Source organism: Eschrichtius robustus, chromosome 15 (assembly GCF_028021215.1).
Source record: "Eschrichtius robustus isolate mEscRob2 chromosome 15, mEscRob2.pri, whole genome shotgun sequence".
Classification (NCBI taxonomy): Eukaryota; Metazoa; Chordata; class Mammalia; order Artiodactyla; family Eschrichtiidae; genus Eschrichtius; species Eschrichtius robustus.
This window is the reverse complement of record NC_090838.1, coordinates 91,271,710-91,560,067: the sequence shown is the minus strand read 5'-3', so window position 1 is coordinate 91,560,067 and position 288,358 is coordinate 91,271,710. Positions and strand designations below refer to the sequence as shown.

Genomic DNA, 288,358 nt, shown 5'->3' with positions numbered 1-288,358 from the left:
TTTGCAATATAGTTATCCAAAACTATGCATCATTCCTTCAACAATCATTGTGTCCTTTCTCACACTTCTGAGCTTATGTCCAGGCTGCACCCTCTGCCTAGAATGCCATTTCTCTCCTTATGCTCCTAGCAGCTCATTTTTTTTTTTAACATCTTTATTGGAGTATAACTGCTTTACAATGGTTAGTTTCTGCTGTATAACAAAGCCAATCAGCTATACGTATACATACATCCCCATATCCCCTCCCTCTTGCGTCTCCCTCCCACCCTCCCTACCCCAGCCCTCTAGGGGGTCACAAAGCCCTGAGCTGATCTCCCTGTGCTATGCGGCTGCTTCCCGCTAGCTAGCTATTTTACATTTGGTAGTGTATATATGTCCATGCCACTCTCTCACTTCATCCCAGCTTACCCTTCCCCCTCCCCGTGTCCTCAAGTCCATTGTCTACATCTGCATCTTTATTCCTGTCCTGCCCCTAGGTTCTTCAGAACTATTTTTTTTTAGATTCCATATATATGCGTTATCATACGGTATTTGCTTTTCTCTTTCTGACTTACTTCACTCTGTATGACAGACTCTAGGTCCATCCACCTCACTACAAATAACTCAATTTCGTTTCCTTTTATGGCTGAGTAATATTCCATTGTATATATGTGCCACATCTTCTTTATCCATTCGTCTGTCAAAGGACACTTAGGTTGCTTCCATGTCCTGGTTATTGTAAATAGTTCTGCAATGAACATTGAGGTACATGACTCTTTTTGAATTAAGGTTTTCTCAGGGTATATGCCCAGTAGTGGGATTGCTGGGTCGTATGGGAGTTCTATTTTTAGGTTTTTAAGGAACCTCCATACTATTCTCCATAGTGGCTGTATCAATTTACATTCCCACCAACAGTGCAAGAGGGTTGCCTTTTCTCCACACCCTCTCCAGCATTTATCGTTTGTAGATTTTTTGATGATGGCCATTCTGACTGGTGTGAGGTGATACCTCATTGTAGTTTTGATTTGCATTTCTCTAATAATTAGTGATGTTGAGCAGCTTTTCATGTGCTTCTTGGCCATCTGTATGTCTTCTTTGGAGAAACGTCTATTTAGCTCTTCTGCCCATTTTTGGATTGGGTTGTTTGTTTTTGATATTGAGCTGCATGAGCTGCTTGTATATTTTGGAGATTAATCCTTTGTCAGTTGCTTCGTTTGCAAATATTTTCTCCCATTTTGAGGGTTGTCTTTTCGTCTTGCTTATGGTTTCCTTTGCTGCGCAAAAAGCTTTTAAGTTTCATTAGGTCGCATTTGTTTATTTTTGTTTTTATTTCCATTTCTCTAGGAGGTGGGTCAAAAAGGACCTTGCTGTGATTTATGTCATAGAGTGTTCTTCCTATGTTTTCCTCTAAGAGTTTTCTAGTGTCTTGCCTTACATTTACGTCTTTAATCCATTTTGAGTTTATTTTTTTGTATGGTGTTAGGAAGTGTTCTAATTTCATTCTTTTAATGTAGCTGTCCAGTTTTCCCAACACCACTTATTGAAGAGGCTGTCTTTTCTCCACTGTATATTCTTGCCTCCTTTATCAAAAATAAGGTGACCATATGTGCGGGCGTTTATCTTAGGGCTTTCTATCCTGTTCCATTGATCTATATTTCTCTTTTTGTGCCAGTACCATACTGTCTTGATTACTGTAGCTTTGTAGTAGAGTCTGAAGTCTGGGAGCCTGATTCCTCCAGCTCCATTTTTCGTTCTCAAGATTGCTTTGGTATTCGGGGTCTTTTGTGTTTCCATGTAAATTGTGACATTTTTTGTTCTAGTTCTGTAAAAAATGCCATTGGTAGTTTTATATGGATTGCATTGAATCTGTAGATTGCTTTGGGTAGTAGAGTCATTTTCACAATGTTGATTCTTCCAATCCAAGAACATGGTATATCTCTCCATCTCTTAGTATCATCTTTAATTTTTTTCATCAGTGTCTTATAGTTTTCTGCATACAGGTCTTTTGTCTCCTTAGGTAGGTTTATTCCTAGGTATTTTATTCTTTTTGTTGCAATGGTAAATGGGAGTGTTTCCCTAGTTTCTCTTTCAGATTTTTCATCATTAGAGTATAGGAATGCAAGAGATTTCTGTGCATTAATTTTGTATCCTGCTACGTTACCAAATTCATTGATTAGCTCTAGTAGTTTTCTGGTAGCATCTTTAGGAGTTTCTATGTATAGTAGCATGTCATCTGCAAACAGTGACAGTTTTACTTCTTTTCCGATTTGGATTCCTATTATTTTTCTTCTCTGATTGCTGTGGCTAAAACTTCCAAAACTATGTTGAATAATGGTGGTGAGAGTGGGCAACTTTGTCTTGTTCCTGATCTTAGAGGAAATGGGTTTATTTTTTCACCATTGAGAACGATGTTGCCTGTGGGTTTGTCATGTATGGCCTTTATTATGCTGAGGTAGGTTACCTCTATACTTACTTTCTGGAGAGTTTTTATCATAAGTGGGTGTTGAATTTTGTTGAAAGCTTTTTCTGCATCTGTTGAGATGATCATATGGTTTTTATCCTTCAATTTGTTAATATGGTATATCATGATTGATGTGCATATATTGAAGAATCCTTGCATTGCTAGGATAAACCCCACTTGATCATGATGTATGATCCTCTTAATGTGCTGTTGGATTCTGTTTGTTAGTATTTTGTTGAGGATTTTTGCATCTATGTTCATCAGTGATATTGCCCTGTAGTTTTCTCTATGACATCTTTGTCTCGTTTTGGTATCAGGGTGATGGTGGCCTCGTAGAATGAGTTTGGGAGTGTTCCTTCCTCTGAAATATTTTGGAAGAGTTTGAGAAGGATAGGTGTTAGTTCTTCTCTAAATGTTTGGTAGAATTTGCCTGTGAAGCCATCTGGTCCTGAGCTTTTGTTTGTTGGAAGATTTTTAATCACAGTTTCAATGTCAGTGCTTGTGATTGGTCTCTTTATATTCTCTATTTCTTCCTGGTTCAGTCTTGGAAGGTTGTGCTTTTCTAAGAATTTGTCCATTTCTTGCAGGTTGTCCATTTTATCGGCATATATAGTTGTTTGTAGTAATCTCCCATGATCCTTCGTATTTCTGCAGTGTCTGTTGTTTCTTGTCCTTTTTCATTTCTAATTCTGCTGATTTGAGTCTTTTCCCTTTTTTTCTTGATGAGTTAGGGTAATGGTTAATCAATTTTGTTTATCTTCTCAAAGAACCAGCTTTTAGTTTTATTGATCATTGTTATTGTGTCCTTCATTTCTTTTTCATTTATTTCTGATTTGATTTTTATGATTTGTTTCTTTTTGCTAACTTTGGGTTTTTTTTTTTTTTTCTTCTTTCTCTAATTGCTTTAGTTGTAAGGTTAGGTTTTTTATTTGAGATGTTTCTTGTTTCTTGAAGTAGGATTGTATTGCTATAAACTTCCCTCTTAGAACTGTTCTTCCTGCATCCCATAGGTTTTGGGTCGTCATGTTTTCATTGTCATTTGTCTCTAGTTATTTTTTGATTTCCTCTTTGATTTCTTCTGTGATCTCTTGGATATTAAGTAGTGTATTGTTTAGCCTCCATGTGTTTGTATTTTTTACAGTTTTTTTTCCTGTAATTGACATCTAGTCTCATAGCACTGTGATCAGAAAAGATACTTGATATGATTTCAATTTTCTTAAATTTACCAAGGCTTGATTCCTGACCCAAGATATGATCTATCCTGGAGAATGTTCAATGAGCACTTGAGAAGAAAGTGTTTTCTGTTGTTTTTGGATGGAATGTCCTATAAATATCAATTAAGTCCATCTTGTTTAATGTGTCATTTAAAGCTTGTGTTTCCTTATTTATTTTCATTTGGATGATCTGTCCATTGGTGCAAGTAGGGTGCGAAATCCCCTACTATGATCGTGTTACTGTCGATTTCCCCTTTTATGGCTGTTAGCATTTGCCTTATGTATTGAGGTGCTCCTATGATGGGTGCATAAATATTTACATTGTTATATCTTCTTGGATTGAGCCCTTGATCATTGTGTAGTGTCCTTCTTTGTCTCTTGTAATAGTCTTTATTTTAAAGTCTATTTTGTCTGACATGAGAATTGCTACTCCAGCTTTCTTTTGATTTCCATTTGCATGGAATATCTTTTTCCATCCCCTCACTTTCAGTCTGTATGTGTCACTAGGTCTGAAGTAGGTTTCTTGTAGACAGCATATATACGGATCTTGTTTTTGTATCCATTCAGCCAGTCTATGTCTTTTGGTGGGAGCATTTAATCCATTTACCTTTAAGGTAATTATTGATATGTATGTTCCTATTACCATTTTCTTAATTGTTATGGGTTTGTTTTTGTAGGTCTTTTCCTTTTCTTGTGTTTCCCCCCTAGAGAAGTTCCTTTAGCATTTGTTATAAAGCTGGTTTGGTGGTGCTGAATTCTGTTAGCTTCTGCTTGTCTGTAAAGGTTTTAATTTCTCCATCGAATCTGAATGAGATCCTTGCTGATTAGAGTAATCTTGGTTTTAAGATTTTCCCTTTCATCACTTTATATATGTCCTGCCACTCCCTTCTGGCTTGCAGAGTTTCTGCTGAAAGATCAGCTGTTAACCTTATGGGGATTCCCTTGTATGTTATCTGTTGTTTTTCCCTTGCTGCTTTTAATACTTTTTCTTTGTATTTAATTTTTGATAGTTTGATTAATATGTGTCTTGGAGCATTTCTCCTTGGATTTATCCTGTATGGGACTCTCTGCGCTTCCTGGACTTGATTAACTATTTCCTTTCCCATATTAGGGAAGTTTTCAACTATAAACTCTGCAGATATTTTCTCAGTCCTTTTCTTTTTCTCTTCCTCTTCTGGGACCCCTATAATTCGAATGGTGGTGCGTTTAATATTGTCCCAGAGGTCTCTGAGACTGTCCTCAATTCTTTTCATTCTTTTTTCTTTATTCTGCTCTGCAGTAATTATTTCCACTACTTTATCTTCCAGGTCTCTTATCTGTTCTTCTGCCTCAGTTATTCTGCTATTGATTCCTTCTAGAGAATTTTTCATTTCATTTATTCTGTTGTTCATCATTGTTTGCTCTTTAGTTCTTCTAGGGCCTTGTTAAATGTTTCTTGTATTTTCTCCACTTTATTTCCAAGATTTTGGATCATCTTTACTATCATTACTCTGAATTCTTTTTTAGGTAGACTGCCTATTTCCTCTTCATTTGTTTGGTCCAGTGGGTTTTTACTTTGCTCCTTCATCTGCTGAGTATTTCTCTGTTTTCTCATTTTGTTTAACTTACTGTGTTTGGGGTCTCCCTTTCACAGGCTGCAGGTTCGTAGTTCCCGTTGTTTTTGGTGTCTGCCCCCAGTGGGTAAGGTTGGTTCAGTGGGTTGTGTAGGTTTCCTGGTGGAGGGACTTGTGCCTGTGTTCTGGTGGATGAGGCTGGATCTTGTCTTTCTGGTGGGCAGGACCACATGCGGTGGTGTGTTTTGGGGTGTCTATGAACTTACTATGATTTTAGGCAGCCTCTCTGCTAATGGATGGGGTTGTGTTCCTGTCTTGCTAGTTGTTTAGCATAGGGTGTCCAGCACTGGAGCTTGCTGGTCGTTGTGTGGAGCTGGGTCTTAGCGTTGGGATGGAGATCTCTGGGAGAGCTCTTGCCAATTGATATTACGTGGAGCCAGGAGGTCTCTGGTGGTCCAATGTCCTGAACTTGGCTCTCCCACCTCAGAGACTCAGGCCTGACACCTGGCCAGAGCACCAAGACCCTGTCAGCCACACAGCTTGCTCAGAAGAAAATGGCGGGAGGAAGGGGCAGAGCTGGGGCTGTGCATTCCTCTGTCAAATCACCAAGCTGAATTCAGAGCACCACCCTAGCAGCTCATTTTTCAAGATGTAGAATAAATGTCTTCTCCTCTAGGAAGATTTCCAGCAAATAACCTCACTGTGCATATCCATGCCTCTGTTATGGTGTCACATTACAGTGTTGACTGAATCTCTGGGTGTGGTTCTTGTGTGCACACCTGTCTTCCCCGCCAGACTAGAACCCACAGAGAGCAGCTCCCTCTTTCCTCTGGGACCACATTTCTTTGTCTCATAATCAGGAGTCTTTCCCATCACCTACCCCACTGCCTGACACTGAACAGACATTTCATTCCATGTTTATTAAATAATTACCTATGCTCAAGGGGAGAGACTTTATTCTTTACCTTCTCAGGTTTTAACTTTTGAGGTCCTTGTGCATCTGCTTACCTGGGATTAGGACACGTAATACTCGACCCCTCTGGAGGACACAGTGAATTAGAGTCTACCAAGGGCTTTACCCTCAAGCTAAGGTTTGGATCCTTGTGCTGAATCTGGGAAGTCTTGCTAACTTGGTACCTGCAGGATAAGTGTTCTTGCTTTTTGCTTATGATCTGGGGGGAAAGATGCGCACAATATAACATTTAGATTGCTGCCCATTTAAATGTCTTAACGTTATCTGAAAATGTAATTTGAATCCTTTGTCTTGCCGCCATCATGCCATTAAAAAAAAAATTAAACAGAAACCATGACAAAATTTTGTTGCTATGTTCAGGGTCCTGTCATTACAACCCAGTCATCGGTGTACTTTTAAAGATACTTTACAAGCCATGGTAAATTGAAAGTTTAAATTTCTTTGTGCAATTTGTTTTTTAAAATAGGAAGGAATTTAATGGGCTCAGTAAAAGCAATTCTAACCCATCACATTTACCTCAGTGTGAAATGTCTTTCCATGAGAATATTGCCATATAATGGTAATTATGGAGAATATATTTTTCAAATATCAAGAATAAGCAAAAATTTTAATGTCAGAAAATTTAAAGTAACTTCTAATTAAGAATCTTAAATTAGACTCTTAAGTTAAAATTTTAAAGTTAAATTTTAAAATTAATTTTTAATTTATATTAAAATAATTTAATTTGTATTAAAATTAAATTGTTTTATTTTATTAAATGTTAAATGTTTATTATTTTGTTATATTAAAATTTTATTTTCTATTAAAATAATTAAAATTTTAAAATTAAACTTTTAAATTAAATGAATATTTTTAAATATTCATTTCTAAACCAATTGGTAAAAAGAAATACATTGAATAGATATAGCCTTTCTAACCCACTTTTTAAAAATCTAAGATATGATAGAGAACTTTATATTCAGCACATTTACTCATCTTTGGATATAATCAAGAAGAAATCTATCAATTTAATAATCTATCAATTAATTATCAATTAATCTGTCAATTAAATATTTATTTTATAATTTCATCCAGTCATGGTAGTAGATTCTTATGCATGCATGTGGAAAGGAAATACATAGTCAAAAAAAGAACAGTTCTGTAGTTACTTCTATTCTCTGGGTTTGAATAATATTTTATGTTTACATAAAGGGCAATGCTTACATCTATTTGTAACTTATTCACTGTTATTCTTAAATTCCAAATTTTACAATTGCCAAGTAGTCAGGCAGGGAATATTAAGTTGGAATGTATTTAAAACTGCAAAATATTGTAATATAAAATTCTTAACCTTGAGGCATTATATGAATATTTGTAATATATTTAGACATCTCTTAAAACAATAATCACAGTGACTCTGGCATCATTGAATTTAAAATATTTCTAGATTACAATATGTTGTATAATATTTGTCCAGAGATTCAGTAAATAACCTTTAATCCAGATATTAAATATTTGTCTTTATTTTACATTTACAAAACTTTGTGTTTGCATATATGTGCTGAATTTCTGTTTTATCTAAGTCTATGAGCAAATTCTGACTTTTCCTTTTTTTTTCCCTCACTTTGTGAGGAGAAAAAAATGACATCAATGTCAAAATCCTCTGAAACAGAAATATCCAGAGAGCTGGCAAACTCGACAGTCATGGGACCAAGTTCAATCAATTATCTGAGGAGAATTGCTAACTATGTGTAATTATTTTAATACGTATCATTAGGCCATATTTTTGTAGTGTGCAGTTCCTCTTTTACATTGTTTCCTTGTTTCCAGCCCAAGGACATATTTCAGTGTTATAATTTGTTCCTCTTAATGTGACGATTATTTGTGTTTTAGGAGTGATTTGTAGATTTTTTTGACAAGGGACAGGGGGCTCGTCATATTATAAATAAATTACAGAAAATTGGAACCAAACTACTGTTGCTCATTGTTATGCTGACAGTTTAGAGGATTCACAGCTCATGAGCTTTGCTAACAAATTTTCAGTACCTTCTCTCTCTTTTAAAATTTTCTGTTTCTTCATCATTGTTGATGGCATTTTCTCTTCTAAATGGCTTGCCCTGTGTATCCATTACCACTGACCAGCCCTGCCTGCATCTAAAGAATAGTAAAACTATGAGGGGCTCCATCTTCTGCCCTAAAACCATCCTCCAAGGTCTGAGCAAACCAGAACAAAGAGGTTCTACAGCTGTTGGGCAGGCTAACTTATTTGATCCATATAAAGATCTCTTGCCATCAGCATTTTTCAGGTGGGGAAGTGCAGACTGGAACCAATAATAACCTGCCCAAGGAGTCCCAGCTCGGGACCTGCCAGGGGGCCAGCCAGGATCTGAATCCTGGCTTCTCATCCCCACATCCTTGTACCTTGCCTCTACCATTTTGGGAGAGATGCTGCATTAGTAGTGAGTAGAGAGATGTTAGCCTGAAGTTACCATTTTGGTTTGATCAGATGGGAAGAATGGGAAGTTCAGAATCCATGACACCCCACAGTGGCCCCAAGACGTTACACACCAAAGTGGGCCATGTTCGTGGGTTAGATGTTGGAGGTACCTCTTGGCATCTGGGGAAGACGATACTTCTTCCATGTGTGTCTAAAGTAATGCAGAGACCGTCCCCCCCCCCCTTTTGTGTTTTATTTCCTGTCTCGTATGAATCATGGAGCACAGTTCTGGCCCTTGGGAACAGTGTCAGCTTAAGGCTGTCGCCCCAACAGAAGGCTCATCGTAAAGGATGAGTATTACGTCTCTTTCATAAGAATTAAAGATCTAATCTGACCAGGGCTCCATCAATGCTGATCAGGGGGAGGGGCTTCTTCAAAAATGGAAGACACATGATCAGCTTTTATGGTCGAGATATCCTAATTATACAGTGGGGATTCATTTTGGGTTACAGGATTTTTATAGGAAACCATTTAATTTTCAGTACCCATCATTTGAAGTGGACAAGGAAGAGGCACATATAAGAATTACTGAAGCACAAAGCCAGGGCCTCTGTCATTTGCATACATCCATATAATATAATTTTTATCTTCTTTTCACATAGGAAGGCAGTGAAATTGCAGATATCACCCACAGACCGCTGCCTAGCATATTCGTCGTAGCAAAACTGTTAATAAGAAGAAGAATGCGGGAAATTCAATTTTAGGAACTAGCTATATTTATCCACACAAGGAGAACTTTCTCAGATGCTAACAAGGAGAACTTTCTCAGATGCTAAGTAGAGCAAAGGAAGGAGAGACTGTGGATTTCCCTCCTGCTCTTCTGCTGTTTTACTGTTCCCCACGTTCAAAATTAAACCGAGTGCATAATTTCCCGAAGCAACTTGGTCATTTTCATTTTGAAGATTAAACAAAAAGAAGACCAATGAGAAAGAAGAAAAGAAACCATAAGCAAATAAGCAGGAGTTGAGATCTCTAAGTTGTGTTACTAATGCATGCTGCTGGTTGATCTTCGGTCTATTAAAGCAATTTGTGAAGCTATTACGTGTGGTCTGTGCAGCGGAGGGGTATCACCAAGCCAAACAGCAATGCTGCCACGCTAAGCACTTACTCTCGCGCCCGCTCACATCCTGAGAGATGCTGTTTGTCACCATTCAAATGAGGCTTCCAGAAGACACCTTGTCTGCAGAAAATATCAGCTTGTCAATAAATCTGCATTCCATCTGAGGCAGAATTATTCTAGGAAGTGCCTTTCAGAATGGCGTACTTATGGCACTGCCTTTCCAACTGTTCGATTCACAGAGCTTTGCCTTCAAGGCGTCTTCTCCATCCCTCCACACGTCCCATGGGCTCTCAGTAGCCTCCCAATGCCACCGCCAGCAGGGCCAGGAGAAGACAGGTGAGATCCCCATGATCTTACAAAAGCGGGTGATGAGGCGATTTTTCCCTCCTGGAGAGGACCCAGTGTCCTGCCCCTGGAGGAGGCCCTCGATAATCGTTAAATGAAGGAGCGCAGGACTGAACGGGAGGGAGGATGGCAGGACAGTGAAACACTGGGCTGGTGATGAGAGGGCTCCGGGCTTCACAGAGTAGGAGGGAGACAGGTAAAGACAGGATAGCGAGTATGTGATGGGGCTTCTGCCTGAGCTCCTGCCGGCAGTTTTTACTGTCCTAGACCTCAATTCAAGAAATACCGATTAGGGGCTTCCCTGGCGGTCCAGTGGGTAAGACTCCCAGCTTCCACTGAAGGGGGCATGGGTTCGATTCCTGGTCCGGGAACTAAGATCCCACATGCCGTGTGGCCAAAAAATTTTAAAAATAAATAAATAAGGAAAGGAAGGAAGGAAGGAAGAAAGAAAGGAAGGAAGGAAGGAAGGAAGGGAGGAAGGGAGGGAGGGAGGGAGGGAGGGAGGAAGACTGATTAAATAGGCGGTCATTAGAACTAATTATTTCTTCAACAGACTCTGATACAAGCTTCAACAAATCCTATAAATGAGGGTTTTCAGGAACATATAAGGATTAGGCGCATGACCACGAGAAGGAGGCAATACATTACTGCTATAGGTCAAGGGGATCTGGTGCCTTTCTAATGAATTCATTTTTACCCACTGAAGGCCTCAAAGCTCTCCTGAAGTTACTACGTTGCCTGCGATAAGGTCACCTCTGATATAAACACGTTGAACCGGTGGCGTCTAGGTATCCATAAAGCTCTATCACACAGGACCGCTCCCTCTCATCACATCCTCTGTACCAGCAGGTGCAGTAGTCCCCACCCAGCCTCCCCGCACCGAAGGCTTCAACGGACGTCCCCTGTGAGCAGGAATTTGGGGAAAGTGATCTGGGGAGAGCCCGGTGTCAAAAAATTCACATCGACACTTTGATCACAAGCAGCGTGGGACCGAAAGTTTTTGAACAACCAACCATTTGAGAGTGTGTAACATGCTTGTGAAAATATTCAAGGCATAATTAGATAAATAACAGATCCAGTGTCTATTTTTACTTTGCCTTGATGAGAAGCTTTGCAGGAGAGACTGCTGGTAGTTAATTCTCCTTAACCACAATCTGTGTAATCACAAACCCCAATTAGCCGTGCCTGTTCTATGCTATACAAACTATTTCCTTAGCGCTTCACATCACTACTTTGTAATTAGCTTTCATCTACCCGAGCTTTGACTAAAAAAATATAAAAGAGTGTAAGTGATTGTACTGCCACTCAGTATTCTGAGAAATAATCACCCGCGATTTCAATCAGATTAATTTTATCACCCGTATTAAGGAAAATTACCTCGCTCTTCACTCCCTACAGCTGAGGGCTATTTCATTTCCTGAGATGTTCATAAAAGCATAATATAAAGCAATCTGTAATTGTAAATATCCTTCCCTAATAACTTTGAGATATTTCCTTAATACATCTTTACATTTGGAGTTTCCGTTCCATAAAATACAGTAACAAGTGCTCTATTATGTTTTAAGTGTGTGCTGTTAAGCCGGACAACTCGGTGCTGTCCTTCCTGTTTTTACATAGGGTTATATTTAACTTGCAGATAATGGGAACAAGGTTTAGAAGTGATGGAGCGGAATAATGGCGTTACAGCAATAATATATCTTGCCTTTGTGAGGAATAGAACTTTACAGCCCTATTTCAGGTCAGCCAACACCGATGCCATTTTTCACAGCCTGACAACTTTCACCTTCACCCAAACTCCTAATGCGTTTGCAACACCCTTTCCAGCCAGGACACAGGCCTCTCGCTACTGGTGCCCTTCCTTGTAGACCCCTTCAGAAAGTAACAAAAAAAGGATGAGAAAAGAAAAGGAAGGAAAAAAAAAAAGACTGTACTAGCTGGTGGCGGATTCTTGGGGCATCCAGAGATCCCACACGCGGCAATGCAAAGGGTTGAGACCTTCCACTGAGAGTGAGTGATCACAGGGAAGGTTTCAATCCCGGATGTGTGGAGAGCGGGAACTTTCCCACTGGACCGAGTGCATTACAGCGCTTGCCTTCATCAGGTGCAGGGCAGGACTGTTGTTCTGATTAGGCGGCGGGTGGCTGTCTAAGCCGCACTGAACACTACACTGCAGCTCTCTGACTCCCTGACAAGACGATTTATTAGGTGGGTCATTCCATCAGAGTTGTACCTGGAAGGTGGATTTTAGAAGTATTCAGGATTCTGAGCTCAAAAACAAGTCAAAGCCCCAAAGCTGGGAACCCTAGGGGGTCTACTTGAAACCTTGCTGATCGTATTAAAATATAATTTGTATCCTGAGCCACCAATCCATAGTTTCATGCATAAGAAGTCTACCAGCATCTAAGATGCGGCATACCTAGCCAACACGCACAACTGTATACATCTGTCCTGGTGGGCACAGGTCATTTAAATTTGATAAAGACCACGGGGGGCAGGCTGGTGTGGAAGGGACGTTCCATTGCTCTGTGCAGTGGACCTTGAACTGCTCTCATATAGGCAGGCCCCACAGGGAAATGAAGTGTTCAGATCGCTTTAATCTGCTCCCCTCCAGCAAACACAGTGGCTTTTGCCAGCTCAACTCAAAAGTGTTCTCCCTTGCTTAATATTCTTCCTGCCTCTCTGTCTCCTGGCAGGTTTGCAAAGGTTTTTTTGTTGTTGTTGTTGTTTTGTTTTCCTGCAAAATAATGTAATGTGGACCAAAACTTTGGGATTCGAAATGGGAAGGGGAAGAAAAGAAAGTGAAACCATTTGTTGTTTTCTTGGTTTTCTGATGCAAGACAGGGCATGGCAGAGACACGCACTTGGGTGTGGAAGCATGTCCAATGAGAAAGGTCCATAGCACCCATTTCCCATATTGAGATTTTTCTGTAAACACTGTTCTGACCCCGACTGCTGATGTAGGCAATGCTTTGACCCTGACTGCTGATGTAGGTAATACTGTGACCTGGGGCAACCTGTGACATCTCCATACCTCTGAGGACAGGCTTTCCAGGATGTGAGCAGTGAAACAAAACTGAGACCCTATAAACTAATTAGCCTCCCTCGTTTTATTCCCCTCACTGTCAAAAGAAAGGGTTTAACACATGTTCTTGCCTTGTATATTCTAATCCTTCCATCAAGACAGAAGACCTTTTAAAACATGAAGACGTCATCTGCTATTACGAAGAAGACTCAGGCTTGTGCATTTCACATCAAATCCAACCAGCGCCCTCCCAGACGCTGCTGTAGGGCTGCCCCTGTGCAGCATTCATTTGAAAATATCAATGGGTTACATCACGTTAGGGTACAGAATAAACATTTAACCCTGACCCGGGAAGCTTTGCTTTATGATAGCCAAAGATGTAGCTTCTATTCTAACTTATTACCTATACCTCCCAACATTGAAAAATTAATGGATTATTGCAGGTGGAGTAAGGGCCAACAAGTTAGGGACAAAGAAAGTGTGCGTGTACGTGGGGGAATAATACACATTGTACAAGTGGATGGTTCAAAAGAAAATGTCTGTTTTGAATACCTCTCGTCAGGCATTAGCAACGAAAGTCGTCTCCTGGAGGACATTGGATCTCTTGCTATTTTCCCTAAAGTTCTATGGTATAAGGAAAAGCCAGCAGGCATACAAACAGTGGTGACCGGGACCCATGTTCACACGAGTGAGCCTGACGAGCGAGGGTCAGCGATGAACCAAGGAAACGTGCGCTGGGTCCCGGGCATCCACCCACACTGTCCTGTTAGGTGGACTCGCTTAGGAAAAGCTCAACTGCTTTTTGTTTTTATGGAGGTCAAATTACTCAATTAGTTAAAGATTTTTCTTTCACCGTGTAGGAAAATTACCTTGGGAAAAAGCTTTAATTTAAATATCGAAATATTTCTTAACCTGTGAATTTCAAAAGCTTATAAAGGCCGGTTTGATTTGGAATCATCCCTTTTTTTGGGGGGTGGGGGCTCGTGCCACGCAGCTTGCGGGAACTTAGCTCCCCGACTGGAGATCAAACCCGAGCCCCCGGCTGTGGAAGCGTGGAGCCTTAACCACTGGACCGCCAGGGAAGTCCCTAGAATCATCGCTTTCAAATTGAGCTTCAGAGAGTTATGACAGTTCATTTCAGAATGTATTCATTCCCTACACACTGATGTTTCTTGAACATTTACTATATGAACACTTACTATATGTTGAATGTTATGCTAAGAACTGGCTGTCAGAGGGAGGGTCTTTTTTTAACACAGTCAATGGAAAGAATATTCAAAAACCTTTTCTTTGGTTTTTTTGTGTGTTTGTTTGTTTCTTTTTTACTTGGTCACTGTTTGCAAAAGTACCTAGCTTGAGGAAAAGATGCCAAGACTGAAAGCTATGAAATCCTTTTATAAGTTTCTCTTCATATTACCAGGAAATACTCCCTAGAGATAAGGGTGCAGAAACTCAAATAACCTAGCACATGTAAAATTTGCACTTTTTAATAATAAAAGTCATGGGAAATAAAAAGATCTATGCTGATTCAAGTTATTGATTTAAGTAAGAAAAGTCAGAAATGTGTAATTTTGTTTTTGAGTGATAGTATTCTATGACAAAGACCCAGCATCATTAGCAGAGGTACATCTCCTATCGTCTGACTTGACACCTGACTCACTACCCAGCCTGCTGGCTGGGAACCGAACGCCTTGTCCCCAGCTGGTGGCACGTGTGGGGACTAAGCAAAAGGAGAGGCGGCCAGAATGGCAGTGACAACCCATTCAGTTTACAGGCAAGAAACACCAACACAACGCGCTTCTGCTTGGAGCACGTTGACAGGCAGGGAAAGCACAACGACAGTACGGAAACAATACGCGCTTACGATGAAAAGGCAGAAAGTAATTAAAAGGAAGAGAAGGCAAGGAGGCCCCTGGGACCGCATTTTCTCCAGGTTCAGTGGGCTGGTGCCCAGTCTTCCCGTGGCCCAGCCTGACTGCAGAGAGAAGGGGACTGAAGGCCCAGCCCAGATGGAGGGGAACACGATTCTGACCCCAGGAGCGATGGGAAAAGCACCAGTCCTTCCCCGAACTTCAGTTGGCGAGGTCACAAACGACATGAGGCTCATGGTTTTAAAATGCCCTGCTTAGATTGTTCAGGGATATATTAGTATCCTCAGGCGGCTGTAACTACTATCACAGACTGGGGAGCTTAAAGGACGGAAATGGATTTCCTCACAGTTCTGGAGGCTAGAAGTTCATGATCAAGTTGCCCGCAGGGCTGACGTCTGGTGAGAGCTCTCGCCTTGGGTGGCAGGCAGCTACCTTTTTGTTGTGCCTTCACATGGCCTTTCCTCAGTGTATACACACACACACACACACACACACACACACACACACACACACATCTCATGTGTCTCTCATAGCGACACTCATCGCACTGGACCAGGGGCCACCCTTGCCCTCTCATTTAACCCAAATTACTTCCTTAGAGGTCTCGTTTCCAAAAACAGTCCCACTGGGGGTTAGCGCTGCAACATATGAATTTTCTGGGGACACAGACATTCAGTCCACAATAAGGGAATTTTACTAAAATAAATGGCTCAAGTAAGATCACCACACAACGACTGTCCTAATTACCTTAGACGTCATCACACAATAGAGATGGAGGGGTGGAAAAGGGCCTTGGTGAAGAAGCTTAACTGCATCACGCGATTGAAGGGTCGTAGCTGCTTCCTCGGACCTTTGTGCCAAACGTCAGACAAGGAGGAGCACGCAGGGTCCACGGGCTCCCAGAGTTCCCACCCTGCTCCATCCCCTGCGGGAGTGAATGCTCAGAGGAGACCCCTTCTGTCCCTCCCGCAACCAGAAGTAAATACAACGGTGCTATTTGTTCGCTTTGCTTTGTTTTTTCAGAAGACTCCCTCTTTCCACAGGCTTCATTTAATAAGCAAAACCACATGAAGTTTTGACTCTTTTTTGGGAAAGCCCTTGTGAGCTGCCCAAGCTCCGTGGGGTATTCTGCCCTTTCTAGTCCTTTGCCTGCTACAGCCATGAGCAGACATGTAGTAGCACTCCTACATTTTTGTGGAATGAGTTTAAAAATAAAGAGAGAACTTTACTCTGTGAACAAACACTTCAAATAAATCCATGTACAGATATACCCAGCAAAACGTCTCTCTGCTGAATATTTTCCTGGTAGGATAACTCCTGGTAGTGTTTTGTTTTGTTTTGTTTTTTGCTTGTCTGTTTGTTTTGTTTTTAGCTATCTCTCTTTGTTTTGCCCCTTAGTGATTGCTCTAGCATCTAAACTATGCATCTTTAACTTAGAGTTTATTTACCTTAAAATAATACTATATCATGACATATAGCACAAGAACCTTACAAGGGTACACCTCTCTTTCCCACTTCCCAACTTCTGTGCTATTGTTGTCATATATTTTTGCATATGTTAGAAACCCCACAATATATTATTAGTTTACTAGCTTTAGACAGTCAATTATCTTTTAAATAACTGTAAAAATGAAAAAATACTATTTAACATTTACCCATATATTTAACATCTTTGATATTCTTCACTCTTTTGTGTAGATCCAAGTTTCCATCTGGTATTACTTATATTTAGCCCAGAGAACTTCCCTTAATATTTCTTGTAGGGCAGGTCTGCTGATGACAAATTCTCTCAACATTTGTTTTTCTTAAAGTGTCTTTATTTTACCTTTATTTTCAAGGGTTTTTTTTTTTTCCCCACAGGATGTAGAATTCTACATTGACATTTTTTGTTCTTTCGGCATTTAAAAAATGTTTCATTGACTCTGGGCTTGCATAGTTTCTTAACAGAATTGGCACTAACTCTTTTCTTCATTCCCCTTAATATAATATGCATTTTTTTTCTATCAGATTTCAAAATTTTTGACTTTTCACTGGTTTTCAGGAATTTCATTACCATGTACCTTACTGTTTATCCTACTTGAGATTTTTGAGTTTCTTGGATCAATGGGTTTATAAGTTTTATTATACTTGAAAATTTTAGGCCATTATTCTTGAATTATTTTGTAGCACCCTTCTCTCTTTTTCCTGCTAGGACTCAAAATACACATATGATAGGCCAGTTAGTATTGTCCTTCAGGTCTGTCCATTTTTTAGCCTTTTTAAGCCTGTACTTTGTTTCAAAGTTTCCTATTGTCTTGCCTTCAAATTTACTGATCTTTTCTTCTGCAATGTCTAATCTGCTGTTAATCCTATACAGTGAATTTCTCATTTCAGATATTTTGTTTTTCAGTTCTATGGTTTCAATTTCTTCCTTTTTATTGTTTCCATTTCTATCTCCATTATGCTCATGATTTTCCTTTAAATTCTTGGATATATTTATAATAACATTTTAAATTTCTTATCTGCTAATTATATCATCTCTGTCATTTCTGTGTCTGTTTCTAGTGACTGATTTTTCTCCAGGTATGGGACACATTTTCCTTCTTCAAATGTCTAGTAGTTTTTATTAGATGCTACACATTGTGGTTGTTACACATTGTTGAGTGCTTGATTTTGTGGACTTTATGTAGAGTGTTGAGCTTTGTTCTGGCAGACAGTTATTAGCAGGTTATTTTTATCCTTTGGAAGCTTGTTTTTAAGCTATATCAGGGTGGGCCTAGAGTAGTTTTTATTGAGGGCAGTTTAGCCATACTAACAAGGCCTCACTCTGCTGAGGTCTCTACTGAAGGCCCTGCAAAGGCAACAGAATTTCTTCACTCAGACCAGCTAGAATGTTATTGCCTCCCAGCTCTGTGTGAGCTCTGGAAGTGTCCAGCTTACAACTCACTGGTCATTATTTTTTTGCCCTGATCATGGAGTTTTACTCTATGCATGTACAGTTTAGTACATAGAAAGTCTTTGAGGAAACTCCTGTAAGAGTTCTGTCTTCTCTCTTCTTTCCTCTCTCTCTCCTTCCCTCTCCCTCTCTCTCCCTCTTCCCTCTCTCTCTCCTCAGTGGTACTCTGCTTTGAAAATTCCAGCCACGTGAAACTACCTGTACTACAATCTCTGTCTTGTCAGCTCAGTAAGACCACTCTTCTCTGCCTAAGTTCTTCCTCCTTATGCTCCAGTTTTAAAGAACTCCAAGCAGCAAAGTGGGGCGACCACAGCACTCACTTTGTTTGTTTCCCTCTTCTTCAGTGTCCTAGTCCTGCAGTGCCTGGTGTTCAATGTCTTTAAAAAAATCATTTCATAGATTTTGTCTAGTTTTCTAGGTATCTATGGCATGAGTGCAGGTTGGTTACTTCAGCATGGCCAGAAGCAATCATCCTTTTGCTTTTTAATCTTAAAACTACATAACTTATCTTCGTCTTCCAAAATAATGTCTTTTGACAAATGTTCATATAGAAGTATTATTTTTATATCCCCCAAACTCAATACAACATACCAAGCAATTGCCTAACCAAGCAATACGCAGAAAAGCCTTGAATTACAGTCCATATGCAACTCACAGAATCATGGGTAGTTATGCTAAAATTCACACCAAGTGTCATCAGAAGGAATATGTGCTTCAAATGTTGGAGCTAAGAGTGGCCATGGAACAGCAGTAAAAACAATTGTTGGCTAACAGCCTAGGTAATATATTAGTGATCTGGAAGTAGAGCTTACATTGTGCATCTTAATACAGTGGCTTGTTACAGCTATGTGGGACACTTGGAGTACTTGCATTGTATTCAGGACATTAGCTAGGGATTTTGTGTTCACATGGAAGGCCACAAATTTTCCCATTTATGGTAACGGAAAATGACCATCCACTGAGTGTTCTCAGGCAGATATCTGTTTTTCTGCATAGGATCCCTGACGTTGAGCATGAAATGATTGCATTTCCTAATGGAAAGGCTTCTCCCAAAAACATTCCAAAGCTTCCAGGGTAGCGCATTCTCATCCTTAGCAAGGCTCAATTCCTGTCTAAACACCTAGAGAATAGTTTGTGAGGGTTCATTTGAATAAAATCATAAGGAGATTATTTGAGAAATGTCTGAATCTCGACATTTGAGTCCTGCTGAAAGATGAGTAAACCATTCAAGCAGGCTCATGCCGAGCTGACTCTAGTAAATAAAAGAAAAAAAATTCAAGAGAGAACCTAAAACATTTTGACCTAAAGAACTGTTAATAGCATGAGAAGCTCTTATGATGAGTGCACATGAAAAGTCCTTATCACAAAGGAGATGCCTAGTTATTAGACAGTTTAACGAAATTTCTGATGTACAGTATTAAAACAATAGAAAAATCCAGTACTGAGGACTGATGTCTCAAAATTCACAGAATGATTATTTTTGACCAAAACCCATTGATTTGAAAGGATTAAATAAGACTGAAACCTTTTCAAACAGAAGCACCCAATTTACTAATGATTTGTACCTATAGGCAAATCAAATTAATTGCACTATTTCTGGAAATGTTACAAGTAGAGAGGGAAATTTCGCATTCATCAAACCCACTTAAATCCATTTGGAACCCTTTTTGAGAGGCATTAAAAAGATTTAGCTGTTTAAGGAGTGAGCAAGGCTATTTAGACACAATTATTTAAAAGTATTAAAACATGCTTCTGGTTTCCCCTTAATTTAGTAGCACGATGTCCAGGACCTCTCTGATGCACTGAATCCATCGTAGGTTTGACATTGGCCTCGGTTGTTTTCTTTTAGCAAAGATTCTGGCATCATAAGAGCCCAGGCCACTTTCTCCTTCAAGAAATATATATTATTAAGTCTCTAATTAGAAAGGAATCAAGAAATAAGCTGTCAGCTGAAATTTATGATTCCTTATAAAATGCTAAGGGCCACAATGGTTCATTTTAAAACGCCGGCTGCCACACATTTCCTTTCCTTTGGCTGCAATCACTTAACAAAGAAAAAGCATTTCTGAGCCACAGATATTACATCTAAGAACTCACAGGAGTGATGTTCAAATGAAGTACTTTGTAGGACAGCATCTAATCATTCTGATGGGATTGGGTTTTAGTCTCGCTTACCTAGACTCTGTTTTATAGCCCTCCCTATACTCTTTTGGGGGAAAATGCAGCCATTTTCCCCCATTTTAGTGGCATTAATAGACATAAGTGGGTAAGACTAGGAGGGGGCAAACAGGCTGGGGAGAGAGGCCAGAGATACCTTGTGTACAGAGCGGGGGAGTTCAGCAGCATCTCTGCCATTCCTGGTAATAGAAATCACGCGGTTATAGCCCCAGTCTCTCAGTGGACAAGTACAGTACCCCAGCTTCTTATTACAGAAAAACTGCATCCCTCCCTTTTCCACATTACACATGGGCTACACTTTGTGAAGGAAACACCCAAGGTCTTGGACCAGTGATTTGGCTCCAGCTTCAACTCTGTTTACCGCTTGGTAGAGCGGCCCCTGCTCCGTGGTGAGGGGACGTGTGCAAGCAGTGGGCAGCGAGTCTGGACACGCTGGTCACCACTCTTTCAAAAGGGCAGGCTCAAGATTCCGGGTGGAATTAGCTCTGCCAACTGCCTTATTGCCTCTCCTCCCACAGACCCACACGCTACAGTCTTTAACAGAAAGATTTCCTGTGAAGTTAAAATCAAGGAGCCCAGCAACTTTTTTTAGATGTGTTTTGAAATGGACATAAATCTGAACAAACCGTACAAACGTGCCTAACGCCAGTTACAGAGCTGACCGTTTACTGCTTTCTACTTTTTTAAACCTATCGTCCCATTTTCAAGAATATTTTAAATTTACTTTTTAAAACGCCTTTATGCTTAGCACGACATGGCCCCATGTGGACTGGGGAATTTTTCAGGATGCTGGAATGTTAGGCAGAGTTCTCAAGCCTGACAGATCCTTTTCTCTCTCCATCATCCTAATTTTTAAAGTGTTAAAAGGTCCCCACTGATCCCCTAGACTGCATTCTGACCCAGCTTCCTCTGTGCTTGTTGTTCTGGCAACCAAGCTGTCTTCTAGTAATAACTCCAACACCTCTGCAGGGCTTCAGGCTGTTACTAAGGTTTCCTTGTACCCAAGGTGCCTTATCTCCTTAAATTTGTTGATCTTCAAAAGCAGGGGATGCTTTCCCACTCTGGATAGGGTCAACATCATCTTGCTGGCAGAGTCAGCCAAGGGTTAGCAAGCTGCCCTTGTTTCCAGCACCTTCTCAGCCATGAACAGCCCACATCATGCCCCATGAAGCATTTTCTCTCAATCCTACTTTAGGATCTTATACTTTTATTCTACTTCCAAGTTTCTTGTGCCCGGGGTCCCACTGCCTTCCCAACCCTATTCTTCCTCCACCAAAGCTTAATGGTCCACTATTACTTAGAAAGAATCCTGGACTTCCAGCGCAGGTAAATAAATGAGATGTAATCTCACCTTGTTTCCCATTTAAGACAAAGACAAAGAGTGTCAGCTTTCCATGTGCTCTAACTGAAGGAGGGATGAGTGGAGGGGTTACAGGCACCATGTCAGGCAGGGTCTCTCACCTGAGCCCCCTTCTGGCTGCCAGCCACTCCCACTGGGACTTTTGCCGACTGCACAGAAAAGAAGAAACCCACCACCAACTCTGCTGTCACAGGGCCACCTCCTTTCGAAACAATGCTGTCCTGGATTATCTGTCTTCTACCCTCCAAAATTTTTCTTCCCCTCCCTTGACAAAGGGGACAACAATTGCAACAAGTATCTTATGAGGAGTTTGGAAGAGCTGGAAGACCAAGCCATCCAAGGATGCCTGGAAGAAAGGACTCACCAGGGGGACATGCTTGATCCCGATGCGGCCACAGCCGCTGGAGCAGAGACTGTGGAGGTGGAGGCTGCAGCCCTGGAAGGCATCTGAGTGATGGCCCAAGGGGCCAGGCAAAGCATTGCCGATCATCCCCAGGTGGTTACCCTGCTGCAGCCCTGACGCACACAGGACTACCCTACATGCCAAAGGCAAGGACCTCTCCATCACTGCGAGTGTTCAAGCGGGGATGTGAGAGAGGAAATCCTGTCTCCATACCTGCTAGGGCTCTGGGGCTTCATTGTGCATTTTTCACAGTCGTGATTTTGACTGTTGCTGTTGACCGTGAAGCGCCCACATTAGCAGCCAGCCCTCGACCACACAACTGTGCCCACTTCAGATGTGTGTATTTTCTCACACCAGCCAAAGGACTGTTGTTTTCCGGCCCTTCTAGTTTGGCTTCCATTTTTAGCTTTTATTCTTTTTGCTTCGGACGTCAATGGCTGTCCTCTTTCGTAATGATCAAATGAGCACTTTGTAGGCAAAAACCTATCAGAATAGACGATATTATAATTTTTTTTTTAATTTTGAGGGGAAGGGGGGAATAAAACAATGCACACATTGCCAGGAAAAATGATTCCTCTGAAAAGTAAGTTTGCTTTTAAAATACAGATAATAAAACCACCAAGTTCCCATGCCAAACACCACCATCAACAAATTAAAAACCTTCCACCTTCACACCACAAATGGTAAAAGCCTTGATATCTAGGTGCAGGAAAAGCCATTGAAGACACAGGCACCTTGATATCTAGGTGCGGGAAAAGCCATTGAAGACACAGACACCTGATTTGTAAATACAAATACACATTTTCGTATCCACAGAAACTTATATGTGAGAAAGAAAATCACACGTGCAAACACATTGGCTGCTTCCGACAACTTGGCCCCGAAAGTCGACTATATTTTGCCATTGGCAGATGTTGTTGTTGTTTTTATCATTGGATACGTCGGTATTTTTACACACTTCAGAAAGGATCTCTGAAATCACGAATGCTTTCTAAAACAAACTTAAAGTAAGCATTTACATTCAGGGTCCAAAACAAGGTACCGGCAGGAGCCGTCCCTCTAATGAGATTTTTTTTTTTTTTTTTTCCTTCCCTAAACAAATGCAGAATGATGTGTGATGCACTTTCCAAGCCAGGTCACCTTTAAGAACCCAGGGATGGCCATCGCCACTGAATTACCCGCCAGCCCTCACCAGAGATGTCTGCCGTGCAAAACCTGTGACAAAGGACTGAAATGACAGCACTCTGACTCACTCTTACATTGTGTTTGTTTAGGAAGGTCCTAGAAATTGTATTTCACCAACCACATTCGCTATCAACACACAATTATCTGGCTTAATCATGTGGAACAGTGGCAAATTCACCTGGGGCTTAAGAACTAATGACATTCTCGTCTGAGCTGCTTTAGTGAAATGGCCTAGCACCTGAAGCAGGAACAGCAAGATTGCTCAAGAAAATTTGGTTTTCTGTTTTCATTTCACAGCATAGGGCCTCTGCTCAAATCAACAAACACTCCTGATTAAATAGCCGTGGTAGCTGGCTTCTCCGCACTCCCGCGTGTGGCTCGGAATGTACATCGAGCACCCCAGCCTTTACAGGGAAAGGACTGTCTGCGACTTGTTGGTGATGCATTGTCTTTCTGACGGGGAAAAGAAGTAAATCAATCGGCAGTGCATAATTTGGGTCTGATTACAGTTATTAGCGTGGGCAACCCTTGTGTGGCTGGAAGCACCGCCAGCCCTGCAGCCCCAAAGTCACGCGAATACACTCAGGTGTATGTTTTCATTTCCTCTTGCTATCTGGGGCGAGGGCATTAAGATTCTGCTTACTCCTGAAAAATCCAGCCCCTACCCTCGGCCTTAACCCCCAGTGTGCAAGGGGCTTTGTAGAGTCACTGCTGACTCTGCTGCTAAATCCCAAGGAGGGGAGAGGCCAATTTTCAAAAGCTGGCAGGGGCGAGAAATGGAGTGTTCAGACTTCCAAATGCTTCAGAAAACGGGGGGCAGGCTCAGCGTTTCTTCTGGAGGGCTGCAGGAGGAACGGCCTTCACGCAACAGAGAGATGGTTGATTTGCCTTAGCAGGCAAAGGCAGACCAGGAGAGCCTACCGAATTCCTGTTTTCCCTCTTGGTGTGTGTTCCACGCCAAATGTCCTTTTATTTCTATTTTTGTTTTATCCCTCTCATTAGCATGGGCTGCAGGGCTATCAGTGATAAGCAGAACGCTTTAACTTCAGCTAGATTTTTTGGTGTTACTGCTAGCTCTGGTGCTGGGCTGCCTGCAGCTGAGCCCAAAAGCCCACTGTTTAGAGAAATTCCGGAAGTCCTTAGGTTTGCCAGCTGTAAGCGTAGCTTCACATGCTCTCCCTCTGATTCCGTGTCCTCACCCTGTCTGCATCTGTCTCACGACTTCTACCACTGACACCACGACTGTCCCTACCCATCGAATATGCAGGAATGCATAAACTGGGAAAAACAGTACTCAGAGCAGAAGCAAAAATAATAATGATAAACCCAAAGCAGTAAAGGATAAAAAAAAGAGAGAGAGAGAGAGAGAGAAAGCAGTAAAGGCTAAAAATTCGCACAACTCTGAAGATTCGTTGTCATACTGACTTTCAATACTACATTTTTTAAAAAAACAGGTGGCATTTTATAGGAAAGCCTTTTGATACTTGACAAACTAAAGGTCTTTTTGATTGCGCTGCAAAAGTAATCTGCCTCATAATAAAACGGCTAATGGCACAAACACCAGCTCCCCCAGGCTCCTGAGTGGGTGAATTCATCACCCTCTTTTTCACCAGCCAAGTTCAGTACGTGTGGTTTCTCGGTGGACACGCCTGCCAATGTGACTGCTTTGATCGCTGTGAGACAAAGTGTAATCAACCTTCATTGTACAGTTCAAATAAAGTTCCTACATACTCATCACCAACAGTACACGGCTGCCGATCATTGGCCAGAAGCAGCAGTTCCTGACTTATCAGAAAGAGACACAATACAGCCCAAGATGACATGAGCTATGGGATATTTCTCATAAAAAGGAGGCACTTATTGATACATATGAGGCAGTTTCCGTATGAGGAATCGGGGCTCAGACAGGAAATAGCACTAGTTCAAAATCAACTAGCTCTGAGAAGTATGGCTACAACCTGCATCAATTGCTTCTATGAAGCCTCGGAAATGGAAATGACTTAGAAAAATCTAAAACCACCTTCTTACAAAATAGTACATACCCGGAAGTCCCTCACCTTGGTAAAGGGCTCGATGTTTTGCTGCTTTTGCATCTACTGCAGCTTCAGTCTCCCCCAGAACCTCTCCCTCCCTCATCCTTCTACCTACCATCCACAATGCTGATGCGTCCACCATCCACTATGTGAAAGGGACCTGAAGCTGAACAAGACACAATTCTGCCACGAAGGGGACTACAGTGTGGGTGTTATAGGGCTAGAGAAAAAAAAAAAACTAACGCGTTTTCAGCATCCACTATAATTATAGAAACATATGCAAGAGCTTAAGGAACATAAATGGAAATGACCATTCTATTAGCAGAAGAAAGTACAGCAACTTTTCACAACGAAAAATGATATTTACACAACAGCACTGAGTTTTGTTTTAGTATCTCAGAGAGGAAGGTTGGGGACGTGGCCTTCCAGGTGGAGGAGACAGCATCATGCCCTTGTCCACTCTTCTATTCCCTCGATAATAATTAGTATTGCTCTAGGCACCGAAAACAGAGGACTGGGGAGATGATACCATCTCTGCTCTTGTGAACTGGAGGCTACCAGGGGAGACATAAAATCACCAAATGATCACATAGCCACAAACAGTGCCAAGTAGTATGAAGAAAAATAGGGACAGGAGTTCAGAGCAGTGCCGGGCCTCTCTGAGGAGGTGATGTGTAAGCCTAGACCTCAGGAATGAAACTGAGAGACAGTCATGTGCACGAGGCAGGGGGGAAAGCCCTGCTAAGGAAGGAAGACCCCTGCTAAGAGCTGTCACATTTTTGCCTAGACCAGTTAAATCCTGACTATTGGCAAAGGGTCTAGACCTCCTACCCCAAATGGACGAACCGTGTAAATAACCCGCTTGGTGGAATTCTGGTTCTACTTTTCTCTCATCACCACGTGCTGCCTGTGACTCTGTGTGAATCACTTCTCTTCCACACATCCACTTCTAGACACATGAGCAAAACAAGAAAAAGCTCAAACCTGACAATAAGTTAATAACAGAAAATCAGTGATGAAAAAAGTTTATCTCCTGAAAGCAGTGGTTTTCTCTTGACATGACCAAACTATTCCATTCCCTCCCCTGTAGTCCTGGGACAGAAACGATCTTCCTACTGTCTCAAAGTGAAATGCTTTCACCATCTCCCTCAGCAAGTTGGATTAGAAATCCTATCTGACCATTCAAAGCTACATGAAGTACTTGTCTAAAAAAAAAGTTTTCGTTGTTCCATAATCCACTTGTTTCCAAAATTATCTCACAATTTCTAATTAAGGGGGGATGAAGTAAAAATACCCAGACTAATTCATTACTAAAAAGAACTCTATTGTTCTCTAACCTTAGAAGCATATTTTAAGTTGCAAAAGGAAAATAGCACTCAAGCTACAGGCTAAGGACAGTCAGGTAAATGGTCAGGATAATTTAGAGATGAAAACAAGGGGAAGAGTCCATGTTTGCCAAGGTGGAAAAACTCAAGAGTAAGAATACATAGCAACATAGAGAACTGGACACTGCTCAGCTGCTGACCAACAGTACTATCAGGTAAAGTCCTCCTAAAATCCCTATTTTTTTGGACTCAGATTCTCCATCAGCTGTAATGACCCCTACTCTTCCAAACTACTTAGGCAATGAGAAAATCAAATGAACCACCATGGCTTAAAAAAATATGCTTTTTCTTTTTCAACATTTTTATTGGAGTATAATTGCTTTACAATGGTGTGTTAGTTTCTGCTTTATAACAAAGTGAATCAGCTGTACATATACATATATCCCCATATCTCCTCCCTCTTGCATCTCCCTCCCACCCTCCTTGGTGGTCCAGCGGTTAAGACTCTGCACTCCCAATGCAGGGGGCCCAGGTTTGACCCATGGTCAGGGAACTAGATCCCTCATCCTGCAACAAAGACCCAGCACAGCTAAATAAATAAATAAATAAATATTTTTAAAAATTAAAAAAAATTGAGATCTTCTTTCAATAAATAGATAAATAAATAAATATTTTTAAAAAATAAAAATTGAGATCTTTAAATGAATATTTTTAAAAAATAAAAAACAAAAATTGAGATCTTCTTTAAATAAATAAATAAATAAATAAATAAATATCACCTAACTAAATACATGTAAGCTTATTATACTTTCATTACAAATGTGCCTCCTAGGTCATTAAAGATGGTAACAAATTCTCCATCACTCTGTGTGAGAACAAAGATAAAGGAAACCTTCATAAAGCAAGAGAGAACACAGAAAATGCACAGTACCAGGAACAATCCCACCATCAACTTAAAAACCCTTCCCCTCATGAATTACCTCTAAACAACCCAACATGTATTCCAAAACCACCCCTGACCCTTTACCAAAAAATCCCTTTGTCGCTTGTTGTAAAATGTTAACACTGGACTATCATAATGTTTCTTCCCAGGAAATTATAAGAGCACTTTGCTCATTAGAAAGAGCCAGGGTGCTTCACTAGTCCTGTTCCTGGAGATTCTGATTCACTAGATCAGGAGCGGATACCAAGGATCTGGATACTTAACACACACCGCGAGCGATTCTTGCTATCAGGAAGTTTTGAGCAATGCCACTGTGGCCTGAGTGAGCAACTGAAGAGCCTTAAGCAGGAGCCCGGCACCCTCCAATCTGTGCTAAAACCAATTTACAAATGCCTCACCTGGGAGCTTTCTTCTTTGAGTCAGAGACTGGCTTCTGGAGATCGGCTAGGGCACTGTTAAAAATCCCAATACTCAGGCCAGAGCTCCTCAGACTAATTACAACAGAAGCTCTTGGGGCAGGATCCAGACACAGCATCTTTAAAGCTCTCCAGGTGATTCCAGTGTGCAGTGTTGAGTGGACAGAATTCTGAGCAATACTCCCCTGGCTCCTTACACAAACAAGATGACCACCTCTCTCTCTGACAGGCTTTGGGATCTAGTAATGAAAAGTCAAGGCTCATTAGATTAGCTTTCAGTGTCACTTGCTTTATTTTTCTTTGTAGAACTTATCACTATCTAACATTTTAATATACTTTAGTAGTATTTAAAACACACACACACATACACACACAGAGTCTATCTCCCTTTTTAAAGTATATGTTTCATTAGATTGAAGAATTTTTCTGGAATAGTGTACCTAGTATATGGTTGAAAACATTTTTGTGCTGTTATTGAATTGATACTACATATATACTATCAGTTGGCAGAGGATGGGGGGGGATAAATATTATTATTAGCCGATGCAACCTTAACTAAGTAGATAGATATTCTGGATGAAAAGAAAGAAAAAATAACTGTGAATTAAGATGTTATTGGCAATGATAATGAAGAGCGATCTTAGATGTAGCAAGAGAAGTGGTCCAAAACGTCAGTGCACTCCTAATAACATGGGCAGATTAGTAATGAATCCGCCACCATGCTTAAAGAGAAAAATTCTCGTAAATAGCCAACCATCATTAAATGTTTGCCTCACAAAGTCATTTAAATAATAATATTTAAGTGGCTCTAAACTCTTTATGTTCATAACCTCTTATACCTCTGTAAAGCTCAAATCAAACACAAACAAGACCACAAACCAATAAAAGTTCATTTAACAAAATTAATTTAATGTCATACATGATGCTATCTTGCCAAAACAAAAACACTAATTCTACATTTAATAGGAAAGAATTCTTTTTTTTTTTTTTTTACCTTTAACTTGTCCAGTTGTCTCTTTTTATTTTGAGCATAATGAAACATCATCTGATCAACTTTGTTGAAATGTTGTTATTTTCTTTTTGAACAATAAATTTGTATTTTAAAGGTAATCCTTAACCTTAATGAGCATGTATATTTGATAGTGCACTTCAAAATACAATACTGGCAAAATATAAAATGCCAGTTTAATCAAGTTCATCAATGTGTGACAACCATGATACTGACAATAAATATAAGTTATCTAAAGGGATTGGCTCCCCCCCCAGGCACACACACACTGTAAATATGGTGCTAAGAGCAGGTTTGAGTGCAATAACAGGATTTGGGTTACCAGATGATAATAGGTAACATGTTTATATGTGTGTACTTTCAGATAAATAAATATGAAAAAAAAAGACTGAAGTATTGTAAAAGGCCAGTAGCAGTTACATCAGAGTAGTGAGATTACAGATCATTTTTTAATTTTTTGTGTTAGTTTTTGTTTTCAAATATATATGCATTTGTTGAATAATGAGAAGCTCTCCCTTTTACTAAATACCCGTTAAGTGAAGGGTTTCAAAAAGTTACATGTAGTATGAGCTGACTTTATAAGGAAAATGATATAAATATATCCCAAAGTATTGAAAAATGTCTGTATGTCTATGTACCTAAAACTGAAAGATAACTATCTCTGGGTGATGAGATTACAGATGATTTTTAAGGATTTGTCTCCTCTGTGCTTTTGTGTATGTGTCAGGCACCTCCCAACACAGCTGCCAATAATTCCCAGCACCCACCAGCGAGGCCTTTGTGCCACCTGCTTCCTTTAGGGTGAGCGAGACTGACTGACTTGCTCCTAACAAAGAGAATTGAACAGATGTCACTTCCAAGACTAGGTTTAGAAAGACTGTTGCTTCCATCCTGAGCTCTCTCTTGCTCTTTCTCTGGCTGCTGGTCCTGGGGAAGCTGGCACCATATTGTGAGGCAGCCGTGTCAGAGGTCACTAAGTGCCCTTGGGTGAGCTTAGAGACAAATCCACACCTGCACCCTTCCCACTCCTAGTGGAGCCTTCAGATAAGACCACAGCCCCGGCTTGACTGCAACCTCACAGGAGACCTTGAGGCAGACACTCTCCGCTCAGCCACCAATTCCTGACCCACAGAAACAGTCAGATAATAAGTGTTATTGTTTAAGCCACTAAATGTTGGGGTAATTTATTATGCAGCCAATAGATAACCAATGAAATGTAGGGTTTTTTTCCCATTAAAAAAATAAACATGTTTACTTTATAATCAGAAGAATTTTGGTCAATTGATTTTCTCCCTCCTTGTGTTTTTCCTTTTCTTCTCCCTTTCTCTTTCCCAGAATTCTATACCTAAGTAGGATTACTCAAAACACTGGGAACCTAATCTCAGTGGCCTTTGCTAACACTATACTCAAACTCCCTGTCCTCTTGTTCTGATTTTGATCGCACCCACGTTTTTCATTTCCCAATGTACACTTATTAAAACTGCACAAAGTACACTTTTTAACTAGACAGACTATGTAATGAAGTGACCCTAACCTACCTCCTGGAAACCCTGTTCTTGGACTGGCATTGCTCTAACAATAAGCCTAATCCACCTCTTGAAGCCATCTTTGGATGAATAAGTAGAAGAATCTGGCTCTGTGCTTTTTGCCTTGGGATTCCTCATCATAAAGATAAAGCAGACATTTCTCAACAAGCAACACAATTAACGGACTAAACACCAAATAAATACATCTGTTCCCTGCTCTAGTCAGAGACACAAAAATTGGGGTCTTAAAATGAAGAGGAGATGATGGAAAGCAAGAGGGGACCCATGTGATTTGACATCTAAATGGAGGTATGCAAGCACGTCCCATCATGAACAGCACCTGGCACCACTTCCGCACAGAAGCTACTGACCCCAGGTTCTAGATGACATGTCTGAATCAGGAATAATTTGGTAACTTTCACAGCTACAGAGCGGAACATATTTATGTTGTAGCAGCTGAATGTGTCTTCATGTCACGTTCCAAGAATCACGCCATAGGATGGAAGAGAAAACATTTGAATGAGATGTGGACAAGCCCCAGACATCCTGCTTCAGAAGCCAGATTGTTTGTTGATAGAAAACACTCTCCCTGTTCATCAGGGTTGAGAGCCGATGGTGAGCTTAATTAAAATCAATGGAGAAAAAAATTGAATACTGAGGAGCCCTTGGGGCTCATGAAATGTAAATGGGTCAAAATATGAAATATCCAAACAACCTTGGGTCCTGGGCTTTGTTGAGCGACCACCTTGCTGACCCCTGAGAGCCATGTCTCTTCTTTTCCTACCTCTGCCATGGCTGATGGGGAGCAGCTAGAGCCTCTGGTTTTGGAGCAGAAGTCTCTGCACTGCTTCCTTTTGCCTACATTGTCCCCACCTTCCTTTCACCTTTTGTTCTGTTTCTCTGTGAGCAGTCTTGTCACTGTCTCTGTTGCTCTTTTATTGACACCTACAGAGCAGAAAGAATGCCAGCAGGCTGCAGAAAAAGCTTGTGCTTTCGAGTGGCCCAGAACTAAACATTGATTTCAAATAAGAGGAAGATGCACATTTCTTCCTTTTACCTCATTTGGGCACGAGAGTCCCATTTTCTGCACCTGTGATTGGCAGTTACAAAGAGGTCAGCTGAACGACAATGCACTCGATTCACTGTAACTGATATCCTTTGTTTTTAAGGGATTCATTTAATAGCAAATGTGCAGTTTGCAAAAATGGCCAAACTCCTCAGCCCTCCCACTAAAAATGCCCATTGTCACGTGGCTTGGAGTTCTCATGAAGGCAGAGTGTATTCCTCCAACCCTCCTGTTTGAGTTGGGCCAATAAAAGTGAGCGGGCGTGTCAGTTCCTAGTCAAGGCCTCAGGAGCCTTCGGGCTTGCGCTTTCTTACTCTGACAATGCTGCCATCAACAGGAGACACACCCAGGCTGGCCAGCTGGGGGATGAGGGGCACTTGGAGCAGAGCCAAATTGTCCCATCTGTCCACGTGGAGGCCATCTCAGCTCACACAGTAGCCAGTTCCCCGACACGTGATCAGGCTCAGCCCAAATCAGCAGAGCCTCCAGCTGAGCCCACACATATAAGCAATAAATGCTCTTTGCTGTGTGCACTGAAGGTTTTGTGGTTTTGTTACACAGCATTATAATGACAATAGATAACTGATACAGGAGAGTCTCAGTACCTACTCTCACTAGAAGGTCCACTGTAGAGACTGATTTGGAAAGTAAACTGGCATGTAAGCCTTGCTAGGGTGTGTGTGTGTGTATGAAACGGAGAGAAAGGACACAGTTGATGTTTCTCTACATGAATAACTATAAGCTGTGTTTAGTTCTTTAATCTCAAGATAACACACAGTAATGTGCCCACAGAACACTTATTCATTCATTCATTCATTCACTAACTTAATAATTATCTATCAAATAGCTACCGCATACAAGACATCAGGGATGTAAAGGCAATAGGCTGTGGTCACTGCTCCTGAAGAGCTTTCTGTCTACCTGATGACATATTGTCAAATATAATATAATGAAATGAGTGCTTTGCCTTCTCTTTTTTGTAAATTATAAACATGAGCGAATGTTGCACTTTAGCTCATAGTTATTCACTTTTATAAATACTATCTTCTAATTTGCTATCAAAAACAAAATAGTCCAAATGAAAGAAAAGTCAATTTGTTTATTCCTCAGTTTGTAATGTCACACCACAAGGTAAGACTCCCTTTGAAATATGAAACTCTTGACATTGGCAGTATGGAAAAATAAAGTACATGTCGCTCAGTGGGGGCCAGGGACCTATATTATGTCCTACTGTTGGTTACAGAATTTTCAATATTTCCTTATCCTTTTTCACTCATACGAACTGCAGCTTATAGCAGTGGTAATCATTTCCTGTGTTTGAAAAAGAGATGAAAGCATTCATGGATGAAAGCAAGTTGGATTTAATCTCCTTCTCTCTCATCCAGTGCACTGTACTGATCATTTTCCAAAAAAACAAGACTTAAGCTCATTTTTGTCATGACAAAACTAGTTTCATAATAATCAGATGGCAATTCCTAGTGTACACAATTCTAATATAATTACCAGGAGGAAATGTAGAGGGAGTTGCAGGTTTGAGATAAAGAAAAGCCTGTGAATTTTGTATTAATGTCTCAGACTCTCTTATTTGTGCAAGTAATCAATCTTTCGGGGAGTAGAATAGTAATTCTTTGTGAAAAAAATGACAAGAGTCAGAGGAAGAAAGAAGATAATCTGAGTTCCATTCGGTACACAGCGGGTCAGCTGTGATTGACAAAGCTCATCACAAAACTACAGCTCATGGAGTAATCCCAGTAGCAGAGTCTCATTTGCAGCCCAAGCCGTGTTAATGACATGTTTAACAGCTGCTTGTCGAAGTCTGGAATCTGCATTAACCCGCAGAGCAGTGAACAGAGAAATGAGGGAAAGTACTGAAGTCAAGCCTTCATTATTCTGACAGCCCAGGTGAAAGGGTGTCCAGAGGTTATGGAGAGGCAGGGAGGCAGGTCTGGGAGGTGGAGGGCTCAATTGCATGTGAGGACCACCTCAGACGTGACAGGGGCTGATCAATAAATGGAGAGACTACAAAAGCACACCGACCTGCTCCAATCCGAGGGATTGAAGCAGGAGAGCCTGGCCATCGGAATGAAGCCCTGGCTTGGGACACCAGCTATTACGCTGGCATGACAGTCGCTGTGAATCAACTCGGCGCTAGATTCCGCTGGAGGTTGTCACACTGGGGAGACCAAGTAGTGCCAAGTCTTCACACTCCTTTATCCCCAGGAATGTTATTTATTCAGCCCAGCTCCAAAAGCAAAGGTGTATATGTGCCACGGCGTGTTTCCTAGACTTCCTAAAAGAGTATCTGTTGGATTAGCTTAAATGAATGACTAAGCGTGTTTTCCTTAAATACAACTCTTTATAATGGCCCATTGTTCTGTGGAAGCGTTTCTCTGGCCTCGCCCTCATAAGAGGGCATCTGTTATTGAGGACAAAGAATGAGGACACAGAGGAAGAGTCAGGGGATTTGGGGCAAATCCCAACTTCTCTACACTTTTTTAAAGTAGCCTTTGGCAGCTTGTGCAAAAGCCCTGAGCTTCAGTGTTCTTACGTATAAAATGGAATAATAACACCTACCTTACAGGGTTATTGTAAGGATTAAAGTAAAACTTGGAAAGCCCCCAACACAAGTAGACACTTCATCCGATAGACAACGTGAGTTTTACTGGAGATGACCACCGTCAGCAGCACAGGTGTGGCCAGTCTGCACAATGGCCCTCATTGGCATAAATGGTACACACACACACACACACACACACACACACACACACACACACACACACACACACACACACACACACACAAAGCTGCCCTCTGATAAACTGTCAACTCCATGAGACCAGTGCAATTTTTCTACGTTGTTGACTGATTTATCCCAAAACGCTGAAACACTGGCAAGCACATACTAGTCCCTCAAAAAATATGTGTGGGTGACTAAGCCTGCTGTCCCAATATGAGGTGTCTTTCGCTATGCTGCATATTGCTTCTCTATTAGGCTTTCTTCATTTAAAAAAAAACACTGGAATTATTGAATTACAACATCTTAGAGCTCATTTCATCAACCCTTTCATTTTGCAAATGAGGAACCAACCGAGGCCCAGAGAGAGGTTGACATGTCAAGGCAAAGCAGGCTAAAGAATGAAGATTTTACAACCTCATGGAGTTTCATGTGGGATGGTGTATTCCTTTATACCATGTCTGGATGCTTTCCCTTTAACCAAAGCACCGGGCAGTGAATTTTCATGGTCATTCAGTCATCAAAGCAGGCTTGCCCATAGGCATTCTTTCTCTGGCCTAAGTCATTTTACCTCTCAGGTCTTCTGTGTCCTCTTATATAAAATGAGGAGATTGGAGAAGGCTTTGTTTTCACACTGTGTACTGGGGAACATGGTTGTTTGGGGGAAGTGCAGTGCAGGGGGATCTAAACCCACTTCCATCCTTATATTCCTACGCAAAACATAGCACCTTTTTTTTTTTTTTAACATGTTTATTGAGCACCTCTTTCTTAAAATCTATTGTATATACAAGCTTCTACTTAAGATTTGTTTAGGGTTAAAACAGTTCCTCCAGCTAAGTAACACTTGACCAGATGATCTCTAAGCTACCTTCCCTCCTGTCCTTCTTGAGAATAGAAAGAACAAAGTCAATCCAGTGAGAAGGCACTGGCTCCTGACTACAACCCTCCCCAACTTCTCCTTCCAGAGGGATGAGGGTCCCAACAGAGAAGAAGTGGAAGAGGGAGAGGGGAGAAAAGGGACCAGAAAGAACAAGAAGGTCCAGAAGAAGAAGAAGTAAGAGGAAGAAAGCAAACAATTCTATAGTATAGTCAACAATTTTTGGTCCATGTGTATCTGTATCTACCATCTTACTTAATCGTCACAAAAATCCAGTGGTCTAAGTACCAATGGTATTAAACTGGAACAGTAGAGGAGATAAGATAACGTCACCTAACTCAGGCTGCTTCCTTACGGCAGTTTGTCTTAACATTTAGAAAACAAGAATGGTCCAATGGCTCACATTTTTGAAGTCTCCAAACACAGTCAGCACTGCTTTCCCACAGATCACGGCTTACGTCTGGAATAGCCAAACATCTTCAGAGAACTCTCATTACTCGCAACGCTACGTGCATTTTTCCGCTTTGCATCTAGGTAGGGAATGCTCTGTTGCAGATACCCTAGCTAGTCATGAGGCCAATAAACAGTTAATTAGCAGGAGGCATCAACCTCAACTCCTTTTGTGGCATGCAAATGAAGATAATTAGATATTCTGAAATCATGCCAAGTGTTTAGAGCATTGAGGTTCCTATTTCTGGTTTTGTGATATTCTGGGATTCCCCCCTCTCCCAAGCCACTACTCCCCACCCTCTCCTAGGACCTGAGGGCTTTCTTAAATTTTCTTAAAATGTCTTCAAAGGCAAATGCTTTAAATTCACTTTTCACATATATCTACATATATGTTGGTGTAACTGTAAGTATTCATTTTTCACATGTAGCTACAAATGTGTATTTTAAAATGTTCCTTTGGAGGTCCTATATCTCAGTCCTTTATAAAAACCAAATTCAAGAGCCAGCTGGGAAAGTTTGGCGGTCTCCCTTGCTTCCTCCTGCCCTAGTACAGAAGTTTCCCCATTCATCGCGGCTTATCCCAGCATCCCCGACTCTCAGTCCTAAAGAGGGATGCCCTCCCCTTTCTCCCCCAACCGGGTAGTAATAGTAATAGCACCTACAGGCTACAAAGCACCTGCTATGTGTCAGTACCATGCTGGATGTTTTATAGATACTATAATTCCCCCCAAAACAAGAGAGTTACTAGTATTATCTGCCTTTTATATGGAAAAACTGAAGCTTAGAGGTTAAACAAATGTCTAAGGGCACATAAATACTAAGGGAAAGGACTGGTATTCCAACCTAGGTCTGTTTTCCCTAAAGCCCATAATATTAGCAATTAAACTGCGTTGCACTTCCTGGGGATCTTCCTGTGGATGAATGGGATCTTAATGCAATGAACACATGTGTATGAAATGCCTCCTCTCTGGCAGACACCCTTCTAGGCGCGTCAGGTCTGGCAGTAGATGAAACTGACAAAAATCCCTGCATCTGTGGCGCTCACACTCTAGTGGGGAAGACCAACTACGAAGAAGACTAGTAAATCTGCCGCATTAATTCTTGTTTCCTAGGTGAATAGAGTTGAATCTATTACAAAACGGGAGATGATTTGCCTTTCCACATAGCCTTCTGGGAAGCTCCAGGCCTGATTAAAGAGAATGGCTTTTAAAGGGAGGGCGCATGCAGGCACATTGGCAGGCACGCTGGGGGCCTCCAGCAGAGACTGGCAAATCTCACCTCCAGCAAACAGCTTCTTGCACGATCCCTGCCAAAAATGATGCTCCTACTTCAGAAGTTTGGAAATCACTCTGTTTAAGTACTTTAAGTCCATGGAGTCCTAAGGATTCCATGTCAGATGAGAACGTGGAAGCATTTTGGACTGTACAGACTAGTTTAGGTTAAAGATTCTATGAATGGGGCATTTGCTGGACACTGTCAAGACTTTCCTGAAGAAAGTGAGTTTATACTGACAGTACCAAACAGGAGTTTACCACTGAGACCTGGGCACCTCCCAGGCTGCTCCCAAGGGTACACAGGACATCTGGTGATGCGTCTGGTTAAGGAAATACATGGTACTTTTGCCTTTGAGACACATTAAGACAACAGACACAACCCAAGCTTTTTTACAAAGAAAAATAAAATTCAAGATGCAATTTACCTTACCCCATCTCTTTCATTACTAATAGACTCTTCTAAAAAAATTAATTTGTTGACGGTTTGATGCTCTGATACTTATTTTAACAAAATGAAGTTGACTGAAAAAGAGTGCCATTCAAGTTCACCTGGGGAGTTATATTCCAAATTCAGTTATTAGAGTTCCTGCCAAATTATTATATTAGAGTGAGTCCATCAGAATATACTGGACCAAATATTCAGGGATATGCACAGGGCATGTATATTTTGCATCACTGATGGAGAATTGCTGGCATTCTCATATATGTAACATTTAATATTTCTTTATAAGGTTCAACATAGAAAAATATTTAATTTCTTATCACAATAATATTTTCCCATAAAATGGGACAAAAAGCAAACTTCACATCTTGACCATATTCTCATTAAATTCATATTCTTGATACTCTCTTCACAGTGACAAATTAAAATTCACCATGAGATATTAGTAAGAAAAAGAAAGAGGAAGAAAAAGAAAGGAAAGAAAGGAAGGAAGGATGAATGAAAGGAGGGAAGAAAGAAAGGAAGGAAGGAAGGAAGGAAGGAAGGAAGGAAGGAAGGAAGGAAGGAAGAAAGAAAGAAAGAAAGAAAGAAAGAAAGAAAGAAAGGAAGGAAGGAAGGAAGAAAGAAAGAAAGAAAGTTGAAGAACATCTTATATGCCTGAAAATAAATCAATTCTTTTAGTCCAAACCCACCCCTCATCCCATGTGGAGTTTTAGGATCTTCCTAGGCTACCCTGGTAGCAATTAGTGCTATTAACCAAATAATGTCCAGCCCTCTGCCTTCCAGGAACACAGCAGGACTGCACTTCACTGCCATGTTGGAAGTAAGCCATGGCCATGTGACTGGCTTGGGCCAATGAAAAGTAAGCAGACAGGTACTTCAAGGTGGAAGCTTTAAGAACCTGTGCATAATTCACCATCTTCCCAGCCCCCTGATGTGGTGATCCTGGAAGTAAGTGTAGAAAAGGCACCTGAGTCCCTGACAGACCACAAGGGCCACAGTCTCCTTTCTGGCCCATAGTGGGCATGCAGCGTAAGTGAGGTAGAGTTTTCTGTTGGGTTAAGTCATGAAAACGTGGGGGCTATTTGTTCCATAGCACACCCTAGCCCATCCTTACTGATGCAGCTCAGAAGTGTCACGTGCCCTCAAAGTCTAAAAGCCAACACATAAGAACCTTCTGACTTCTGATGATTTCAGTGCTGGCCTTATTCCTCATCTGTAGCGGCTGTTTAGGGTGGGAGATGAACAGCTGGTGCACAGACCAAGTAGCCCTCAGAGTACTAATTCAGAAAGCTCACCTTAGGCCTTGCTTTATTTATTTATTTATTTCTTTATTTATTTCTTTATTTCTTTATTTATTTATTTATTTATTTTCATTTATTTATTTTTGGCTGCTTTGGGTCTTCGTTGCTGCGCGTGGGCTTTCTCTAGCTGCGGCGAGCGGGGGTTACTCTTCGTTGCAGTGTGCGGGCTTCTCATTGGGGTGGCTTCTCTTGTCACAGAGCTCAGGCTCTAGGCGTGCAGGCTTCAGTAGTTGTGGCACATGGGCTCAGCAGTTGTGGCTCACAGGCTCTAGAGCGCAGGCTCAGTAGTTGTGGCGCACGGGCTTAGTTGCTCCACGGCATGTGGGATGTTCCCGGACCAGGGATTGAAACCCGTGTTCCCTGCATTGGCAGGAGGATTCTTAACCACTGCACCACCAGTGAAGTCCCCTGCCTTGCTTTAATACACCAGCTACATGCTCCTGAATTCCACCTCATTCCCTCACCCATAAGACACTGCAGCACTTCACATGTGATCATGTCTTTCTACATAAGATAGCAACCAAATGATTACAGTGAAGTTAATCTTGCATGCTACCTTCTCCCTTTCTAATATTTTGCAGAGAAATGGGAAAAGGCAAGCAGAAGAAAAATGTAGGCAGCTGAGACTTTGTGTGAAGTTGAGCAGTTTGGATTTAAAATCTATGGGTTTTAGGAACGTAATTCCTGAACATAAGTGTAAGCCTTCATTTCCAGTCTTTATATATAGCTCAGTAAAAGAGAGAGAAATTGTGTGTTAGGGTTAAGATTTAGCTCTCTTATAACAGAAATATACAAAATATTACTCACTGCCTGCCCCTTTCCTGCTTCTGGCCCAGAAGTTCCCCAGATGTTGCTTGAGCTGAGCCTGCTGGCCCCTATCAGACTCTGGAGAAGCAGCAGGTGGTTGAGCATTGACTTGAGAAAAGGAGATATGCAATGTGATATTAAATGGGACTTTTCTTGTGGTCCTGGTTGAGACCCCAAAGGAGAGGACAGTATGGAGACAATTGCCTCCTTTATTCTCAAAAGCAGCCAAAACATCTATATTAGTTTTCCATTCCTGCCATATAGATCACCACAAATTTAGCAGTTTAAAACATCACAAATTTATTATCTCATAGTCATTCATTCATAAGTCCAGGCAAACTTGATGGGTTCTCTGCTTAGGGTCTCACAAGGCTAAAATGAAGATGTCAATAGGCTGGGCTCTTATTGGGATGCTCTAGGGGAGATCTCCTTCCAGGTCACTCAGCAGGTTGGCAGAATTCGGTCCTTGCCCTTGTAGGATGGAAGACCCCATTTCCTTGCTGGCTGCCCACTAGGGGTCATTCTCAGCTTCTAAAGACCACCTTCACTCCCTGGCTGGTGGTTCCTTTTGTCTTCAAGACCAGCAGAAATGAGGTGCATTCTTCTTACAGACTGAATCTCTGTCAACCTCATCTTTTCTACCTCATCTCTCCTACCTCTAGCTAGAGGTTTTCTCCTTTTAAGGGCTCATGTGATTAGGTTGGACACACTGGAAAAATCCAGGATTATGTCCCTATCTTAAGGTCCATAACCTTAATTACATCTGCAAAGTCCTTCTAGCTGTATGCTGTAACATATTCACAGATCCCCAGAATTAGACCATGCACGTCTTTGCTGGGTCATTCTACCAGTAGCATACCATCTGTCTCAGTCAGCTTGGGCTACTATAACAAAGTACCATAAACTGAGTGGCTTGTAAACAAGATAAATTTATATCTCACCATTCTGGAGGCTGAAACCAGGTGTCAACATGGTCAGGCTCTGGTGAAGAGCATCTTCCAGGTTGAAGATGACTGATTTCTTGTGTCCTCATATGGTGGCAAGAGATCTAGCTAGCTCTCTGGCCTCTTCTTATAAGAGCACTAACTCCATTCATGAGGAATCCACCCTCATAACTTAATTACCTCCTAATGCCATCACAATGGGGGTTAGATTTCATCATATGAATCTTGGGGGAACACAAGCATTCAGTCCATAACACCATGTATGACTTGAGAAGCTAAGGGATAGCCTAACTCCAATTCTGTGGCCTCTTTACCAATTGCCACCCACCAGCCTAAATATGGGAGGACTAGAATCTGATTGGAGAAGGGGGTGGGATGTGGAGTGAGACAGAGGTTTACTTGAAGAGACACAGGCTGAAGTATGTTTATAGGGAAGAGGAGTGTTTTGCTGCCTTAAGGGAGGGTCTGGAGGGACGCTTACACTCCCTCCTGGTCAAGTGAATGGGCTTAGTAGCCTGGAGAATCTTTGGAGAAAACTGACCTGTGTCCCTAGGCTTCAAGGGGCACAGAGACCATGCCCCTGCAAACGTCTGAAGGCAAGAGGCTGCCTATGGCCACAGAGCTGTGGAAAGAGGTTGCGATGAGAGATGTTTGCCTCCTAATGTTGGGCTGTCATGGAGGCCTGGTGGTTCTCCAGGGCCTTCCAGGTGAGGGTCCTCACCAGAAAGAAGCTCTAAGCCAGGGGGAAAGATGGGGTGTCACTGGAAGGTGAGAAAGAAAACACAGCAGCCAAGCTGGTCAACAACAGTGTCAACTTGACTGGATCACAGGGTGCCCAGGTTAAACATTATTTCTGGGCACGTCATGAGGGTGTTTCTGGAAGAGATCAGCATTTGAATCAGCAGACTGAATGGAGCACATTGCTCTCCCCAGTGTGAGTGGGCACCATCCCACCTGCTGAGGGCCTGAATAGAACAAAACATGGAGGAAGGAAGGATCCATTCCCTTCTTCGCTGCCTGCTGAGCTGTGACTTTGGTCTTCCCTGGCCCTTAGACTGGAACTTACATCCTCTGCTCCCCTGCTTCTCAGGTCTTTGCATTTGGACTGGAATGACACCCCTGGCTTTCCTGTGTCTCCAGACTGCAGACAACAAATTGTGAGACTTCTCAGCCTCCTAAAAGGTGTGAGCCAATTCCTCATAATAAATCTTTGGTCTGTTGCTCTGGAGATCTCTCACTAATACAGATTTGTAGGAACTGCCTATTTTAGGTCTTCAAAGAGCTCATAAATGTTGTCCATGAGAGAAAATACCAGCAATACTGGCATTTGCAACCTACCACTAAGATGACAGAACAGTACAATTGCAACATCCCAAGCCAAGTATGAACTTGCTTCTTAACCTTGCACCTCTCCTCTCCATGCCAACTCTGGAAGAGTTAGAAGAAGCAGTGTAAGTATAGAAACTTAGAAAAAAAGAAGGAGAAACAAAGCAAAACAAGGCACCTTCCTTCTTCACTGAGGTTTCAAGCTTGATTCAAGCTTGAGTTGCGGGCAGGGGAAGTGCTCTCCCCTGCACGACAAGTTCAAGTTTTGATTTGGATGAGATTTAGGTCTGAGGACTGGTTGATAATATGAGAAAGTGAGCAGAGGAGGTCTGAGCTCTGGCTGATTTGTTACCTTCAGTCAGGGAAGGGAAGGGATATCCTTCAGAACTTGTTTGAAATAGTGGTAAGAAATTGTGAAGTAGTTTCCCTCCAATCTATTTGGTAACCAGTTACATTTGATTTCCTTTGTGATATACTGAGATATGAAAATGCGTATAAATATATTCAGTCCTGTATTTGAGCTTTAATTGACATATAGTATGTTTATTTTATGGACAGACCTCTGGAAAATGAGGTACCAGAACACTTGCATAATTCTGAGAAAGAAAATTTGGCATATTTCCCCCAGTAAGGACCTTATATGCTTATATATCAGAGCCTTTGCTCAACTCCAGGAAAGAACTCTTGAAATTATTGGTTGGAATACATCTAGCATTCAGAAATGTTTGGATGTGTTCAAGGCAGGAGCTCTAACTTATGCCTACATGAGTTACTCCAATCTAATTTATTTTTATTTTTGAAGATACTGAGAAAGACATCAATATTTGTGGAACTGTGAATTCTTTAAGTAGTACCTAATCTCTCGCATGCTCAACTTTTTACTTTTTAATCAATCAAATAGAGACATTAATGCTGAGCTTACAGGAAATGTTGTTAGGATTAAATGAAAGAAAGTAACATCTATGAAGGATTGAGCACAGTTTATGGTGGGTACTCAAGAAATGACAGTTATTAACATATACAATTCTCTGCTTGGAAGTAGATGGAGATATTTTTAATACTATAGTTGCAATGTAGGCAAATTGAAAGCTAATTCATTCCACAAACTTTTATTGCACATCTAGATGCTGGGAGTATAAGGTTGAGGAGATATGGAGTCTACCTCAGGACCTGGAGATATATAATTTATTCTGAAGAAATAGGCATAGAATATCTGTTTAGTTCATTAGGGAAGACACATGTAAACTGGCAATCCATTGCAGTGTGACAGTTACCACGTACCAATGCACAAATTGCTCAGACTCACTCGTGAATGACTAAGCTATGTGGGTCACTGGAAAGGTAGTAAAATGGTAAAAAGAAAAAAAAAAAGTATCCCAGAGGGAAAGCTTCCATGGAGTCTTAAAGAATACTGACAAGATGGACACATGGGGAGCCAACCACCATCATCTGTGTTGCGACAGAGACGGTCACTGTCGGAAGGGCTGTATTAGCATTGTGGGAGGGGGAGAGGATCACATTTTTAAAGTCTGGACTCTTGACTAAGCTAGAGAAAAATCTGCCAATTAGGTTGTATTTGGATATCAAATCCCCACTTTAAATAGACTGGCCGCATCAAACCCAAAGAAATGTTATGAAGACACGCCAATGCAATTCTCTCTACAGATCAGGCAGTGAGCACATTGATCCTCCAAACTTCCCCAGTGAGTAGCCGCCTACACCCTCTACAGTCTCCAGGAGCAAGGGCACTGTCCCCTCCATGGAGATGGCCTGGAGATGCTCCTTCTGGCACACATCCCAGCAGGTTCTATAGCACTGCCCCATGACTTAATTTGTTCTGCTGAGGTCTGTGCACTTTACCTTGAGTCCAAATAGTGTGTGGGTCCACAAGAGTTACTTCCAGGTTATCCCATAGACACTAATGATTAATAGGTATCCCATTAGTAATTAGTGTCTTGTGCAAAGTCCTTTACTTTCAGCTGCCAAAGAGGAGTTTTACTTTTTGTTCTTTTTTTAAGTCTTTATTGAATTTGTTACAACATTGTTTCTGTTTTATGTTTTGGTGTTTTGGCCCTGAAGCATGTGGGATCTTAGCTCCCCAACCAGGGATCGAACCTGCACCCCCTGCATTGGAAGGCAAAGTCTTAACCACTGGACTACCAGGGAAGTCCCGAGAGTTTTTCATTGGAGACATTCTACCAGCAAAGGAGTCAAGACCTTCCACCTTCCCCATAATTAGATGGTGTGTCCCTTGCCCAAAGGGCTGTTTGCTAATTGTACAGAAACTGAAATTGAATTTTTGTCCCCTTAGCTTACTTACCAGTTACTGGCTAAGATACTGGCTACGTTCTGGGAAAAGCTATGTTAATAATTGCTTCTTAGGTAACTGGGGTGGATTGTACAACATTCCAAAATATGAATAGAGAAGATTAAGTAGATTTAACCCATTGACATCAGGTTTAGCCATGTGAATTAGAAAGACCTTCTTTACAAAGGGATTATACCTCCCTGCCCTATTGACACCAGTCCTGGCCATATGACTTCCTTTGGTCAGTGAAATGTGAGGGGAAGTAGCTTCTGACACTTCTGAGCAAAAGCTTTAAAAACTCACATGTGGCTCTGTTATATTCTCCTTTCCCTCTGCCATGAAACTCACAGTTTCAAAAAGAATTGCTTCTTTATCCTGGATCCAAGAAATGTAATTGACCTGTAGTGAATGTGTAGCATGGCCCAAAAATTAATTTTGATTTTTATAAGCCCCTGACAGTTGGGGGATATTTGTTACTATCACATAACTTAGCCTAAGCTGACTGATACAGACCCTGAGATCTGAGGTCAGCTTTCAGTCTAGTGAAGATTGAAAAACTCAATTCTCAGAATATATATCTCATCAAAGATGTGTGATACTTATTTGATCAATCTTTGCAACATGGCCTACAGAGAAGGAATTTCTAGGTATATTCCTTCAGAATTAGATATTGCTAGTTGATACTACCAATGAGCCTCAGCCTGTTCCAGAGGATCTGGGGGGAACAGAATAGAAAAATTCAGTATCCACAAGTCAAAGCAAGCCAGGATGGACACTTGTCAGTCAAAGTGTGTCATGTTTACATTCAGCCAAAAACTATTCAAAATTCAGATACTGTAAGAGTCTTCCCACAATGCACTGGAGCCTTCCTGGAATGGGAATCATGCAAAGGAAGGTGCACACCCTGCTTTAAATAGCATGTGTTTTGTCTACAATATTTCAAAGAACATCTTTGCATTATTTTAAAATTACTACCAAAAGAATAAAGATGCTTTGTTATGTTCACTTAAATCTATGCAGTCCACTTTTAAATATATGCAATCCACTTTTAGGGATAACTATCCCTATGGTAAAAATCCACTGTTCAGACAGTGGGACTGTTATTGTTCTAATCCTGTCTAACTCAACAGGTCCTAAGCACACAATTTCGATAACTCTGAGCTATTCAAACATTCAACCATGAGCCAAAAAAGATTAAAAGCATCTCTGAATGGAATCAGGTTTTTAAGGAAATTTAGTCTGCTCAGGTATCCAGAATGTGTCTCTGTAATCATACCTGTATAAAATGAATTTATTTTATATCTGTATAAAATAAATGTTATCAAGTTTATGAAATTTAAATCATAATTGCTTGTACTATATTCTGTTAAAATTTGAAGAATTACAAATACCTAAGATATTCCTTTTGGTCTTTTTTCCCCTTTAGAAATACTTCATTACTTATCCTTCAGGCTAGGGGCAGAAAATCTACGATTTTAGAAATATTGTTATGTGTCCACTAAGAAGAATGGAACTCACAGAGTTTGGCCACAAGAAGATGTATAGACAATCTTTAGTCTATGTCCAAGTTGAACTGATGATTCACTTGAAAATTACCAATCAGTTGGCCAGAAGTTACAGGACATTCTTTTGATTTATTTAATTCTATAATTAGAGTTTACTTTCTTTACATTTTCTTTCAGTTCTTTTTCAAGTTGAAATGGAAATTAACCATAATTTATTCCTTTATGCATCCAAAAGTCTTCATTAGTATCTATATGAGACATCATATGTAACAAATCCTGACTGCCATTGGTAGCACATAGATGTGATCTTGATCAAGTTTCTTAACTCATTTGGGTCTCTTTGTGGGGCTAAGAGCAGCTCCCTGGTGAAACAGTGGTGACCAGGAAAGAAGGAATCCCACGTAAAGCACTTAGCCTGCTGCCAGGCATGTAGTAAATAAATGTTAGCTTTTATTATTGCGATGGTTTTATTATTGTTGCTATTTTTATTTGTATTTAATAATTATCCCTAAGGTGTTTCAAAGAGAAAGCAGGGGATGGAAGGTGTGGAGAAGATATACACTTTGCCCTTAGCCAGGGGAGAGTCATTCTCAGGACCCTGGAGAAGTGCTGGTGGTATCTGGTGTGCACTTTCCAGACGTTCTGTTCATTTTTCCTTTTATAGATGAGGACACTAAGTCTGAGGGAGGTGAAGGCTGTTGGCTAAGTCAACAAAAGTCTTGAATGGGGAGCAAGAATCTGAATCCCTGCCTCCAAAATCCCCGCCTCTTTTCCATTACAAACAGTTTCCAAACTTTTACTAAAGAAACACAAGAAAGCATTGTACAATCTGTTTTGAGATTTTTTGAAAGTTTGACTTGTTGTATAGGCAGCATGTTCACGGTTGTAAATTGAAAGACAAAGAAAAGGAATAACATGAAATAGCAGGTTTTTATTGCCTACGTCCTATGATGGCATATAAAATTAGGGAACAATATGAAAAAAAGGTATATTGCCATAAAAATAATAAGTACACCACTGATGTTTATCATTGTGCTAAAAGATAAAAATTAAGGACCATTCCTTCAGAATTCTGAAACTAAACATTTTTAATAATCATTTTTAAATTCTCACTAACATTCAGTCTGTTTATAGCTTTTCAGTAGAAAATGGAACTCTGCGTTCCTTGGAATCCTCTTTTAGTATTGCCTGTTGCATGAAAATGGCTAATTTAAACTATTCTTTTCTAGCCTGTTCATCAATGTGCAATATCCCAAAAGGGTAAAATAAAAATGACAAATTTATTTACACACAAAAGCAGTGGCATCCAAAGTGAAAAGAACAATGCCCAAAGAATGAGAATAAAAATAAACCATGAACTTCAAACCAGCAACAGCAAATCCCAAACAAGAACTTCTGTGAGGAGTCATCAGTATCAGAGTGAAGCATTCTCCCTTCACTTCCCACTCTGACCAGGGGCGTTTTGCTACAGAGTTCTTCCCTTTCCCCTGCTCTTAGCTAAATATCCTACAGGCACAAGGAACACCTGCAAAATATGAGCATTGTGATTCCCATCGCTTTGCACTAAATACCAAAGTGATGAAATACTTTCAAGCCATCTCTTCTTTATCTGAAAAACAGAGAATGGCAATTGAATTTGGTCTTGGGTGGATTGATAGTAGAGGGAAAAATAACCCTTTATGACATATTCACTTCTTTGTAAGAATTCCCTGATAATATGCACCTCTTTGTTACTACAATATAAAGACCTGTGGCAAGGGAAGGTTTTGGTTTTGGTTGCTGTTTGTTAAAGAGTTTCAAGGGATCAAAGTCCTCCAGTTGAGGGAAAGGAATTTCAGCAGTCCTTCACCTACACAACGTGCTTCTAGAAGCAGGGAGCCCGAGGGCAGAGCTGGAGACAGCTCTCTATGCCTGGTTGTAAGCTTTTATTGCTGAGACCACTGAGACTGGACTAAGTTTACTCTAATAATGCTTTCACTTGCCCTTTCTGGTGACCTGAATTTTGTCACCTGAAAAATCATATACTGAGGTCCTTATCTCATAACCTCATAATAAATACACAACGTGACAGTATTTGGAAACAGTGCCTTTAAACATGTAATTAAGTCTTTGGGGTTGAGCCCTAATTCAATATGACAGGTGTCCTTATAAGAAGAGATTAGGACACAGATGCTCACAGAGTAAGACCACGTGAAGATGCAGCAAGAAGAGGTCTATCCACAAGCCAACGAGAGAGGGCTCAGAAGAAACCAACCCTGCTGACACCTTGATCTTGGACTTCTGACTTCCAGAATGATGAGAAAATACATTTCTGTTGTTTAAGCCCCGCCAGTCTGTGGTACTTTGTTATGGCAGCCCTAGCAATTAATATATCCATCTTTAACAATTCTAATGAAAGAATATTTTCTTAACCAAAATTCCTAAGGCTAACATTTATCGAGTGCTTACTATGTGATAAGAGCACCACACTGGTATCTCTATACCTGGAGTGTTTATATCTGTAAAACAGGATATTAATCATACCTGCCAAGTTGTAGTGAGGATTGAACTAAATAAGCTATTTTAACTGCTGGGTTATCATTATCATCCTTACCCCCTCACAGTAGTCCTGCAAGGTATTTTTATCCCCATTTTACAGATGACCACCAAGGGCCAGATCCTACTAACCCAACCAATGGGCAAACTGAAACTCATACTCTCCCAAGTATTTAAATAATTAAGCAACAACTTGGTTAAAGACGAGGACACTGAGGCCCAGAGGCAGCCAGGGGATCAGGACATGAAGAGGTGAATGACCTGCTCAGGGTCACACACAGCCCAGTAGGTGGCTGGTGGGTGTTAGATGGAGGGTCTGACTCCAGACCTCACGTGTTAACCATGGAAACTCACTGCTCCTTCCTTGCCTGTGCGTGGAATTGTCAACCGTGGTGAACCTCAGCCATCAGGAATCAGTGGTTGAATGAAGGACACAATAGTTTACAACATGATGTTTAAAACTTGAGCCTGGATTTCTCCTCACCTTAATTTAAGCCATTCATATTTTTTAGTAGTGTGTTCATTCTCCACTTTGTACCTATTCACATATTTATCTGCTGAATGAATGAGTTTGGACTTCTCACTTTAGCTTTATGTATTTCAGAAGCTGTTATCACTGTCGCTAGCTACTCCCATTCAACAGGTGAGTTTTGACACAATGGAATTAGATCATGAGATACACCTTTGCCCCAGGAAAGCCCATCATATTTCCATCTGTGTGAAACTGGAGGAGACTCCTCCTTGATATGCAGAGAAAATTTACTGTCTTGTCTCTAACATTCAGTCCCTGCCCCATTCAGAAGTGGAGCCCATCCAGAGAGCTGACCCAAAGAACATCCAGCAGGGTGCAGGACCCCAGGCTCTGGGTGCTCTGCAAGGCTGTGTACATAGGACCACTCACTGCCACCTGTTCTCACCTCAGGTATCAGCTGAGTCTACAAGCTGCACCCCAGTTCCTGTACTTCCAGCCTATCTCCTGCTGGTTTCTGCCCTTCTGGGGTGGGGGAGTATATCTGGAAATACCAATCTCCTCACTGGTATATATATATATATATATATATATATATATATATATATATATATATATATATATATATATATATATGTATATATTTCATTTTCTAGAACATGTTACTTTAAAATATTGTTCAATTTGGAAGCAGAACTAAAGAACATGCCTCTGATCTTTTTATTACCCAGTCTGAACACTTCCAGGCTTCCTGGGGCAAAGCCACTGGCAGGGAGTAAAGGAAGAGGGATTTGTCAATGTGTCAGGAACTGGCCTGAAGCTTGGTTGGCTCACTAGTGCCCGGAACGATGACACCAAGGCAAAGACTTCATGGCAGCAGCCTGGGTTCTCTGGAAGGTCAGGCTGACACTAGCGCCAACCCCTCACCTCACACTTGGTTCATGTAAGATGCAAGCAACAGAAACAACAAAGGCAGGTTTTAATCTGTTGCGATAAGTGTTCTAAAGATGAAGTGAACTGAGAATCACCATGGTAAGTGGAAAAATTTAAGTATTTATCTGAGTACATCAGGTTACAAATAATTTTTCCATATTCCCCCCTTGAAATTAAAACCAAGTGAACTTGGGTCATGAATCTTTTAGCAAATGAACTATTTTGCTAGCAGGAGGTTTAGCCAGAAAGGGACAGAAACCTTTTTAAGTTTTTGAAGTAATTCTCTCACCACAAAAGGAAAAAACCTTCCCTCTTAAGAAAAATGTTCTAATTGTACCTGTGTTCAAATTATAACTGGTTTGCTCTAAATGCAATACAATCTTGGCTGTGTATCAAGTAGTTTAACAGCTTTTCTCCAGGTTTTTTTAACCTCCATAAAATATTAATTTTTTTTCCCTTTTAAACATCGTTCCAATCAGCTTGGTTAATGTGATGAGGTGCGTGTGGTGGGGTAACAAGAGCTGTGTTATTACCACCAAATGCTCCGCAAGATACAGCACAGTCTTTCAGAAGCAAAAGGCACATTGAAATAAAATCAGACTAAAAGTGTTCTTCTATGTTTACGTCTCACAATAGCAATCACCACCACCGTGCAGGGGCGTTTCTTAGCAAGGACTTACTGGCTGAGGTTAACTGCCCAGAGTACAGTTGAAGGCCACCAATTCTTCCCAGCCACTCATTAACCCCCAGGAAATCTCCTGAACCCTGAGGGTCATTGTTCAGTCCTTTAGAGGTGATTTTCCAAGTATTTTGAGTACTTGTTCTTTCCTGAACACCTACAGCCAGCCAGATAGTGTTTGTATAAAGAAAGATTCTTTTTCCTTAAAAGTGGATTGAATTCAGCCTCCCCACAAGGGCACGTTAAAGGCCAGTGGCTCAGAGAAAGCCGCTTTAATTGCATTTTGTCTTCTCCCTTTCTCTAAGGGACCAAGAGAATGGAGAAGCTGAGGGAAAGTAGGGGAGGGAAGGAGACTAGGAGAAGGCAGCGGATCCCAGACACCAAATTCCTCCTTCTCCCAGGAATCACCCTGTAAAGGACATAAGAGCCGCGGGGCTTCTGGGGAGTAAGGAGAGGGCTGCTCAGGACACGAGGAGGTCAGCACGAAGGAAGCGGAGTGCCTCGGCCAGAGCCACAGGGTCCCTCCCGCCAGCCACACAGCCAGGGCCGGGGCAGCAAGGGGCGCGGGCCAACTAGAGGCCAAGGCTCAACTCAACAGGCGGAAGGCAACCTCACCAATTTCCTTCAGCAAATCCGAGGGATTTCTGTCAACAGAGTCCCAAGCATGCATGATTTAATACTGCATGCATATGAATAGTAAAAACTAATTTGTCTATTTATGGCAATAAATAAAATTAGAGACCAAGGTTCAACTCAGCAGACAACCCTACTGATTTCCTTCTGCAAAACCAAGGGATTTCTATCAACAGAGTCCCATGCACACATGTTTTAATATTGCAGAAATTTGAATAGTAAAGGCTAATTTGTCAATTTATGGCAATAAAGAAAACTAAAATTTTTGTCCGCTTTGCCAAGAAAGATTTTATATTTCACCTCAACATTTAATATCTTCTAGATCAGGTGTCTGATATTAAGAAGTTGTATAAGTAACAGAGATTATTTTTAAACCGCAAATTAGTTACAGTTGTCTAATGTTAACTTATTGGGGTGTTCTAAGTACCATGCATGTTTTAAGTATCGTGTGTGTATGTGTGACAAAGAGAGAAGAGGGTAGGAAAAAAGAAAGAAAGAGGAAGAGGAGAGAGAGGAAAGAATCTTCTTCTGAGTCAAAGTGGCGTCGTGTATTCTATGTGTTAGTATCCCTTCTTTCAAATCATTTCTCTATCGCTTATTAGTGTCCCATAAGAAAAAAAAGTGTCAAATGAAAATAAGGATCTTCTGAATAGATATTGTTAAAAATAAGTATATCCCTATTATGACTTAAAACTATTAGGTTCTCTTCTTAGTCATTTAAAATCAGACAAAAGACTGGATACACAGAAAAGACAGATATTTTGTTTATAAATTTAAAAAAAAAGTGAAGGCTGTCTCAAAGGACCAATGGCTTTCTAAAGTCATATCGCAGAAAAATCTCTACAGATTCTTCCTTTGGATGAGAGAAGAGAGGAAAACTATTTTCATAATCAGACACATACCAAATTGCCCTACATCGACATTCAGGAGATCCCTAGCTCCCTTATAATCTAGTGATGGGTTTCCCATATAAATTTATGAAACATTATTTTAAATCAGTCCAATGCAAGCCAGCAAGCAGTGAATGGGCATCTGGTCGGAGAAGAGTCCAGCCCCTGTATTTTTACTAGGAGTGTAAAATGAATTGTGACACCCTAAATGCAAAGGGAAGGATGGGAGTTGCCTATTCAACCAGAGTAGAGCCAAGGGAAATTTCTATTAAATGTTTCCTAATTTGACAATGTCTACACAAGCAATATTATAGTCTTGGGTAAAGCACATTCCATTATTTCTATATCTTGGGCGTTGACATAAATACATAGCAAGTCAGTAATTCAGTCAAACAAAAGTAGTGTTGGGTTCAGTCTTTATAATGATTTGGTAACTGGCATGAATTCAATCATAAAATACCTCAAACCAAGCCTGGACCCCAGAACGCGTGTTGAAGGAGGTGTTCTTGCACCGTCTGACTCTAGGACTTCTAATTCAGAAAGAAGCAAACAGTTTAGCTCAGTTGCACTTCCTTTGCCCCAAAAGACTCCGGATCCCCAAGCGTGAGAAGGAGAGATGCCTTCCACGGCTGACTTCAGTCCTGCTCACAGACACTCTGTCCTCAAAGGCTACCCGGTGACTACACGTAGCAGAGTCTGCTGAAGCCTGCCAAGTTGTGATAAAAAAAGTTGGACCAGGACTTCCACAATAACTGTTTGGGTGGGTAGGTACAGTTAATTATTATGTTTTTCTTCACCCTTTCAGAATTCATAAACTCTGCCTCAAGGTCAAGGCATGATTTTTCTGTACTTTTAACAGGTCATTTATTCTTAAAATGTTTTGGGATTTTTTTTTTTTTTTAGAGAGAGAGTGAAAGAGCTATGTAACTCTAGGGAAAAACCGACAACTCAATTTGAAGCGATGGTAAATGGGGGAAAAAATGTTTGTTTTTCTTAAATATTTCATTCATTTTTCACCCTGGGATTTTTTTTTAAAGCTGCATGTTTGGGATCATTATTATATGCCAGGTATCTTGCTAAGAACTTTCATACATTATCTTTAGTTTTCACAATAACCATATGAAGAAGATATTTCATTACCATTCTCATTTTACATACTGGAAGTTAGAAAATTTCAAAACCTTTGCAGGAGTCATGTAACTAGCTAGACACAGAGCTGAGATGTGAATTCAGGTCTGTCTTGACTCCAAATCTCTTTACCCTAATTATTGTGTAATTTTGCAACTGAATCATGTTTCTGAGGTAGATTGACTCAGATAACAAAATGAGATTTGCGTTGCCTTCCCTGCTATCATGTTCAAAGGATGATATTTAAAATCAACACTAAATTAGATATTTATTGCCTTGTCATTTTCTTCGCTTTTGCTAAGAGCCTCATGAAATAAAAAGTTTCTTTTCAAAAGACAATGACGATTTCTTTCCCAATTCTATTTCACCTTAAGGGAATCTTGTATAATTAAGGAAGACATTGGCTACCCCCCATTTTCACCCAAGAAAAGCTTTTCTAAACCACTAGAGCTTAGTAGTGACATGTTGATATTATGATGGCTGTCTATCTACCCTGGTGTAGTACTAACACTTTTAACCAGAAAATTCACATTATCAATGTAGAAACGCCATATTATAAATTCAACCCTTTTGGTCCCCTTGGAAATGTTCAACTGTTTACATCTTTGTAAAGGGATCGTTCATATTGTACCAATAGCATCACCTTCCTGCTTCCGGCTCACACACACACACACACACACGCGCACACACACACACACACACACACACACACACACACACACCCTGATCTCATTCTTAGAGGGAGAAATAATGAATAGGGTATTTGAATAAGCAGCTAATTAAATGCACTTAGCCTACATTGCTATCAGCTTTCTATTCAGCTTAATGTATATTCCTTTACCTATGTAATCAAGGAGTATACCCCACGCTGTCAACACCTCAGCCCAAATAATCAAAGCAGCTCCTGGATAACAAAGAAACAACACGCAAACAAAGTGTATCTATATCCTTATGAATTTATGTATGGCTCGAATTTCTTAAGACATTCTTTCTATGAATTTCTGATTCAGGTATCATTCTACCTCCACCCAAAAAAGAGTGAAACATCCTTGAATAGTTTCTTATGCCAGTTTATGCTATTTACTCACAATCTAAACATTTATTTAATAAGCGTTTCATGTAATTTTTAAAAGAATCTTCATGAGAAAATGTAACAAAGCAGCATACATAGAAGAATGAAAGAAAACGTGTTCTCTTTTAAAAGAGTATGATTTAAGAGTTCAGATTTATCCATTAAAATGCCTGTTTCAGCCATCTGAATGTTTCTTTCACAGGGAAACAGAAGAATATCCCAACTTGTTTTACAAATATATTTCACATTAATTACCAGATCACTATCAGTCTGGAAAGAATTGTTGTTTTACCAAGTTTCAATAAGTATGAAATGATCCTTGAGGAATGAATGCATAATAAAAATCAAATTGGAGTTGCCTTGTTTCCCAAATGCAAACTTGTTAATTTGTGGCCCGTTTATGTACCACAATTCTGAAGGGGAGAATTAGGTCCTGAATGGATATGGCTGAGAAACGGAGGTTGAAGAAAAAGGATATGACATTTCTCAACCAAGCCCAAAGTGTTATGAAAATACATAATGCAATGTGACGCCCTTCCTCATGAAACAGTGACCAGTACAATTATAATAAATATACCAGTGTCAGCGGTGAAAGGCCAGGCAAGATAGTCACAGGGAAGTTACTTTCTTAGATAAATAACACATTGCAGATTTATATTTATGCATTTTCACTAGAGTTGATAATGGGCAAAGGTCTATGTACATTGCAAACATTCAGGGTATAAAATCTTTTTAACCAGACGCGCTGTGTGCCAAGGAAATAGAACAGTGAAAATAAAAATCAGGAAAAGGTACTGATTTTGAAAAAGTTTAAAAATGTGTTAGCTTTCTTTTATTTTATACCAGTGTACTAACATGCTAACTAAAAATTGAAACTATCAATGTAAAAATGCTATAGTATAACAAAACCACCCCTTGCCATTTTAATGTGATCCAATATCTCTCTTGGCAACACAGCCTTTAAAAAGTGCCAAGATTTATTGCTTTGGGAAAATATAATAGACTATAAATCAAGCTACGATAACAACTATGAAAACTTCTCTTACTATTTTCCACCTCTGGGCTCACCTCTGCCCAAGGAAGTCCTGGAAACCTTACTATTCAATAGACTGTGTTTCCAAACAGTTATTTATCACACCTTGTGATAAGGTGGCTTAACCATTGCAGCGAAGTGTCTTGATTTGTCTTCACTTATAGTTATGAGAACAAAGGAAACTTTGATTCACTCGGTTGGGATGAAATGTATCCATATCATAGCAATATTAGGACCTTTTAATCGTCTCTCTGTAAGAAAAGATTAAAATGCCTTAGTTATGTGAGATGAAATGCTCATTCAGTAATTGCAACAGACAGTATGCTTTCAGAGTGGGAGAATTAAATTAAAAGAAAGACAACTCTGGAAAATGTACTAGTGGTAGAAGTAGAGAATGTTTCATCAGATCCTGATGTCTCTACAGTAATGAATCTGCCAAAAGATAATAATATTTTAGCGAAAGGTGTGATTGGATGTCACATTATTTATTAACTGTTACCCTAAAATATCGCCTTTGTCTTATTATTAAGAATGGTTAGAGGGCAGCCAGGAGGCCTGACACAAGGCATTAAAATTGGATGGTGTCCATCACAGACCCTGGAGGCGTGAGCTCCACGCTCGGTGGTGGAACTCACTAGCACGGCCCACGGACTGGAAAGGTCTCAGTCAAGTCCCCAAGATCAGTCAGTCAGTCATTCACCTGGTCCTTTCCAATGGCCTAAACAAGAGCTGGTCTTTAATTTCTAAACTTGCTTTTCAAAAATTTTCAAATAGACGCACATGCTGGAGAAGACTGTTGGAGACCAGGAAGATTAAGGTTATAAAAGTTGGTGGGAAAATGTCTCCAAAGCCATCTCTGGAGGTTACTGGCATTCTCCTGGGAAGCAAACTTTCACAGGACAGCTTAATTTAACTCCTTAAATTCTCAAAGAGTGTGTGTGATAAAGACTGTGATGGTGAAACAGACGCCACTAAAGAGCAAAAGAATATAGACTACTTCAAGCAAAGCAGGCCTGGGGGCCAAGGAAGCAACAGGCAATCGGTAGCTACCTGGAATTTCCAAGGGCCTGCAATTAACCCCCTGAACGGGAATATTAATCTAAAGCCTAAACAGTGCTGACAAATTGACAGGCATTTATCTGGTCATCCAAAAAAGAAGAATAAGGAGGAGGAGGAGGATGGGATGGGGAGGAGCAAAAGGAGGAAAGAAGGAAAAACATAGAATAGAAAAGACAACTAACCACCCCAGGATTCCCTTTCATGAAACACAGGGTAGGTGAAAAACCCGAGGGGACTGCCTTAAAGTGTGATGCCTCTTCCTGCAAGTCTCAGGCGAGGACCATGTTAGTATCTCAGTACAATGGAGAGAGGTCCTTATGTCCTGGGAAAATGACCCAGAGTCTCAGCACGTTTCTGTTTGTAGTCTTTATGGATCATAGAATCGTAGAATAAAAGGGATATTAAGGAATCCCAGGCTTGTTGGGGCTTACAGTTAAGGAAGGGACCTTAATTGTAATTCTCAAGGTTGGTCCAGCCGGAGGCAGAACCGGAGCTACGGTCATCAGTCATCTGCGCCCAGCGGACACGGACCTGCACCAGCACAGCCCTAGTCCCGCCATGCACAGCACGACCCTGGGCACTGGTCTGCTTGTATCTTTATGCAAGTGTTCACTCAGGGTTTTGTTGCTTTTCATCCAAGGACCCTGCATGCAGCTCCAGCCCTCTTGGGTCAATATTCAATACTGTATTTGTTAACAGTATCTCATCATTTGGGTTTTATTTTCATTCCTACTGATCACAATTTAAAAGATTGTCCCATAGCTCTAGTCTCTAAATCCCTGCATATACAAAATGCCTAATTTCATTAAATAGAACTTTATTTAGTCAGACTGTGTTGATAGGATATCACTGCAATATCCAACATAGTGAAAAATTTAGTAAATTTACTGGTTACCTCATGTAAAACTAACCAAAACGGAGTCAACCTCGTTCCCCTTTACATCCACACAGTGACTTGTATTTTTATTGAGCTGCTGGATTTAGTTGTTTTAGACACATTCTGAGTCCATATTAGGGATTCCCAATATTTTCTACATCAAGACCCAATTTGCTACATTATCCATGTAATGAAATATATCCAACTTTATAATTTACCCACGTATCACATCTTTTCAAAGACTTTGTCTACCAAACTGCCTTTATTAAGAAAGAGTTTAAGGGCTTCCCTGGTGGTGCAGTGGTTGAGAATCCGCCTGCCAATGCAGGGGACACGGGTTCGAGCCCTGGTCTGGGAAGATCCCACATGCCGCAGAGAAACTGGGCCCGTGTGCCACAATGACTGAGCCTGCGCGTCTGGGGCCTGTGCTCCGCAACAACAGAGGCCGCGATAGTGAGAGGCCCGCGCACCGCGATGAAGAGTGGCCCCCGCTCGCCGAAGCTAGAGAAAGCTCTCGCACAGAAACAAAGACCCAACACAGCCAAAAATAAATAAATTAATTAATTAATTAAAAAAAAAAAAAGAAAGAGTTTAAGAGTTTCTCCCTCAATCTTTTTTTCTAAAAGGGCGGCAATTATAGTGCTACAAAAGTTAATAGCAATAGGAATAAAAACAGCTACACTCAGTAACATAATTTGCAGGGCCCAGTACAAAATGAAAATGTGGAGACCTGATTTAAAATCAGGAAACAAGCTTCTCTTTTCTTCCGCAGTCTCTCTGTTGAGCTGTCGTGGTATTTTTTGATTGGTATTTAATGTAGTGATCCTTCTGGCACGATGATACTTGCCAGGTGAGCGCAGACAACTCCCTGCAGCCTGGAGCCTCCCAGGAAGGCAGGTGACAAGTTGTGGAACCACACTTCATAGTCCCCACCCCCCGAGTTAACTTACAAAACACAAATTCAAAGATAAAATTTTTAAAAATTCAAGGCGACTATCACAGAGCATCAAACCCCTTCTCATCACCAGGCCCTGGGTGACTACACTAAAGCAGCGTTGAATGAGTAACAACCTTCCTCATTTAAAGACATGAGTGTCATTGCAGTTAGTCTATTTTTGGATAAATGTATAATATTAAATACTTTTGAAATATTGAAAGTAGTGGGAACCTGTATTTCACATTTCCTCATTGTTCTAAAGCAGCACTGTTCAACACTACAACTAATAACAAGAGGCTATTTTGAGCCCTTGAAATGTGGCTTGATCTGAATTAAGATGTGCCGTAAATATAGAATACACACAGACTGTTAAAAAAAAAAAAGAAAAGAATAAAAATAGTTACCATGTGATCCAGCAATCCCATTCCTTGGCATACGTCCAGAGAGATACACGTACCCCAGTCTTCATTGCATCACTATTTATAACAGCCAAGACATGGAAACAACCTAAGTGTCCATCGACAGATGAATAGATGAAGATGTGGCACATACATACAATGGAATACTACTCAGCCATAAAAAAGAATGAAATAATGCCATTTGCAGCAACATGGATGGACCTAGAGATTATCACACTAAGTGAAGTAAGTCAGACAGAGAAAGACAAATATCATATAATACCACTTATATGTGGAATCTAAAAAATAATAAAAATGAACTTATCTACAAAACAGAATCAGACTCACAGACATAGAACACAAACTTATGAGATTGGTTCAAGATGGTGGAGTAGAAGGACGTGTGCTCACTCTCTCTTGAGAGAGCACCAGAATCACAGGTAACTGCTGAACAGTCATCAACAGGAGGACACTGGAACTCACCAAAAAAGATACCCCACATCCAAAGACAAAGGAGAAGCCACAATGAGACGGTAGGAGGGGTGCAAGAATCATAACAAAATCAAATCCCATAACCACTGCGTGGGTGATTCACAGACTGGAGAACACTTATACCACAGAAGTCCACCCACTGGAGTGAAGGTTCTGAGCCCCACGTCAGGTTCCCAACCTGGGGGTCCGGCAACGGGAGGAGGAATTCCTAGAGAATCAGACTTTGAAGGCTAGTGGGATTTGATTGCAGGACTTCGACAGGACTGGGGGAAACAGAGACTCCACTCTTGGAGGGCACACACAAAGTAGTGTGTGCATCAGGACCCAGGGGAAGGAGCAGTGACCCCATAGGAGACGGAACCAGACCTATCTGCTAGCGTTGGAGGGTCTCCTGTAGAGGCAGGGGGTGGCTGTGGCTCACCATGGGGACAAGGACACTGGCAGCAGAAGTTCTGGGAAGTACTCCATGGCATGAGCCCTCCCAGAGTCCGCCATTAGCCCCACCAAAGAACCACGTAGGCTCCAGTGCTGGGTCATCTCAGGCCAAACAACCACCAGGGAGGGAACCCAGCCCCACCCATCAGCAGACAAGTGGATTAAAGTTTTACTGAGCTCTGCCCACAGGAACAACACCCAGCTCTACGCACTACCAGTCCCTCCCATCAGGAAACTTGCACAAGCCTCTTAGATAGCCTCATCCACCAGAGGACAGACAGCAGAAGCAAGAAGAACTACAATCCTGCAGCCTGTGGAACAAAAACCACATTCACAGAAAGATACACAAGATGAAAAGGCAGAGGACTATGTACCAGATGAAGGAACAAGATGAAACGCCAGAAAAACAACCAAATGAAGTGGAGATAGGCAGCCTTCCAGAAAAAGAATTCAGAATAACGATAGTGAAGATGATCCAGAACCTCGGAAAAAGAATGGAGGCAAAGATTGAGAAGATGCAAGAAATGCTTAACAAACACCTAGAAGAATTAAAGGACAAACAAACAGAGATGAACAATACAATAACTGAAATGAAAAATACACTAGAAGGAATCAATAGCAGAATAACTGAGGCAGAAGAAGGAATAAGTGACCTGGAAGACAGAATGGCGGAATTCACTGCCACGGAATAGAATAAAGAAAAAAGAATGAAAAGAAATGAAGACAGCCTAAGAGACCTCTGGGACAACATTGAACGCAACAACATTCACATTATAGGGGTCCCAGAAGGAGAAGACAGAGAGATAGGACCAGAGAAAATATTTGAAGAGATTATAGTCAAAAACTTCTCTAACATGGGAAAGGAAATAGCCACCCAAGTCCAAGAAGCGCAGAGAGTCCTAGGCAGGATAAACCCAAGGAGAAACACGCCGAGACACATAGTAATCAAATTGACAAAAATTAAAGACAAAGAAAAATTATTGAAGGCAACAAGGGAAAAACAACAAATAACATACAAGGTAGCTCACATAAGGTTAACAGCTGATTTCTCAGCAGAAACTCTACAAGCCAGAAGGGAGTGGCATGATATATTTAAAGTGATGAAACTGAAGAACCTACAACCAAGATTACTCTACCTGGCAAGGATCTCATTCAGATTCGATGGAGAAAGCAAAAGCTTTACAGACAAGCCAAAGCTAAGAGAATTCAGCACCACCAAACCACCTTTACAACAAATGCTATAGGAACTTTAGGAACTTCTCAAAGTGGGAAACACAAGTGAAGAAAAGGACCTACAGAAACAAACCCCAAACAATTCAGAAAATGGTAATAGGAACATACATATCAATAATTACCTTAAACGTGAATGGATTAAATGCTCCAACCAAAAGACACAGGCTCGCTGAACGGATACAAAAACAAGACCCATATATATGCTGTCTACAAGAGACCCACTTCAGACCTAGGGACACATACAGACTGAAAGTGAGGGGATGGAAAAAGATATTCCATGCAAATGGAAATCAAAAGAAAGCTGGAGTAGCAATACTCATAGCAGATAAAATAGACTTTAAAATGATGTTACAAAAGACAAGGAAGGACACTACATAATGATCAAGGGATCAGTCCAAGAAGAAGATATAACAGTTATAAATATATATGCACCCAACATAGGAACACCTCAATATATAAGGCAACTGCTAAAGGCTATAAAAGGTGAAATTGACAGTAATACAATAATAGTGGGGGACTTTAACACCTCACTTACACCAATGGACAGATCATCCAGACATAAAATTAATAAGGAAACACAAGCTTTAAATAACACAATAGACCAGACAGATTTAATTGATATTTATAGGACATTCCATACAAAAACAGCAGTTTACACTTTCTTCTCAAGTGAACACGCAACATTCTCCAGGATAGATCACATCTTGGGTCACAAATCAAGCCTCGGTAAATTTAAGAAAATTGAAGTCATATCAAGCATCTTTTCCAACCAAAACGCTATGAGATTAGAAATCAATTACAGGGGAAAAAATGTAAAAAACACAAACACGTGGAGGCTAAACAATACGTTACTAAATAACCAAGAGATCACTGAAGAAATCAAAGAGGAAACAAAAAAATACCTAGAGACAAATGACAATGAAAACACGACGACCCAAAACCTATGGGATGCAGCAAAAGCAGTTCTAAGAGGGAAGTTTATAGCAATACAATCCTACCGCAAGAAACAAGAAAAATCTCAAATAAACAATCTAACCTTACACCTAAAGCAACTAGAGAAAGAAGAATAAAACAAACCCAAAGTTAGTAGAAGGAAAGAAATCATAAAGATCAGAGAAGAAATAAATGAAATAGAAACAAAGAAAACATTAGCAAAGATCAATAAAACTAAAAGCTGGTTCTTTGAGAAGATAAACAAAATTGATAAACTTTTAGCCAGACTCATCAAGAAAAAGAGGGAGAGGACTCAAATCAATAAAATTAGAAATGAAAAAGGAGAAGTTACAATGGACACGTCAGAAATACAAAGCATCGTAAGAGACTACTACAAGCAACTGTATGCCAATAAAATGGACAACCTGGAAGAAATGGACAAATTCTTAGAAAGGTATAACCTTCCAAGACCAAACCAGGAAAAATAGAAAATATGAACAGACCAATCACAAGTAATGAAAGTGAAACTGTGATTAAAAATCTTCCAACAAACAAAAGTCCAGGACCAGATGGCTTCACAGGTGAATTCTATCAAACATTTAGAGAAGAGCTAACACCCATCCTTCTCAAACTCTTCCAAAAAATTGCAGAGGAAGGAACACCCCCAAACTCATTCTAGGAGGCCACCATCAGCCTGATACCAAAACCAAACAAAGATATTACAAAAAAAGAAAATTATAGACCATTATCACTGATGAATATAGATGCAAAAATCCTCAACAAAATACTAGCAAACAGAATCCAACAACACATTAAAAGGATCATACACCATGATCAAGTGGGATTTATCCCAGGGATGCAAGGATTCTTCATTATACGCAAATCAATCAATGTGATACACCATATTAACAAACTGAAGAATAAAAACTATACGATCATCTCAATAGATGCAGAAAAAGCTTTTGACAAAATTCAACACTGATTTATGATAAAAACTCTCCAGAAAGTGGACATAGAGGGAAACTACCTCAACATAATAAAGGCCATACATGACAAAGCCACAGCAAACATCATTCTCAATGGTGAAAAAGTGAAAGAATTTCCTCTGAGATCAGGAACAAGACAAGGATGTCCACTCTCACCACTATTTTTCAACATAGTTTTGAAAGTCCTAGCCACAGCAATCAGAGAAGAAAGAGAAATAATAGGAATCCAAATCAGAAAAAAAGTAAAACTGTCACTGTTTGCAGATGACATGATACTATACATAGAGAATCCTAAAGATGCCACCAGAAAACTACTAGAGCTAATCAATGAATTTGGCAAGGTTGCAGGATACAAAATTAATGCACAGAAATCTCTTGCATTCCTATACACTAACAACGAAAGATCAGAAAGAGAAATTAAGGAAACAATCCCATTCACCATTGCAACAAAAAGAATAAAATCCCTAGGAATAAACCTACCTGAGGAGGTCAAAGATATGTACTCAGAAAACTATAAGACACTGATGATAGAAATCAAAGATGACACAAACAGGTGGAGAGATATACCATGTTCCTGGATTGGAAGAATCAATATTGTGAAAATGACTATACTACCCAAAGCAATCTACAGATTCAGTGCAATCCCTATCAAATTACCAGTGGAATATTTTACAGAACTAGAACAAAAAATCTTAAAATTTGTATGGAGATACAAAAGCAGTTTTGAGGGAAAAAAATGGAGCTGGAGGAATCAGACTCCCCGACTTCAGATTATACTACAAAGCTACAGTAACCAAGACAATATGGTACTGGCACAAAAACAGAAATATAGATCAATGGGACAGGATAGACAGCCCAGAGATAAACCCACACACCTAATCTATGACAAAGGAGGCGAGGATATACAATGGAGAAAAGACAGTCTCTTCAATAAGTGGTGCTAGGAAAACTGGACAGCTACATGTAAAAGAATGAAATTAGAACATTCCCAAACACCATACACAAAAATAAACTCAAAATGGATTAAAGACTTAAATGTAAGAATGGACACTATAAAACTCTAAGAGGAAAACATAGGCAGAACACTCTGACATAAATCACAGTAAGATCTTTTTTGACCCACCTCCTAGAGTGATGGAAATAAAAACAAAAATAAACAAATGGGACCTAATGAAACTTAAAAACTTTTGCACAGCACAGGAAACTATAAACAAAATGGAAAGACAACCCTAGAATGGGAGAAAATATTTGCAAATGAAGAAACTGACAAAGGATTCATCTCTAAAATTTACAAGCAGCTCATGCAGCTCAATATTAAAAAAAACAAACAACCCAATGAAAAAAGGGGCAGACGACCTAAATAGACATCTCTCCAAAGAAGACATACAGATGGCCAAGAAGCACATGAAAAGATGCTCAGCATCACTAATTATTAGAGAAATGCAAATCAAAACTACAATGAGGTATCACCTCACACCAGTCAGAATGGCCATCACCAGAAAATCTACAAACAACAAATGCTGGAGAGGGTGTGGAGAAAAGGGAACCCTCTTGCAGTGTTGGCAGAATGTAAATTGATACAGCCACTATGGAGAACAGTATGGAGGTTCCTTAAAAAACTAAAAATAGAATTACCATATGACCCAGCAGTCCCACTACTGGGCATATACCCAAAGAAGACCATAATTCAAAAAGACACATGCACCCCAATGTTCACTGCAGCTCTATTTACAATAGCCAGGACATGGAAGCAACCTAAGTGTCCATCGACAGATGAATGGATAAGGAAGATGTGGTACATATATACAATAGAATATTACTCAGCCATAAAAAGGAATGAAATTGGGTCATTTGTAGAGACTTGGATGGACCTAGAGACTGTCATACAGAGTGAAGTAAGTCAGAAAGAGAAAAACAAATATCGTATATTACCGTATATATGTGGAATCTAGAAAAGTGGTGAAGATGAACCAGTTTGCAAGGCAGAAATAGAGACACAGATGTAGAGAACAAACATGGACAACAAAGGGGGAAATTGGGGGGGTGGTGGTGGGATGAATTGGGGGATTGGGATTGACATATATACACCAATATGTATAAAATAGATAACTAATAAGAACCTGCTGTATAAAAACTTAAAAAAAAAAAAATTATGGTTACCAAAGGGAAAAGGGAGGGAGGAATAAATTAGGAGCTCGAGATTAACATATACACAGTACTATATGTAAACAACAAGGTCCTACTGTATAGCACAGGGAACTATATTCTATACCTTATAATAACCTATAATGGAAAACAATCTGAAAAAGAAAAAGTGATTCAGTTATATATATATATAATCTATATATATCTATATATATATATACACACACATAAATGAATCGCCTTTCTGTATACCAGAAACTGACAACAAAAAAAGAAAAGAAGGAAAGAAATGCAAATATTATTTATCTCATAAATAGTTTTTAAAATATTGAGTACATATTGAAATGATCATATTCAGGATATGGGTTAAATAAAATACATTATTAAAATTAATTCCTTCTGGTTCTTTTTACTTTTTTTAAGGTCGTTACTAGAAAATGTAAAACTGCTTATGTGACTCACACCTGTGGCTCGCACTATATTTTCTTTATTTATTACAGAGCAGACACATCCTGGTGTTATCATTCCCAATACACATCCCCGAGAACAGCATACCTTCTGCGTCCCTCTCATGTCTTCTTTTGATTGTCTGAGATTTTGCTTTTTGTTCTTGAAGGATTAAGTAAACATGTTTTGAAAATAATAGGAAATTGAACAAAAATCAGGGGATCTGGAGCATGGTTCTTACTATTTTACTGAGATGACCTGGGCTCCTCTTCTGTTAAATAAAAAAAATGGAATTGAGCCAGATCATCATTGGGTCCCTTCCAGCATTAACTCCCCAGTGTCCTTACTGCATGTGGCAAAGTGCACTTCAGTAACTGGGAAAGTTATGTAAAAATGTTACTAGAAGAATCTCCCCTACACCCCATTCCTCAGGAATGACTTGTTAAAAATTATGAATTAGTAAATGAATTAGTATCAGCCCTCCAAATAGCTATTGATTAGAATAAGGGAAATGTGTTCCACAGTGGAGAGATCTGATGACATAGACCAGAGGTCGAGCTTGGTGGGCATGGTCAATCCTGACTCAGCCTGACGTCCGGAGCATCCTGCATCCTGATGTGGTGCCACGAGCACTTCCCAAAAGCACCCCAGAGGCAAGAGGCATTTTGGCCATGCTGGGTCAGTGGTGGGAGCAGCCCATGGGAAGCAGGACTGCCCTGCGGGTGTGAAGTGATGGCTACAAATCACAGCCGCTGGGCCCTGGCGACCAACGTCCATTTCCTGCCGCAGCTCTGAGCATCCGAGCAGCACATTCTCGTGGCTGCCACACTGTGGGCCCCAGGGGTCTGCTCCTGATGCTCAGCTTGAGCTATGCCACCTGGGGGAACCACCCTTCCTGGAGGTCCACGTTGGAAAGGGTGCTTCTCTCCTTGGCCTCCAGGAACACAGCATCTACTTGTGAGGTCCCAGACACAGACAAAGTCACCAAGCCCAGCCAGATTCAGCTTCTTTATTCTGAAACATTGAAAGCTCCCTTGGGCCTCTGTTGAACCCTCCCAAATCTTACTAGCGCTTTGTGACATTTTTAAAAATAAAACTTTATTTTTATGCAGAACAAGAGCTATCCTTTAAAAAGCTCAGAACAATGGAAATCCCAAATTAAAAAGGCGTAATTCTGGGGCTTCCCTGGTGGCACGGTGGTTGAGAGTCTGCCTGCTGATGCAGGGGACGCGGGTTTGAGCCCTGGTCCGGGAAAATTCCCACATGCCGCAGAGCAACTAGGCCCGTGAGCCACAACTACTGAGCCTGCGCGTCTGGAGCCTGTGCTCCGCAACAAGAGAGGCCGCGATAGTGAGAGGCCCGCGCACCGCGATGAAGAGTGGCCCCCGCTTGCTGCAACTAGAGAAAGCCCTCGCACAGAAACGAAGACCCAACACAGCCAAAAATAAATAAATAAATAAGTAAGTAAAATAAATTAAAAAAAAAAAAAAAAAGGCGTAATTCTGCTCTGTCGGTGGCTCCAGCTCTCTCTGTATTAGTGACGGTTCTCCAGAGAAACAGAATCAACAGAATGTGTATGTGTGTGTGCATATATACATATACATAAGTAGATATATGTGTACCTATAGAGAGAAAGGGAGAGAGAGAGAGAGAAATTTGGAGATCTGTTTTGAGGAATTAGCTCACAGGATTGTGGAGGTTCAGCTCCAAAATCTGCAGGCTAGGCTGTCAGGCTGAAGACCAGGGAAGAGCTGCAGTTCCAGTCCAAGGGCTGTCAGCCGTCAGAATTCTTTCTTGCTGGGTGGAGGTCAGACTTTGTCCTACTCAGGCCTTCAACTCATTGGAAGAATCCCACCTTCATTACGGAGAGTCATCTGCTTTATTCAAAGTCCACCCATTTAGATGTTAATCTCATCCAAAAACCACCTTCACAGAAACATCCGGTATGTTGGGCTAACTATCTGTCCACGGTAGCCTAGCCAAGTTGACGCATAGAATTAACCCGCACAGTTTCTAACTGGACTCATCACTTAAGACCCAGATGACTGAATACCTGGGATAAAAGCTACAACATCATTTTCAGAGAAAAGATAAAAGAAATAAATCTGCAGATAAAAATGGACTCCTCCACGGCCCAGACATGAAGAAGAGAAAGAAGCCAGGGTAGGACCAATCAGGAAGAATGATTTCTTTACATAATAAAATCATTTCATCATTTCAACTTTTCTCAAATTGGGGCAAGTGAGTAACTATACAAGAAAACAAAAGATTGTTCAATAAAATATTAAATCAAGCCCATGCATAATTGTATTACAGGGTGTCATGGTTAATTTTATATGTCAACTTACTTATTGCTATAGTGCTCAACTGTTGGGTCAAACACCAGTCCAGATAATGCTGCAAAGGTATTTTTAGGTGTGATAAACATTTAAATCAGCAGACTTTGAGTAAAGCAGGTGACCCTCCATAATGTGGGTGGGCCTCATCCAATCAGTTGGAGGACTTAAGAGAAAAGTCTTAGGTCCTTTGAGAAAGAGAAAAGTCTGCCTCCAGACTGCCTTCAGACTTGAGATTGCAAACATTGACTTCTGCTAAAATTTCCAGCCCAGGGATGCAAAAGCACTCTGTGAGGAGACCGAAGGCAGACAAAATAAAAATATGATCATTAATTTTAAAAAATAAAATAAACTTTCCAGCCTGCTGACCTGCCCTGCCAGATTTACCAGCCTCCACAAGCACACAAGTCAATTTTTATAAATCTTTCTCTCTGTCTCTCTCCCACTTTGTCACTCTCTCTCTGTCTCTCTCTCTATATATATATATGTATACACACATCCTATTGGTTCTGTTTCTCTGGCGAACCCTGACTAATACAGTGGTGAAGGGGTTTATGGCACCAATGGGCTCAGTATCTAAAATACCTCTCTTCCAAAATAGGTGTGCTGGTCTATAAACAATCCTTATATCTTATTTTTTAAATGTATATATTAATGCTTATTTATTTTTGTTACAAACTTTAAGACATACTTGTGTTAAATTCACAAGTGACCAGCACAAAACTCCAGGAAGAGGAAACTAAGATTGCCTGAGATCTGTTCACTGACTCTCAGACAGCAAGCACTTTTTGCGTGACTGAAGTTTACCAATTAATCAGAGAGGTTTGTATACTCTCCTAAGCATCGGACAAGACGTAAGCTCTGTAAGTACAACATGGTAGGTGGACAGCATTCCTTAGCTAATAACCAGAAGAGGAGAGACATTTGGTTGGCTTTCACCAACCTCTACTGCCCATGTCTCTTATCCAGCAAGTTTTAAAGAACTCCAAGAAACAGAATTTACTGACTTTCCCGGTAGCTAATTCCAGAACACACAGCACCCGCCTGCGTGCTAGAAATGATGTTCAGTGGATGACACAAACTACTGAAGTGAGTTCCTCATTCAGTTAATATTATGGTAAAACCAAATATGCACATGCAAAATTATTAAAGATTTGTTTACGTGGGACTCTGATATTTGCCATGAAAATTCCTACAATTAAAATCTGACTGGGCTTCCCTGGTGGCACAGTGGTTAAGAATCTGCCTGCCAATGCAGGGGACATGGGTTCGAGCCCTGGCCCGGGAAGATCCCACATGCTTCGGAGCAACTAAGCCCGTGAGCCACAACTACTGAAGCCCGCGCACCTAGAGCCTGTGCTCAGCAACAAGAGAAGCCACTGCAATGAGAAGCCCGCGCACCCCAACGAAGAGTAGCCCCCGCTCGCCGCAACTAGAGAAAGCCCGTGCACAGCAACGAAGACCCAACGCAGCCAAAAATAAAATAAATAAATAAAATGAATAAATTTATCAAAAAAAAAAATCTGACTGAAAAAAAGAAGACTTTTTCCCCCCTTTCAAAATCAGTTTCAAGAAACCCTTGATAGAATCAGCTAGTTAATTCTTGGCCTCTTTAACTAACACCACATTTGAAGTCACGTGCCATAAATCAGTTTCAGTTGAGATATTAAAATCAGATTATAGCAGAAAAGCCTTGCAAATATTTGCCTCCAAATGAGTTTAAGAATAAATATATATTCAGTAATTCATCCATATTTAGCAGATATTAATAAGACAAAGCATAGCTTTAAATTCACTTATCATTTAATACAAAGGAGGAAATAGGAAAGTGGGCCTGATTAGCTTGTTTATTCTTGGGCTTGGTAATACCTTATTAAAATCTGAAGTTCAAAATTGATATAATCAGTCAAATGTCAGCAGAAATATTTATTCTATAAATGAAGCTTTAGTTAATAGAACTTTAATTTGAAGTATTTTACATTTTCTTTTCCTCCATAAGGAAACTGGAAAGGGGGTGGGGAAGTCTTGATAGGAATGTGAAATTAACAAAGAGGTCTGAATTTCCCTTCCAGATCTGTGCTGACACTAGAGGTCAGCAACCTTCCAGAAATGATATCTCAAATCTTCATTTACTCACTGTAATTTATGAATTTTTTTGTGACAAGAACCACAGAATTTTAGGTCAGGAAGTGGTCTTACTAATGACCTAATCTGCTGTTTTTTTTAGAGGAAAAGGGAGTGAGGTCTAGTGAGATCCAGAGACTTGGCTGGTCTCACCCTTACACAGACGCAGGACTGAACTGAGGATGCTGAGAGCTGATCAATAACACTTAGCGATGGGGATCTTCATGGTCACCAAGTTACAGAGAAATTAGGCACTGTGTCCTATAAACGTGGACTAATAACGTTGGAAGGGACAGGGGAAGGAGAGGAGGAGTTACAGGCTTAGAAAAAACATGGTTCCTGGAGAAAAGACAGGGATGAAAGAGCTAAGAAATCTGCCAACAGCTTAGGGATGCCAATTTCACAGCTTCCACTACCTCTTCTCTCTTGACCTCCTCTCCGCGGGGGTCTGGGGCTTGGACACTTGCTTCATTTGTTTCTAAATTCCAGTGAAAATTCCCATAGAGAAACCTTCTCCAGTGTCTGATTAATCCAGCTCTTTACTAGGTTCATAGCACTCAAATCCACCTCATGATCTACACTTGGCCTTGGGCTGTCACGTGCCAGCCAGTATCCTCATTCTCATCGTGGCCTTGGGCCAAGTAATCATCACCCCCCCCCACCCTCCAACCCCCCCCACCCCACCCCCTTCCTTGTGGTGCAGCGCATAAGAAAGGAACATCAGCTGGGGGAATTGTGGAGAAGTGGCCAAGCCCTGGGCGTCGGGAGACCAGACGGTTTTTTGGAATTCCTGCCCTGCCAGTAACTATGTAGCTTTAGGCAAGTTACTTAGCTTTTTTAAACCTTAGTTTTCTCATGCTTAAAATGGGGATTGTATTAGTACTGGCCTCACAAGTTTTCAAATGTATTAAGTAAGATGTACACATGGGTTTGTCTGTAAGCGCAAGATAATTCGACTCAGACTGTCTTATTAAAAAACAATGGGACTAGGGTGGGGAGGAAAAGTGTAGGGTGCCGCTGCCAATCCAGGGTCCGCCCTCTCCCTGCAGCCCTTCCAGAATTCACCACCGCCCTGACTGAGTCCAGGAGAGGACAGGGTCCGTGCCTCAGCACCCCAGCTAATACCCCGGGACTCCTGCTATCTCTGCCCTTACTATAGGCTGCTTCTCCAGTCAATAAAGAGGGGAAGAGATGAGAGTCCCAACAGGTATAGATAGCTGTGTGCTGGGCCCATGGCTAAGACTTCAATAAACGTCACCTGCCCTTCTTGTCGTCATTATGATTGTAAGTCACAGTCGCCTACATCTTGCTCACTCACAGCAACCTGTTTGGTTTTGACTGACGAAGGAATGGAGGTTCACAGAAGTTAAGAAATCTGTCCCCATGATTTGGAGTGTGGACTCATACTGTGTCGTTCTCAAGTCTTCCATCACCACTAGGCCCTGCACTCTGGTTAATCAATACATGAGGCATGTCAGGAATGGCTCAAAAGGCTTCTCTGTACTGAGAATGCAACCCTGCAGGAATGGAAATTAGCTATGATACTCAGATTGATCCTGGGTCAGAATAAAGGCAAAATAATTGGTGGATAATTTGTTTAAGATGGAAAGACACTTTTTTTTTTTTTTTTTTCAAATGGCTAGATAGGTTGCCTACAAGACACCAAATACTCAATTCGGATTTTATTGATAAAATCTACCCAATTCCAGTATTTTCGGTACCACAGAGGACCTTAATGCAATGATTTTGAAGAAAAATTAACCTCTGAATCTATTCTAATTCATGTTTGTAAAATGTCTACTTACTTTAGAATGGGAGATGGTCAACTTTAGCCTGAGGATACTTCCAAAGCTTTCCAGTCCGTCAGGTTCAGAAGACATATCACATGAGGGGGACAAAGACCCCACTGCTTTGCTTTACTGAGAGAGGCTCAGATAGCTTTGGTTTTGTTTTGTTTTGTTTTGTTCTCTCCCTCTTCCTGACACGGTATCTTTTGAAATTACAGAAGAAAAACTTAAGTTTGTGACTCCTGAAATGGTCAATTAGAAAATCACTTTGAGTGAATATGCAAAACAATCTAAATACTCTAATACCATAATTAAATATTTGGTGATGGTGATTTCTTTAAAAAAATTAATTGCTGTCTTAAGTAAATAAGTCCAAGTGAGGATAAAATGACGTTTGAATTTGGGAAGTGGATGAACTACACGTAAGAAAACTCAAGTTATGGCCTGCTATCCAAGATGACCCGTTCATAATTGACACTTTTTTTGTATAGAAACTGACCACTGTCTCCCAAGTATGTTTCCATTGTTTTCTGAGACATGCACCAGGCCATAAGAAGATAAATATGTTCAAATGAGATTGTTAGCCCTACTATGCATTCCTTCCTTTCCACCAAAAATGTACAAACTGACTTCCGGTTTTGGTGAATTGACATAAATTATTCAAAGGTAAAAGCCTTTACAGATCAAAAAAATTTTAAGTGCTTTTGTATATCATAAACTTATCAACATCTATTCTCTCCTTTTTTTCAATAATACTGTCATTTGAATTTTCTTGAAAAATTATGTTTCTATAGGAACAATTTGTTTGCTTTTGTAGTATTATAAATAAGAAATATAAGAAATTACCATGAAGCAAATCCATGATATCTAACAATAAGTGCCATTTTTTATGTAACTCTTCAATCCCATGATTTTTAAGTATTATATTAACATTAGTACCAGGTATTATTTTGCTCTCTAAACCCATGTCTGCACAAGTATGACAGTTATTAATACCCACAAGTTTTCTTCTTCTTCAATTCTATTCAACAAAGTCTTTTAAGAATGCCTACATGACAAACAATATGCTAGGTAATTCCATTAGGTTAATGACAAAAAGAAGTTGTTGAGATTTTTGTTTGTTTGGTTTTGCTTTCAATATTTGTACTACTTTTTTGACAGTGTACACATGCAAGTTCTCCATAAGACATTAACATCACAGTGAGAATATTGCGATAAAACCCATTTCGTATTGCTTTGAAGATTGGCGTTTGACCCATTAATGAGATCACGACCTCAGTTTTCAATACACCCACCTCCAATCTTTATAAAATGTATCGAGCTATTATGCTGAATGCTCAGTTCTATATGAAGCCAGTGAGACCACACAATGTCATGGTTGGTAAAGTCGACCAAAATAGAGCACTGTGGTCAGTGAGAAAGTTCTCAGGGGTTGGAACAGAAACTGACTTCATGACACATCTTGCTTGGCGTCTAATTCCAACCAGCCAATTAAAAACTCACCTTTGATGTTTCCTGTGTTACTCCTGCTCCACTGAACTTTCCTTCTCTGAATTCAAATAACACTTTTTGCCCCATCACTTGTCTTTAAATGTAATGCTACATGGAATTCTTGCTTTTTAATTGTTTCCAGGGTAGAAGGGTGAGACACTGGTCTTCTCCTGCCCTTGGACTGGGATTTACACCATCAGCTCCCCTAGTTCTCTGGCCTTTAAACTTGGCCTACAACTACACCACAAGCTTTCGTGCATTTCCAACTTGCAGAAGGCAGATCACAGAACATCTCAGCGTCCAAAATTGCATGAGTCAATTTGTCATAATATACGTACATATTTAAATATCTACATATATGGATAGAATATAGATAGATACAGATATAGATATATGTATAGAGGTAGATGTAGATAAAGATACGGATATAGATACAGATATTTCTCCTATTGGTCCCATTTCTCTGGCAACCCCTGACTAATGCACACCTCTTCTTTTTTTCCAACTTAATAACAGTGCAAGGTACCAATGCATATACTAGACTGCTCGGGCTGCCATAACAAAATACCACAGACTAGGTGGCTTAAGCAATAGACATTTATTTTCTCACAGTTCCGGAGGCCAAAAGTCGATTATTAAAGTGGCAGCAAATTCTGTTTCTGGTGAGGACTCCCTTCCTGGCCTGCAGATGGCCACCTTCTCACCGCGTCCTCACACGGCCTTTCCTCTGTGCATGTGGACGGAGAGAGCTCTGGCCTCTCTTCCTTTTCTGATAAGGACACCAATCCTATTGGATTAGGGTCTCATCCTTATGACCTCACTGAACTTTAATTACCTTCCTAAAGGCTTCAAATACCATCACGTTGAGGCTTAGGGTTTCAACACATGAGTTTTGGAGGCAGAGCACAATTCAGCTCATAACAGCACACGATTGATTAGTGTGAAGACTACATCTCCCAGCTGCCCTTGAAACTAGGTCACTAAGTTCTCATTAATGAGATGGAAAAGGAAGTGCCATGGGACAGTTTTGGGGACTCTACTTCAAGAAACTGTCCTCTGTTCCTGCTTCTTCATCCCTTCCTCCATCTTGCAGCCTGGAAAAAAAAGACTACGGAGACAAGGGTCACACCTCAGGAATGGTTGGAAAGGATCTGGGTCCCTGGGGGCATTGAGGAGCAGAGATGCCAGACTGCCCTGAGCTGTCTATGGACTGACTTGGATGAATGTGAGAAATAAATTTTATTTAAGCCATTATTCTTTGAGATTTCCTTTCTGCTTGCAGCCGAATGTTATCCTAATTAATATACAAGATTTACTTAGCTAGAGTGAAGTAGATATGTCGTGTAATTACCAAATGTCTTGGGGAAGATTTGAGTTTGCACTTTAAAGTGGGAAAAAACTTTACAGTTTATCGAACATAGGGGTTTACAAACTAGATGTCCATTTGCTAAAGCCAACATAGTGTTAAAAATGAATTCTGACTCTTTTAATTGGGGCTTGTATGCCTCTGGTTGCCTCAGGCTCAAGCACCCCGTGTCATTTACACCAGGCTTGCTGTCCACATTTCATTTCCTGCCTGGTTTCTTACATATTTGAAATTGCAATGACTGATTTATTCTAATCCAAATTCCTTATTTTACAAATGAGGAAGCAGAGACTAAGAAGAGTAAAGTAACCAGAGATTAAAGAAAAATGAATACTAGTATTTTGGGCTGCTGACTCCCAGCCTGGGCCTCTTTCCATTGTTTGGGCACCAGTAATCCCTTTGAGTCACCTTGGGAAGAAATACGCGCTGGGGAGAACATTCTGTCTGCATCCTGCAGCTTCCCTGTGGGCCCAGCTCTTTCCTACCATCTCAGCTCCAGCAGGTGCACCAGCGACAGGACACCTCACCCTGCAGTTGGACTGCAGTAGGATGGGGAGGGAGCCTGAGATGCTACGTGTCTCCGTTTGGCACTTCCTGTCAGCATTCAGCTTTTATCACACAGATTGAGGGACCAGTGTATTACATTCTCAACCCTCTGTCATCTCCTATCACATTAATGTGATATCATCTTAGTCTATTAGAGTGCTGTAACAAAAAAGGAGGTGTTAGAGCATGACAGCACCTGTCAGAGTGCTGCAAGTACTTATTTGAAATCTTGGATTAAAACGGTGTCATGTGGCGTTAGTGGTGGCAACTTGTCCCCAGAGAGTAAGTTCCTTTATTTGCACTATGTAAATGAAGGCGTCACACGCGCAGGCTATCGTTAAAGAAAATGTCCCCTCACGGAGTTAAGGAATCAAAAACTGTCGCATGGAGAGGAGCGTAGCGGCCGTGAAGGACCATGCTAGGCACTCCTCTGCTTGAGGGCTGGTTGTCTCAGTGCTGAGCAAGCCAGTCACCTTGTTCATGAACGCTGGCTAAGCTTCTCCAGCCACACGGGTGGACATCCATACTGCTTTGATTATTTCCAAATAGGGCTTTCAAAACATCCCAGCATCCTCTCTAATCTAGCTGCACTTGTGTTTCTCATGTTCCCTTGACTGCAGACTCCCTGAAAGAGTAGGAATCATCTTACCCTGTTCCTCTCCACCTCAGCATCCAGCACCATGGTTTCCTCATACCAAAAGCACAGTTTTTATTACCTGAAGATCTAGTGCAAGCTTTCGTTTTTAACAGATGAGGGAACCAGTCAACATACAAGAGCTATTCAGTGGAGGCAAATGATTTAGTCACATTCCTTAAAGCTCACGTGTTTTTATTATACAGAGTAACAGTTTCACTCCTGACTTATAAGGATACAGGCAGACCCTAAATTAAGAATTTAAGATTAGGCCTTCAGATCTAAAACTGGGATGTGAAGTTATCCATCTGGAATTTGAAGACTTCAGTTTATAGCCACAGATTATTACTAGGTGGCTGGACACAAAATATTTACTTTCTTATTATTCCGACTATGCTCTACGTTGGTGAGGAAAGACTAGGAAGTATCAGCTCTCCCAGGTAACAGGGTATTTGGAGAATAATTCTACTGGTGATGATGACCATGGTGGGGGTGACGATATGGCAACATGAGCCATAGGAAAGCTACAGGGCCCAAGTTGCAGTCAAAAAGGAACGAGACCTCCAGGGAAATGACAAGCAGATTTTAATGTTGACATTGTGCCAGCTCCTTTCCTTCTGGTTTCCATTTTCTCTAATGTTGGATGTGAAAGATTTAGAAGAAGGAACAGTGAAGTCATGTCCATGCTCTGGGGTTCAATGAACTAAACATGGGAGTTTAATAATTTTAAATACATGTATTACAGGCTGATGAAGAAACGGAACACTGCATCTCCTCAGAAGCCCCCTCCCAGCCCTCATCAAAAGTGACCACTGTCTTGACTTGCAGGGAAATCACATCTTTGTTTTTCTTTGTACTTGTACAATATGAGCATGCGTATTCCTAAATACCACAGCTTAGTTTCACCTGTTTTGGAACTTTTGCTCAACATTATGTTTCTGAGGTTCGTCTATGTTTTTGTGTTCAGCTGTAAATTGGTTAATTTTCAGTACTGTGTATTATGCTACTATAGAGATAAACCCAATTTATTGATCCATTTTATTGATGATGGCAATGTTGGGATTTTTCTGTTTGAGATCATTCATAATGCTGTTAAAACACTCTTGTATGTGTAGATAGAGAGAGAGACAGATACAGATATAGCTATATAGCTATAGATATAGATACAGATATAGATATATAGATATTTCTTTGTGCACATATACATGCATTTCAGGGGTACATTTCTAGGTATGTAATTTCTGGGTCAGAAATTTTGATTTTCTGGGTCAGAAATTTTGATTTTCTTCAATTTTATTAGATAATTATAAACTATTTTCCAAAGTGATTCTACCAAGATTTACCATCATTAGCAGTGTGTAAGAATTAATATTGCTTCTTTTTCTGGAACACATCATCTGTCTTTTACAGTATCAGCCATTCTGGAGGTTAACATGGTGTATTTCATTCTGTGTGTGTTAGATGTTCCTGATTACAAATGAAGTCAAGTGTGTTTTAATATATTTATCAGTCACTTTTGAGGGGTGCTCTTCCAAGTTACTCATTTTTTGATTGAATTGTTTGTCTTTCTCTTAGACACATAAGAGTTCCTCATATATATATATATATATATATATATATATAAAACATCTTTATTGAAGTATAAGTGCTTTACAATGGTGTGTTAGTTTCTGCTTTATAACAAACTCAATCAGTTATACATATAACATATGTTCCCATATCTCTTCCCTCTTGCATCTCCCTCCCTCCCGCCCTCCCTATCCCACCCCTCTAGGTGGTCACAAAGCACCGAGCTGATCTACCTGTGCTATGCGGCTGCTTCCCACTAGCTATCTATACCACTCTCTCACTTTGTCCCGGCTTACACTTCCGCCTCCCCATATCCTCAAGTCCATTCTCTAGTAGGTCTGCGTCTTTATTCCCGTCTTGCCCCTAGGTTCTTCAGGACCTTTTTTTTTTTTTTTTTACATTCCATATATATGTGTTAGCATACGGTATTTGTTTTTTCTCTTTCTGACTTAACTTCACTCTGTATGACAGACTCTTGGTCCATCCACCTCACTACAAATAACTCAATTTTGTTTCTTTTTATGGCTAAGTAATATTCCATCGTATATATGTGCCACATCTTCTTTATCCATTCATCTGTTGATAGACACTTAGGTTGCCTCCATGTCCTGGCTATTGTAAATAGAGCTGCAATGAACATTATGGTACATGGCTCTTTTTGAATTATGGTTTTCTCAGGGTATATGCCCAGTAGTGGGATTGCTGGGTCGTATGGTAGTTCTATCTTTAGTTTTTTAAGGAACCTCCATACTGTTCTCCATGGTGGCTGTATCAATTTACATTCCCACCAACAGTGCAAGAGGGTTCCCTTTTCTCCACACCCTCTCCAGCATTCATTGTTTGTAGATTTTTTTTAACATCTTTATTGCAGTAAAATTGCTTTACAATGGTGTGTTAGTTTCTGCTTTATAACAAAGTGAATCAGTTATACATATACATATGTTCCCATATCTCTTCCTTCTTGAATCTCCCTCCCTCCCACCCTCCCTATCCCACCCCTCTAGCTGGTCACAAAGCACAGAGCTGATCTCCCTGTGCTATGCGGTTGCTTCCCACTAGCTATCTATTTTACGTTTGGTAGTGTATATATGTTCATGTCACTCTGTCACTTTGTCACAGCTTACCCTTCCCCCTCCCCGTATCCTCAAGTCCATTCTCTAGTAGGTCTGTGTCTTTACTCCCGTCTTGCCACTAGGTTCTTCATGACCTTTTTTTTTTTTTTCCTTAGATTCCGTATATATGTGTTAGCATACTGTATTTGTCTTTCTCTTTCTGACTTACTTCACTCTGCATGACAGACTCTAGGTCCATCCACCTCACTACAAATAACTCAATTTCGTTTCTTTTCATGGCTGAGTAATATTCCATTGTATATATGTGCCACATCTTCTTTATCCATTCATCTGTTGATGGACACTTAGGTTGCTTCCATGTCCTGGCTATTGTAAATAGAGCTGCAGTGAACATTTTGGTACATGACTCTTTTTAAATTATGGTTTTCTCAGGGTATATGCCCAGTAGTGGGATTGCTGGGTCGTATGGTAGTTCTACTTTTAGTTTTTTAAGGAACCTCCATACTGTTCTCCATAGTGGCTGTATCAATTTACATTCCCAGCAACAGTGCAAGAGTGTTCCCTTTTCTCCACACCCTCTCCAGCATTTATTGTTTCTAGATTTTTTGATGATGGCCATTCTGACCGGTGTGAGATGATATCTCATTGTAGTTTTGATTTGCATTTCTCTAATGATTAATGATGTTGAGCATTCTTTCATGTGTTTGTTGGCAATCTGTATAGCTTCTTTGGAGAAATGTCTATTTTTGATGTGAACTTTTGGGGTTATATGTATGTAGTACAAATACATGCTCCAACTTGGTGACATTTATTTTCATCCCTAATGAATGTCTTTTGAGGAACAGAATTTCTGAAATTTAAAATCATGTCTCTAGTCTACTTCATCTGTGTGGTCATCTACCTTTGTGATAATAACACAGTGTCTTAGGGTATAATATTTTAAAAGTCTCAGTTCTGCCATGTTGTTATTCTTTTTTCCAATAATGTCTTAGCCATTCTTAGACCTTTGTACTTCACAGCAATTGTAAAATAAAACAATAAAGTTCCACAAAAATAAAAGTTGAATTTTGATTGCAATTGCTTTGAAACTCTAAATAGGTTTGGAAATAATTAGCATATTTACGAAATCAGGCTTTCCAACCTACAAGCTTAATATATCCCTCCATTCATTTAAGTCTTCTTTAATTTCTCTCAGTAAGTTGTCGTAGTTTTTGTGTAGAGTTCTTAAACATTTTTCATTTGATGCATTTTTAGGTACAATTATATTATTGTAAAAGGTATGGTTTTCATTTTAACTTTCTAATCTTCTATTTTTGGTAAGCAAAAATCTAATTTATTTATGAATTTTTGAATATTATATACGTACTTTGTATATTTACACATTTGTATGCTGTTATACACTGAATGTTTGTGTCCCCCTCCAATTCATAAGTTGAAGCCCTAACCCTTGATGTAACGGTACCTGGAAGTGGGGACTTGGGGAGATAATTAGGTGTAGATGAAGTCATGAAGGTGGGACCCTCACGATGGCATTAGTGCCCTTATAAGAAGAATATCTTTCTCTCTCCCTCTCTCTCTCTCTCTCTCGCTCTCTCTCTCTCCATGCACAACCAGCAAGAAAAGTCTAGGTGAGCACACAGCCACAGGTGCTGAGTATAAGTCAGGAAGAGAACCAAGGTCCCAGTCCCTGGAATTTTGATCTTGAACTCCCCAGCCTCCACAATTTGTTGAAAACAAATGTCTGCTGCGATAGCAGCCCGGACCAAAACATACACTGCTCACCTCTCTTGCCAAACTTGTTAATTATAGTAATTTATCTATAGAGTCTTCTAAATTTCTATATATGCAGTCATAGTTATATCATATCATTGTGCCATATTTATTGATTTCCAATTATTATACTTATTTATTTTTCTCACCCTATCTACTATTTGAGCACATCAAGTAAAAAATTGAATAGAAAGGGTGACAGCAAAGCTCTCATCATTTTCTGATCGCAAAGAGAAAGCTTTCATATTTCACCCTAAAGATGGTGTTTGCTGTAGGCTTTTTATAGATCTTTTTCAAGTTAAGAGAGTTTTATTCTACTGCCAGTTTGCTGAGTTTTTCTAAAATTATGAATGCAAGTCAAATTTATTTAAAAACGTCTGCATGTACGTTTTCTCCTTTATCCCGTTAGTAGGATGAAATACATGGATTGATCTTCAAATGTTAAATCCACTTTACTTTCCTGGAATACACCCAACCTGTCATAATGTACTGTCCTGTCTATAACTGTCAGAATTAGGTTTAATATTATTCTGTTTGGAAGTTTACATCTATTTTCATGAGTAGGAAAGACCTGTAACTTTCCTTTCGTATAGTGTTCTTGCCAAATTTTGATATCACCGTTACACTGGCATCTTAAAACTAGTTGTGAAATAGTCTCTCTTTTTTCCTTCATTCTCTATAAGAATTTGTGAAATACTGATAATATTTATTCTTTCAATACTTGGTAAAATCCACTTGTAAGTCACTTGGACCTGGAGTTTATTTGTGGGAAGGTTTATAATTACTCTTGAATTTCTTTAAAAGTGAAAGGATCAGTAAGGTTTTACATTCCAGCCTTAGTCATTTTGGTAACTTATGCTTTCGTACAAATTCAACCATTTCACAAAAATTTTCAAGCGTATTAAAATAAATTTGCTTATGATATTCTGCCATGATATCTTAATGACTATAGGATCTTTACTGAAGCATCCTTTGGCATTCCTGTTGTTGTTAAGCAAATAAATATTGCTTATCTCTGCCATCTATTTTATAGGTGTTATTAAAGTTACAAACCCTTTTCCAATTAATTATTATTTATTACTATTTCAATTAAGTATTAATTAACCTATTTTTGTTTGTTTTCTTTTTTATATTTTCTGCTTTTTCCTCTCCCCCACTTTATTTGAGTTTACTTTGTTATTATTTTTCAAATGTTTGACTTAAATGCTTAGTTTATGTATTTTCTTTCTTTTTTTAAATTTAATTTTATTTATTTATTAGTTAGTTAGTTTATTTATTTATTTTTGGCTGTGTTGGGTCTTCGTTGCTGTGCACGGGCTTTCTCTAGTTGCAGCGAGCAGGGGCTACTCTTTGTTGCAGTGCGCAGACTTTTCATTGCAGTGGCTTCTCTTGTTGCGGAGCATGAGCTCTAGGCGCATGGGCTTCAGTAGTTGTGGCACGCGGGCTCTAGAGTGCAGGCTCAGTAGTTGTGGAGCACGGGCTTAGTTGCTCTGCTGCATGTGGGATCTTCCCAGACCAGGGCTTGAACCCGTGCCCCCTGCACTGGCAGGAGGATTCTTAACCACTGCACCACCAGGGAAGTCCAGTTCATGTATTTTCAAATCTTCTTTTCTATCATAGGCACTTACTGCTATAAATTTCTAAGTGTGGCTTTAGTTGTATTCCACAAATTTGATATATATAGTAATTCTGTTATTCGTTATTTAATTTTAATTGTGACTCTTTCGCTTTGATACATACATAGGTTATTCAGACTGTGTTATTATTTTCTAGCTTAAATGCACTGTAGTCAAAAATATATGTTGCTTGATATCAATCTCCTGAAATCCCTGAGGCTAGCTGTGGAAGACCGCGTTGTTGCCCAAAACATGTGCTACCCCTTCTTCTGATGCTCCCCTCTGCAGCAGAGCTGTACTCTTACACCCTAACATCAATCTTAAGCCATGAAACTTGCTTTGCCCAACAAAATCTAAGTGGAAGTGACATGAGATACCTCTGAAATCTCTTTTTCCTCTGCCAAAAAATAGACAGGGTCTCAGATAGAGTCAACTGTGCTATCTTGAGTCATATAATGAAGACATGGAGAAGAACCAGAAGCATTCTCAATGCTATTTGGGGTCATTTGTGACTACAGTATACTCTAGTATGGTGGGCAGATGTGAGGATAGCCCTGCAGGACCTCTACGTCCTGGAATCCATACCCTTATGTAATCCCTCACCTTGAGAATTTAAGGACTTGTTTCCTGGAATAGAATGCAGCAAATGTGATGAGATATCATTTCTGAGATTGGGTTACCAAAGGACCATGGCTTCCACGGTGGCCACCTTCTCCTATCCTCTGGTTCTCTCTCTCTCTCTCCTTCTCACACACACATCAGCAGCCGCCACATCATGACAACACCCGGGCAGCCTATGCAGAGACCCATATGGCAAGGACCTGAGGCCTGCCAGCAGCTACATAAGTGAGCTTGGAAGCTGATCTAAGCCAGGCACATAAGTGAGCTAAGAAGTGGATTCTGTAGCCCCAGTTGAGACTTGGGATGGTTGCAGGCCCAGAAAATATCTTGATTGCAGCCTCATGAGATTCCCTGAGCCAGAACTATCCTGCATAGCCACTCCTAAACCCTTGAGCCACAGAAACTATGAAATAATACATGTTTTTTGATTTAAGACACTAAGTTTTGGGGTAACATTATATAGCAATAGCTAAATAATACATATTTTGGTACCTGGAAATGAGGTGTTACCATCAAAAGATACCTTAAAATGTGAGGGTAGCTTTGAACAAGACAGTTGGTGGAAGCTGGAAGGATTTTTAGGAAATGTTAGAGAAGCATAAATTTCCTTGAACAGACTGTTAGTAGCACTCTAGGTTTTGAGGACTCTGAGTGAGGACTTACAAGGAAATGACAAATATATTTTTGGAAACTGGAGGAAGGGGGATCTTGGTTATATAGTGGGGGAAAGGTTTGCAGCATTATCACCTGCAGTAACATGGAAAGTAGAACATATGTCAAATGAACTAAGGAGATTTCCAAGCAAGTTGCTGAAGGTACCAAATGGTTTCTTTTTGCTGCTTGTAGTACATGCAAAAGGAGAGACGTAAATTGTGGGAAGGACTGTTAATCACAAAGGAGCCAGGACTTGCTGGATTTGAAAGTTCTCAGACCCTCAAGATGACAAATGGTTATTTCCAAAGTGGAGAAATGGCTTCCAAGTAAAGGTCAAATCCAGGGCACTCTCAGCAAAATATGGTCTAGAGAGGAAGCTGAGGGTGGGCGTGTAAAGTCTTCTGTTAAATCTTCAGAACGATCAAAGCTGATGTTCCAGAGTGCTATTCAGTCACACAAAGGGTCCTTTAAAAAGTAAGCGTTGGGGGGACCTTCAGGATGGTGGAGGAGTAAGATGTGGAGATCACCTTCCTTCTCACAGATACATCAGAAATACATCTACATGTGGAACAACTCCTACAGAGCACCTACTGAACGCTGGCAAAAGACCTCAGACCTCCCAAAAGGCAAGAAACTCCCCACGTACCTGGGTAGGACAAAAGAAAAAAGAAACACCAGAGACAAAAGAATAGGGACGGGACCTGCGCCAGTGGGAGGGAGCTGTGAAGGAGGAAAGGTTTCCACGCACTAGGAGCCCCTTCGTGGGCGGAGACTGCGGGAGGCGGAGGTGGGGAAGCTTCGGAGCCACGGAGAAGAGCACAGCCACAGGGGTGCGGAGGGCAAAGCGGAGAGGTAGCTGCCGACCAGCACTCAGCAGCCCGAGAGGCTTGTCTGCTCCCCCGCCGGGGCGGGCGGGGCTGGGAGCTGAGGCTCAGGCTTCGGAGGTCAGACCCCAGGGAGAGGACTGGGGTTGGCTGCATGAACACGGCCTGAAGGGGGCTAGTATGCCACAGCTAGCCGGGAGGGAGTCCGGGAAAAAGTCTACAGCTGCCGAAGAGGCGAGAGACCATTGTTTCGGGGTGTGCGAGGAGAGGGGATTCAGAGCACTGCCTAAACGAGCTCCAGAGACGGGCGTGAGCTGCGGCTATCAGCGCAGACACCAGAGACGGGCATGAAACACTAATGCTGTTGCTGCAGACACCAAGAAGCCTGTGTGCAAGCACAGGTCATTATCCACACACCCACCCCCCAGGGAGCCTGTGCAGCCCGCCACGGCCAGGGTCCCGTGATCCAGGGACAACTTCCCTAGGAGAACACACGGCGCGCCTCAGGCTGGTGCAATGTCATGCTGGCCTCTGCCGCCGCAGGCTCGCCCCGCATTCCAAGAACTACCATACCCCTCCCTTCCCCCGGCCCAAATGAGCAAGAGCCCCCTAATCAGCAGCTGCTTTAACCCCGTCCTGTCTGGGCGGGAACAGATGTCTGGGCGGGAACAGATGCCTGGGGGTGACTTACACACAGAGGTGGGGCCAAGACCAAAGCTGAACCCCAGGAGCTGTGCGAACAAAGAAGAGAAAGGGAAATTAAAATTAAAACTTCAATTATCATACGATCCAGCAATTCCACTTATGAGTATACACCACCTAATATTGAAAGCAAGGTCTCGAAGAGATATCTGTATACCCATGTTCATAGCAATGAATTGGGAGATTAGCATTGACATATATACACTACCAAACGTAAAATAGGTAGCTAGTGGGAAGCAGCCGCACAGCACAGGGAGATCAGCGCAGTGCTTTGTGACCACCTAGAGGGGTGGGATAGGGAGGGTGGGAGAGAGATGCAAGAGGGAGGGGATATGGGAATATATGTATTAAAAAAAAAAAAAAAGTAAGGGTGTACTTCACAGATCCTCTCAACTGAACAAGAGGACCTCTGAAAAGCTTAAGTTCTCACTAGAAAGGGATCCGGAGGTATGGCTTTGTTTAATGGAGTCAACCACAAAGAGATTTTAAGGAGGCCCACAAAGTTTTTGAGAGAATTTTGTTAGGGGAGGCCAGAGGGAAGATTGTGTTGGGAAACCTGTAGGATTCCAATTAAACATTTATTAAAACTTCACTGTATGCCTCTTACCCTCTTTTCTAATTTTTCTAATATTTTGTCTTTCTGTGCTTCGATTTGAATGCTTTCTTGTGAGTTATCACCCAATTCATTCCGTCTCTCTTTATCTGTGTCTAATCTGGTCATAAAACTCTCCACTAAATTTTCAACTTCAGTTATTATATTTTTAAATTCCAGAATGTCCATCTGTCACTGATATCTCCAATATCCTGACCCCCTGATCTGGCTTTCTTTCTTTGGTTTTATGTCAGGCTGTCTTATATCTCAATCAGATAAGTTTCAATCAGCTAAATTAGTCAAATTTGTACCATTTTCTAGGTATTATATTTGCAAAATTACATGTAGAAATAAGTCTAGGCCTTCATAGATATCTGATGTTTGCTTGGCCAGGTATGTGGGGACACTTATACTCCAAGATTCACTCCAATTTTAGTGATTGAGGTGCCATCCTCACAGAGATAGTTCTCCTCAGTTGTAGCACTTAGGAGCTCCAACTCTAAGCTGAGGTGTTTCACCCTCTTTTAACAGGTCCTAGATAACAATCCTTGCTGCCTTAGGCCCTAGATATTGTCAAAAGCAATGTCCAGTCTCTCCCTCTCTCAGCTTCTCCCTTATCAACCATTAGTTATCTTTTGGAGAAAAGATGGCCAAAAACCAGCATCAGTTTTTTGGACCTCTGCCCCCCCTTTAATCTCAAACCACAATATAGTTGATTAGGTCATTACTAAAACATTAATAGGAGGCTCGCTGGATCATACAGAGGCAACGGGGCCAGAACTAACATTTGTGAACAACTTCTAAGTGCCATATGTTTACTATATGACAACCCATTTAAGCATCACTTTAAGAAGGTAATTCTTTTGTCCCTATTTTTACATACATAACCCCGAGATTCATAGTGATGAATGACTTGCCTAGGATTACAGTCAGAAAATGGCAGAAACAGAATTTATATACCAAGTTTACCTAACTTCAAAGACCCTTTCCTAGACCCTTCAACCAGTTCACAGGGAGAAAAGGACAGAAAGAAAGTTGAGAGCAAGCATCCAGAGACCTGTACAGCAATTTGGCATGGCCATGACCTCCAGCTGTGTGACCAAGGTCTCCTCTACTTGGACGGGGTTTGGCGGTATCTGGGAGCTGCTGAGCTCAGACACTGAATCACATGTCACAGGGCACATGCCAGCCTGGCACAGCAGGACTCAGTAGGACAGGAGCCCTTGAACCAATGGAAAATTTTAAAACGTGTCTTTCACAGCGAATAATTTGAGAAGCACTGATCATTGACTAGTGTCCATTTATGTGCTACTCTGGGTTGGTGCTCTTGCTTTCCCCTGACGGGAGTCACCCTAGCAACAGCTGAATCTTGGACTTGTCACTCGTGCTGGAGCCTCTGGACCTAGGAGCCTGTGCACGGTGCCAGCTGCCACGCCTGCCCTCTGGCAGGCTTATGTCCATGGGGGCTGGATGCTCCAGTGGCCGCCTGGTCAGGAAAATGACACGACCCAGAAGTGGGGGGAACGTCCCTGGGGCAGCATTAATCAGTTGTTGATGAAAGACTAGGGAGAGTTGGTAGATAAATTCCCCTCCTTGCTCTCTCCAGGCGATGAGCTGGCTTGTTACAAATGTGAGGGCCGCCTGCAACGCAGCAGCACACACCTCATGTGGGTCTTCCCTCCTTCCCTGCTTCCTGTTTTTCGTCTCCCTCATGCCAGCTTCCCAGGGACCCTACACCCGGTAAACTATTAGCATATAAGCTTTAGCCTCAGGCTCTGTTTCTAGAGAACGTAGGCCAGGACATATATTATGTAAAATGAACTTGTGAAATGCTTTTCTAATGCTTTAGACCAGTGGTTCTCAAAGCATGGGCCCCACAGCAGCATCATTTGTGAAATTGCTAGAAATGTAAATTCTCAGGTCCCACTTCAGAGCAAATAAGTCAAGAAACCCTGGGAATGGGACCCAGCAATCTGTTTTAACAAGGCTTACAGATGATTCTCTTGCATGCAAGTCTGAGAACCACTGCTTTAAGCTGAATTAGAACTGGAAAAGCGTCTTCCTTTTCAAAGTGTAACTGTACGCTAGAACCTCAGCTCAAGGATGGACCATTTCTTCAGTGATATTCATGATGTTCACTTGACACTATTATAATGGTATATAATCTCATAGCTAAAATGTAACATTTCTGCCAAGTACCAGATCAACTGAAAAAAGAAATGCTGCATATCAAATTTGTCATGATTTCTATATTTTAACCCCCATTTTCCTTTATTTTTTTCATAACTTAGACCAACACAGAGAAAACTAAACCTGGGACCATACTGCTGTGTAATTTATTTATTTTACCTCTCATTGCATCCTTCCTGCTTGCTCTTCCTTCTAAGATAGCTATCTAAAATTATAACTTTGTTTTAAATAAAGCATATTAAAGCTAATTTTTAGACTTTCACAACTCTTCAGGCAATCCACAGGACACTCCCTGGGCTGCTGAGGACATCCAGATTCGGAAACCCCACTCTGATCAGAACCCTCGGTGCAAGTTAGAATCACCTGGGAAGCTTTTAAAATATACTCATGCATTGCCCCCGCCCCACAAAGTAACTGATTTAGTTGGTGTACGGGCGGGACTAGGTTCTGTCTATTCCAATAGCCCTGAGATACTATTCTAACGTGTAGCTAGGGTTGAGAAACACTTTGAGGCCAACTTTAGCTCACAGAGTGCTTACTTTTTGCTCTTTGACCCCGTAAGCCCTGGGGCAAACACACTATTTCATGTGCTTCTGCCTTTCCAAGGCAATTTAAAGAGCAACCACCACTACCACTACCTCACAACCATCAGGAAAAGTTCTAGTAAAATTACGTTCTGGAAGTTGAAGTCAAAGGACAAATCAGAGTCCATTTAAAATTACTCTCAAACTGCAACTCCAACAGATACAGGGTTTTGGGTTTCATTAAAAATGGTTTGCAATTTTCTTATGGAATTGTTACTGCCTCTTGTATTCCCTGCTTCACGCTGTAGTCAGAGCAAACTTGGTCTCCCACAGTCCCAGCTCAAAGACTGCAGCCTGGAGCTCTCCAAGGTAGATGGAGACTCCCCTCGAGGTAACCCAGAACGTGAACTATCCAGCTCCGAACAGTCCCTGGGTGCAACTCCAGGGGGCTGGGGGCCAGCTTCCAGCAAGGCTTCGGAACCACAGGCGCTCCTGAGCCAGCACCCCAGAGTCTATACCGCAGCCTTCTGCCTCACTCTGTGAGTTGGTTTGCACTGAAATTTTGTGTTTGATTCTCACCTTCTATTCCCTTCGTGAAAATCCCATTATCTCTAACAGCTGTGTGTCAAGAAAAGACATGAATTTTGTGTAACAACAGAAGGATACCAAACTTGTTTTTCTAGGTAGCCTTAGGCAAAACCGTTTTAGCTCGCTTTCTTCACTTATTATATAAAGACTTAAACTTTGTGTAGAAAGAGGGGAGTTGCATTAGGGTGGGAAACTTTTGAAAAAAGGAATTCAATCTCTACAGCACAGAAGAAAGTTTATAATGATATTTTTTAAATAAAATACAGCCTGGATGAAAAAAGGTACAAATTTGCCACTAAAATATTATTTGCGATTTATCATTTCTAGATAAACTCATAAAGTGAAAGAAAACCAGGAAGGTGACATACACTGCTTGTGTAAGCCTTGAAATTGATTTCAGAAGCATCAGTGCTCACTACAAAAGAATTTCACAGTTTAATTAGGATGGCTCAAATCCAGCGTCTATATTTAGGATAAGCTGGAAATTACAGTGTAGAAATGAGAATCATCCAGCAACAGTCTAAATGGGGGGGGGGGGGGGGCGGAATTCTATAGAAAAAATACCACAGCTTTTCTCAGCTAACCATAAAATTTCTTAACTTTTGTTTTTCAGTGGATACAAACAGAATAATCTCTAAGGATTTTACCAATTCAAGCTGAGGAATGCATTTTTACTAAAATTCCTAAATATGAACTTTTAAATCTGCACCTATACATATTACCTAAATTATTTTTAATACCTGTATGATCTGCTTAAACACAGATCAATTTGGCAATTAATTTATAACATATCAAAGGAATCTCATTAAAATTCTGAATGTATATAAACATATTTTATACCGCTAATATTTTGGCTTCTTTTTTTAAGTGGTTGGCAGAGTTCTCATGGCACTCTATCATTAATTCCTTAAATATTCCTGTTTTCTTCTCATCATTGGTATATCATCAAATAAATCAGTTCAAACCCAAGATGTTACAGAAAGAACCATATGATTAATTTTTTTTTAATTCAGGAAATGTTTTAAATAATCTTGTACAAGTTATATTGGCTTAATTTCCCATAATTTATTAGAGTAGCACATGATTATTTATGACCATAATTATGGTTTTTGGATGTCGAACAAGGGTGTTTTTCTTCTTCCTCTTTCTCTTCTTTACAGTGACCTGGGCCTGGGTTTATATACACTTGTCAGTAATTTCCCTAAAAGCAGTTTAAATGCTCTAAATAATATACTCCAAATTGTTAAGAAAATAAATCGCTTTAGCGAGCTGACCTCGGCAGCTCTGATGCACAATGAGTATGCAGCCAGAAAGTCACAGAGAGAAATTAGAGTCTCAGGAGTAGAGTCTGAAATTCTTTCAAATTAAAGTTACTTGCCTTGGCTGAAGGTTTAATTTTAAATTACAAGGAAGGAAACACTCTAGGTAAAACAGCTCTTAGCCAGTTGTAACTAACAAATCAATTGCACATATCCGGTGCAGAGGCTGAGTGTGCCTTAGTCACATATTAGTGAATTACTTTCTCCTCATTTCTTAATTTTGCAATAGTTCAAGCACTGCCCTGCTCTGTCACCCCAACGTCAGGCCTCTCATTCAGCATGATCATTCAATTTTTTTTTGAATTTTATTTATTTTTTATACAGCAGGTTTTTATTAGTTGTCTATTTTACACACATCAGTGTATGTACATGTCAATCCCAATCTCCCAGTTCATCCCACTACCACCACCCCTCCCGCCACTTTTCCCCCCTTGGTGTCCATATGTTTGTTCTCTACATCTGTGTCTCTATTTCTGCCCTGCAAATTTTTAAATGGTCCAGAATTCACCAAACGCCCACTCTGAAGACCCAGTGTAATTAAGTTGAGTTTGCTTGCTTGTGTGTTAATGTAAATTGACAGCAACTACTTAACAGGTATACAAATTAACTCATTTAATGTCACTTACGGATAGGGGTTCACACTCTACAGACGAATAAACCGAGGTTAAGTATAAGTCAGTAAGCTGGTGCCAGAGCCTTAATGTAGAACCCCTTCCAGGTCAACACTGTCATTTCCTGTGCTGTGTCTGTTTCTGTTCCAGGTCTCTGATGAAGCAGTTTTGGAAAGATGGACTGGAATCATCCAGGAGGTATCTGACATGAGGATGAAAAAAGGAGCACTTCTTGTTTCCCTGAAGCTGTCTAGTAACTGAAGGTGAAACCAACAAAGTTGATTGTTCTCTTTTTGGGAAAACGCGGGAGCTGGGTAAGGGGATCACGAGTGGAACAAACAGCGTGGGCTGCCTTTATTTTCTATCACATTAGCTAAACACCCTTGTGCCTTATTGCTTATTTTAACTCAAATTAAAAACCTTCAGTCTCCAACCAAAAAAACTTTCTTACACTTTCAAACGAACTAATCTGGAGGAGAGCCAGTGATTTCTATGACGAGGCAGGCAAACCAAGCCGGGCAGATCTTGTCAGCCACCCTCATTATAGGCACAGGCACTGAGCGGACCCCAAGGAGAGGGGCTTTGGGCACGATGGCCAGCCGGCCTGAAGCTATTCATTTTGCTGGTGCGTGCGCTACTGTGGCTGGCAGGCACCAGGAAAACGCAGAGCATCAAGGCAGAGGCGGGGCAAGGTCGCTTCCAACGTGCAGGCGCACCCAAGAAGGAGATGTTGTGCCTAACACTGCCACCAGGTGGTCGTTCCTGGGAGAGACTTATTTAAATAAAACAAAACCCGCTGAGGTTTTCCTGCTAAGGATCAGAATCTAACCAAGTCTCAGATCTATCATCAGTTCACAGCCAAATGGAGGATTCAATCAGCCAAATGCAGAAGAACCCTGAGTCTTCAAGACAAATAACCCACTTTTCTTCAACACATTAATGGCAGGAAGAAAAAAAAGAAGGAAAGGGAGCTAGAGGCAGGGAGGGGAGGGAAGCTACCTTAAAGGGCACTTAGATACACCGATGAGATGCACTGGGTATGTACATCTCATTCGGATCCTGAGTCAAGCGAATCAACTGTAACAAGCCATTTTTGAGCCAACTGGGGACAACTGGATACAGGCTGGGTGTCAGGTGATATTACAGAATCATGACTACTTTTGCTGATAATACTATTGAGGTTTATTTGTAAAAGAAGGGCGCTTTAACTAATAGATAGATAGTATCCACTGGTGAAATAATATAGTATCGAGGATTTGTTTTAAAATAGATCAAAAAGGGCTTCCCTGGCGGCGCAGTGGTTGAGAATCCGCCTGCCAATGCAGGCGACATGGGTTCGAGCCCTGGTCTGGGAAGATCCCACATGCCGTGGAGCAACTGGGCCCGTGAGCCACGATTACTGAGCCTGCACGTCTGGAGCCTGTGCTCCGCAGCAAGAGAGGCCGCGACGGTGAGAGGCCCGCGCACCGCGATGAAGAGTGGCCCCCGCTTGCCGCAACTAGAGAAAGCCCTCGCACGGAAACGAAGACCCAACACAGCCAAAAATAGATAAATAAATAAATTTATCAAAAAAAGAGCAGGGCTGGGGGTAGATGAGAGGAGGCTGGGAGACTGTTGATACCTGTGGAATCCAGGGAATGAACACATGGGGTTATTACACTGTTCTTTATACTTGCATGTTTGAAAATACCTTCAATAACAATCTGTTTCAAAAACCTGCTAATTTTCAGGGGAAATTATTGATAATTCTGAGTTAGATATGTGTGTATATCTATGTACATATATCTTTTTAATCTGTCCTGTGGCTAATTCTCTTCACACACACACAGGTACAGAGAGTTGTCACCTCAGTTGCTCACATGACACATGTGCTGTTGTAAACACTGCACATCAGATCCTACAAAGGAAAGTTGGCTTTTGAAACAACTTTGATTAAGCAAAGCAGCCGCAATTCCTCTTTAAAGGTCTACAAATCTTAGGAGTCCATTTTGTCTTCTCCGGTTAAAGGCGTTTCTCAGTCAGACACGTTAAACTCTGTAAGGCATACATTTCCCTGTTCATTCAGTTCTATGACGTGGAAGGTTAGAAAACAAGCGTAGGAGATGTCCATTTCTCTTTTTAAAAAACTCACTCCTTGAACACATCTTAATATAGTCCTCCAGGACTTGGGGAAAAAAACCTAACCTACTTTAATAATAATATAACAGTACCTGAACTCAAATTAACATTTTGTATTCAAATTCCATTTCGTATTCAACTTTTTTGTTGTTGAACACTCACAATAAGGCCCCACTTAATCCTCCAGGAAATACAACGAATCAGAGCACACTCATGAAACTGGGCGCCAGTCAGCTTTGATTTTTCTGGTTTGAATTTCATAAGAACAAGAACTACAACATAGAGCAACCATTGGTTTACAAAAGGTTAGAGTTATGAAGGAGGAGGAAAGTTTTCCAAACAGGTAAAGATAACAAAGATATTGTTTACACTGAATTTTTTTAAATTTCACTTAAAAATAGCTATAAAAATATTTCTCACCAAAAATATTTAGTTTTGGTGGTTTTCTTTTTTGTTTTTTTGTTTTTTTGCTTGGGGATGGCAGGGGTGGGAGATAAGAAAACATACCAATACGACCAGGGCAATAGTAACCCTCCTTGTTAATAATGCATTTTATGTTTCTGAATCAAGAAGTCACTTCCGGTGATTAAAAGATGCCAAAAAGTCATTGGATATATTTCAATTTTCCCCAAATTGCCATTTCCATCAATTCAAGAGAGAGGATTTGTTTTGCTTCACGGCTTCCACAGAAGTCTCCGTCTCTGATCATAAACTTACCGGAGAGGCTTGAGCGCTCCCTGGCTAACTGGTCTCCTGCCTATGCATGAAGCTGACCTAGCATCACCCAGAGGGCAGGGCTCTGCTCCGCAGCCTGGGCTCAGGTCCCAGCTCTGCCCTTTACCATGGTACTGAGTAGAGCAAGTTATTTCATCTCTCGGTTTTCCCAGTTTTAAACTGGGCGTAAATCACACCACTGATGTGAGGATCCAGGCAAGTCTACACCATCAGAGTGCTCAGGGGAAAATAACGGGGCAGAGCACCCGCCCAGCTCCCCGAGGGGCCCGGCCCACGTGCACGCGCTCCTGGGGCCCTGAGCTTCTGCCTGCTGCCCGGCGGGTGCTGACGATTCTAGGCTCCGCACCTCCTGTTCTCTCTGCCTAGACATCCTCTCCCTGCCCTGCCCCCCCCCGACCCGTGCCAACTCCTGCATCTCCTTCGGGGCTCGCCTTCAACGTCAACCCTTCCGGAAGCGTTTCTTCACCTCCAGTTAACCTCTGCTTCTGAGAAGGTGAAGTCCCCTGACCATCTCCTTATGATTCCTGGGCTTTCGATATTTATTGGTGGTTTCACAACTAAACACCACTCCCGCCAGGCTACGTTCCAGCAGAGAAGGATTGCCTGTCTGCTCACTGCTCCTCCTGTGTGCTTGGCACATGGTAGGTCCAGACTAAACATGTATGCAGAACACACAGGATTTTACAGAAATCTGCCCAAGGGACAGCCAACCCATCCTGCGGGAAGGTGCTGGGGAGGTGGGGGGGGCGGGGGGGCAGGGGTTAGAGGGGCTTCCAGGAGGAAGTGGTTCTTCTAAATTAGATACGCACAGAGATGCAGAAAGACAGGAAAACGGTAGCTGCGGTTGATGCTCACAATGTGTCCAGCACTATTCTAAGCCCTCATCATGTACGAATTCTAATTCTTACCGCCCTCCCGCAGAATTAGGAGTTATGATTATTCCCACTTTACAGATGAGACAACTGAGATACGGGGAAGTTAAATGAATATTCAAGGTCATGCGGCTAGTGAGCAACAGAGCCTCTCACGGACAAGCTGGGCGAGCCGGGCGCTGCCCTCCTGACCACTGCCCTGCTGCCCAGCCTGGCTCCGCCAACAGTGCCTGCATCCACATGGACACCTGTAGCTGCAGCTACGCCTACAGCCAGAGCCACACATAACACGGCAGGCACGGGGAGAAAAAGTTCTTTTCTCCTACACTATATTGTTGCCAGTGTTTATCTTTTTTTTTTTTTTTTTGGTATTTCTTTCAACTTGTAGAACAAGGCTACATGTTAATAGGTGCTCAATAAATAATTGTTAAATGATCAAGTAGAAGGCTTTTACCTAATATTGCTAAATTGAATCCTGAAATATAACTGCAAGGTTTCTATGATTACTAGGAAAGAGTTAATCAGGAAGAGTACCTACAGGAGTACTCATTATTCTTATAAGAATTCTTGTTATTCTTATAAGAATACTTATTATAAGAATAGGAGCTGTGCAACTTTGGACAAGTTACTTAACTTCTCTGTGCCTTAGTTTCTGCCACTGCAAAATGGGATTAATAAGAGTCCCTGCCTCGCGTGGTTGTTGTGAGGGTTAAGTGGGAACATCCACTGAATATGTATAGCCCCGCACAGCATCACTGAGTTACGCTCCTGGTACACTAATACTGCTTCGCTAGGACCAGTACACCAGCAGCTCCCCGGGACCTGGAACCCTGACTGGCAGGTGGAACAGGAACAGCATCGGCTGACGGCCCTCAGGCTTCCCCAGGGAGCACAGTCTCTGAGTGTCACCCTCCAAAGCCACACCTTCTCTGCTCCCGGAACTCAGGTAGCCTTCCACCCTTAGCTCCAGCCACTGCTATTTTCCTCCTTGAGGAAGAGTTGTTACTTTCCATCAAGTCACCAGGGGGCAGTTGTAGCCTAGAGCAACTTTAGGGTCTCAGAAGAAGAGGAACAAGGTCACTCACAGCAGCAATATGAAGGGTGTACATGTCAGGGTGGAGAGCCCTTTAACCTTGGGTGACTGGACCTTAAGTCAATGCCGGTGGAGTGGGGGACCCCTATTCCCATCAGCCTCTGCAGCCTCCCATCCCCTGCCCTGTCCAGCCTTGCCCTGCAGGACCAGAGCAGAGCCTCAGCCTGAGATGTCAGCAGGCCAGGCAGGCCCATGCAGAGGGCAGCCCATGGAAGAAAAGACCTTTGGCCCGAGGCAGTGGCCTGCCTTCAGCCTGGAGGGACTGGCCCAAGTCCCAGTCAGGAGGGCCTGGGAAGCAAATCAAGCCTCCTGCCTGGATGCAATTAGCTACGGACAGGCTCTGGGAATCTGTATGCAAATGTACCATAATGCAACCTTAGTTATTTTCCAAAGCCATAATTTCGTTTTTTAAAAAAACCTCATGCAGGGATAGAAATATCAGAGACAAGTGGCCTCTGCTGACCACTGGGTCACCATAGAGGTTCCTGGTCACAAAGCCCTATCCATTAATCACCCTGACAGGAGCAATTACGGAACCGACGTGCTACAAAGGGACTGTTGCATTTCCCTGCTGCATGTGAACTGATGAGGGAATGGATAATTGGAAGCATTTTTGGAAAAACAAATACTATTATCCCCAGCTCTCTTTAATTATAAGTTTAAACAGGTATACATTTCCTCCATTCATTCAATAAATATTTATAAGACATGATATGGTACAGGAGAAACATTTAAACAATAAGCATTAGGAATAAAAGTAGTAGAGAAGCATTTAAGCATTAAAGAGAAAAACATTTTAAAACAAATTCAAGATTTGTTCTCTGTTTCCAAGTGGCTTGCAACTAACTGGGAAGATGCATTATTTACAAGTGAAAAGATAAATGGCAATCTACACCCAGATGTGATACATGTTCAGTGAATGGTTTGTACCAGCGGTGGTGTAAGAGCTCGGAGGAATGAGAGACCATTGACCACTAAAGAAGTTTCAGGAAGGGGCTGGGACAGAAAGGCTTTGAGAGACGAGTAACAGGGAGGAGAGGAAATTCCACGAAGAAGAGTGAAATTTATAGGAGAACCGTTGGGTTTTAGAGAAGAAATTTCTCAGGGAATTGTGAGAAATTACATGATTGGAACTATATCATGAACAGATTAAGTCTCCAATAATGTATCAGATTATAGCTGTCATTTGCTAACAAGGGAGATTGACTCTGGGTGACTCAGGGAAAAAAAAAAAAAGACTAGTTATTGGGGGATGTCAGGGTAATTGAGGGAATGTTAGGATATCCTGAGGGGCCGACCTGGGCAGCCGAGGCTCAGGTGGGCAGAACCCGGCCGAGTCCGGGAGCCTTGGCAGCCAGGGTTCTTAAGGGGAGGGACTGCCATTCATGGCACTCAGTGTCCATGACTTCAGATCCCAGTGTCTCTGCGTTACAGATCTCCTTTGCTTGGCAATAGCATCTCTCCACACCCACTGGATCAGAAGCCTTCCCTCTGCATCAACAGCTGTGGCCAAGGGGCAGTGCCAGTAGCCCCCCTACGCATCAAGACCGTCCCCGGAGAAGGGGAACCGGTTGTGATCCAGGTGACCACGGAGAGGTGTCTATTGTAAGTAAACTCGCACCAGGTGCCAGGCACTTTGCTACATAGTGGTGTCCCCTGACTATGACGTTAAGCCCATTCTCTATGAAATGGGAAACCCGAAGGTGCAGAGCAGGGAAAGAACAAAATAAAAATATGTCTTTAAGAAGAGCTTTCTATGAGTGAAGTGCCTTTTGGATTTAAAGGTAGAACTGACTTGAAGTCAGAGGTGTATGTGACCATGGTCCCCAACAAAATCCGGAGTGTATGTCAAAGCCGCGTCCTCCTGGGCCCCCACACGCTACAACTCTGAAGACATGGATCCGGGGGGGTTGGAAATGGTGTCTGGGGAGACCTCCCCAGCTACTCAGGAGCCACTGAGATAGGAAACCAGACTAGTAATCCTGCCAACAAGCAATGCGTAAAAGCAGCAGACAAAGGAGATGGTGCAGCCTTTGAAAATGGTATTGCCGGTTCAGGGACCTGCTTGGAAATGGAGGATCGTGATTAAGGACAAGTTGAGGTGATCCCAACAGTTCAAGGCCAGAGAAAGGGGACAGCACCAGCAAATGGAATAAAGAGAGCAGAAAGGACACTGGACCATACAGATAATGATTTTGCATTCGTGTCCAAGCAGGACGTCTAAGCAGAGACGGTCAGTAGGCATTGGAACCCAGATGAGGAAAGCAGGTTATCTTCCTAGAGGTTATAATTTGTACATGGGTAATAATGTATGAACAGAATCTATTCAAAATGAAATTAAAATATTAAGATAATAACGAAATCTAAACAGTATTTCAGTGATGCATCTGGATTCAGATTTAACTAACCATAAGAGGTGCTTTCATGAATATTATTTTATTTAACCTTCGCAATTACCCTGTCATGGAACTGAGCGTCAAAGCTCTAAATTATGTAAATTGTCCAAAGTAACACACACATGGGGTGGAGAAGCAAGAATCTGAACCGAGAGCCTTAGATTCCTGAGTTATTTCTATAACATCTTACCCCTCCTCATTAAGAAACAAACAAAACACCTATCCAGACAGCCAGCAAATAGGAGAAACACTTATATCTTTACTGACACCGTGAAATGTAGATATCTACCTTGTTAATGTCCATATGGATGATTGTGTTTCTTAAAACTTGAAAAGCCAGGTGAACTAAAGAGATCAAAGACCACAGTCACTGCAGATTCTCAGCCTCGGAGTCAGTGGAGGGAGTGTTTCTGATTCCTCCGTGTCATTGCTACGTAGCCTGGGTACAATTTTGGTTCAAGGTCTTTGATTTGCGGCTCAGCTAGCTAACACGCAGCTCCTTTTCTTCTCCCTATTTTAATAATTCCACAGTGACACCTGCTGGGAAGAAAGCACTGCTCAGCCCCATACTCACTGGGGGGTCCTGGGCAGGGACGGTGGGGGGCGGCAGGTTCTCCCCTGCCCTCCTCCAACAGCTGCTTCTCATTGGGTGAGTGCAGAGCTCTTCAGGATGATTCCTACCCGGATTCTGGTGCCCTCTGAGCTGGGTGAGTTCCAGCCAGGTCCCAAAGCAGCAAGATCCCCAGGGACTGGCCAGTGAAGGGGACAAACCTACGTCTCCTTGTCGCTGTGTGACTGGTCCAGCTTCCTCTCCCGCCTCTGCATGTAGCCATCAGTCCCCTCCATCACACCCCAGCCATGATACCATCCGTGGGTCTCTGTGATGCTGTACTTAATAACAAAGTAAAATTGAAAAAAAGTCCCCTGGCGTAACTGAGAAGAAGACGACTTCCGCGGAGAGTGCCAAAATGTTTTAGAAATAAACGGCAGACAACAGAGTCATTGCATATTTCACTAGGCAGGATAGTAATTTATGTGATGTATTTTTAACTGTGAGAAGTGATGGGGGAAACCACTTAAATATAATGTGAGTTGAAGATTTGTCAGTTACGTAGTTCATGCAATGGCAGATCTGGAAAATGTTATAAGAATGGAAGGATTACCAACAAAGAATGCCTACAATTGGAGCTCTTATTTGAGTTCCGACTCCCCCTATCGCTGGGAATTTGCTCCTTTCTGGGAATATTTTGCTTTCTGTGGAAGAAGCTGGAATTTTACTCTGTCTGTCAAACGTTCTTTTTTTAATCATCTCTCTCCATTTTTGCTTTTATCCCTCAGGTCTCTATTTTAGCCTCTCTATGATGTTGAGCTGGCCAGACACGAACTCCGTGGCCCCCTAATCTCTGTGCCCGAAGAGCAGTTTCCCGACCCAGGAAGACGCCTGTATCCACTGTGGTTCCCGCCCCGTCTTAGGTGGACAGGCCCTGTGGAGCACAGTGGAGCATTCGCCAGGTCTGTGTCCCCCCCATAGAAGACTTAGGTTGGAGTAAATAGTCTTGAATTTGTCCCTGGAATATGTGCTGTGTATATTGAGGCCACAACAATCAGGAAAAAACAGCCTCGTAAGCCGCAGTGACTTCACGCTGAGACACACACCTCCCCCAGCTGTTACCCAAGGAAAGAAGTCTCTTATCTCAGGCTGCCCTTTTCTTCCCCCCCACCCGCCCCCCGCCACCCTAATCCCCCCCACCCTTTGAGATGTGCTCAAGAGCCTTTTGGAAAATTCCCGGGTTTCCAAGGGAAAATTTTCTTTATAGATGAAGCAAGCCCTCTAGTGGCGATTTTGCAAGTTACAACCTCTATTTTAAGATTTGTGAGGAGGCGGGTTCAGTTTCTTCTTTCTTCTAACGATGCACCCAGAGCTGGTTCTCACTAGGAATTGATGTGACTTCCATTCCTCGTTACTTTTTTTCCCCAAAAGAATTCTACACTCCCTTCCCCAGTTTGCAGCATCCCTGAGAAACTTTCTTTTTGTCCACTGTAATCTGTGCAACTCATTCTTACCCATCAGTCTGGGATTCTCCGTCCCCGTGCCCTTCTCTGCTGTAGAATTGCTGGCCTCCTGACTTCACAAGCCACGTGCTGAGAATGACACCACACTGGCCGTGCGTCAGCTGGACTACCAAACACTTCTCTCTGAACAGTTTGGCCACGAGCTACAGCTGCGGTGCATTTGAGTTTCAAGGTGTTTCAGTATTTACCCCCAAAGTCACACCATCTGCCATGTCGGTCATATCTAACACCTACACTTGTGCTGTTCTAGTGCTCAAAAAAAACTGAAAAGGCACATTTCGACTATCTAGGATAGGGTGCTGGGTATGACGTGAAGCCGCTGAAAGCAAAGAAATCCGAAATCAGTGCTAACTCAGATGGGTCCTGCGGCTGTTGGAAATTGCTCTGCCTCCTTCTAAAGCATTTAAATCAACAGACTAAATCCACAGAGGCTCTTAAGAGGACAGTTTTGATGTCCTTTTCGGGACCCTAACCAGTCAGAAAATGGCATGTCGCTTGTATTTAGCCCCCATTGTTTACGCCATGTGAAACAAACGTAAGTACAAAGGCAAAAAGAAAGCTCCTGGTGACCAAAGTGCTCGTGGTCACATGAAGAAGAGAGCAAAATAAACAGGTGAAAATCAACTGGGAAGCTGAGCCCATCAGAAATATTAAACACAAGCACGATCGCTGCTGGTTATTCAAGGCTCTACAGAGTAGTCCCAACAAGAAGGCCTGCTCTTCCCTCAGATGGAATCCAGGACTTGGTTCATGCACCTTGTAAGAGACAAGCCATCCTTGACTTCTCTCCTTCACTTCTCACATCCAAGATGTATCTAAATCCATTCCCTCGCTGCCCTTCCTGTGTCAGAGGCTTGGCTGAGTTCTCGGGGTCTCTCTGCCTGAACAGCTGTGACACCCTCATGGGTTCAAGTCCTCATGGTCATTTCACCCCAGGCCCCAGCATCCGTTCTCCATGGAGCCCCATTTCTAAAATGCGCCCCGGATCTCATTCCCACTGCAAACGCCATCGGTGACCTCCTTGTCCTTTGCACCAGTGTCCAAAGTGTGCTGAGGATTTTGATGCCTCAGGATGTTAGTTACTACTGACAAGTGAGAAGGGGCCTCCATGTGGGAAACGACAAAGGTGACTTGTGAATCACCAGGGGGCGCTGGGGAGAGACAGGGACAGTACTTGGTAGTTTCCTCCGGAAAACCTTCCCCAACCACCTGCAGGTAAATGAAGCCCTCCATCCCCTGCACATCCTAACACGTGATACACACTTATCACATAGCTATGTGCTTTACACCCTGTGAACACATGAGCCCTTGAGAAGGGGACCATGTCCTGGGTGTTCGTGGTCCACTGTACCAGGCGGTGGAACTAAGAGAAAAAACAGTACGTTTCTGAACCAACAAAGTTAGGTCCTCGGTTCAAACTAGAGCTTTCTGTCAAAAGTGAGGACTGAGCTTCATGGTTTTCTGTTTTGAAATTTAAGACTCACGAAACCTAACCCAAAGTAGGGAAATAGAAATACAACACCATGTATGGGGGTGGAAGTGGATAATTTAGTTTATCAAGGTAAAGGGAGTAAGACTTTGTGAATCTGTAAATGGTCATCTAAAAATATGAATCAGTATTTCTTTTTTAAAATTAATTTTTACTGGAATATAGTTGCTTTACAATGTTGTGTTAGAGTATTTCTTACTAAGTTCACTGTGAAGGGGTTTGTAGCCCGTGAATAGAAAACAGGAGAACGCAGCTAAAGCAAGTCCACAGGAGGTGCTAAGGGCCCGTCAGCCCCACCTCTACCGCCTGGTGGAGTGAGGCTCACACCCCTCCCCAACCCCCCTCAGCCCCTGCACCAGCCCAACCCCCTCCCGCTCCCGCTCCACCACTGTTCTGTGAACCGTGTTGCACGGGGGGTTCAGTGGTCCCATCAAGGTGGCATCACAGGGCTCCAGAGTCCCACAGAGCCCGCTCGCAGCACCGCCGCACGTAAAGATGATACCGGCCTGCACTGGCCTCTTTCACCCTGACTCTGCCGTCAGTTTTACACGTTCTCCTCTTTCCAAGAACAGAATCTCCATCCTATTAACAACAGCAAAGCATTCTACAGGAAATCTGTAGCAGTTAGTCAGTGCTTTACAGTTGGTGCTCTTCTGTTATTCTCTAATTCAAGTTAGAAACCAATGATTTTCCTTATTTGAATGAGCAACTCTACAATTTTTGACATTTTTGGAATTACAGCCACCTAAACTGAAAAAAATCCACAAAGGTCACCTTCTTATGTCTAACATTTGTTTACAAAATTGAATTGGGTGGGAACTAATGTTCTAAGAATTCTCTATCACGTATGAAAAAATTAGAAACACCACGGGTAGCATAGAGCTGGGAATGGAAACTACCTAAGAAAACAATTAGCATTGGTGGAAGGTCCCGTAATAACACAGAGGCTCATCAGCGCCTGGTGGTCGTGTGCGGGGCAGGGAGCATATTTCAAGCAGATAGCAAGGCGATACTAAGTTTATTTTGCAGTCAAGAGAGGTCCTCCGTCTCTAATCTGAGCATTAAATTATATTAAATACATTCAAAATAAGCACTGGGTTTGAGAACCTTGGAATAGCTGTCATATATCAAGATTCATCAGTATCCGGAACTGCACACATTATATCGGAGGCCAGTCTCCACATGACTGATGGCTGAGAAGTTGGGCAGGGCCGACGAAGACCAGTTCTCTTCCTGTCCCTAAGCAGCTGTGACTTCCAGGGAGCCCTTCAGAGATCTGGAGTCAATGTCCTTGTAAAAGGGGGGTGTGGAGGAGCACACCAGCGCTGTCCAAGATCGGCTGCTTCACCTTCCACAGGAGCTCCTCGGCCCACGTGGCTTTGTGCTCGCTGTTTATGGGACCATGGGCAAGTTACGTAGCCTCTCTGAGCTTCCCCTTACTTCTCTGTAAGGGGGAAAGACGAAATCATAGCACTCACTTCCAAGGATTTTTGTAAGGATTAAATGAGATCCTCATTTATAGTGCTTGGTCCAGTGTCCGGTACATAGTAAGCCCTCAAGAGCTTCTAGCAAAATGAGATACCACTGCACACATATTAGAATGGCCACAGTCCAGAGTACTGACAGCACCAAATGCTAGAGCGGATTAGAGCAACAGGAATGCTCATTTACTGCTGGGGGGTACGCAAAGTGGAAGACACTTCGGCTATTTCTACAAAGCTGGATGTTCTCTTAACATACGATTCAGCAATTACACTCCTTGGTATTTACCCAAAGGAGTTGAAAACTTATGTCCACACAAAGCCTGCACACGAATGTTTATAGCAGCTTTATTCATAATTGCCAAAATTTGCAAGTAACTAAGATGTCCTTCAGTAGGTGAATAGATTTTTTTAAAAAACTGTGGTACACTCACACAATGGAATATTATTTAGTGCTAAAAAGAAATAAGCTATCAAGCCATGAAAAGACATAGAAGAAATGTAACTGGGTATTACTAAGTGAAAGAAGCCAATGTGAAAAGGCTGCATACTGTATGATTCCAACGATATGACATTCTGGAAAAGGTAAAACTGTGGTGACAGTAAGAAGATCCGTGATCGCCAGGAGTTAAGGGGAGAGAGGGATGAACAGACAGAGCAGAGGATATTCAGGGCAGTGAAAGTACTCTGTATGATACTATAATGGTGGCCGCATGTCATTATACATTTGTTCAAACCCACAGGGTGCACACCGAGAGTGAACTCTAATGTAACCCACGGGTGATAATGACACGTCAGTGTAGGTTCATCAGTTCTGGCAGATGGACTACCTCAGTGAAGGATGCTGATAATGGGGGAGGCTGCTGGGATCAGGGTGTGGGCAGAGGACATACGGGAAATTTCTGTACCTCCTGCTCAATATTGCTATAAACCTAAAGCTGTTCTTAAAAACTTGTCTATTCAAAACTTTTAGTTGTAGTTATTGTTATAGAAAATCCCTTCCAGCTTTAGACTCTGACGTTATATGTAGCCAATATATATTTGTTGAATGAAGTTCACGTTCACCATGCATTTGTGTTACCCTGGCCTCTGGTGGTGAACTTGCAGGGATGTCATAATTCTTACGTCTGCGTTGAGCATTTCCATAGCACTTTTCCCTGATGATGGTTTTTCCTGAGCTGTTACAAATTTTGAGCCTTTCCCACCCCCTACAATTGCTTTGTATGCAGCTGATTACTATTATTATATTTAATTTCCAAAGGAGGAAACATGCACAACGGGTCCTCATCTAGGAGGTGTAATTTGGGCATAAATAACACCTCAGGTGAAACAGGTGAGGCACAATTTGCACCTTGGCATTAAATTAGAAGTAAACCCCAGGAATATTTTATTCCTGAACTAACAATCACCAAGTGGAAAAACAAGAGTGATTAACTAACGTTCCTTGGCTTTCATAATAACTTGGTAATGAATTCAGAGTTGGAGCCGCCTGCCTACGTGCTGGACGGCTCTGGACCTGCAGCCGCCCAGTCTCTCCCGCTGGAGTGCACTGAGTGTCCGGGCAGGTCAGCGGACTAAGCATCAGAGAACCTGGGTCCCGTCGCTGACGCTGCACTGCCACGGCCATACGACCTTGGCAAGTCCTTGAACTTTTCTCAGCATCGGTTCATCAGTTTTTGGTGGTTTTGTTTTTGTTTTCAAGTTATGGAATGAAGATAACACTCTGATTTTCCTATCTCGCAGGGTTAAGGGGAAAAAAAGATACATGTGGCATATGCAGATAAAAAAGACAACTCCTAAGGTGGTAACTGGATCAGTGCTCCTTCCTTTAGGGGGGCTGTTGTGCGTAGCGCTCATCAGTGGGTCAGCCGTCGGCCTCAGAGTTAAGACCAAGGCAAAGTGGGGTCAGGGCTTGACTCACTGATGGCTACAAACAGCCGGAGCATTACCAGAGATGTGTTTAGACCTATATCCATCATGCTGGCCACAAATCACAGAGCACTGAAATGAAACACGCAAGCCCAACCAATGATGCAAAGCACTGAATACTTACTCAAGGCCCATACGTGCAGTTTAAACTGCATGTCTTCTAAACTCATAGTTAACACAAGGTTAGCTAAGCTCTTTTGCTAACCGAGGCCCCATTCACAGAAATGGAATATGCTCTATGCTGCTGACTTAGCAGACCCCACCTTGATTAAGGTCATATCGCCAGTAGTGGGACATTAATGTCCTGCATCTCAGGATACGACGCACCAAGAAGGCTACATCATCTCTATGATATTCTTTCCCAAAAGCCATAGCTCCAGCTTGTCAAAACATCACACAATCCCAAAAGGAGAGACACCTGACAAGGTAACTGACCGGTACCCTTCAAAAGTGTCATGGTCGTGAACAACAAGGAAAGACCGAGGAAAGGTCACAGACGGGAGGAGGCTATGGAGACCCTGCAACTAAATGCAGTGTGGGATCCTGCATCGGATCCTGCAACGGTGAAGGACATTGGAGGAAAGACTGGTGAGACCCAAAAGAGTGTGCAGTTTTAGTTAGAGGTATTGTACCAGAGCGAATTTCTTGAGAGTCGTCCTGTGGTTTCTCTGTCTATAGCTGCAACTGCTCTGTAAGTTTAAATTTATTTAAAACTAAAAAGTTTTGAAAAGAGCTTGGTGCTTGATGTTCCAGTCTCCACGCACAACAATTCCGAGGAGATACTGGGACCGAGGTTGCATGTGGTGCAGGATGGGAATGACATCTACCCTGCTTAGATCGATGCAAAGGGTCAAAATGAACACGGTTGCTATTTCTACAAAAAGTATATCCATAATCAGTTTATGCCAGACTGTGAACAAACGATTGAGAATTAGTTTGATAAGCTCCTGCCAGCAGCCCTCTTATTCCCTATCCCACCACCCCTCCTCCGACCTCCCACCTGCCCGCAAAATGCAAGTTCCTCCCTGAAATCGCCTGTTCCAGTTCTGTGTCGACCACTGCTAAGGCACCAGTTCTTCTCTCCTTACATTGTTCCCATGAAGTATGCCGTTAGGGGCTCAGAAAAATAAAGACCGCTGTCATAATTAAGCTCTGGGATGTATTTCAAAGACTCACAGACGTCAGAGATGAGGAGGACCCAGCAGGTCATCCAAGCCCATCTCCCTGCCAGCGCACAATGGCTGTGTGGAATTTGGCAGGTCTGTCATCAGGCTATAAAAATTCTAAACTATTCAAAAAATTACCACATTGTATAAATTATGATAAAAAGTTTACCTTATTCCTGGATGATTCTTGAAAGTAGAGGGGAAAAAAAGGAAGTCGTGAATAGCTTCCTAAAAACAATTACTGTCCTATTTAGAATATATTTTCCAAGGTGAAAATGTGGTTATTTTCCATTCAGTGAGATAGCCTGTGCTTATTGTTATGCAAGAGTTGCCTCTCTGCATCTGATAAATTAAAATTTAGCCCTGACCCCAGCTGTCCCTCAAACGATATTATAAATGCGGTTTGCCATAGTTCCAACTTCTTCTGGATTACACTTAAGTGCTGGACTTGAGCACAGTTGTATGTGAGGCTGCCATTGGCTCAGAACCCCTACCGCCAGTGTCAACATTCCCCAGGAATGAATGCTACGACAAAACCCTCTAAGGACCTTCAAAGAATGATACTTAAGTGCCTGTACCTTATCAAGTTGGGTGAGGCCTTTTCCAATCAGAATCGTGAAATGTACACATGGACATATAAATCCAGCAGAAAACGGCAACAGCAACTATGATAACAAAAGCAGGAAGTATTTTCAGTGGATAGAACTTGGAGGAAGATTGAAGAGAATCATTGAAACGTCAGGGTTAATTCCGAAATACATCCTTGGGCTATGTTTCGATGATGTACAAAGTGGAAACCGGGCAGAATAAAGGATGAAGGCGGATGAAGGCGGATGAAGTCCAGTGAAAAATGTGACCACTGTGTCCATCACAACCACTCTTGCATGCTGGGCATGCAGAAACGGGCACGGAAACATGAATTATGTCAATATTTTCCATTTTTCTTGAGTCTTCTCTACTTGGCACATATATTTCACCTTTAAACAAATAATACGGAAGAAAATGTAGGTCTGTGCACTATGGGAAAAAAGGAACATTATAGCAAAAACCATGCCTGGCCTTTCTTTACAAGTACCATGTTAGCTGGGTGCATCATGTCTCTCATAAGTCATGGTGGAAACTCACATATGAAGCATATCCCAAGAACCAGAGTTCTGTGTTTGAAATTCTTCATCACTCTTCTTTTAACATGACTGCATGGAAAACGTATGCAGATGGGCCCCTGTTTATAAACGGTCGGCCAGTTGGTTGAAACTTAGAATGCATTTTCCCAAAGCTCCAGTGTTGTAAGCAATAGCCTATTTCCCAGGGTAGCTCACAAAAAGCCTCCTTATCAGAGCTGGTATCATGAACTTGCCCACCTCTATACACAGAATGCTTTAAACCTAAGTGCTTCAAGACCTATTCATTCATATACCACCAGGGCTTAATGCCAGCAATCCAGCATTTCTGAATTCTGAATCCTGAGTCTACAGGATAAGAATGGTCATTTGTATGAAGTGGTTGTCAAAACTCGATTGTTCATGAAGTTTGAGGATCATGGTATTAAAAATAATAGGTAAAGTTTCAGACACTGAAATTAGCAAGAGTAATAAGACATGTATATGACTGTAACAATGAATGGGGGCAGATTAGAAACCAAATACTCTGCAGAAGACATAAAGCCCTAGACAGAACCGGGTGAGTAATCAGTCCTCCATGATACAGATTTCCTGATTCCCTCCACGGTACTGAAGCAACACGAGCACACTTCCTGCCCCTCTCCCCCTGTTACTCTTACAGGTAATACGAACTGACCTATCGTCGGGGGACTGCCCCTGTATTTTCCTTTTCAGTTTTGGTTTGGCTCTTTGGGTTGCCAAGAATGTGGACTCCCTCAGCTAGTGTAAATGGGGGAGGGGAATATTCGAACAAAACAGATGGTACAAGAAGAGAAAGTCTCACAAAAAGCCAGGAACAGGACACAAAAAGGTCTAGGCTGACTGGATCCTTGAGTTGGAGGCCAGGAGGCACCGACGGCCACAGCAGCAAACGCTTCCGGATCTCACGACAGCCATCTGGTATTCATGGGGCCCCTCTACACTCTCATGTGGGTGACTTCCTGACCTGCTGGCAAAAAGCTTCATGTGCTTTCTAATGTCTCCATCCCCCTAAGCCTTCTGACTCTTCCCATGACGACTGCTGGCTTCTGTCTTTACAACTTCCTTAAGATACCAAGCAGGACCCTGTGGGGCTCCTGGGCACGAAAGCCTTTCTGTGCCCCCCATCCATTTCTTGATTACAGGAAATAGGCTTCATTCAGCCTCCAGGACCTTCCCTGAGTTCCAACAGGCAGGATCAAACAGTTACTAATCAGGGAAGGGAGAGGATGCAGAGACAAGGGAGGAACAGTCAAGAAACAATAGCACAGCCTTGGGGCAGAGTCCTGGTTCCTCCTCAAGGGGCACACAGAACAATATCTTTGAGCTGTTTTGCAGATACTGAAACCCCCTCCAGGTGGGAGAAGTTAACTGTCTGCTGCCCACAAGCACGGAGACCCCAGACCAGTTGGAACCAGAAGGTTGATGAAGCCGACTCCCGATTACCTCACCACCAACCAACCAGAAGAATGTCCACGAGCCAATCACGCTATCATGGAACCATTACTATGAAACTCCTCACAACCCCTCCAGGTTGGAACACACAGTCTTGAGGGCATTAGCCTGCTGTGGCCCCCTTTGCCTGGCAAAGCAGTAAAGCTATTCTTTTCTACTTCACCCAAAACTCTGTCTCCGAGAATTAATTTGGTGTTGGGGTACAGAGGCTAGATCTGGCTTCACTTACACCTCTGCATATGTCCCCAGTATAAGTTTCTGGGAGAGCAGCAGCTGGGGGAGAAGAGAGAAAGAGGAAGGGGAGAAGGAGAAGAACCCAACTGCCCAACTTTTGTCCCGGGCTACGGTCCTAAGTCACGAGCAGTTGGATAGACTACGGACTGGCTGCCCTGGGGCCAGGAGCCGCATCTTGACACAACGAGCTGTTCTGGTTTTGTGGCATAAACTAGGGGCCTGCTCCCTAGAAAGTATAACAGGAGCCAGTTCTGTGACATTATTACTACCTTTCCTTATGAAGTATGTTTCAACAAAGTGCTCCAAGGAAATAGGATATTCTTAATCCAGTCATGCTCGGTGTACGTTAGCTGCACTTAAACTCCTCCTGCTAATTAGGACACATTAAAAGAGAAAGACAGAATCCAGAATATCTGCTAACTTCTGCTCTGTTCCAGCTCTTTAAAGAATGACCTTCATTTTCCTAAATGAACATAAATAAGCCACTGAATATTTGTTTAATATAAACATTTATATGTTGCTTCTGCTTCTTCTAAGTCATCAATAAAAGTGACCTTGCTCTGGGCTCACCTCACCCTGATCACTTCCCTTCGCTCACTCAGTCCTTCATTCATCCAGGCGGTGTTTACTCAGTACCTACTGTGGAGACGCCATCACAGAGGGGTTATCAGCCACACCCCTTAGCTGGGCCATCACTGGGGACAGTTAACGACCATGACGGACAGGTAATCTTGCACCAGAACCAGAAGGGATGTCAAAATCATAACCAGTTTTCCTGATGGGTCTTTTGCAAAGATAACACGTGACAACCTGGGACATGAGCTGGCGACCTTGCTTTCCAAGCTCTTTCAATGAATGACTCTTTCAATTTCACAGATAGAAAAAATAAGTAATGTCTTTCCTGAGATCACAACCTACATCAGCCGTGAGTAGAAGCAGTGTCCTCACCCCCACTTTCCCATAAATACTAGCACTTCTATTAATTTGTTCCACCAGGGATAACTTTCTATTACATGTGACCTGAGACATGTGTAATACCCTTTGATCATTCACAGGGCAGGGACTGGATTTCTCCTCTCTGGTTAACAGCTGCACAGAGCTGTATCTTCTAACCAAGTCATATTCCAAAACATTTTTATTTCTCTAATCCTAAAACCAGAGGTCACTGCTATCCAGTGTACGTATTGGCCAAATCTGTTTGGAAGTTGCTTGTTTGTCTGTCTTGAACATTCTGTGAAATATAAATATTGTATAATAATGAAGGGGAGGCTTAAATCTCCTCTTCTAAGGCTCAACACTCAACCACACTTCCAAATCTTGTCTGAGGCTTCTTAGGCTGGGGAAAAATGGTTTCGTTTCAATAAACAATCTTCCAAGATCAATGATGCACAAAGTACTTCAGTTCGAAAAGAGGAGAAGAGAGGAAAGCCAAGTAAAAAGCAACTCAGACTGGAGGGCCTTGAAGCTGGGGGATTTTTTGAAGTCGTTCACAGATGCTGAATCTACCCTTGACAGGTCATTTCATCCCATTTAGCACTTTTTATTCTTTGTGTTTCGAAGCTCTTAAGCAAGCGGAAGAGGGAGGAAAGCTAACGTATCTGATAACGCAGTCTATCAGACTGACAACCTAACTGAAGTTCCCCTGTGGTGCAAGCGAGCCATGGTTCCAAGAAGAAATAACGCAAAAGAAAGGAAAAAGAGGATCACAGAAATCATGTCTTCGCATTTAATTTCAGAGAAGAAGACGTGAAGTTGATTCCTGTGTAGATCAGTTGTGTACCAGCTGGGACACGGGTGCCCAGCCCTGCAGAGCAGTAATATGAGCTGGGCTTTAAATAACTGCCAAGTAGCCACGTGGCGGCTGGCGGCAGGCTGGGGAGCGATGTGGTTCAAGGTGAAGCCGCGTAATGAGGGCGCAAGAAGGGCTGGTGTGAGGAGGGCGCAAGAAGGGCTGGTGTGCGGAGGGCCGTTCTTCATTGCCTTTCTGTGCTTTCCTTTTTATATATATTTAAATGTATTCCCCATTTAAAAGGCACTAATTCAATTTGGATTTTTTTTTTTTTTTTTGGTTAGCCAACCACATGTGGAAACCCACCCCAGGAACCTCTGAGATAACTTTCCTTTGGCAGTCTATTTTCTATAAAAGGGACCTAATATTACTGTTGTCCCCCTCCCCCCAAGTTCTTCTGGCTCTCCTCACACTCCTGGGCAATCTTATACACACAGAGTCAATGGGATGTAAGATGTTCCTAAAATGAGTGTAGGAATGAGGAAAAAAGAAATTATATCCACAATCTTTGAAAAGTAAGGTAAGAAGTCTTGGATCAGAAATCATAGAAACATGGTAATTCAAAACTAGAATAAAGTAAAAATGAATATAAATAGCAAAGATAGAGAGCATGTATTAAGCGATTACTCTGTGGCAGGCACTGTTGTAAACACTTTGCATGACCATTTTTGCTGTCCTTACTTTGTGGACAAGGAGATTGAGGCAGAGGGAAGTTCTATAGTTGCTCAAAACCACACTGCTAATAGCTGAACTCGGATTCCAAGCCTGGCGCTCACTCTCTCTCTCTCTCTCTCTCTCTCTCTCTCCTCTCTCTCCAGGGCCTTCTCTCTTAACTGGAAGGCCTTCACCCCTGCTAATTGGCGATCAGTGGGAAATCTGTTCCGAGCCAACCACAGACTGGACACTGCCCTGGGGGCTTTGCCCAATGCTACCGTTTGGAGAGAAGTGAAGAGGCTCAGTGACCCGCCTAAGGGACCCAGATGGGTTTTCGGCTCAGAAGTCCACTGCCTTTCCCTACACATAGCTGGAGGTCCTCTCCAACACGGCGAGCAATGGCCTCCAATAATAAGGCAAGGAAGACACTCCTGGCAAGGCGGTATCTGCTTTCTAAACAGTGGGCTTTCTATTTTGCACTCAAGGGGCATAAGCCATTCAAGTGGCTTCAGACTCCTATTGCCTCACAGCAGATTTCAGGTGACTGATGTCACTGAGTGTGCCACACGGACCTTGACATCTGCACCATCCCATTTAATGCCTGAAGCCCCAAGACTGCAGTAGAGGGAGTAGTCAGTGGAGGATCTAAGAGTAGCTCACTTTGTGGTTTTCCATTCATGCAACTAACCCAAGCTGTAGCCCTAATCATTCACAGAAATCTTTCTGTTTTTACTGAAATACGTTCAAAATATTTTCCCTCCACTATTAGGGAGAAGCCAAGTGGTATCACAGAAAGAGCATGGAGATTCAAACACCTAGAAAACCGTCTCCAATCCTTCCTAGCTGTGTGGCCTTGGGCAATTTCCATACCCTCCCAGTTTCAGTGCCCTCAACTCCCCATGGGAATGACACCACCAAACAACGTATGAAAGGCTACCGGTACACAGGAGGTGCTCAAGAATCAGAGTCAGCCCATTGTTAATCTTGTCTGGACTTTCACTCAGTGGAAATCTAGAGTGGAAATCTATTATTTTGGGGATACGATTTGCAATTGTCCACAATTATTTAACTCACAATAACCTAGGGTGGACGTTCCCTATCATTCCTCCATTTTAAAATATGTCCACATGGAGAACAACAAAGAGACTCAAAAACAGTCGGCTCTCCAGAGTCAAAAACTCCAACACAGACCAGGCTGGCATGTGTCTGAGATGTGCTGGCTTGGCTGATATTGAAAGAGTGTAGATAATCTTTGAAATATTTAATGACACAAAAATGTTAAAGCTGTCATATTAAGTAAAAATCTAAGTTTACAAAACATTTTTCTGTATGACCCTTTTAGTTACCTATTAGAACCATTTATATTCCGCTTGACTCTAGTGGTGGAATTACGGGTGAAATTTGTTTCTTTCTTTCTGCTCATTTGTACTTTCTGAATTGTTTAATGAATATGTATTGCTTTTGTAAAGAAACACAGTTTGGAGAATTAAACAGTTTTTTTAATGTCTTTTTTCTGTCCTATTGTGTCTGTGAACAGGAAGTAACAGAACTTGGAAACTGTATTTTTCTGAAAGCTGGGTAGTTAGTGAAATTGTAGGCCTTGGGGTTCACACTTTATGATTGAAACAACGACGTCATGAAGCAACCACATTAATGAGAAACATCATGCTGTCATGTGGACAGGCAAAAGTATTAGAAATCATAAACTGTATTGATAATGCTATTGATCAATCAAAACCTACAGTATCTACAAGTATAAGATGTACCTTATATTCCCAGCAGCCTTGAGTTGGTCCACTGGTTGTGCTAGTAAGTCAGTCAGGCCAAGTAGAGAGAGAGTAGTAAAAAAAAGACAAAGACAACTCTTCTATATATCCTGTTTTAAAAATAAACTCCTCTAATTTTACTACTGATGAATTAAGAAATATAAGAATTTCTTAGAATCCAAACTGAGCCAAATTTTAAACCCTCTTTCTGATAGTTTTATTTTATCACCCCTCTTCCATATACTGTACTTTTCCTTTTATCTTAGGGTATTTTTCCAGATCAAAAATACAGAATCCAGATCCAGGGCTCTAGTGCGGTATCTGGTATGTCTTCTGATTGTCCTTAAAGAGGAAGCTGAGTATTCCCACCACACCAGTGAATGGCTTTCTGACAGTCACCGGATTCTTCTAGAAGGGAATAAAACTAATGCCATCAGATGTAAGCAAGAAATCGCCTTCTCAAACACTTGTCTGGAGAAGTCAGGGAGTATTGAGCTTTACAGCTTCACTAGCAAGATGGAATCGTCTACATAGGCAGTAAGATCCTGACGGATCCACACTGAGACACTGAATCTGCTGTCCTTTCTGTTGACTCCCTGGGGTCCTCTGTACATGCTTGGCTGACAAGCAACGAAGAGTATTACATTTGACCTAGACAAGGGACTTGCCAAACTCTCTGTAACCCCAACACCTAATGTTGGAACAAGTACGTGGTAAATGCACAGCCGGATCTTTGTTTGTTTTTGTCAAATTTAATGTAACGAGTGCTCTCCACATCCTGGGTGTTTTTAGACATGGACCCCCTTTGAGGGGCGGCAGGTAGCACTGCCCCTCCACACACACTGGCAGCTCCTTGGCTGCACTCCAGCCATGCCTTCCCACATCATCAACTTTCCCTTTGGACAGGATAATTTTCAGAACACACAGACTTGCTCTCATTCTCCCAGGTCTTAGGAATGTTTTCTCTGGTCCTCATATCCTCTTCCACCCAGATCCGTGACTGCTCTCCTTCAAAGACCACCTTCTCTTAGAAGTTGCACAACAAGCTTTCTCCACCTCCTCACCTCTCATTAACTCCTCTTACCAATCAAATCTGGCTTCTGTTCCGACCACCATGCCAAGACTTCTGCTGTCGCTGTCACAAACAACCTCCACGTTTCCACAGCCTAAGGTCACCTTTCCTTCCTTGTCTTAGTCATCTTCTCAGCAGTCCCTTCTCAAAACAGTCACCCCTCTGGGCTTCCTCAGTCTCACGTTTCCCACCAATCCTTCCATGTCTACTTCTGGCCTCTCTTCAGGCTCAGTCTTCGGCTCAGTCTCTAGATGTTGGGTTCCCAGGGCAGAGAGAGTCACTCTCTCTAGCCATCCTCCCTGGTGGCCTCATCTTTCCCATGGCTTTCAATCTGGTGACTGTCAAATGTAAGTCTCCAGCTCAGATGGTTCCTCTGAGCTCCTGATGGCCACATCCGATTATCCACCACCGTCTCAACTTGCACCTTTCACAGGCTTATCAACTATCACAGCATCACAACGAGCAAGGGATTCCTTGCTCCCCCAAGCCTTTGCCTTCCTCTCGTCCCTGCTCCAGTCTCTTCCATCTACTCACTCACTGAAGCGAAAAATCTGAAGGCGATTCTTTATTTGCCCCTCTCTCACCCCACAGCCTATCCACCAGCAAGTTCTTTTAAGTTTTACCCTTCAGACTATACTCTAATGGCTCAAGGGTTCTGAAGGATGGGGCCTTTCCTACTTCTCCAGCTGTACCACAAACCCTCCCTTCCATGCCAGCCACACAAGCCACCTTGCTGTTCCTAGAACATGCCAAGCTCCTTTTCACTTTCAGGCCTTTTCTCCCCCAAGTTCCCCTCCCTGAAATCCTTTTACTGCTGCTTTTCACCCAGATGGATGCTTCGTATCTTTTATGTATCAGAATACTCAGAATTCTCTTCTTAGAAAGAAATTCCCGGACTATCCAACAGTCATGGCTTTATCTATCATTACGTCTTGTGTATTTTTCTTTAGAGGATTTATCACAATTTATAAATTCATAGTTATTTTTTGTTCACTTGTTTGTTGTCTATATTTCTTCCTTGAATCCCAGTTTGAAGAGTGACAATTAAAGGTCTGCTTTGTTTAGTTATACCCAACATCTACCCAACGTCTAGCACCATTTGTGACATACAGTGTGTACACAATTATGAGTGTATACACAATTAGTGTGTATTTGTTGAATAAATTAGTAAATATTTTAGATGAAGAACTCACCAAAATGAGGTGGAATAACTCTCCAAACCAAAAGTTTAAAATCCAGAATCGGAGTGCAGGTCTTCAGATGCAGATTTATCACCTTCCCCACCACACCATAAGCTTCTCCCTAAGGTGAACCAAATAAAGAATCTATGGGGGGATCCACTCGGCTTAATGTTCTGCAGGGGGATTGAATGAATGTATCAGCAAGGCGTGCTGCTTTATAAAGGAATCCTTTTATCCAGCAAAGTTTATAACTGTTAAATATTCACCAACAGCTATCAACTGCTAGGTATCAATTGCTAGAAGATGTTCAAGACAGGGTCACTGCCCTTGGGCCTTCACAGGGTAAGAGTGAATAGTCCACTGCACATGCATCACCACATATGCCCTGGATCCAAGAGAGAGAGGCCATGACACCACTCACTGAGTCTCCCCGATACCCCTCACCCTCCATGGGGACAGGCATGCAATAGCATGAAGATGACATGTGTCCTCCTGTTCAGCAAACCTTAAGAGCTTGGGAATGCCTGAGACAGACAGCTATGTGGAAATCCACAAACAATAATGTAAATGTAGGCATTTCTTATATATATATACATATATATATAAGATATAAGATATAATGTATCTTATATAATGTATATAAGATATAATGTATACATGTATACATTATAGATGTAAAAATATTTTTATAAATACACATATATTATGTATATAGGTACATGTGTATTCAGACGTATACCTACTGACAAATATACAGTTTTATCCAAATCTGTATCCAAATACTTATGCATACATACCACATATGTATATACATATAAACACACACACACAGAGATTAATCCAACTTTCTCTTTGACAACTCTCCAGATATTTACATACACCCATAAAAATCTTGAGAAAAAAATGTCTCTTGTATTTTCTGGGGGTGAAGACAATATGCCAGTATTTCTTATAGTGTCTTGCATATCCCACAGCAAAATATGAGGGAACAAGCATTATTCTTTAAGCTGTACTGTACTCTTCTCTAAGCTGTATTGTTTAAATATCTATTTGTTTAGATAGTCTGCAATACCAATGCTATCTGCAAGCACTGGTGAATTTTTTAACAGTGGCAGTCTCTTGTTAGAATTAGTGGATAAAGAAGTGTTAAGAAAAGAAAAAAAAAAGAGTTGCCATATAAAGGAAGAACCATTAACTCCTGGATTCCCAGAAGAATGGAATATTAAAAGTTTTTATTCTATTGCAGTGAGTCTTTTCCCCCCAAAATTACCTGTACAATACTCAGGTGCAGTGCAGGATGCCAGTGGCTCCAACCATACTATCTCATAAAGCCAGTTTAGACTATCGCTGTCATTTGTGCGAACCAGAAAAACCATCACTTCAAGAATTAAAAATCATTCTAATTTACTTACTTATAGATACCTTATAGCTACTTATAGACACCTTATGTATAATCAGCCCTCCCCTCCATATGCACCAGTTCCACACCCACAAATTCATCTGTGGATTTAAAATACTAGAAAAAAATTTCAGGAAGTTCCAAAAAACAAAACTTGAATTTGCCATGCTGGGATCTATTTACATAGCATCTACGTTGTATTAGCTATTAAAAGGAATCTAGAGATGATTTAAAGTATAGAGGAGGATATACATAGGTTATATGCAAATACAATGCCATTTTACATAAGGGATTGAGCATCCGTGTATTTTGGTATCTGCAGGGGTCCTGGAACCGGTCCCCCATGGATACGGAGGTACTGAGGGAAAACGCACTCTCTCTCTCTACACACACTCCCTCTCTCCATACACACACACACGCACACACCCCACACATATATATACATATACATGTGCAATAGAATTACTAGCTATACCATATGATTCTTTACAACCAGAGGTGGATCATTTTACAAAGTTCAACCATCCAACTGCCCCTTCAATTTTGCACGTGAGGGGAAAAAATGACCCTTTGAAAGCCAGAGGGGGCCTCTTGTACTCCTCTGTCATTTCAGGCTTGTTCTCTCTAATGCTCCCATGTCCACAGCCAGCCCAGGCTGATCATAATGGTCCTGAGGGTACAGCTCCTACCACTTGCCTAAGTTGGCTAGTTCAGAAGCTCTAAGCTCTAACCGGATGTTTTTATTCTTTCCTCTTTCCCTGCTAATCAGATTAAATGTTCCTTTGTTTAGTTTATGCTTATTATAATATGTATGATGTTAACTATTTCCCCACCCTCCTTGGTTTTTAACATATCTAACATACCCTATTCCTAAGATTTTGTTGGAATTTCTCTGCCTACACTTGATCATCACTGGATGATGTCTCCATATATTTAACTCCTTCAGACAATCAATACAAATTTAGTTTCTATTTCATCTCTTTCGTATGAGATGCCATTCCTGGTAGAGCCCACCAGGGAAACCACTATGTCACTGTCCCTGAGAAACCGAATTTTTTTAAAATGTGCTATTCAAATGTATTGATTTCCACTATTCACTTTAACTCTATCCAAATTTATAAACGTAACACACACATACACACACACACAAAGTTGATGATAGATAATTACCAAACATTGACACCTTTTCCATCATAATATACTCTTGTAAGTGGATTTAATCTTCAAATTCAGTAAATACATTTCATAGATTAGTCATAAAAGCAGCCAATGACCAGTAAGAGCACACCTAATAGTATTATTTAAAGTCCTACACACTCAACCCCAAATTGAACACCTTCATTCATTGTCTCTGGAGGGTTTCCTAGCCAGTTTCCTGTGCTCCCTGCCACACGACTGAACTAAACTCCTTGGGCAAACACGATATGGGGAGATCACAGCCTTCACCAAAGTCCAAGGACATAACTCACTGCCCTCTTTCCTCACTCTTTCTAGAAGTGTCACCAAAAAGATATCTTATTTGTTGAACTGAAACTTTATGACGCAAAATCAATCCTCTTAAAAAGATTTTTAAGACTTCATTTGAAAGCTTTTGGTAATAAATCAATACACCAAATAGAGAAATAAAAGGAAACATACTACCCCAAATGAGATAGAAGGCTGTGACGAGAATATATCTGCTATTTTTAAGTATATTTTACTCACTGACACAGCAAATACAACTCACCTTCCTTTCTTCCATGGATTGCTGGTGAAATAGGTCAGGAAATGTGTTTGAACTCATGTGACCGATGCATTACACCTATGAAACACTTCCAAAGTGTGGATCTGTGTAAAAGTGTCATGTACATCAGATATTCAGCCAATTGCCTTAAGATAAATATATGGTAGTCGCATAAGTATTAGAAAGTAAGATTAACCATCTGAAAACTACAAATATTCAAACCTTTACTAAAAGCAGCTTGCATGTGAAATTTAAATGATGTATATAATACATAGAAAAAGGCTCCATTCCAAAGTTCCACAAAAAGGAATTGTATTTACAGATGACATGAACTAAGCAAATACATCTAGCATCGTCTGGAAAACTTAATAGCATGCCACAACTTAATATCACAGTCAATATGCATAACAGAACCCATAATTATTTTTGTAATAATCAAGCCAAAAGCAAAGAAATAAATGAAGCAATATAAAAAGGAAACAGAAAAAGACAAAGCAAAGGACCAGGAAAACGTTTATGATAAAACTGAAATGGCTTCAGAGACCAGTTAAGGCCCTCAAGTCTTTTTTTTTTTTTTTTTTTTTTTAAACAGGCAAGTCCTGTCACTAACCCTTAAAATGCCCTGGTGATCTGCAGATACCTCAGATCTTCACTCTTCCCCCAGAGCGCCCTCCCACCGAAACAAGGTTTAATGGAAAGTACAAGATGTGCAGAGAAGATTCAGGCAATCTCCCCATCATGGGACCCCGGGGTGAAAGCAACAACGCCTCTATCCTACAGCGGCTTCTAGGCGGTCACCCTTTAATGTGCCTCCGAGTCAGGCCCTCGGTATTCAAACAGCTGCGGAGTAAAATGCTGTGCCTGAAACACAGTCCGCACACCACGCAGGGCCTCTGTTCCTTCACCAACAGGGAACTCCTCGGTCAGGAGGCTTCCAAAACGCAAATACGACCTAGGCTTCTCAGATGGATTTGATTTCGATCAAAATTAGTGCCAAACAAAAATCTTTGATATGCAGAATGTCTACTCTAGTGAATAATAAAGAATCATTCCCACAACCATCCCCCAAAAAGTTATCTTCCAAGAGGTTAAAGGAAAGAGCAGATCTGTAAATGTTAACATACCTGCTGTAAAGCTGAAGACAGGGAGGGACGATAGTTAAGGGAATCAAATGATCAGAAGGACTATAATCCATAAGGTCCTGGGAAAAGTTCACATTTCATGGTCTTTAATAAAGCAAGGTCGTTATCCTCATCTGGAAGTACTTCGAAAGTTTATAGTTGAGTGCGTATTAAAAGCACATTTCGTCAATAAATTTTCACATGCTGAACATATTAGCAATATAATTTTTAAGTGAAATCTAAAAATATCGAATAGAATTATGTACAAAGTGAAGGTGCTTGGTTTTTACATGTTTTCAACCATATTACAAATACAATTAACCCACTTGAAGTTCATAAAAATCCAATCTTCATTGTATGTGATTTGGTGTACAGATTTGCTTCTTTTAAATACAGTTTAGGATTTATGTAAGCATGCACAATTAAGTGAATACGTTACATAACCAAACTTGTTTCTGGTAAGAAAGCGGGATAAGTGCATGTTGTTTTTGTTGTGACCCACTGTAACTGATGAGTTCACGCAGCCCCTGCTACAAGAACAACTGCTGTCTATTTTTAAATAATGAATAATCTGCTCACAGGTGTCAGTACGTGTGTATGTGGATATTTATGTGTGTGGAGAAGAAATGGAGTAAATTCTCTGACAACATTTGTTTGTTGTTCTTAATTAATCTCCAAAGGACTTTTTTTTTTTCCTTTGGCCATTTGTACATCATCTTTGGAGAAACGTCCGCTCAGGTCCTTTGCCCCTTTTTAAATCTGGTATTTGCTTTGTTGTTGTTGCTGTTATTGTTGTTAAGCTGCAGGAGTTCTTAATGTATTCTGGATAGTAACCTCTTTATCAGCTATGGGATTCCAAAGGATTTTTTTTAATAGCAGCGGAAGTGAATGCCAAGGAGGACGCTTAACTCAAATCATGATTTGCCCCTGGTGACTGTTTTCTGCTACTGCCAGGCCTTTGTTACCCGCAAGCTCTAACAAGTGCAGTGAAGGGAAGGCCCATGTTACCTGCTCCCTAAAAAACTAGATTCTTGAGAGCACTTAGATAAGATGGAAGCAAGATGGAGTCTGGAGAGATTCTCGGACCCTCTTATTAGAGAAGATCACAAGTAAAATGCATAATTCACATAGCAGCTAAAAAGTTACATCAACTCATTCTATGCTAGGATCGTGGAGACAAAATTTTTTAAAAAATGCTCCGTTTTAAAATCTCTCAAGAAAATACTGGTGGCAACAGTTTGATTAGTGATGTAACTGAATATGCCGTGCAACAACTAGAAATAGTAATCCAGCTAGCAAAGAAAAAAATATCCCCGCTGGGGCCAGAAAAAATGACCAGCCGTACAGCACAGAAGGGGTGAAATCCAAGCAGTCTTTCATTTTCATGTTTTTGTAGCTTTCCATGTCAGCCACTGCCTGGACCCAGATGACATACAGCATCACCACCAGGGAAAACAGGATGCCTGAGAAGGACAAAACAAAAGACCTTTAGCCTTTCTGGAGATGTCTGCCCAAGAATGCTATATCAGACCAATCATACGCCTGATGATATAACTATAAAAATATAATTCTAGCTAAATCACCTACTTTGTGTCAGACCTTTTATTGTATGCTTTATAGGCACATCATTGATCTTTAGTTTTCAGAGCACTGAGGTGAGGGCTATAGCTGCAGAAGAAAAATGGCAACAGATGACGTGTATTTACCGAGTGCTTACTGTGTGCCAGGCACTGTATTAGGTGCTTGTGAACTATAAGAGTCAAAGACCCCTGCCTAGCGGAATTTATTTTCTAACATTTATCCATTTTTACTGTATGCCTCGTTTGTGACAAGCACTGTTATACATTATTTCTTTCAATATGTACAACAAACTTGTGAAACAGGTACTATTAACCCACAGTTTTAAGTATATGCAAACTCAGCTGGTAGTTTTTTTTTTGTTTTTTTGTTTTTTTTGCTGTGTTGGGTCTTCGTTTCTGTGCGAGGGCTTTCTCTAGTTGCGGCGAGTGGGGGCCACTCTTCATCGCAGTGCGCGGGCCTTTCACTGTCGCGGCCTCTCTTGTTGCAGGGCACAGGCTCCAGACGCACAGGCTCAGTAGTTGTGGCTCACGGGCCTACTTGCTCCGTGGCATGTGGGATCTTCCCAGACCAGGGCTCGAACCCGTGTCCGCTGCATTGGCAGGCAGATTCTCAACCACTGCGCCACCAGGGAAGCCCCAGCTGGTAGTTTTCATAGCTGATTTTCAGTTCAGGTCTTTCTGACTTTTGTTATATTATTGTAACACAGCTAACTGGTGTTTCAGTTACATATGGCAATGAAAATAGAAGGCAAGGTAAGTACCAGACAAGAACAGAGATGGAAGCACTGAACTAATGTAAAAGAATATACATGACTGTTTAAGAAACATTCTGTGGAATATAAAACCTCAGGTTTGAAATCAAGAGCCTTATTAAACAAAAGAAAGGAAGGAAGAAAGAAAGGAGGGAAGGAGGGAGGGAGGGAGGCAGGAAAGGAGGGAGGGAGGGATGGAAAATGCTTAACCACTAACTAGAAGGCAAGATAATTTATCAACCATTTCAATGTAACTGCAATCCACCTATTCAAAAATATTGTTGGAATTATAAGGGTAGAGAAGTACCATGGTGCTGGACCCTTGACCTTAACAAGCAATATGACAGAAGATCTTTATGAATGCTAAAATTTGAGAATACTACTAAGCATATGCTTTTCCATGTGACTGTTACTGCAGCAACAGAAGGAGGCGATACCACTGCACTGAGCTGCAGATTCAGAAGAGCCTGCTAAGCTGACCCACTAGTGAGTGAGGTCCCCGCACACGAATTTGCCCCAAAGCAAAATATACTTAAGGACACTTGCAATTTGTCCAAAAGTTCAATCCAAACTCGCCAAGGATCCACTGTACTCTCTGAATTAACTAACTGGACCATCAGGTATAAAATCTCCATATCCTAATTGATACTCTGTCTAGAAGGTAAACACCGCCCGGTGGTCAGGAGCAGAGGCTGGGGAACGTGGGCAGGAGAGAGCTGCTCTTACAAGCCTAGCCGTCCATCACTCTTCTGGGGTTAACTGTGCTCCTCCAGCATTTAGGATGTCCCCTCCCTCTTGGGTCATCAATTTCATAAAGAGTCTTGACAAGTAAACACGGAAGAAGGGCCCATACGTATGTTGAAGTATGTCAGCATCAGAGCTGAAACTTTCTCCTAATCATGATACAAACTACAAAGCTGTGAAGAATCAATGTAGATGCTTCACTAATAAGAACCATCCTTCACTCTGCTGTCTGTAATGTAAATGCAAATACCGGAGCACACAATAGAGCAATTTAACCACTGAACGACAACTGCATCACAGAAAAATAGTAAAGCCATAGCCGGCGAGCGAGCAAACTCCTCACAGAGCCGAGCCGTGCCTCAGATTTTGACAACAATATGGTGAGGCCATGTGTTGTCTAGCAACTCTGAGCATTTCAAAACATTTTTTCAGAAAATATACAGACAGTATGCTCTGCTAATGTAAAGGTTTGGCTTGGTTATTTGCATACCATTTGCCTTATGCCAACACATTGCAAACCTTTTTTATTATTTGTTGATATGTTTTGTTTGTTTTTTTTAATTTATTTATTTATTTTTATTTTTGGCTGTGTTGGGTCTTCATTTCTGTGCGAGGGCTTTCTCTAGTTGCGGCAAGCGGGGGCCGCTCTTCATCATGGTGCGCGGGCCTCTCCCTGTCGTGGCCTCTCCTGTTGCGGAGCACAGGCTCCAGACGTGCAGGCTCAGTAGTTGTGGCTCACGGGCCTAGTTGCTCCACGGCATGTGGGATCTTCCCAGACCAGGGCTCGAACCCGTGTCCCCTGCATTGGCAGGCAGATTCTCAACCACTGCGCCACCAGGGAAGGCCCCTGTTTTTTTTAATCTTCCTTACATCATGTGAATCTCTTGTGCTTTCAGGTATTTTCATTTTTAAAAATTTACTTTGTGAAAAACCAGTAGATTTATACACCTTTTCTTCAAAAATTGCAAAACCCATTACTGAATTTACAGTATTTTTTAAAAGTATTGCAGGACATCATGTAGATGATTCTTAATAAGGAAGAATTAACTTATATTTAATTATTGCTGTTACTTGAAGAGCCATTACAGCCTGAAAGCAATGAATAATAGTTGTTTCTATCACTACAACCTTTTAACTTGTTCACTAGTTGGAGATATAGTCCATTTAATTCATATCAGATCAGCTTATGATTATACCCATGGAGTAAAAACAGCGCTTCCCTACTTTCCCTACCCATTAAATTGCCAGTGTTTTATATGTATACATGTGTGTTTGTTTGTGTTTGTGTGTGTGTGTGTGTAGGTAAAGACAGACAGATAAACAGAAGGAAAATGAACTAACAAACATGGAGAAACTATACCAAAGGCCAATGGTTTAGCTACTATGGCAGCAAAAATGGATGATGGGGGCCTGCATGAAGTAAGGGGCTAAGAGTCAGGAGACTGGTACTTATAGCTAGACTAATCAAATAAATACATATATTGAGGTTAATTGGAGTCAAGTTCTTCACTGCCTGAAAAGGGAGTTACAAATTTGAAAAGGGGGAAAGCTAGAATGAACTTTATGGTGTTTTTTAGAATTGAATGTATCAGTGTGAATTTATGGTTTTAGATAGATAAATGAATGAATATGGAAGTAGAAGTATATGTTTGTTTTAAAATATACCTTTGTGCGTGTATGTACCTAGATATATTTTCTGGCTCTGCTTCCTGAGAGGGTCTGGGAGCAACAACACCCCAGGAGCATGGAGGACACCAAGTGTCCAGATCTTGGCTTCTAAATACCAGGAATTAGGCCATCTCTAAGAAATAGCTGAGTCCAGGCTGGGACAGAAAGTACCACGTGAATCTGGAACATCATCATGTTATACCAAAAAAGTACAGATGTGCTCAGAGAATAATGTGGGCATTTCAGAAGCCAGATCATGGGGCTTCTGCTAGCCAATTCTGAGAACATTTGATTATCAAACAAATAGTGATAGAGGCCCATTACATCTCATCAAATGAAACAGGAATACATGAGCCCACAGAGATATAAATAAGCGAGTGAATAAATAGTGGGGAGAAGGGAATGCCTTTCATTCAGAATGCTAACTTACAAACGTAGAAGGAATAGCTGAATTAGAAATCACCATTTGGCAATCATTTAAGTCATAATTAATTCAGGCAAGAAGCAAAAACAGATACTAAAACTAGTGGATGAAATTTAGATGAGAAATAAATATTTACACAGGCTCAAAGTCTTTTCCCACAAAACACGTATTAGTCATAAAGAAAAAATAGTAACTTCACACTAAAGAAACCTGGCAAATCCCACCTTACTCAAGTGATCAAAGTTAATATCACCAAGGACATGACAAACTGATGTCACTCACCACCTCATGAGATTCAATGAGAACACAGCATCACTGCTATGATACTGCAGCGAAAAAATGAAGAGCCTAAATCCAATCATGAGGAAGCACCCGACAAATCAATTCCAGAACATTCTAGAAAATCACAGGCCTGTACTCTTCAAAAGAGCCAAGCTCATGAAGGTCAAAGAAGGATTTATTCTGGTTTGATGGATACTCACATGACACATCTAAATGCAAAGCATGTTCCAGGACTGGATTCTCTTGCTATTAAAGACATTATTGGGAAAATTTGCAAAATTTGAATGGAGTCTCTGGGTGAAGCGACTTACAATTTCTGTGTAAGTCTGAAAATATTTCAAAACAAGAAACGAAATTAATTACTCAAAAAAAAAAAAAAAAACGTGTGGGGCAAGTCTGTGACTGCGTGTGTTGGAGAGTGCATATGTTGGATATGTTGGGGTGGGAGGAGAGTATGTGTGTTTCCTTCACACACTCAGAAAGACACATCTTCTTTCTGTGGGATATCGTGACTATTAATGAACAGTAGTACTATTGATTTGGTCCACCTACCAGGTGAAGAGTCTCCTCTGGGGCAATACCAATACTCTGGAAAAATCTTAATCTTTTTCCCTTGATATCTTAAGACCCTCATTCATAAAAACACAAGCAGTAACTGTCTTGAGTGACAAGTGAGTTACATTTCAAACCCACTCGCCACGGTGATTTTAGCAGGAATAGAAAATATTGCTAATATTCCGGTAATAATTTGTTTTAAATGAAGTTATATTTAAATTAGGTCATACATTTTGAAAGCATAATTTATTTCCTATTGAATTTTATAATTTCTATCTTTTGAAGTCCAACAAAAATTCATAAAATTGCTCAATGGAGGCATAATCAAAATATGGTCCCAAAGCCCACGGAGATTTGTGATCACAATGAAACAATGGACAAATAACTGTCACATCAAGAACATGTTGGGTCTCTTTTATTGGCAGTGTGGGGAAGAGCCATTCAAGCTTACGATTTTTGCACAGTTTCTCTCACAAATGTCATACATTGAATTTGGAAAACATTTTTCGAAACAAAGGTCACATAAAAATCAGTCACAAATTAGGGACGCAATTGCTAATGATAAAAAACATGGAAATAAAACCAAAAGGATTTCCCCAACGCCAAGTCACAGACTGAGAAATAAAACTGCACGTCTTCAATATTCCACAGATACAAGAACAGAAAAGAAGGCATCCTAGAAAGATCATTTATTTATTTATTGATTGATTGATTGATTGATTGATTGATTGATTGATTTATTGGCCGCTGCCACAGGGCCTGCGGGATCCTTAGTGCCCAGACCAGGGATGGAGCCCATGCCCCCTGCACTGGAAGCGTGGAGTCTTAACCGCTGGACAGCCAGGGAAGTCCCTAGAAAGATCTTTTATACTGTATTATAAAAACTGGATTTTAAAATGCATTCCTAGGGAAAAGCTAGCTACAGAAATGAAAACTTTCTTCTTCAAAAGATAGGCAAATGCCAAACTCCTATATTCTTGCCTAGAAGTACATATACCTATATTAAAAAAAAAAAAAAAAAGCCTTTTGGAGTTACTGAAAAACAATAAACTTGATCTTTAGCTGCTTAGATGTAACTGAATTGCCTTTGAAATGTACTTAAATAGATTGAATCATGGACAGTTATTGGTTACTTGGGGAAGAATCATAAATTCAAGATGATTCATTGGCCTCTTTGCTTTCACACAAATTCAGTGGAAACTCATTTCGGCTTTCAGTGGCCATAGGAAAGGCCGTGGAATTCCACAGTCAAAAAAAATGCTTCATGAAGGAAGTTATAGTGAATACTACATTAGAATCAGGAGAACTCATCTTTTCTCTGTTCAGAGGACACACACACTGGGGGAGACAGGGCAATTTTCAGCAAGGGCATCTACATAGAACTAGAAAGTAAGCTTCATAACATTCTAGGGATGATAATACCAGCTTACTCATCGTGCCTATTTTCAGAGGGTGGAAATGAGGTCTGCAGTAGTTAATTGTCTACCGAGATCAAAAGTTTAGCCTGTGGCATAACTCAAACTGAAACCCTGATAGCAGGTGTGACACATTAGGTTGAAGACATTCCAAAATATCCTACAATATGGAAACTATTCCAAGGAGGCAGCTGGAGACTAGGTTACTTCTCCAGGTGGAGCTGCCTGGAAGGCAGGGCAAGAGTTCATCTTAAGTACAGAAATAAAGAAAAAAAATCTGGAGTGTGGGTAAGAATGCTAAGGACAGCAGCATTCATGGAATGAATGGTAAGCCTAGATCTGACATGCTCAGAAGAAAGAACAAAAAGGAAACTTGATAAGCTATGTATTTACTATCATTTTCTAAAAGGAATCATAGCAATTCATGAAGAAATATATAAAAAATGCCTTCTGCAGATCTGCATAGGAACAATGACGTACATAACCGACAACATCCCCACAAGGGGTTTTTGAGGAAGAGACACCAACAGTCTTCATACAAACATTTCTTACATTAGCCCATACTAATATCTGAAGGTATTATGTTAAGCTCCAATGGTTTGAAGGTTTTTCTAATGGGTAAAAAGCATTCCATTTACTTACTGTTTACTGTTTCTCATTATTTCTCAGTCTTTTAATTGAGGTATAAGTTAAACAGAGCAAGATGTATGGACTTCAAGTGTATGGTTTGATGAGCTTTGGCAAATCTGAACATCAGTGTAGCCACAACCCATTAGAAGTAGAACGTATGCATCACTGTACCTCCAGAGAGGTTCTTCATGCACCGCCCACCCCCCGAAAGCACCTATCACCATAGCGTAGTGTTGCCCTTAGAACTTGATAGAAATGACATCGTAGCAGCGTGCCATCTTTTGTCTCTGGCTGTTTTTTCCCAACATAATGACGGAGAATCCATCCGTGTTGTTGCCTGTGTTAGCAGTTTACTCCTTATGGCTGAGCGGGATTCCACCGTATGAACCTACCAATTCATCCAGTGGTATCCACTCATCTATTGGTGAACATTTGGGCTCTTTCTAGGTTTTGGCTATTATGAATTAAGCTGCTATGAAAATAATATTGCGTTTTGCAAGGATGAGTAGCATTTCCTTAGGCAAACGGTTTTGAAAGAAAATTGGCAAAAAAAACCCTTTTTACAAAACATGATCTTATTCCCAAGAGAGAAAATGGCCCCGGGCTTACCGATGTTACAGCGGTGACCTAGAGCGCAGCTGCCCGGGCTCACCCCACACCCCGAGCAGGCCCACTAAGCCCTACTGAGGGCACAGTTGTTTTTCTGACATTCTCCTCCTCAAACATCAATTTTGCCAACAAAACCTTGGGCAGTCATGCACTAGTGCTCACGAAGAGGCTAAGCTCTCCAAGTGCCTAAAGCACAGGGATTTTCTGTAACCGGTTGTTTTCAATTCCCTTTTTTAAACTTTCATTATGTGTTATTTGAAACATATAAAATATGACACAAAAGTGAATGTTATGAAGTTTCATTATAAAATGAACCCCTGGGAAGTGGTCCCCAACCTAGCAACCAGACTACCACCCATGAACTGTTTTTCTGGGACTCCTTTGGAAAGAGAGTTGCTCCTCAGATACTTAAAGAGAATCTCTGGGCTTTAAGTCAGCGGATAAAATTTAGATATCTCCCTTGAGAACTGGCAAGGGATTTGACCTTTTGGGATGGAATCATGTGCCCCCTCATGATATGGATGACATTGGGGTCTATTAGGATTATCTGATTTGAGCCCAATACTCATACAAGACTTTGGATAATATCTGCAAATTGTTATGTGTAGGGCCACTACCTTTATGTATGTATTTTAAAAGCATGGAGCACTGACTTATCAAATGTAAACACTTAAAAAATTCCACAATATATGAAAACGAATTTTGACATGTGTTAACTTTTAATATGTTAGGAATCTTAAAAACTGCAGTGTTCGAGGCGTTTCTCAACTTCTAAGAAGCCCTATGTGCCATTCCAGAGGAGGAAACACGAGCATTAGTGCAGGCTGAATCTACTCTCACAGGTCCATCCAGAGTCTAAATGTACACCTATTTTTTTTTTCTAATCATTATATAATGGGGAAAGGAAAGTTTACCAGTTCTACATTTTCTAAAGAGTAATACTTGTTATTATATTGTAATATACTTCCAAAGCAGTCTTGCATATAGTACATATTTCATTCATTAAAAAATTAGCTTTTCTGGTAAAATAAACTAGAAGTTCTTAAAAATAATTTAAATTGTATTTATGTAACAGCTTGTTCTTCTTTAAATGAATACACATTGCCTTCTCTTATAATTCAATCATGCTCGCTTTTACATATCATATTTCAGAAATTGTAAAACTACCAATGCACAATGGTCAACCGTCAACATTCTTTGCTTACCTCCACTCTTCATTTTCTCTGGCTCACTTTCCACTGATTTTTCTCCAATTTTCTGAGATGGCCTGAATAACTTAAACAGTTATAACTTCACGACTGTACATTTTCATTACATCTATCTGATTTCCAAATATCCATTGCTGCCCTCACCTCCTCATACTACTTCCCAAATACATGAGTTGCCTCTTCCCTTTCATTTTCTGGCCTCATGTTTTATTTAGTCAACCAAACCTACATAATGTCTATCATCTGTCAGATTTTTCAAATATTTATTACTTTCTTAGATTGGCATAATAATTTTAGGCATTAAACATCCTATATATTCAAAACTCTGTACTCTCTTGAGAAACAATTATTGATAGAGAACGATCATGAGGTTATATCCATCCCTACAAATAGTTAGGGGCTCAATCTGAAAAGCAGGTTCACTTAATGCCAAGGAAGTGTCTACTGATGGTAACTGAGTTTCAGGAAGTATTTAAGTGGTTGAAGAGCACAGGTGTGGAATCTGCCTGCCCTGCTTCTAGGTTTACTGTCCAGAAAGCTTTAAACTTTACTAGCTGAGTATCACTGAGCAAGTCTTTTACTTCTCTGTGTCTCCGTTTCTTCATTGGTAAAATAGAGATAATTCAAGTGCCCACCGCAGAGAGCAGTCACGAGGAATTAACGGAGGTGAAGTACTCAGCAAGGAATTAACGGAGGTGAAGTACTCAGCAAGTCTGCCTGGAACAGGGCTAGCACATAACGAGCACTGGCTACTTTTACTGTTACGCTTTGGCATGAGCTCTTGCTACGGCTAGAAATGCTGTTCTCTGAAATCTTCTAAAGCGTCAGAGCTTTCTCATGTGACTAGGCTATTTCAGGGCTGGCCAAGAGGCAAGAGAATAAACTTGCCATGGGGCCTTCCCGTTCTGAAGGAAAGGTCGCTCCAAACGTGTCTGCCAGTGTCTCGCTGGAATTCTCCACCAGGTGGCACGTGCCACCTCACAGCCCCACTAGGGCACATTCTGGAAAGAATATCAGGTGAACCCAAACTGGGGTTTATTCATATTAAGGACGTTTTCTTTTTCCACTGTCCAGTCAAGCAAACCTCCCACCCCTCCTCGACAGCCCCTGAGTTACAGGAAGCAAAAATTCTTCCTAGGACAAACCCAGCCTATGTTGATCTGATCATTCAGATGAATCTGTACTCCGTGTGCTTCTCTTCTACACGAGAAAGTATAGATAAAAAAAAGGCCTCAGAAAATGCATAACATAATCTAGTAAAGAAACCAAAGAGCAAAGTGACAGTCTGGGGGAAGGGTGGGGAATGAAACAGAATATTTGCAAACAAACTAAATGCCTTACAGTACTGGGCAAATAGTAGATGTTAATGACACATGTACTTTGGAAAAGGAGAATGAAGCAGATGGAAACTCATTCTGCCCTTCCACCATGGCAAAATTAATTCCAAACCAGAGATCCTATTTATAGGCCAGAAAGTCTGGTCACTTAACACATCTGAAGACTCCCTTTCAGGGTGGAGATTAATTACACCCCGTAGTAATGTGTCATGTGAGTGAAAGCATTCATTTGCCAGGCCTGTTGCTCTAGCTCTCAGAAAAACAGCTCAGGGCTTCCCTGGTGGCGCAGTGGTTAAGAATCCGCCTGCCAATGCAGGGGACACAGGTTCAGGCCCTGGTCCGGGAAGATCCCACATGCCGCGGAGCAACTAAGCCCGTGCGCCACAACTACTGAGCCTGCGCTCTAGAGCCCGCGAGCCACAACTACTGAGCCCACGTGCCACAACTACTGAGCCCGCATGTCACAACTACTGAAGCCCACGCGCCTAGAGCCTGTGCTCCGCACCAAGAGAAGCCACCGCAACGAGAAGCCTGCGTACCGCAAAGAAGAGTACCCCCTGCTCACTGCAACTACAGAAAGCCCATGCGCAGCAACGAAGACCGAATGCAGCCAAAAATAAATAAATAAATGTTTAAAGAAAAGAAAAGAAAAACAGCTCAGATACATTTTTAAAGGGGGTGGGGAGCATTTAGTCAAGTTTTCAGAAAAGTTCCACCAAAGCTATTACTGAGCGAGCCTCTCACACCTCGACTCACCTGAGTAGGAGTCGACCAGGAACCAGACTGTCTCCAGCAAGGACGGTGTAACAAGCTCAGGCCAGGGTGGGGACTCACAGGAACGTGCCAGCTCTGGGTCTCCTCTCCCCCCTCGCACCCCTCCTCCTTCCCACAGCCTTCATCTGGTCGAGACACTGAAACTCACTGAACTGGGTGTGACGTGTCCCTTTTGAATTCTTCCTCTGGGAACCTGTTTCCTCACTTCAGTGTCACATACAGGCGGACCGTGTTTTATCGCATTTTGCTTTATTGCGCTTCTCAGATGCTGTACTTTTTAATAAATTGAAGGTTTGTGGCAACCCTGCTTTCAAGCAAGTCTGTTGGTGCCATTTTTCCAACAGCATTTGTTCATGTCATGTCTCTGTGTCACACTTTGGTAATCCTCACACTATTTCAACCTTTTTCATTATTATTGTATTTGTTAGGGTGATCTGGAATCAGTAATCTTTGATGTTACTATTACAAAAAGATTACAACTTGCTGAAGACTCAGATGATGGTTAGCACTTTTTAACAATAAAGTATTTTTTAATTAAGGTCCGTACATTTTTTAGACATAATGCTATTGCACACTAATCAATTACAGCATAGTGGGTCTGGAAGCAAACGCACAATATCTCCAGGGTGTACCTGTGTTCTCCATATTGGTTCCTATTCAAAACCAAGTCTGGACAAGTCTGATTCTAACAGCCTGTTACACATACTTCAACTGATAAGCAACATGGAGAAAAATAAATGCTCAAAGAACTATCTGAGAAAGAAAATAAGGCTTTAAAGCATTTTTGTAAATAAAAGCTCTTCTAAGCGGTTTCCTATTTAATATTAACCAAGGTTGACTTGTTCTAGCACTTGACATCTATAAAAAATGTCAGATCAAGGACATTAAAATTCCACATGATAATAGTATCAGTATCCAAACACAATAATTTGTGTTGGATACTGATACTATCCAAATAAATTCCCAAAGATGACAACTGAAGGCAGAAAGCAAGTGTACAAAGCAGGTAGTTTTAGAAACATAAGAGTGACTGGGTCTTCTGTTCCTACTTGGAGAGCAGATCTGTACACCCAAACCTTTGGATTCAGCAAGAGGGAAATCCGAGCAGCCCTTCCGCAGTTCATGAAAATCGGAGACACTAATTCTACGACAAAAGTACATCTGGCTGATATATCAGTAATACATAGTTTTTATTAACCACTATTTCTTTCCCCCACCCACCTCCAACCAACCAGAGCTCTGAATAAAACGCTGAAGTCCTGGACTTTGGTGAAATACTCAGTTCCGTACTGGGAAGTTATGCTTTTGATTTTCCCCTGAGAGCCTACTTCTTGCATGCTAAGAAAGACGGAGGCTTTGGAAAGGCTGGCAAGCACTCGCTGGCCCTCCTGGCCCGTTCCCCTCACACAGGAGGCCCCCTGTGCCTCTCGGGGTCAGCGGCTGTTTACAGCATACAGACGTGGGGACAGCAGGTGCAAGCGGGGAGATGAATGTGCTTCCCGTAAGTTTAGAATGCCTGCCTCTAGGCTGTCGGCAACTCTCCCCTAATCCCCTCCTGCTCTGGGGCTGTTTCCTCCACATACGCTCCTCCTGCTCTGACTGCCGCCGTGTTCTGCTTTGTCTGGAGGAAGGCGTGAGGAGCAAGGCACGAGCCCCAGCGCCTCCTGTGAGCCACGTGTTCAGTCTCAGCCGAAGGAAAATGAGCGTCTGAAACATGTCCCTTGGCTTTTGTGAGCTATTTTTCCTAGGATTAAGGCAAAAAAGTCTCTTGTATTATGCATCCATCGCATCTATCTTATCTCAGGTAGAAATGAGTGATGTTTATCATGAGCTATACAAACTCCACTGATCTTCTTCAAAGAAATAAAAAAACAAACCGCAAATCCAGTTTACTTCTGAGTCAGTTTTGCCCTCTACATGTAAGAACGTTACATTCCCTTCATATCCACTTACCCTCCCTATACTGTGTTTTTAAGGGGGTTCATATCCCTACACACTCTTAGAAAGCACTGTCCTCCAGAGCAGAAGGGGGCAGGTTTGAGCCCCATAAGGACGTGCTCAGGCTGTCTGTCCCACCTGGCAGAGGGTTTATACAACTCACCCCGATTCATACCGCTCACATTCCTGGTGACCAACAGCAGCTTGGCTGGGCAGACAGCTGGTGAAACAGCTGTCTGGGCAAGAAACATACCCTGTGGTCACAGAATGGGGCAGGAGTCAGGCCACAACTTTACCTCCATCACCTTGCAAAGGACTAATTACACAGCAAAGGTGTCCCTTCCTTCGGCTAACACACCCTGGGCCTGGAGTGTGGGCTTCTATGTTCCTCCGACTTACGAGACGTCGGTGTAGTCTCACCAACGTGAGACTCTAACAAGGAATTTAGCCAAGATTCAGAAGCTTTCCAGGCCCCTCTACTCAGGTGAGACTCTGTCTAGCTCTACATCCAGCAGAAAAATGTTATCCCAGGTTGTCATTCAGGAAAAGGGGATTTCAATTATGGAAGAAGAATCTTTCTACCCTGATATGCTGGTAAAATACTAATTTCTAGCTTTTATGTCTTTTCACCCAATATCAGTCCCAGAACATCCAGACCCCATCCCCATTCTTACTTGTACACCTAGGGATCTTACTCCTGTGTAGCAATTCCTGTATTGATGTCACTTCGCCCAGGCATTAGGAATATTCAGCTGTACAATAATTTTCTCCACATAATTCAAATGTTTTGTAGTGTCACGCCTTCTTGCATCTTTCCTAACACATCCAATATCATAGGGTTAGGAGAAAACACGAGTCGGCCCTTTGTATCTGAGTACCCCTGGAGTCCACATTGAAAGAAAATTCAGCAATTGCTTAGGCATTGGGAGGTGTGGATGAGACTCACTGAAACACACTCGAGTGTCATAACGTCCTGACCATTACTGTGTGCTTGGTCCAGAACTGAACTCCCGTGGGGAACACATGGCCCAAGCTGAGGAGGCATCTGCCCAAGTGCAGGGAGTGGCAACATATGGCCTCCAGACCTTTGAGCCATTGACAGAGCAAGACGAAAAACACGGACCCCACCCCTTGCTCACACGTACAGCTGTGACATCAGCATGCCACGGCCATGTGTGGAATGCCCCGAAACGGTCTTCTTGCTGATGCCAAAGAGTCTTTGCATGTGCACACACCCAGCAATGGCCACTTGGAATTTGGTTCTGCCCTGTCTTAAGGCCATCTGTCCAAATAAAGAGAGAGTGTCCAATCTTGTTTGTGGCATTGATAAAGTAGTCACAGCAACTGTGGGCCCAGGCTGCACCTGTTCCCAACTGCCCGGCTGAGCACAGAGTGTTGGCAAAGGAAGACCGTGAGGCAGGGAATGACAAAGCAAGCCCTAAAAGGGACAGATTTTGGAATACTAGTTCCATGGAAAGAGAGCTCTTCGTTTTGAAAACATAACATCTAACCAAAGAAAGCATGACAAATTCAATCCAGTTTAACTCAGTAAAAGACTACATGCACAGTTCCATATTAAACGTAGTACAGAAAAATCTTGGCTGCCCCAAAAACCTAGTGTTTAGCACATATTTTCCTAGTGTCCATATAGAATAGTATGTAAGTTTCCATCTCCACATCTGAAAGGATTAGTTGCCTATTAACAAATCTGGGGATGTTAATAATAGACAATTGAAAGATTTTGAAAATTCTTCTGTCAATAACACTCAGATTTGAGGATGATTTATTTGCCCCATAACTGCTTTAAAAGATGTGTCTCATGGTAGAAATTGCTACCTGACAGTAAATTTTAGTTATTCCTGAGAACACCACTTTTACTGCCCAAACTGATACAAAATAAACTGTAATTTTTTTATCTCATCCAACAGAATATCTCTCTGTGTTCTTGGGAAATAAACAGTCCTACACAAACAATAAAGAATTGTGCCATGAAGGAAATTAAAAGTCAGATTTAAAAAGAAGTATCCTCATGACCGTCTGCTTGAGTGGCTTTCAGGATGGGCTCCCAGAACATGGTGGACCCCTCCCAACCCAGGGCGTTTCTGCATAAAGACCTGAGCCAAGAGGACTTCAGACCCACACCCACTGCAGCTAAAGATTCACTGGAAAAAGAGAATCCAGTGGTCACAGGCACATGGGTGTGAATCAGGTGCTTTATCTTCCTTCAGAGCCCTCAGCCAAAATAATTCTTTAGCTATACTATTTTCTCAAAAAAAGTATAAAATGGAAAAAATGACCAACAATTTTTTTCAAAAGCACCACACACACACACACACACACACACACACACACACACACACACAGAAACACGCAATTCTCTAATAAGCCCAAACTCAGGATCAGAGCATTTCTGAGTTTAAAACAATTATGTTGCCCATAATGTTAGTACTAAATTACTGCTACTACATATTCCCTTTATTGACAAAGATTTTAAAAGATTAAAAAGCAAAGAAGAAGAAGAAACAAATATTTACACATTTTAGTAGAGAGCTATTATTTCTGGGAAGACCATGCAAAAATATACACCTTAACTAGACCTTTGAATAAAGCGAGAGTAGAATGTGATTTGGGGGAGGAGAAATATTTGGCGAAGAAGATGCTCAGTTTTAAGGCATATAAGGGGTTTGGTCTTATGGAATTATGAAGTAAAGAAGAGAGATTATCAATTACGAGATCTAAGTGAAAGAAGTCAAGACACAAAAGGCCACGTATTGTGTGATTCCATATACATGAAATGTCCAGAACAGGAAACCCATAGAGACAGAAAGCAGATCTGCGGTTCTCAGGGCTGGAAGGAGCAGAGGATGGGGTTTCTCTGCGGCGCGTGATAAAAATATTCTGGAATCAGATAGTGGTGATCTTTGCCCAACTCTGGGAATATATCAAAAAACACTGCATTATACACTTTAAAAGGGTAAATTTTGTAGTATGTGAATTATATCTCAATTATTAAAGTTATTTCTTTAATTATGAGCTCAAATGGCTAAATCTGGGTCCTTGAAAACTCAGTGAAGAGAAGAGTTTTAAATAAAAGACAAAAAGAAAGACAGAATAAGTTAAATAGAGGGCCCTGGTCCCCACAGTGGGTTTTGGTTTTTGTTTTTTGTTATTGTTTTGTGGTTTTTTAAGCTCTTTGAGCAGAGGATCTATCTGATTATTCTTTTTATTCCCTCTGCAAAAAAATTAAGCACAATATTATGCAAAAATAGTGTTTAAAGGAACTATTTGTTAATTGATCATCGATTAAATGATTTTGGGCAACAGCATGAGCCATCTTTGCAGTGATTAGAAAGGCAGTAGAGCCACCCACTCTGTCCCTTTCCTTCATGGTCGCTACAATCCCAGGTGAGACAACTGGTCCCTTTTATGGGATGCTGCGATAGAGCAAACTCAGGTACAGTTTGGTCTTAGTCGTACTGTAGTTTGTCTAAATTCCCAGAATGTTTATGTTTACAAAAAACCTTGTGCTTATGCTTTCAGGTTAGTGCTCTGGCTTTTATTTCCTAATTAAATTTAAAAGTCTTAAAATTCACAAGACTCACCTATTCAATTATTTTCCTATTTGTACTATGATCATTTTAGCAGGAATTAGACTAGTTGGAAAGCTAAAAAAAAATACAGGTTTTACAAAGAAGAGAAGGTATTTAGATAATGCACATGAACCACAATTAAGAAAATGGAATGATGATGATGTAGAAAAAGATGCTTTTTACCTATTAATGAGGGTTTGTAATATCATAATGGGGCTATCTTCTTAAGAGCACACAAAAAGCTTCACCTACGCCCAGAGGTTACAGAGAGACGTGTTATAACCCTCTTTTACAGGCAGAAAATTAACAGGATAAGAGAGATTAAAAGGCTCTTACAGCAGAGCTTTCCTGCCTAGTGTCTTCATTCATATAATGTGGATACAATGAGCAAATGGAAAACGGGAAGTCCCTGGAAAAGTGTGTGACATAGAGGTAGCACTCAGGAAATATTGTACATGAATATTAACATATTATTACTACTAGAAGCCTCACCCCTGAAACCAGAAGTGGAAAATATAAAGATACGGGGAAAAACCACGGCTGGAAATCATACCCTTCACAATGGACGTACCTGCGGCGATGTAGGAGCCTCCCCCGGCTTTATAGAGAAGATGGCTGGCGAAGGGGGCTGCGCAGATGATCAAAAAGCTCGCAGTCACCACAGAAACTACCCCAAGAAGCATCAGGACCGCCCAGAAGCCACGGTAAACTGCAGACCCCAGGAGAAAAGGACAAGAGAAAGGCACACTTAGATTGTGAATGCAGCAGACTGTCACACAGTAAGTTTCTCTCTTCAGTTTTCTAATTTCAGCCCCAGCACTGCTGGACGGAATCCCAGGCTGTGGTCCTGAGTTCTCTTTAAAAGGAAGCCTCACCAGACGACTTTGGACTCAATGATGCCGAACTTCTATCAACAAGCGCTTGGTATTTACACCACATATGTGCTTAATATACTCTGGGAGCTCATTTTTCTAACCAGATTATCCATGTTAGAAGTGGGAACACCTAATGTCCTATAAAGACTCCTCTTGAGCAAGTTCCCAGATAGGTCACACATAGGTGTTCACACCAAAAGGACAAGGACATAAAAAGGCATTCACATTCACAAATGCTGCCTGTTAATTCCTGCCAAGATAGTGCTTATACCACAGTGATCCCTTAGAAGCTGGTAATGGTCCCACCAATCTCCTAACAAAAACGTACACTTCTATTTAGATTGTGACTCTACTGGAAAATAGTCTTGAGGTAATAAAAATGACAAGCAAAGCCAAAAAAAAAAAAAAGGGTTTGTACAGACTGAGACTTAAGATCAGATATATTTTAGGCTTACTACTTTCTATTAATATTTGCTCCTAGAAAGATTTAAAATGAGAAGTTATAGCAGTCTCTTAGTCAAGGGCCAGTAAGTCTGAATTAATGGATGCAGCTGGTGATAAATAAATTGTGGATTTGGTGACATACAGTAATCAAATAAAGAAGAATTCTAATGTTTTTTTTTGTTTGTTTGTTTTTTAAACATAGGTGTAGAGGATCCTGCCCTAGACTGCACCTTTGCTCGGGGAAGGTTTTTGTTGTTGTTGTTGTTGTTGTTTTTTAAAATTTATTTATTCATTTTTTTTTTTGGCTGTGTTGTGTCTTCGCCTCTGTGCGAGGGCCCTCTCCAGTTGCGGCAAGCGGGGGCCACTCTTCACCGCAGTGCGCGGGCCTCTCACCATGGCGGCCTCTCCCGCTGCGGAGCACAGGCTCCAGACGCGCAGGCTCGGCAGCTGCGGCTCACGGGCCCAGCCGCTCCGTGGCACGTGGGATCCTCCCAGACCAGGGCTCGAACCCGTGTCCCCTGCATTGGCAGGCAGATTCTCAACCACTGCACCACCAGGGAGGCCCCTAATGTTCATTTTTGAGTGGGATAATTACCGATCTCTTTAACAAATTCATCATTTCCCAAAGGCTAAAATACAAAAATAAATTCCTACGTGTGTAAATGAGGGAAAGCTCACTGAAACACATTCATGAAATTACAATTTTTTATGAAAATACAGAAACTTTGTAAGAAAGCAAAGCATGATTTTTCTCAACAAGCCCACCTGGCAAAGGACAAAATATGTCAATCAACTGGAATCTTTAAGAGAAAAGAGAATGGGAGGATGGAAAACTGAGGAGAGGAACCACTGCAGTTAAATGAGAAAAGAAGGCTTACATTTTCGTGTGAATAACTCGGTTTTGAAGACAGAAACAAAAGGCAGGCTTCCACCTCACATGCCAATGCCATCCATTTGGCAGTGGCTGCCAGGCTTACTGGTGAGGAAGTATTCTGCGGCTGTATTCAGGCTCCTCAGGGCACAGGGCAGTGAAGTACTGATCAGCTCTCAGTGTGGGAAGTAAGGGTGAAAGGCTTTGAGCCAAATGTTTGCCAACCCTGTCCTACCAGAGTTTACTAGATAATTGGTGAGCCTCACATTTTACACTTTCATTCACTTCATTTAGCGCACTATCACGCGGTCGTTCTGTGGCAAGTGCTAGGGGTATAAACATTAGTAAGAGGTGGTCCGGGGAAAAGGAGCCCTTCTATCACCTCTCCGATCACCCTCTGAGCACCCTCCAATCACAACTAAGACTAGACAAAATAGCAAACAACACGAGTGTGGAAAGTAAACAACAGCAAGTGGATTAAGGAGGGAAGTAAAACCTTAATGAAAGATCAACTCAGCTACAAGGGGTTTTCTGGGTTTTTTTCTCTTTTTTTCATCCAGGATTTGGCCTCAAGGCAAGCCAAACTGGGAACTGTGTAAAAAGGTTCAAAGAGCACAATATCCCTAGTGAAGGCCGGCATGCTGGCTAGAGAAGCAGGAGAGGGGCTCTGCAAGCCAGAGTATGGGGAGACCTCATGTTTTTATTCTCCTCACCCTGCTTCACAGCCAGCTTCAAACACAGATCTGCACTGCCACCCCCATGGGGGAGTGGGCATTTGACATCCCAAAGATGATCCAACCCTCAGGACAGAAGAATCAGAAAAAGAAACCCAACTGCGCAAAGAGTGGGGGAATCAACTTTTCTCTTGCTGGTCTGCACTGGTGCCGTTGCAGGGAACTCTGCCACAGCACAGGAGACCAAAACTCTGAAGGAACCCAATCTTTCTACCCAGAGAAACTGGGAAAAAGGGGCCCTGGAAGCCAGAGGGTGTGGCAGAAAATCCCACAGATGAGAGAGGGCTGGACAAGAGAATCTCCAGTTCTGTGTTTGAATCTGTACAAGTACTGAGCTCACTCCCCACGTTGCACACGTGCAGAAAACACCCAGAGATGTAGAGCAAAGGCTCTGGGAACTGAATTACAGTTATAAAAACCACCCAAGTACCAGAGCAAGCCCGGAGCGGTGATGCCCCAGGCAGACCCAAATAGCATAGAGAACCGAACTGACAATGCAACTACTATCACAGAGGAAAAGGACAGAACCATGCCAGTCAGTTGCCTATTCAAACAACAAATCAGTATTCTCCAGAGGATTTTAACAATACGTGGAGACTGACAACAAAATATTCAAAATGTCCAGGATACAATCCAAAATTTCTTGATATACTAACAACCATGAAAATTTGACCAATTCTCAAAGGACCAAGCGATCAGTAGATGCCAACACAAACACCATCCAGACATGTGAGTTATCAGACAGACTTTGGAGTAGCTTTTAGAACCAGCTTCTATGAACTAAGGTGAACACTCCTGAAATGAACAGAAAGATAGAAATTCTCAAAATAGAAGTAGTATCTATAAAAAAGAGAACTAGGCTGAACATTCAGAGTTGAAAAATACAATATGTGACACAAAAAATCCCTTAGATGGGCTCACTAGCAGAACAGGGAGGAGAGAGGAAAGAGCAAATGGACTTGAAGAGAGAACAATAAGAATTATCTAGTCCGAACAACAGAAGGAAAAGAGACTGAAAACAAAAATGACTAGAATCTCAGGTACTCGTGGGACAATATCAGACGATCTCTCATTTGTGTCACTGGAGTCCCTAAAGCCCAGGGAAAAGATATTGGTGCAGAGAGAACATTTATAGAAATAATGCCTTCAAACTTCTTAGACTGGGTGAAAGACAAACTTACAGATACAGGAAACTCGGCAACCTCCAAAGAGGGCACACTCAAAGAAATCAGCCTAGACACGTAATAAGAAAATTACTGAAAACCACAGGCAAAGTCTTGAAAGCAGCTGGGGGTATGGGGGTGGAGATGACCCAGTAGATGGACGGGAACAGTAATTCCACGGACGGCAAGGCTCTCATCGGAAGTGACTGAGGCCACTGCCCAAGGCAGAGTGGACACTGCGAGCTGTGGGCACGGTGTCACAATCACCGCAAAGTAGAGGAAAAGGGTTGCTGGCAAAGATGTTGACTTGGGTGGTCCCCTTTCATGACCACAGGGTGTGCCTTCGCTCAGAGGGGCTGCTCGAGGACTAGGGCATGCTGGGGACAGAGCAGCCCTGTGTGAGCAGAGGGCAGAGGAGGTCTGACAGCTTCCACTTTCAGGTCGGGGACCCTGAGTAAGCACACGACAGTAAAAGTCACGGCAAAGAAACGACCGAGGCCGGAAGACAGTTAAACAGTATCTTAAAAGTGCCCCAGAAAAAGACCTGTCAACCTAAAATTCTGCCTCCAGTGAAAATATCTTTGAGGGAGGAAGGGAAAAGAAAGCCATTTCTCAAGGAGGAAAATATAGACTTTGTCATCAGTAGACCTGCTCTACAAAGAAATGCTAAAGAAATTTCTTTAGGCTGAAGGGAAATGACACCAGGGTTTCCTTGAAATTTCAGAAGTGCAGGAAGAGAAACAGAAAAGGTGGATATCTGTGTAAATATAGTAGATTATTTTTCTCATCTTAATTTCTTTAAAATATATTTGACTGTTGAAAATAATATATATATATATATACATACATATATATATATATATATATATATATACACACATATATATATATATATACTTACATACTTATATATATATGGCATAATACAGTAAAGAAATGTAGGTTTCAGAATCAGAGTGACCTGAGTATGCACTCTTACCTGCAATGTAACCTTGGACCACTTACTTAAACTTATGAACCTGTAAAATAGGAATGCTTTCTGAACCTTCACTTCTGTAAAATAAGAATGTTTGTGTCCATCCTTTAGAGTTCGTAGAAGAATTACTAATAATGTATTTGAAGTGTGTGGCATATCACAAGAGACCAATGAATGGCACTTATTTTGTGGTTGCTTTTATTGCTGTTATTGTTAAAATTGCATTAACATGACACAGCAGAGGGTATTATGTTCAGTAATAGGAAAGTGGATTACTTCCCCCCCAGAGAGCCTTGCACACGGTTTTTTATGTATCACTGACATTAGGAAATCCCTTTAGGTTACAGCATACAGTACAGGTCGTGTTGGCCAATACACACAGTTCCACAGAGCTTTCACACTGTCTTCCATGGGAAGGTTCCCTGTCCACTAAGAAGGCACTGGCCACGTTTCATACCACATGACTCTACTCTTAATTACCCAAAATACAAACAAACGGGGTCAGATACCTGACACAAAGACCAAAACATGGTGGCCTCTGACCCATGCAGAGATGAGCTGAGCTAATCAGTGTGACCCCTTGAGAACGGGAACACTGCAAAAGGGAGAGGATTCACAGCAGAGTCGAGGCTGAAAGGAAGTGCTGGTAGCTGATCCAGAAGAGCTGTGGTGAGCCACGGCCATACCCAAGCAAGAGGGCGGGAATTATGACTCAGGCCAGAGAGGGCAGAAAAAGCAGAGGAGCCTCCCCACAGAGAGAAGCAGGGGGACTGCCGGGAAGAGAAAACACCTGGTGAGGGTGAGAGAGAAAGAGAGCCAGACGGAAACGGGGGATCAGTGCCCCCCCAGAACTGCTGTTCCTGAGACCTGCTACTTCCTGCCCTCGGTCTGCCCTAGCAGAGCGGCCTGACTTTTGATTCTGAGTCCCCGGTGAAAGGCAGGAGCAACCGATCTGTACTTAAAGGAGGGGGCACCTGGCTGCCTGGAGAGTTGTGACCATACAGACGTAGCTTCCAAGTGAAACTCCTTACTGCAGTCACCACAGGCTTTATTTTCTGCCGGTGCTTCAACATTCCAAAGTGCGCAACTTTAAGCCTATTTCAAAATTTCTTGGAATTTCCTGTTTCTTAGCTAATTATATTACCTAGTTTGCATATGTGGCACACTTTGATTCCAGAATTGAAATGTTCAGTTGTAACGAAGAATCAGCTCCTGGAACTGGGTAGTTCTTTCACTGTCTGAAGTAAAACTGAGGCAATCAGAGAATTTTCAAAATAAAATGAATGTTTTGAGATATTACTAACTGGGTGACTCTAAGAGACCACAGTTTTCTAACATAAAGCACAGTATCCTTCAAATAAGTTTACAGGAAGGATTGAGAACATATATGAAAAGTAGCTGCATGCAGTAAGGAATCAAATGTATTTGCTATTACTATTATTTTTACATGCCTTGCAATAAAATACTCTCGTCAACAATGTACTTGACACTTAAAAGATATCTATTTATCTCAAGGATCTAGGATGGGGACAAGCCTTCAGTTCTAGTATATAGACACTTTAAAATTTTTAAAGGATGTTCTTGTTTGGTTAGTGGTTTATTATACTGTTTAAGACTCCTAGATCTTGAACGTATCTCTGAGAATACTTAATTTGTTTCCTTGTTCTTAATATGAGCCCATAAAAACTGCAAAGCTTTGTCTTTGAAAGCTTTGGACTGTACCAAGTGAAAACATCCCTAAAAATCCAATTCGACCATTTAATACAATTCAAAGCTCAACTTAAACAATATTGAATTTCTATTAATTCCTTAGAACACGAAGCAAGATTTACAGTGTAAATAGATTTACATGTAATCTATATCATCACAATTTGGATTAATTAAAGGAAAGCTTCATCTGAATCTGTGAAAGGCCAAAATTAACTACTGTCTTCAAAGAAATGAAGTTCTGTCAATTCTAAATAAATTGGTGAACTGACCTAACAAAGTGATCCTTGGTCCGGTGTCGTAATGAGGAAGATGATGAATAATTAGTCTAACAACAGATGTTATAGAAATGGTTCTCCTGAAGTACTCAGTCTATTTTCCTAAATCAATTAAACTTTTACCTTTACAGTATTATCCTGTTTTTATTAGAGAAAAGAGACAACAAATCATTAGGGACTGTCTAGTTTGTTAACTAAGATTGTATATGAATGCAAAACTATGTTCATGATGTCTCAGTTCATTCATAAAAAATTGCATAACGTAAAGAGTCTTAACTGTACTGCAAATTCAAATTTCAGATTCAAACAAATACTAAAGGATCTCATGTCCCAGAAAGTACCCAAAAGGTCTAATTCCAAGTGACATACCTAGGAAGTGTAGGGAGACATCTATTAAGAATCCTTCAGGTAGAAAACATACAAATCACCCCAAACGACAGGACAGTGAAGGCCATGAAATAAAGTGGACTTTTAATTATACACATGAACATGTGTGCACGTGTGTGCATGTGCGCATGTATATGTAACTGTGCGTGTGTGTGTGTATGCTTGTGCAGATTACCACAGACAGGAAGCCAATGGCAGAAGTGGCATCTGTTCCAAATTCCATGTAAAGGGTTAAAAAAATAAAACCCTACAGTATTTCTTTTCCACTAAAAACGTAATAAAAATGTACAGAAACCTCATTAGTTTAGATGATGGGCAAAAGCAGCCTGAAGTTTTAACTGTGGATTTATTTTAGAATAAGTCCCATTCCAAGTCATTCACATCCATCCAATAATTCAAACTGATGTCTCACAAGGGACCTCTGAGCAGGGCCCTGCCAAGCTTGCCTGGTAAATGGGCACGCTGCTGACAACCAGAAGCCACTTAATTTGGCGAACATATTTTGACGGCTCTCCAGGTGCCAGGCACCAAAAGCCGCTAGAGCAAGACAGCACCCTTGCCCTCACAGGTTCAGTCCAGTGAGGGAAAAGCAAACCACTTAACGCTGTGTGCTAAGTGCCCTAGCCGAGGGGTGCACAGAACATCACGAAGCCAGACGACTCCTGCACAGAGAGGCCACTGTTTCAGGGCTGGATGGTAGCAAGAGAAGGCCTACAGTACTGGGTACAGTTGAACTGGGTCTTGACGTTCGCCTAGGATTTCAGTAGGCAGAAGGCAGGAGGAAGGTGATGGGGGAAGGGAAAGCAGCTTCCCTGAGCTGCCACCCAGGTGGATGAGGGGAACGACAGTGAGGAGCCCAGGAAGGCAGCCAGGGCTTCACAGGCCACTCGAGAGCTGGCGCTTTATCATACTGGTCCTAGGAAGCCCCTGCAGTCAGTGACCTGAGCTGGTGGCCACATCTGTATGAGAGCATCATTGCTGTAACTGGATAGAGAATGAACTGGCAGGAAAAAGGACAGAACAGGGAAAACAAGTTATGTAGTTATGACAGCCCCCCAGTGGGGACTTATGCCAGGCAGCTGGGGGAGAGGTGAAATGAGCTTCAGTGATTCTGTTGTTACAGGTAGGAAGAAACCAGCAAGATAAAGGCTGTCTTCATGGATTTCATTTATATATCAAAACAGTTTGTTCTGTTGAGATACTAAGAAATCTCGTCTTGATTTTGTAATATTTCAACTTACGCGACAAACCCTCTTTCATACAGAGCATAGGGGGAAAGTCAATCCAAATGATCACAATTCCAAATTTGTAGTGTTTTGATAAATTATTTTGTTGGGTATATAAAAATGTAAATATTGTATTTGCAGTTTAAAGATAAACTTAAGTGTTATTCGTTTCTCAAAACTTGCTATCTTGCCTCAGACACCTCATAAAGCTAGTTCAGAAAGCTAATCCTGTATTTCGACACATCCTCAAGCACACGCAGCGCGAAGTGCTATAAAACGGTCTAAATGAAGCCAAAACAAAACACGTCACCCCCTCCACCATCCTCGGCAGCAAACGAGAGCCCCCAGCATATGTTGCCGTAGCTTTAGGCAAGACGCTTCTGCTACACAGGCCAGCAAGCCTGTCCTGCATCTCCATGTACTACTTGTCTTGGCGATGTCGGGCAGGTCTAAAAATACAGCAATGCCCGCACCAAAGCAGAAGGACAGGCTGTACAGAGTGTCCGTGTCGGAGCTCCACAGGCCTGGACGTGCCAAGCCAAGCCACGTGCTCTGCTCGGGCCACTGATTTTTCAGGACAAAAAGAACACTGAGAGACCCGACAGAGTTTATTGACTTCCCTCTTGTAAACCTGGCAGTGAAGGAATAGCTGAGAGGGAGAAAGCGCCTCGGGAAGGAGGGGCAGGGCCCTCGCCACCCACACTGGCTGTGACCTTGGGAAAGGCCCAGAAGCAGGAGGAGCACAGGTTTCCTCACAGCGTTAATCATTCTCAAGTTTCTCTTCCTGAGAGTCTTGGGGAGGGAGGGGCTGGAAGGGAGGATTGCTGGGGAGCTGGGCAGAGGGGCGCTGCAGGAATGCAGGTAGGAGTGGTGGCGGCACCCTCAAGGTCACAGTAGCGAGGGAACCCAGGCTGTCGGAAGTGAGGTGAAGGGGATCAGAACAGGCCACCCTCACATATGCCAGTTTGGTATAAGGACTATTTTGAGCTGGGAGCAAATGAGAATCAATGAATGCAGAAGGAAACCTCGTAGGAGTCTTCCTTATCTAACTGGGAGGAGAAACTTCTGAGAAATGAGGACTTCCAGGGGAGCTTTATGGCCATGAAAAAGACAGCAAGTCAACACCAACATGGGTCTTTAAACAAAGCTACAAATACAAGCCATATCTTCCATTGCTTTCTCTCCTATATTTTTCCTGGTCACTTTCCCCCAGTTTACCACCTGAGCCCAAACCTCTTTTTCCTTTGTCTTGTCGCATCTCCACGTTCATCGTTCTTTGCTAAAAGGCATGTAAGTTCCGAGGCCTATCTGCTTCTTTGGGTCTTCACGTTTCTATGAAGGCCTCTGTATGCACACATAACCACAAACCTCTCCTACGTCAATGTCCACTTTTATAACCTAATTTGCAGGGCCCAGTTACTGAACCTAAGGGGGTAGAGGAAAAAGTTTCTTCCTTCCCCATGGCGGTACTGTGTACAAAGCCACTCAGATCCTCACACAGGGGACCAGGTGAGCATCCAGAGTAAGCTCCAGCTCCAAGGTCTTCCTCTGACCCCTGCTGCCTGAGGGGGCCTGGACTGATGGCTCCCCTCCCCACTCAGCTTTCAGAGCCACCCTGGAGGGTTTTAACATCATACCCAAGCTAGGATTCCAAACCACACCACCTGAATGAGAATCTCTGAGGGTGGGCACAAGCAACCGTATTTTTAAAAGCCCCCTAGAAGAATGGGACGTACAGCCAGGATGAGAATCACTGGACTGTTGAGTCTCTCTGGAGCTGCTAATTTTATTGAGAAGGTGCTGCTCAGCCTTTGCAGGTATTCTCTCCTCTGTCATCACAAAAATCCCTATTTTGTGTTTTACAGATGAGGCTCCGAGAGGTTAAGTAAAGTCCCCAAAATGAAAACAGCCAGTAAATGACAAGGTCAAGATTTGAACCCAGGGCTATCTGAGCTCAATCTCAGACACCATTAGCCTCAATGTCTGTGGTGTTTATTTCCAATAAATTGTCACTGATCCATCTAAGGCTTCTAGGCTCAAATCCTCCCACTCTGGCTCCTCGTACCTTATCCTCCAGAAATGCTGAAATTATACTGAAGTTTCCAGTGGGGAAATGCTGTTATCACGCCTGTAGGCTTTCATAATACCGCCTCGGTTAGCTAGAATACACAGCTTTCCAACTTGCCCTTTGAGATCCAATCAAGCATCCTCCCCGCCCCGCCCCAAAAGGACATAGTGGAGTTATGTCCTCATCTCCACCAGAAGGCAGGAGAGTGTAGAATCAGACTCAAGAGCCGGAATATCTCTTACCAGTTGTGTGACCTTGGGTAAGTTACTTAGCTCTCCATGCCTCACTCTCCTTCCCTAAGATGTGATAATAAAGATACCCATCCTATAGTGCCCTTAAGAGGGCTGAAAGAGTTAATGTGAGTCAGCCCTGAACAGTGCCTTGCCTCTGCACTCCATCAGGGTCTTGACACATGCCCGTCACCAGACAGCACTCTGCGTTGTGCTTCTGTCTTTACATTCTCACCTCCACTTCTTGCCTGTGCATTCCTGCAGGGCAAAGACTCAGTCTTGCCCATCTTTCTAACCCCAGGGGAATCTTTATGGCTGGCATGTAATAGATGCTCAATAAAATATGAATAAGTGAATAATCAATAACTTATCCCTCAGTCCCCACTGAAATCTCAATGTATACAGTTAAGGTTAGTGAGATATTTAATGGCCATGGGACAGAATGAAGCTAACTCATTCAAAACGGAAATGAATTGATGGTCTTGGCCTATCATCACAACGGCTAGGGATCACTTAAATCCCTACTAGGGAGAAACAGGCACTTGGAGGAGAAGAGCTGAGGAATCAAGTGGTGAGATGTTGACACCTGGCTACTAAGTAAGAGTACGGAGGACTATGTAACCATCCTTTCCAGGCTGCTGAATACCCAGTACACAGAAATGAGTCAAGAACATTGGGAACTTCTGTAAATGTTCCTGCCCAACTCTTAAAAATGCCAGAAGAGAGACAAATTTCCTCATTAACTGATTCCCTCTTAAAAAATCAGATCTATTCCTGAGAAGACTTGCTATCTTTTATACTGAGCCATGAAAGGAACATTTTTAGGATCCCTTTATTCATATACTTTTTTTAAACATTGACTATGAACCTGTTTACCCAAAGCTTTTGGCAGACAATTGAAAATAATTATAGCAAAGCCTCGCTTACTTGATTGCAAGTATTCTGTTGTAAGTTTTCTAGGACTCCTGAGCCTTCATTTTCATGTCTTTCAGATGATTTGCCTCCACAAATCTCTAACACCTTAGAAATCACACTTCTCTGAGGAATTTTATGGTCTTTCATTGCAACTATACATCCAGGAATCTTCCTCTAAGGGATGTGGCTCAAAAGTAGTTTCTATATTTCTTTATCAGAAAAGTTAGTTTGAGAATTGCATAGCACTAAAATGATTTGATATTTCCCCCCTATTTTGATCACAAAACACCAGCAAAAGAAGTGATTAACAACTGAATTGAATTCCACTCTTTCATTTACCCATGCTCAAACATTGATTGAAAAATCTATCTTGTATCAGGTGCTGTGCTAGATAAGTACATACTGGTGATACGCCATGAAAAAAAGTCCAGTATGTGCTATCAAGCAGTCTAATGGGAGAGAAACACACAATCAGATGACTGTCAGCTATGCCAAGGGCAAGGGGAGGCCTCCGTGGTATATTACACGGGAACAGAGGAAGGGTGGTTGACCCAGTCTTGGCATATTTGCAGAAGGCTTCTTGGAGGAGATGATTCTCTTTTTTTTTTAAATTTTTATTGGCTATATAGTTGATTTACAATGGTTAGTTTCAGGTGTACAGCAAAGTGAATCAGTTATACATACACATATATCCAATCTTTTTTTAGATTCTTTTCCCATATAGGCCATTACAGAGTACTGAGTAGAGTTCCTTGAGCCATACATTAGGTCCTTATTAGTTATCTATTTTATATATAGGAGGGTGTATGTGTCAATCCCAGTCTTTGGAGGAGGTGATTCTTAAACAGGAGAGCAGTAATGCAGGAAGTGAAGGCAGAGAGCAGAAAGTATGAACAAAAAACAAGAAAGAAAGCGGGTGTGCGCAAGTAGCCTAGTGTGAAGGCCCAGAGAAGGAAAGCTTTTGGTGCTGGGGACGTGGTGAGAGAAAGAAGGTACGAGGCAGATCATGACGGTCCTTGTAGAGTATGGTCGTTTACCAGGGGAGCATTTCGGCCGACGTTACATGAAACTTCCCCTACAAACAATATGAAAAATCACTGAACAACTTAAATTAAAATAGGTGTTTTGTCCACATGGAGCTTCAATCTATTAATAATCAAACCACTGGCAAAAGGTTTGCAGTCTGGTTTTGTGAGGCGCGGGGAGGTGTTTTCAGTGCGAAAGAGGGAAAAAAAAAAAAAAGGCTGTAAAACACCTACTCCCCCTTTTCTTTATTACAGGCATTTATATTTTCTTGATATTTTTTTCTTAGGGGTAAAATACTTAGAGATAAAGGTACCAAAATATCTAGCAGTACTTCATGGAAACTAGCCTCTCTTGTGAGTAAAATGAAATGGGCAAGAGACCTTATCAAGGAATTATAGTAACAAAAGAAAGGAAGTTAAGAAGTTTCTAGCAACAAAATAAAGGTATAGAGCTGGGAGTAACCATTGGCTGCTGGGGTGAGAGGGTTGTGCAGGCAGTAAGCAGTGGCCTGTCGCAGCCAGCAAATGCCTTGGAAAAATACTCAGCCAGCTTAGAATCTGGACCTGCGTAGTCTGGGATGTGAACCACACGCGCGAGGAGTGCTAGCACAGCCGGTGTGAGATGACCATCCCCTGGGGACAGACAAGACAGCTGAGACATAGCTGGCGTCCCTGGCAGGGCAAGCACGCCTCATTTACTCCAGAACAAACATTCACACTTTGCTTATTCACAAACAGAGTCACATTTTCTCCACTGAGCAGGAAACATGATCTTGGCTGTTCAAAGTCAGCATTCACCAAGGACCTAAACCCCTCTTGGGCATCTCTCACTGACTTGGCCTCTTCCAGGGCTCAATCTGAAGGAATGGGGTAGAAATGCCTATGGGCAGCCTTCAGTCTTCACTGACTTGTCTGCGATGTGCTGTGTGTTCTTCAGAAGTGGGTCACTTGTCCAGCCTCCCTGGTTTTCTGCTTGTTCTTGATAAAAAGGTAGACTATCAGTCTCAGAAGTCACTTCCAACTCTTCTGTTTAGAGTCCCAACAAGTGAATAGTCAATATTTCCCTTTGATAGTGAACTGCATAGACTGAACTTCCAAGTCTCCACTCGAAAAGACCAGCCTTCTGAAACTGCACGTTCAAGCAGAAAATCATTGAAAAGATCAAACGTAGCATTCCCATAGCTACCCTACACACGGTCTAGTGGGGGATTTGGTTGTATTTATTTATTTGCAGTGATAAGATACATCTTGGGAAGACTTCCCTCTCTAGCTACTCAACATAGCACGCTGTTGGAGCAAATGCCCTTCATATTGTGTAACAACAGCTGTGGCTCTGGAAACGAGTTAATGCTTCGCTTTCCATACAACGCGTCCCTTCCCTTAATGATACTAAATCAACACTCTGTGGATGTGAATAATTGCCGCGGCCACTTGCACACTTGAAGCAATGAATCTGAGTCCTAGAAAAAGTGCTTTATAAAAATCAATCATACTTTTTAAAAACTATATTTAAAAATCACTTTTATTTTTTATTTCTATACCCCCAAGCTTGGCTGTAAAGAGCCATAGTAAAAGAAAGACTCATATCGGGTCACCATACGAAAACTAAGAAGTAATATAATAGAGCTCACCAATTCTCCCCTAACTAACAATAGATTTTGTTTTAAACTATATATTGCTTGTTAGAAAAATGAAACATAATCTCCTTTACAATGTTATCAAGAAGCTGATTATGGAAACGGAGGCAGCTCACTGCAGAGCATGAACTTTGAGCTGAGAAACCCAAATGCTCTAAGTTTCCTTGGCCTTGAAATGGCAGCAATGAACTCTACCTCACAGCACCGTCATCAAGATCCAAGCAGACAATCTTTGTGAAATAAAAAGTAGGTGGGCTAGCCCAATGACTGCACACAATAGGAGCTTATCATAAGAAATAAAATAAGTCATTTTCTTGTGGTATTAATGATTTTTATAAAATAGATAACATTTTTCTTTCTTTAGATATTTGTCACTAGATTAGTAGGTTTCGACATGCAGAAACAAGAAATAAGGATATAAATGAACAACTCTGAAGAAATTATGATGGTGCCTTTGTGCAATTAATGGCTCCAATTATTCATAAACTCACTGGATCTAATCCCTCATGCCAGCACTGAAATTTATCAAGCAGTACTTATGTTTACCATTCATATATTATCATCTAAGAGTAAAAGAAAGAGAACAGAGATTACACAAAATGCGATCTGTCAAAGGGGAAATAGTGGTAGTGAGCCCAAGAAGAAAGAAATCCAGGTTGCAAAACACTAGGTCAAATTGCTGCAGACAGCTTGCGAAATTCAAGGGTCAGCTCTCAGTCCACGCCCTACTCTATCTACTTCTTAGCAGCGTCTGGCCAAGCTTTTCACTCCCTTCTCTGAGAAAAGCTTTCTCTTTCTGGTTTCCAGAACACCATACTCTCCTGGTTTGCTTCCTGCTCCCCTAGCTGCCCATCCTCAGTCTCCTTTGTGGGTCTCTCCTCTTCTTCCTGACCTCTGAACAACAGAGCAGCCTAGGGCTCCGTGCTTGGATCGACCTCCTTTCTCTCTACACTCACTCTCCAAAAGCTCTTATCTTGCCCCATGGTTTAAATATACCTCCATGCAATGACTGCCAAATGCACAGTTTCTGCTCAAAAAGCAACCTTTAACTCTAGACTCTGCGATCCAAAAGCCTACATAACATCTCTACTAGGTGTCCTCAACTTAACATGTCTGAAAACTCCAAAGCTTCCTCTTAACAATCAACTCTATGCCAGCTTTCCCCATCTCTAAAAATAACAACTTCATCCCTCCAGTTGCTAAGGACAAAAAGTGTCATCATTAACTCTGCCCTTTCCCTCACACCTCAAAATGAACCCTCAGCAAATCTGGTCAGAATGTAACTAGATAAACTGAACTTCTGCTTCCAGGAGGATGAAGCAAACATACTTTTCCCTATTGTTTCTTTTAATCACAACTAAAATCCCTGCCGATTATCTATGAAACAAACAGAAGAAGATTCAGAAAGAAGGAAGAGAAGAAGACCAACTAGGAAACTTGGAACCCAAGGAATGATGTGATGGTGAGTTCCCTGGGTTTTGTTTTTGCTCATTCATCCTGTACCTACAGCTAGGGGAGCCAATAACCAGGAAATGGCCATGGACACAGACAACAGCAGGCCCAACCGCCCTGCTAGGGAAATGCCAGGGAAGGAAGGGAGGTGGGACTTTTATCACCACAGGTGGTCATGGTCAGCTCCCATCCTGTGGTGTCAGTGGGGATGGAAAAGCAAGCAACACAGAAATGCCAACAATCACAGTCAAAAAATTCCCAACAAAAGCTGTTTGTCCAAAGAACCAGGTAAGGGGCTACCTATCAAAGCAGGAAACTTTTAGAAAATGACCACCTGACACCAAACACTGCAGAATAAAACGTTGGCCCCAACTCCACTGTGATCAGCAAATACCAAGAGGGGAACCTACTCTTTGACTCTTGATAGACTGTGGTAAGGTGCCCTCTCCCAACTCCACACACACACATGGATGTATCAGAGAAAGCTGAATATGGAGTCAGGACTTTGATCTCTGCGGGGTAATGAGGCCACCATTCACAGTGACAGTGGAGACCACGTGGGGAACCTGGACTTTCACCCCTACAAGGTGGAAATTAGACAGCCTTTCCCCCTGGGGTGGTGTCAGAGGAGGCTTAGTGGAGATTCCAGGACTTTCATCACCACCCGGTGGTAATTAGGCTACCTCTGCATGCCTACCATGTCAATGGCAACCATGGTTCAAGTTGTAATGATTCAATCCTGCCCCTCCTGGTCAGGATGGTATCAGTGGAAACATAGCAGGAAGCCAGAGCTTTCACTGCTGCCCAGCAGTACCAAGAAGAGTTCTCCTTATGTCAACACAGACTAAATGGGGAGCGAGGAATTCCATCCCACCTGATTCTGTTGAGGCAAAGCCCACCCCGTCCCCTGCACGAGCAGCATCAAAACAAAGCCAACCAAAGCAGAAGATCTAGAGTCTCATAACATAATACATCCTAATTCCTGGTTTTAGTGTTAAAAGATGATGAGTCATCCAAGAACCAGAGAAATCTCAACCTCAGTGAAAAAGATCACTCAATAGATGTCAATACAGAAGAGAGATGTTAGAATTATCTAAGAATGATTCTGAGTGAATCACGACTAAAAACGTCTCAAAGAGTAAATACGTATATGCTTGACCCAAACTGAAGAGAAAACAAAAGTTACTGGCAAATAAATAAAAGATATCAAGAAGAACCAAAAGGAAAATTTAGAAACAAAAAATATAGTAGCCCAAAACAAAAACTCAGTGGATGATCTAAACGGTGCAGAGAGAGGAGATGCACTCTGAAACACATATAAATCAAAGGGAATGGCCTGGAATGGAATGCTTAAACATTCAAGTAACCCATAGAAAGACAGGATAAAGAAAATAGAAATGAAAAACAGACAGAACAAATAGAAAACAAAAATTAAAATGGCAGGGTTAAGGCCCAACATATCAATAATAACATCAAGCATAAATGGTACAATACACTAATTAAAAGTCCACTTTGCCTTAATGTACAGGTACCTAACAACAGAGTATCAAACTACATGAGGCAAAAACCGATAGAACTGAAAGGAGAAAAGGATGAATTCACTATTACCGTGGGAGACTTCAACACCTCTCTATCAGAATAGACAAATCCTTCAGGCAGAAAATCGGTAAGGACATAGCTAGACTCAACAACACCATCAACTGGATATACAGTTGCGGCCCTGGACGACACGGGTTTCAACTGCATGGGTCCACTAACATGTGGAATTTTCTCAAAAAATACATGGTTGTCCCTTTGTAGCCACCAGGTCCACATCCATGGATTCGACTAACCTCAGATCATGTATTAAGTTTGCAATCCACAGTTGGTTGAATCCACAGATGTGCATCCTGCAGGTGCAGAGTACCAACTGTGGGACTTGAGCATCTACGGATTTTGGTACACCTGGTGGATCCTGGAAACAATCTCCAGCAGATACCCAGGGACAACTGTAATAAATATCTATAGAGTACTTCACACAACAGAAGCAGAATACACATTTTTTTTTCAAACTCACATGAAATATTCACTAAGATAGACAACATTCTGGGCCATAAAACATAATTTAACAAATTTAAAAGAACAGAAATCAAACAAAGTCTGCTCTCAGACCACAATAGAATTAAATTAAAAATAAATAACAGAAAGATAACAGAAAAATCCCCAAATACACAGTGATTATAAAACACACTTCTAAATAACACAGCAATCAAAGAAGAAATCTCAAAAGAAATTTAAAAAATAGCTTCAACTAAATGAAAATGAAAACACAATTTATCAAAATGTGTGGGATGCAGGGAAAGCAGTGCTTAGACGGAAATTTATAGCACTGAATTCCTATATTACAAGAGAAGAAAGATCTAAAATCAATAATCTAAGTTTCTACCTTAAGAAATTAGAAAAAGCAGAGCAAATTAAATCCAAAATAAGAAGAAGCAAAGAAATAAAATGAATTAGAGCAGAAATCAAGAATCTGTAGAAAATCAATAGAGAAAATCAACAAAACCAGAAGATAGTTCTTTGAAAAGACCAGTAAAATCAATGTCTCTAGCCAGGCTCTCTAAGGAAAAAATAGAAAGGACACAAACTGCTAACATCAGATATGAAAGAGATGACATCACTACAGGTCCTGTAGACATTAAAGAGGTAATAAAAGAATACTATAAACAGCTCTATGCCCCAAAATCTGACAATGTAGTTGAAATGGACTAATCCCTTGAAAGACACAATCTGCCAAAACTCAAACAAGAAGAAACAGACAATCTGAATAAACATATATACATTACAGAAATTGAATCAGTAATTAATAAACTTCCTAAACGGAAAGCACTAGGCCCAGATGGGTTTACTGTTAATTCCTATCAAACATGTAAGGAAGAAATTATACCAGTTCTCTACAGTATCCCAGAGGAAAAGAAGCAGAGGTCATATTTCCTAACTCATCCTATGAGGTCAGTGTTATCCTAATATCAAAACCAGACATTACAAGGAAAGAAAACTACAATCAATATCACTCATGAACACAGATGCAGAAATCATCAACAAAATATTAGCTAATTGAATCCAACAATGTATAAAAAGAATTATACACCATGATCAAGTAGAATTTATCCCAGGTATGCATGGCTGCTTCAACATACAAAAATCAGTTTATGTAAACCATCACATCAACAGGCTAAAAAAGAAAAATCACATGATCATATTATCAGTAGATGTAGAACAAACATTTGACAAAATCCAACATCCATTCAGGATAAAAACTCTCAGTAAACTAGGAATAAAGGGGAAATTCCTCAAGTTCATAATGCATATTTACGAAAACCCTACAGCTAATATCATTCTTAATGGTGAGAAACTTGAAGCTTTCCCACTAACATCAGAAATAAGACAAGGATGTCGCCTCTCACCACTCCTTTTCAACCACACTGGAAATCTTAACTATGCAATTAGATAAGAAAAAGAAATAAAAGTTATATATATTGAGAAGGAAGAAATAAAGCTGTTTTTGTCTGTAGATGACATGATCATCTAGGAAGAAAATCTGAAAGAATCCATTAAAGACTCCTGGAACTAATGAGTTATTATAACAAGGTTGCAGGACACAAGGGTAATATAGAAAAGGCAATCGATTTCCTCTATACCAGCAATAAACAAGTGGAACTTGAAATTAAAAACAAATGCCATTTACATTAGAGCCCCCTAAAAGAAATATTTAGGTATAAATCTAACAAAATATGTACAAGATTTATATGAGGAAAACTACAAATCTGATAAACAAAATCAAAGAATTAAATAAATGGAGAGATGTTCCATGTCCAGAGTAGTAAGACTTAATATTGTCAAGCTGTCAGTTCTTCTTAACTTCATCTATACATTCAATGCAATTCCAATAAAAATTCCAGCAAGTTATTTTGTAGATATAAACAAACTGATTCTAAAATTTATACGGAGAAGCAAATGACCCAGAATAGCTAATACAATATTGAAGAAAATCCAAGTTGGAGGACTGGTACTACCTGTCTTAAAGACTTACCATAAAGCTAGCGTGGGGCTTCCCTGGTGGCGCAGTGGTTGAGAATCTGCCTGCGAATGCAGGGGACACGGGTTCGAGCCCTGGTCTGGGAGGATCCCACATGCCGCGGAGCAACTAGGCCCGTGAGCCACAATTGCTGAGCCTGTGCGTCTGGAGCCTGTGCTCCGCAACGAGAGAGGCCGCGATAGTGAGAGGTCCACGCACCGCGATGAAGAGTGGCCCCCATTTGCCACAACTGGAGAAAGCCCTCGCACAGAAAAACGAAGACCCAACACAGCCATAAATAAATAAATAAAATTTTTAAAAAAAAAAAAGCTAGCGTAATCAAGATAGTGTGGTATTGGCAAAAGAGCAGACACATATAGATCAATGGCACAGAACAGAGAGCCCAGAAATAGACCCACAAAAATATAATCAGCTGACATTTGACAAAGGAGCAAAGACAATAAAATGGAGCAAAGAAAATTCTGCTGAAACAAGTGGACATCGGCGTGCAAAAAAAATGACACTAGATACAGACCTCACACTCTTCACAAAAATTAACTAAAAATGGATTGTAGCCTTAAAAGTAAGATGTAAAACTATAAAATCCTTAAAAAACAATATAGGGAAAACCTGGGGTATGATGATGGCGTTTTAGACACAACACCGAAGGAACAATCCATGAAAGAAATAATTGATAAGCTGGACTTCATGAAAATTAAAAACTTCTGCTCTGCAAGAGACAATGTCAAGAGACTGAAAAGACAAGCTACAGCCTGGAAGAAAATATTTGCAAAAGACACATCTGATAAAACACTGATCCAAAGTATACAAGGAACTATTAAAACTCAACAATAAGAAAACAAACAACTCAATTTTTAAAAAATGGTCCAAAGACCTTACTTAACAGACACCTCACATAACAGAGCTCATATCTCCCCTGCCTCTGCTACCCCAGGCCCCTTAGTTTCCAGCCGCTTTCCATGTTTTATGTTTCTCCGGGCACTTGTCATTTTCCAATGTACTATATAATTGGCTTATTTTATGTTGCTTTGTCTGCCTCCCCTCACTAGAATGGCAGCTCCACAAGGGCAGGGAATAGCACACCATCCCTCCCACAACAATCATCTGGCCCCAAATGTCAGCATGCTGAGGCTGAGAAACCCTGGTCTAAGCACCAGGAGGTGCCCTATCATTAGAGGGGATTTCTACTTCTGAGTGTGGCTGACAGCTCCACAGATGTTACCAGAAGCTTCTGTCAAGGCTGCAGCCTGTCCTCTGTGAAGGGAAGCAGACCCACATTGTTGTAAATAACCAGTCTTGTTTATGGAAAGCAATTGTCCCCATTATTGGAGGGAATGACATAAACTGCCAACCAATCCTTAGATGCCCGTGACTAAATTGTAGAGAACGCAAGATAGCACTCTCTGAAAAAGTGATTTTTAATGACAGCTTTGATGCTGGGCCCTGGAACTGAAAAGCCAATGTTACCCTCAGGAGCTGCAGCCTGTGAAGCCTGAGCGAGTTGCCCTGTGGGCAGCACTTTAACCTGAACACAAGAGAGCCCACACTGGGGCCACAGATGAAAAGTCAGCAGGAAACCAGGAAGTACAGCCCCCCGGTAATATCGCTCTGTGTCTGTGGTCATGGCTGCATGATCCCAAATGTCTGAATGAACAGCAGGAAATTAAGTGAATGTTAAGGTATTTCCAAATATCTAGGTACTTGACATTTGTGACAAAAAAAAAAAAAAAAAAAAGACGAATTGTATTTTCCATTAAACTTTGCAGAGTATGCTTTTTTTTTCTACACAACTAAGGCAGAGCAGAAGTATTTAAAACTATTTGGTGAATTTACAACAATGTCCAGAATCACCATATACGAACACAAAAAAATTGCTACATAAGATCCAGCTACACTAGCATAATTGATTTGTAAGTAGAGTTGGGACGTGGGGATCCCTATGTGATTAGATTCCTATGACATGTTGATGTGTCTCCTCAATTATTTAAGAATTTATATTAACTCTTGACTCAAATCTTAATTCATTTACTTGCTGTTTAAAGCTGTGGTGTATAAGGGCATTCATTTTTATGGTTTATCTTGCCTTGTAGCGTGAAGCACGGGATTGTTTTGTGAGGACCTGGTGCTCTCTGCAAGGCTGTGCTCTTTTGGTTGCTATTCCAAGTCCCAGTGTTGGCTAATTGCAAAGGTCTCCGCTTCCTCACTTCTCGTCCCCCGTGGACACCCAGTGTGAGGTGTCACGTTCCTTTCATCGTGCTGCTCTGCCCCCCTTTAGGAGGATGGCTGCCTTCTGACCTCTCCTGGGAGAAGAGGAGGAGGAAGCCTGCGGTAGGGCTTGGCTCTCAGGAGGATCAGGTGACAGAATGCACAGGAAAATGGAGGGGAAAGGCATTGCCACGAAGAGAGAGCAGGGCCCTCAGGCTCCACCCAAGGGGACGGGCCGTGCCCAGAAGTGGGACACAGAGCACAAGGTCTGGAAGTCTCAGGCCAAACCAGCAGGGCCTGTGGGTTTATATTTCAAAGGAGCTGACTTTATGGGCCTCTTTATGGGTCCTTGGTGGGGAGGGAGCTACCAGGAGCCACCAGAACTTCTTCATTATCAGCATGTTATCCAATTCCTTTTTGCCCCCTTCTCGTTCTCATTCACTCTACACCTGCACTGAGGACCACCACGTCTTTCCCAAGACTCTCACCTGTGTAGGCGCCTCTGACAACACACCAGTCTGCCCATTGGCTTGCTTCTCAATACCACTTTCTCCTTCTCCTTTCAGGACTGTCCTCGCTTCTTTCCTTCTCCTACGTATAACTGATATTTTACCATCTCCTTTCCTATGACATTTTTTCTTGAAGATTATATCTGATATCAAAAACCATGTCTGCAATTCCTGATCATTATCAGTTGTGCTAATTAATGTCTTTTAAATTAATCGTCAGTTCTGCACATCAAGCTCCTTGTTGAATTATTTCAAACTGGTATTCCACCATCAACCCAAATTTACTGTGTCTAAATCCAAACTAAATCCCCATCCTCCACTTCAAAACATGCCACCTCCTCCTGATTCTCATATTTCTATCCTCCCTACCAAATTTTCTTGAAATAATTCACAGTTCAGTGCTGGTTGGCAAGCAATTTGGTACCTTGGCACAATAACGATAATGCAATTTTATTCCTATCTTTTGATTCACCACCATTCACATTTACGAAAACATAATCCGAAGAACCAAAACAAATTATGACAAATATAACACACATAAAATCATATTTAATGTGGAGGTGGCAACTAGCATTTAAAATCTGAGAAACTATTAGGCACAAATATGGAGACATATGTGCTGACGTAAAAATAGAAAAGTGACATATACATTTGCATTTATAATGATTAAAACAATGTACAATATGCACGTAAAAAAAGACTGGAAAGAAATACCCTAAAATAATATTTATTGTCTGGAGGAAAGTGACCATATTACCTTGATTGTATGTTGTTTAAACTGAATTGCATCTTGTTCAAAAGGCAATTTCTTCATCGTCCTAGATTCCTCCAGCTTTCTTTTGTTTGGCTACCAAGTTTTACATTTAACTCTTTAAATATCATTTCTATCCATCACTCCCTTTTCACCTTTGCTGCCTCACCCTTGTCCTGCCCTGATAACTTCCAGGCAGAATTACGATGCTGGTCCCCTGAGGAGGCTCCTCTGGGTTGATCCATCAACACTCCCAGCCCTTCTCCCTTCTCCTCCTCTGCCACAGAGGCTAGAAAGCAAACAACTCCACATCCCAGCCCTGCAAGGCCCTGTGACACAGTTCCAATGAAGAAAGCATTGGCAGAAATCTATGGGAGAATTCTAGGGACATGTCTGCTCTTCTGAAGATGGAAGAACATGACAGGGGCTATCCACCTGCCAAGGATGGTGGAAGAAAAGGTCGAAAGGGCCTGGGTCCCTGACAACATCATTACAGCAGCTGCTTCTGAACTTCTTATTGTGGGAGAAAAATAGCCCTTATGTTTTAGTTGCTGTTTGTTTTCTGCTACTTCCAGCTTGATGTGCTGCTGACTAATATCTTGCCTAGCTGCTTTCCTGCTTCTGGTCTTACATCATTCACATCACCCTATAATTTTTATGAGTGAAGGATGAACAGACCAGAAAAGAAAAGTAAATAAATAAATATTGACAATAAAAGCAAAGGACAGCTGACACGTGAAAACAATGCTGAAGACCTAAAAAATTACAATAAGAATGAAAAAAAAATTTTTAAGAGTAACCACAGTCCATATAGTAAAGGTTTAAAAAATTCCTACACACATCATTAGTTACTCAGGGCATCAGTATCAGCACCAGAGTACAGCACAGTTAGTGGAGCCTCTCAAGAAATATTAATTCTACAAAAATATTCAGTCTACAGTGGATACAATGGTGAGTCAAACATAAAAGACGTCACAGCAGTGGAGCTTAGAGTTGAATCGGGAAGGAATACATGAACAAAATAATTATGCAAGTAAATGATTAAAATCTGTGCTACAAATTATCAAATTAAAGCATGGTTTTTATAAAGGAGAACCTGGTCTAGTCCAAGTATTAGTGGGGATGGGGGACCAGGCGCTACACTAAGCTCTGGTGATATAAATTTGAGTAGGTTACATTCTGTGCCTTTGGGGAGTTGCAATAAATAATTAAGAAGCCCAGTAAACAAACAACTACAGTTAAGTACAAGGAGCACTCTGATGGGTGTGATCAAAGGCTATGGGGACACCAAAAAGAAATGACTGATTCACTCAAGGATTGAGTTACCTTGAAAACTAATCTACATTCAGTACATCATCACCAAATGTTACCAAATTAATGAACTATGACTGAATTTAAGCATGAAACAAACCAGAAAATCTAAATTCTGACATATCAAAAGGTAATGAAATTGTTTAATGGACTTTGAAGCACAGTCCTAGCTCAGAAAATAATTCTGAGAATTAGATCACCCCCTCTAAGCTTGGTCAACCATCCAAATGACTAGATTTGAACCATGATTGTATGCATCTGAGATTAAGACAAAAATAAAGGAAACAATGAATTAGACCAGACTGTATACACAAGTCAGGATCAGACAGAAAGGCAGAAAAAGCCAACATAAGTTTACTTTGTTCTTTTATTGAGATCCAACTAAAAGACTTCTACTTAAAAAGATTTAATACTAAGAACTAAAATCAGCCTTTTCATTCACTGTAGTTTATAAGATTATCAATAAACACCCAGAGAGTTGGACCTTACATTAGTTCTGCCAGTGATCAGCTGTGTGAAGACAGAATCACATGGTTTCTCTGAGTCTCAGCCTCCTTATCATGAAAAAGAATAATTTCATCAGTAATATCCAATAATTCTAAAATAGACTTTCCAGAAAAACCATCCACCACTGTATCATTTTCACTGATTTCAAATATTGGCTAACTGTAACTGTAAAAAATCAGGAGAATATAAAGACATTTTACCAATAATTTGCCAGGCCACGATACATCAGATTTCACAAAAAATACTTTGAATTTTCCTAAGATAAGCTGGCAAATGTATGATGCCTGATAATTAAGAAGCTATGAAGCCAAAGAGTAGTTCTGGAGTCTAGTGAAGTCTGGGTGGCCTCATTAACCAGGAAGCACACACTTTCAACCAGGTGGAATCTTTTTGATGAAATCTATGTCCTTCTCTTGGATAAAGGAAACAATAAAATAATCACCCAAATATAATGTCACATATCATTGTACAGTATTATGAAAATAAATGAAACTTGCATATAGTATTTCTGCTGTAGGACATACCTCTTCCCACCTCAGTCATTTTTACTTAGAGTGTTTGATAAAGTTGCTTAAAGTGAATAAGGAGTTACAATATGTGTGCCAAAGAGGAGTTTGACAATTTAAACAAAATGGAATACAGTTTTGTCACTAGATTCAAAAAATGACACAGTAATTATATGTAATGCCACATAATAATCCTAATGTAATTGCAGTGTAATTTTTCTGACATGCATTTACTATCCTTCTCCATTGTAATTATTATGCACAGATAACGTTACCTTGTTTTTCAAGTTCTCCACTATCTCCTTGAGGTGCAAACTTTTCAAATATGTAGATTCATTTTTAAATATATGGTACTTACAATACCTATCTTATCACAGGACCTCAACATATGAGTATCAACAACAGCAATACTAATATTTATGCAAATACCTAATGTTCCAGAAAGAATAACAAGGAAGGGGTACCATTTTCATAATTTTTTGTAATGTAACTTTTTTGTAACTTTTTGTAGTATACGATAAAATGGTTTGGGACTTCCCTGGTGGCGCAGTGGTTAAGAATCCGCCTGCTAATGCAAGGGACACGGGTTCGAGCCCTGGTCTGGGAAGATCCCACATGCTGCAGAGCAACTAAGCCCGTGCGCCACAACTACTGAGCCTGCGCTCTAGAGCCTGCGAGCCACAACTACTGAGTCCACGTGCCACAACTACTGAAGCCCGCGCACCTAGAGCCCGTGCTCTGCAACAAGAGAAGCCACGGCAGTGAGAAGCCCGCGCACTGCAACAAAGAGCAGCCCCCGCTCGCCGCAACTAGAGAAAGCCCACGCACAGCAATGAAGACGCAACGCAGCCAAAAATAAAATAAATAAATAAATAAATAAATAAATTTTTTTTAAAAATGGTTTATCCTGCTCTTCCCATGCCATCTGTTCTCTCGTCAGTGAGAGGGTCCGTGTCATCCACGATGTAAGAGGGTCTGGCTAGTGTGAATGAGGTGTCTCATGAGGTTTTCAATGGGAAAAGCATCTCCGCTGCACACGCTTCAAGGCCGACAGCCACAGACCCTCTGAGCACACGCAAGCCTGGTGGACATGCACAGCTGTGTCCTCACCCCTTTTCCTATCCAGACCCACACCCGCTCCATAAAACGTCATGTTAATGATGTGATATAAGCAGATGCTACAGCTTTGACAAACTCAGAACAAAATTATAATGTGTGGAAATACAAATTTTATATAAAGATGAAAAAATGGATGAATGATGTAAAAATTCATTAAGTTCTGTGATGGTTAATTTTATGTGTCAACTTAGTTAGACTATGGTGCCCAGTTGCTTGATCAAACAGTAGTCTAGGTGCTGCTGTAAAGGTATTTTTTTAGATGTGATGAGCATTTACTATCAGCAGACTATAAGTAAAGTAGATTATCCTCTAGAATGAGGAGGTGGGCCTCATCCAATCAGTTGAAGGACTTAAGAACAAAGACAGGTTTCCTGAAGAAGAAGGAACTCTCCCCAAGATTGCACCACAGATATTCTACCCGAGTTTCCAGCGTTCAGACTCAAGACCACAACATCAAGTCTTATCTGAATCTCCAGCTGCAGGCTTGCTCCAGATTTCAGACTTGCCAGCCTCCACAATAGCATGAGCCAATTCCTTAAAATCTCTCCATCAATCAATCAATCAACCTCAATCTCTCTCTCTGTATACACACACACACACACACACACACACCCCCATATATAATCCCCTACTGATTGTCCGGAGAATCCTGACTAATACACATTTATTCAGAATGTTAAATATATTAAGTATCTTCTTTGAAAAACAGATATTTTTTGGCTTTGTTTATGACATTGGTAAATTCTGTACCAACCCTAGTTTTAAGGTTTGGATAAACAATATTAAAAACTTCATGAAACCAGCTGAGAATAAAGTTGACATATTGAGCTTATGTACTTTCTAAAATTAGATTTGTGTACTATACATTGTGTACTTCCTACAGAAACTTAGTTTATATATTTTCTATAGAAAAAATAGTATGAAAACATGAAAGAATTCAGGTAATCATGACTCCTAGTTAATGACATCAGACTCTACTTCTTCTATGGGATATCACACACAACAAAGTTCAATCATTTTGTAGAAATACAGTAGCATAATCATATTCTTATGTGTAACAACTGCAAAAAAATGTTTTAAAATCAGGGTGTACATTACAATATTTTCCATTGTAAGACCAGTTTTACATCTTAAGGAGCAGTTCTTCCTGATGTACACCACTACTTTCATATCAGAAAACACACTTTTAAAAAAATTATCTTTATAAGTAGAAAGCAAATTACAATGGCTTTAATTTTAGACCAAAGTTGTATTTCATTAAGATTATAAATGGTGTTTTAAAAATGGCACCTAATTATTTTATACATAACAGACTGATATCAAAAAACATGTTGAAATTATAAATGTTATATTATTTTTTAATCGCCCACAGAAATGCTGTGGTGGGCATCTTTCAGAAAGACAGGCCCCTCTCAGAGGCCTTCTGAGGAAAGAGGTACTTACTCACTGCAGAGTCATAGGAGGTCGAGTTGTGCTCTCCTCTCATGAAGGGATATGGCGACAGGTAAGCATGCGTGCAGTTCTTCAATGGTGGCTGATTGGCTAGGAAGGAGAGCAGAACAAAGGTATTTGTTACTGAGAAGCTGAGTGAATGTTTGTTCCTAACAGAAGAGAAATACAGGATCTGGGGGTACACAAGCAAAATAAAACTATAGGTTAGATCAACAAATTCAGAGAATTATTGAATAAGGGAGGAAACTTCCTTAAAAACCTCATATGGTAAAGCACAGGGGACCTGGAAAGTGGATTCATTTAAAACATCTAGCTCATGACCTAATTCAAGGGAGAAAATGCCCTTAATATCACCCTAAAATTGAAAGCACCAGATTTCATTCATTTTCACAACTATATTCTCCAATTCCTAACATAATGCCTAGCACATAGTAGGTATTCAAAAAATAGTCATTTAAAAATCTAATAAATTTAGATTTAACCTTGATTGGTTCTAATTAATAGAAAATTTCTTCTATATTCTATTTTCAGGGAAAAGATGTAAATGATAAGACCATACAAGTTAATAATTCAAGTACATTTTTAGCATTTGAAGAAACCACAAGAAAGAACTTTAATGCTGTTTGACATCGTGAAGATTTCATCATATACCCTCTAAGGAGTAAAATATTCTTTCCTTCTCTAAGTCTTGGCAAACTCTTCCTCTTGCAAAGTCTGACCTACTCCACTTTACCAAAGTCTAAATAATTTTCATTGGCAGATCACATGCTTATTCTCCTCCCCCAAATGACAATCAGAAACTCTATGAAATATTTCTCTCAAAATGCCATTTCATCATTACTTTGTTCCTTTTACATATGCCATTTACCGTTGACTCGTCTTCTGTGATCTCATATTTTTATGTTATATTCCATGATCTTGACTATTGTTTAAATACCATACTTTGATTTATCACAGGAGTATTTTGATAAGAAGACTGATAATTTCAACCCACAATAAGTTTGAAGGTAATAAACAGTTCTTTCATTGCTGGATGCAATAAGATAAAGGCTAGCTATTTTCAGTGAATTGATTTTCAAAGATTAACACAACATAGGAAAAGCAGTTGAAAGAATGCATCATATTTTTAAGGAGCTATTCTACTTCAAAAAAGAACTTTAAAGTTTCTATGAGAGAATGGAAACATCAAAAGCAAAGCATTTCTTAATATTGCCCACAAACTTGGTTTAAGCCCAAATAGAGCAAGCTTTCATCTGCCACTGCTGATCATTGTTTTGTTATAAACAAGATTTTTTAAACTTTGAAGCTATTAATATAAAATAATACATCTTTAATTCTGGATTTTTAAACTTGGGGTTTCAAGCCCCAAAAAATAGCCAAAAAAAATAAAAGCATTTATTTGCAACATAGCAATAACAGACACTCGAAAAAAATACTATAGATAATATCTGTTTTGTTTATTAGGGTTGGTATATTTTAAACATGAGCAAGGAAACAGCGGATTATTCAATTTTGCCATAAATATTCAGACTCCAATTTCATGTTAGAAAATAATTATTCCTATAGCCATTTCTACTTAACAAAAAGGAATCACTTTATGAACATTTGGAAGATATCCTATTGAGATTCTACAACTAAGAGTCCAATCCTATTTTATAAGTGACATGCACCAAATGAGAAACTGTTCATTTGTATTTTAAAGCCAAGGGGGAAAATAAAGCTGAATTTCACTTACTGTACCAGAACTGCCAGATATTGGAATCATTCTCTTCCACAATCCCATTAAACCAACATCTCCAGAAGAATCCTTCATGGTGGAAAGTGACGTTTTCTATCTGTACAGAACGCAAATGAAGTAACTTGCCATCAACACAAGGAACATAATCTAAATAATTACCTCCAGGAAATTTTTTAAGCAATGTATTTTTTCCCAAATAATGATGATCAGTAGCTTTCTACATATCTCTATGAAGAAATAGACATTCCACTACCATTTTCAGATTTCAAGAGGATACATAAAGCTATCCTCATTACTACCAAGTACAATATTTTGAAGAAGAAACGCACATTCTGTTCACCTGAACACTTTCCCACTTCAGTCGCAAGAAGCCAATAATCTGATCCAAAAGCCACCAAAAAGAGTAAAACCCCCAAAGCACCAAAGAGAGCCCCAAAGAAGATGGCAATATTTAGTCTCATTTTCAATTCACTGGTTTCCCTTTAAATAAAATAAGAAAATAAAAAACAGCGAACACCTAGCTCCTCAACAAAAAAGAATAAAGATTTTTGAGTAGGCAGAATCTTCTTGAGAAGTGTCTCTGAGCTCCTGTTTTGGTGGCTTCGCTCTCGCACCCAGCTGGTGGGTTTGTATTGCCTCTGCTCTCCCCTGGAGGGACTCCAGCCCAGCAGCTGAGAATGGCTGACTATTTTAGGATACTGATTGAGGAGCTCTCTCTCTCCCATGGGGATCAAAAAATAACTGACCTTCCCCTGACTGTGGAGGGGGGTATCAGGAGCTGGCCAGAATCATGGTTACTGCTGCTGGGTGATCCACAGAAGTGGAAAGAAGATGGAATGGTATGAGGTCATTGACAGTATTGGCCCAAAGTCTTAAGTGTCTGAACAAGCCCCTCTTAATCCAGAATGACCATTACAAACCCAAAGACACTTATGACTCTCTTTGAAGATATATAAATCGCAGCTATAAAATAGAACCACAAAGACCTCTCTTGGATATAACTGAAGTTGTAATTAACATCTTAATCCTTTTTGGATATTTTTGGGATATAAAATAATTAGTGGGTTGACTGATCTAACATAACAGTGAGCACAATTCAGGTTTTAACTTATACATTCATAAGTGTATTTAAAAGACCAAGAATATGGTAACAGAAACTACTTAAAGTAGAAAAAAAATACTTTTATGTAGCATACACTATGACATAAAAACAGCACTTTATATAGCAGCTCCCAGATCTTGTACAAGTTATTCCAAATAATCATCTCAAAAGTGGACTAATGAAAAAAAAGTCTCAAAAATATATTATTTTCTGGATTAGGATGAAGGAATATGGTCTACTTTTTGTTTCCTTCATGTTAAATATTCAACCTCCTCAAAATATGGGTCTTACTTGATACCCATACAAGTCACCAAATAGCAGTGAATCTATACTTTCTTCATGTCTAGTCTCTATAGCTCACTTCTTTGTTTTTGTTCCATGTCTAAATATGCCCGAGAGCATTTTTTTAAGTATTTGTGTAATATTTTAAGCTCTGCCTTAATTTCTGCCCCAAACTGCTTCCCTAAAGGTTCCAGTCTTAACCGTATCCTGCTCCAAGGCTGCACAGCACGTTTAAACTCTGTCGTATGACAGAGCTTTCTGATATTTTGAAGAAGCAATCATTTCGTGCCTCCCTCAAACCCCACTCCACCCCTTAATATAGGTCTTCATTTTTCTAAGCTAAACATCCCATTCCTTTAAACATCCCTTAGATTGGAACAACTCCAAATCTCCTTGCTGTTCTGATTCTTTGCTACAATTTGCAAGTACTTGATTGAGGTGAGGCATAGCGAATATACCGGGTAGACTCTAACGAAGTTAATATCACCACCTTTCTTATTTGGATGCTGTGATGAGCAGAGTAATGGGTTCCCAAAGATGTCCATACCCTAATCCTAAATATAATCACGTCATCTGTGAATGTGTTACCTTACATAGCAATATCCTGGATTATACAGGTTGACCCAATCCAATCACATAAATCCTTAAAAGAAAAGTAGAGAAGCTTTCCTGACAGTACTCGGAGAAAGAAACGTGACCACAGAAAAAGGGTCGGAGAGTAGCTGGTTTAAAAATGTAGGAAAGAGACCACACGCCAAGGATTGTGGGCAGCTTCTAGAGGATGGAAGAGAGAATAAAACAGATTCTATCCAAGAGCCTCCAGGAAGGAATGTTGCCCTACCAACACCTTGACTTTGGGGATTTCTGACCTCTGGAACTGCAGGATAGTAAATCTATGTTGTTTTTAAGCCACTAACTTTGTGTTAATTTGTTACATTGTTACAGCAGCAATAGGAAACTAATAAAGATGCTGTTCTATAATTAATACAATATAAGATCAAATTAAGGGGGTTTTTGTCGGGGGGCGGGGGGCGGGGGAATGCATCTTCAGGAAGTGCTGAGAACTTGCGAGGGTCCAGGCATTTTATCAGATACGCAGGGCCTGATCTTGAGGAGTTCATGAGCCAGTGAGAAAAAAAGATTCTTTAGAATGAGGTACATAAGGTTGAAATTATAAGCTTCTGGCCGCCCCAGACACATCCTAGGGCTGAGCCACACCCCCTCCATCCCAAGATGACCGTGGTTGTGGTTTTGCAGCTTTACTGTAGGTGACAATGTTGTTGTTCGGAGAGGAAGAGGAATCTTTTTAAGACGGTTTTATTTATTTTATTTATATTGTAATGACTTGTAAAAATCTATGCATTAATACTAAATCTTTAACAAACACACATTCACAAATACACACACAAACAACTGGATTTTTAAAATAAGTAGAAAGAGTGTAGGATCTGTTATTGCTACAGTTCATCTCAATTTTGGTTTCTGTCACAAAGAATCATCTTTCTGGATGAGGTCTATCAACTAATATTTTTTCACCATGTTTTGGTGTATCCAAAAAGGTATAAGCATCATTATCAAAATGTATATTTATCAAAGCAGCTACTAACGTAACCAATCTAATTGTTTCCAACCATTCGTTCGTTCGTGGGCATCCATTTGAGAAAGATACCATAGACTACTTCCGCCATCATCAAACTGAACTCCTTTAGCTCAATTATCCTCAGTGCTTCTCACAGTGCTTGACACACAAGGGGCACTAAGATAAAAGAAAAATCCATTTGTATTAGGACTCTTGGCTGTGATACAAATACGTAGCTTCCTGAGCTATCCAACTGGTAATCCATCAAGAAGAGATGGCTCTGATCTGGCCTGCTCTTTGTGAAACTTGGAGAAGTGGATTTTAGCAGGGTCTGTGCTTCCTCTGTAGATAATCTCAAACCATCTTTTTAAGAATCCATAGTAGACTCTTATTTAGAAATAAAATAGAACTTACCATCCAGGGGTCAAAAAGTATCTTTCTTCTTTAGAAAACTGAACCATGTGTCTACCATTTGAAACTCCTAATTTACCATGATTCCTAAAATGTTCCCAACAATCATTCAGTATCTCTTCCCCAAGTTCTCTCGGCAGCTTAAAAAACTGTCTATACTCCAGGGTGATTGTTAAACAGCTGCTGTGTCCTCATGATCTCTTTACAAATTCAGACGTTGGATCTTTTCGCTTTCAGCCTCTTTTCTAGACCAGGTGATGAGGGGAGACAGACATACCCTAGCACCAACCTCAACTCACAGTAATCCTATAACAGAACAACTCCGTTGCTACTGTACGTGCCCACTCCTTTGGTGAATACTGAATCTGTTTTACGCTGATACGATTGTCACAGTGAATCTGCAAGGGCACAAGCATAAGTAAGCATGGTGTCTCAGGTTCAATCCTGTGGGAGACCTTGATGGTCAGAAATGTAAATGGAGGTGCATGATAATAACTAATACTCATGAGCATCTACTGTGTGGCAGACACCATCCCAAGCATATTAGATGCCTTGAGTACAAGTAAGTCTTCAGTAGGTAGAATATGAAATAATCCATGTCTTGGGTGGGAATTTCAGCATCTAAAGGTCTTTTTGGTAGGAGTTAAAGATGTTCCTGGTCTCATGTAGAAGGCCAGAGGTAAGCAAAGAGAGCTCTGCATGGGGTCCCACTGCCAAAGGCAATTCACAATAATTTACAATAATTTGTTTATAACTTTCAGTCTGTCCTCTGGGTCCCTGAGGCTACTCGAGAAGGCAACGTGGCTGACTGGGGACCAGGAAATGACCCTCCAGGATCTGGTGAACCTGGGACAAGAACAGGAACTGCAGGGACCAGCTCTCATTCCCACGTTCTCCTTTGTTACTTGGTATTTCAGAACGAGTATTTCATTGAATTAAGAAGAGGGGGACTTCCTTTCACAGATGACTGATATTGGGCAAACGGTTCAACTCTCTGAGTCTCTGAGTTTTTTTTAATACGGAAAATGGGAACAACGCTGCAGAAGATGATTGGGGGTATCAAGTAAGAGGACGTGCATCAAAGGAGCTGGTGCATCACACACATTAGGCTTCTCTTCTATCTTGCCTTTAGCTGGGGATCATTCTTGACGAAACAGAAATATTTTTAAAACGAAAATAAAATAAAACTCCCTATGCTAGCATCCCAGATCTGACTCAGGTTTATTTCAACAGGCTAACTTCTCACCAAGCGCTCCCAGCCCTCCTCACACCCATATACACCATCCTCCCTCCTAGGTCACCAGCAGTTCCCCAAATCTCTGCCTATTCTGCTCCCCTCGGATGAGAAGTCCCTTCTCTTCCTCCTATCTGATGAACTCTTCATTAATCCATTCCACAAACATTTACCATCATGCTACTGTGTGCAACATGTTCTTCTAAGTGTTGAGTTACCATCAGCACTCTCCAAGGAGACTGTATTATACAACCTATACCACTTTCCCATATACGTAACTACACTCCTGCTCTTCTAGACAGTTTTGAATTCCTGTGTCTTGAAAAAAACTGGGTCAAGAAATTTTGTTCAATGAATAAATTAATAATGAATGAACAAATGTCCCATGGACAATCTGCCCCATTATCCTTCAAGATGTTACTGGGGACACAGGTCCCAACATCTACAGTGTCCCATTATGAATACCTGGAGGAAATTTCTGGACGCTAAAAAAATGTTGTGTTTCCACAGAGCACTACTGTTATTTTTCATCTTAGAGACATTATACTTGATTCATTTGACAAATGCGTATCACTTGCCTGTTCTAAGACAGAGTGCTGGGTCCTCGAACCGTGACAGTGAATAAAATGTGCTCTCTACCCTCGACGAGCTTAATTCTCATGGCACTGAGAGTACTTTTCTTCGTTTTGGTACCTGGAAAGCTCGGAGGCAAATGTGCAAAAGGTGATGTCCCAGCTTCCTGCTTCCCTCCCCCACCCCGACTTCCTTAGTTTCCTTTCTGCGTGCCCCTGACTTTCTCTCTCTCTCACGCATATTTTTAATCTATTATTTTGTATGTGTTTATGTAAGCAGCTTCAAATACTTTTGAGAACAACATAAAGACTAAACAGTGAAGCACACAAACATAGACACTTTGTGAAATCAGATATGAGAAGTCACCATGTATGGGTTGTGTTTTTCCATTCTGAAAGATCCTTGAATTCTCTGTTCATCCCTGCCTTTTTTCCCCTCATTCTGATTATTTCTACGGTCATAATTTCACTTGGCAATCCTCCTGACTTCCTGGAAATAGCATCCCTTTTAGAGACTCTTGTCATTGAGAGAAATTATGGCAAAAATGTTTTTAATTTTTCAATCTAAAAAATTTTTAGTCAACCTTTTAAAATCTTGAGGATACAAAGATCATTAGCATTCCAAGGTGGTGTGGTAAATTTTTTTTTTTTAACAAATTAAATAAAACTTGACAACCAAAGGCTAGATGACCATAGACAATGGAAGGCTTTGCCTATTTTGATTAAATGTCTTTTTATTTAATTAACTGTGTTTTTTTTGTCGGTAAATACACTAAAACTTAGCAGAAATCCCAAGCCATGCTTAATTTGTGAGTGATAAGGAGCAAAACATTTTTTTCTAAGGTCATAATTTCTAATCCTGATATTGTAATAGTCTTAATTGTCTCAAAATATCTAATGAAACTATCTAAACATTCTCCAAAAAAATTAATTCTGGTTCACTTTAGTTTAAAAAAAATAAAAGAATGGCAACGCTCAACATCCAGAAGTGCTGAACAAATGTGTAAACAAATATAGAAATCAAACTTTCAGAAAACTGGAGTGGTATTTTGGAGATTTTCGGGTAGATTCTTTTTTGTCTTGGAATAATATATTGCAGACCCACAATACTTATCTGCCATTCCAACATCCAAAATTTCTGAAAACCAAAAGCTTTTGGCAAAGCAAACCTGATTGGCATGAGGGTGCACATAACCTATCGTGTGAATTCTTACATATTTGACTTCACAAGCATGAATGTGTTTGATTACAGGGCTCGCCAGGTTCCACAGGGGTTGTTAAGTAATGTACAGTATATGCATGTTGCTACTTTTTCAAAATCCTCAAAATTCTGAGTTCTAAATACACCTGGCCCTCAAGGTTACATATAAGGTTATATATAAGGGATTGTGGTCCCACAGTCCTAGACACAAGACAATAGACTAAATGATGACCCTAAAATTAATTGTTTCCCTTTGATCACTATTGAAACAGATTTTTCCTGCCCATGAACCATTACTATACGTCTCTGTGACTCTAATGACCTTTGTAAATCTCTGTTTTGTGTTATGGTTCTTGGTTCTTGTGTGTCACCCTCCCTGCTACCTCCCCCATCCAACAATATGACAATAGGACCACAATCTGTAATTTTAAGAGATTATTTTCACAAGTCTTCTCATCTTACACAGAGTACAGGAACAACACATAAACTCTATGGGGGTGATAAGAGGTTCTGTTTTTGTTTACTGCTACATCCCTAACACCTAGCACAACGCTTTATGTAGGTGCTCAGTAAAAACTTAGCTGACCAAGTATCAATCTTATTGAGTTGAATTAAATTGGGTTGAACATTGCCATCTGCTGGCCACAGTAAAAAATTGCATTCCATGGTACACTGGTCCACTGGGATTTTTATATAATGCAAATATTGTAAAGCAAGGATTTGCTATTGGGATTTTTATATCACACAAATACTGTAGTGCAAGGATTTGCTATTTTCACAGGATCTGATGCTGAACAGCCTTAACTAAGATGGTGCCATCAAAGTACCAAGGCCCTGATAAATAGCTTATGCTGAACACAACTGTATCAGGATCCACAGGCTCATTCACTTCATTAATGTGGGCAGTTTACACTCCACTAAACTGAGAGCTACTTACACAAGTAACTCACACAAGGGGAGTTATATTACAAAATTATCTTTCACTTTGAAAAAGGGTCCGATGCCTAGCTCCAAGCTCAATTCCCATAAAGAACTTAGTGCACTTAAGTGCTTTAACTCTTGAAAGGGGCAAAAAACTTGGAACTTATTTTTTTTAAAACCTGCCTTCAATTGCAATCAACACACAAAAAAACATTTCAGAAACAAAACTGGGGACCAAGGGGGAAATTTTCTGATACATGAAAATAGAAATGAAAATTATCTAACCTACAGGAATGTATTATATAAACAAATACACATTTAACGATTATAATTTTGATTTAATTTACTCATCCCTTTGTCTTGTTGTATTTCCTTCTGAGGGTACACGTATACTCCATATACCAGAAGCCTTGTGAATGAAAAGGTTCCCCTCTCTGGTCTCTTGGTTGTCAAAGTGCTTTGCATGAATCTTGCATGCATGACTTGAGTCTTAATCTAGAGAAAGACATTTTTATTTATCCTCGGCTCTGGGGATGTTGCCTTCCCCTTAAATACCTTTGCCACTGGGTCTTTCTTTATTTGTAAAGATGAAGATGGACTTTTACATTTCCATTCCTAAGACTTTTCCAAGAAGGGACTTGTGAAAAGTTCAAATGAGCCGCAGGTCTGTGAGCCAGCTCAGGTCGACCCCAAAGGAAAGACAATCCAACTCATGAGAGAGTGTGGGAGGCAGGGAGAGACACAGCCGTGTGACCTTAGTGCCCCCTAAGGGTCTCGTCGGGGCGGGGGGGGGGGGGGAGGTAGCTGGTGTTGCATTGGTGTGAAATTACAGTCAGAATACAGGCAGAAGGGTCTGACCGCTGCAGGTGATACAGACTTCTCTTCATGTTCTGCTCAGCCAAGTCCCTTAAGTTCTATTTAATTTAATTACACGTGTGGTATAAGGGGTTAAGGGAGGACTTATCCGGATACTCAAATAGCACAAAAGCTAAATAACAAAAAAGACAACAGCGACAAAATAATAACACCCAGCACATACGGAGCACTCACTTTGTCCCGAGCATTATTCTAAGAGCTTTGGGCTTATTAACCCATTTAACCTCCACAATAACCCACAAGTGTTGTGGTTTCCCCCCTTTCATCATCGAGAAAATCAAGGCAACTCTGAATCTCTCTATGGCAGAGTTCGTTATTACGGACTGATTTGTTACTCTTCCCCAAATTCATCTGTTGAATCCCTAACCACCAATGTGACTATATTTGGAATTAGGACCCAGGAGGAGGTAATTCCAGTTAAATGAGGTTGTAAGGGTGAGGCCTTAATGTGTAACCCCAGAACACGGAGATAAAGTCAAGAGTTAGATGCTCTAGGCAGATCTCAGCATCAGTTGTCAAAGAAATACTACAAGGTGAAAAAAGTAATAAGGCTTCCATTTTCATCTGGGAGTTTAGAGAACTGGGAAGAGCATTCTGCCACCTTTTCCACGAGTAAAAGGTGAGACAAACTTCAAATGAATGACTTTCCTTGAACCCATGGGAGAATCAAGTTGGTAAACAATCAACCAACTTGTCTTTCTGAGGAAAACTTGTCTTTCTTCTGTAGGAAGAAAAAGGACCCAAGATTTGGGGAAATGCAGAATGGCAAGCATATAAGTTCCTAAGAATATTCAGCTAAAAAGTTCTAATGCTTTGCATTTCTCTAATAATTAGTGATGTTGACCATCTTTTCATGTGCCTCTTGGCCATCTGTATGGCTCCCTTGGTGAAATGTCTATTTAGGTCTTCTGTCCATTTTTTAACTGTATTGTTTGTTTTTTTGATATTGAGCTCCATGAGCTGTTTGTATATTTTGGAGATTAATCCTTTGTCTGTTGTTTCATTTGCAAATACTTTCTCCCATTCTGAGGGTTGTCTTTTTGTCCTGTTTATGGTTTCCTTTGCTGTGCAAAGGCTTTTCAGTTTAATTAAGTCCCATTTTGGAATATTACTCAGCCATAAAAAGAAACGAAATTGAGTTATTTGTAGTGAGGTGGATGGACGTAGAGTGTGTCATACAGAGTGAACTAAGTCAGAAAGAGAAAAACAAATACCGTATGCTAACACACATAAATGGAATCTAAAAAAAAAAAAAAAAAATGGTGCTGATGAACCTAGTTGCAGGGCAGGAATAAAGAGGTAGACGTAGAGAATGGACTTGAGGACACGGGGTGGGAGGGTGAAGCTGGGGCGAAGTGAGAGTAGCGTCGACATATATACACTACCGAATGTAAAATAATTGGCGGGTGGGAAGCAGCAGCGTAGCACAGGGAGATCGGCTCGGTGCTTTGCAATGACCTAGAGGGGTGGGATAGGGAGGATGGGAAGGAGGCTCAAGAGGAAGGGGATATGGAGACATGTGTATGCATATGGCTGATTCGCTTTGTTGTACAACAGAAACTAACACGGTATTGTGAAGCAGTTATACTCCAATAAAGATCTATTTTTAAAAAAAAAGGTCTAATGAATCAATACAGGCCAAGTGTGGTCAGCATGAAGACCCTGCAGGTCCCATTAAAGGAGGATTTGATCAGCTTACTTTTTCTCAACAATCCTTGAGATCCTTTCCCATCTTGGTACTGGCTGGGAGAGCAGAAAAGCAGCCACTGCCAAACCACTGACCTCTCTCCCCTAAGGAACAAAAGCCTTAATCTGCATGGGGAAGGGGGAAGAGCAACAAAATTGTCACGTTAGGGCACTGGTGGAAACCCTCTGTAGCTGAGTAAGACAAGAGGTTAATACAACAAGAAAGAAAGGGATAGAGAAAGAAAGGACGGAAAGAAGGGAGGGAGGAGGAACTTTCTCCCCCTGAGAGAGAAGCAGGAATATGCACAGAGCATGCAGAATAGTAGTGAAACTACTCTGTATGAATCCACTATGGTGGATACAGATCCTGATACATTTGTCCAAACCCAAAGAATATATAACACCAAGAGTGAACCCTAAAGTAAACGATGGACTCTGGGGGATAACTACCAGTCAGTGTAGGTTCACTGACTATAACAAACATACCACTGTGGTGCAGGATGCTGATAATCAGGGAGGCTGTGTTTGTGTGTGTGGATACAGAGGATATATGGGAACTCTCTGCATTTCATGCTCAATTTTTCTGTGAACCTGAAACTGTTCTAAATAATAAAGTCTACTAAAAAGAAAACAACCAAAAACAAACCTCTGTCCCTAAGAGAGGAACTGGAATATGTGATGCCAGGCCCAGCACTACAGCTGAAAGAGGGATGGGAGCACTTGTGAAGGCTACACCCCCAAGACTCAGGTTTGCAGTGCCCGTCTAAGACAAAGCCTGGCTGAGACACAGTTATCAGAGAATGCTCCCCTCCCCTGCCAGCCACCAACGTGCCAACATGGGTCAAGTACAAAAAACAGTGGAATACACGTAGAACTGTAACAGAAAGACTGTCTCTGAGGACAGTGCAGAGGTAAGACCCAAAGCAAAGACAGGAGCAGATGTAATGAAAAATGCTCCAGCAAACCAGCCCACACCTTAAACGTAAGGTAGCACTAGAGCAGTGTTTCTTACCTTCTGCACTACGGGCATTAGGTACTGGATAATTCTGTTGTGGAGGGCGGGGTGCTGCCCTGTGAGTTGTAGGATATTCAGCAGTATCTCTAGTCTCTATTCACTAGATGCCAGTAGCACACCCCAAATTCAAAGACGTCCCAGGCAGCGCCAAATGTCCCCAGGAGGCAAAGTCACCCTAGTTGAGAAACACTGCACTAGAGAAAGGTCAAGCCTATGGTGTATGCAGGGCAACCGCGGCAACAACAAACTACAATCTCAGACCACTCTCGACCAGATTAACACACACCCTCACGCTGAAGGACCAGCAGGAGGAAAAGTGTGTGTATATATGTGTAATAGGATAATTTCACTATTACTGCCCTATACCACATGCCAAGCTTTCAACAAAATATTACAGGAACGTGAAAAGCAAGAAAAACCAGTCTGAGTTCTACTTCCAGAAGGACAGCCAGGGCAGTTCCACGGATCCACTCCCCAGTGAAACTAGTGTAACTTGTGAAATCTATTTAAAGCATCTGACCATTTAAATTCTAAGAAAATTGTCCTAAAAGCAAAGAGCAAATGATGAAACATTTGTTCAAAAAAATCTACATAAATTTTGACAAGAACAGCAAGAGTCCTTGACATTTTAGCCATGGCCCACTCCCTCCTTATCTCACAAAATTTACAAAAAATAGTAATTCACAATAGACTACAGGCCTGAATGTAAGAGCTAAAACCATATAACTCTTAGTAGAAAACACGGGTATAAATATTCATGACCATTAATTAGGCAATGATTTCTTATATATCACAGCAAAAGCACAGCAATACAAAAATTAGATAAACTGGACATGATCAAAATAAACTTTTGTTCATTAATGGACACTATCAAGTAAGTGAAAAAATAACCCTCGGACTGGGAGAAATATTTGCAAAGTATATATCTGATAAAGGACTCATATCTAGAATATATAAAGAACTCTTACAACTCAATAATAAAAAGACAAACAACCAGTTTAGAAATGGGCAAAGTGTCTGAACAGACATTTCTTCAAAGAAGATATGTAAATGACCCATAAGCACATGAAAAGATGCTCAATATTACTGCCCATCAGGGAAATGTAAATCCACAATCATTAGATAATAAGTGTTGATGAGGATGTGGAGAAATTAGAACACTCATATATTGCCGGTAGGAATACAAAATGGTGCAGGCACTTTAGAAAACAGCTTGACAGTTCCTCCATGTTTAAACATAAAGTTACCAAATGACCTAGAAGCTCCACTGTGAGAGAAATGAAAACATACATCTACACAAAGACTTGTACACAAATGTTCATAGCAGCATTATTCATAATATCCAAAAATTGGAAACAACCCAAATGTCCATCAACTAATGAAGAAATAAATAATATGTGGTGTAACCATACAATGAATGTTATTTAGCGTCCATGCTATACCATATGGATGAACTATGAAGTCATTATACTAAGAGAAAAAAAAGTCACAAAGGAACACATATTATATAATTCCATGCATTCTGAAATATCCAGAATAAGCAAATATAGAGTCAGAAAGTACATTAGTGGTTACCTAAGCTTTGGAGGGCTGGGGGTTTGGAGGGTTATGCCTAAGATGTGCAGATTTTCTTTTTGGAGTGATTAAAGTATTCGAAAATTGATTTTTGTGATGGTTGCACAATTCTGTAAATATTTTAAAAGTTATTGAATTACACATGTTAAATAGGTTGATTGTGTAGTATGTGAATTATATCTCAGTAATGTTGTTTTAAAAAAAAAAGAAAGAAAAAACACAGTCTGAAGAGACAAAGCAATCATCATAACCAAACCCAGATATGACACAGATGTTGAAATTATCACACAATGAAATTAAAATAATTATGATAAATATGTTAAAGGTTATGTTGGAAAAGGTAGACAATATTTAAGACCAGATAGGCATCTGCAGCAGAGAGATGTAAACTGTAAGAAAAAATCAAATGCAAATTCTAGATATCAAAACACAGTAACAGAGATGGTGATTGTCTTTGACACTTTCATCAGCAGACTAAACACAGCCAAGGGAAGAATCAGTGAACTTGAAGACAGATCAATAGAAATTATCCCAGCTGAAATATGAAAAGAAAAAAAGAGTGAAAGAAAAAAATAAACAGAACACATCATTCAAGGTCTAATGGGTAATAGCATTAGGTCATGCTACTGCATCACTGGAGTCCCAGAAGTACAAGACAGAAAACGGGGCAGAGAAATATTTGAAGAAATATGGCTGAAAATGTTCCTAAATTAGAAACACAGCAAATAACAGATCAGAGAAACTCAGAGAGTAGAAAGCAGAATTAATAGCAAAATAGAAAAAACACACAAGTAGGCCTATCATATTCAAACTGCTGAATATCAAAGAAAAAGACAAAATCTTAGAGGCAGCCAGAGGAAAAAAAACAAATTACCTACAGAAGAATACAGCAGATGTATCATCAGATAATATACAAGGATGAAAACAATAGAGTGAAATCTTTTAAGGACTGAATGAAGAAAAAACCCACATCTCACTCTAGAATTCTATACCCTTTAAAAGTAAAGGAAAAAACAAGCCTAGCCATACAATACAAACAGGGGGAATTCATTGCCAGCACGTGAGATAAGAAATGTTAAAGAAAGTTCTTCAGGAAGAAGGAATGTGATATAGATCAGAAACTTGGTTCTAAACAGAGAAAGTAAAATTGCTCTTCTTCTAGTTTCCTACAGTGGAATCCTGGATTACTGATTTTAGATCTTTTTTCTAACATATGCATTCAATGCTATAAATTTCCAAGTGCCACATCTGTTGCATCTGCCAACTTTGATAAGTTGTATTTTCACTTTCATTTAGTTGAAAATATTTTTTTTAATTTATCTTGAGAGTGTATCTTTGACTATGCGTTATTTAGAACTGTGTTGTTAATCTCCAGATACTTGAGTGTTTCAGCTACTTTCTGTTATCTAGTTTAACTCCATTGGCATCTAGTTCTAGTACATTTTTTTGTAGACTCCTTAGTGTTTTCTACATAGATGACCATGTGGTTTATGAATAAGGACAGTTTTATATCTTTCTATCAAATACAGATGTCTTTTATATCTTGTGCTTGCCTACTGCATTCAGCTGGGAAACTGATGAAACTCACTGGGAAGCCACCAGAGGGGGGTGCCTATGGAAATGGCCAGGAAGTTACTTGCTGGGGCACCTGGGAGGTTCCCCTGGAAACCAGCTGGGATGCCCACTGAACTTGCTGCCTGTATGGGTGCCACTGAACCTTGCTGGGGGCTAAGGAACACTAAGTGTCTCACATTCTCACGGCTGCCACACAAAGCACATTAGTCTGGAAGAGAAGCTCCTTCCCCATGCAGCGTCCCTCAGCACGGCCTATTGACAGAGTTTAACATCATGCCACCTAGCAAAGGAGATATGTTTGCAGGGTCCAGCTCCAGGATCACACAGCAGGGCAATAATGCGTGTATTTGGAGCTAATAGCAATAAACTGAAAACTGGCACAGTCCATTCTTTGGTACTCAGCTTCCAAATGCATCTTTCTGTCCACATTTCAATTTTCATAAAACAACTCTATTTTTCCACCTAACAAAAGAAAAAAAGTCTCAACAGTCGTTGCACCCATTCTGGCTCTATACATTACTCCTCAATTAATTCAGTCTTACTAAATTTTCTGTTACCTAAAGACTAAATTGTAAAGTTAGGCTCCAACTGCTTGTATGTAAAATTACACTTGGAAGAAGACAGAAGAAGATTAGCATACGCGAACACCCACATGTATAACAGAGAGAAAATATGCAAAGCTTCTACTGGGCCCGGGCCCAAGGTCATAGCTGATATCTATGGCTTCCTTCTTTTGCTACCTATTTCTTTTTTTTTTTTTTTTTTTTTTTTTGCCAAGGTTCTTTATCTAAAGGAGAAAACTTTTCTAGAGATTTCAGAAACAGTAGTAATGTTAATGACCTAATCCAAATTGACAACAGCATGACAATTAACATATAAAATTTCCTATGTATAAATGAAGCTTGAAACTAAGTGTCCCTGAATCAACTGATTGCTGGAAACGGCTATTATAGGAATAACAAGAGACACTGATTCCAAAACTGAGATTTTTTTTTCTTTGATTTTTCTTTTTTTTTTTTCCCTACCTATTTCTTCCTCCACTTGCCCGCAGCCTAAACATAAGCTGGTCAGGGGCCTTCACCTCATGCAAGGATGCAACTCTTCCTTCGCGAGTTCAGGAACTGATTCTTCCTGAGTTCTATCTCCTTTTGTTTCTATGTTTCTGGAATTTTCCACATAAAGTCCTTCCTCCTGCCACTGTACATCACCCCATTTCTCCTCGCTAACCAGGCTCCATCACTCCAGGCAGGAGAGGTACCCCTTTTGCCTCCTGACGGGCTGGTGGCCTGTGGAGGCCCAAACGTCCACGTGAGGGTCTCCTCTCCTCTCAGGAGAACCTTTGTTACGCCCCCTGGTGGAAGCCCTGCCCTCCTGCGATGGAAAACCTCAAAACCAGGCGGCTCCAACTGGCCAAAAGGGCAGCGAATGTTCCGAATGTGAGTCCCCGTCGCGGGCCCCAGAGAAAGCGCTCGCGGCGTTTGTAGAATCCTCACAGCTGCAAGAGGCTGGTCCACACTATGTCCTCCTGTGTTTCAAGGGGGCAAACCGAAACCGCGAGGGGCCAAAGGAACTTTCTCCAGGTCAGTCACAGCCAACTAGGGCCCAGCGAAGCCGGCGCTACCACCTAGGCCCACCCCTACCTCTCCTCAGATGAAGCTCATCATCTTAATTACCTCCAGCCCTCCAATAGCATGGGCGGCGGGCTCTTTATCCCCAGGATACGCAGAGCTTCATCAACACCGTCACAAAACCAGCTCGTCGTGCACACACGTCCACTCCCCGGGCGGGACGCGAACCAGCGGCGACCCGTGCAGACTCTCCCGCCGCGCCTGCTCAGGAAGCGCCGCCCAAGGAGGGCCGCCCGCGGCGTTCGGCTCCGCGCAGGCGCAGCCGCTCGCTTCCGCCGGGGGGCGGGGCCAGCGCCGCGGGCCTGTCACGTGAGCGCGGCCCACCGCGCGTGTGCGCCTATGGGACGCGGGGGCCGGGGCGGTATGGCTCCGGACCGGGGCCTGGCCTCGGCGACACCGAGGCCGCGGCAGGAGCCCAGGACAGGGACCCAGGCGGGAGCTCCCGGCCCTGGTGCCGTCGGAGCCCGCCGCTTCCTGCTTTGTCTCTACCTGCTGGGATTCCTGGTGAGTGTGTGCGGGGCTGGGCGCGAAGTGCCGGCTGCGTCCGCGACCTGGAACCCGATCAAGGGTGCTTTTCCTTGCAGCGGTCTGCCTGGTGATGCCTCCCTACCTCTCAGTCCCGCTCTTGCCCCGTAACCGCCTTACCTCTGCACATGACTGCAAATGAGGCTTGCCCCTCGCGCCTGCACTGGGTCCTGTTCGCGCCCCGCCAATCGCAGCCCCGCTGTTCAAGACGCTCCAGCACCAGCTTCAGTTGTGACTCGGTGACCGAGTCGCGCTCGAGGGTGACCCTGGGTGTTAGATCCTGTGCCAAGTGCATCACCTGCAGCCTGGACAGCAGGGGCGCACGGGGCAAGCTTGGGGAAGCCCAGCTGTGCAGTAGCTGCGGGAGCGGTAGGAACACACAGGCCCTTTTACCAGGCCAGGTGGGGAAGTTCTGTTGATGACCCCACTTGGGCAGAATGAGGTACATTTTCCTTAGGGTTCCTGGTAGACTGGAATGCTTAAAAATGCAAATCAGTGAATTATACACATCTGCCTTTCGACAAACTGTTTATATATTGCACAAGGCAGGTTCGGTTTTGTTACGACTTGTGTGCGCGTCCTGGTTTAGTAAGGACAATTATTAATTTCCCATGTAGAATGGAAAGATTAGAAAACTGAGTGTATGGTAGGGTAAGCCATCCAGCCAGCCAGCTGGCCCTCCATTTATTCATGGAATTTCTGAAAACCTGTTATGGGGTAGGGGTTATGGAGCTCCAGGCACTGTAATACACGTTCCCAACCGGGAAGACCTTGCAGTATTACTAACTAAGCTTGTGTTGGTAGTTCCTGTGCCATTATATGCAGGAACCCTACATCTGCCTCTTCACCCCTCTTTTCCCAAGTCTAGGCCTGGTTCAGTTGCCCTGGTTGTGAGCTAATCCGGGTTAGGGCAGCCTTGGGACAAGGACCCAGGAGGATTTCCTCTTTGCTGGGCCTGGGACTTTATCTTGAAGGCAAAAGGAGCTGGTCAGGTTGTGTCAATGGGAGAAGGCTGCCTTCTGAGGCCTTGAAGATGGTCCCCAAGGGCACTGGGTCCTGGCAAAGAGGAATTACTGTTTTCTGCCCAGATGCAGGTGAAGATCACAACTCCCCAGGCTGATGCCTGACTCGAGTTAGGATGCTGAGCTGTGCTTAGCTAGGAGAGGAGCGGGGGGACAGCCTCCTTCCCCATCCTCAGTGCAAGGTGTTCACCAGTCTGTCAAGTTTAATGTTGAGTTAGTAGCTGTTAAGACAACGATGGAAGCGTATTCATCAAATCCCTTAGACACAGAACCATGAGAGACCCACCCAGGGAGGGCAACGTTTGCACCAGGATCTGTGTCTCCAGTTACCATGGCGACCCCACCCCAGGCTCAGTGCTTGGGTTCAGAGCCTGGCTCTCCTTCTGATCCCATTTCTTTAATCTTAGTTCAGTCTCAGGATGTGGTGCCTCTTCAGCCTTCCAATCCAGTCACCCAGAATTCAGAACCGTCCACTCTGGGTGTTTCTTCAAATTTGGAAAGGGAGTTCTGTGTCATCCATGCTCTGGTAGGGGATGGGGACCACCCTAACTCAGATGGTACTGGAATCTGGCTCTGCCAGATGAAAAGGATTTGGACCCTTACCTGGAAAGTCCAGACCAGGGTTCAGAGAGTTTTGGAGACCAACATGACGAGAATGCAAAATAGTTTGAGATTTTAAAAATAAATTTGCAGGTCATTCACTATGGCCTTCCAGTACAGATTTGAATATTCCAAGCTTCTCGTATGTTGGCTACATGCTGTGCACATGGCACAGTCTAATCTAGCAAGCCTGATGGAAAGTTTTAATAATTTTCATAATTAAAAAGAATCATTAGGTCTCTAATATCTTAAGGAGAAAATGTAAGATTTCCCAGAGTTAAAAGAGAATAGGGAATTTTTTAATGGAAAACGTTGTAAACAATTAAAATATATGCCACTTTGGGTATCCTTGAAGAATCTAAAGGCTCTTTGTTAGCTAACATCTAAGGAATATTATACATAATTTAGTTGTTATTTTTAATATACCTAGGGATGTAAAGACCCCTAAGACTTTTGGGAAGATGCTTTCCAATTGGGAGAGGAAAGGAATAAGATTAAAGCATTTGTCAAAATGTTTTGTTTTTAGCTCTTATCTGTGTTTCCAGGTTTTAATTTGTTCAGGAAGGAAGACTAAGATGACCCTCTAGGTACTTTTTGATTAGCATCCTAAGATGATGCTAAGAGCTATGATTGTGGTCCTTTCTTTCCTCCAGATACTCGGAGAGATTTAGATTCCATTTAATCAGCATTAGTCAGGTGATAATTCTTTTTAAAAAAAAAAATAATCCGGGCTTCCCTGGTGGCGCAGTGGCTGAGAATCTGCCTGCCAATGCAGGGGACACGGGTTCGAGCCCTGGTCTGGGAGGATCCCACATGCCGCGGAGCAACTGGGCCCGTGAGCCACAACTACTGAGCCTGTGCGTCTGGAGCCTGTGCTCCGCAACAAGAGAGGCCGCGACGGTGAGAGGCCCGCGCACCGCGATGAAGAGTGGCCCCCGCTCGCCGCAACTAGAGAAAGCCCTCGCACAGAAACGAAGACCCAACACAGCCAAAAATAAATAAATAAATTTATTAAAAAAAAAATAATCCACTAATCAAGAAATATTTGGGTTCCTACCCTGAAAAGGGTCCTGAAACTTTAGAATGTATTCATCAGATATCACCGAGAGAGGTAGATGTTCCCCGAGAAAGGTTTAAGTGGTCCCCTCTCACCTGATTTCCTTATAAATGGTTATAAGCACATGACCAGTTGCCAGATTGGAAGTGCACTCAAAAGAGGGTGGTTTTGAAGAAGCTATGGCTTCAGAGGAAGGGAGAAGTTGCCTTTTATAGTCATGGAGAAGTCAATTTTAAAACAGAACTTCCTGAGAGGGAAGAGCTAGCAGCCGGCTAGAGAAAGATAATATTTTTCAGGCTCACTAAGTGTTTAAGTCTATCATGAGTTGCTGTTTTCATATTTACCTCCTATAGATTTCAGCCTGACTACTTACAGCTTCCTCTCCCCTTCTCATTTAGAATAATCATTTGAAATAAATGACAAGTGGTACTGGGAATTTTGGAAAAAAAAAAATCTTGTTGGACAATTGAGTTTCCTTTTCTGAAAAATCCAGAAAACTCAATAGCTAGCTGATGTATTTTGAGTCTTATAAATCATATAAAGCATCAGCAGGCTGATGGGGCAAAGCTGATAGTAAAGCTCAGAAGAAATTGGCTCAGAACCAGAGGAAATTTTAAGTAATCTTAAAATTGAAATAATGAGCCATGGTTCTGGTATTATAAATGTGTCAGCTATTTAAGGTCACTGGATATTAAGTCTATGGCCATCTAAAGCTGTAACCATGGAAAAGGGCCCCTAACAAGCGTATTTGGAAGTTCGTGTTTCTGTTAGGTTAATGTACAGCCACCAAGAGAAGGAAGCAAAGGATTAACTGTGGAAGAAAAAAGATATTTCTATTTAACCAGGATTACAGGAAAAGGAATTTGGGTTGAATATAAAGAAAACTGTGTGTGTGCAAGATGTGTTTTTCCTCTCCTGAACCAGTTGTAGCAGGTAACCAAGTGACAGAGGAAAGAAAACAAAACTTAAAGGAAAAAATGTCTTTCTACTAACTCAGAGTATTAGCCAAAACGATCAGTACTTACCCCAGAATTGAAGGAAAGAGGACAAGTTTCCACTTCTGCCGTGTCAGACCTCTCTCAGCCGTCATGTCTCTTAATGTTCATCCTGTTTCTACCAGGCAGGTACTGTTATCCCCATTTTTTACAGATGACAGCACGAACGCTGGTAACATGAAATAACTTTCCAAGGGCACATGCTTAGTAAGTGATGGAGCTGGAATTGAAAACCTCTGAGCCCAGAGCCCATGCACCTTCTGTGCCTTAAGTGAAGAACAGCAGGCCATCCCCTAGTACCCCAGCCTTCTCTCTCCTTTCTGCTGTACTGAGACCTTCCCTTCAGGTCTTACCTCGTCAGGCTATAGACGGCACATGGGTCTCTTTCCTTGACTCTGGGAGGAATTTCACATTATTTAACAGGTGCTGCTTTGCTCAGAAATACGCATTATCCCTCCCTCTTTGCTCATTTCATTACTCCCCATTTTTTAAATTTGAGGAATGCATGTAGTACATGCTCCTTGAATATTAAGGATCAGTGACAAAGAAGCTAAAGTTAAAATGGATTCTCTGTCAGGGCGATCCAGGCATTTACAGGTGGCAACTGTTGTAACACATTGTATTTGGATTCCTTGATTCCTTGAACCTGATGAGTATAGCTTACTGTAGAATACAATTTTGAGTTCTTGTTTGCTCAAAATTTTAGATACTGTGTTTTTTTTTTAATCGGTTTATAATTAGGATCACCACTTTAAAAACACTCAGGCTTCAGTTTCCAATTTGCATTAATGAGCATTTTGTTGCTTAGGATTTGTTTGGTGTAAGCATGGTCGTCCCTTTACTGAGCCTTCATGTCAAGTCTCTTGGAGCGAGTCCAACAGTTGCTGGAATAGTAGGTGAGCAATCCTGCACATTTTCAGAGCACCGATTTTCAACCCCCCTGAACTGAATACCTGAAAACACATCAGTCTTTTAGCTAAGTAATATCCAACGGTGAACTGAAAAGGGGATAAAATGAATTTTCAGACTATTTCAAAGTACGACCCTGGAGCAAATGTAGTTCATCTTTTCCTAGACTACGTATGTTCGGAGAGGTTTCTGGGTATAGCATCACCCCCGTGCCCCACGCCGCCTGTGACGTCACAGGTACTTACTGAGCCTCTCCAGGGAGCTGGTTAGGCATGGACTCCTGCCTGCGGGAACCTGTAGCCTAATGTTATAGTCATGGAGAAGTCATGACTTCTCGCCTCACGCAGGGTGAGAAGGACGCTCTCAAGGTCCCTAAGGGTGACCTTTGCCTCTAGTCTCTCTCCTGCTCTCCCTCAATTTTATTCTGAAGGCCTTTTACTAAAAATTGTATTACTTTACTCATCCATCTGAAAAATTATTATGGGGTAATTTACTTTTTAAAAATGGTCTTTTTTTCCCTAATGTTTTTCTGTTAATTTCATCCAGTTTTGCGATGGGTCTAGCTGATTTTATGGATGTTACTTATGTTTTTTATAGGCTCCTCCTATGGCATTTTGCAGTTCTTTTCCGGCACATTGGTGGTAAGTCCTCTTCCACCTGGCAACACATCTTGAAAGTATAACCCTACGCCTCTGAGGCCACCCATCATGGCTGTAGTGAAATAGGGGTTTGACGTTTACCAAAAAGGAAGTGTGCAGATGGTGAGGACTTGCAGTGCCCTTAGATCAAGAAGGATCCCTCGGTCATCTCTCCCCCTCAGTTGACCTCTGAGAAGACATAGGCCTGAAGAGATTGTGTGGCTGGATCCGAAAGGACCTCGCTGAGTCAGAATGAGAGCCCGCTTTTTAAACTGTAACGTGTTTTTCCCATGATTCCCTGCCAACTTTTTACTAGGAGAAAAGAATGTAAACAGAAGTTATTACCGGTTTTGTTTGTTTCAGTTAATTGGCAATCATCAAATCCATTCAGATCTTAGGATTCTATTTGAAGTTGGGCCTTTTTGAACTACATGGCTTATCAATTATAAAACTTAAGTGTGTAGACAGAGGAGCCACTGGGAGTGGGGGGTTGTACACCGACCGCAGGGGGTAGAAAGACCCAGAGCTGATCTCACCACTGCCACTTCTGACCACGCAGTAGTTTGCAGTTCAGAACCTTTCACTGATGTGCCCCTTCTTTCCTGCCCCTGTGTGCCCTCCACTGCACCATGCTGGTCCTGAGGCCTCGGCGTCCAGTGATTCGTGTGCTACAAACAGAATGGTCAGTTTAGTCCCAGGGATTGATCAGCTGTGACCTTGGTCTAAATAGCTGGTCTCACAGTGAGTGAACACCATGTACATACAACACTATGTTTCCCAAGAGTGGCTCATGTGTAAAATATATTTTATTATTTGTTTTTGTTAATGAATTTATTTGTTTATTTATTTTTGGCTGCGTTGGGTCTTCGTTGCTGCGCGTGGGCTTTCTCTAGTTGCGGCGAGTGGGGGCTACTCTTCATTGTGGTGCACGGGCTTCTCCTTGTGGTGGCTTCTCTTGCTGTGGAGCACGGGCTCTAGGCACATGGGCTTCAGTAGTTGTGGCACGTGCGCTCAGTAGTTGTGGCTCGCGGGCTCTAGAGCACAGGCTCAGTAGTCGTGGCGCACGGGCTTAGTTGCTCCGTGGCATGTGGGATCTTCCCAGACCAGGGCTCGAACCCATGTCCCCTGCATTGGCAGGGGGATTCTCAACCACTGCGCCACCAGGGAAGCCCCTGAAACTACTTTAATACTCTTAAAAATTCTTCTTTCACAAATTCCAGCTCTCATGACCCCATTTAGTACAAATGAGAATGGTTTTGATGTATAAATATAAAAGTTGGAATTTCTGGGGCTTTCCTAGTTTCATGTGATGTATTATTTTCTCCATAGTGATTAGTTAAACATTTCCATGTAATTTAATATTTTAAACTCCTGTACGACATTTCACAGAAACCAGGAGAAGCGCTCCTTTGTCAGCGTACACACATAAAATTTGTTTGGCAGATACTGTAACTGGAGGCCTCGTTTAAATTAGAAATTTAAGTAGAAAAAAAGCCTCATTTAAATTAGAAATTCAGTTACCACTCGTACTTATGACTCAGCGGGACCCAGTGAAATAAAAAAGGGGAAAAACATTTGAATATTTAATTCAAAGTATTTCGTTACAGAAGTGACAATCAGAAAAGTCACCACCAGTATGTCCAGCATTAAGTCTGCTGGGCATCTCACGGAGGGATTTTCTCCACCCTACAATACGAGGATGGCGGGTCCCCACAAAACCTCTGTGACAGACTGAAAGGTCCCGAGCCATCCAAAAGAATCAATACGCCATGCGGGTTGAAACGTGACCGTCCGTTTACAGTAGCTTGGTTAACTCTGTACACAGAAAAACTCATTCCCTGACCAGACCGGTATGAGAACTGACCCACAGTTTATTGACTATTCTTAGAGGTAGTCAAGTAGAATTTTATTTGAAAAAAAATTGTAGAAAACTAGAAATATAAAAGGGATTGGAAAATGATGTGCCAGCAGAACACTGAAAACACTCAACAACTAACCTAACTAACCATGTGGGTATTTGGCTACCATCTGCTGACCGACCGTCTGAGGGTGTCAGCCACGTGGGAAGTGAATGACATTGGGAAAAATTCCAAAGGGAGCTGTCATTTCTTGTCATTTCTCGTGGATGAGAGCTATATGGTCCCTGCCAGGCAGCAGTTACCAGCTGGGGCTCTCACTTGCATTGCAGGTAGGCTGAAGAAAGGACCTGGTTAAAATGTGGGATATAAAATACCAGCAAGCTGGGACTTCCCTGGCGGTCCGGTGGTTAAGACTTTGCCTTCCAATGCAGGGGGTGTGGGTTCAATCCCTGGTCATGGCTTGCCACCAAAAAACCAAAATATAAAACAGAAGCAATATTGTAACAAATTCAATCAAGACTTTAAAAAAAAGATGGTTCACATCAAAAAAAAAAAAATCTTAAAAAAAAAAAACCAGAAAACTACCCATTTTGCTCTAACAGTGGAGAAAAAAAAATGAACCAGAAAACCCCAGATCGCCAGACAGTTCTGATTCATGAGCCTGACTTGTTCAAGCTGATGGAGGGAATCAATATTCAGTGTTCAGGCCTCAACATAATGTCACAGCTACTTCAACTGCACAAAGAAACCTTTCAATCACTCTTGAAAGAGTAAAGTATGCACTTGGAACTCATAAAATATTATAGTTCTCATACTTGTTTGTGAAATGCCAGTTTTAACATAAACATGATTTGGGCAATGCAGCAGATGCAAAATGTGCTGAGACATGTAATAAATAACTGCTTCTCGCTTCTTATATAAACAAACATGCCCCCGCCCCCCCGGGCCAGGTAAAACGGTACACCCCGACTCCAAAGCTTAGCAAAAGCCGAAGGGAATTTCACCCTGAATGTTTGGAGGCATATGCAGCAAACACATGTTTCTAAAAAGTGTCAGACTTTGGGGCCAATTTCTAATCGTTTGCTGACGACATAACTGCTCCCAACAATCGGCCTTAGCATCACATATAAAGAAATAAGCCCTGACTTTGTAAGTAGTTCAAATCAATTTTTTTTACAACAAACATTAAAGACCCATCAAAATTCCCCAGTCACACTGGAACTTTGGCCGGATCAAGTGTTGTTTGAAACAAGGGAATCATTTACAAGGGATGTTTCTGTACTGCAGAAATTTAGATTGTTGTGACATTTAGTTAAAGGGTTTCAACTCCATACCCTCTCCTCCTGTAGTGTCTAGAAATTAATAATTTCATAAAAAGAAGGTACAGAGAAAAAACTAAAGTCAAATTTCTTTTTCATCGATTTTATCATTCCACAGATAAGGAAAAGTTTAAACTGATAATAAAGATAAAATGACATAAGTGTTCCTTTTTAGAAATTTACACAATGTCATCCAAGTGTTTTACCTGACTTTTAATTGGTGAAAGCTGAATTTGGTCTACGTGCTTAACAAGAATGTTTATCATAATAAACATTTCCATGTTTCTCGCCTTCCGTTCCAGAACGTTACACTCCTTCTAATATTTATTAATCTAGGACACCAAGAAAAATCAGGAAATTCATTTTTAAGATCATTTTACATTTCAACCTTCCTTTTCAGATTTCATAAACTGTAACTTACTCTTCAAACTCTCAAGAATATACATCACATCTCTTGATGAATCGTAGTCCTATAATGAAAATTCTAAATTAAAAGTTTTAATTTATTTCCAGCAGATGAAACACATATATATTTTTTTATATATAAATATTTCCATTTAAAATTAAGAATTTTGGCACAGGGTCCTAAACTTGTAGTTTTCAAATTATGTCTACATTGCTTTCCACTGATCAACCTGGGAGAGTTTGGGAAAGAAATCGTGCACTTTTTGAACTTGTACCTTGTGTGTTTACCCTTCCCTCTGTCTCATGCCCAACAATCTAGCAGTATTCCAAGATTTTAGAACATGAGAAAAAAAGGTAGAAGATTTACTTCACGTTGGTGGAGGAAGAAGGAAGGGATAAGATTTACAGCTGAGGATTTCTAAGTACCGGATCTTTTTGTTTAATTTACTCATATTTTTCCAGCAATTGTATGTGGTCACTTGTCTCCTTTGCTGTATCTCCAGTGTGAATCCAAGGGACTATATGAGTGGCTTCATCTCATATCTAAACCCAGAAATTTTGAGTCTTGTTCTAGTCAAGTTTTAAAGAGGGGGGTTTTCTGGGAAAAGTGACAGGCCAATAAAATCTATAGTCTGAGAGATTCCAATATTAATCTTTAATGATTATGTTCCACTTCTTGTCTTTCTGCTGTACTTTTAAAAAGTACTCAGATGAGTAGAATTCGTTTTTAGATGAAGAATTTGAGCTACTACTTTCTTGAGGGGGGAGAGGTAACAAATTACAGACTAGTGCAAAAAAAAGAGAACTCCCACATTCTCCAAAGTGCTTCCTGCATAAAATTCAAAACCTGAATTCTCACCAATTTGTTAAACATTGGAATATTGTTTATCCCTACTTTTATCCTTGTCTGCTTGGAGCCTCTGTCCTGGATTCAAAGTTCTAGAATGTGCTACAGAAAAGGTCTAAAGCAGGTGGCTGCAGGTGGGCGTGACAGGGGATCTCCTGCATCTTCCTCCCAGTATTGCACAATATAAAACCCGGCAGCCAGCTGTGCAGGCGCTGCCCTGTCATCTCCACACCCACCACATGAGGCCAGACTTCATCACAAGCTGGCTCTGAGTCTGGCATACAGCATAAGCTGGTTTCACCCACACAGCCCTTCTCTTTGTACCATTTAAACACGACGGGGAGATGGAATCTAGATGTCACCCAAAACGACATCAACGAGGTCAAATGAGGAACAGATTGAAAACCAGCTGATTCTCATCATTTCATAGGCGCTGCAGTCTGGGAGCCAGGCCACGAGGTTCTGCCTAGATGCTCTGGCTGTTGCCGTCCTCAGGGGTCTCTGCTCCGTGCTGTGCTTTTCCTTAACTGGCATCAGCTCAGGCTCAGGAAACACCACCCCGAGCTGATGGCCCCCCATCCTCTAGGAGCTGCCCTGGATGCCACGGAAAGGTGTTCTGAGTATTTTTAGTGCCATTCACTGAAAAACTAATTACAGATATACATATTTTTTCATAAATAAAATCTGAGGCATATATGTATATATTAAAACTTTCACCAACAAGGGTGTGTTAAAAATTTCAAGTTCTGTCCTTCAAGCTCAATACAGGCACACGTGGCTTTTTTTTCTTCAGGCTTGCAAAGAATACAACTGCTAGCAACAGGTCATATGAGATATTTTATGGGGCTTCTGTTTCTTTGATTTTCTTCTTCTTGGGATAAGCATTCACCCCATGGATCAAAGGCATGGCTCTACCACCCAAGGACAGTATTTAGATGCATAGAGGGTTGGAAGTGGATTCCCTTGCTGTGTCAGGTTGCTGGGTAACCAGCCACAGCTGGGCAGGGCCGGTCCCCCCCCCGGGTCTGCTTTGGCCATTTCCATTAAGGCTTCTCACTCCCGAATCGACCTTTCCGGTTTCCAGGTTCTGATGCCCTTCGGACCAGCCTAGGTGGCGCCTTGGGTCGGATGCCTTCGTTCATACGGTCGCCCCGCACGGAGCCAAAGTGGCCTTTGGAGAGGAGGGGCTGGCAGAGCACACCTGGGGCCTGGGGGCCCCCCTCTTTGCTGTGGGCAGCTGGGGAGCTGCAGGGCTGCCCTGGCCCGGAATCAGCGCCTACCTCGTTCTTCCATTCCATTTTATAGGCCTGGGGGGCTTTCTTTGAGAACTGTTCTGGCAAGAAGCGCCTGGCTCGGGGCTGCAGGTTGAGGACGGTGGTCCCGGTCCCGACGTCTGGGTCCGAGTCACTGCTGTTGCCACCTGCCCGGGAGCAAAAGAAGGACAGCGTGGGCGGGCCTTTTAGGGAGAAGGTGTGACAGGCGACTGGCCAATACATTCGTGGGTCCGGCACCTGCTGTGCCCTCGCTGGGGCTCTGGGGCTCGGGCAGGGAGGCCAGAGGGCGCACCCCGACTCCGGCTGAGTCCTGGGCACGTGCATAAGTCCCGTGAGCACGGGTGTCCACAAGTGTGTACTCTTGCTAATTCTGAAGAGCTTCCCATGTGCCAGCCACTGTCCTAAGCACTTTTAAATGCATTAATCTACTGAATAATCACCCACTTTACATATGAAGTAACTGAGGTTCAAAAGATATTAGTAAGGGGTGGAGCTGGATGTCAAACGGAGACCACCTGGCGGCAGCTGTGCGCTCACCTGCCCCATCCGAACGGCCCCAGGTGGGTCAGTTCAGTGTCTGGCACACGGTAAACAGATCAATAATTAGCTGCTATTACGAAGATTCTTGTCTTGATCTAGGATGTACAATCTCATGCACAGCTTTATTTCCTCTATATTTTCATAAAATGGTCAAAACACCAATATGGCTTGCAATCTACATAAAGATTACCATCAAATGAAGAGATATTAGCCGTCATGTCAAAGCTTTAATAATTACAGCCAGAAGTCAATTATATAGTTGCCTTTATGAAAATATATTAAAATTATTATGAACATTTAAGTTAGAAATGTTGTAAGAATTATAGAATTAAATTTAAACCTTTGAAGATTGACAGCTTTCTATTTACCTGTTCACCAACCACACAGGGTGACATCTGCTTTTGCTATATCAAATAGAATCAAATAACTGATTGAATTACGTATAACGTGCACAGAACTCCATTCCAAAAGGATGCAACACTAATAAAAGGTCACCAAATTATTATTATAGATTTGCAAACGACCGAACTCATTGTCCTTAAAAAAGAAGGAAAATTTTTCTATTTTATAAACACTAATAAATAAGTTTAAAGTCTTTTTGCTCCAACTGTATTCAATACCTGCATTAGAAATATTCTTTTTCTTTTGTAGCTTTTCTGGAAGCTTTGTATTTTTTGGTAAGGATAAATATCGGGAGGTTGAGGTGGAAGCCTGTAAAAAAAAAAATAGAAAACCTTATTTAGATGACACACATGTCATTTATTGCATGTTACAGGCTTAGAATTCTATGTCAAACCTAACCTTGGTGTTAAAAATTAAAATTTTAGCTCTGGATTCCAAAACTACTGGGTGAGGAGCTGTAGGGATGGGGAGTAAATTTCCAAGTAATAGTCATTTTATTTAAAATAGGTAAAACCTCTCCTAAAATATCATGGAAATCAGTACTACTAAGGAAAACAGAAATAAAGTGGGACCCTTAGGAACAAGGTATGAAAACCACCGGCTTTTCTTAAAGAAAAGCTACAGAAATACCCACTTATAAAAACATTACTAAAAAAGACTTAGAACCTACACGGATAGGGAGGAAGATATATGGAAAATGTAGCATGTTTAAGTTGTATTTACTTTCACAAATCTTGAAAATAGAACAGAAAGTATTACTATAGCTAACTTGCTGGCATTTCCAAAGCCACCGTCTCTAGTTTCTTTAACTTTTAATCAATGCTCCACATTTCCCATGTAAAAAAAAATAATATTGTTCACACATAACCGTTTTGGTCTCTGACAACTCAGTATAGAACATTATTGAGAATGAGATGCACTGCCTGCTATGTTCGATCGATCAATCAGAATATCCTTTTAAAGTGGCTTCCTTATCTATGGCAATGCCCTGGACCAAGTAGAATGCTGAGCACGCAGCATCTGAAACGCCCCTGACGTGCGCGCGCGCACACACACACACACACACACACACGGCCTCCTAGAAGTTTCCACACATGCACGGCAGCCCCCCTTCAGGCTGCACCCTCTCCCTGGAAAGGTCAAACAAGACTCTCCAAATGAAGCCTGGCCCTTCCATTCAGGTTAAAACTGTACCCTGTATGACCCTTCCCCATCCTCCCAATCTCCTTCCTCAGCCCTTTTAGGTTTATTTTGTCCACAGCACTTACTGCGTCTAACATAACAGATAATTTTCTTATTCTGTCCATTCCTGATGGCCTTCTCCCCCACTAGAATGTGAATTCCACAAGGGAAAAGAGCTTTGTCATTTTGTTCACCAACGTATTCCAAGTGCCTAGACAGTGTCTGGAACGTGATAGGTGTCCGAGCAACGTCTGGAAAGACGTGATGATGAACTCCATCCCAGGATGCCTGTGAATCAGCCCCCCAAGGCCGTCCTGGGCTTTGCTGTTGGAAGCCTTCTGCGTCCCAGAGCCACGAAGCCCCCTTACCCTGTGTTCCCGATTCAAGCTGCTGTCCTTCCGAATGCTTTCCCGAAGGCTGTGCCTTCGACGGATCAGGATCTCCTTGGCTTGCCTCTCACTCGTGTCGGCCGTCAGATTGTGTCGGTTGTAGGACAAAGTCTGAAATGAAAACACAAGCAACATTTTACAAAAACGATGATCACTGCCTGGAAATTCCAAAACTTTACTACATTTCTTTGGCTTTGCACCTCTGATAGGTACTTAACAATGAATGTGCAGAGGGGAAAAACAAGAAGTACAGAAGTTAACATTCTTTCAAATTTTGAACGAATTCATGTGCTACCAAATCTCGATTTCAGGGTAACAGTGGTAGTAATTTCAAGTTATTTGTAGAGATATATGATATATGGGTGTCACAGAAACCCTTAGAACTGCGCAGGGCACAGAGAAGTGCTCAATTGATATTACCTACTGTTACGAGCTATGATGAAGATGGTGATGGTGGTGGTCTTGTCTAAATGTGTCAGAGCAGGAGCTGTATTGTATTCATTTGTATCTTCTGCAGGGAATATAGTGCTTTGTTCTATTCATAGATATATTCAATACATATATCCACACATGTATTCAATAACTATGTATTTGATTCAACCAATAAAATCCTCTACTTAAGAAAAAAGAAGAATTCATGTTCTAATAAAAGTCGGTGAATACTTTTTTTTTTCATTGAAAAGTGTGATCTTTATAAATGAGAGAACGATCGAATTCATCAAGCACCTTCGACTACCTCGAAGTACCCTGTCTGTATTTACCCATCAGTAGTGGCTGGGGGAAAACACAAGTCAACTTATACCTTCCCTATTGAATAGTAATTGCTAGTATAAAAACCAACCACTTTGGGCCACTTGGTGGCGCCATGATCCTCTATTAAGTCAAGAACATTTCTTCTTTTCAAATTGAGAAAAGCTGCTGGCTCCATCAGTAATGATCATGTCCTGGTATTTGAAGCCATACAATTTATAAACGAGGGCTGTCCAGGGCATAATATTTTTAGCTTTATAAGCTCTAGAGAAATCCACTTCCTAAAATAAATTGTATTTAGTAATTAAATTCATTTTCTGATAGAAATAACGTGTACTTCTTGGGAATATCCTTATCCCCAGAACTATATCAGACCTAGCAGAGATAAACAGAAGTAACGCAGAACAGCACTCAATTCCTGCCTTGAGGAACTGGCTATCTAGTTGAGCATTGAAAGCTAACAAAATAATACTAAATCATGAAAGGAAGTGCTAAAACTACATGGTATGTAGGAGCTCTAAGTGCTATCCCATTCAAAGACAGGTCTGGGAACAACATAGAGGGGGTTGGGGAAACCTTAAAAATCGGAGAATATGGATGGACTGACAGAAAGGAGTGGGACATTCCAAGTGGAGATGCAGGGGAGAGCAACACAATCCAAGGAATGAATTCAGACCTGTCCTCCGTGGGTGTCTGGGTGGGTGAGGGAGAGGTAGAAGGGGGAACTTGAAAATAGATCCCGAAGGCTGAAAGAACAGTTAGTTTAGCCTGAAAGCCACGACTGCTGTGTCTCGTTTTCAATAGGAGGATGCTGCGTTAAAAGGGGCTTGAGGAAAAGAATGGAGCAGCCGTAATGTCGGATGGAAGGGGATGGTCTGCGGGGAGGCCAGCTAAGAAGCCACAGAAATGACCCTGATGTGAGTGACTGGGACCCCTGACAACTGCTGTGTCCCTGTGCCACTTCACCTCACTGTGCCTCAGTTTCTTCATCTGTAAAATGGAGACAACAATAACACCACTTGTTAGAGGATTAAAAGAGGTAATACACGCGATGCAGAGAAATGGGGCTTGGCAAACTGTATGCACTAAGTGTTAACTGTATTATTAGCAAACTATGAGAACGAGGTGTTAAAAATGGAAATGGTTTGAAGAGAGTGACTCAGAAGATCCAGGAAAGGAAGAAACGATCGCACTTTATGAACAACAAAGAAGGTTAAATACATTTTTAAAAGGCTTCTAAGCAATAAAGCTATTTATTTAAAAAGCTATTTCATTAAAAAAGTTTTAAAAGAGCAATCAATTGCTTTCTTCACCGTTAGATAACACACTTTTTTTTTTTTTTTTTTTTTTAATCTCCAAGCCTTTGGTAGCAGAACTCCCAGCTCCCTGGGCCTCCAGCCTAGAGCCTTGACCAAGATGTCTGGGAGGAGAGCAGTACCCTAAAAGGACAGACCCTGGGGTGGGTCTGAGGGAAGGAAGTATCTGGTGTGGGACCTGCTGAGGGTGCATGACGGTGGGACAACGGCCCAACTGGACAGCATCTAATCTGAAGGCATGTTTTTAGCCAAAGGCAGATACATATTTTGCTAAATAAATTATTCTTACTCGCTGACGGATCTGATAGAGATTTCTTGATAATATTTCTCGAATTTCATCCATTTCACCAGGTGTGAGCTTCCTTATTTTTTCTTCACGACCGTCACTGTGAGAGTTTAGAAAAAAATATTTTACTATTCAACATGTATCAAATTCATCAATTTTCTTTCTTAGAGATATAATATCATCATTTAAGAAGAAGAATCTTGGGACTTCCCTGGTGGCACAGTGGTTAAGAATCTGCCTGCCAATGCAGGGGACACGGGTTCGAGCCCTGGTCCAGGAAGATCCCATGTGCCGCGGAGAAACTAAGCCCATGCGCCACAACTACTGAGCCTGAGTTCCAGAGCTCACAAGCCACAACTACTGAGCCCACGCACCTAGAGCCTGTGCTCTGCAACAAGAGAAGCCACCGCAATGAGAAGCCCGCGCACCACAACGAAGAGTAGCCCCCGCTCGCTGCAACTAGAGAAAGCCCACGCGCAGCAACGAAGACCCAACGCAGCCAAAAATAAAATATTAATTAATTAATTAAAAAAAAAAGAAGAAGAATCTTAAAGAATAACACTTAGGAATTATTCAATATTTTTAAATAATTCAAAAATCTAAAACATTGATTTTAGTGTCAAAATCATTCATACAAGTTTAATCATGCACAAGTTTTTTCAGGGTCTATTCATGCAATTATTTAAGGAGGAAAGACCAGAGTAGCTTGCAATGCTATCACTTTATTATTTCTAATACTCCATAAATTAATATAGGATTTTTTTTTCAACCAAAACTTTAGCTGCATTTTGCTATTATGGCCTATTCTTTTAAATACCTCATTAGAAACATTTACAAAGACACCATTTATAATATGTATGTACATACAATTGATCCTCATTATTCAGGGATTCCGTATTTGCAAGCTCAACTACTTGCTAAAATTTATAAACACATTATCAGTACTCATCGCACTGTCCCAGTCATTCACAGACATGTGCAAAGTGGAGAGAAACTTGAGTTGTTGGGCATGCACGTTCCCCAATGAGGCCAAACTCATCTGCCTCCTTGTCTCAGCTCTCAAACTGTAAAAAAAAATGTCCTTTTCACAGCCTATTTAGTGCCATGTTTTTCACATTTTTGTGCTTATTATTGGTGATCTTGCTGTTCTAAATGGTCCCCAAGTATAGCTCTGAAGTGCTGTCTAGTGTTCCTAAGCACAAGAAGTTCCTAAGTCTTAATTCTACTTTTTCTGAAGGATATTTTAGCAGGATATGGAGCTCTAGGTTCAGTTACATTTTTTCAGAATTTCTGAAGCTACCAATGGTGTCCACTGGTTTTGCTGAAAAATCAGTTGCCAGGTTTCTTTTCTCTTTGAAGAAAATAAGTCTCTTTTTCCCTCTGAGTATGTTTAAGATTTTCTCTTTGTATTTTTGACTTTTAGTGGTGTTACTAGCATGTATCTCATTTGGTTCTCTCCTCATCTAATCTGCTTGGGGTTGTCACAGTTCATATCCTTTATCTATTTGGGGAATTTCTCAGTCATTATCTCTTAAAATATTGCTTCTACCAATTTCTCTCTCATCTCCTTCTGGAACTTTTCACTATATATATATGAAAGTATCCCATATATTTCTCACTTTCTTTTTCATCTTTTTTTCACTCTGTTCTTCATTCTGGTTATTTCCTTCTGTCCTATCTTCCAATTAATCACTTCTCTCTTCAGCTATGTCTAATCTGTTTTTATACCTATCAATTGAGATCCTAAATTTAGTTACTTTATTTTTAGCTCAAATATTCCACTTAGATATTTTTTGTTTATATAATCTCCATGAGGATGCCAAAATTGTCAATGCCATTTTCTTTCCTTAAACGTATTATTATTTCTATTTTAAAGTCACTGTCTGATAAATCAATTATCTGAATCCCCTTTGTGCCTATTATTACTCTATGTTTTGTTGATCTTTTTCTCAATGTTTTGAGTCACATTTCCTTGTCTACTCATATGCTTGGTTATTTTGGATTGAGTGCTAGACATTATATATTAAAAAAAATCATGGAGATAGTTTAACGCTCTTTACAATATTATTTCCTCCAGAGAAGATTTAAATTTACTTCTCTTGAGCAGCTGAGATAGAGGCAATCTCAGTCTCTGATGATTTAAACAATCATGAATTGAGATACTTCTAGGCTGGACTTCTTTCCTTTGAGGGTTAAGGTGTAGGGTTTTGAAGGAAAAATCTATAGCTGAGTACATACAAATGCTCCTCCTTCTTCGTAGGTTCTGAATTCCCATTTTATTCTCTAAGACCAATTAGTGTGTCAGAACCTCTGTTTTAGCTTTTTAGAGTCTCAGATACATTCTCTGTATTCCAGAGAGAAAACGGCAACAAATACCAGTTGTATCCTCTTGAACTTCCCTCTTTTTTGACTCTTGGCCAAGAAATTCCTCACTGTAAGGGTACTCTCCAGCTTTCAAGCAGATATTTAAAATATATTTTGGGCAAAACATATTTTGTCCTTTTTTCTCTAGTTTTCTCAGAAGGTAGTTGGTCTGGCCCTCAGTTCATTATTGCTAGAAATATGATTCCCTATTGCCTCCCTTTTTTGCTTCTACCTTCCTCTAAAGAAAACATTTCAGGAGAGGTGAAATGGCCAATATGGCAATCATTTACCCAACTATGTAGCTATCCATTAATTTTGTTACCTACTTTCCCTAACCCTAAACGTTTGCCTTTACTGGCTTCTACCACTGGTTTCAAAATGAACTGTGAACAGAGGTAAAAGTGAGATTTCCTTCTTCTATGACCACAAAGGCAATGGCTCCTTTTTGAGAAGCTGGACAGTTGAATTATTCCTTGCTGCAAGCACAAAAGGAACAGTGCATAAGAAAGATCGTAAATTGTAAAGCTAGAGTAAACTTTAGGATCAAGTCTAGCCCCATTTTCTACTTGAAGAAACTCAACATCAGGGAAACAGATGGACCAGCTTAAGGTCACACAGTGAGTTATTTGCAGAGCTGGGACTATAAATCAGTCATTCTGCTCAAGCACCACTATTTCCAATTCAGTATAGTGCCTTTATTTCTGAGCCATCCTGACCACTACCTTCTTTTTATTCTGGATTGTGTAAACTACCACAATTTTTATAGGGGACTATAGTCCTAGTAAAAATCACAGTTTATATGGTTGCGTGTGATTTGTAGCTTCCTCTCTCGTTTCAACCCTCCCATAGATAGCATTTGATTTAGGTGACATTTAGTTTAAATGAGCTTCAGGCTCATCAGTGAAAGAAGAAATCAGCGGAACCTGTAATCTGTTATTTTTGTGTAGAGGAGGAATGATGCTTACATGATAAACTCGTTTGCTAATTTGCTAACAGTATTTACTGTTCTGCTATGGATTTGCTGTAAGAGTCTGCTGTAAGACTTTAAGTCACTTTACATTCTGGGTCTTCATTTCCTCATTTTTAAAATTAGGGAGACAGACTAGGTCAATGCATCTCAATCCTGGATGCATATTAGAAACTTCCATAAGTTTATTATATACTTATAAATAAACCTATACCTGGGCCTCAACACCAGAGATCCTGATTTTATTGGTCTGGGCGGGGGGGGGGGGGGGGGGGAGGGGGGGGGGCGTGGCCAGGCATACGTGTTACTTAAATGCTCCTACAGTATCTCTAATGTACAGCCTGGGTTGAGAACCACTGCACGAGATGATCACTGATGTTCTTTCCAAGACTTAAACTATGACCCTGCAAATAATCCATGAGGAAATAGCTTTGTAGTTACATGCATATTTATAATTGCAAATTATAACACACCTTAAAATATTCCATTTCAAAATGTGTGCTAAAGAGGCTTTACTTTCAGAACACATTGAATTGCCCAAAGCAATTATCATAAAGGCATAATCATCCTAAATAAGACAAAGTACTTTCTGACTAGTCCACTCTGCAATAACACAACGTGGTGTGATGTGACGTGACAGGACATAACATAATGGACACATTTCCAGGCTTTCACGTTTTAACCAGGATCTTGTTCTGCTGTGAGGTCTTAAGGAATCATGTTAGGAAATAAGTCAAATTTGTTATTATTACTGGTTTCACAAAACTATAAAGACATACTTAGTAATACTAACTTTCATTTGCAAAACAGGACTTACTTCAGAGATGCAAAAGAAGGGACAGTACTTATCATTCCCGTCTCTGCCATCTCAATGGCATGTTTTATTTCAAGCTTTTTATATAAAGACACAATGCTTGACTTGGGTTGGTTCTCCCGAATCAAAAGCCTCCGCAGGTACTTGTCATCAAATTTCTTAAACCTAGAAATAAAGAAAATCAAAGCTTCGATTAATTAACATGCCACGGATTAAGAAGAAAAAGCTGGTTTTACCAATAAAATCATTTCCACTACTCCCAGGGAAGAAAATTAGTAGCAGTGTTTAGTTAGTCTGATCATTATATTTATTTTTATATGTGCAGACCTGAATATATATGTATATGTAGAGCACATACTAGTATATTTCTGTATATAGCCACAACATACATATATCTAATATTCACTAATTATAGATTAAAATGCAGATATTTCTACATTTCCTATGTCTCTGCGTCCCCCTTCAGCAAAATTATTCAAAAATGTTGTTAATACTCCCTTTCTCCAATTGCTCTCCTCTGATTCTCTCTTGAACATTCACAGGTCAGGCTTTTGCCTCTAACTGCCCATTGAAGCTACTCATATGAGGTCATCAGTGACGCCCACGAAATAAATCCAGTGGTCAACTCCTAGTCCTCACCTTTCCTGACCTCTCCTGCTTAAAACAGTGTCTTCCAGGACACCACACTCCCCTGGGTTCCCTCCTACCACCTTCTCAGCCTCTTGCGTTGCTTCTTTTCCTTCTTTCTGTCCTCTTATGTGGGAGTGGGTTCAGGCCTGGTCCCCTTCTCCACCTCCACTCACTCTCCTGTCTTGTCCAGCCTCGTGGATTTCAATAGCATCTCTATACCCAAAACTCCCAAATTTGTGTCTGCAGCTCCAACCTCTCTCCCGAACCCCAGAAATGAGTGTCCAGCTCCCTGCTCAACATCTCCGCTTGGGCATCTCATAGGCATCTCAAACCTGGCGTGCTCAAAAGGATCTTCTCCCAAGTCCTCCCCATCTCAGTTAGTGACAACTCCACCAGGTAAAAAACCCTGCTGTCATCTTTGATTCTCCTCCTTCTCCCATATTCCATGTTATGGCCTGAACTGTGTCCCGTTAAAAAATCATACGTTACAGTCCTAGTGCCCAGGACCTCAGAATGTGACTGTATTTAGATTAAGTTAAAATGAGGTCATTAGTGGGCCCGAATCTAATATGACTGGTGTGTGTATTATAAGAGGAAATTCGAACACAGACACGCACAGAGGGAAGACCATGTGAAGAAGCAGTAAAAAGAAGGACACTACAAGCCAAGGAAGGAGACCTGGAGCAGACCCTTCCCTCACAGCCTTAGAAGGAACCAAATCTACTGACACTTTGCTCTTGGACGTCTAGCCCACAGAACTATGAGAAAATAAATTTCTGTTTAAACCACCACCGTGTGGTACTTTGTTATAAGCAGCTCTAGCAAAGTAATACTCCACATCCATTCTATCAACAATTTCTGTTGGTTCCACCATTAAAATACACACAAAAATCGAACCATTTCTCACCATTTCTCCTGCCATCACCCTGGTCCCAGCATTATCATCTCTCAATGGGTTCCTGCAACAGGGACCCAATTGGTCTCCCTGCTTCCACCACTGTGTTCCTATGGTCTACTCTCGACACAAGCCAGAGTGATCCTGTTAAAATGTAAGTCAAACCACACAACTCCTCACTTCAGTAAAAGTACAATGACCTGGAGGCCCTGCACCATTTGGACCTGCCCCTCTCAGTGCTGTGCTGCTCTAACTCAGGTCCAGCCTCTCTGAGGTCGTTCCTGTCCTGGAAATGTGCCAGCTCTGCTACCACCTCCAGGCCCCTATACTTACTATTCCTTCTACTAGCAACACTCTTCCCTGCACACTTGCAGGGCTCGTTCACAGACCTTCTTTAAGCCGTTCCTTGAAAGTCGTTTTCTCAAAAGAGCCTTTCCTATCCATCCCATTAGAATTCCCAGAACTCCCTATTCTACTTCCCAGACATATTTTTCTCCATAGCAGTCATCACTTTCTAACAGGCTATATAATGTACTTATATATTTTATTTTCTGTCTCCTAGCACTAAAGTGATCCATATGGGCAGTTTTTTGTTTTGTTTGTTTTCCTGTCTCACCAGTGCCTAGAAGGGTGCCAGGTGCACCGTAAGCACGTAGGCAGACTGGATCATCTGGTCCCAATTCCTCCCTGGATCCACACCCTGTAACACATCAAGTTACTTGGCAATGTCCTTCCACCATGGCCGAGGTTCCCTGCTCTGTCCAGCTTCCTGCCACTGAGCTCAATAATGTCACCTGCTTTGGTCAATGGGCTATTAGCAGACACAATGATGAGAGCAGAGGCTATTAATGGGCTTGTTCATTGAAGCTCACTTCTTGTGCTGCCACATCGCCATGAGAAGGATGTGTACGTAGAGTGACTCAGCCCCAGGACAAAGGTGGATGTCGCATGAAGCAGAGTTAAGTCACCCCACCTACACCAGAAAAGGCCAGCCGGGGTCAGCTGATGACTGGCCAACCCTCTGAAGCAGGAGCAAGACCAGGCCAGATCAGCCAAGCCCAGCCCAGATCAGCTGACTCTCGGCCTCCTGATTCAAGCACTTTAATAACAAGTGACTGTTCCTTTGAGCAGCTGAGTATTGGGTTGGTTTGTTATGTAACGGTTATGCCAATATTCAAGTGAATCAGCATGCAGTATTTGTTGAGAAAAAAATTAATGTGTCACAGTGATCCCCATAAGCCCAAAGAGGTTAATAGGCACACCTGTGCTATGAAAGGAAGCAAAGTTAACCCACATTCTTGGTGCTAGCCCTTTGTTCCAAATACTGGAGGGCTAGGAATAATTACAGATTCATCCTGAAAGGGCTTTGCTATTGACTGGCCAGTGCACGAAACACTGGGTCTACTTTTTTCTAAGTTTATTTTGAATTTCATGTGAAGCTCATTGAACCAGGACACCTGCCAACAACACAACATCTTTTTAAACTTTTAGTAGTAGTAGTAGTAGTAGTAGTAGTAGTATTGTTTTAGCTTTTCACTAGAGATCCACAAAAGAATAAACATTAAAGACAATGACATCTGATCTATGTAGTGTAGGAATTGTGCACTTTCTTTCTTTTTTTTTTTTTTAATTTATTTTATTTATTTATTTATTTTTGGCTGCCTTGGGTCGTTGTTGCCGTGCACAGGCTTTTCTCTAGTTGCGGCGAGCGGGGGCTACTCTTCATTGCAGTGCGTGGGCTTCTCATTGCGGTGGCTTCTCTTGTTGCGGAGCCCAGGCTCTAGGTGCACAGGCTTCAGTAGTTGTGGCTTGCGGGCTCTAGAGCGCAGGCTCAGTAGTTGTGGCGCACGGGCTTAGTTGCTCCGCGGCAGGTGGGATCTTTCCAGACCGGGGCTTGAATCCATGTCCGCTGCCTTGGCAGGCAGATTCTTAACCACTGCACCACCAGGGAAGCCCAGTACACTTTCCTTCTTCTTTTTTTTTTTTTTTAAATTAATTAATTTATTTATTTATTTTGGCTGTGTTGGGTCTTCGTTTCTGTGCGAGGGCTTTCTCTAGTTGCGGCGAGCGGGGGCCACTCTTCATCGCGGTGCACAGGCCTCTCACCGTCGCGGCCTCTCTTGTTGGGGAGCACAGGCTCCAGACGCGCAGGCTCAGTAGTTGTGGCTCACGGGCCCAGTTGCTCCGCGGCATGTGGGATCCTCCCAGACCAGGGCTCGAACCCGTGTCCCCTGCATTGGCAGGCAGATTCTCAACCACTGCGCCACCAGGGAAGCCCCACTTTCCTTCTTTGCTTCATTTCCATACCTTTCATGTGCCAAGCTACACATAGATGGCTTCTTTCATTATCATTAGACAACTTTTGCCAAATGTGAGAAACTTCCCTACTGCATGACCCTTTCATTTTGTTCTCAAAGGATCAAATGACTCAAGAATTCTCTGGCAGAACCATTAAAAATCCACAGTGAAAGGACTTCAGAGGAAAGGGAAAGATACCCAACACACCTAAAACAATCACTTGTTTTTTATGCCATTTTTAGTAACATCAACAGTTATGTACAGACCAGAAATGAGATAGGAGAACCGATTTTAAAAATGGCCTGTGCCAGCACCAAATCCCTCCATAGTAACTTCTCTTCTCTACTTGCAACGTACAGTGTGATTGACAATCCAGGAAATTATTTGAAATTTACCTGGAAAACTTCATGCATGGAAATATGTAAGGGTCCATAAAATTATTGAATAAAGTACGTACACTGCAGAGAAAAATGTTAGGCATGTAACAATATTACCTTTCAGACATTTAGTATTGGGTTGGCCAAAAGGTTCGTTCGGGTATTTCCATATGGAAAAACACAAACTTTTTGGCCAACCCAATATTTATAGTCCAATTAGCCTGGTGCCTGTAGGTGTCTGCCTGGAACAGACTTACATATAAAGTGTCTCTGCCCGGAACACACGATGGAGCCGGACTTTCTCTGACATTCAGTCCTTCACCTGAGTCCCAGACCAAACCACACGATCACAGCGTTCACCTCTTCCATCACCTACCACTGCCCCAGGGCCTGGGGACCTGATTCTTACACCACGTCTCGGTTTCCCCCTGTAGAGGTAGAAGGAGTGGGATAAATTCTTAGTCCAATCTTCCCTCAAGAAAAGAACAAACTGTTCTGGGTTACCACGCTCACTTACCACTTCAGGAAAGGATTGACAGGATGCGAGAGAAAGAAAAGTGGTTGGGTTGAAAGGGAGACGGAAGATGGATAAAGGCTTGGCTGTGAAAACAACGGAGAACAAGAGGCAGAAAAGCCTGTATCACAGGCTTGGCAGAGACAAGGAAGGTCCCAGGGACGTAAAACAGGGTAACATTGAAAGTTACGAGGCAGACAGCTAGGGATCTCTGCTCCACCTCCTGCCTCCCAAAAAGTGCATACTGCCCAAGATAAATGGCCTTTTGTTTCACACTTTCACAATGGAGATTTTAGTTTGCTTTATTTTATTACTATGTGCCCCCATCTGGCTAACTGGGTACTCTGTCCATACAAACAAAATATTTTTCCTTTAGTTATGAAGTCAGGCTGGATCCAAGGGGCCTTTCTACATTAGTAAACAATGTGGTCAGGCTTGTAAAGGTTGTGCCAGCACTTATGGTCTCTGCAACTCATTACTTACCAATGTCTCACACACACACCACACACACACACACACATACACACACCTGTTTGCTGTGTGACTGTTTTGTTGCCTTTATTATATTGCAAAATTTTAAAGACCCAAGTCTATGGCTTGTACTTTTCATGTACTCCAGTATCATATCAGAACATGTGAGCAAACAGTAAGCACTCAAAAATGCACTTATGTTCAATTACATAAATTGGTAGGTTGGTCAACTTCAGGTAAATCAGCAGTGGGGAAAATCTGTTAGCAAGTTAGAAAAGAAAAAACAAGAGGGTGATAAGGATCTACCAAGTACAGTTTGGAGCCTGTCCACGTCTCTTCAGGGACCAGCTGAAATGCACGCCTTCAAAAGGCTTTCCCAGCCAGTGATGTGTCGGTGAATGTTAACAAATTACTTTCTGAGAAAAAAAGAGGCCCTGATTTGTAGCATCTGTCGGTCCCCTGGCACACTCTCACCATGGCTGATTCAAGTCACCAATGTAGATGGCATTGAACTTAGATCAGGGAGGAGATACACACAGTCAGCTCCCACCAGCCCATGCGAGCTGGCTCCTCCTGCACCCCACTGGCCCTAACCCTGCTGTCGGAATCAACCTTACTTCTTGATCCCGTAAGTCTGTTTTTCAGAATATATTAAAGTGTGCACCTAATTCTGCCTGGCCAGTCTAGCTCTTGTATTTCAACTATGAGATCCTTGAAGAGAGGCACTGAATCTTAATTATCATACATATATACATATATGTAAATAGAGAGAGAGAGAGATACACATCTAAGTAACTGCACATAATCTTCCAGAGAAGTGTAGCTTTAAAAATATTTGTTATTTTGGCAAGTCTATGTATCTCCTCAGGTGCTCTGGAGTTCTGCATTTGACAAAGCCCCTCAACATGTATGGGAGAACAAATAGTAATGGAGCCCCCAGTTTTTAACCAAACAGACTGCATTCCTCGGCCGCCCATATAATTAGTCTGGGTCATACAAGGCCAGGCCATGCGATTCAACTGGAAGAATTGTGTGGAATTTCTGATAACTTGGGTTAGGAGGAAGCTAGTACATATCCTCTGTCTCTTCATTGACTTTGTTCCTGGAATGTGTACACGATGGCTAATGCTGCAGCAGCCATTTTGGTCTAAGAGGCAACCTTGAAAATGGAGGTTCTTGGTGGAATCAACTAGATGGAAGGGTTCCGGAACCCTGAGGAATCTGTGGAGTGTAGCTCATCTATTAAAGGTACATTGCCTACGTGATATTTACATAAGAGAGAAATATACTTCTATCTTGTTAAACCTACTATTGTTCCAGGTCTCTATTACAGCTGAACTTTACCTTAAAGGACATACTATGGCACAACAGGAAAGATTTGAAACTCTGAAAAATAATACAAGTCAATATGCCCTGCTTCCTATGGAGCCTTCCTTGCTCCCTGTACTGTCCCAGGCGTTTACAAATTGGTTGAACGATGTTTTTATTTTTTCCACCACCTCAAGGCCATACCATTTTTCTTTTTAATATACAGACCATGCCTTGCACAGAGTAAATGTTCAATAAATATTTGTTGAATTGATTTTCCTGTTCAAAAAAAAAAAAATGTCCTGCTTCCAGACAGATTCAGAGCCACGTCATAACATAATGGCAAAAGGCCTTCTTACTTGTCTCTCCAAAAGTTGTGACCCCAGTGTCCACAAACATCTTCAATCCCGGTCTTCACGTGATCAAAAAACTAAAACAGAAAAAGCAGGCTGATTAATTTTACCTCAAATCAGTCATTTCCATTTCTATTTATAAAAATTAGGAATTTCTATTTACAGAAACTCTAATTCTTATTTCTACTTATATTTGTAAACATTTCATCTGTAGAAATTCTAATTATAGAAATTTCTCTTAATATCAAGCTTAAACTTCAAAGACCCTGACAGTTTTTGCTTTTTGTTTATTTGAATAAAAAATAAAACAACAATTCATCTTCAAACAAATTGATGCTTGTCATATCAATCTTAGGCAATTCGTAGATTATTTTTCTCATCATGTATATGTATGGCTGAGTCGCCTTGCTGTGCGCCTGAAACTATCACAACGTTGTTAATCGGATATACTACAATATAAAATAGAAAGTTAAAAAACAATAAAACAGCCTGTTCATAATTTTGGAAAATATGAAATATGGTAATAATTTTCCAGTAGAAACATTTCAGGTTGAAGGAAGTGATACTCCTGTACTCCTGAAGAAGTGTAGCCTCCGTGGGGCTGTGTTCATTCTACCCCCAATTCACGCCCTTCTGGGTCCACCCCCTACCCTACCCCCCTCACCCTCTGCCAGTTACCTCTTCAGGAAATGAGCGCCATGGTGTCAAGCAGTCTGACTTATTCCAATAATTTTCCCTCTGACCATTTAAATTGTTACACTATGGATACATTCACACCTACCCGGCAATGGATTTCCTCACTGACAGCTTGCTGTTTCTTATTGGACCTCTTAACATCAAGGAACTCCACCAGCGGTCGGATAGTTATTCCCTGCACAGAAGAACAAGGGGGGGGGGAGGGGAAACTTCTTGTCAAATTCAAGAATAACTTTTATTCTCCTGAACTTTGATAACTGACAGAAGATACCCTGCCCCCAAGATTTAACACAGCATATGTAACATTTTGTTACTTTTCTTCTTCCTGTCTAACAGCTGGCCTATTTTCAGAGGGCCATGTCCCCAAACCTGCTACTAGAAGCAAAACAGTGGACAGAATGCAAGGAATTTAAAACATAATTCTATGTAATTCTAAGAAATAGAAAAAGAAAGTAATTCTAAAAAATAATAAAGTATTATCCAGTTCAGAGGAATCACCTACTTGTATTATTCATAGAAAACATCTCAATGATTCATTCATTAATCTATTAAACAATTTTAATTGAGCTTTTATGGCGTACATGTCGGCGGCTCGGGCATTTGGGACACAGGGATGGCTAGTTAAGGACCTCAGCTCAAGGACTTCGTAGTCTCATGAGGAGAAGGATATGCACAAAACCAGTTACAAAGTAGGCACAGGAGGAAGGAGAGAGATACACAGGGAATGGGTCAAGGAAGGCTCTGCAGAAAGGGAACCCTGGATCAGAGTCTTACAAGATGTTGGAAGCAGAACCTAGCAGAGACCTAACAGGAGCACAGGACCAGCCGTGAGAAAGGACCCAGTGTGGGTTTGGGCATGTTCACAGGGCACTTGGGAAACGGAGAGAAACATAAGCTATTTAGTAAACCAGGAAGAGAAAAAAATCCTTAATATAATAAAAAATATCTGCCAGAAATCTCTAGTGAACATCTGACTTAATAATGAAACATTAAAAGCATTTCCATTAGAAGTAGGAACAACACAAGGACACTCCCAACCTGCTGTGCCACAATGCTTGACCTGGTCAATGAAATAGGAAGAGACAGAGGGGAAAGCATAGATACTGAAAATAGAGTGACAAGGTTTTTGTTGCTCAAGGATGACCTAGTTTTTGTCCTAAAAAATCTACAACAATCTTTTTTCATTTAAAAATAACAAGAGGGCTTCCCTGGTGGCGCAGTGGTTGAGAGTCTGCCTGCCGATGCAGGGGACACGGGTTCGAGCCCTGGTCTGGGAGGATCCCACATGCCGCGGAGCAACTGGGCCCGTGAGCCACAACTACTGAGCCTGCGCGTCTGGAGCCTGTGCTCCGCAACAAGAGAGGCCGCGACGGTGAGAGGCCCGCGCACCGCGATGAAGAGCGGCCCCCGCTCGCCGCAACTGGAGAAAGCCTGCGCGCAGAAACGAAGACCCAACACAGCCAAAAATAAATAAATAAATAAATTTTAAAAATAACAAGAAAATTTAGTAAAGTGACTAAACATAAAAAGAACATACACAAATCCATCCCATATACTAATTAAAAAAAAAAAACCAGAATAAACACCTACAAAATAGCAATGAAACATACATGTATAGTGAGAGAGAGAACGGGAGAGAATATATTTAATACTATATTATATATTATACTATATGGATACTAAATATATATATACACACACATACTTTTATACTCTCTACAGAAGTAAATAATACAGTATATAATCCTATCATGAAATGCAAAAAAAGCCTTCACAAAGAGAACTGTAAAATGTAATGAAAGGATATTAAAAAGATTTGAGTTTGAAAAAGACACACACAGTTCCTAGATGGGATTAGTTAACAATATTATGATGGCAGTTTTATCTCAATGTACGTGCCAATACAATTTCGATAACATATTCCAAAGGATTTTTAAGAAACGTGAATATTTAGAAGTTGAGAAAATGTTCAAAATTAATCTGGAAGAGTAAATGGAACCAGAAAAATTTAGAGAAAGGAGAACGATGGGGAACTAACAGCTCCCAAAACAAACTATCGCTATTATGTTTAAAATTATGTGACACGGGCACTAAAATAGGCCAAGGGAGGAGGGGGTGACAATGCGGGGTCCAGGAAGATCCCCAAGTTTCTTGCCTGGTTGGTCGACGGCTGCCACCACTCGGCATGAAGAATTCACGACCAGGAGGGATTACTGGATGTACGGGGAGGGGTGGATATGCTGAGAGACGCTCCCTGACACGACTGATTCCTCGCTCACCTCTCTGCATGTCTTCTTTAAGAATGTTTCTGATAATATAAACTGTGACACACACACATTTTGTAAAGGAGGTCATTAATTTTGTTCCATCAGTCCAGCTTTGGGCATTTTTCAGCTTCACTTTCACTTTCTAAAACATGAATGATTTTGAGCAAGTTTGGCATGAGGCACCTTGTGTTCTAACTTGTAGGTCAGTCTGCCACTCTGAAATAACATAGGAGGTAACAGCCGTTTTCCAATCAACACATATTCTGTAATTTTTAACTTATGTAAATGAAAATAGGTGTCAACATGTGGTTTACAGTGATGGGTGATTTCACTGAGTTTCAGATTCCATGAAGCCTCTAGGTTAATAATAGCTCCAGGAAAAAAAAAAAAAATCAACAAAGTCAGTGCTATTTATAAAATGACACAATGTGTTCTGAGGATACTAAGTGTTGTTTCACATGCTCTTCTCTACCAGGTATTCATTCAGTTAATAATAAGTGAGCGCCTTATATTTGTAAATATAGGACATAAAGGTAAAGATGGGACACGGGGCCTGCCCCAGTCACTAGGCTGATTTCTTCCACTAGACAGATAACCTAGAACAAATAAAACAAAACTGATCTACTACAGGAAGCAAGTGTGGCCCAGAGCCCAGGTCAAGTCGAGTTTCTAAAACTACAACATAATTAAGTTTATAACTAATAAAAGTATGGATGAGATGCAATGGCACATCTCATTTAAAAATACATATTTGTACAGATGAACCTATTTGCGGGGCAGGAATAGAGACACAGACATAGAGAAGGGACGTGTGGACACGGTGGGGGGGAAGGAGGGGCGGGATGAATTGGGATATTAGGATTGACATATATACACTACCATGTGTAAAATAGCTAGCTAGTGGCAACCTGCTGTACCCACCAGGAGCTCAGCTCAGCTCGGTGCTCTGTGATGACCTAGATGGGTGGGATGAGGGGGGAGGTCCAAGAGGGAGGGGATATATGTATACACATAGCTGTTTCACTTCATCGTACAGCAGAAACTAACACAACACTGTAAAGCCACTATACCCTGATAAAAAAAATAAATTAATTACATTAAATTAAACCCCAAAAAGAAATATTTGTTTAAACAGTTCCTTTTTAATAGTCCCCATTCTCTCTTAGAATTATTTGCAGTTGTCATGCTGTGCTCAAATGGAATTATTTGATAGGTTCTGCCTTACTTTCTCTCCCTCCCTTTGTTCATTCCTTCCTCAATCCATCTATTTTGGAGGGAGAGTACATGGCATCCGAATGTCATATTAAGTTCCCCAAGCTGGATGTTATATTCTAAGAGCCTGGGTCTCTGGTTGGGGGACACAGGAAAAAAAAAAAAAAAAAGGAATACCTTTGAAAATGCACCTTATTTTACCACATTGCAAAATTCCTCATTTTGGTCACCCAGGGAGCAGCCTGACAAGGCTTAGAAAAACAGCTTGTTACCATCCATGTGGGTTAAAAAATAAAGAAACCCCTTAGTTTTGCACCAAACCACTGAAAAACATATTTGCAAAGCACAAGTTAAATTTTCACCCATTCATTTGGCTTTAGCGCAATAAACACAACACCCCAGAGTCAGGCCTGGCAGAGGGGAGAACCGTTACACAGCAGCCCGGGAAGAATGACAGCGAGGTAAGCTTTCTTTTCTCCCTCCGCCATCTCTGCTTTCTGCCCACCCTCACCCTTCTGCTCCCAGTAAAGTGAGAAAGAAAACGGCACTGCTGCCCGATTAAAGAAGGAGCATCTTTGGGTCTGTTCTTTTGGAAGAAAATGATTTCTTTCATTTTTGTTTTTTTGCAATTAAATTTTGCAAAAAACAAAGGGGAGGGGAGAGGGCAGGGGGGTGGGGAACGCCTTTCTGTTTCTTTGCTGATTTAACAGGCAATTTCCAGAGAGAAGAAACTGTTTGAAGAAACTGTTTTCATTCATTAAAAAATATTACTGTCATTGCTATGCTATCCTATATAAGGCTTTTTCACATTCCAAACTTGACCACAGAGATCATAAATCTGGTTGTGCACACAGTGTTTATTTTAGAATGGGGTAAATGGGATGAGAACCATAAAAGTATTCAAGGAAGAGCTTGTCACCTTGCAAGTAGGGTGCCATGCAGACACATCAGTTTCGGACAATGACTTAACAGCAGATTACAGCACTAATCTATGATGGAGGCAAAAAGAGGCTCCGCCCTTGGAATTCCAGTCAACCTGGCTCCCTGATGGACTTCTCCTTAACTACTCAATGAATTTCCAGAATTGTGAGGCTCTGCCCTATAATTATAGGGACTAACTGAATAATAATAATTGGGCTCTGAAATACATTGAAAGGAATTAAGTTTTTCTTTCTGCTATTATTTTACTTAATGTTATAATGCAAACAGAGCAAATCATCAGGTTAAAACCTTGCATCAGGTATTGCGTTTACATACATATTTCCTCTCTACTGCCTGGGAGGGAGGTACCATGGTTCAGATCTTACAGCAAAGCAAACTGAGGCTCATAGATCCTATTAAGAGCTGGGTCAGAACACTAACCCAGAACAGCCTACTCCAATGTCTGTGCTTTCTACTGCTGGATTCTACCCTGCCTCAATCTTGAATATCATTTTAAAACAAGAGAGATAGCTTATATTTTCTATATCATTACCAATCTTATTTATATGACAATGAACATACACGTCCAAGGAATCAGAATCGTTTACTCACTCACTATTCTCCAAGCAAGACTGTTTTCCGGGAAGATGTTAATGGCTTCATCAAGAGGCTACTTTCTCTAATTATCAACGTGATTCAAGGAACGTTAAAATTCTCATTATAAATCTTAGTATCAAATAATAAGCCACGCGTCACAGGAAATTCTGCTTTAGAAGATGGTGCTAACTCAAGAGTATCAGGATGGAAGTATTAAAATATTTCCTACAAGAAATATTAAAATAAGAGAGAAAGGCATTTTAATGTTTAATGATAGGTCCATCAACATAAAAGTTGTCATTTGGAGAAGAATGCATCGCTATTGATCAGAAGGCAAAATTGTATGCATGGATGATAATTAGTTATTTCTACTATGTTTGGAACCCACTAAGTCTCTCCTCCCAGGCTCCTTTCCCTGAGTCCCCTAATAATGGATGTATTCTGGAAAAAAGAACCTTTCTGAAGGCAGCGTGTGTGTATTTGTGTGTTTGTGCATGTGTGTGTTCATCGTCTCCTAAAGACCAGTGGGGGATAGGAAATGGGAGGTCAGGTCAAGGACCCAAGTGACAGCCGTTAGTCTCCAGTCTTTGCACACAAAGGGGGGATAGGGCAGACAACAGCGAAGGGAAGGGAACAGGAGGTGTGGGACCACACAATTCCTCTTCCCATGGGCGTCACAGTGCGTGTCGCAGGGTCATCCTTAAACCTAATCAGGACAGAAGACTGTCCACGGGGCATGCTTGCAGATGCCGAATATTGACCCCCAAAAAATCTCCATCACTGAAGGGTTAACTTGATACGTTTACCATACCAAACAGAGCCAACACAACTATTTTGTTTGTTGCCACTACTCTTTTTAATTTGTCGCATTAAAAACTTTCTTGGGGCTTCCCTGGTGGCGCAGTGGTTGAGAATCTGCCTGCTAATGCAGGGGACACGGGTTCGAGCCCTGGTCTGGGAAGATCCCACATGCCGCGGAGCAACTAAGCCCGTGAGCCACAACTACTGAGCCTGCGCGTCTGGAGCCTGTGCTCCGCAACAAGAGAGGCCGCGATAGTGAGGCCCGCGCACCGCGATGAAGAGTGGGCCCCGCTCGCCACTACTAGAGAAAGCCCTCGCACAGAAACGAAGACCCAACACAGCCATAAAATAAATAAATAAATCAAGAAATACATAAATAAACTAGGTGTTAAAAAAAAAAAAGAGTGAAAAGAGCAATTTATTAAAAAAAAAAAAAACTTTCTTAATCAATGTTAACTGTAGATGTACACAGTGTTCATCCAAAGTGGGTGTGTAGTCTTCTAATATGGGGAATCAAAACTTCGCTTAGACCTTACGCCTGAGTTACGATTCCAAAACGCCAAGATACGAAGAGTGTAAAAATGACACCTTATATTAACCACCTGTACGCATACATTCAATGAACAACAGTATACATTTATTGTAATATTTTTCTTTTTCCTATGTGATGTTTGTTCTGAATGCAGAAGTGCAATGTTAGGTCTGTCGAATCTAATAACTAAACAGCCTGAGCTTGCATTTTGCGTGTCCTCTCTGGAATTACATCTTTTTATTCAGTCTTTTTTTTATCTCACTTTACAAGGCATAGACCCATGGGGTTGGGGGCACGGGGCTGGTTTTACACTATGGATATTTGTGTAGACATAACGGCTGATAGATTCATCTCCAAATGACCCGGTTCTTAGTTGCTCTAGACTGACATGCTTCTATTTTTGTATTTGATACTCAGATGTGACACCTTGATTTCTGAGAGCCTGGAGAAGAGTCCAGAGCATTGACTCAGGCTGGGCAGGGCTTTCTGTGGGGCGTAAGGACAGGGCAGCTGGCTTGGGAAGAGGCAGAGAGTGACTCCCAGGCCTGACTTGTCCCCCTCAAGCACTCTGCCCTAGGCTGCTCCTGAGACATTAAAGCACTCAAGGCAAAATGAATTCACTTCCTTTTTCAAATTCTTTCCCATTTGGGTTTTTACATAATATTGAGCAGAGTTTGAAAAACAATTTGTGTCATTAACGCGGGGCACTTGTTACACTATCCTCTTTACACTTAATGTATGTTTGAAAATTTTCCTTAATGAAGTTTCTAAAATGTCAAAAAAATAAAAAAGAAGAAGAACAGGCAAATGAGCAAGCACATTAGTGGTTGCCAGGGGTTGGGCGAAGGGAAGGGAGGAGAGTGACTGCCTAATGGGCATGGGATTTCCATTTGGGGTTACGAAAAAGTTCTGGAGCTAGATGGTCATGATGGTTGCTCAACATTGTAAATGTATTTAATGTCAATGAATTGTACCCTTTAAAACTGTTACAATGGTTAAGTTTTATGTTATGTGTATTTTACCACAATAAAAAAAACTGGGTTGAAAAAAATAAAGAATAGAGACATGTATATGCAGAACTGAATCACTTTACCGCACACCTGAAACTAACACAACATTGTTAATCAACTCTACTCCAATATAAAATGAAAAGTTAAACAAAATGGATTCCCTTCACAACGCTGCCTCAGACGTGTGAGACTAGCTAATCGGATGCTTGTTCCAAGGTTCCTGCAAACACACAGTGAAAAGATGAAGGCAGGGAATCTGCTTCTCCTCTCTACCCCTGGGGCGCCGTCTCCCTGCGTTGAGAAACTCAAACCAACCTGGGATGCTTGAACCAAACTAGTATGTGTCCCTCTAACTGGAACTATCCCTAACCGTAACCGGGTAATACTGTCTTCTCTCTCGGGGGTTTCAGCAGAGCGCCCCGCAGTTCTGAGCTTGCCTCTGGAGTCGGGGTCCCGGGCTCACCCCCAGCCTCCATCATTCACCAGCCTCTGCCCCTTCTCGCCATCTTGCGTGATCACTGCTCTGGGTCCCACACTGCCTTTCCCACTCGTACCCTTTCCTCTTAACAGCCTCTTCTCACAGCGGCCAGGGGCTCCTTTTACTAAGTAAGACGCATCACGCTTCTGCCCCAAACTTGGATGCTTCCGTTTCACCTGGAGAGGAGCCAACGTCCTGACACTGGCCCGACGGCCCCCGCTGGCCCCCGCCAGTCCCACGTGACCTAGGACTCCTCCGGACTCTCCCTCACCTCCTCTCTCCCGAACCACACTGCCCTCCAGCTGCCACGTGGGCCACGTACACACCACCTCCAGACCTTTGTCTTTAGTCCCATTTGCCTGGAATGTTCTTCGGCTCAGCTAGTCCTTTTACCCCCCTGCAAACCTTTACTCAAGTATGTTTTTCACCGTGGCCTTCCGTGACTCTTCCATCCAGAATTGTAACCATACTCCACCCTCACCAGGCCTGAGCCCTACAACTTCCTACTGTCCAGCGTCTCTCACCCTCTAACAGACTCTAATTCCCTCACTTACTCTGTTTACTTTCACTGGAATGGAGGCTTTGCAGGGTTGGGGATATTTCTGGGTTTTGTTCACTCTTGGATCCTAAGCACCCAGAGCCATTGTCGGGCACACAGAGGAGCCCCAGACATAATTTCTAAATGACGATCTGCAGAACAGAATCCCCTAAGGGCTGGATAATTAACTTCAAGGGGCTGATTAACTTGCAAAGTCAGGATCTTGACCCAGACCCACGCCCTCCTACCACAGCTCTCCACCTCCCCATATTAAATGTGTAGTCACCCCTCCCATCGTTTCAAGGGACGCACAGCTCAGCAGTGAACCCATGTCAAAGAGCTGCTGGGAGGTCATCGCACAACCAGCATTTAACGAGCACATTTACTAGGTCAGAGAGGAAGACAAATGCCGAGGATTAGCAAGTGCAGCTCATAAATTTCCAGGAGGGAGCTCAGCTCACACAGCTGAGTTTCCTTAAATAGTAATTCATCTGTGTCAGCCAAGTGACCAAACTGGACTCGCTCAGGCCCCTGCACAATCCAGTGACATGAGGAAACACCATTTTCCCTCGTGTCCTAACCACCTAAGCCTCAAGATACCTTGGCATCATGTAAAAGGAGTTCACGATGATCACCTGAGTGACCTTGGTTCCTCCTGATAAAGGGAGAGACTTTGCTGGGAGACTGAGCTCTACTCACCAGGATGAAGACAGTGAAGAATATGACCACTATTGCCGCCGTGATGAACAGCTTTTTCCGGGGAAACACGGCAGCAGGAAGGAGAAACACCAGCGCGAAGCAGATGGCCCCGCGGAGCCCACCGTAGGCAATGATGAACTGGTCCTTGAAGGTCAGGGGAATCGTGCGGAACCAGTTAATGACCTGAGTCAGGACAAAGACACCTGAGAAGAAAAACAAAACCAAAGGAAACAGACTGTGTGAGGCCAGGACACAGGAACGTGAAGACGCATTTTTCTGGGCTTCTGTTTCAGGGCAAAGTATTTCAGAACAGGTCCCTTTCCTACCATCCTGCCCGCATTCCTCCTCCTGGCTCACATCACTGGGCTCTTGGAATCAGAGACGCCAAGAGAGGTTAATTCCACTTAAAGCAAACGCGTGAAGATACTCCGGGGAGGAAAGAGTATGTCAGGATGAGGGGAGAGGAGGAGAAGGAGGAGAAGGGAGAGGCCGTGGAGAGTGAGGAGGTGGAGGAAGGAGATAAGAAAGACAAGAGCCCAAGACGAAGAAGAGAAGCAGCGGCAGCAGCGACAAAGGGAAGGGGCAGGAGGAAGGGCCCATCTCTCCACGTGCGACACCCAACGCTCACGCAGGAGACACGTGCTCATTACCCAGCGCCCTCCAGATCAGGCAGAAGGCCAGGGTGAAGCAGACGAAGGCCCAGTTCCACTCGTGGTTCTTCCCGACGGTGGACACGCCCATGAAGATGAAGATCAGGGTCTCGCTGACGCTGCTCAACATCTTCATGAAATACTTGATGGTCGTGTAGGATTTCTGAGACACGTTTTCTTCCACGTACTTATTCATGGTCATTGCGCAAGCTGTGATTCTACAAGAAGAGAGGCAGCCTCAATTGAAACAGGACGAGGGTCCCAATCAGAACATGAGTCAGCACTTAGCTAAATGGTGGCTCGACCCTTCCACCCGCGCCTACAGCACCATTGACTGATTTTTGTAAGTGAATGTGATTTGCATCCTTGGAAACCCTACTGTCTCTGGAGGTCTTCATCGATACCCAGGGCTCCAACTGCCCGGCTCTACACAGCTTTCCAGCCTGGGGATGTGGACTTAGGCACCATCACCTATACTGCCAGTATCACAAATATAGACAAACAAGTCCATAATAAACTCAAAACCCATCATCTTCCTATAAAGCCAGTTCCATCTTCTCTATTCCTCTAGGGCCCCAAATGCTAAGCTATCGCTTAAAATCCTAAGCTTGAAACTAGGGTCACATTGGAATTCTCTCTGCATCTCCTTGCTGTCCCCCTCACCATCTTACTGGTCACCAATTGTTTTCTAACCCTCATCCTGAATCTCTTGGACCCACCCACGCTTTCTTACCCCGACGCCTTAGTTCCGGGTCTCATTTCTACTTATCTACGATATCCACTTCTGGGAAATTCAAAACGTATTCATAGGCTCTGAAAATTCCTAGTGGAAAGAAACGGTTTTGCTTGTTTTCCCAGCACTTCCAAAACTCTGGGACCACAGAGGTCTTCATGTCCCTTTCCCTTGACATCTATTTTTTTTTAACTTTTTATTTTATATTGGAACATAGTTGATTAACAACGTTGTGTTAGTTTCAGGTGTACAGAGAAGTGATTCAGTTATACATATATATATGTATCTATTCTTTTTCAAATTCTCTTCCCATATAGGTTGTTACAGAATATCGAGCAGAGTTCCCTGTGCTATACAGTAGGTCCTTGTTGGTTATCGATTTTAAATATAGTAGTGTGTGAGCTTCCCTGGTGGTGCAGTGGTTAAGAATCCGCCTGCCAATGCAGGGGACACGGGTTCGAGCCTTGGTCCGGGAAGATCCCACATACCACGGAGCAGCTAAGCCTGTGCACCAAAACTACTGAGCCTGCGCTCTAGAGCCCGCAAGCCGCCAACTACTGAGCCCGCGTGCCACAACTACTGAAGCCTGTGCACCTAGAGCCCATGCTCCGCAACAGGAGAAGCCACCGCAATGAGAAGCCCGCGCACTGCAATGAAGAGTAGCCCCCGCTCGCCACAACTAGAGAAAAGGCCGTGAGCAGCAACGAAGACCCAAGGCAGCCAAAAATAAATAAATAAATTTATAAAAAATAAGTAAATATAGTAGAATGTACATGTCAATCCCAAACTCCCTAACTATCCCTTCCCCCACCCTTCCCCCCGGTAACCGTAAGTTCCTTCTCTAAGTCTGAGTCTGTTTCTGTTTTGTAAATAAATTCACTTATCATTTTTTTTCAGATTCTGCATATAAGCAATATCGTACGATAGTTGTCCTTTTCTGTCTGACTTCACTCAGTATGATAATCTCTACGTCCATTCACATTGCTGCAAATGGCATTATTTCATTCTTTTTGATGGCTGAGTAATATTCCATTGTCTATATGTACCACATCTATTATAATACCACACCTCTGCACAGTCTGGGGAAGGAAGGGCTCAGGATGCAGCCCAGACTCCTAGGTTGGACGCCCGAAGCTCTGCACACTCTCCCCTCAGTGACAATTCCAGGTCCCCTGACCCCCAACCCTCTCTCCACTGAGCACCCAGCACATGCTCAATGGTCTGTAATTTCCCAAAGGGGCCCTGCTCTGTGCTGTCTTCTTGGCTGGAATGTACCCCCGGCCAACTCAAAGGCCACCCACAGGGGGAAATTTAGTATGAGCTGGGTGATAGCTCATACCAGCCTCCATCTAAGGAGACACAGTTACTAGAAATTACCAAAAAGGCATCATTATCCAAGGGTGCTGTAGAATGAAACAGGACAGAATCTGAGTGAGCCGCCCACCTTCCACTGAGCGATAACTGTGCCATGAGCTAACCGCTGGTCATGATCTGTGAAGTTTCCCACCTTCTCAGAGCTCTAGAGCTGCAATGACCCTACGAGCTTTCCCCCAACCCCCTTCAACCACTGCACTTAGTCTCCCTTACCCTGAGATGTCTGATGTTTTACCAAAATCTTCCTACTGGGAGCATAAGGATAAGTAGAAGAATGAAAATCTAAGGGCCTTCTGAGTTGAGACCTAGACAGGTAACCATGAATATATCTCACTGCAAGGAACCGACATGTTCCTTCCATAGAAAACATGTGTATCTATTGTGTGCCCCCTACGAAAACAAAACAAAGACCCCACCAAGCCAAGGACCATGCATTTAGCCTCAACGTCCCTGCCCGCAGATTGAGCAGGTATTTCTTTCCGATTTATATGAGTGAGGAATGCATAATTCCTGTGGCTCCCCAAACAAAGAGAACCTTATTAAATGGGCCAGTAAAATTCAGCAGCACAAACACACAGCAGAACCTGTGAAGAGCTGAGGGCTTATCTAATAAGAGTCCATGTCTGCAGAGCCTCCACTCTGCCAGGGACGGCGCAAACGCTTTGTATGAGTTATGTCAGTCAACCTCCTCACAAGCCTCTGAGGCAAGTGCTGTCATGGTTTCCGTTTTACGGATGAGAGAACAAAGGCAGACAGAGGTCCAGTGGCTCAAGGTCACACAACTAATTGAAGGTGGTGCCAGGATTTTAACCCAGGCAGTCTGACTCAAAGCCAGCGCTGTTAGGGACCTACCTCTCGCTCTTCCTGAGCTCTCAGTGAGCTCGATTATCCCTGATGAAAGTGAGGTCCTCCTCCCCAGCCAGGCCCCTGTGCATCCTTTCCCAAGCACAAGCCTCTTTCATTGGTTTCCTATGGCTGTGGTATTAGCAAATACTTAATGGCTTAACAATAACACAAGTTTATCACCTTACACTTCCAGAGGTCATAAGTCCAAAATCATTTTCATTCTCTTCTTGATCTGGGGCTAACGTCAAGGTGCTGACAGGACTGTGTTACTTCAGGAGGCTCTAGGGGAGAATCAGTTCCTTGCCTTTTCTACTTTCTGCAGGCTGCTTACATTCCATGGCTCGTGGCCACGTCATGCCGACCTCTGCCTGCCTGGTCCCATCTCCTCTGACTCTGACCCTCCTGCCTTCCTTTCATAAGGGACCCCTGTGATTTCATCCAGCCCACCCGGATAATCCACTGTTCTCTCCCCATCTCAAGACCCTAACTTGATCACATTGGCGAAGTCCCCTCTGCCATGCAGGGTAACATATCCCCAGGTTCTGGGGACTTAGACCTTTGGGGGCCATCGCTCAGCTGGCCAGAGTGTTATTGGCACTCACCTCCCTTGTGTGGTGGCCACAACCAAGGGCACGTCCCTCGTGGGCGCGGCCAGGGCTGCTTACATGTGCCTGGTGACCGAAGCTAGCGGGAGCTCTGTCACACTGGCCTGACATGAAAAGCCTGGACCCTCCCCCAGCACAGCGGGCAGTAGACACTGCGGACCACAGTGGCAGGTGGCATCACTGCCAGCACCACCTGAATATAAACCACTCGTTAACGGCATTTCTGAACATTTTCATCTTTCATATTTTGGCTCAATTTTTTTTAATCAGACTTTAAAAAGTAAAAGTTGCCCAATACTAAGTAATGAGGGCAAAAGCTAGAAGAATCTGAATCATACTATGTTTTATGAAGAAAAGACACATACACAGCAGCACACCCTAATGAACCTTTCTTAAATGTTGCCAAGTTGAAAGTCTGTAACAAAACCAATAAGGGCCATCATTCCTCCTTGAATTCTCTTATCCCGTGCAGAAGATGCTTTAAAATGGTTTGACTATTAAGCATTTAAACTTAAAGACAAATACGGAGAATGATAAACACCAAAGTACGTACCACCCAGCTTTTTCCAATCACTTTTACTTTTAACAATAAAGCATCAGCTATAGAGTTGAAACCCTTACATTTCTCATACCAACCCTATTTTCCTCTGTCCCTCTTGGATTTGGATTTTTTGTTTATCATTCAAAAAGTGATTGTTAAAAGGCTGAAGAAAGTTGCTTTTGTGTTTGTGCTAATTATTTCCCTCTGAGATCACGTTCACATCATTCACTGGGAAAAATACAAACCATACAGGCAAAATGTAATCTTCAGCTCATTAAATGAGCAATTAAACAAAAATTTCTATTCAGAAATTATTGAAAACTATAGCTTTGATGTAGGAATAAAAAAATACATGAGGGCTTCCCTGGTGGCGCAGCGGTTGGGAATCTGCCTGCCAATGCAGGGGTAAACGGGTTCGAGCCCCGGTCTGGGAAGATCCCACGTGCCGCGGAGCAGCTGGGCCCGTGAGCCACAACTACTGAGCCTGCGCGTCTGGAGCCTGTGCTCCCCAACAAGAGAGGCCGCGACGGTGAGAGGCCCGCGCACCGCGATTAAGAGTGGCCCCCGCTCGCCGCAACTAGAGAAAGCCCTCGCACGGAAACGAAGACCCAACACAGCCAAAAATAAAAAAATAAAAAAAAATAAAAATAAAAAATACATGAATTATACATGGATGTTCACGGGATCATTTTCCATTGCTTTGTATCCTTAACATGACACCAGAGTGAAGCTCCTGTGTGCCAGACACCTCCCTGTAACTCAACACCACCTCCGAACAGCACAGGTGCGACCCTCCGGGGGAAAAACACCCTCAGCAGGTACCAGAGGCCCCAGAGCCCGGCAATGCCCTGTTCAGGAAATGCGGGTGTGTTTATGCATTTTTTTTTTAAAGGTTTGCATTTTTTTTTAATTTATTTATTTTTGGCTGTGTTGGGTCTTCGTTTTTCTGAGCGAGGGCTTTCTCTAGTTGCGGCAAGCGGGGGCCACCCTTCATCGCGGCGCGCGGGCCTCTCACCGTCGCGGCCTCTCTCGTTGCAGAGCACAGGCTCCAGACGCGCAGGCTCAGCAGCTGTGGCTCACGGGCCCAGCTGCTCCGCGGCATGTGGGATCTTCCCAGACCAGGGCTCGAACCCGTGTTCCCTGCGTTGGCAGGCAGACTCCCAACCACTGCGCCACCAGGGAAGCCCCGCGGGTGTGTCTATGACGCGGATGCACCGTACAGGCTGGGGACAAATGTTTCAAGGTCGCGTTCCGGCCTGTCAGGTACAGCTCCGTACACACAGCCTCTCAAGCAAAGGCCAGGAGGTGCTTCATTGCAAAGAGGGGTCTTGTTTGCTGTAGGATGCGCTAACCTACATCAAACCACCTCACCTTCAGTAAGTAACATCCTACGTACACAAAACTACAAATGAGTTAGTCTCCCTTGAATTAGGGAGGGACACACAGTAATACAGTCTCCCTGGAAGAGAGAAGAATAAACGCTTCTTGGATCATCACCTATAGCTGACAGCATTAACCATCATCATAAGTTTGACTCTCCTTCATTTTTCTGAAAGAATTATGAGACGCTTCTAGAGCTGGGGACTGGTGCGGACTGGAGCCTTACTGGGTTTGGAGCTCGCGGCCAGCAGTGCCTTGGGTAGGAGGTCACGTCATAGCAAATCACAGTAGCACTGAAGCACATAAGAGAGGGACGATTTCTTTCTCCACCAAAGAGAACTCATGAAACTTTCACACCTGAAGTCCACAGCCTCTCGCCCTCATTCTGAACATCAGCGTGATAATATCCACACCAAAATAATAACCAAAATAACTCGTGACATTTTAGAAAACTCTAGTTGAATTTCTTAACTCTAAAGCTCCTTCAAACATAAAACTATTGGCCTTCAGTATTCCCAGTCTGACCTTACTTTTATCAGCTCACGTCATTGAATCATCTTTCTCCCTGCTTTCCATGTAGGTCTCTCTGTCCTAATCTTCCAATTTAGTTCATATGATCAGGAATAACAACTGAACATCAACCAATATTTTCTTAGCATCTACTCTGGGTCAAGTTCTGGGCTGGGATCTAGGAAGATGAAAGCAAATAAGAGGCAGCTTCTACTTTCAAGAGTTCGTGGTCTAAGAGGGGAAAGAGTCATGGAAAGGTAACTGTAAAACACAGCATGGCAAGTGCCAGAAACGGAGAAGGGGAAGGATGCTTCGGGAGCACAGGAAAGGAAATCGTTGCTTCTGCCACAAAAGAGGGGACATTTGAGCAGAATCTTCATGGGTAAGTGAGAGCTCCCCGAGCAGGAAGAAGAGGGAAGTGATCTAGGAAAAGAAGAGGACACATTCAGAGCCATGAAAGAAACGAACAGGTTGGTATATTCAGGGACCTGCAGAATTGACCCTGCTGCAGGGGAGAGAGAGGAGGAGAAGCTTCACAGGTGAGGACACGGAAGTCAGGGGCCAGGTAATGACATGTGACATAACTCTTACATGTCATGCTTAGGAGCCCATTGTATAGGCTGGCGGGGAAAATGAGAGGTTATATCTTCCACCATGTAATTCATGTTTAATCTCCCCAGACCAACTGGAAGCTTCATGGGGGAAGAAGTGTCATCAATGCTTGTCACAGTGCCTGGCACCTCATTAATGTGTTCTGAATGGATGATGACGCGGATCCAAGGATGGATTATTCATCGGAACGGTGGTGTGTCACGGACAGATTTGCATTTTAGAAAGAGAACTCCGAAGGACATGTGGAGGACAGACCTGGAGGGGAAAGACCTAGAGATTGGAGTCATTTTGTTTCCCACAGTGGTTTTTCGTTCGGTTTTCAAAATCCATTGCAGCACCTGGCCCGTATAACCTCCCAAAAAAGGTCTATGTTTGGACAGGTGTTAGGTTCCATTCCGTGGGACCACGTGGAGGTAAGGTTCATATAGAATTCACTGGGACCCTCTGCTTTGTTATTATCTTGCCTCACATGGTGGTTTAACATAAATGTAGGGTGATTATCACCAATTTAGAGATAGAAAAGCTAAAGCACTATAATTAGCGGTTTTTGCATTCACCAGCAATTGAGGTTTTCTTCATCACTGTATCACTCTCAATGCAGCATACAAAAAATTCAGGCCAGCTAATACTGTCTCAACGGGCTTCCGGGGGAAAACAGACTTTCTATTCAGATAATCTGTCACTGGACTATTTTCTGAATAGAAAATTCCAACAAACACTTTTATCTATAGTACTCCACGACTCCACCCTGGCAGCCAATGAATCGATGTTCACGTCTGTGGATGTTCACTTCCTTGCCACCAGAACCCACACTCTGAGAGAGCAGGGGCTATACCCTTCATCCACAGGTAGCATGGCTCCCTGCACGCAGCGGTACCAAGCGTACGTTCGCCTGATGCTGGCTGAGTCCAGCTTAATGGAGATCCACAGCCCTTCACTAGGCAGTCGGCGGCATCTGTAGAACCAAAGGGAACGGCATCCATAAGGATGGCGGGCGGTGAAGGCAGATTTCTGGCTGTGAAGATAAAACATACACATACCTTGTCTGTGTTCACTTACATATGGTGTAGCCATGACTCGGTTAATTCAGTTTATAAATACTAGTGCTTTTATTTTTTTGAAGAGTGGTCAATTCTCTAATTTCGATTCCCACGTTAGACCTGTTCTGTAATCTGAACTGTTAAGAATTAGAACTGAGCTGACAGAAAGAATGTTGCAAAATTCTTTCATGCCTACTCCATGCCTGTGCGTGATCTTAAAAAGTATGGATTCAGTTGCAGGCAAATACAGCCCAAATAACTGTTGCATATTCTCCATAAAGACTTTGCCAAACATAAAAGCATACGCTACTAATCAGTGCCAAGCATTAGCAAAGATGAAGAACAATTAAAAAGCTTTCTCTGTATTGATTAAAGCCAGGTCTGTGGTGACTCAGGGTACACTGTATGTTCTCAGAATAAAGTACTCACTCATGTGAGGTAAATTAATTATTCCAGGGCACGAATTTACTATACAATGGATTGCCTTTTCCAGGAAACCTGACAACCAAGAGAAAGTGAGTTTGACATATGAGAAAATTTTTTAAAAAATTCTTTTTCAAAGAAATATCCAACCACCAAAACTGAACAACCTTTCTTAAAATAGCAAAATGAAATAAATTCAAACAATTATAGATGCTTGATTATTCATGCAGTCTTGCCCATTTCATGGATTTTCCACATCTTGTGTTTTTTTCTACTTTAGATGCTTTCAATTCAGCTACTGTTTATAGCTCATTTCCTGCCTCCTAAAGCAAGCATGGTCTTGTGGAAAGAACACATAAGAGATCACAGCTCAGGGTCAAAAGTGTGATGAAACACAAGGCATCAAGGGACCCACGGCATCCACTGACTCTAGTTGGGGACTGTTGACAAAGGCATGAGAGGCAGGAAGACTGGACCAAGAGCTTGCTGATGGAATTGAAGTTTTCCAGCTGGAGAATGCCTGGTGGGCATTGGGGGTGGGCTGCAGGTGGGACCTGGGTATGAGAAACAGCCATGCGACAACCCTGCACCAATGAGCATGCAGGGTGTTCTCAGGATTCAACAGGAACACCAGGACCGTCAGCGGAAGTTGTTCTATTCTGGAAGCTCTCGCTGCTCCTCGCACGAGTGGCAGAGCAGTATTTCTAAAAGTACGGCTTGTGGACCACGTGATCATGAGAAGTCCATGGAAAGACGCAAATGCCAAGGCTCCCTCTCAGACCTATGGACTCAGAATCTCTGGCGGGGGCCTAGGATTCTGTATCTGTAACAACCTTTCCAGGTGATTCCTAAATACATCAAAGTTTGTGGAAACCAAGGGAGCACAGGCAGACAGTTCAGAGGGGGATGAATGAATGAGAAAAAGAGCTGACATTTGAATCCTGTTATTTAAAGATTTATTGGGGAGTGAAAATAAGGGCTAACATGAGATTTGAGGACTAGTGTGGACTTAATTACACTTTCCCACCTATTTTCCCTTCCCTTCCCTTCTTTCAAATTCCATTACTTGTACGTTCCCACCTCCTCTTGCCTGGACTATTGCACAGGTGCCTTCACCCTGCTGCCGGCCACACGTCCCCACCCTCCTGCCCAGACAGATTCCTCAGCCCTGGGGCGTCCAGTGAGCCTGATGCCGTGCCCTCCAGCTTCCACCCCAGAGTACTATTCAAATATTATCAGTGTCATACGGGATGGTGTAGAAGGGTTTAGGAGCTCTCCAATCACGTATTCACTAGAAAGCAGAAATAAAGTGTGTCACCTCCCTGCTTATTACAGTTTCCAAAGGCTCCTGATAGTCTACAGAACAAGACAGGTCAAGACTAGGCATCTGCTAGGGGTTGGGAGGAGGGAGGGATTGGGAGTTTGGGATTAGCAGATGCAAACTATTATATATAGGATGGATAAACCACAAGGTCCTACTCTATAGCACAGGGAACTCTATTCAATATCCTGTGATAAACCATAATGGAAAAGAATATGAAAAAGAATGTGTATATGTATAACTAAGTCACTTTGCTGTACAGCGGAAATTAACACGACATTGTAAATCAACTCTACTTCAATAAAATTTAAAAAAAAAAAAAAAAAGACTAGGTATCTGCCTCTCTCATCACCCTCGACTCAGTTCTTGGATGTAGCCCAGCAATTCACCTGCGAGGCTTCTGCCTCTACCCAGAATGCTCTTCTCTCCATCACCAGGGCTTCTACCCGGGGCGGGGGTGGGGGGGTCACCAGCCCCACCTCCACTGTATCGTTTATATGCTTTATTATCAAGGACCGAGTTTTCCTTGACTTGTAGTCAACACAGATGGGAATGGCCATCTCCCCCCAAGTAAGTTTATGTTCACTGCTTTCTTCTGCTAACAGACTATTTCTTAAACCATAGGGCTGGTCATGTGACACAGTCTGATCCAGTCACAGTTCTCCAAATCCCTGGGCCAATCAGAGTCCTTCCTTTGAAATTCCTTCTAACTGGGGCTGGCAGGGTAGATCTCTCTTTATAGGGACAGGGTTGTAGAGATATAGAACTCAATTTGTCTGTGACCTTTGTTTTGATGAGAAGGAAGTCATCACATAGAGGAAGACAAAGTTGAGAGAGAAAGACGGTCCAGGTGACATGGGAGTCCCTGGTCCCATCAACCCAAGGCCAAACCTACAAGAATTTATTTATATGAGCCGACACATTCCCCCTTTATGGTGTAATCTGGTTTGATTTGGGTTTCCCTTACTAACCCAGAGGCTCCCTCTATTGCCTGAGCTGGGCTCCTGGTTACAAAGACCCCGGGTGACTCAAGTTATACAGCTGGGGGTTAGCTGTGAGAGTGCAGTGGGAAGACAGACTCATGGCCCCTCGGGCCTGGGAACACTGAAGATGTCAGACCATGTACGGTTGCGGGGAGGGGAAAGAGGCAGCAGAGAGGGAGGGCACACAAAGAGAAACGCTAGAGCATCAGAACGCCCAGAGTCTCCTGGCCAGGAAACCAAGCGAGGAAGGCTTGGGGTTCACACCAGGCTGGCTTCCTCCCCTGAGCAGGGAACAACCACACCAAGGGGGGTTCCATCAAGGTCAAGGGGCAACAGGTTTTCCTTTGGGCAACTATCTGTTCTTGGAAGAGCAAAGCTTGACCCCCGCCCATAGCTGAATTCCCTGGTCTAATGCCCTCACGAAAGGAATGGAAATGTGATCTTAGTCGTGTGTCCAAAACCGTCATGCTCAGAAGTGCAAGCTGGGTGGTCACTGTAAACTGTATCTCACTATCAGTTTTCTGAAAATGTTTTCATTAAAACAGAAAAGGGAATTATTCTCGGAAATTATACCATATTTACATTTCTGTTTATAATCCTATTTTGCACCTTGGCCTACATATTACTAGAAAATAACTTTAGCCTTATTATTGCTTAGCCTTCAGAGTCTGAAAGATGAAAATGCCACTTTAAATTGTAAGCTCTAGACCAAGAGCAATGTAGTGATGACTTGATCATCAAATCATTTTCTACAATATACTTGAAACACAGGCCAGCAGTAATATAATCATTTTCAGATAAAGACAAAGACCAGTCAAGAAACAGTCAGAAAAGCAAAGTGATGGCAGAACCAAACAGCAAAAACTAATGGTGAGCTCTATAGAGTAAAGCTAATGGAGACATGATACAAGCCATATATGTAATCTTCAATTTCCTAATAGTCATGGTTAAAAATGTAAAAAGATGCTGGTGAAGGCAACTTTCATAATATGTTTACTTAATGCAACAGATCTAATACACTCATTTCAACATGCAAGCAATATAAAAAAACATTAATGAGATATTCTACAATCTCTTCCTACTAAATCTTAAAAATCTGATGTCCATTTTACACTTAGAACACACCTTAAGTTAGACTGGCCACATTTTAAGTGCTCAAAAGCCACATGTAGCACATGACCACAACAGTGGATTACACTTCGGAAAACAAAAAAAGTGGCAGTCTACCAGTTTTGCTCCTCCTTCAAAAAACCAAGCAAATACTGGAGTTTACCAGCTGAATCTATTTCATTAAAAGTTTAAACCATCAAAATAAATGAAAATAAGTTCCTGAATCATTTACACTAATCTGGGCAGGTACTGTGTGATCTCACGTATCTGGAATCTAAAAAAAGCAAAGTCACAGAAACAGAGAGTCATTTGGTGGTTGCCAGGGGCTTGCAGGGGTTGTACGGGAAACAGGTAACAGTGGTCACAGGCTACAAACTTCCAATTATAAGATGAATAAGTTCTGGGATCTAAGGGGCAGTATGGTGACTGGAAAATCCTGGATGTGATGGTACATTCGATAGTACAGGCAGTTAACAATACTGTTATTGTGTACTTGAAAGTTCTCACCACACACACACAAAGAAGGGTAGCTATGTGAGGTGACGAACGTGTCAGCTAACTTTATGGCGGTGATCCTTTTGCAATATACATATATTATCTAATCATCACGTTTTTACACCTTAAACTTACACAATGATGTGTGTCAATCACATCTCAATAAAGCTAGGGGGAAAAAAAGGGTTATCATTTCAAATCCCTTCCTGCCTTTTCTAGTCTTGCCCTGCAGGTGAGGCAAAATTATACAGAAGAAAACAAAAGATAGGTGAGTCACCATTAAAAATACAGTACAGTTTTGTTTGTTTCTTTTTCACTTTTTTCCTGAATGTGTCCAGAAAATTAAGGGAGATACGATTGGTCTTTTTTCTATTATTTAACTAATTTCCTGCCTCAGTTTACTCTCTTCCTCCCTTACCCACTGCCCCCATGCCATATAGTGTTTGAGATGGTCATATAAGGGTTTTTTTAAAATATTTTATTTTGGCAGTTTTGAAATACATACTGTTCTTCCACTTTCATAGGTTTGTTATTTTACAATTTGATTTAACTTAAATAGAACTGAATTGGTCACTGTAACAAACTCATTCTTTCTGTTTTGTTTTGTTTTTTTTGCTGCACCACGCAGCATGCGGGGTGCAGGATCTTAGTTCCCCGACCAGGGATCGAACCTGGGCCCCCTGCAGTGGAAGTGTAGAGTCTTAACCACCGGACCACCAGGGAAGTCCCCATATAAGATTTTAAAGAGGTCACTTCTGACCAGTCAGAGCTATCGGTGAAGGCATACACAGCATCAAAAACAAAGCTTTTATTTGCCAAGACGATATAAGGTACAAAGAGACAGTGAACAGCAGAGCACGAGACCCAGAGCCATAGATGGAAGCCTGCGTTATGGTCCCCTCTCTCCTTTCCCTCCAAACTCTACCTCCCTGCTGTTCTACGTGATGTGCGGGCATGCACAGACACCCCCCAGCACCTGGACTTAGCCCTGGTCTAAAGCATCCTCTCTACCTGTCCTGCTCCAAGAGCCCCAGCTGGCCTGCAGTGAAGCCAATAGCTACTCTGCATGCTGGCTGCAGGATTAAGCCAATTCTTACACAACTGACTCAGTCTTTAATAGCCATTTCTTCTAAAAGAAAATTTTTTTTTGTTTCAGGGGAAGATGTGGGTGTTAGATTAGGGGTGAATTTGAAGTTTAAAGCTCCAACTAGAAATAAGATGATGTGGCCTGCTCGCTCTCTGTTTTTTCAGGCTTTAAGACTAATTCAATTTACATGGAGGCCAGGCCAGAGACTAGGTGATAAATGATGACTTGTGTGCAGACTAGCATTTATCCAGGTTGTATTATCCAGATTGTTTTGTTAAAGCTCCAGGTCACCTTCTTACAAGGAGAAAAACATCCAGTAAACATGAGAAAAGGCTAGGGAAAATTAATAAAAGATACCTGTCTTACACTCAAAATAAACAAAACATCAAACATGATGCTTTGGACCATGTTTTATGAATGTCTTGAAATGTCACGTGCTCTTTTCTTTTCCCCCATATTTTGAGAAGACCAGTAAACGTGAACTAGTCATTCTGGCCTGTAGGGCTCTGGTTTCGTATGACTGTATCTTGAAGAGATGGTCTTCTAACTGCTACAACTGGTGGGCAAACCAGGAGCAACCAGAAGAAGAAGCTACAAAATGGCCAGCAAAAGCATGCTTTCTTATTGTTCTCAAAGTTTTCAATAGATGACAATCACCAATTCATACAAAGGAAAACAGGAAAGAAAGGGAACATGATCTTCACAGCTTCCGCAGTGACCGCTTCCGTCCAGCGAGATCAGCCCTGCTCCTTGACTTTATCCCTGAGCCTATCATTCTGGAAATTCCTGTTAAAGTCTCATTTTAAAAATATCATTGAAAGGTGCTTGTTTTTATTGTTAGAGTGGATACTGGGACATATCCTGGGCGGGCCTGTTAACTGGAGACCCAGGGCCCAGGCCTCACCCTACAGCCATGGTTTTTGCCCACCAGGGCCTCACTTTGCTCATTCATAAGATGGAACTGGTAATTACCGTTTCCTACTTTCTTTGCAATAATGCTGCTAGAATAATTGAAACAGCAAATCGAAAATATTTTAAGTGCCCCCTAGAGAAGAAAGACTAAGGAATTATCAACCCATGAAAACAAAACTAAAGAATATTGGGTGCCTGCTGTCCTATCAGAAGGAGGACTTGGCCATGTTTTTTAAATTCGTAGAGCACAGCAAAGAGATATCAGTATTTCCCGGCAGGCTGCCGGCTGCTGTGGGGACCAAGCATCTCCCTCTTCAGGACGGTGGATTTTCAGCATGCCATGACTGGATCCCAGGGCAATGTACAAGGTGAGGACCAGAAAGGTGCCTGATGTCCACAAGGGGGAACAGAGTTCCAGCTCAGTTGATGTCGGTGTGGATCTGAACTTAGGAATCCCTTAGGCATCTGTTAGTGTCCTTGGGTGAGGGGGATGATGGGAATCATTTTTGTTTTATCTCTGCGCAGTTTTCTGAACATAAAGTTCAAAACACGTGAGCCAAGACACAAATTTCTAAAATCAATGCTATGAGTCCCCTCTCCAACCCCAACTATTGAGCTGTGATACTCGAAGTGTCCAATGCTATTGAGACGTGAGGGGTCTTGTTTAAGAGACTAGAAACTTTCCCTTAACTTTAGCTCTAGAGCCGTGGAAACACACTCTGACGCATGCACACGCGGCACACACACATGCACATGTACACACTTTCCCTACCTACAACAACTTATCCCAGTATAGAAATGAGCAGAAAGATATTAGAAAATTAGAAAACAGGAACTTTTATCTACCCTCTAGTGTTTGAAGCTAAAACTCTCCGGAACACACAGGAAGACGTGGACACAAATAATTCCTTAATGTTAAATTAAGAATTGAAGTATTAGGAGAGGCCACAAAGGGGAAAGAAAACCTAAGACTGTCCAGAAGTCAGCTCTCCAAACAGCTTCTAAGACAAAGAACGAGAAGACAGATGGAACTCCACCTCCTATGAATTTACTTGTTGTCAGTGAAAAATCACATCAGATCACAAGTTCATGACAAAAAACCAATAGCAGTGATAGTAGGCTTTGTGGATACCAAGATACACTGCTTCCAACATCTTTCCAAAGAAATCAAAATGCTAGAATCCTGCCCAGTGCTTTCCTACCTACAACTAACACAACACTGTAAAGCAACTATACTCCAATAGAAATTTTTTTTAATTTACATAGAGTAAAATTCACTTTTCTTTGGTATAGAGTTCTGTGAAGTGAGATAAATGCAAACAGCTGTAGAACCTTCACTACAATCAAGATATAGAACAGTTTCATCACTCCCACAAATTCTTTCATTCTGCCCCCTTCTAGTCAACCCTTCTCTTCATGTCTATCCTCTGGAAATCACTTATCTGTTTTGTCTCTATAGGTTTGCCATTCACAAAATATCTTATAACTGGAATCACACTGTATTTATCCTTTAGAATCTGAGTTCTCTCACTTAGCAATATATATCTGAGGTTTATCCATGTTGTTGTATATGTTAATTAATAGTTCATTACTTTTTATTGCTGAGTGGGATTCCATTGTACACATGTACCATAATTCATTTATTCATTCACCAGATGAAAGACATCTGAGTTGTTTCTAGGTTTTGGTGATTATGAATAAAGCTGCTGTAAACATTCACACACACACAAAAAAAAGACACTGCATTTTGAACCCAGACCCATCTTCTGTTCTACAGAAAGATGTTTCTTTTTCATCACACTTTTGTATCAACTACCTGCTCATTACATGATCTCATTCTAAGACAGGCTGCCCAAGAGTCCACCCAAGACAAAGCTGAAGCACAGGGGCATCGGAAAGGCATTAAGAAGAGGAAGGAAGAAGGCGAGAGGGATGGAGAAGTGGGAGAGAGGGGAGGACAAACCCAGGGAAGACCAGGTTGCATGCTCCACACTTTTACAAATTCAGAGAGAGGTGCTTCAACCCTTCTCTCAGCTCCCCAGCTGTCTGACCCCTCTGCTGATTTCCCTTTCCGTGTGGCTCCCATTTCTCTTAAACAAAAAGAGACTCTACTGAGCATGCTCAGAAGTCATGTGCCTTCACCCCCATTAACCTTAACATCTGCTTTTAAACGGTAAAAGAAGGTGCCATCAGCATGAAGTACGATAGGAATTTCTACACTCGGTACAAGTTAAATGCGGAACAAATGACGAGTTCTATAATAGAGGTGTCCGTGGATGTGCAATGTTAATTACATCATGACACCGATGCCCTGGACCGACATCCTCCAGTAAGGACGGTGATTACAGCGTAGAAGTGCACACGATGCACTTCCCAAAGGGCGGACATGCACGTCTGTGATGTACCCCATACAGGGACAACACACACGGTCAGGTTTTGAAGACCACGCTAATCACCCCACCTTAGGAAACAGGGTGTGACTTCTGAGAACAAACACACTACGACGGAAATCTGTCCCTTCGTTCGCTCTCACAGCATTAACAGGGGTACATGGTAAAATGCAAAAGTGTTTAAATCTCCTGGAATATTTCATGTAATTGTTAACATAATTTCAGTGCACTCACTGTGTGCTATGACAATGTTCATGTCAACGTAATAAAGGACTTTTCTGTGCAGTAAGTTGTACGGTGAATGTTCACTTTGAAGTTGTGGACAAAGGTGAGGTTTTTCATCTGCCAACAAACCACAGTAGAGAACTACCCGTGCAGTTTCCCAGGAACACGTGGCCCCATTTGTCCCTGACGTCCTAATTCCCAGAGCAAGGAAAGCCCTGATCTCATCTTTGCAGGAGGTCAGGGGTGTGAGGCATCACAAGCGCTGTGGACTCTGGGCCCCCCAGACATTTCTAAGCAGAGATGCCCCAGCACTCCAAGCCCATCCGACACTTCACCTGTCCTCCCCACACTCGGGACAAGCATATTTAGGTAACTCTGTGAGGGTTCTAGAGCTTTTACATAGGCACTTGGTTGAAATATATTCAAGGTTCTTACACCAACCATTGCTACAATACTGCTGGGAAACTAGACACAAAGTCCCTGCCCTGTAATCTTTGCAGAGACCTTGTCACCAGCTGATCGGACACTTTCAATGACACCAGTCAAAGAACAGTGAGGAAACTGGAAGTCATACAAAAATGATATGAATAGCCACCAGGAAGACACTGCACATTTCATAACTGGGTCAGACTGGATTAATACGGTGCTTTATTTAGGTTCCCTGGGATACAGAAAACCACACAACCTTCTAACGCATGGCTTTCGCTACAGTGGGTTCCACTCTCCTCGTGGAGGGAGACAAAACCTCATCTGCTTCTGCTATGAAAGTGGTGATGCGGGGCAAAAACAAAACAATCTTTAATCAAAGCATCACCTAAATCAGGGTGCAAGAGAAAACTTCAGGAAGAACTAGACCTACGTTTACAACATAAAACTCTAAATAGCATAGCAGGCCCCAGCGGGAGTGCCTAACATGTATTAAGCTGTAAATAAATATTTGTCAAAATTAAAACTTTTTTTTTTTTTGGCCACAAGGCTTGAGGGATCTTAGTTCCCTGACCAGGGATCAAACCCAGGGCCCCAGGAGTGGAAGTGCGAAGTCCTAGCCATCGGACTGCCAGGGAATTCCCCAAAATTAAAACTTTGACAGGCATTCCATTAGTAAGCATTTCTCACTGGCCCTATACAAGGTGTGACCATAATATGATAGGCTTATTCTTGGAAGCTGCAGAAACATCCACACCCAACAAGTACCCTCCTTCAAAGTGACCCTTCAACGGCTAAAACTGGATCCAAACGCTACCATTCTTCGGCCACTTGTAGAACTTTTTGAGAACGTCCTTCCAAATCAGTTAGTGAATGATACACAGCTGCGTATTTAATAAATAATTTCTTGCTTTATCCACTTCTTGCTTTATAACCATACCTCTTTCTTTAAGAAGCTGAACTCAAAGTACACGATGGCGTGCCTTATTCACTGAATTTTGCTTTGAATGATGTAAAGCTATGATCTCAAATCAAATCTATCATACAGAGTGAAGGTTCTCTACTACTAACATTGTTCAAAGGAATTGACATAAACAATTCCAGAATTCCAGACGAAGTTTGGGGGATACAGCCTGGGTGGAGTTAGTGGACCTGAGCAACACTGAATGGGCATCAAACTCAGAAAATTCTTGGTGCCTGACCATCCGCCCCAACACTTTATTGTCTTATTTCATGAGATCCCAGGGGTCACTTGTAAGGCTTCCATTTTAGCACTGGATCACTTGCCTACACTTTTTTTTTTTTTTTTTGGCCGCATGCGGGATCTTAGTTCCCGGACCAGGGATCGAACCCGGGCCCCCTGCAGTGGAAGCGCGGAGTCTCAACCACTGGACCGCCAGGGAAGTTCCGCTTTAGGATACACTTGGCTGATCCATACTTTCATTTCTTTGAAACAAAGAGTAACGAAAATCTACTTTTAATTGTTCTTAAAAGAATTCAAGAACACCTACTCTTTTACATAACATATTCAACTTTCACATAGCAGCTTAAAATACGTGAATTCCATGAAATGCCACCAAGTGCTTTTAACAAGAAGTTCAATACTTACGCCACGATGCCCGACAGGTGGAACATCTCGGCTGTGATGTAGGACAAATAGCTGTACAGGAAGACGAACAGCGGTTCGATCACACGGATGTTGTGTGTGAAGCGAGTGGTAAACGCCGCGATGAAGCCCAGGAAGATGCCAATCAGCACCCCGCCAATCCCCACGACGAAGAAGTTGGCGATTCCAGCAAACACGTCGATGGTCTCGATGGTCTTCATCTGACAGAAAGACTTGAACAGGTTGTACAAGACCTATGGGAGAGGCAGAGGGCACGTCAGGACCCCCCAACTTCCCCGACATCCTCAAGGCCCCAGAAATCTTCCTGCCTCCTAACAAGGGCATGTCTTCTGCGCCCCAAAGTGGACGATCAGTGGGAGTGGCTGGGCATCTCTTTATCTCATATTTTAACAGTGCATTTAATAGCTGCAAACAAAAAGCACTGATGAAAGCGTGTCATCAAGAAAACTATTTCTAGACGTGAGAGAGAGGAGACTTCAAAGTTATTTACATGACTTACTGCTAAAACATCACTTTTCGGATCCTGAAGGATTATTTTAAACGGCTTGGTTGCCCTTCAACATACCCTGCTTGCGTTGCCAGTGCTTGGGAAGGAGTATGTCACGGAGAAAGCTTGTCAGTGCTGGCTGTGAATTTAGGGACACCTCAAGGCCCCTGTTGTGGGGTTGCACCATGGAAGGGACCCACCCATCCATAGAGGTCCCCTCCCTGAAGACCATCCTCCTCCCAGGTCACTGAGGCCCTTGCCCCGCCCACACATGCACCTCTGGTGAAACACAAGACCCGATGGGGTTTTCTTCAAGCCAAGAGGCAGCAACCAGTGTGTGTGTGTGTGTGTGTGTGTGTGTGTGTGTGTATCTACTGTAACTTCATGCACATTTGTCCTTCTAAAGTGATGAGACTACACTTTTGCTTGGTTTCTGAAAAATTTACACAGTCTTTTACATAGTTTAATTAAGTCAGGCATTCACACCTGCCAGGCAGGATGCTTTCAAACATGTTTCCAAGGATCACTGAGCAAATGGCATGGGAAGTGATGCCTTCCTCCGGAGTAATTTTTTCATGAAGCCAGCAAGTGAAATACAGTCAGGCACATGCCCTGCTTCTTGTGATATTTGCAGAGGGAATCTCTAGAAAAGCCGGCTAATGGGACACTGGGATGAACACCTTTGGAGTACAGGCCATGCTACATCCTCCTTGGGATTCTGAGAAACTCAAAATTAAACCCATCTGTCCACGGGCACACAAAACGTCAGAGGCGATACCAGGATCCAGGTCTCCTACCTCTGGGGCAGTTCTTCAATTTTAAACATGAGAATGAGTCAGACACTCTGCTAACCAGAGTGTGTCCTGGCAAAAAGCCATTTCACCCTTTTCTACTTCACTTACGGTCCTTTATAGCCTACACATTACAGGTTTTGGGGAACTTTTTTCTCTTTCCTACTGGATCATAAAGTCCTTGTAATTAAGGATCTCACCTTATTATGATTTACTTCTTCCATGTTGCCTAGTAGATAACAATAAATGTCTGTTGGTTTTGACAAAAAAAAAAACAAAACAGTGGATTATTACTTAGAAAGCAGTGGGCTTTTCCCTTCTCTTGATTGTTGGTGTAACAGTTGAGAGCATTTGGTATTGGACCACCAAGAAATGACTTGAGTTTAAGAGAAGAAAAAAAGCAACTCACAAGCCCGAGGACTTAAATATCCTGAAGGATCATCATTTGCCAGAAAAGAACTGGCTTCAAGTCGAGCTGCTTCCTTGCAACCAGAGACTGCTGCATACGTCAGATTTCATCCACATCAACATGCCACGATCACTTCCTGAGAGCGGATCAGAGATGTGCTATATTTACCCCTTGCCTCTAAAGAGCCCACTCACCGGTCACCTGCTGCCCAGGGAGAGGGACAGATTTTCCAGCATCCAGCCCTGCACAGATAGCCTTCCCGGGCCACTCGGGCTCTGGGTTCCGACCCCCCGTTTCCACTTGCCTGCCTCCCGCCCGCACCAGTTGAGTGCCCCCTGCAGCTACTACAAGACTCACTTCCTTTATTCCATTCCTCACTCTCAAATTGAAAATCGTTGGCCGCCTGACTTAGGGAAGAAGGCTCAATACACCTGATGCATTTTTTTAATGCTTTGTGACACCCTGCGGTCTAGGACAGGGTCTCACCACGGCTCTACAAAGCACACCGTATGTATTCAGCCCTGCCCCTGGCTTCTCTTGACAGAAACCCAGCCCCCAAACCGAGGGAAACTCTATCTGTCTTCCATGGCACCGCTCAAGTCGCTGTTCCTCTCCGGCCTTCCTGGATCCGTACAGCGCCTGTGAGTCGTCCTTCCCTCTGCCCCTCCTGCAACACAGATGATGCCCCAAGCCACCCAGCATTTGGGGACGCGCCATCCATCCTGCGTTGCTGGCGCTGCCTCTTGAATGCCAACCTCATCTCCTCCGAGAAATTAGAAACTCCCTGTGCACAGAAGCCATGTCTTCTCCTCTTTCTGTCTCAGCTCCCCTCCCTACCCCATCTAGACACTGATGAGGCCTCCAGAGGAAGCCCAGGTACTCGTGCCAAAGGAACAACGGGAATACACCGTAATCTTTCCCAAGCTGTTTTCCTGGCAGCCCCAGCCGTGGCATCTCTCGAAGGTACATTCTGTGTTTAATATCCCTTTAGGTTTTTGCAAAGAGTAAAGCTGAGTCACAGGCCCTTCACCTTCAGTGCATTGTCAGAAGCTCCAGTTTCATCATTCCACTTCCTCGGATGCCGGGGCCACCTTACGAGAAACTAGCTTAGGTACAGACGTTACCTTGACAACCAGAAAGCTTTCCATGACCTCCCACCCGTTGTACACTGAACCTGATACCTAGGGATGGGCACAAGATAAAATTCTTTTAGTTACAACCAGCCGTAACCCCACAGTTAGTTCATGCCAGTTACGTCCTTTAATTTTTACCACAAGGGAATCTATATAGAAAGGTGCTTTTGAAGTTATCATTTAAATGTAGTATATGTATATGTATTATGTGTGTGGCTACAATTATGTCTCTAGTTGGTCTGTGCAAAGTTGACCTCAACTTGACAACTGTATCTTTAGAAAACCGAAAAGCCAGGGGTGCCTGTTTGCTGGATGCTATCAATATAACAGGCTAATGTGACAGCTGAGTACTTTCAAATGTTTCTATTCATTATTATGTTTTTAAAAATACTTGTGTATATTAAAATTAGATAGGATCTGTTCTGAACTTTGATTTAAAATGTGCAACAATGCAGTGAAATCATGTACTGCAAGGATACAAACAATACAGGGTTTTTGTTCAGCATAGCTCTGTTCCAGAAAAATCGTTTTCAGGTCACTTTTCCTGATATGAAACACAAAGGATAATCATTTTTGCATAAGTAATTTTAAATCTGCTCTGCTATTTGCAAAAGCAAAATTAAGGACCAAGTGGTCACTCTTTACTCTCCAGCTTCCTGAGTTAAATTCCACTGCACGGCACATAATGTCTGGGCCGTTAGTGTGTATCCCTAGCTTCTGACTTAAGAGCCAGCTCTCCTTAACCAACTCTAGTTAGGGTAGACTGAGGAAACTCTTTTAAGTGTTCTTGGAAAATGTGTCAGAATATTCAGTGGTTGCCTTCACACCTTCTAGAAATTACCGTGTAAGCCTAACTCATTCGATCATGGACTACAATGGGAACAGCAGTACTTCTCAGATAGCTGAGAACCCGAACAATCTTTACCCAATAAGGGAAAGTTTGAAAGGTTTTCTTAAAATATTTCCTATAAGGGAAAGCACAAAAATCCTATTTAAAAATCTCAGCTTTTTCTTTTTTGACTGTCATTTCTCCAGTTAATTCCAATCTATGATAGACCCAGACCATAGAACAAAGAGTTTGACTTCAATTTATATTATATATTATCAACTTCCCTTTGCTTTGAGACACTTTTATGGCAGGTTTTCTCCCTTTCAAATCTTCTAAGCTCACTATTGAACTTACCAGTTAATTGCCTGACCTACAATTCTGCTCAACCACCAGCCTACGTTTTTAACCTGACTTCTCTCTGTTTACTCTCTACCCTTCTAGTTGCAGCATTTAGTGACTCATCCTTCTCCATGTATGCAGCAGGGTCTATGTTTTTCATACCTTTCCCTAACCCATGAGTTCCTTAAACCTCTCCTAGAGATAAGATTAGATGAACGAATCAAAGAATCTTCTATAAAACATCTCTACCTCTATTCTTTGAGAACACCTGACTAGGAGACAAAATTATAATTTTTTATACCATTTTCTAATTGTTCCTAACACCTGGTCAATTCAGCCCACTATTCAGCCCGTCTGGTGAAGGAAATACCTGGTGGGTTATTCTTCAGTGTTAGGTGGGCAAACCCCCCCCAAGCATGCCCTGGTATCTGTGGGAGGTGGCTTTAAGGGTCCACATGGCTTTTCGGCCCAGGGTAAATAACCTACCAACGAAGCCTCTTTCATCTGAAACCACTAGAGTCCTTCTGACTTACAGGCTTTGGCCTGGAAACAAGGGCTCCACGTCTAAAGAGCAGCCATATGCCCTTTCTCCGTCCTTGGCCTGCTTCCTGCAGTAGAATGGCTGGCCCTCAACCTGGCTCGCTGCCCTCTCCGGGGCAGCCCTCCGTCTCGTCCATAAAACCACATCTGATGGCTTCGAGCCTCTGGACAGAAAGCACAGGATGTGCCTCTGGAAGGCACGCTTTAAAGGGCAGTTTAGCCAGATCGTTTGCTGAGATCTGATTCTTGACACACTCAAAGAATGGACCACCGAGGCGACTGAATGAGAAATCTCAGAAGAGAAGGGAAAGCAGTGCAAAGATAACGGCAGGTCATTCTGAAACTGACCTGATGTTGCTACCTTGCCCTAGGAGGAATGCAGCAGGGTGCTATTATTTCTTTGTAAAGTTTCCTATACCCTAAATAGACCCAAGATTCCCACACTGAAATTCCCACAGTCTCCCTAGAACCAAGGTAAAAATGAATATATCAAACATTAGTCACGATGGAAAACTTCATGCCTCCGGAAATGAGAATGAGTTATAAAACATCTTCATTGTTATGGCAGTTTCCCAGTTAAAATTTAATACTGGTGAGTTAATGACTAAGCACCGTTAATGAATAATGGAATAAATGAAGTGGGTTTTGTTACTTGAGTGAGGTAACTGCACTGTCTCGAAATAGCTCTTAGCTATACTAAAAAATGGGGTTTCCTTATCAGTAAATTATTTTTATGTAATAATATCTACATGGAGTTGACAAACATCCTTAAAGGTGATATTTTATTCAGGTCAGGGGTCTGAATACAGGCTAACAGAGAATAATGTTGGTTTCTATGTTAACCTGTTTTTTGTGTGTCACATTATTGTAAAGTTTAACTGAATTATTAAAAGGATATTCTAAGCTTGTTTCTGAAGCTGATCACAGTAATCTATCTTTGGACAAGGATCAGATGCCCCATGACCTGCACACAAGACATTAAACATACTGGAAAAGACGTCAGTTAAAGAACCCTCTCGGGGACTTGCCTTGGTGGTCCAGTGGTTAAGAATCCACCTTCCAATGCAGGGGACGTGCGTTCGATCCCTGCTGGGGGAGCTAAGATCCCACATGCCGTGGGGCAACTAAGCCCGCGCGCCGCAACTACTGAGCCCGCAGGCTCTGGAGCCCGCGAGCCCCAACAGAGAGAAGCTCGCACGCTGCAACGAAGATCCTGCGTGCCGCAACTAAGACCCGACGCAGCCAAATAAATAAAGTAAATAAATAAATTTTTCAAAAATAAAAATTTTGAAAAGTGACAAATTACAAAAAGAATCCTCTCTCCAACTTAGATGGAGGGACCCTCATCAGGCACTCTTTAAGTAACACATACACACTAAAACTGAAGCGAATTGACTCTTTTTTCTCTTGAAATCTATGTTAACTTTTAAATGAATCAGGAATACCATTTTAATAATAGGAACTAACAGAGGGGATAATATAAATTACTTAAGTTACTTAAATACACTTTACTTAACATTTCCTTCAATTTTCTTATTTGGGAAATGGGAAGAATACCTATTTCGTAGGCTGTTATAAAACTCCGAGCACAAGGTATGCATTCGCGACCATTCCTATCACCATCACTACTACAGAATCCTGGCTAACATAAAACAGCATCGCCAGTGCCCGCTGACTGGTTAACCAGCCCAAGGTCACCTGAGTGTCCTTGACTGGTGGAGAAGGTCTGGACAGCCATGTGGGGGAGGAGAAGGCTTCTCGCCTGAGCTCAGGAAGCAGGTCAATCCTCCTGACGTTCAGCTCATGACAGCCTCTGACTCTAATTATGTGGCAATTAGTGAGAATTAAAAATAGTTTGCATTTTCTGAATAAATACCCATTTATGGGAAAATGGTGAGGACCCGAAGTCTGCCGGCTGAGTAAGAAGAGGAAGTGAGTTGTGTGACGAAAAATTTGCCTCCGATCTGGAAATAAAAAATACACCCTCCCCAGATGGAGAACGGCACCCAGTGGGCGTGGTTCTTTCACCTGTACTATACACGTCACATACTGAGAACGGCACTTCCCACAAAGAATGCTGGGGCCTTGAGTCCTTTGAATTCTGATCAAAAGCCATCACTGTGGAAGCTGTCACAGTGAGAAACCTCCAGGGGTACACAGGTCACAGTCACTGTGATGCTTCTCTGGCAGCAGCAAAGCCGTACAAGCAGACACCAGCCGTACAAGCAGACATCAGCCACACAGCTGGCAGGATCCAGGCAAAATGAAGTGAGGGGCCCTTTGTAGAATCACAGATAAATAACGAATAATAAATTTACTGAGAATTTTAAGACAGCGAGAACAGAGCCTTGAACCAAGGGAGGGGCCCTTCCCAGCGCAGGGCTGGGGACCGCTCGGCTGCCTGCTCTGCAGACAGGGTCTCCCCTCGGCGGCTGGTGGGTGGCGGCCCCGGCCTGGTGGAGTGATGTCGTGTGAACCGTCACTCACCACTGTCACGGCATCATTCAGCAGGGACTCCCCGAAGACCAGGATGTAGAGCTGCTCGTTGACTTGGATATTCTCGAAGACAGCGAGCACGGCCACGGGGTCCACGGCCGAGATTAAGCTGCCAAAGAGCAGATTCTGCAGCAAAGTGATGTCACTCAGGCCGAAGGCTTCGATCTGGCAGATGCCAAACAGGGACACCCCGATGCCAATGGAATTCCAAAGCGTCCCGACCACGGCATACCAGAAGATGGTGCCGATGTTCTCGAAGAACGGGCGGGTGGGCATGAAATAGCCCGCATCCAGCACGATGGGGGGGAGGAGGTACAGGAAAAACACATCCGTCTTCATGGCCGGGGGGGATTTCTCATCCACTCCAAAAATAATCCCACCCAGCAGAAGTCCAACCATGATGAGGAGGCAGCTCTCAGGCACTATGGTGGGTAACTTGTGATACAGATGGAAGCCTGTTCAAGAAGAAATAAAGAAAGATGAAATTTGGGTTATGTGAGAATTCTGGAAAAGGCAAACTGGTTCTCTCTGACAGAACCAATAGGTCCTATTTCAAAATCTCCCAGGTCAACGTAATTGGCTACACACTGGCTTTAGATATTACGATGCAAAAGTCAGATGATCCCCTTAAAACTATTCACAAAGCACATTCAGGTACACATTTCAATTTAAGTCAGAAGTAGAATACTATAGGAACATGATATCTAAACAGCACAGCTTTCATCTAAACGCCTATTAAGTTTTCTTAAGTAAGACAATGCAATTTTACATTTGAAGCAATATTGTGATTCCCAACACATTTTCAGATGTCACAAACAATTTCATCCTCATAAAAACCCTAAGGATGGGCTTCCCTGGTGGCGCAGTGGTTGAGAATCTGCCTGCTAATGCAGGGGACACGGGTTCGAGCCCTGGTCTGGGAAGATCCCACATGCCACGGAGCGGCTGGGCCCGTGAGCCACAACTACTGAGCCTGCGCGACTGGAGCCTGTGCCTCGCAACGGGAGGGGCCGCGATAGTGAAAGGCCCGCGCACCGCGATGAAGAACGGTCCCCGCACCGCGATGAAGAGTGGCCCCCACTTGCCGCAACTAGAGAAAGCCCTCGCACGAACCGAAGACCCAGCACAGCCAAAAATAAATAAATAAATAAAAATAAAAGTAGCTATAAAAAAAATTAAAAAAAAAAAAAAAACCCTAAGGAGTAGGCAAGGAGGCATTTTCACCCCTTTTTTTATTTAAGTGGAAACTGAGGCTCAAAAAGATACGGGGTCTTGCCAAGGTGGCCAGACCACAGGCCAGGTTTTAGATCACCGCGGTCCCCTCTGGTATTGAGAAGAGTTTGTAACTTCCTGAATATCAATATTTCTAATTTCAGATGCCTTCATTTGGAATGCTGAATACGTTTAATTTTCAGATGTCTGCTCCTTCAGAGACAACCAAATCAACATCAAAGGTCCATCCGATAACTACCGAAAAGTGAGGCATATAAACACGCCATGATCTCCAATGTCACAGAGTTTCTAATCAAGGCAGGAACAGATGTGTTTATGACTTACTCTAGTATAAGGCGTCATATGGTAAAGCCCCAGTCAAGCACTAAGGGAACAGAGAAGAGGAAATCTGCTGAGGATGGCATGGCTGAGGCAGCATCTTGCATTAATCATGTAGAGAAGGCAGGAAGAGTCTCCTAAGAAGTGAAGGAACGGAAGAAAACACCTTTTCCTAATTCGTGGTGGAGCCCAGTGTGGCTTTAATGCAGACACCATGTTAGGCGGCGGCCCGTAGCAGGGAAACGGGAGGGAAATGCGGGTGGTACCAGCGTGTGGGCAACACAGGAGGCAACCTCACACACGGAGGTCACCTGGCAGGGCTTACGTGAGGCCAGCCCTTCCTGGCAAGGCAAGAGCGGGCCATCCTGAAGGCATTTCATACCTTTTAGAATTAAAGCAGCAAATGGAAATTATCTGAATTATAGGAAGACTGTATTAAAATGACAGAGTAAGTCCTTAGCAACTTACAATCACCTCAGGTTTAACAAGTAAACCCTTAGAAGCCTACAAACCGTACTGAAGTCATAGCATGAAATATGTGTGGTCCCCCCAAAATGTAACCATAATTTGAAGAAATTTTAAATTTCTTTAAAAGTTAATTTCTAAATAATAAAGTGAACATCTTTTTATATTGGGTATTCAACTCATCCCTCCAGCTTGGATTATTGTCTTACTCATGTTACAGCAGACTCCAATCATCATTGGGGAATAAATGCATTCAGCTGATGCAGCCATGCCGGACCCCTGACCCTCTGGCCTGTTGACCTCTCTGTGTTAAACAGAGAAGTTAAAAAAAATAGGTCCACTGAAAACCACATCTTTGCAACCCCTCCGCACACTGACTCCTGCTTCTATAACAACTTTCCCTGTAAGATAAGGATGTCCTGGTACAGCCTCCCTGGCCCCCTGGGGTCCAGTGCGATCTGCTCCTTGGTGGAATGCAGAGCACAAAGGCCCAAGCTGAGGGCGCCCTGTGTGCCCTGGGCCATAACAGCTGCCCCCTGGTTTGGAATCCAGCTCCCCCCTGGTTTGGAATCCAGCTCCCCGACTCCCTGCGTGTGGACTCAGAGGGGTTCCCACCAGGCCCAGGCCAGGTGTGCTCATCTGTGAAATGGGGACACACACACCTTTCCCATAAAGAGCGGTAACAGTAAGTAACCACCGGCCTGCAATGTCACGCATGCCCCAACATTTTGTTTTCTGTCTCTCTTCTACACGAAAAAGCAAGAGAAAACGGTTCTCAAGAAATGCCCAGAAGCAAGGAACAGGATCTCTGCAGACCAACTGGAAACTGGACAAAGCTTGCTTTGGCGGGCTCCTGCTTCCTCTTCTGCCTTTTTCTTTCCTGTTCTGCCACCCAGCCTTGGTACCCTGTGCTCTCACACGAGGGTGCCGTCCTTCACGGTGTTGAAAGGAGATCCTTGCTCCTAAGAACGGAGCGTGGGAGACCAGGTAGGTGGGAGAAAGGAAGAAACCCTGCCTGCTTAAATACATCACAGGGAGGGACCAACGGCCGCCGTGCTCGCCACGTGACTGATCCTGACCAGGACCCCAGGTGAGCGGGAAACCAGGATGCAGTCAGACAGAAGGGCCACCAGGATGGAGGGCTAAAGGAGGCCTGGAGGAAGGGAAGGGAGCAGGGGAAAATCCCGTGGTCGCCAAAATCAGAAAAGAACGGCAACAGGCCAAGCGCGCTTGTTTAAGAAAACAGGTGTTTATATTTAGAAAAGGCTGTTCGCCTTTCTCTTCTGAATGCTTAGGCCATTCAGAACTGGTCTGAGTGACCCTTGCTTGAAATAGGACAGCAGTTACTGAATCTGCCCAGTTGTTCCACAGGCAAGAAGGGATTAGATGAAGCGCAGGCACAAGAGATCTGAGTCCGGTGCTTTTCGGGGAAACATAAGCAGAGACGCTGAATTTTATAACACTCCCTCCTGGCAAAAAAGATTCTGTGCGGAAGTGTCTATTCTTTCACCAACCACAGGAGTCAAACCTCCTAGCAAAGTAGTTAGTCAAAACAAAACAAAATAAAGGCTTCTTAAATTTCACTGTTCACAGAATAAAACAAATAGATCAGCATTTACACACGTGCATATATTTATGGCTCCCCTGGCCACAACCAAGTATTTCTTGAAGAGAAAATGAACTTGAATAGACCAGGGTCATTATCCCACCTAATAGTATTGACAAATACATCAGTTATCAGGAGAAAACGTTTTGATGATTTTTACAAGGCTGAACATGAGCTACTGCAGGTACAATCTACTATTTAGTCCAGGGGTCAGTTAACTTTTTTCTGTAAAGGGCCTGATAGTAAATGCTTTCAGCTTGCAGGCCATACTTTGCTATTATAGTACAAAAGTAGCCAGAGATAATATCTAAATGCATAGAGATATGTGGTGTGGGTATATTCCAATCAAAGTTTATTTATGGGCATTGAAACTAGAATACAATTTTATATGTCACCCAATATCATTCTTGTTTTGATTTTGTTTAACCATTTAAAAATGTCAAAGCCATTCTTGACCCACAGACCATACAGAACCATCCTGGGGGCCCTCTGTGGCCCCTGGGCTATGGTTTACTTTCCCTGGTTCAGTTTGTACCTTGTATTTCCTGCTAACTTCTATTTAGAGGGTCTGGGGCATTGTACTTGTGTCATTCACTTTCTATTTCTGGAACATAAAAGTCTGTGAGGATGGATGCTTTAAAATTTATTTTATTTTAATTGCAACAGAAATTCACTTAGTGGCAAAGGGAACAGAATTAGGATCTCACACCAAATACAGAGTCGAGGGACTCTATCTTCATTTCTCTTTGCATATAAGTGCTGGAATGAACTGAGCTTAAAAACTAAAGATCTGGGTATAACTGAGTGCAATGCAATTAATTCACTATATTTTCTCATTACACATAAAATAATCCATTTGTTAAATTCTGGAAAGAAAGCAAAGTGAACAATAACACAGGAAGCTTCCAGAGAACAGGATCCATAAAAGAGCAACAATGTAAAAATCTGAATCAGAGAAAACCACCCCTCCACCACCACCACGGCCAACAACAAAATCCAGTTCTAATTAACCAGCAGCACAACAGCAAGGGAAAGTGGAAACCTGCAGAGGTAAGAAGAGAGAAACACCTTCAGCTGAGAAACTTCTCACTGGAGGTGAATACAGACACACACGTTCTAACTCATGCTCCATGTTTTAAGAGAGCCTAAAAAAATAATGACATTTATTAGATCCACAAATATCTGCCAAGCCCGTGTTAAGTAGGGGACAAGTACCCTTGGGAACAAGGTCAGTGAGGGCAGCCATTGTGGCTGCCAGACCCAGAACTAGCTTCCCCGGCTGGTGCTTCTTGAAGCAACTCCGGGAAACTGTGGATTTAAAATAAAGAATATTCAGAAAGTTAAGCCTATTTGGTTGGAGAAGAAAAGGTAAATATTTATGGAATACATTAAACTTGTTTTTAAGAGAAATAAACAAGTTCATTCAAGTCTAAAAATGCTGACTTTATGTATCCCAATTCACATAGCCATCAAACATACATTTGAAAAAACAGAATTGCAACATGCAGTAGACAGAAGCAGAGAGAAAATAGTAAGAAATACCACTCTGATCAGATACATGAAAACAAACTGCTATCACTGCATGATAACTCTAGTCAACAAAGACCAAGTAAGAAAATTTAACTCTAAAAATAAGTAGAATCAAATTGAGTAAATAAATAATACAAGCAAATAATAAAAAGATAAGCAAATAAATACATAAAAAGAATAGAAGTCAGTAAATAGAGCAGAATTAACTGCTCTATGTCAGTAACATTAACCTGTGAATATGGACTTCTCACAACACTTAGTCACATGCTGGGATTGAAACATACATCTAACTTCTCTCCATCAAAAAGTAGCACAACTGTGAAGACAGAGGTCTTAAAAATGCTCCACTTATGAGATCTGCAAAGGACTTATAATAATAGATAATTGAAAAATATGAAATTATAAAGGAAATATTAAAATTTTGTTGGGATTATCCCAAAGCAGAACTTAGATGGTATTTAATTTTTCCAAATGACTTGACCACTTACAAAAAAGAGAAAACCAATATGTGTTTAGTCTGTCCATGAAGAACCTGAGAAGGAACAAGCAGAGTTAAACCCTTAAGAGGGTATTTGTTGAGTACCTTCCCTGTATAAGACTCTAAGGGGGGCTTCCCTGGTGGCGCAGTGGTTGAGAATCTGCCTGCCGACGCAGGGGACACGGGTTCGAACCCTGGTCTGGGAGGATCCCACATGCAGCGGAGCAACTGGGCCCGTGAGCCACAACTACTGAGCCTGCGCGTCTGGAGCTTGTGCTCGGCAATGAGAGGCCGCGACAGTGAGAGGCCCGCGCACCGCGATGAAGAGTGGCCCCCGCTCGCCGCAACTGGAGAAAGCCCTCGCACAGAAACGAAGACCCGACACAGCCAAAAATAAAAGTAATAAAAAAAAAAAGACTCTGAGGGGCCCAGAGATGGATCACAAATGGCCCATGTCTTCAGTGAGCTTATATTTGGCACATAAGATAAGACTGTAATTATAGTACAAGATAGAAAGTGATACATGCTATAAAAGAAGAGGTTTAATAAGTACCAGGGAAGTACGGAGAGGAGGGAAATTAATTCAGTTGAGGAAATTCAAGAAGGAACTGGAGGAGGTGGCATCGAGATAGCTGGATGTGGATATTTCCGTTCGGAGGGGATGAAGCACCAGGAAGACAGGAGGAAAGGCTGGGCATCCTGAGGACAGGGTGGCAGGGCTGGGCTGAATATGAAGTGTACAGGGCAAGTCAACGGAGAGGGGCCATCCAACGGGGAGCAGCCACACTGTAGAAGGCCTGGAAAGCTGATCCTTCAAAACCCGCCTTTGTTCTGTGGGTAAGGGGAGGGGGAGCCAGTGAGGGTGTCTCAAACCATCCTTGTCTTCCACACATGGAGCGGACAAGCTCCTCCCAAGAAACCAGAGACCAGACTTCAGAAATGAGAGGATCAAGGCTGTCCAGTTAGAGTTTTAAACCAGATGTATGTGATTAACCATGGGTAGAAATAAATAAAAAGTTGACGCAAACATGTGACTAAAAAGTGTAAGAACAGCCCAAACTCCAAAGGGATCTATACCTAATCTCATAAAGTCCAGTCTGTAAGGAGAGCCACTCAGCACAAGGAGGGGTTAATGACAGAATCCTACTATTTAGCAATGAAAAAAAGAAAAAACCAGTTACATATAACAAAAGAAAAAACTACATTGCAGCATTATATAGGACAGGGAAAAAGCAAGCAATAAAAAGTATCCATCTCATTCAATCTTTTTTTTCACACAATAGACATTTATGGAGACCCCACTACGTGCTGGGTACCATATCAAAGCACTAGGGATGTAGTGGTGAATAAAAGAAAGTTTTTTTCACTGGAAAGCTTCAGTGATGGGCAATAAAATATATAAATCAACCAATAAATACACAGTTGACAGGTGCTGATGAACACTACAAAGAAAGGCAGAGAAGGCTGAGGGTATCCAGAAGGGCAGGACAGGATAGAATCTGACATCAGTGTGGGCAGGAGAAGCCTCTTTGATGGGTGACATCTGAACAAAACCCTGCATGAAGTGAGGGTGTGGGACATGGTGGAAGAACTTTCTAAAACAGAGAGGAACAAGGGCCCTGAGTTGGGAGCACCCTGAGCAAGGGGGCTACTGTGGCTGGAGCATGGGAAGTAAGGAGAACATGGTAGGAAATGATGAAAGAGAGGCAGCAAAAAGCTAGAGCAGGCCAAGCCTGTCACCACGGGAAAGACTCTGGATATTCTCTGAGACCAACAGGGAGCCACTGAAGGTTTTTGAACAGAGGAGTGTCATGATCATATTCACAGTTTTACAGGGTCATTCTGGCTGCTGTGGAAGAAGAGAAGCAGGAAGACTAGTCAAGAATCTTCCAGTAACATGGGAAAGAGATGATGGTGGCTTTCACGAACGTGGTGGGGAGAATGAGGAGAGGTTGGATGCTGGATATATTTTGAGAGTTGCTCCAACAGAATGTGTTGCTGGCCTGGATGAGGGATGTGAGTGTGATACTGTGATATAATAAAAAAAAAAAAAAAGCTATTTTGTTCTTCATCCCCAGCTCCTGGACAGAGCTCCTAAAACCTTGTTAACTCCCTAAGTGATAAAGGTGCTAAGAGCCTCTTTAAAAGTTCTACTATTTGGTCTTTGCCTTCAAGTCTCAACACAGAGTTCTTAACTTCGTTGGAATTTTCTGGGTGATAGGAGCATCTTTTGCTCTAATCTTGGTAGGCTCCTGGATACGTCACCAGAAAGACCAACTATGAGTAGAAGCTTGGAATGTTCAGCTCCACCCCTCCCCCACCATGGGGATGGCCTTACTAATTGATCTGGCCCATGTGATGGAGCCTCAATAAAAGCCCCTCAACTATGGGGTTCAGAGAGCTCCTGGGTTGATGAACAAATCTACCCACTGGGAAGGTGGTACATGCCAACTGCACAGGGACAGAAGCTCCTGAACTCAAGACCCTTCCAGACCTTACTCCATGTATCTCTCTATCTAGCTGTTCATCCGTATCCTTTATTATATAATAACCCAGTCAACAGAACTGTTTCCCTGAGTTCTGTGAGCTGCGCTAGCAAATTATTGAACCTATGGAAGGCATCGTGAGAACCCCAGTTTATAGTCAGCCAGTAAGAAGCACAGGTGACCACCTGGGACTCACAGCTGGCAGCAGCAATGGGGGCGGTGTTGTGAGACTGAGCCCTGGACGAGTGGGACCTGATGCCAAGTCCAGGGTGATAATATCAGAACTGAACTGAATTGCAGGACACCCAGCTACAGTCTACAGAGGATGGAGAACTACGTGGTGTGGAAAACCAGCGCACGTTTTGGTGGCCAGAAGTCTTCTGTGAGTGAAGAGAGAAAAACAGGGAGTGTTTTTTCTTTCAGTGAGACAGATGAATCAAAAGTGAATCCAAGGCTTTTGGCTCAAACATCTGGGTATAGCGTGGGGTTATTTACTGAGATGAGAACAGGGAGAGAGGAGATTTCAGGGGAGAAAAATCGAGATTGTAAATGCCAATCAGAATCTCCTTGGAAAATACCCAAGGGAGCTTAACAAATTGACAGCAAGATCTAGCTAGAAGAAATGGCAGATGACTTCTATAGAACATCATAGATGAGCGATGAGCTACTACTTCTTTTTTTTTTTTTAATGAATTTATTTATTTATTTATTTATTTATTTATTTATTTATTTATTTATATTTATTTTTGGCTGCGTTGGGTCTTCGTTGCTGCACGTGGGCTTTCCCTAGTTTCAGCGAGTGGGGGCTACTCTTGGTTGCGGTGTGCTGGCTTCTCATTGCAGTGGCTTCTCTTGTTGCAGAGCACGGGCTCTAGGCACACGGGCTTCAGTAGCTGTGGCACGCAGACTCAGTAGTTGTGGCTCGCGGGCTCTAGAGCGCAGGCTCAGTAGTTGTGGTGCATGGGCTTAGTTGCTCCGCGGCATGTGGGATCTTCCCGGACCAGAGCTCAAACCCATATCCCCTGCATTGGCAGGCAGATTCTTTACCACTAAGCCACCAGGGAAGCCCTACTACTTCTTTTTTTTTAAAGACGTTGTAAATGCTCTTTATTAGTTTTCAACTTTCAGGATCAACTTAGAGAGGAAAAACATTAACTATGGTTAGAGGCCAGAATGTAAATCTTACCAACCTTGAAAATATAAAAATAAAGGTATATCTGGTCAAAACTGGATGGAAGAGAGAAAGTTCTTAATATACTCATTTTTGAAAATGGGAACTGAGAGATATTGGCTAAAACTGATACAGCAACAAAAAACTCGTCAGGAGATTAAAAGCACTTACCTCTGAAAAGCAGGTCTAGGCTTAAGGAACTGAGGGAACTGTTATTTGTTATAAGCTCTTTAGGATAACTTTAAAAAAATTTTAATACCATGCATATACTACTTTCATTAAAAAACAATAAAAAACAATACTCAATGTTATTTTAATTGAATTACACACCACTGTCAAAAATACTGCCCTGTGTTCTTATTAAGCCCATAATGGACAACGGGGTGAAACAGCAAGTCCAAATAATGTCCAACAGTGGTACAACAATGGGGAAAGAAAGCATAACTTAATCAGAGGTATTAGAGGTCATAAATAAAGAGAAATCACACACACACACATAAATACACACACCTGTACACACACGTTTCTTTTTTGCTTCTACAACTGTACAAAATTCCATATAGATCAAAGAGTTTAAAAGTTTAAAAATCTATGAAAACAAGAAAAATCTTGATAGCAGATAGAGGAAGGACACCTTATCTATAGACGAGAAAATAGAATTTTCGCAGATTTCTCTTCGAAAATCGTGGGGGCTATGAGGAAGTGGCACAACATTGTTCACATGCAGGAAAAAAAAAAAAAAAAAGAACTGCCAACCCAGAATTCTATACCCAGCAAAAACAATCTTCAGTAATGAAGAAGAAATCAAAACATTCTCATTTGAAGGAAAACTAAGAAAACTCGTTGCCAGCAGACCTGCCCCAAAATAATGGCTAAAGGAAATTCTCAGTATGGAAAGCAATGGAATCTTGGAACATGAGGAATTAAGAAAAAAGTAAAAATACAAGAAATTCAATACATTTTCTTTCTTCCCTTGAATTTTCTAAATTAAGCTTGGCCACTGAAGCCAAAATTACAACGCTGTTTGATGTGGTTCTCAACGTACATAGAGAAAATGTTTTCAAGACGACTATATTATAAGTGGGAGAAGGTAAAAAAATATAAAGGGAGAAAAGGTTTCTTTACTTCACTCACACTGGTAAATGACCGCATGAGTAAACTGCCATTAGTTACATACATATATATATATATATATATATATATATATATATATATATATACACACACACACATACACATATATATACACATACTGATGATGTAATACTTGGAGGAAACACTAAAAAATGCTATACAAAGAGATACCCTCAAAAACACTATTGATAAATGAAAATGGAGTTCTAAAAAGTGTTCAAGTAACCCACAGGAAAAGAAAACAGAGAAATGAAAAACAGAGAGAAAACAGAAAACAAAAGAAAAAGTGGCAAATTTAAACCCAAACACTGCAAACACACCAATAGTTACAAAAAATGTAAAGTGTCTAAATGCATCAATTAAAAGCTGTTAGTAGAATGGATTAAAAAGCATGACCCAACTATATGTTGTCTAAAAAAATTTCACTTCATATACAATGATATAGGCAGGTTGAAAATTAAAGAATGGAAAAAGTTACATCATTAAAATATTAATCAAAAGAAAGTGTGATTGGCTATATTAATATCCAATAAAGTAAGCTTCAGAGAAAAGAAAATTACCAGAGACAGGGAGGGATGTTAAAAAATTATAAAAGGGCCAATCCACCAAGAAAATATGGCAAGCCCAAATGTGTACGCACCAAATAACAGAACTATAAAATATATGAAAAAAAAACCTGATAGAATGGAAAGGAGAAATAGGCAAATACATAATTATAGTTAAAAACTTCAACACCTCCTCTCTCGATAATTGGTAAAATAAATAAGTAGATCATCAAAGAACAGGATCTAATTCTATAGAAGACTTCAACCAACAACAGCAGAATACACATTCTTTCCAAGAATCCACAGAATATATACCAAGATAGAACATTTCCTCGGCCATAAAAACAAATCTCAACAAATTTAAAAGAACTGAAATCATACAGAGTACATTCTCTGATCTCAATGGAGTCAACCTGGAAATCAGTAACATACAGAAAACAGGAAAATCTCTCAACTTGGAGACTTAACCACACACTTCTAGCTAATCTATGGGTCTTCATACCCATTAGGATGGCTGTAATCAAAAAGACAGATAATAACAAATGTTTTTATGGATGTGGAGAAATCAGAACCCTCATGTGCTGGTGAGAATATGAATTGTGCAGCCATTTTGGAAAACAGTCTGTCAGTTCCTCAAAAAGTTAAAGACTTATCATTTGACCTAGGAAATTCACTATTAGGTATATATCCCAAAGAAATGAAAACCTGGCCACATAAAAACGTGTACGCAAACATCCATAGCAGCATTATTCATAATAGGCAAAAGGCGAGAACAACCCAAATGCCCATCAACTGACAAATGGATAAACAAAATGTGGTAAAAGCATACAATGGAATCTGATTTGGCCATAAAAAGGATGGCATACTGTCACATGCTACTACAAGGATGAACCCTGAAAATGTGCTAAGTGAAAGACAGAGTCACAAAAAACCACATACTCTATGATTCCATTTATAGGAAATGTCCAGAAGAGGCAAATCTACAAAGACAAGGTAGATTAGGGACTTCCTAGGGCTGGGGCAGGATGGGGAAATTGCCCAGGCATAGCTAAAATACACGGAATTTCTTTTGGGAGTGGTGAAAATATTCTAAATTTGATTGTAGTGATGGTTGCATGTCTGTGAATATACTGAAGACCGTCAGATTGTACATTTTAAATGGGTGAAATACATGCTATGTAAATTACATCTCAATAATACTATTCAAAAAAATCCATGGGTCAAAGAGGAAGTCTCAAGGGAAATCAAAAAATTGAACCGAATGAAAATGAAAATGCAACATATCAAAAGGTGGGACACAGCTAAAATAGCACTGAGAGAGAAATGGATAGCACTACTGCATTCATTAGACAAGAGGAAAAGTCTCAAATCAATAATCTAATCTTCCACTTCAGGAACCTAGAAAAAGAAGAGCAAAATAAACCCAAAAGAATCAGAAAGAAGGAAACTAAAGATAAGAGCAGATATCAGTGAAATTGGAAACAGAAAAATAGAAAAAAAAAGAAATCAGTGACATAAAAAGCTGGATCTTCTCAAAGAGTGATTAAAATCGACAAACTTCCAGCAAGACTACCAAGAAAAGAGAAGACAAAAATTGTCAACATTGGGAATTTAAAAGGGTACCACTACAGAGCGGGAGGACATCAGAAGGATGGCAAAGGAATACTATGGAGAACTCTACACACACATATGACACCTTAGATGAAATGGACCAATTCCCTAAAAAACACAACCACAACTCACCCAAAATGAAGGAGATCAGTTGAACAGCCCCGTAAAATAAATTGAATTTGTAACTTATAACTTATCAAAAGAAAAAAATCTCCTGGCTCAGATGGTTTCACCAGTGAATTCTACAAAACACCACCAATTCTACACAATCTCTTCCAAAAAACAGAGGAGGAAAGATGTCCCAATTCATCTTATGAAGCTAGTATTACCCTGATATCAAAACCAAAGACAGGACAAAAAGGAAAGCCAGAGACCAATACCCTTTATGAGTATTGCAAACACTGTTTTAAAATAAGAAATATGTTTTTGGTCTTTGACCCTCAGTTCCTGGCACAGAGCTCCTAAAACCCTTCGTATTTCCTTAGTGTCTTTTGTTATGTTAATGAGGTCACTTTCGGAAAGCCCCTGGGGCCCCTTATCTTGTCTGCCCCATGGGCGAGGGGCTCCTTAAGGAAACAAAGTTTCACCTGAGAAATGAAGAGGAATAGGAATTGTCAAAGCCAAGAGGGGTGGAAGAGTCTTCCATGGCAGAGGGAACAAACAGCACATGCAAAACTCTCTGGAGTGGACATGACTGTGGTCCATAGGAGGTGCTGCCAGAAATCCACGAGAGAGGGTGAGAACGACCAGTCCTGGCCTTGTCGTCCACAGCCTGGATTTACCCCGAATTAGTGGGAAGTAGTAACACCCGACATGGTCAAGGATATGAAGAAACAGGTACACTTTTCAATCAAGACATTGACAAAGTGTTTTGAGGGGACAGTGTTGACCCACGGGGCTCTCTGCCCTCAGTAACACTGTGCCGAAGTCTTGAGAAGAGGTTTCTTGCACTAGAGCACTTGACCTGCCTTTGATCTGGCTCTTTTCCGGGGATTTTACTCCACATCTACGGAAAGACACGCAGGGAAAAGGTATGAGCTGCACGCATTCTCTGCGGAGGTTCCGATACCTGAAAGCTAAAAATTGTGTGCCTCACCCTTTATCACAGTCTCTCACTTTCCTACTTCCAACTTTTCTAGCTGTCTTCTTTAATCTTTAAGTTTGTTCTTCTGTTTCCCAATGGAATGCATGGCCAACTGGTTTCTATCTGATTACACTAAAGGTTTATGCTTTTATCACTGCTGGCAATTTGCACCTTTGTCTCAATCTTGTTAAGGTTGTAAGAACTACACTATAAAAGTTAAATCTTCACTTTAACCAAACACAAAAGAACAAATATTGCATGATTCTACTTATATCAAATACCTAAAGCAGTCAAATTCATGGAGATAGAAAGTAGAATAGAGGTTACCTGGCACTGGGAGGAGGAGGGTGGGGACTTACTGTTTAATGGGCAGAGTTTCTGCTTGAGATGATGCAAAAGTTCTAGAAATTGATAGTAGTGATGGTTGCACAACATTGTGGATGTACTTCATATTGCTGAATTGTACACTTAAAATGGTCAATTTTATGTTATATATATTTTACTACCATGGAAAAACTCTTCACTTTCATTTTTCACTTTCCTACTCATTTTTATCAAATAATTATGGCCAAGTAAAATGAAATATTGACAGAACGGCATAAACACTGCTAAACAAATAAGCATGAAAAGATGATGTCTGCTGACAGGCACTGTCACCATGCATATCACCCCAAATATTAACTGTTCGGTCGGCTGATCCCCAGCCTCTGAACTGGGCCTTTGAAAGGCAACTCTAGGAGCAGTGATACAAAATGTGCAAAGTCTGAGCTGTTCAAAAATAAGAAGCAAAAAAGAATTTTTCTGCAATTCAAGGGGTAAAAAATGTAATTTTTACAAAAATGATCATAGTAAGACATCAAAAAGAGGGAAATGGGTAAGAAATTATAACATATTAACATGATATAACAATCTACTGCTGCACGTATGTTTATTATATCAACATTTCCATGGGTTTATTCAAAATAATGGTCAGTGAACAAGGGCACAAGAAGAGTTACAATACTGTTTTCATTATATTTAAAACTGTTAAATTCACTGATTTTATTCATCGAAATATTTTAAAGGAAAGTGCTTACATGGGACCTGAGAATCTACTGAGACTCTAAGACCAGATATTCTTTTTTTTTTTTTTTAATTGTATTGCTGTATAGTTGATTTACAATGTTGTGTTGATTACTGCTGTATAGCAAAGTGATTCAGTTATCCATATACACATTCTTTTTCATATTCTTTTCCATTATGGTTTATCACAGGATATTGAATATAGTTCCCTGTTGCCTATTATAGGGATCTTGTTGTTTACCCATCCTTTATATACTAGTTTGCATCTGCTAACCCCAAACTCCCACTCCATCCCTCTCCACCCCTCCCCCTCAGCAACCACAAGTCTGTCCTCTATGTCTGTGAGTCTGTTTCTGTTTTTGCAGGTATGTTCGTCTGTGTCGTATTTTAGATTCCACATGTAAGCGACAGATATTCTTATTTAAATCGACAAAACAGAAGTTTTCTCAAGGGTAAGTAACACTTTCACTCAGGGTTCGAATAACTGTCAGGATGACATGTGATTTACCTTTCACAGATGATGAAGTTGCTGTGTGATTCAACTGAACATCAGAGGCAACGTGAGACGGACCCGCCGGCCTCCTAACAGCCATCCCAGCACTGTTTCCACGCCTGGGACGCTTATTCGAGGTGTAAAACATGAAAGCCTCTCACTTAGATATTCCATAACAGCCTTCCCATTTTTATCAATGGTAAGAGTATGTCACCATTTGTATTTGCCTATTTCTCTTTTTGCAACATGATCCCACTCTGAGAATGGCACTTATTTTGATTATTATTAAGTGGACTGTATAACAAATTCCAAGTGATCCTGAGTGCATAAGTGTCCCAAACAACAGACTGTGCTCCCTTCAGTATAACCAGGTATAAATCCTAGAAGCAAAATTTCAAATAACATGAAAAAGTCTGGACCAGAGGTTGCAAACTGGCAGGCCACGGGCCGTCATGGCCGGCAGGCCTATTTTGTTGTGTTCATCTGGTGTTTTTAAATATTGAGCTAATATGTGGAAACGGAGTTTGCACGTACAAATTCTCTTGTCTGGTTTATCTTGAAAAAATCAGCAGATTGGGCCCTCTGTCCCCCCCCGCCATACCAATGTGTGCAGGGGGGCAGCCAACTTTAGCCAAGACAAGCGTTGGTCCTCCAGCTCTACTGCCTGCTTCCCCGACCCTGGGCCCGCTACAAGCATCTCACGGGACCTGCTCACGCACCGCTAGGCCCACTCCGTCTGCTACCTGTCTAGACCTCAAGTCCAAAAGCCAATCTTCAGATGCTACTAGGACTGTAATGGAGACTGGGGGAGGGGCGGAACCTTCCATTCTATTTCTCCCCACTAGTCTTTTTAGACTTCCGACTTCAAGTCTCAGCCGTGGCAATGAGATCCCAGCTCAGGCACTGAGATTCCCTGAATTAAACATCTGGCTTCCCACCTCTTAAGCAGGTGAGTGAGGGGCCAGGGGCCTCCCTGTCCCGGCTGGGCTGGTTTCTGCCAATGGGCTGAGTTCTCTGACACGTGCCGGCCAGCACGTGGAGGTGGTGACGTTCACTTCTGCAGGCGGACGTAACATCTGAGGGTACACTGCCGCTGGCCTGGGAGTTTCCTGTCCACTGAAGGCAGGTCAGATCCTGATCCAGTCCTGGAGCCAGGGCTGGGCACGGATTCGACTCACGCCCTGGTCTCATCACCACCTGCACTAAACCCATCCTTCAATCTCAGACTCATCATTTCTATTCCCGGGCCATCAGTCAGATGAGATCAATTCCCAGTATTATATATTCCTCTGTATAAGAAGTTGGGCGCCAAGAATTAGCCTGTAGCTAACGAGCAGGAAAAGTATTTTTGCTGAGTAGACTCTGCAAACATCCATAGCTAGAAATTTCATATTTAGTTTTTAACTGGCAGCCTCATGACAGACTGAAAAGTTGTGTGTGTGTGTGTGCCTGTGTGGCGGTGTGCATAACACACGCAGACAAGGACACACACACACACACACAGAGTCATCCATGAAGACCTTTGGGTTCATGGTGCTTCATGTAAGATACTGTATCCAAAGCTGACGGAGAGTTTCCTGTCACAGAAGGACACATCTGCTGGGGCCAAAGGCAGAGGCAGCTGGAGATGCTGCTTTATATATATATATATATACATACATACATATATATATACACACACATACACACACACACACACACATATATATATATATATACACACATACATATGGGGTGGGGGAGACTATATCTCTCTGGATTTCAAGAAAAGTCACAAATCAAAAACATAACAAGCTATCCCTTCAAATGACAGAACTCTTTGGTCCCACCCATGGAGGTGTCTGGGAGGAACCAGGCTCTGAGCAGGACTAGGGTGGCTGGGAAGATGCTCTTGGCACTGGATCCCTCGGTCCACGGGGTCCTGGGGGCCAGCAGACAGGCCCAGGGGCCTCCCAGGCTTCTGCTGCCCCAATCAATCTGGGGCAGGCCAGTCACGAGCAAAGTTCTCCTGGCTGTTAAAGAAGCTGAACCAGGGCGGCGAGCCCAGTGAACACATGGCAAAATAAACAACCCATTGATACAGCCCCCCATCTTGTGCCTCACGGAATTTCTAGAACCCTCCAATCTCTCTTTAAAATCTATTCCAATGAAAGGACAAGCACAGGCCCCATTCACTAGAGGGCTATGTCCGTGGTCCACAAGGTCACTATTTGTCCAGGGATTTTCCAAGAGATTGACATGCAAGAGACCGGCTGGCTAACCGGCATCAATGTAAAGTATACGTATGATAATTATTTTGCATAACGATCTTGTAAAAAGCAAATCAATCTCTTCCTTTCCAAGATAAGAAACTGTGCTTGAAGTCTGAGGGACACCAGTGAAGAAACAGTAAATAAATAAACAAACACACTGTACTCTTCTGTAATCATATTTCTCACGTCTTCCTTAGAGTTATTCACGGTTTTGGATTTTCTATTCAGTTGCTTACCACTAGCTGGCTTTCAAAAACCCAAAACCAGTTACGTACTTTACTGCCTTGGCTACTTCCTGCCAAACAGAGCATCTTGGATTACTCTGGTAATGGGTCATACTCTCCTTCCTGAAGCCACAGGAGCAAGGGGACAGGGGGATGGGTTCCAAGGATGTTCAGTTCTTGCTATCAGCACACTCAGATTCTAGGGCAGCCAACAGAGGAACGACGTGAGGTTTGTATCATATCAATTTTGCAAAACGTTCCGTGAGCACAGTGCAGCCGAGGTGGGGTACACATCCCGCACCATCCAGACAGAGAGCCCGGCAAAGATCACCCCCAAAGCTCACCAAGGCAGCAACTCTGCCTCAGGAAATAACAATAACACTGGACAGTTGTCAAAGTATTTCTGCGTATATGACGCCTGGGCGTGAAACACGTGCCTACTGACACGTATCTCATCCGGAGGAATAAAGTGATCCGGGGGAGTCTCTCACACAGCCAGGTGGGAAACAAGATCCTTGCTGGAAAAACGCTGAGCGCCAGCCCTGGCCACGATGAGCATTCTTATTTAGAAAAGTCTCCAGCTTGTGTTTCATGTGAATTGCAGCTCAGAACGGTCACAGAACTTGTTCTGCATCCGTCCGGACTGCAGGTTTAGATTGTACGACTATGAAGCGAATCCTGCAGCCGTCATTCGGTACTCAGCATCCTTAATTTTACTGGGTTTCATCTCCTTGTGCCTCTAGAACCCCATTTTTTTTCTTTTTTTTTTTTTTTTTCTTCCTTTTCCATTTTAGTGACAGAAGGGGTTTGACCAAGAAAGGATTAGGTTTGGAAGAGATCGTTCGGAAGGTAAAAACTTTCCAGTGTATAGGCATTGTTCAGGGGGAATTACAGAATCCAGGGAGTAGTCAAGTTCTGGTGACTATTTCAGAACAGACCCTTTTGCAGAGCCTGCTGGCAGCCGGGGGCGGGCAGGGAGGGAGGAAGCTCTGAGCTGAGGAGTGGTGATAAAACGGTAACCTAGATTCAAAATTCTCCGTGCAGGGCAACAGTTGAAAGCAATTTTTCTTTTATTGCCCCGGGTTAGACGTTAACTCCTGGGATTTGTCTTTCAGCCCATGCGTTGGTAAATGAGTTATGGCAATCTGGGTTTTACTGTTTGCCCACTGTCATCGTGAAGTTGTACAAGGCTATCCAGGGAGCCTACCCCATCCACCCAAGCACCTTGTGCCAGAGTTTTATTTTCTGTTTGGTTTTCAGTCCTTGAAGAGCCTGCCTTCCAAACAAATTGACCACTTGCTTAAAATAAGCAGATCGAAGTATAGGAAAGGAACCCACAATTGCCGGTAATTGCTACCTGATTCCATTTTTCAATCAAGTGGTTGCTTGCACTCAACTCTAGTCAGCAGTGATTTACATGGTGGGGACCTATGGGCACACTGGGGCCTCGGGCTAAACTAAGAAAGTGCCCTATTTGGCAAATTTACACTCTTTTCCAAACGTCCTAGAATCATAACATTTTTGTCCACTTTGCTTCCTCCCTGGCTTCTGATTACCAGCTCAGTGGTCTTCATACACCCACGTGTCGTACCATTTACCTTTCACTGCAAAGACCACCAGGGTTTCAAGGAACATCAGGATGTATGAATCTTAAGGATCGTTATGTAGATTCTTACGGCACCACCTTCATCATACTTAGTATGCTTCAGCAAGATAATAGTCAAACCTACTAACGCACTTAGTGGAAAAACGGAGGACCGGACTCCTGCCAATGATGCACATTTGTCCAAAGATTTAGGATCAGTAAGTAACAACTCCCCTGATGTCATGTGACTTCAAAACACAAAATTGAAAACAGCAAGACCAAATGAAAAGAAAAAAACATACAAACAAACAAAAGAAAATCACTGCAGAGAGGAAAGCCGTTAAATACATACATTAGCTATCAAATCAACCAATCCCTTTGGCAAAACCATTAGCACTTAAAAGCCGGGTTAAGGATGAGGCAAAATAAAATAAAGACTCCTGTGAGAAGCAACATTGATGCTAGATGTGAAACAAATGAAAATATAAAACAGTATTGAGAATGCAGACATGGTAAGTTTTACCACCCAGCGTCCCAAGCTCCACAGAGGTAGACAAACACAAAAGATACAACGTATCAATCCCGGAAACCAGTACAGGAGGAGGGAGGGGCAGTGAGTACACAGCAGCTGATAAACAAACAACCACATGTCAGATAGTGATAAAAGCTCTGCAGAAACTCAGCCGGGACTACGGGGCACAGAGAGACTGGGGCTGGAGCTGTTGCAGGCTGGCATATATATTTTCTAATTCCCTTAAAAATGTGAGCTCAAGCTAGAGGCGGCATCTTCCTGGCCTTCCAGACAGTTCACCAGAGAAGGCACAAAGAATGATTTCCATTCTCCTAAGGAGACCAGCTGACACCAACAGTGTATCATTCCCAACCCTGCAGAAGGGAGACTTCAATCAGATAGGAAAGGGGGGGCTGCGATTTCTCATCATCCCGCCTCCTCACCATTCCAGTGTTTTGTTAGAGAAAATGTACAGTCAGCCAACATGTAATTCTGCTTTAGGATACTGGTGATAGAGAGGGTCGGTGGACAGTTTTAAAATAACAATAATGACTTTGGGTAGCATTTGTTTTAAAACTCTTTTCCATCCAGATTCCTAAAGGAGCCCCGCTTGTACACAAAGAGACTTGGAAATCTACTGAAAAGCGCATTTCCCCTGCCTGTGTGTCAATGGACATGTCTGGGGACCCCAATGACACTGAGTGGACTCAGCAGCTTGGGGGTGTCAGGATGAGGGTCTGGAAGACAGGCTGCCCCTGCAGAGGAGGGCTCACCTGACTCTGAGTCTTCAGTTTCAAGACAGGAACCTGGGATAAAATGAAGCATTTTCTTTTCCATTGCAAATTAGCTTACAAAAGCAGAATGATGATTTTTAAATGTATGCAACATCAGAAACCGAAATATGCATGATTCAGAGAGAAACCTTTGCATAACGCCAACAGCAGGAGACAGGAGCATCTAGACAATCTGATGACTTGCTACAGAACCACTGGACAGGAGAGACTTTGGGGGGCATAATGCTCTGAGGCTTTGGAGAAGGAAGCAGGACATCTGTTCTCATCCAAGGGCTAACCAAATCTCCAAGGCCTGTAAGGCAGCAAGTTTTCTAAGTGGATTAACTGTATCCTCCCAACAACCCTATCAGGAAGTGACCGTCATTATCCTACAGATTAAATAACTGAGGTTATAGAGATTTATTAACTCACCCCCGGATCCACAGCTAGCAAGTGGGTGACCTCAGATTTTTGGGCAACAGAGCCTAAGTCACCATTCCAAGCATGTGCAATAAACGCAGATGCATGATAAGTGACCGAGTGAATTACCATACAAGCTAGTATATTTCAGAGGGAAAGGGCACAGTATTAAGATATGTGCTAGGACAAGAAATGTAAACCATGAACACCATGGACAAACCAGGATGGATGGTAACCTTCGCTACCACCTGATTTAAGTGAGATGAAACAAAAAGTATCTTTAAACATTATTTAGTTATTTATTTATACAATGATTATTTATTGAGTACCTACTACGTGCTACTACGGGCACTGTTCTAGACAGTGAGTCAAATCAATAAATTCCCTTCCTTCATGGAGCTTACATCCTAAAGTGTGCATATGTGTCTATGTGCACGTGTGTGTGTGTGCGCAATTCAGTGTGTATGCGTGTGCAACAGTGAAACAGATTTAACATCTTTTCTCCTGTAAATCTGTTGAAATAGAACTTTGTCCTATTAAAATTTACATGGTAGCTCAAGTTATAATGGGTTGAACCTCTAACCTATGAATCCTTAATATGTTAAAAATATATTTCAAAAGCATTAGAATTCTACATTCCCTAAGTTAGGGAGGTAGAGAAGGCTAGACCAAGATTCAGGAATTTTAGATGCACGTTCTAGCTCTGATATTACTTAGGAGTGAGGTTACTTTGCCTTCTCGTAGCGTATTCTGTACTACGCAGTGCAGAGTTACCGTGAGATCACACTCACCTTAACTTTGCAGTCACAACTTGCTTTCACGTATTATTTCAGTTGGTCCACACAATGACCCTATGAAGCAGGCAGGGTGTTATTTTTGTCCGACTTTACAGTGAAAATCTGAGACGGTCCAAACGACGTAATAAGGCTCCAGCAGCAAACTCAAGCGCAGGCCCCTGGGTCCAGGTTAAGGGCGAGCGAGACAAGGCACATCAAGGCGCTCCGGAGACCACGGACGGAGGTCTAGAACTTCATATTCGTCTCCATGGAAGGCAGGGTGACAGGGCGAGGCACAGCGGAGTGACCAAGTACACCTGCCACGGACCCACCCCTTCCACTTAACAGTTGTGACACCTAGGCTCTCTGAACCTGTTTCCTCATCTGATTTTTAAAACTGGGGGTCCTAATGGTGCCCGCCTCCCGGAGTTGCTGTGAGGATTAAATAAGATAATGGGTGTAACGCACCTGACCCAAATACCTGGCATGGAATAAGGCTCCATCCTTGTTAGCTATTGTTATTCTATGAAAGAAGCCACCATGGAGGGATTACCCAGCCTCACCCATCTCTACCCTCCATGCCGCAGTAGGAGACTGTGCTGGGGCACATTGCACCGCTCAGGTTTCCCAGCCCGTGGGTCACAGGAAACAAGCTCAGGAATCGGGAGCAGCACAAACGGCAGTGGCAGAGTCACAGAAATACGGCAACGGGGTGTTTCATGGCCCTGTGCCTCCATAAGGGGCGTCCAGTGGTTAACAAAACCTTTAGGCTGCCTGAGAGGAGTTCCTCCAATGCAGGGTGGGCACGTGTACTCTGTTTCATTTTCAGTCAAGACTGCTAAACGTAATGGTGAATTTGATTTTTCTGTCTTTCGACACGTGAGCCTTTGTATGTCAACACTAAGGAATGACATGAAATTCACCTTTAAAATACGACTTTGTCCTTGCTGGTTATCTGTTTCATATATAGTAGTGTGTATCTGTGAACCCCAAACTCCTAATTTATCCCTCCCTGATTTCCCCTTTGGTAACCATGAGTTTGTTTTCTGTGTCTGTGGATCTACTTATGTTTCGTATATAAGTTCATTTGTCTCATTTTTTTTTAGATTCCACATATAAGCGATATCATATGGTATTTGCCTTTGTCCGGTTTACTTCACTTAGTATGATCATCTCTAGGTCCATCCATGTTGCTCCAAATGGCATTATTTCATTCTTTTTCATGGCTGAGTAATATTCCACTGTGTGTGTGTGTGTGTGTATGTGTGTGTGTGTATATATATACACACACACATATACACATATATATGCGTATATATATGTATACACGCATATATATGTGTATATATGAAGGAAGAGGGGGAGGGGGAGGAGGAGGAGGAGGAGTATATATATATCACATCTTCTTTATCCATCCCTCTGTTGATGGACATTTAGGTTGCTTCCATGTCTTGGCTATCGTAAATAGTGCTGCAATGAACACTGGGGTACATGTATATTTTTGAATTAACAGTTTTCTCCGGATGTATGCCCAGGAGTGGGATTGCAGGATCATATGGTAGCTCTATATTTAGTTTTTTAAGGAACCTCCATAGTGTTCTCCATAGTGGCTACACCAACTGTATAGCACAGAGAATTATACTCAATATTTTATAACAAGTTATAAGGGAAAAGAATCTGAAGAAGAATATATATATATACACACACACATATATATGTGAATAACTGAGTCACTTTGCTGTACACCTGAAACTAACACAACATTGGAAGTCAACTCGACTCCAATTAAAAAATTAAATTAAAAGAAATTAAAACATATGATTTTGTCACGACCACAAAGAAGGCCTTCAGAGAGCTTCCTGTGCCCTCCCTTGGAACTACTGAAGAGGGAGAGGAATACACACATCTTCAAACAGGAATAAACTATACAAGTCAAGATGAAGAAAGCCCTTGGACAGTGATGAACAATGTGCAGGATTGTTGCAGGAAGTACATCAATTATGATTCATTACATTGAAGAGATGTAACCGCATGAGAGTAAACTATAACGGTGCGTGTCTCATTTAGCATGACAAGACGCCCATGTTCACACAAGACTTTAATGTAACGAACACATGTTTCTCTTGGCCTAAGTTTCTTTTGCTATAGAAGTAAAATCTTAGTTGTAAATGTTTTCCTTCCCTACAGAGTATCTCATATTATCCCCATGGAAATATTAAACAGATGACACAGATACAGATCCCTACTTCTACTAATTAAATGCAAGAACCAAGTAGGGAAGACTTGCCAGGATCACAAGGCAAAGTTGATGGCAGAAGTGGAACTGAACAGGGTCTTCCTACTTCTAATCTGGAGATATCTTTTCCAAAATGTAGGTCCAACACTTCTTCAACTGCTGAGCTATTGCTCTTCTATCCAAGTATGGAAATATAGCAGATAAAACAAAGGCAGAATAATCAAATCCTTCATATTGAAAAACTAGGAAAGTGCATACTATTTTCACCTTACATTAAAGAGAACCCATTATGATAGTCCATAAGCAGGACATATCCATGGGCTTTAAATACTACATAGAAAGCACTTTTTTAAAAAGCACCATGTAAAATGTCACTGAGCAATCCAGCAATGTGGACACAGAGCCTCCTCTCACTACAAACATATAATATTGATATCTAGCCACACTCAAAATAAAGGAAAATGTGTAGGAAGCCAGGAATAAGGAGAGAAATCAAAACAAGAGATGTCAGTAGGATTTCAAGCCACAGTGAACCAGGGGGATTCCAGACAAAATACCTGCCCTGTGTGCTAGGACCTGGCATTTGAATACCTACATGAGGACAAGAAATGTGACTTCACACCAGTAAGGGAAGGACTCACGCATAAATTCCTGAGTTCCAAGAGCTACTTCGTCCTAAATAAAAAAATAAATAGTAAAAGTTGCCTACAGCCAGGAAAAATGGAAGGAAACATGTCAACTTTTTATGGCCTTGGGCAGAGGGAAAATTCAGCTGTGAAGTATAAAATTCAAGGTCTACACCACCTTATAAGACATATATAAGATCTATTTACCTTGAGTCATTTAGGAAAACCAAATTCTTGAGTCATATAGGAAAGCCAAACTGAGAACCAAGGTAAAATCAAGCTAACACTAAAAACCAATCACTGAAACCCTGGGTCCCAGCAAGAACACTCAAAACCATTTTGTAAGAACCTTTCGCAACATGAGGAAAACAGACCACTACCAAGTAAACATCCCCTACTGAAGCTAAATTCACAAATAAAAGCTATAATCTATATAAGGAAGTAAATACCCAAAAGGGGAAAGTCAGTAAATGTGATAAACATAAGAATTAGCAACCCAACAGCTAAAAAGAACAATCTGAAAAAAACCTATTAAATGAATACAGTTTAAATAAATAAAACAATTAAAGAAGGAGTAAAAACTATCATTAAGTAATAGAATAGTATGAACAAAATGCAGATGAACTTGAAAAAGAACCAAAAGAGCACAAATGAATATATAATTAAGAGGAAAACTCTTAAGGAGTAGGTTAACTACAGATTAGAAACACACTGAGAGTAATGTGGTAGGCTGGAAAAAAAGATCTGATAAAAATCACCAAGAAATAGAAAAGAAAGGAAAACAGATGAAAAACAGAAAACCATAGTTAAGAAACATGGAAGCACAACAAGTTCCAAACAGGAAAAATAAAATAAATCTATACTTAGACACATTGAGGAACCAGCAGAATATCAGAAATAACCAAGTGAAAAATCTTCACTACAAGCAGAGAGAAAAGTCAGGTTAACTCCAAAGGGCAATGAGAGTAACAACATAATTCTCCTTAGCAACCAAAGAGAACAGAAAGTAACAAAATAATACCTTCCAAATGATAAGTGATAATAATTCCAGCACCTATACTCTGTTATATAATATTCAAGAGAATACTCAAAATAAAGACATTTTCATACAAAGACCAAGAGAATTTATCATTCAAAGCCTCCCCTCCCAAAGTATCCACTAAATAACACATTTCAGTAAAAAGAAAACAATCTGGAAGAAAAGGGTAGAGAGAAGAAGTAACAATGAAGAAAAATCGGCAAGCATGTTTACAAATCTATGTAAACATTGCTTATAAAAATTAAAAACTAACTTGGAGGAAATTAAATACAAACCAGGTGTAAATTACAAGACAAAAAATCAGAATTCTGAAATTGGCAAATAGCAGGTAAAATTTTTTTTAAGTTTAAGTATTATTCATGAAGAGGATAAAACAATAGTAAAAATAGCAAATACTATGTTTACTATGTTCCAGAAAGTAATTTTAATCTTTTACATATATTAACGAATTTAATTTTCACAACAGCCTAGGACATTGGTACTTTTATTATCCCCATTTTACCAACAGGGCAACTGAGCTCAGAATTTAAGTTATGCGCCAAAAATCATACAACTACAAAATATGTAGGAAAACATACCTGGGACGTGAGCCAAGGCAGTCTGGCCTGGCTCCTGCTAAAGCAGGTAATCATATTAAAACTGAAGTGTAACCACAAAAGGAATAGAAACAGAATGTATGAAAATGTATAAAAAAATGAAGGAAAAATTTGACTAAGCCAAAATATGGCAAGAAAACTGAAGACACAAAGTAAAAGCACAGTAAACAAAGAGCAAAGTCCAAATATATCATTATGCACAATACATGTAATTATATGTCTCCTTAAACTACAGATATTTGAAAATTTAAATTAAAGATACAAAATCAGCTACAAGTGGTTTAATGAGATACAGCTAAAGGAAAATTATCCCGCTGATTTGATAGTTATGGTAAGGGAAAAGATATGTGTGGAAAATATAGATGTGAAAAACATAGATACAGAAAAAAATACATAGGCAAAATGAAGTTTATTTTGAATAGCAGTAGGAATATAATAAAAAATAAGACTCTGAGCCACAAGAAAATTATTTAAAATAGAGAAGTTAATACGTAACTTAAAAAGTAAAGGAAGAATTCACTCAGAAGATGTAACAATATTGAACTAGTATGTACCTAATAACATAGCATCAAAATATTGCTATATAAAGCAAAAAATGACAAAATTACAAACAGCAACTGACATCACAATCTTTGAGGTTGATTTTAATGTACCCCAGAACCTAAAAGATAAAGTAGCCCAAAAAATTAGTAACGCTATTAAAGATTTGAACACCATAATTTGAAATTTCACCTAGTCCTCTGTGGGTATGTATATATGTGTGTCTGTATATATGCACATGTGCCTGTATAAAACCCTGCACACGATAAACAGAGAATACACAATCTTTTTCAAGCAAGCCTTGAAATGTACTTTTAAATGACCACCTATTAAGTCAGAGAGGACATCTCAATCAATATCAAAAAATCAATCAGGTCTATATAACCAAAACGGACTAAAATATGAATCAAATAAAAAATAACCACACATCTCTATGTGTTTATTAACTAACTACTACAATTCGAAATAATTATCGGGCTACAATAAAAAAAATCTCAAGGAAATTTAAAACTACTGAAAACTGAACAGCAAAAACTCTATATATCAAATCTATGCAATGCAACTAAAATAAGATCAGAAGGATATACTTCTAGCCTTAAATACATACATTGCCATTCCTCTATGTTATACCCATTTGGGTCATGAGAATTCATATTTAAGAAGAGTTTCATTTAATATTCCTATTTCATCTCATAAGGCATTTATTTGACTTCATAAAGACCAAATTGGATTTTATAGACTTTAAATTGGTGGCTGATACATCACGTAGTCATCTTTTCAGTTTTATCACTAATATGTTGTGTTAAGTTCTCCTCAGAATACAGATGGTTGCATCATCTCCCTGAATTCTTTAGTCTTTGCCATGTTGTTTACTGTTATTATAATTTGCAATAAAGATAAATTTACATAACTTAGAGTATCATGAATATGTTTTGTTTGTAACATAGTCAAGTGTCAGTTTTTCATTGCTTTGAATTTAATGAGAACAAGTAAATAGTCATATTTTGAATAAATTTATTAAGGGAAAATGGCTTATTAGAAGTTATAACAACTAAAGTAAACTACTGAAACACCTTTGTCCATTTTAATAAGACTAATGTCATTTAGCCATGCCAACTGTGGAGCTTATGAGTTCATAAAAATATTTATCATTGAAAATATTGAAAGCAATGTTAAATATGTTTTCAACTGTAAGTGTTTTTTCAGGGATTAATTACCCTTGTAAGGTGGGAGTCAACATATTGGAAAACAAGTAAATTCAATAATTAATGAGCTAAGCTTTCAATTCAACAATTTTTAAAAAAATAACAAAATACACCCAAATAAAGTAGGAGTAACTAAATAATAAAGTGCAGAAATTGATAAATTAGAAGCCAACTAGAATCTAATTCTTTGAAAAAGAAGCCAACCAGAAAAATTCATAGATAAACTTCTATGAATTTTGATCAAAGAAAGATGAAATTAACAATAATAGGAATAATAAAGTAGAACTTAAATACAAATAAAGTGAAGATTTTTTAAATCATAAAAAGTAAATTTCTTCCCATAAATTTAAAAACACAAATGAAATGACTTTCTAGAAAAATAAAAATACAGATACCAAAACTGAACTAAGAGGACATAGATAAGCCAAACAGAACTATAAACTTTAAAGCAATTAAATCATTGGTGAAAATCTACCCATATACAAACCATCCAATTCACTTGGTTTTACAGTGAGTTTTTAAAACCCTACAAGGAACAAATAAGTTTACACAAAAGGTTCTTGTATACCTCTTTAGGGCTTCAAGCTATATGAAAGAATTCTGTAAAAAATAAAGCATCTTATTAATGATAAATATTATTCTCATTCTTAAAGTTGATACAAAGAGTAACATTTTTGGTAGAAAATCACCTGCTATTATTTTAAAAGGTACAAAAATATGTCTGTGGTAGAGTGCAGTGATAATTCTAGAAGGCACCTGAAACAGTCTCTTTAGAAAGAGACCCACTGAAGTCATCCTTTGGATAGAAAACAGGAAACGTATGGTTGGCCCAATAGGAAAGGTTGGAGGTTTTGAGACAGTAAGAAATTAGAAGTCTTCTTTGAGCTTTATTAGGAACAAACACAGGCCATCAGGAGGACCTGGCTTTAGACGTATGTTCAAAGCGAGATGTGGTTCAAATAATAAGTGAAGACCATGAGCTTCATCCACTGACCAACCAGCCAGTAAATATGCTTCAGGAAAACAAAGTATGACAAAAAGAAACAGATCAAAGGCAAGGATAGGTTTTTCCAGAGATCAGGATCTCAGTAATCAGGCGGATATTAACCAAAGAAAGTCTGGTTTCTATTTTAAATTCAGGATAGTCTGGAGCCCAGAGGAGAAACCTTCATGGACCAAACTGCTTTGTCTTTCCCTTAAAATAATAATACAAGTTATTTACTTTCAAGACAACAGGATGAAGAGAAGTGGAAAATGCTGCATCCTAAGCCCAAGTTCAAGGGCAAAGGAAGTGAAAAGGGCAGGTGAGAGCTGACACCTGGAAGAGGCAAACAGGCCAGCTTTCCCAAGACTGCAAGATAAATGAGGGGGTGTCTGGGGAACCACTGAGGACACAGAAGGTGGCTTTGTTACTTTAAACAGCAGGGGACCCACTGCTTTGTCCCAGCACCCTGAACAGAGGCAGAATGCATGCCCAAGTTTACCCAGTTTAGGACAAATCCCACTGACCCACGTCATGGGCAAGGAAATCAGAGGACACAATCTTAGAACACTCTAGGAAACTTTTCTCTTCTTCATTCTTTGGCCACCTATTATTCCAAGCTGTAGAACTCCATCCCTGTATACAGGATTTACCAAGCAAAGTAAGCATTTATAACTGTTTAAAAAAATCAACGGTTCATTCAAAATATAAACACTCAAAATGAAAGAACAATAAGAGTTCACATGCATGAGGATCTAAGTGAAAAACAAATTGGGAGATGTTTCTTGCCAAAATTTTTTTAAAAAACTTTTCAAAGGTGGACTGAATTTGCTATGTTCTTTTATTTATTTAACCTACTTCACACACACATACACATCACCATCATCATCATTTTAGGAAACTTTCTTTTCTACAGAACTTTCTTTCTGACCAAACAATTAGAAAGTCGAGTATCCCTGATAATCAAGTAAAACAATGAAAAGCTGAATCATTCAATACTCTGCCAAAAATGCATATTCTCACTTCTGACTGTAGTTATTTCTAAGTTTATATTGTGCAGCAATCTCGAAAACGATTCTGAATTCACCCTCGGGCATGATTTCAACCTCCTACAAATGCTATTAGGAGCCTCCATTGGGGGCAATCTGTGATCGCTGTTAAGCTTAATCACTAGCAATGTTTCTCTACGTTCTCTGGGGCAGGTAAGCTCAGGGACATTAGGTACACAGCATAAAAGTGCCCCAAATAGAAACCATGGCATTTTGCATGTGTTAACACTCCTGTTACCCCATAGCCTCACGTCCCCCTGCGCTGCTCAATTCATCACCCTACCCAAATGAGAGCCAATTAAGTCATATGAGTCCTGCCAAAGCAATAGTTTTTCCAGTGTAAGAGTTAAAATAGAATTTGAATGGCCAGACCACAGTTTAATGGGCTGTAAAAGTGCCCTTGGTACCAGCACAGTCTTCTCCAAAGCCAAAGAGAAAGTTTAGGGCCTAGGGGAGGTAGAGGGTGGATCCCTGGGCATTTCCCAGCTCCTCTAGGAACAGAGCAGCAACAGGAGGACAGGGCTGGATTATATCAAGGCAGCACCTAGAAAAGACCCTCAAGCACTAGCTTTTGGTACTGGAAGCCTACACTTATTTCTCTGAGAACCGTAGCCTTCACCCCACCACAGCGGTCTCCACTCCACTCAGACCGTTCTGGCTGGGAGATACGAACATCTGTCTGTTTCCGTCTCGGCGCCACCTCAGGTGCAGGGAGGAAAGAGGAAACAGTAGTCAGAGAAGCTCGACTTTTGGTACAGGCAAAGAGACAGGCAGGACAGCAAGTGCCAGGGAACAGAAACACATCTGGATGAGAAAACTGCCCACAGGCAGGTAAATACACCTATGAGCTCACACAAGCAAGAACGCCTTCTAATAAAATACCATACAATTAACATGATAACGTCACATAAGATGAATAGATTGTGATAGAAACAAGCAAGTGTAAAAAGGCAGTGCTCAGAATAAGAGCGCTTGGAAAAGGCAGAGCCTAAAACAGAAGCAGGAAAATGCAAGAGGCAGCCCCGTCCAGGGGAAAAGGAACCGTAGTGCCAGAAAACTGCGGGAGTAAGCCCTGCTACTCTTCCACCACTCCTGATGGTGACAATATTCAGTGCTCACTGCAGGCCCAGCACTGTCCTAAGAAGGGTATACATATCTCTTCTCATTTAACCCTGACACCAAACAAGCCTCCAGGGTAGACAGGAAGATGAGACATCGAGCAGAGCTGGCTGGAATTCTGGCTCACCATCCGGCAGCAAGGTAACCTCCCCAGCTCTCAGTTTCCTCGTATCTGAAACGCAGTCATCATACCTGTCCCGGGGTGGATGTGAAAATTAGAGATAATGAACTTAAGTGACTACTAGTGGCTGTTATTAGTGTGATTGATCAGATTAAAATAATCAAGAGTGAGGAACAGAAGAAAGCGCTATAATTGAATAGAAATGGCAACAGAGAAGCAGTCATGGAAACAGGGCATGAAAGCACCCCTTCAGTGACAGAGGCTCAGAGAGAGAAAGAGTAGACAGAGCCTGTGCTTGGCTCCGCACTTTGTGCGTCCGTGGGCAACTCGGGCAAACTCTCTGAGTTTCAGTTTCCACCTCCCCCGAGTGGGTATTAATATCTGCCCTTCCTACTTGGCAGGGCTGCTGTGAGGACCGCATGAGATGGCACCTGCGTTTACTATGACAGGCAACGAGTTTATGCAAATGTGCATAAGACAGGGACATCCTTTCCCCCTTATTCCATTTCCCAGGAGAAATTAAAACACTCAACCAGTAGAGCCATGTCAAAACCAGGCAATTACAGGTTGCAAAGCCTTTAAATAGCCCATGCCTCCTTTGGTCACCGTTAACAGAATCTAGTTAACTTAATCTGACATCGAAGGTTTGTTTTGGGCTTACTTCCTGCACCCTGCACTTTTCTATAAACCATCCCTGCTTTGCGCTTCCCTCTCAATTTAGGCCTTTGCTTATTCCTCTCTGGAATGTTGTTCCATTTCATCTCCAATTGACCATCTTCTGCTCATCCTTGAAAACCTAGTTTAAACGCATCCTTGGCATGAGGAAGTGCTTCCCTTCTCCCTACACTGCATATCATCTTTTCTGAATGTCTTATCCCACCTAGCACTTTCCTGGATTATGAGTGCTGTGGTGTATGCCATCTCTCCCACCAATCTCTAGGCTTGGGGATGCAGCCATGTTTCTTTTCATCCTTTATGGAGACCTTAGAGCATGGGACCTCTCAAGGAGCAGATGTATAAAACAGACGCAATAATGCATAAATTCTGTCTATCTGATAACTTTTTGGAATCATTACAACAACAGTAGTTGCCGTATTTTAAATTAAAAAGTATTTAAAATATAAAGTACAAATAACGTAAAGCTCCACGATCCTAACAAAAGTTTATGCGGGGTGAAAATAAATGAAGATGAGAAGATCCATTCGGAGGCTCCTGCTTTCCAAAGGAGACTAAAACGTAGTTTGGAAACGTGGGTTAATTATTTTTAAACATGCATCTGGCTTCACTGGCCTCGGTCACCACGAAAATGCTTCCTGGAGAGTGACAGCCTCAGCCCAGAGAAAGGGAGGAGACAGGGCGTCGCCGTCGTGCTGCAGGCACTCAGGTGTCCCTGGTCCCCTTCCAGGCACCTCACTAGTCAGGTGCACGGCAGGGTCTGCGTCCCTGCCAAGGCACGTCTCTCTCCCAAGCATCCAGGGCTTCCACCGTTCTAGCCTGGGTGCTGCTGGCGCCCCTCTCCCAGTAGGTGAGACCCATGAACTTCAGCCCACTGCCCTCCTTCCTCAGTAAAGAGGTCTCAGCTTTAGCAGAAGCCTCTCACACTCGGCGTTCCAGGCAGAGCAAGCCTCAAATCGCTAAGTTTGTACGGGTTAAAACTCCGGGGCTATTTCCAGGCCAAGGTCCACTCAAGAGCCAAAGCATGAAACTGCCCCTCCCGGGGTCCCTTTCGGCCAGATGAAGCTGCTCTGTCGTCCCTGCCCTGGTGCACTGGGAGGCGGCCACGACCCAGAGGTCAACTCGCCGATCCGGGCACCCTCCCGGCCTTGGTCCCCGCCGCACCCCGCGGGTCCAGCTCGCTCACCGATCTTGGCCAGGGAGGCCAGCAGGATCCACAGGGTGATCTCGAAGGGGATCTGCACGTGGGGGTAATCCAGGGTGAACACCGGCAGTCGGCTCTCCTCGAACGGCGTCGTGCCCGGGGCCACCACGCTCGCGGGGCTGGGCGAGCTGGAGCTGGTGCCCATGGCCCGCGGCGCGTCCAGCAGGGTCTCGGCCAGGGCGCCCGCCGGCCCCGCCACCTGCAGGAGCAGCGGTAGCAGCAGCGGCGGCGGCGGCGTCCGCCGGCTCCGCCGGGTACCCGCCGGCTCCATGCGCTCGGCTCCCCCCGCCGCCGTCGTCCCCGAGCTCGGCCCTCGGCGCGCTCAGCGCATCGCCCCGGAGCGGGCAGCGCCGCCCGCCGGGCCCGGCACGGAGCGGACAGCGAGAGCCGCCGCCGCGGGGCCGGAGGTCTGCCGCGCACCGGCCGGGTCCCTGCCGCGAGCGGGCGCGCACGGGACGCGAGGCCACGGCGCGGAGCCTCGGCGCCCTCAGCCGCCCTCCGCCGCCAGCCGCCGGCCCATGTCCCGTCCGCCGCCCGCCGCCCGCCGCGGCCCGCGGGCGGGGGCGGGGCGGGGCGGGCGCGGCGCCGGGGCCGCGGGGCGGGAGGACGGGCCCGGGGCGGGCGCGCGACGCACCGGCCGAGCCCGCGGGCTACGCGGGGCCCGGAGCCGCGGGGGCGGCGGCCGCGCTCGCCTGGGGCCCAGGCCGCGCGCCGAGACCCGCCAGCCTCGGAGCCGGCGAGCTCTGGGCGGAGGGGCCGCGCGGTGGCCGGAGCTGTCCCCGCCCCGGAGGCCGCGGCGGGAGTCCATCCAGGGAAGGGGCCGTCGCGACCCAGGCGGCGCGCGCAGGGGACCCGGGGAGCGGGGCCGGGAGGAGACGCCGGCCCAGCCCGCGCCCCGCGGAGCTCCGTGCCCCGTAGGGAAGGTTCAGAAAAGCCTCCTGTCGTTCCCCTTCCTGGACTTCATCAGGTCGCGCATAGGGCACGCTCTCGGGGCGCTGACGCTCCCCGTGCGGAACTCCGGTTCCCACGCTCCCATCGAAGCCCTTTCTTTTCTTTTCCACCGTGTACGGGTGTCACTCATCGGACCCCTGTCGCTTCCACTTTTCTCCTCCCCGCCCCCGTCACGAAAAAGAAAAACATCCTCTCTGTTTTCAGGCTTCGAGGTGTCCATGTCCGCGAGCAGCAGAACCACCATTATTTCGTGGAAAGCCCGTGATCTGCCGAGCTCGAGCTCGGATTGACCGGCTCCGCTAATTACAGGACGGGCTGTGGTCAGGGCAGGGGAGGGGAGGAAACGTGGTTCTTCTTCTGCACCCGAAAGAGCCTCATCCGCCAGCGCAGCCCGTCCTCCTGCTTCGCGCAAGGCGTCTTAGACCTGCCTGCAATGTGCTGTCCCAGCATCTTTATCACCAGGAACTGAAGGGACCCTAAAAGCTGACCAGTTGTCCCTCAATTAACTGAAACCATTTTCCCTTCGATATTTAGGAAATAAAATCCTTCTCTTTTCTCATTTTTTGAAATGTGTCCAAACATGGCTCCTGCTATTAAACACCCTGCAGTTCAACATTCAAAGCAGATTTTCTTTTCAAAGTTCTAACACAGGGAATCCGTGAAATGTCAGCAGAAGGTACAAGAAAAATAATAATAATAATAATAATCCTCCACCTAAACAGAACCATATAAGGAACAGCCACCTTCGGACCTTGAAAGTAATGCAGAGACAAGTCCAGGATAAAAATGGGAGGGTTCTAGGAGCTGGCACAGAACACTTCACTTAACACTTTATAAAAGCATAACTGTTTCAAAAGTGCAACAGAACAGAATGTAAGGATGTTCTGTCCTCTTTAAAAAAAAAAAAATCATGGAGCCCTGCAAAAATCTGCCTCCTCTTCTCTATTGGAAATTTTCTGGAAATCTGCTGGAAATTTGTATTAAAGGGTGAGTGTCACATTCCTTGTAAGGAAGGAGCAGCAAATGACAACTGCTTTTAAAAAAAAAATGTGTATCTCTACATGGGAAGCTCTATGCAAGGTTTGCTTGTATTTTTCTTGTTGTTGTTGTTGTTGTTAATCATAAAAGCCAAAGAGATAGACATTCTTGTACCCATTTTATAAGTGAAGAATTATAGATGCAGAAAGGTTTGAAAACCATCAAACAAGCAAACAGACTTACCCAAGTTTACAAATCAAATAAAGGTCCAAAAGGAATTCAAGCCCAGGCCTGTCCATATAACACTCATTCCATCCCACCCTCCACCCTGTGACTATTAGCCCCAAAACAGCAAGTCAGTTTCTCAGGTGCCTTCAAATAGAATAGTGGAGACTATTTTAGGAATTATCCACAAAAGCCATAGCAGAATAAAGTCTTATTTCCAGTAAGTGACTCAGGCCAGTTCTACACGTTGAGTGAAATAATGGTAGGGCAAGGGCACATTCAGACAATAATTTCTAGAAGTTTGAGTCACATAATATTTTTAAGAATAATTGTGCCTCAGAACCAGGAAAATGAATGACAAATCTACGTTTCTGGGACCTTCCTGCCCATGGTAGCTGTAGTGACTACAGACTCCAGTATCACTTTAACTTTATGAATCTAGGCTAGTGTAGTTAAAGGTTATCAACCTTTTCTTACACTTGGAAAAATGCTTTTATTTATTCTTATCCATGGAAGATGAACAACTTGGTTTAAAAAACACTTCTTTCATTTCTCCCCTAAAGCAAATAAGAAAGAGTTAAATTGCACCCGCTTGCTGACAAGGACTTGGCTGAGCCATTTCTTCAAAGGGCCCCATGACTGGAACTCAGCCCCTGAAAGTGATACCACCACCCATTACTGTACCCATGGAATGAATGAAGGCAAGTTCCTGTCTCTACTAAGTTAAAATCTTTAGTGGCTTCCTAAGTGGCAGTGGCCCCCCTGCACCACTGCGTGGCGCCAGCACCCTCTCCACGGGTCAGCGGCTCCCAGAGCCTCCAGCCCTGTGTGCGAGCTTGATCAGGAGACCGGAGACAGGGAAAGCCTCCCTTGTCAGGTACTAGTATAATAGTCAGGAGAGCACCTAGCGACAGTTAGAACTGATATTTCACACTATTTATTCTTTACAGATTTTTATAATATTCATACCTTAACTCCCCCTTCTTTGAAGTCTGCATTGTACAACCACGAACCCTTAGTTTCATAATAATATTTCAATTCAAAAATCTTTGCCTGTAAAAAGTTGACGCTTGTAGTACTGTTGATGATTTTTTTTTTTGTTATATTTGAGGTCTTAACGTCTGAACTAGCTTCCTTTTTTTTTTTTTTTAAGACTTAGTTCTCAGCAAAAAGCTGGAGCCCTCTTCTTAGAAAGCAGCCCTATCAAGGATCATGCAGTGGTATTTTATTGGTTTTTATTGGTGGTTTTTATTGCTGTTCGTGGAATTAAATGCTTTTCTCTCTTTCGTTTTAGCCAGAGGTATTTGTTTCATTTCAGCAGAGAAATGTTTTACTATCTGAAAAGCTACTTTCTGCAAATTCAAGGTTATAAATGAGTGATACTTTTAATATCAAAATCTCCTTGTCTATTTAAGATGAGATTCTGTTTTCAGATATTCAACCAGGAAGTTTTTCAGAGCCTCAGTTTTCCTCCACAAAATGAGACACTTGGAATAGGAAACTTTCTTTCCTTATAAAAGACTTTACAGATCTACAATTTGAATCCAACACATCTGTGTGAAGAGGACACACACCTACATCCTTCCTCGCCCTCCTCAGGCACCTCGATGTCACCTGTGGGAGGAGAGACGCCCTGTCCTTTAAGCTTTGCCACGTTGCGTCTGAACTCTGATGTGCAATGCAGTCAGAAAGCAAAAAGACAGCCCATAGGACCGTCTGAGTAGTATCCCACTCTTCCACCTGAGGCACACTCATTCATCAATTCAACAGATATTTGTAGAGTCCCTAGAGTTGCTGGACACCTGCAACTAGAAGTCTCTTGGTACCTTTGGAAGCCCAATAAGTAAGAGTGCTTCAGGGGATTATGGGGGAGGAAACATAATTTTCCCTCTACCCTGCTGAGTGTTTAGCTGAGACCCCTAAAGGTTAACAAGGGAAAAACGAACAGAAGTTTATTAACATGTGTATCTCATGTATACATGAGAGATATCCAGGGAGAAACGATCTCTCTCCAGGGTGAGATTCAGGATGAAACACCATCTTCGTAGGGAAAGGGAAGTGGGGATGCAGCCTTTTAGAGGAGAATAAATTATTTTTAGGAAAAAATGAATGGGCCCTTAGAAGAAGAGATGGGAGATATGACAGTTGGTGACACAGTTTGTCTGATGTCAACTTCTAGTCTCCTCTCCTGTGACCAATCTTTCCTGGTTGAGGAAACGTCCAGGGAGAAGATTTATGACAGTTGAGTTCCTTTTAGAGGATCTGTCCTTGGGCAGGGAAGGGACGTTCAGAGAAAGCTTCTCCCTGCACTGGCTGTTTTTCAAGTGATTACAGCTCAAAATAATCAATATACCAAAGTGGCAGATTTGGGGGCGGCATATTCTGCTACTCTTCAGGATCATGGCAAAGATGTTTCTAGAAACAGGAGTTGGAGATGAGGAATATCTTTGCAAATGTATATTTTGTTTAGTGTTCTAGAATTTAAACAATGTCTACCATAGTGGAAACAGACAGAGATATGACCAAACCCAAACCTGGAAAAAAAGGAGCAGAGTTTTAAGACACTGATCTTCATCTAAGCATCTCCGTCCATTTCCCACTCCCTTGAAACATGAGTAATTCCTTAAAGCTTTCTGAGTTTCCATTTATCTGTCCAAAGGTCACTGTCAAAAAGCATGCTTGTGCAGATTTTATTTAATGATGTCCCTCTGAGAAAATCTCATCAGCTGCCTCCAGTGTAAACTGTGGTCCAGACTGTTCACAGCAGACTGTTTCTGGGGTTTCCTAGTACTTTCCCAATGGGGAGGAGCAAAATCTAATGGATATACTTCTGAATCTCTGGGCTTTGTACAGTCCTTCAGCACCTACTGTTTTATGATCAGCCTTAAAACCTGAAAACAGCTTAAAGAGACAACATCAGTTTAAAGCTTAGTGTGCTTCATTATTCCATGCCTATCTTTGACCTGTGTTTTCAATCCATCCATCCATTCATTTATCTCTTCAAACAACCAAACATCAAGTATTTATTTAACTTTTTGAGAACCTACTATGTGCTAGGTATTCATTCCTGCGGGAGATACAGAGACGGGCCACATGACTCTTACCCTTGAGAACTACACAGCATGGTAGAAAAGGTAGAATAATAGCAATGGCTACATTTACTGAGCACACACAACGAGATGGACTCTTTTTCAAACACTGTATCATTCATCTCATTAAGTATTCATAATACTTAAGTATTCATAATACCTTACAGTATAGATATTATTAGTACAGCCCATTTCACAAATGTGTAAATTAAAGACAGAAAAGTTATGTAATGTGCCCGAGATCACAGAGTTAGTCAAGATCTTAATACAGGTAATTTAACCCCAAAGCTACACCATTAAACACTATACTATAGAACAATGGTCATAATGATGACAGTGGTGGTGAAAATGGCAGTGATGATGGTGATGATGCTGGTGATGGTGATGATAGTGCTGATGGATGGTGGTGATGGTGGTGGTGATGGTGATGGTGGTGATGATGGTGATGATGGTTGTGGTGGTGGTGGTGGTGGTGGTGGTGGTGATGGTGATGGTGGTGATGATGGTGGTGGTGATATTAATGAAGCTGGTGATTCTAACAATGGATGATGGTGATGATAATTATGATATCAACATGAATTTGGAGCTTTCATATGTTTGTTTGTTTTTTTTACTCACTAGAAACCAATAATCCTATGTGATGAGTGTTATTTCCCCCAGTTTTGATATAAGAAATGTAAGACTCAGAAAAACTAAGAAAGTTGATCAAAAGCTATTCAGCTGCTAAGTAACAGAGTTGAAACTAGAACAGAAGTCTCTTTCTACTTTTCTAGGCTGTGCCTACGTAGCCATGAAAGTGCCTCAAATGTGATAGAAACCACAGAGAAATAGATATCAAAGGTTGTAGAAATTCAGAAGTGGGAATCACAGAGGAAACGGGCTTTATCATGGAAGGCTCTGGAGGTCTTGACAAGGGCATTGGCATTTTACACTAACATGGGAAATCTTTAAGAGGTTTGAGCAGAAACAGGAGAGATGACCTGACTTTTATTTTAGCAGGATTCTTCCAGCTCTTGCCTTGAGAATGTAAGTCAGGAGGCTCTTATAATAATCCAAACAAGAGATGAATCTAGTTGGATTCAGTGTGGTGGCTGGAGTGGTGGTAAGAAGTGGTTGAATTCTGACAATATTTGACTCCTGGATATATTTTGAAGGTAGAGCTAAATTGTAACCTGAAAGTTCAGATTTGGAATGTGAGAGAAAGAGAAAAACCTAGGTAAACTATAAACATTTTTTTTTCTCTGAGCCATTGGAAGAATGACGTTGCCTGAAGAAAGTTCTGTTTCTTTAGGACAGACAGGGAAGGCTGTGGAGGAACTGGTTCACAGAGATGTTTATCAGGAACTTTGGAGACAGTAAGCTTAAGGTGCATATTAGACCTCCAAGTGGAAATGCCAAAGACGGTTGAGGCTTCAGGTTTGGGGCTTAGGGAAGAGACTCAGAATGAATAAATAAATCTGTGAGGCATTAGCCAATAGGTTGGTGTATTAATTTAGGCATTAGCCAATAGGTTGGTGTATTAATTTAGGCATTAGCCAATAGATTGGTGTATTAATTTAGGACATACCAGTTTCCACTACCGAGAAAACACAGCCTCTAATTGACAGAGCTGAAACTCAAACGCAAAACCTTACTGGGTTAAATTAATAGAGATTTTTCATTCCTTTTAAAGTCCAATCCACAGTGGGAGTGGGGAGAAGGGGGAGGGGCCCACATGGTTATTCAGGGACCTAGGCTCATGGCATATTGGCCATAATGGCCAATAATAATGGCATATTATTCTATGGGCATAATTTTATGGGCATACTATTCTATCTTTTCTACCATGCTATGTAGTTCTCAAGGGCAAGATTCATATGGTCCATCTCTGTATCTCTTGCAGGAATGAACGCCTAGCACATAGGTTCTCAAAAGTTAAACAATATGCTCATGTTCCATGGGCAAGAAATGGGCTCGTGGACACAATTAGATGTAAGAACTTGGACATTATCTCTGGCTGGGCAATCTTTTTCCCAAGCAAAGGTCTGTGCTAAAGAAGGGGAGCCCTAGTCTTCAGCACTCAGCTGGGTTCCTCTTCCACAGGGAGCCTTGAGGTCACCTATGGCGTGAGAGCAGGAGGAAAAAAGAGGTTCAAGCACTGGTCTGTAGGGTCTGCTAACACTGCAGGTTGGGGAGCCAATGAAGAACCAGTAGAAAAAGATTGAGAGTGAACATTGAGAAAAGAAAACAAAATCCATGTGAGTGCTATGTCCCGGAGTGAAGAGAGCAGGCTCATGGACAGAAGAATGAATAACAGCACCAAATGCCACTGATGGGTCCAGCAAAATGAGAATGCAGGCAGGGCCTTTGATCCAGAAACATGGCGGTTTGGGGACCTTGAGAAGAGCAATTTTTGTAGAGCAGTAGATGTGAAATCTTGACGGGAATGGATTCAAGAAAGAAATAGAGGAGAGAAGTTAGAGACAGTATCAACATCTATTTCAGGGATTTTACTGAATGGGGAAGGAAATAAATAGAACAGTAGCCAGAGGGAAACATGAGGTCAAAGAAAGAAAAAATTGTAGAGATTGAAGAAGTAACAGCATATTTGCATAGTGATGAGAATGATCCAGTGAAAAGGGAAAAAAATGAATGACTTGGAGGAGGAAAAGGGGAATTGCTTCACTAGTCCAGTTAGCTGAGAGAGATGGTATTTAGTGTGCCGATGGAGGGATTGGGCTTGGCTAGAAGCGAGGGGAGTTTATCCACAGCAACGGGAAAGGAAGGCAGAGGGGCAGGTCGGTGAGCCTTTGCAATGAGAGCAGCTTTATCAGTTCTGGTCAGCAGTTTATCAGCAGTTCTGGTCTCATCACTTTCATTTTCCAGCGAGACTGAGGATGAGGAAAGCGGCACTGGAGATTTGAGGAGAAAATGAAAATATGAAATATTTGTCAAGGGGAATGGAAGAGAGAATGACTAGGGATATAAATTATGAATTCCAAACAGAAACAGAGCACACTTGAGGTTAATAACTGTGAATATAAAATGGGACCAGTCAGCTCAATGGTGTGTTTTCTGTATCTACATTCTCTTGTGCATGCGGTAGGCAGAGATCAGGTTTAACCTGCATTGCGGTTTCACCAGGCGTGCAGGAAGGTGCAAGGTGGTTGAGTGCTTGTGCAGGGAAGTAATATAATGTGGACCGGAGCAGTTACATCAGGTAGGATCACTGGACTCAAGTGCCAGTGGAAGCAAAGGTAGATGCCATTGGGGGATTAGGGGGAGTGAGCTCAAAAGATAAGAAGGAGGAGTAGAGAGTGGACTGTTTACAGTTTGAATTTATTTATTTCTGAATTTGTTTATTTTAATATATACTTTGGTTTATGAGAGAAGGGCTACAAAAGGCTAATGTAAATAATTTTTGAAATGTGTTCACTCAATATTCATATTCATTCAACACATGATTATTCAACTGAATTTTTGAAGGCTTTGTAATAGCTGCTTATAATTGCACAGCAGAAAGTGTTTTCATTAATGGAACTCATTTTCTCATGGGTTGGTATAAATCTTACATAGTAACTCAAGCTCAAAGAAAGTTCTGGCTGTAGAAGCAAATGAACTGCCTATAAGATACTGGCCTTGTAAGCTCAAATTTATAAACCAAAAATGTGAATCACAAGAGGTTTTTGCATGGCACAGAGCCTGGGATTTCTTCAGAATTCTGTGCTTGAACAAATGTGCTACTTGTATTAAATAGTAATTCATCCCTAACATGAGCATACACATTTCAAGAATTATACAGATTTCGGGCTTCCCCGGTGGCGCAGTGGTTGAGAGTCTGCCTGCTAATGCAGGGGGCACAGGTTCGAGCCCTGGTCTGGGAAGATCCCACATGCCGCGGAGCAGCTGGGCCCGCGAGCCACAATTACTGAGCCTGCGCGTCTGGAGCCTGTGCTCCGCAACAAGAGAGGCCACGACAGTGAGAGGCCAGTGCACCGCGATGAAGAGTGGCCCCCACTTGCCGCAACTAGAGAAAGCCCTCGCACAGAAACGAAGACCCAACACAGCCATAAATAAATAAAAATAATTTTTAAAAAAAAGAATTATACAGATTTAGAGCAAGAGTTAAATACCCTGTAGTGCCGAATCGATAAAATATTTCCAAATAGTTTCTGGTTTGGAAAAATTAGATTTAAATTTAAATTTTAAATTTCTTGTTTAAAAAAAAATCACCCTGACCTCTAGGACCCTACTTCCTTCTGGGTCTAGACCTTGCTTAGAGGTAGTTTTGTCAATTTTGGAATTCTGAGGAATGTTATAAGGAAGAAAATCTGTGCAAATGACTTTACACAGCACTTATTAGTTGCTTACAAGGTACCCGATGACTCTCTTCCCTGTCAAATGTTTGCTTGCTCCTTGCAGTTTTGTCTAAACCCTCTGCATTACTCTTTCTCACATGCTTTTCTCATTCTTGGAAAGTATACAGATAAAGAAAAGGAAATTGAGCCCTGTAATACACAAGTCCTAGCTTGGAACTGGCTTTTCCTGCTCTGGAGTCCTGGGAACATCTTCACAAATCATAACTGTCCCATGCATGGCTTCCCTCCTGAGGTGAAAATGACTGTGGAACACCAAAGACAGCTCATCCGGGGCTACTTCTGGAGTTGTGGAACCAGTCTTCTTCAAGCAATTGATGGCTTCTCCGGAATATCCTTTTTTTTTCAGATGATGAGCAAAATAATAGCTTACAACATCAGGTGGAGTGGGTTTTTCAAAGCAGCACTGCTTGGTGTGTCTCTAGGTTTGCCCACGGTCCAAGTCTGTTGTTGGGCAAAGCAAAAGGATCATC

The 288,358-nt window shown here is 41.8% G+C and overlaps 3 protein-coding genes across 6 annotated transcripts; 1 reads left to right on the top strand and 2 right to left on the bottom strand.

The window, feature by feature from the left end:
• Positions 1 to 117,522: 117,522 nt before the first annotated feature.
• TMEM182 (transmembrane protein 182) lies at positions 117,523 to 181,990 on the bottom strand. Of its 3 annotated transcripts, none has more exons than XM_068565051.1 (5): positions 181,813 to 181,990; positions 166,108 to 166,207; positions 164,364 to 164,462; positions 136,518 to 136,655; positions 117,523 to 119,903 (listed from the first exon to the last, which is right to left on the bottom strand). In XM_068565051.1, exons 3-5 carry the CDS (start codon positions 164,404 to 164,406, stop codon positions 119,683 to 119,685), a joined length of 402 nt encoding a protein of 133 aa, XP_068421152.1. In that variant the 5' UTR covers positions 164,407 to 164,462; positions 166,108 to 166,207; positions 181,813 to 181,990; the 3' UTR covers positions 117,523 to 119,682. The 3 variants fall into 3 exon arrangements, with proteins under 3 accessions (XP_068421152.1, XP_068421154.1, XP_068421153.1); XM_068565053.1 differs by having other exon boundaries at positions 164,368 to 164,462; XM_068565052.1 differs by lacking the exon at positions 166,108 to 166,207.
• An 89-nt stretch (positions 181,991 to 182,079) lies between these two features.
• MFSD9 (major facilitator superfamily domain containing 9) lies at positions 182,080 to 196,353 on the top strand. 2 transcript variants are annotated; one of them, XM_068564533.1, is made up of 4 exons: positions 182,080 to 182,271; positions 186,775 to 186,862; positions 187,473 to 187,516; positions 193,028 to 196,353. In XM_068564533.1, the coding sequence occupies exons 1-4, from the start codon at positions 182,107 to 182,109 to the stop codon at positions 193,052 to 193,054; spliced, it is 324 nt and encodes a 107-aa protein (XP_068420634.1). In that variant the 5' UTR covers positions 182,080 to 182,106; the 3' UTR covers positions 193,055 to 196,353. The 2 variants fall into 2 exon arrangements, with proteins under 2 accessions (XP_068420634.1, XP_068420633.1); XM_068564532.1 differs by lacking the exon at positions 193,028 to 196,353 and having other exon boundaries at positions 187,473 to 188,291.
• SLC9A2 (solute carrier family 9 member A2) lies at positions 192,641 to 278,558 on the bottom strand. The gene is made up of 12 exons (XM_068564531.1): positions 278,270 to 278,558; positions 245,130 to 245,593; positions 238,097 to 238,347; positions 219,475 to 219,692; positions 218,825 to 219,027; positions 209,855 to 209,944; positions 209,080 to 209,150; positions 202,231 to 202,392; positions 198,086 to 198,182; positions 195,710 to 195,841; positions 194,378 to 194,468; positions 192,641 to 193,363 (listed from the first exon to the last, which is right to left on the bottom strand). The coding sequence occupies exons 1-12, from the start codon at positions 278,556 to 278,558 to the stop codon at positions 192,987 to 192,989; spliced, it is 2,445 nt and encodes an 814-aa protein (XP_068420632.1). The 3' UTR covers positions 192,641 to 192,986.
• Between the last annotated feature and the right edge of the window lie 9,800 nt (positions 278,559 to 288,358).

Coding starts and splice junctions, on each gene's coding strand:
- TMEM182 (XM_068565051.1), bottom strand. CDS start 164,406: ATGAGAGGAGAGCACAACTCGACCTCCTATGACTCTGCAGTGA. Junction 136,656..164,363: donor CTCCTATGACTCTGCAGTGA/GTAAGTACCTCT, acceptor TGGGGTCTGCAG/TTTACCGTGGCTTCTGGGCG. Junction 119,904..136,517: donor AGGCTCCTACATCGCCGCAG/GTACGTCCATTG, acceptor TGTCCTTCTCAG/GCATCCTGTTTTCCCTGGTG.
- MFSD9 (XM_068564532.1), top strand. CDS start 182,107: ATGGGACGCGGGGGCCGGGGCGGTATGGCTCCGGACCGGGGCCTGGCC. Junction 182,272..186,774: donor TCTACCTGCTGGGATTCCTG/GTGAGTGTGTGC, acceptor TTTGTTGCTTAG/GATTTGTTTGGTGTAAGCAT. Junction 186,863..187,472: donor AACAGTTGCTGGAATAGTAG/GTGAGCAATCCT, acceptor TGTTTTTTATAG/GCTCCTCCTATGGCATTTTG.
- SLC9A2 (XM_068564531.1), bottom strand. CDS start 278,558: ATGGAGCCGGCGGGTACCCGGCGGAGCCGGCGGACGCCGCCGCCGCCG. Junction 209,945..218,824: donor TCTTCACTGTCTTCATCCTG/GTGAGTAGAGCT, acceptor TCTTCTGTGCAG/GGAATAACTATCCGACCGCT. Junction 209,151..209,854: donor GTGAGGAAATCCATTGCCGG/GTAGGTGTGAAT, acceptor TTTCTGTTTTAG/TTTTTTGATCACGTGAAGAC.